Genomic DNA, 232,486 nt, shown 5'->3' with positions numbered 1-232,486 from the left:
CTGACTTACTTTTTCAATAGATTTTTTATTTTCAATTATTCCTTTATTCCAGTCTTAGTTTTCTTACCATTTTGAGCTGGGAAGGTGTTTTTAAGTTCACAAAAATATGGTTTACTTAATATAATTTATAGATCCCTACAGATCATCTAAGTATGGGTAAAAAATCGTCTAATAAAACTAAACCATCATCCGTCTTTCAGTGATTTTGATTGAAGAACTTAATATTTTGTCAGTCAAGCAACGCAAAAATTCCGTAGTAACAAGGGAAAAAATTCTATTGAGAATCGCTCTCATCTCACTACTTCAATATTGCCCATCTACGATCTCAACCTACTGATTTTCGTTCTTCGTTGATTATAACCAAAATTTTGACAATCAGTTGAGAATTGCTCGAGTTGTCGTGGTAACGCCTTTAACAATGAAGAACATTTAAAAACATAGCTAACGCCGACCCGTACGAAACACCTATTCGTATCAAAAGCCTTTAATGTGAAACTCTTCATTTCTCTTACTTCATTTTCTTCTCTGCTGAAAAACTATTCTCCCTTTAAAATCACTTACATTATCCACTCTTTGCCTTGTTATCATATACAAATAAATTGCCGGAGACAATATAGACAGCCCCGTACGAAGTCAAATTTCATAAATTCCTATTTAAACAGCTATATACCGCTTTATTTACCTATATTTCACTATAAATAAACATTTCACAGAGGAATATGCTATTATATAGCTCTATATGCCTGTATATAGCTCAATATAGCTGTATATAGGTATATATAGATGTCCATATATGGAATCCCTGAAACCCCATACACATAACAAATTATTTCCTTGTTAACAGAAACTATCTATGTATCATTTTTTCGAAGATGTTTCACTTTTAATAAAATCCAATATGGCCGCCGGCAGCCATTTTGTTAGGAAACCGAAAATAGTACCGACGCTTTACATTCGTTAATACCTTTCAAACAAAAAAAAATCATGAAATTCGGTCAAAATTTACTCGAGATATTGACAAAATACTCCACGTTCACTGTACGGCCGAGTAGCCAGATAAGAGCTCACTCCAAGAGACCTAGCTCACGCTCCGGAGAACATAATTTCATAAACTTTTTTTCCCTGATTGGTACGGTCAATACCTATCTAATAAAGCTAAAACGAACGAAATATGTTCAAATTTGGCCGACCTACAAGCAAAAACTGCTTGCCGCCCTGTGCCTGTTCCACACCAAGGGGTCTAACTCACGAGTCGGTCATCCGATTTCCATAAACTTTTTTTTTGTCGATCGGTATTGTAAATACCTTTTATTTGACGTATCACTTACGAGTATAGCGTTTAAATGTCCGGAGATATCTTCGAAAAACCGTAAAGCACTTATTGGGCCCCAGCTCAGGAGGGGTCGATCCAAAATCACTCATCTTCGAACTTAGCCTGTCTTTTGACATTACCAAATGGGGAAAAAAAGAATTTTCAAAATCGGATGCGTTTTACTCAAGTTATCGTGCAGACAGACAGACGGACGGACGGACGGACGGACAGACGGACATTTTTTTTCTTGCTGATTTGGCATCTCTGGACAACCACAATAGGTTTCCCCTTACTCAGGGAGTCCAATTCGACGTGTTACAAACGTATGCGTAAACCTATAAGACCCCAGTACTTCGTACGGGTCTAAAAAACATCATAGTGAGGTCAGCGTTACGGACATTTTAAGTGATTTTCTGCCATAAGACCCTTTGGCATCTGAGCTTTCGACAACATAACATTAGTGTTATAAGTACTTTAAGTAAGATCCAAAATAAAGTCTAATTCGCCATTTCGAACTTGGAATTTTGCGAACAAAATACATCCGCGGTTGATTACTAATTTTCAATAATAAAGATGAAATTGAATAAAATCTAAATTACCGGATGAAGAGACTTTTTTGGGCTTCCTGTGTTGTACAAATCATTTTTGTCAGAGGTTTTGTGTTCCTAAAGTTTTCTAGACTACCATAAATATAAAACACATAAGGAAGCTTGTCATCTTCTGGTGACTATGAGTGTAACATATTTCGTCGTACAACGAGTGACTATGATGGATCATAATCTGAAGAACATCCATTTGTATAAATTGTAGTGAAAAGCAGCAAAGCATATTTTCAACAACACTAGAATGTCCTGAAAGCCTTTTTCTTCGCACGACTTCTATTATATTCTTCACTCAAAAGTAGGATTTGAATATATAAATGCGAAGTTCCCAAATGAAAAAAAAAATCAGTAAATTAAGTGGGAGAAGTGGGGAAAATTATTTTTTTTAAAGCAGAGAGTAAGATCCGCAGAAAGCTATGATCACTCAATATAAAATATAAAATCGTCATGATCACCGCATAGTTATATTTTATTTGTGGTTATATATAGCTGTAATTATTGCAGAAGAGATTATACTCACACGTAACAGCGACTTGTCTTTACGGTACTCCACTCTACTCTGCACAGTAGAAAAATAAAATTGTTTTCTTCATAATATTTTTACATTTCAATACCATCGAGGTAGTGTATAAGAATTATTCAAGAACGAACAGTTTGCGTTCAGCCATCAGAAGGATTAGTTGAGTTCTTGGGAACAAGACTTTAAGTGGAATTGTATACAGTTTAAATGTGTTTGAAAATTTAAAAGAAAAATTATTTTTACCAAGTCAATTGTCCATAACATTAATCAATTAATTGCAACTTTGTAGCAGTTTTGCGATTAATTTTTTTTCGCTAGGAAAATTTGTGAAGAAAATTCTCTCCACTGTGAGAAGTAGAGTTATTTAATGTGGATTTTATTTTCAATATACGGTGAACAAGAAAATCAAACATGATTGCATGAGCGCAAGTGAATTGTTTTAATTACGAAAGATTTTATAACACACACATTAATTTTGTACGAATTGGATCTTACGGTTGCAGCAGCAAAGAAGTGAGTAGAATTACATGATTTTCAACTAGACAAGTTTTGCGGTAATGTCTCGTTTTTGTTTTTTTTTTTTTTCATATTTACAAATTACAAAAAAAAGCTAGTGACATCAATGCTTTCTGCAAACATGACCACTTTTTATCGTATAATAGAACCTCTTTACATGTGTCTGATGAAATTAGAATTACGCGTTGAACAGCGTTGAATTGTAAACCGCTAATGTGCATTTCTTATTTAGGAATGTAGATCAGGTTATTTTCGAGTCCAATTCTCGTTTAATAATATCCAGATGCCCGTTGAGTGGGCTGTCATGTACACATTAAATATGCGGTGTGTCTGTGATTCTGCAAACTTGTTTCGAACTGTTACCATTTCCTACAATAACTTTTTATTTATTGTTTTCGTTCTCCGTTGAGTCAGCACATTAAATAATAATTTTATGCGGTGCCTAACGCCGTCAACATAATAATGTTAATGTAGACTCATGTGAAAAAAGTGGATGTCATTGATTGATTTGATCTGTTAAATGCTAATAAACGCAACATTAAATTTTTGGCGTGCTTAATTCCAAAGCATTTAACCAACATTTGAATGCAGTAGCAAACAGGAAATCATATCTGTGACCACAACTTACGAGAATATTTGAAAGCTTCGAATCGTGAATATTGAAATCGTTAAACGTTCGAAATGTAATACGACGACATCGGAATTCCATACACAGCGCATTGAAATCAAATTAAATTTTATTTGAGTTTGTTGTTGAGATTTATTTATTTTGACTCGATGGCACACATTATATAGCAAAAAGATTGATTAATTAGATTTAAATTGACTCTCCTGTTGCAATACTAATGTTTAGTTGTTTTTTTTTCTTTTCGTAAATTATTTTGATTGCAACAGCGTTCCAACAAACACTTTCAGTTTATTTCACTTTTTCGCATCTTAATAACCATTTCGAGAGTCATGCGTACCTACGACATATAGGTCCTAAAATATAAAAATAAATTTTATTTTTTCGATTCACAAAAATTGCTTCTATCAAATTAAAATGGAATTAATTCAATTTATTGCAATTAGCATTGTGAAATAGTTTGTGACAAGGCGTTGAATGTATAACAAGTTGAAATATATGGTACAAATGATGGAAAAATGTTGCTTCTTATGTGAAATTTGATTTTTCAAGGTAAATTGTGAGGCCACCACACAATAAGTCAATTTCATCTTTTGTTGTTCCGCAGAATATAGTAACAAGTAAATATATCATCACACCGAAGACGAATTGATTTTGACGATTTTACTCGCATAGAGGAAATGAAGAGATATCAAAAGAAAGACGGACCCTAAAAAGGAATCTTAGAACATCTATTATAGGCTCAGAATCCCAAGTACTAAATTAGTAAATTAGAAAAAGCTAACTGTAATTGATCGTTCTCAGGGAGAACTTCTCACCAACGTCTTTTGTATTTTTGTAGTTTTTTTCACAAAGCCCATAGAGACTTAAATTCCATGTGATGCTTTTTTTGTGACTATTTGATTTTAATCTATAAATATGTTTATTCTGAGTAAAAAATTGATCTACAGCATCACTGAAAAATGAACTCTTGATTTTACACAACTCCTTGAGAATCTGCAACCTGTGCAGTCCAAGTCATTTATAAAAAAAACGAACCATTTTCGAGGCATGCCGTGGAACAATTTTTTTACTCAGAATCACATTCTGCATCAATAGAAAGTTCATGCGAATGATTAAATTATATTTTGTCGCTGACACACTAAGAATTGGGCGTACTTCATCAATTCTAGAGTCTATAATTACTCTAGAATTGTGACATTTAGAATTGACAAAGAGTGATCTTATTCAGGGATTGATCCTTAATATCTATGTGGGGTATCAGAAAATATAGATTTTCGATATAGATAGAGCGAACTATTAAAGAAGCGAACTAGAAACATAAGTTTCTCAAAATCTGTTCAGTGTATAATTGACTTAGGACAAACTTGATCATCAGATCCTCGATCAGAAGTGTAATTCAATCGAAACCAAATTTCATGAATTTTTTCGGCTATTTCAAGACTTATATAAATTGGACATTTTTTATCCAAATGTGATGAACTGCGGAGATAAGGAAATCGCCTTTTCACTCCGATTTTTATGACCAAGTTCATGCTCGTATTTTTTTCCACAAAAAGTTGAAATACTAACACGTTTCCAACTATTTAAAAATCATCTGCGTTCTTTACGACCTCTAATCATAATATGTTCTGAAGCTGTGACGTGCATCGATCAAACTCTCTAGTTAAAATGAAACTTTCGCTGCTCAATTTTCCATTAATGAAGCCATTGCTTCTCAAATGTAAATTCAAAGTTTATTGTAAATCGAATTACAATTTTTCTTCTATCATTCTTCTATCGTTGTCATTAATTTAAAAGGAGAAGGTAATTTCTAGAACAAACATGCACATTATAACAAAATATAGTAAATTTGAAGTAAATGGCTGGTCTGGTCAGGTGGTCTAATCCTTAATCAACTATTTTATATTGAATGATGTAAAGGCACGTTTTATTCGACGGTTCTGCATGGTTGTCTTCATCGTCAGGAAAAATGAATGTGAACGGTGCACGGCCTTTCCTATTGGATCGGTAGATTTGGGCATAATGATATTGGCAAGATCTCAGAGTTTGACCCCGTGTGTAACCGGTATGACCACCAACCCACGATTCCAATTGGTAGGTATTTCCCGGCGTTAATATCAGTATATCACTAACGTCAACATCGACCTTTATGTTTTGGTACGTGAATAGAACATTTCCGTTGAGTTTTAACTTCAATCCGTATATGACATCTTGTCCACCAATTCTCCGACATCCCATTTCATGTGTGCTGAACTCGAAATTTTTAATTTCCATTTTCTTTCGTACGGTGAATTGTAACGTTCCTCTGAATGGATTCAACATCGATTCGGAAATATCAAACTCAAAATCGTTGGTTGGACTGTCAGTCATAGTCTTTATTGAGATATTACTGTAACAAAGTGAATATAAAACGTTTGTATTCAAGTAGAAAGCACATTTGGCATGTGTGATGCCGAAAAAGATTCCTTTAAATTGACTTCTTACCTTCAGTGAATATTATACAAAATATTATTTGATAATGGCTTACGATTTACGATTCTCAGCCAGTTGGATTGTGGGTTACATTTAAATATTTTTACAAAAAATATATTACACGAAGCGACGCAGTGACGGTCAGTTTTGCTTGTGACATTTAGAGAGAAAAAAATGTAATTAGAAAACAATAGCAGAGCTATAATGACAAGGCCACACACTGACTGTCAGGACCGATGCGCAACAATTCATATGAAATTGTTTTGAGACCATCTCATGAATAGGAAATCGTAAAATTTTAATTCTGTTTCTATTAGTGCTGCGCATATTATTTAAAAACTTGGATTTCATATGAGATTAACGGAAAAATTATTTTTAATTTAAAAGTCGTGCGCAAATTCAAATTTATTTGCAAAGCATCTGATGCAAATGTTGCCTGCTGGGTATTCCGAAGAATTATGTAATTTTGGTCAAACCAGAGTAGCTTTCCAGAAAATTTTGAAGATTTTTTTGAAAATAACTTCTGTGGCACTTTAGACCGGACATACAGGGAGAGAAAAGTAAAATTCGACATGTTTTCTAATTTAGGAGTTGCTGGTGGTTTTAACTGATTCCACAAGAATTTTGTTAAACACGCACGTGCGCGGTAGTGAAAAACAGCTAAAGCATATTCATGCTAAAATTTCACTGCCTCTGACTGTATTTTGGACTATAAGTAATAGACTCGATAATTATTACGATAGTCAGTCAAACACTGCAAATATTCGGCTGCCACTCAACATGCTAATGAACTACGATTTTAGATAGAGAAGATTTATGCGTCAGCAGGGTTTTCCAGAATTATTTTCATTCATTCAACTGTTCCGTTTAACCCGCTTATGACTGTAATTGTCTTATGATTCGCTGATTAAATTCAAATGTATTTTTTAGCATCGTTTGAATCTAAATCCGTGTCATGATGTTAATTTTATTGTGATTGTAATTCATTGGTGTTTGGAAAACGCAAACCGCATAATAACCTGAACAACAAAATGTAATTATCCAGTAAAATAAAAGCGGAAATATGGGTCGATCTTATTTATGTTTATTAATTTAATAAACAATTCTACGCGAGAACTATACTTATAATTTTCAAATTAAACTTCTCGCCAAGAGAAAGTTAAAAATATATTCTATTGTTCCGAAGGCGCTCCGGTACAGAGCGATTTCAATTTGAGATTGTAAACCACCATAATACGATGATGAGTTTAGAATGGTTGTTTGATTGTCTCTTGGCTGTAATCTAATTTTTGAGACGATAAAAGTCAGTGTGTGTAAGCAATCGAAAAATAAGTTACACATTTAAACAAAAGCATTAAGTAAAAGTGTAACGGTTTTCGTAATCATAATACAACAAATTTCTTTGGACTAATTTTCGAAGATAAAATTAAAATTCGCAAAGAATTTTTATCCATCAGTGGATGGAGTGTTATATATTCATATATACATTGTATGGACCTGTACCTGCTTCTTGCACATGCAATTAAAAAGCGGTTATCTCAGAATTGAAACAATTAAATTGACAAATTTATGGATTAGGAAAAAACTTTTTTTTTTGAGTTTCGAATTTTCATCCATTTTACGGCAAAAAGAAAGTGCAATTATTATCAATATAATTGTTGCAGTTTATTTACAATATATTGCATTATATTGCTATAGTTATATACACTGAAACAATATGCCATTTAAATGGGACGATTTTTCGTTTTTGTTGTTCTCTGGTATTTATCCAGTTTCAGAATAACGATCTTCAATGACAACTGGTACAAACTTGAACTTTACCGAAAAGCAATTTCTGTAAATGATATAAACGTTAAAATGACACATATAATCGCTTAGCTGTTACAAATCGCCGCATCTTAATGCCGAAACGACAATGAACTTAGAAATAATTTCTTTAACTTATAAAAAACAAGGCATCAGAACAGTCGGAGCGTTTGCTGCGACTTAGCCCCGTACGACCTGTAATCCTATTTCGTCCGTAACCATAATACGAACGTAGCCGTAATACGCCTGGACCCCTAATACGTCTACAACCCTCTAATGCGTCTGTTACCAAAATGCAAGTCAAGTTGGGCATGCTCAAATTTACTGAAAGTGTTCATTTTTAAAATTGCGCACAGCGCAATTACGAAAGCCCGTACGAAGTACCTCTCAAATAAAACCAACAATTTACGACATTATTTTAGAAACCCAAAATTTTTTGCCAACTTTCCATTGGGTATTCAATTACCTCTCAAATAAAACAAAAATTAGCAAACTCGGATGATATTTACTCGATTTATGTGCAAAAAACACTTAGGGCCGAGTAGCGGCCTTAGACCAAGGGCCCAAATTTAAAACTTTTTTTCCACCATTCTATTCGGCATTCAATTATCTCTCAAATGAAACAAAAACTAGCAAAATCGGTTGAGATTTTCTCAATTTATGTGCAAAAAACACTTAGGGCCGAGTAGCGGCCTTAGTCCAAGGACCCAAATTTAAAACTTTTTTTGCTATAATTCTATTCGGCATTCCATTATCTCTCAAATGAAACAAAAACTAGCAAAATCGGATGAGATTTACTCGATTTATGTGCAAAAAACACTTAGGGCCGAGTAGCGGCCTTAGTCCAAGGGACCAAATTTGAAACTTTTTTCGCCATCATTCTATTCGGCATTCAATTATCTCTCAAATGAAACAAAAACTAGAAAAATCGGATGAGATTTACTCGATTTATGTGCAAAAAACACTTAGGGCCGAGTAGCGGCCTTAGTCCAAGAGAGCAAATTTGAAACGTTTTTCGCCACGTTCTTTTCAGTATTCAATTACCTTCCACAAAAAGCTAAATATAGCAAAATCGGATGAGATTTACTCGATTTATGTTCAAAAAACACTTAGGGCCGAGTAGCGGCCTTAGTCCAAGGGCCCAAATTTGAAACTTTTCTCGCCACGTTCTTTTCGGTATTCAATTACCTTCCATAAAAAACTAAATCTAGCAAAATCGGATGAGATTTACTCGATTTATGTGCAAAAAACACTTAGGGCCGAGTAGCGGCCTTAGTCTAAGGGCCCAAATTTGAAACTTTTTTCTCCACGTTATTTTCGGTATTCAATTACCTTCCATAAAAAACTAAATCTAGCAAAATCGGATGAGATTTACTCGATTTATGTGCAAAAAACACTTAGGGCCGAGTAGCGGCCTTAGTCTAAGGGCCCAAATTTGAAACTTTTTTCGCCACGTTCTTTTCGGTATTCAATTACCTTCCATAAAAAACTAAATCTAGCAAAATCGGATGAGATTTACTCGATTTATGTGCAAAAAACACTTAGGGCCGAGTAGCGGCCTTAGTCTAAGGGCCCAAATCTGAAACTTTTTTCTCCACGTTATTTTCGGTATTCAATTACCTTCCATAAAAAACTAAATCTAGCAAAATCGGATGAGATTTACTCGATTTATGTGCAAAAAACACTTAGGGCCGAGTAACGACCTTTGAGCCCTCGCAACAAGCCCGGGTTGCATCCTACCCAAAAACAATGTTCAGCAACTTTGTTCTACTCGTCAATACCTTTCATTTGATATATTACAAGCAGCTATTGCGTGCGTATTTCGGTAGATATCATCGAAAGACTGAAAAACACCTATAGGGCCCTAGCTCTGGAAGGGCCGACCCTACCATGCCCATTTTCGAACTTGACCTTACTTTTGTCGATACCAATCGGGGAAAAAAAGAATTTTGAAAAAAGGTTGTGATTTGCTCCAGCTAGAGGGGTCACGGACGGACGGACGGACGGACGGACGGACGGATGGACGGACGGACGGACGGACGGACGGACATTTTTTTTATTGCGGATTCGTCATCTATGAACATAACCAAATGCTTTGCCCTTACTGTCTGCTTCCAATTCGACGTGTTACAAACGGCATATTAATCTTATAAGCCCCCAGTACTTCGTACGGGGCTAAAAATCCACAAACGTTAAATTATTCATAAAAAAAGACATTTGAATATACGTATGCATAACACCGAGGCATATACCTATTATAACATGTGAATATATAAATAACATAAAAGGCAAAAAGTAAATATTAATAAAAATATGTGAAAAATGATCATCGGAGTAAATCGCATATAACATAACCGCACATACCGTGGTTCAAAACGAGACAAGTTCAAAAACCGAAACTAGGTCAACTTGCCTGGTCAACACGTTTTTCGCTGTCTCTTCTTTACCAGAATTTTTGTGTTGCAGAGAATTTGTATCGGTTATTATGTACTACAAGGTACACGCATGTCAAGAAATGTTGATTTGAATTCGTTTTTGGTAGCCAGTTTATGATTTTTTAATTTGTATGCTTAATGGTATACAGCGGACGAAGACGAAGTAAAAAAAAAACGAATTAAATGACGTGAAAATACACTTAATATGTACTTCAAGTATAAGGTCTCAAGAAAGTGTCATTCCATTATGCACTTGAAAAATTGGTTTGTAGAAAACGCAAAAAGAATGAATGGACACGTAATTGTAGCACGTACGTGTGGGCCGTTTTTCGGATATTGTTTGCATATTCAGCGCATGGAACACTTTTTTCTTTTAGTTTTGGGGGAATGTCAATTGCCAGAAATAGGAACGTTTGGTGAAAGTAATTTGCTATTTTCATTTTTTTTATTCGGCCGTATCACCAGACCAAAAATGTTTTCAGTGGACTCTAATTAGCGACAAATGTGAAACACTTAGTCAGTTCAAATCATGTAGACATGACGGAAGGACCATTTTCTTGATGTAATTACTACATGGGTAGCGGAATGCAAAACTTTTTGTTACCTTCTCTTATAGGACCTGAGAAGAATCTGCATTTGACAGAAAAATGGTCGTACCTTCTCAGAGCTTTGATGTTTCTGCCAATAATTGTTGTATCGAAATTGACGCTAACTCACTTAATTGGGAATAGGCTTATTTCAACTAAGTTTCTATTCCTACCATTCCGTACTCAGCTTCTCACATTGTCGACATGACACTCTCTCAAATAGCGAAAAATTATTTGCCCAATCGTTTACTTACAATTCGAATCGGTTTTTATGATTTGTTTTATGAAATTTTACTATGTCTATGTTTATGGATAAACATTTTCTATGTTTTATTGGAAAATACGTTGCTTAATGCAATGCATGTAAATACATTAAAATTACCTAATATTATGCATATTGACCGCTTATTAAATTATATGAATGCATAATCGATCTGTATATAATAATAATTGATAGATAGAACTTGCTCGTAATTACTATCAATTAAAGAGCATAAATTTATTGGCAAATGACTTGAAACGTTTCAACAACACAAATTGTTATACTAAGAACAGTTTAGTATACAACCGTTTAGTTGAAATCGATTCGCGTTGCCAATCCATCGTCAGATTGTGTAGAAAATATGTTGCAACAAGAATGATACTTAAATAGCAACAAAACGAAGATTTCAAACTTCAAGTTTGTCGGCGCTTTAAAGGTAATCGACCTTTATAGTATAAACTCATGGACATCGGTGGTTGTATTATTTAATGGTCGATTGAGATATAGTTTTTTTCTTATTTTCATTAAAGAGAAAAATACGTACAAATAACCAGCAATTTAACTTCACTTTGTTGGGACGATTTACAACACTTTTATAATGGTACAAAAAGGCAGTTAATTTTCCTCGCTCAAAACCATCATAACTATTTTATTTTTCAATACCGGGGCATTACGAGATCGTCTTCACATGTGTAAAAGTAAAACTTGTTATAAAGTTATTTGTAAATAATGATTTGAGACGTTGTTTGTGTAAACAGAATTTTTTTTCTCTCTTCTCTGCCAGTAATCAGGAAATAATCAACGCAATTCAATTTGTCTAATATAACCCAACAGCAGAAAGAAGACTCAATGTGAAACTTTGTATAATTGATTTCTAGTTTAATAGCACTTTCAATTTGATTCAGATTTTTATTCACTCTTAACACAACTAATATCGTCTTTCAGGGACATGAAGGTTATAGATAATGAAGATCTTCGAAGGTATTCTAAACATCTCATAATGACATCGCATCGCTAACTCGTGATATGATTTTATTTATTAAAGCCCAGTTAATCCTCAAATTCTCAAATGTCTCCTCCTAACGTGAAATATTTCCTTTCAACCTATTGTTTTGGAACAACCATACTGTTACAGCTTTGAGTAGCTGTTTCACACACTTGAGTTAGCAATAGTCTACAAGATTTGGCCATCCTCACCTTTTTATCAACTCTGCTACAGTGAAATATGTTTAAAGTGTTTTCGTCTGTTTGATGCAAAATCTTTTAGTTCATGTTCTTCTTATTGACATAATAAGACGTCGATAGGTAAAGGTTATCGTTATTTTTTGTCGTTACTGTTGATAATAGATGATTTCTTGAATAGTATTTCCTGTTCAATCTTGATGGTAGCTATATAGTTATAGAATTTTCTTCCGTTGATGCATGACAGGACACATTTTTTTGAGAAGTACAATGTCAAAGTAATATTCTTGAAACATTAAAAAAGACATTAAACAAAATTTGGCTGTTAAAGACGGTCCGAATTTCATTCACAAATATAATAAAGACAAAACAACACACCCACCATCGAACAACCACTTATTATGTAATGGAATCTTTGTGTCATCGGTGTGGGAATTTGATGGAGAATTAAATTTTGCAAATTATACCGATGCATTCACATTTAACTCATTTATATAACCGGTCATTGCAGATAGAAAAAGAATTTGTCTTTATTTGCGAGATTTACTTTGCGAACAGCTCTTAGTAAATGACTAAGATTATAAAAATTACTTTATGCAATTCAGTGATGATATTTGCAACTTACGCAGCCTCTGTGCAATGTTATATGAACGTATTTTATCGCACTAGTCCGAAAAAAGCCACGTGTTACTGACGTCGCACAATGAATATCTTCGATATCTATTCGATTTTCTTCATTGCATAAAACGTTATATGCAACACGAATCGTATATTATCGCACACTACGTCTTGCCAACCTCGGCTTCGCCTCGGATATACCTTCATACGATTCTTGTTACATAAATAACTATTATCGTCGGACAGATTATTTTGTTTATGCCGAGGGGAAACTGCTCCGGAAAGTCATGGTACAGTACCCAAAAAAGTCACTGTACAAATACACGAAAAGTCAAAGTAATTAACTCAGTTTGACTCTCAGCTTCATGCAAAGTCAGAATGTCATGGTACAGCGTTGTTCGAAGTAGTTTTCCTCTCAGCTTCGAACATCGAATTTGAATCAATACTTTTCTCGTGTGTGGTGTGAATTTCAGAAGACATTTTATAAGCTTTCCTTCGAAGAATGTGTTAGAATAGTTTCTCAACGAAAATAGTAATAAAGTGGGTGGTCCAAGTCTAGTTGGGTCTAATCTTACTTTTACTGCCTTCGAAAAACGTTTAGGAGCAGATAATGCCGTGATGATCTTGTAGTTTAACTGAATTTATCAGATCTCATTAATTACTTTAAATCCACAGTCGACCGACCTCCTTTTAAAATTTCTATAAATGAAAAAGGCAACAAGAACAAATCGTTTTGCGTGAAATGTTTAATGTTCATTTCATTATTTACTCAACCATCTAATATCTTAAACTCTTAAATGCTGATGGCTCAGTAGAAATGTCGTGTCAAGTGGAACAATTAATATTTACTGGTGTAAATGTCTTACCAATCAATATGTCTCTATACATACAAACAACATCGTGTTATTTAACTTCAATTCCCAAGAAAATTACTGTCCTTGGCCAAAGCGTGTCTAAGACAATTGGATTCCGAATCAAAATAAATTTTACAATTAAATTGTTGCAGCTTAAGATGTACAACCCGGGCATACAAATTTTATTTACATTTCGTTTTGCTTTTTCTCTGATTTCTTTGCTGTAAATTGGTGATATTTAGCTTTGGTTTTTGTGTTCTAAGTAAACATTTGAAGAACAATCTACAGAAAAACTGTATTTTTCATTAAATATCACTGATGATGCGTTCATCGCATCATGCTGCTGTGTGATAATTACTTACCACACACCTTGTAATGCGTTTTTATGGGAAGGCCCGTTACCTTTATGAATCCACACGATGTTTTCAGAAGTTGTTCTGTTCGATAAATAAAAACTCGCTAAAGAAAAGCAATAAGCGAAATGCATAAAAATCAATACATAGCATTCAACAACTCAACTCAATTATTCTATCAATCCCATACGTTCGGGTGTACCTCATGCAGAAGACCTACGCTACGACTATTTTATTTCTAGAGAAGTGCTATTGCTATTGCTATTGCTATTGCAAATATGCTAAATAATCATTCATTATTGGCTTTGCAGAGTTCATCTATTTGTTATTAACAAGTTCATTAGTAGAAGGATGTTGAATCATCGTGTCCATTTAACATATTCTTGTGAAAATATTAAATTTCTTTCTACACAAAGCACTTTTTTTTTAAATGAGTTCAAAATAATCTATATAACTTAGGTTCATTGGACTTATCGCATATTATAATTATAACAACAGGTGACTTTTCTCTGTTGTAACAAGATATATAAATTAAAAAATCACAAAATAATTGTGAAAAAAATAAACAGTCAAGGACACATTAGTTACATGTGGTTCAATGCTGTAGCGCGTAAAAAAGTTAATAGTCACGGAATTTTACTCTTTTTTTACTTCATCCAACATTACTAGCATGTCTCTTCTACATTATTATGTTCAGTGATTGATTTTTTTTATTTACCATTTTCTTCTCGGGGAAATAAAAACCATAACAATGAAGATGATGAGAAACGTGAGATTGAAGAATTTATTAACACAGCGTTGAAATTATAGATGAATTGGTATACTCATCGGCTATGATGGAATTATGTTTACCGGAGCAATTTAATGCAGTGTTAACGGAAAAGGGATTGAACGTCTAATGGGATAAGTAAACAAAATTGAGTTGAGTAAATGTAGTAGCGTAACATAGAAGAGGACGAAACCGTTTATATGTCAGCTTAGAACAGCACTTTCAATCATAGAAGTGAGTACACTCGATGGCATAAATATCTATTACACAACTAGGGATAAAAAGTTTTAAAGGCCAGCGGTTAACAAGGTCAAAAATCACTCAAAAGCGAGACTTTTCCTGTTTATCCCGATTTATTGAAAGTGTTTCACATGCTGAAGGAGTCAAAAGAAATTAATTCCGAAAAATCCTGAAACAATTCCCGATTTTTTTTTAGAATTTAGATTTTTTTTCGGAATTTTTCGGAATTTTCAGAAATAAAATTCTCTAAAATAAGAAGATAATTTAGAAAAAATCAAAATGTCTAAGAAAAATTGTGTTGAGTATTAGAAAGACAAAACTAATCTAAGAATAGTGTTTAGTTTGGACATCAACTTGAGTTGTTGATTTGGACTATATTCATCAGGGAGGTGCGGCAAATTATTAAAAAAGCTATCCTTTCGTTTATTTTTCTAGTATTTTCGAAAAATTATTGTTATTGATCGTGTAAATGATTAACTATAATGCAGAGTGTAATGAATTTTTAAAGCTTTCTATTTTCATAAGAATTTGTCTGGAAAATGGAAAGTTTGGAGGAAATTTACGAAACCATCACGAAACCTACCAATGTCAAATTTTATCATATTTCCTAGTTCTAATCGAGTACTAGGAAAAAGGATAAAATTTGATCAAGTTTGGACCACTCGATCCGGAGATATGAGGAAACAAAGTTAGGTGTAGGAAGTTGGGAAGGACAATTTCATAGGAAATTTCCTATGAAGTTCCCTATGATATTTCCTAAAATCGACGTTATCACTTCTTTCAAAAAGTATTAAAATTTTAATTGATTTTGACATGCGATAGCTCACTAGAAAGGTCTCGACGAGTTCTAGGAAAAAGGATAAAATTTGACCGGTTTTGATGCGCTACAGCGCTACAGTAACCGCTACAAAAATTGGTAAAATTCATCTACAATTTCCTTAAACTTCATCTACATAAATGTTGTCTGACCTTAACAAAAGAGGGTTCGTTGGAAAGGTCTTGTCGAGATCTAGGAAATAGAATAGAATTTGAATAAATTAGATTTAAGGAGAAGAAATATCATAAAGCGCTAAAAACGCTAAAATTGATATAAATTTCCTCACGTTTCATCTAAAAGTTTTTTTTTAGATATTTAAAAAAGATTTTATTCAATTCATTCTACAAAGAACAGTTTACAAAAATTAAGAGAAGGCAGTAAGAGAAAAATTCAAATGAAAAACTAAAAACTGATTAAAAAAAAAGACTACAAAAGCACTAGAGAACGTAAAGTTCCTCCATTGGTGGGCTCTTAGGAATGCTGTTTATGACGCACATAGCATTACCGTGTTGAATCGCAAGTGAAATTCTTTCGATTAAATAACGTTTCGATTTCGGTTCTCCTGTGATTCGGATCAAGCTCGAACCGATTTTGTTGATTAGATCAACGGCTTCCTTTGACCACGGTCCGAATGATTCGACAGCGAAGGCGACGAAATGATAACTTTGTTTTATCTTTGAATACTTAGCATGTTTTCGCGCCACTGCCTTCTCGGATGCCATTCCTGGTTGTTTCGTTCTACCGGTCATGTTTGATGTGGCCAATGAGTCGACGCACGTAGCGTCCCATACCAATGCACGACCTTTTCCCCAAGCCGTGTAGGTGATGCCATCCGGACGTTTATTGCCGTTGTCTCGAAATAGCCCGGGCGGTTCTAACAAGGAACTGACATATATAGATGCCAAAATTTGGTGTATTATTCGATTCAGCTCGGCGTGACGGAAAAATTTACCCGAGTTCTTTTTACAGTGAAGGTCGTGTCGACCTAGTGCATCCACTTCGATTCCACAAATACACTCAAACGGGCGACAAATTCTTGCACCGAGACGTAAACAGATGCAAGTGCGTACCACATCGTTGTTCAAAAATGTTCCTATGTTAGGACTCGGAATTGCGTTGAGCCATGCACCAGACATCTTGTTATCTTGTTATCTAAAAGTGGTCCAATTTCATTAAATAGGGATTTGAAAGATCACTACGAGATGTAGACATAGAATGAAATTGAAAGAAGTTGTAAATAATGTAGAAAAAAACCACTAAATTTTACCCAATTTCCCTAAAATTTCATCGAAAAGTAGTCGAATCTCTACAAATAGGGGGTATTTGGAAAGGCCTAGTCCAAGTCCAATCAAACCGTATATTTTATTGAATCATCATTCCATTGACAACGTCGCGCGAAATACAATATTAAAACCTAAGGAGATCGTCAAACAACAAAAGTAAAAAATCTGGAAAATCATTAAAGTTGGTAGAAAATACACAAAATTAAGCAACATTTAATCTAGGATCTCAATTTCATGAATTTCCTGTGGGCACTATCGTAAGGTCACGTTAAAATCCGTCAAACTAAAAACAAACGTGTTGTAATTAATCAATAATTATGGTTGATAGGACGAAAACATCTTAAAGTCCATAGCAGTATGGTGACATGCTCTTTGTAGCGTTTGTTTAAACAATTTCAGTCTATAACTTTAGAAAATTTTATGAAATAGAAAGCTATTAAAATTCATGTCACTCTGCATTATAGTTAATCGTATAAATAGTAACTGGTATCAATTACAATATAATTTTACAAATATACTAGGAAAATAAACGAAAGCCTAGCTTTTTTAAGAATTTCCCGCACCTCCCTCAGCTTTTTTTATTGACTTTTTCGATTATATAAGCTTGACTATCGGCGAAAACTTTGCGAATATTTTTTAGGTAAGTTCTGTTCGCACAACACTTTATAACACTTTGGCTATTCGAATAGTCAAATTATTATAATGCGACTATTCGCACAATGTTCGAATAGACCCAGTATCATAAAGTGGATATTCGCACGATGTGCGTATTGCAGAACGATGTTCCTAAGAATATTTATCAGGCCCAACAGTATACTGGCACACAAAAACTTTTTTGACACAATTCTTTTTTAGCTTTTCAGCAAAACATTTTTTGTTTTTTTTTTAATCGGCCCTACCTGCAAATTACCATCGTAAATCAATAAATTTTCTTTCTAATTAGAAAAATGTGACATAATCGTATATATTCATCAGAACTATACCGCTTTCTCATTTTAATATAATAACCGATCGTAATTAACATAAACAAAAAAAAAACTATCAACCGAATCAACAAAAATAGCAGACCACAGACAAATGTGTGTTGTCGTTCAGAATAAAACTGTTTGGCCAAAAGAACAGTTATAATCTTTCAAAATATAAACTTTAAAAACAGAGACGTTGATCTAAGTTATTATGCCATGCCATAACGAATGTGATTCATATCATTATCCGATATGAGGTAACTATAAATAATTGATGATGTCTTTATAATCAGCTCTCTTTCACCTATAAATTACTGATATAATTTAATGAGACATAAACCTAGTTTAATGCGTCAAAATGAAGTCAAGCAGGGAACCATTAAAACGATACCTTCGGTAGGTATAATATAAGATTGTCCGATCATAACCAGCGGTAAGGTGTATACGGTAAATTAGTTTCCAAATTAATCTGAGTGTAAAGCGAGACTTTGCGCCCAGATTCGTCAAATATTAATTTATAATTTTGCTTGATGTTTATGGAAACGGTCTTCGTATGATTAGGACATCAATATGCATATCATAAGTTGTGTGGAATGTTTTCCGACCCATTCAACATTATGTGTATTATCTAATTTTTTGTTTAACAAATTTACCGTCTATCAGTTCTTTATGTTTCTGTTTCTCATCTTTATTATGTCGAATCGGAATAAGATGCTCACATTACAGTTATGTTTTGAGTTCAAGTTATTTATCTTTTAATTGACGGTTTTATTTTCGTATAATTTATTCTTTACTTAAATCATTACAATTCAACGAAAAATCTTTATGTAATCTGGCTGGTTACGCTTCAGAAGAAATTCTTTCGTGTTGGTGCTCTGCTGGATGGTTTTTATTGTACAGACAAGTTCGTGTAAACAATTTTTTTTTCTCTCTCCATACTGTGAACAAATATGATGCATCAGCTTTAGTTATGGTATATATACCTCGAAAGAGTAATGAATGGATTGAATCGGTTATAAGGTTTTTCGTAAGATTTTGTGTAATAATTGGATTTTTCCTTAATGAATTTAAAAATATTCAAGTAGCTACAAAAACTGTCTGGTTGATGGTAAAAATGTGATGGACGATTATTATATTGCAGCCTCTGTTACGATATGATTGACGGTTATAGTCGTTCTGTATAATGTGAATATGGGTCATGTTTATAGCAGGGCCAATTTTTGGTTAATAAATGTCTTCAATTTGCATAAATTTTCTTAAATTTTCTTAAATTCGCTAAAGTTTGCCGAAAGAGAGTTTAAGCAAATTTTAGCATATGTCGGAAAATCTTGGAAAATGGATTTCTCAAAGACACCAACTTCCTACCTAGTTTTGGACACTTGAGACAGATGGTGTGGTCTCAAGTCCTTGTGTTGTAAGTCAACAAACATTAGAATTAGGTGACTGTGATCGGAACTTTTATTGATAGCGTAAGTTAGAAAGTAAGCAAGTTTATAACAACCGAAGTGTACAGTTTATTGTTCCAATTTTCAGCCATGAAGATGACTCAGGTGAGTCGAATGCAAGGCAAACAATAAACACAACCAACACAAAAGTTGTTTTTATTCTTTGGTTGAGGACAGTGAGCAACACAAGGACTTGAGACCACACCATCTGTCTCAAGTGTCCAATTCTAATCACCCGACCAGCAATACAACACCGAAGGAAAAATCCATACATTCTTCGTATCAAATTTCCTACCTAGTTTCCAGCAGCAAATATTTGTTAATAAATTCACTAAAAATAAAGGTCGTCATGTTGTTAAAAATTGTGCCCTATTATCACATGAAACCTAATATGAACTGAATATTTGACTTGTCAATCATCAGTTTGACCATTGGTCTATTAACCTGAAGCTTACTTTAAACGTACGTTTTGAAATGGACATAATCCAATGTTGAACAAATGTGTCGATATTGCTTGACTCTGAAAATCGAACAGTATATCTTTTACAACGCAGAAGAGAAAAACGTTTTGTTGACCCGTTGACACCGGGAAAAAAGTAAGAAATTTCATTTTCTCGGGTGACTTTGTCCTCTCGTTACGCTCTGGCCACAAACAACACACTCGAAATGAAATTTCCAACTTGTTTCCCTCTGTGATCAAATGACTATTTCATTTTCACGTGCGGTGTGATTTACCTTATTTTCTCCCTTCAAATAGAACTTTTCTCACTTGAACTGTCACTTTGGTTATGTTGTCCAAAACAGATACGCAAATAACTATTGTTTTACTGTCCTGTGAGGACAGGCTGCTCATTTTGACAAATTGAGGATGTTATTTTTACTCCGGATTATCTGAACACTGAATGTGTTCATTAAACAATGACTTCGAGCAAATGATATAATCGAATAGAAATGTTTTAATTGAAGTGAATTCGACCCAATCTTTGATTTAATAAATCATTTATTCAGGAACAAGAAACGAATTTGTTATAAAACGAGGTTTCTTGCAACAATGTATCAACAAAGAAAATAATGGTGAGAGTTATAAAGCAAGAGTTTCCATGTGGTTCAGTTACATTTTTACATCGTCATTGAACGAAAATGTAATAAAAATAATTAAGAAATCAGAAAAAAAAAGAAAATTTGGAAAATTGAATGGTAGCATCAGTATGTGAGATGATACAGAGTAGGTCATGTTTGTTAAATCCTTAATAAGCACAGACGGTAAGTATTTCATAAGCACAATTAGCGAAACTATGATCAACCGATTTACTAAGAATCTTTTGTCTCCTGAGACTTATTAATAGATTCAGTTTGAACAAAAAAAACTCAACACAGAATCGTGCCACAGAATTGACTAAATATACTGAGAAAAGTTCGCCGGCTACACTCATCAATTAACCGGTCGCTTAAATGACCGATTTGAGCAACAATACATCTCTTGTGTGACCTTCTTTTAAAATCGAAAATTTCATAAACTCAATGCAATATCCAGATACTTTTGTCTCGACCGACGTTAAAAATGTTATGATTATGAGTGTTACAAACATTGTAAACCGATAAAAAAAAATTGAATTATATGAATGAGCAGTTATTTAATACTCTTTAAATGCTCTTTGAAACATAACACTAATTCTTTTTATCATAAATTATTATTGTAATGTCTGGCTGTAATTGCTTCTCGGTTAGTAAACATCTCAATGAAGCCTAAAGTGCAATATTATTTTACGACAAGCGCTTATATGCGAAGTTATCTCCATTAAAAACAAAAAAGAGGAAAAATACATTTAAAAATCACATAAAATGTATTTAGAAAAAAAGAGTTACATTCAGTTCGTTCTAACAGTTTATTTATTCCTTGATTTCACAATAATTGCATTTCTGTAATATTTTATTTCAAATGTTTCAGAATCCAAATAAATCATGAGAGCTATAATCATCATAGCAGCGATCTTAACAGCAGCGACAGCATCGAATTCAACACCGGACAACAACCAAGACAGTGAAAAAGATGATGATACATCAAGAAAAATAATTGGTTCAAGGTACGTAGCACGCATCATGTGGGTCTTATACATATGTTAAAGTTGTACACGAATGACAGGTACAGGTGTATTAATATGGTTACGTTTTTGGATATATGGGTCAAGTTGAAAGAAAAAAAAAATAATCGAGTAAATAAGAGATGAATCGAAAATTTATTGAACCCAGGTCCGAATAGTGTTATTGACCTTGTATGCATGCATAATGTGCTTGCAATAATGCACAGAGGAGAATTCTGAAAAATATGAGGGTTTGTTTGGACGTTATTAGTTTCTTAGAAATGTTTGAATTTCATTCTCTTTAGGAGTTAGTTTAGAGTTACGTTGCAATTAATTTCCTTGGGAGACTATCATTGTACATCCATAATTTGAAAAACATTACAACGAACAGACAGAAACCTCAAAAATTCAGTCATTTTTTTATTGCCCGATATGTATTTCTACTCCGCGACTTACTGGACTTCTTCTGGAATTTTTAGAATTGTAATTTAAAAATCATCTTGTCCTTGTCTGCATTTTAAATGTTAGATTCCTAATTCCTTGGATTTTGAATGGTTGAACGGTGTAAATAGACTGGGCGAATTGGTTCCATTGCAACAAATTAAAAAGTGGAAGAAACTCATAAGTAAAAAGAATCTACTACCTGTGTCTCTCTCAATGAATTAAAGGATTCTGTATCATCTGTTGAAACAACTTTACATTACAAGAAAAGATAGATTCGAACATGAACGACCGTGGTAGCAGTAGAACCTTAGAAACATGATTAAGTAGTTTGATCGCATGAGTGAATCAGCTGGTAAAGCAGCTGAAGTAAACAGACACAAATTCGGTCGGCATTAACTGTAATTTAAAAATTTGTACGTATGCCAATCGCGATAAGTGGAATAAGAATAGAATGTATTCTTATGAAGAGCTTTGTGCAAGTGCTGCAACAATTTTGATTCAATTTTCTTTTAAAGAACTGTATTGGAAAATGGTACATTGGCCCCGTTATACTTAAATTCGAAAGCAGCGTCAACGAAAACTTCATCAACATTATGATCGGTTCAAAATTACACGATTTTATTTCACGATAAAGTTTATTGCTGTTCTCTTTTCGTGCGTACATTTTGAAGAACATCAACCACTCATTCAAGTTTAGTATCGATTCGGATCTTCTCTCACTTAAAATTATCGATCATAACTTCTCAGCAATAAAATTTTTATTGCCAGGAAGAGGTTACTTTATTTCGTTCTTTTTTCTCACTTTAATTATTTTGCTGTGGTAATCACCAGTAATAATCAACACTGACAATTCAGGTCCATCCGTTTAAATAATTCTTAAATATAAATTACAAATTGCTGCCTTTCCCTTGTTAATTATTAGAAATCCAATCATTAAAGAAAAAACATGCTTCCTTTCAGTGTGGTCACATCAGTTTCCGTCATACAAAACGGAGAAGAACCGCCCAAGTTCTCCGACGCTGTTGGTAAACCGGTGCCTCGCCCACTTGTACCACCACAAGTTGCTAGCCCGATAAATCTCCTGAATCCAGATCGCTATGAATTTTACACATTTAACGATAGCGGCGATTTAGTGAAACGACTCATGACAATGAAAGAAATTCAAAGTATTGTTGCTGGTGGCTCGAATGAAGGATCGGTGATGCATCATATGGGATCGACTAACGATAAGAATTTTGATGACAATGTCGAAGATATCGTGACCAGTGTTCAGAAAGTCTTAAACGAAGAGGTTGAAGCGAAGAAAAATACAACCAATGACCACAACGTTTTAGATACCCCAGACGTGTCCTCAACTTGGAGTATTATTTTACCAGCTATTTTTGGTAATACTGGCGATGATATTCGTCCGCATAAGCCACAAATCGTCATGACACCCGACTCGGTTATTGTTGATGCAACCGAGAAAACAGCTGCGAAACCTGTCAATGTTAAGGTGAAACCGAGCAACACTGGATCTTTTAACAAAATTGAAGATCCATCCGAGAAGAAGACCGCCGAGAAGCCTACAACTGCTGAAGAGCCAATGGTTCATGTAACGAAAAAGAAACCAGTAAATACAGTATTTGAAGCGTCGACTCCGAGAAGCAATATTGGTGGATACCATGAGCACTCAATTGATGAAATCCATACACATCACAACAGTTCTCAACACGGATATCGACGTAAAACTACTCCAGCGCCCTTACTTTCTACCACTGGAAGTAATACAAAAGCGCCGAAGCCTACAAGATTTGTAACGCGCAGACCTCTCACTCCTCATACGCAAAAAATTCAGGTTGTGACTACCAGTACACCAGAGTTAGAGGATACCACAACGGAACAGTCCACTCGGGCCTCAACAAAAGAGTCCTCATCAGAAGCAGTCACAGAAAAAGCAACCGAAGTAATAGCCGAAACATTTGCAGAAGGATTCACGGAAGAAGCCCCTGTAATGACGACTATTGCATCTGATTTGGACCTATTCACAGTTGCAGCAACTGAATCGACAACATATCACGAAAACGCAGAGTTGACGACATATAAACAAGAATATGACGAACCAACTACACAGCAAGTTGCCGAAGAAACGACTGCGGATACGGAAACTGAACACATTGAACATGTGGCCACAACTGAACATTCCACAGAGTTGTTCGATTCGAGCAACAGTTTTAATCAAATAGTCGAAAGTCTTAAAGATAACGTAGCATCCGAGTCTGTAGAAATGATGACTGAAATGAATGAATCAGATGCATCAATGATTTTCGATGACCTAACAACTACTGAATCGTTTATGGAAGAGGATAGTAACGGTCATGCTACCGAAAAAATTCCCAGCATCGACGTTATTCAACGAATTAATCAGTCCAATGTCTACCTGAATGAGGAAATGTTTGTCGATGAACAGGAACCACTTATATATGATATTCCAACAACGACAGATTTCAGCATCGACACTACTGAATACAACGAAGACGCTACAAGCAAAGACGAGGATCTAACATTGCCTATTTTTGAAGAGGTTAAACTGCAGTATCCAGAAACCAGTTCCATATTTGAAGAAAAGAATCCAATTGTTCAACAGGTCGATAACTTCATAAATGAAAACGCAGCCGAGATAGCCGATTCGCTGGCTATTGAAAGTACAAATAATGAAAAGAAAGTGGCTAATGTCGTTGCTTTAGATAATTTAACTCTGTCAGAGTTCATTGGCCAGGCGGCAACAGTCGCTTCAGTTCTTAGCAATGATGCCGATAATATGCCAATCAGGACAATCATGAACCAGTTGATACTGTCACCACAACTGCGACACGATGAATTAGCACCAACTACCAATGTTCCTGCCAATTTTAATGAAATGCAAGTCCTGTCATTAAAGAAGGAAACTTCGCCGGCGTCATCCGATAAATCAGATGATGTGTCATACGAGACATCAGTTATTAAAGAAACATCGTCAATATCAATGAGTAGCAAACAACCGGTTGTAAAGTTGAGCGAAAAGCCTGAATCAGTCAACGATGCATCGAAAAACGAAGTGAGTTCGGAGCTGTTCAAAATGGACTCAGATGCTAGCACTGAAATATCCGTAGAGTCTGATGTTCATGAGGAAATGAATATGATCAAGTTGAAAATACCAGCTAAAGTTACCGTTAACTCAGATTCTCCTTTGAACGAAAATAAAAGTCCCACAGAGTTTGCAACGGCCACAGAAATGAATGATAACGAAATGTCGACCTTAAACGATGAATATTCCACTCTAAGTGCGCCAACAACAGAACAAGTTCATAAAGAAGGAACTACAGTGGTGGATGAAGTTCTGGACGATTTGGTACATACAACGGAAAGGGTACATATCGAAAGATTTGATCAAACAACATTGCCCGACGACACTGATTCGCCATCAGAAACCAGCAATCATCCTACAGAAAATCAACCAATTTCGGGAAATTTTGTATCGGATATCCTGAATACAATTGGAATGATCGATGAAGATGTGATAGCGCAAAAATTCAACATCTCCGTACATGACGAGATGGAAGATGAAGACATAGGTGAAATGTTCAACGAAGGTACAACCGAAACCGATGAAGTGACGACAACAAAATCCAAAAATGAACAGACAACAATGTACAATCACTATGAAGAAGAGATCGAAAATGAAATTATAAAACGACTTCAGGAAACGCTAGAGGAACGTCTCAATCCGAAAACCGACAGAATGGAAGTCATGGAAATGTCGTACACAACAGACTCACACATTGCAAAAACTACAGGCTCTTTTGTTGAAGCAACGACAGGCTCTTTCGTTGAAGCAATAACAGGCTCACCCATTGAAGCAACAACAGTGTCATCCGTTGAAGCAACAACAGGCTCACCCGTTGAAGCAACGACAGGCTTACCCGTTGAAACTACGTTTGTACGTTTGGAAGTCATTACAAACAAGGAATCAGAAACAGCGACTGAAAGTGAAACTGTTCCGCATTCAACTGAAGAAAATCGAAAAGATTTAAGTCAAAGCGAAAAAGTTGAATCTACAACAGGAGTGAACGACGAAACAAATTCTTTTGAAACAACTGAATTGTCTAATGCTTTGAATGATCTGAACAACAACTTGGTTACTGACGAAGCCAACATGAATCAAGATGACTTAACAACTATCGAGCCCACAACTGGCTTATACCCAAAAGATGAAGAAGCGTTTATAAAGCTCGGTGAAACTACCGTTCTGCCAACGACACAGCCACCTCTCCAGTCTGAAAATGATGTGAACACACATTCTTCAATTATCAATTTCATTTCGTCGAAGAAGCCGGCTACCCTCAAAATAGATGATCGTACCAGTGGCTTTAGCAAACCATCACAACATTTCCGACCACATCCCACAGAACAGAAACTATTCTATGTTAATACAGCCAAACCGTCTCTCAAAATGCCCCCTTCGACCAACACACTGAAAATCAAAGTTTCTACTTCAAACAGACGACCTATGCCCGTGAAATTGGATCCAGCTCCGAAGCAAGCACTTGGGCTAGAACAAAGTACGGTCGGTTCCGATGCTGACATCTTAGAGTTCACAAAACTTTGCAACGAGCTGGCTTTCACATTCTGGAAATCACTAACAAGCGAAGGGATCAGTTCTGCCCGAAGCTTAGTAATATCACCTTTCGCGTTGACCTCAATGTTAGCGATGATATTCTTAGGAGCTCGTGGAAGTACATCCGGGGAGATGAACGAAATGTTGCGGCTCGACGATATGGTAACCTTTAATCCTCATCTCATATTCAGAAATATTACGGACTCAGTGGAAAATACCAAGGACGCTGGTATAGCGAACACTGCTTTCGTGAGAGAATTGTTCAGCGATCGATCGAAAGGAAAAATCCTGTCATTTTACAAGGACAAAGCTCAACAATTCTACAGCGGACATGTGGAGGAGGTGAATTTCAACGTAATAAACGATGTGATAAGACGACGAACCAACTTGTTGGTCAAACGGCACACTTGGAGTAAAATTACGGAGTACATCAAAACAAATAACATCTGGTTGAATCCACCTCTTGCTGGACTGTCAGCAAATATATTCCAAACAGACTGTTCCAAGGCTACTGTGAACGAACGAGATGGCGAAATGTTCTTCCAAGTTTTGCCAGCTATTCGACAACGTCGACTTGTTCCGATACCAGCAGCAGTTTACAAATCTGGTTCTGGTTTCATGGCAGGTACGTTTTTTGAGCTAATGATTGTCAGAAAATGTATTTATGGATCTTTCACCCCTAGGTTATGATCCAGAAATTGATGCGACTGCTGTGGCTTTCGGTGGAACCGAAGTTGTGAGCACAATATTTGTAATGCCTGGCCAACAAGGTAGGAGAAATGTGTACTTTCCACTTAAGGAAATTAACTAAATTTACTGCTTAAAATTGCAGGACATTCTGCCCCCGGTGATAACTTGGAACGATTGGAATCAGTTTTCATGACAAATGCTGTAACAAATAATGCATGGCGTCGGTTGTTGACAACTCTAATGCCTCGTCAAGGTCTTGAAGTACAAATTCCCCGGTTTTCACATCGATCGTTCATCAATGCAACGTATGGTCTGCAAAAAATGGGTCTCAACGAATTATTCAATTTCGATAAAGCCGATCTGCGTGGCTTAACTGGATCGACAACAAGGGACATGTACATATCCGACATGATACAGATCAACACGTTTAGCACCTGTGCTGAGGATAAAATTGGCGAACAACATCATGTTGAATTATATCCAGCACCGCCAATACAGAAGCGAAACATTAACTATCGCGAATCGTTGGACGGTGATTATGTGGATGCTAGTGCGTCCAGTGTGTCGGCCGACGAAGAGCGATCGTTATACGATCCATTGTTTGATGATCAAACGTATTTAGAATTACCATTACCATTAAGACCCAGACAGGCTAGAATACCGGAAGCGCCAAGACTTCGATTCGACAAGCCCTTCCTTTATTTTGTGAGACACAATCCAACGGGAATGATTCTATTTATGGGACGATTTAATCCACGACTTCTACCTTAAAGGGGCTTGCAGGCTGAATGCTTTTGATAATTTTATTTATTTTAGATTGTAGTGAGGACAACAAAACAACAAAAAAGACAACTTTTTGTTAAGGACACACATGATACTGATTACAAAGATAGGACTTCCTTAATTTGCTGTCGTTGATTACTATTTTATTAAATGAAGTAAGACGATACCAAATTGACGAACATTTTTTTTAAATAATGAAAATTTAAGTAGAGTGAGAGAATAAAAGGAAAAAATTGTGAATTTAATGATAGCTAAATGATATATTGTACTAGGTCGACGTAATTGTAGTTTACTCTTTTTAAGAAATAAATAATTTTTTAAGGTCTTGTGTAACACACACGATTTTTATTCTGCTAGACGTGTTTCGTATACCTTGACAAAAGTGCAACTGCAACGAGGGGGAAACAACAATGGAAAATCTTGTCCCATCATTCGACTATTCGCCCATTATTTTTCCTTTATTCGCACATTATTCATCTTTATTCGCCCGAACCTGTCCATTCGCCATGGTTGTTTCCCCCTCGAACTGTAAGATTCATTGCTTTTCCTGACAACAACTTCATTGGGCACCCAAAACAGTCGAACCATCAACATACTTTCATTGAGAATATCCTAAGCTCTGATGTCAGCCCTGGATCATCGATTTGCGAATTAGCGTTTGACCGAAACTGTGAATTGCGAGAAGTTTTCATGTGTGCGAGGAAATTACACTTTTTGTCACTCATTAGCCTTGAGAAATAATAATAATAGTTTATTATGTAACTAGTGATGTTATCGAACGAGCGAAGCGAGCGGTAACCCGAGAAAATTTCTGAAAAATCCCAGTTTTCAGCACCGACACATGAAGTAATTATTCACAGCCATCGTGTTAATAGAATAATTTAGTTGCACGTTACCAATTCGCACAATTTTGGTGATTTATGGTTTTTTCGAATCTGTGCAATGAATTCGGTTCGGTTGAGCTGAAATTCTCAAAACAATGCTTGTGGTTCAGCAGATGATATTTACTTGGCTGTATATTAGTGATGAAATGTACTTACTTTTCGTCACTTGTAATGAAAAGTAAAGCCACCAGTAAGCCAGCGAAAAAAAGACCATGCATACGTCACCCAAATCAGGCATGAGAAAGTTCACTTTTTGCAGCGCCGTTGCAGAAAAAGAAAATACATTTCACTGAGTCACTGAGTCGGGAAAATGTCATATTCCACTCACTCTGAGAGGTTTATTTTGTCTTCCATACTGTCAATTTTGGGTTTTTAGTTAATTGTTGTGGACAAAACGAATTTTGGAAAAATGCAGGCATGACAAAAGTTGTGTTCATCACGGCAACTCTGGCGACAAAGTTAGTTTTTTTGTTGGAATTTCAAATTTGGTCCGTTGGTAAGCAAATAACTGTTAAACGAACGTACGATTCTACCATCGTAGGAACATGAAGGATTTTTTTTAAATCAAAACAAGATATTAGCCGTACTCACGTTAAAAAAATTTGCGCGACTCAGAAACAATTCTTTGTCAATTATGATGTTCTAGAGAATTGTTTAGTGTCCGATAATGAAACGAAATCGACATTCCTCCGAAGGATCTGAACCAAATTTTTTTAACGTGAGTAAGGCTACAAGACAGGGCCTACTTTTTAGAAACTTTTAGAGAAAATCGAGAAATTCAAGAAACTTCGAGAAATTCAAGAAATTTCGAGAAATTCAAGAAATTTCGAGAAATTCAAGAAATTTCGAGAAATATTTCTTGAATTTCTCAAAGTTTCTTGAATTTCTCGAATTCAAGAAATTTCAAGAAATTCCAGAAAATTCAAGAAATTCGAGAAACTTTGAGAAATTCAAGAAATTTCAAGAAACTAATTTTTGATACAAGATTACAAGATTTTTGATTACAAGATATGTGCTCTAGAATCACCAGGAGGATTAGTCCAAGTCCCTTACTGCTGATTTAGATAGCAATGTAAAGTTACCGATTTTTTTTTGTATTTTTATCTCTTTTCTCATTGTCTTAAAATGTCAAACTTCCATTTGCTGCTCAATTGAATTGAATCAATCAATTGGTACCAAATGCAATTTGACATTTTGTGACAATGCGAAAATAATTAAAGAATTTTTCGTTAACTTTACATTGCTATCTAAATCAAAATTCAAAATTTATGGTTCTTCCCTAGAGCTTTTTATTTTGTTTCGTTAGTTCGTTGAGCCATTTGTTCTAATATCATCTGTGCCTGTATCGTTGCAATTTGTATGCAAATTTGAGTGACTTATAAAAATCGGTTACCGGTTCTAAGATGACGTTTGAAGAGCTGTCGTACCTTGTTTAACGTCGTCCTATCAAAAATCATTTCTTTCAATTTTCAATTAAATTTCTTTCGCGAACAGTTTTCTTGTAATCCTTGTAGTGTGAACAGCCAATAACAACATCGTTCCGTAAATTCTTCACAAAAATTTCCTGCATCTTTATTTGCATCTCCAACAATACGAACTAAAAATTATCAATTCAAGCATCGGCTTTCAGTAAACTGTCGGTCAGCTGAATCTTCTCTCCCGGTTTGAATGCAGGCATACCAAGATAGGGACATGAAGCACAGCGAAAAGCGTCGCCAAGATAGCACTATAATGTACAGAAAAAGAGAACCACCTTTCGTTACATAATCCTTTGTAACAGACAATTACTGTAACTTACACTGCCACACGACGATTTTTGCGTCGGAACGTTTTCAGCAGCTTTCTCACCAGAAAGCTCTTCAGCTAAGCCACAAGAACAATCTTTGCATGCCTTTCGTTTGCCCGTTGTACCGCAAACTGTAGGACAGAAGCCGATGAAAACAATATGATCGCAACGTGTGGAATACGCGAAAATTACCTCTCAATGACGTCGGATCTGGTTTAACCTTATCTTCCTCGTCCAACAGATCGTCGGGATTAATAATTTCGTCGTCATCATTGTCGATTTTCCACACAGAAGCCACAGCTGATTTGACGGGCGCCTTGCCGAATGATAGTTTGGCGGACGAACCAACTTCGTACTTTGGCTTTTCACAGATTAATTCTGTTAAATGGTTGAAGCTTAACTTTATGTGTCAATTCGAAAGTATAACCTATGACTGTAGTGGTGTGGATGACCTCCACTCTTAGTTGGTATAATTTAAAGTGTCGAGTCACAGTTTCAAAATTTTAGCTAAATTATACCTAAACCAAGAACTAAAATATCAAACTTACGATCCTGTTCATATTGAACATTGACGAAACCGGACAAAACGGCATTTTCCTTGAGCTCTTTTACATCGCCTTCCGGTGAATTGATTGTAAATTTCCCAGACGGTTTCAACAGCTTCAAAATGAGTGCAAGAATGTTTTTATCGAATTGCTTGTGCGTCGTTACAATTACGTCGAACGTGGAATTTGAATATGATGCTGCGTAAAATGTAACGTCAACAAAAATCTTTTAACATTGCGAACAAAAAAAAGGCAACTCACTTACCCATTGTAATTCGCTGAAGGTTTTCAACATTCAATTGAACATTTTTGATGTTTTTGATTTCATTCACTTGTGTTTCTATCTCCGAACTCATTTCACCATCCCAAATATACAGGGCACGACTTCCTTCTTTTATATTACTCATTTTAATGAAGTTATTTCAATTAGCAAAATATCGTCAAACAATTATTTCACAATTACACGGTCTTTTCTCTGATCTAGAATGATTGATGAAGTTTCCAATTTGACATTAAGTAGTTTAAATTGTCATACAAGTAGATGGTGTTGTCCGAGCTGCTAGAGTTACCCGATGTTACCTAATGTTTTTCGAATGTTTCGTATCAAACTTCTGACTTTTGTTTGAAATTTTGAGGAAACATCCCAATAGTCTCAAATTAGATTGTGGGAATTATTATCGTGACTACCGCAAAGATCAGCAGCCTGGAGATGAGAAATTTAAATTTTCGATCTTAAAAATATTGCTTGTGTGAAATGACAGAAGACCGACTTGCCGACAGCGTCAATCATTGATAATATTTCTATGACATTGTGCTCAAATTCACAATCTATTGTCTAATTAAACTTGGTATTTAAATCAAAACTGCCTGGCTTTTGATTACAGTCGAAATTTAACATTTGCCGATAAAATACAAAGAAATGATAAGTTGGCAACATGTGAATGACAGTTGTTTCTATGTGAGAGAATGGAACCAATTTTGTATGCAATTCTCTCACATTCTCTCCCATGGAAGCTCCATCTCGCCACAGAAGTACCAACTTATCATTTCACTGATAAAATGCCCCCGCGTCAAGTAAGCAAAGCGTCAATTGAAAAGAATTCAATTTTGTCTACAGGACATTCGTTATTTTTAACGTTGTGAATTGGCAGCGGACCATTACAATATCATATGAGTGAGTGTCACATATAAACGAATGAAGGAAAAATCATCTTGCCCAGCCGCGGATTTACATGGAGTACTTTTTTGGTAAATGGAAATCAAGCCTTATGCCATTCGTACGTAAAATTATAGGAAGTAGTAACTTGTCACTGTCAAGCCGAAAGTGGAAAGTAAGAAAAGTCAACTTACGAATTGTTACACTCAAAAGAGTGGAAACTATCCCAACAAATTTTTATGAAAAGTAGCGTGAACAAAACACTTCTCTAGTTTCACCTTGAGAATGCCACTCGATTTTATAAAGTGTTGCTGCATGCCACAAGTATTCTACTCAGCAAAAGTTTTGTTTTCTAAAATTTCCAGCTCTCACAAATAATATTTCCACTCAACTGTGTACGCGGCCTTACAATGTGGAATTAATTTGTGCAAATGTAATCAACTTCACAGCAGTTATTATAAAAAGTGACGTTTTTCAGGAGAGGACGTTTTCAATTTGTCAAAGTTTTTAAGAAAAATTATTAAATTTTCTGTTTTCTTGGTTCAAAAACAGTAAAAGTAAGTGAGACACCGTATTCTGATAAGCAACACCAAAATAGATAAAGCGGAGGGCGTGTTGTCCGCCACAAATCCACAATTTTTCTGACCCATAAAACTGATTTGATAAATTATCGACTTTTCGTGCATTCAGTGGTTTTTTGTTCGATGTTGTGACTGGCAGTTGAATGATTTTTGCAATTTTCAATAATCCAGTGATTCCGTTGTACATTATTGTCTTTGTTTTTGAATTTGACGATTATTTCTTTCCGTTATCAGCGCATTCTTGTTCGGAAGGACCATCCGACAATATGAATTCGGCTGTTGACCCATGGGTTATAACGTCTCGGGAACGAGTGAAATACTTGGAACAATTCAAGTCATTGCAACCAATTAATGGAATTGTTACTGGACAACAAGCACGAGGGTTTTTTCTACAATCACAATTGCCTCCATTAATATTGGGGCAGATATGGTGAGTGTATGAATAAAAAATAAAAAAACGATCGTTCGACTAGGGTGAATGAAGGTGTGTGATTTGAACACAACATAGATGGGGTGAGAGTTCGATGTAAATATAAATGAATCATTTCCTGTTGTTGATTGCTAGCGACGATGGCAGCGTTTTTTTTTAAATATTTCTTTTTATCGCAAAAAATGTTTTTTTATGTTTTCTATTTAACCATTTAAACAGGGCTCTGGCTGACACTGATTCCGACGGTAAAATGAACATCGATGAGTTTAGCATCGCGTGCAAATTAATCAATTTGAAATTGCGTGGATTTGAGGTGCCAGCCGCATTACCGCCGGTACTAATTGCATCGTTATCAGCAGTCGGTGGTACGCCAACTCTAACACCAACTGGTGCTGGAAGCTTAAGCCCATTGGATCCATTGAAATCGTTGGTGAATCCACCTGTAAACCATGCAATGCCACCCGGACGTCCCCCAATGCCCATGCAAGCGGTTTTACCGCAAGCAATCGTTCCTCCAATGCCAGCACAACAAGCCATGCCAATCATACCGCCAGCAATGTCTCAACCATTAATACCTGGAATGGGTGTCATGCCGCAAATGACACAGCCATACATGCCTGTTGGTGGTCCGCCAGTTGTAATGTCTCAACCACTTATGCAACCTGGTGCAATTCCCTATATGCCCGTCACTCAGCCTTTGATTCAGCCAACAGCATCAGTAGTTGCACCAACTATGGGACTGGATTTACTCGGAAACAAATTGCCATCGCCTGTCGAAACGGCAGCTGCAAATACTAGTTTACCAGCCCCACCTACACCGCCAAGTGGCACGCCGAGTCGTGCTATGTCGATTTCAGAAAAGCAACCATCGTTAGATTCACCAAGCGCTGCCTCTGGTCAATTGGAATGGGCCATTAAAAGTCAAGCAAAACTAAAGTACACACAACTGTTCAACACAACCGATCGCAACAGAACTGGCTATTTGACTGGACCTCAGGCTAGGAATTTGTTGCTTCAGTCACAGTTACCGCATGGGATTTTAGCACAGATCTGGGGACTTGCCGACATGGATACTGACGGACGACTGGGATGCGAAGAGTTTGTGTTAGCTATGTATTTGTGTGATATGGCTACTCAAGGTGATCCAATACCGACAACACTGCCTCCAGAGTTGATACCACCGTCATTCCGTAAAAGTTCTCGTCAGGGATCCATAACTGGAGTAGTCGTCGGTTCACGACATGGATCAGTTTCATCGCAAGGTGTAGCTAGTGTCAATGAATCAGATCCCAGTTGTGGCTTGCCCGGACAAAGTAAGTTCAAAATCTTTTTTTTTGTTTGTTCTGTGGGGACTGACGTACTAATTGTTTGTGTGCAGCATCTTTTGAGGACAAACGTAAGGAAAACTATGACAAGGGTCAGGCGGAGCTGGAACGACGCAGGAAAGTGTTGTTAGACGCTCAGCGAAAGGAACAAGAAGAACGCGAACGCAAAGAACGAGAAGAGTCTGATAAACGAGAAAAGGCTAGATTAGAAGCAGAACGAAAACAGCAGGAAGAATTGGAGCGTCAGTTGCAGCGTCAACGTGAAATTGAGCAAGAAAAGGAAGAGAAACGTAAACGAGAAATCGAACAGAAGGAAGCGGCTAGAAAGTGAGTATACGAATGCGAGTTCCGCAGTTTCAATTTCTGACCCGATTCGGTTTTTTTCGTCCAATAGGGAAATGGAAAAGCAACGACAACTGGAATGGGAGAAACAAAGAATTGCCGAAATGCAGTTGCAACGACAGCGTGAACAAGAAAAGGTTTTGAAATTGAAGGCACAAAATCAATCGCTCACCATTGAGCTGAGCACACTCAACGATAAAGTCAAGGATTTGTCGCAAAAGATCTGTGATACGCGAGCCGGTGTGACAAATGTGAAAACGATTATCGACGGCATGAGATCCACCCGTGACACTCAAATGTCCGACATGGCACAACTGAAGGCAAGAATAAAGGAGCAAAACCAAAAACTAGTTCATTTAAGCCAAGAAAAGGCCAAAATGGACAGCAAGAGTAAGAGTCAGAGCGGCGATAACGATCAGGCAGCATTCTCCAACAAACAACTCCACATCAACCAACTCAAAGGTAAATTAGACACAACCAAAGAAGAGCTGGCCGCTAAACAAGCCGATTGTACAACAAACGATGAGCAACTGGACGAATTGAAAACGCAACTGAATGAGTTGATAGAGACGTGCGAGGAAATCTACACAGACTACGATCAACAACGAGCCCAAGTAATGGAAATGAAGAATAATCAAAAGAACCAATCAATGACATCTGCATGGGATTCGACAAATGCATGGCAAACGGAAACTGCTACGACTGTAAGCAATGTCGGCAGTGCAACTAAATCATACGATGGCTATGTCAAATACCGAGCAATTTACGAGTTTAGCGCTAGAAATAACGACGAAATTACATTCCAACCGGGTGATATAATCATGGTTCCGTTGGAACAAAATGCTGAACCGGGCTGGTACGCTGGCGAAATAAATGGACACACCGGTTGGTTCCCTGAATCCTATGTGGAAAAAGTCGAGAGTCCGTCATATGAAGCTGCACCGAACACGAAGCTAGAGTAAATGAACGAAACTAGCGTGCGATGACAGCTTTTTACTAATTTTTTCCTACTTTCAGAGAGATACAAGAAGTAGTGGAGACAATACCTGCATCATACGAAGAGCCATACGATAACGGTGGTGAATCGGAGAACTACATCGCTTGCTATCCATACGAATCGAATGAAATTGGCGACCTTGTATTCCAAGTGGGTGAACATATCAAAGTAACAAAAAAAGACGGCGATTGGTGGACCGGTTGCATCGGCAATCGAGTGGGAATATTCCCATCGAATTATGTGCAACCGGCAACAACCGATTCCAATTACAATGAACCTACGCAAAATGGATCGACTGCTTATGTGACTGAGATTATCGAACCGAAACAACCGCAAAGTATTTCCGATGAAGCGAAAAATCAAGAAGAGGCCGACACAGAAGTGTCCGAGATCAATACTCAACCAATCAACGACAATTATCGCGAGGGAACGTACAGCCGTCCTATGTCAACTACATCGACAACGGTATGTGTTATTAAGCGTTTCGTGATCGTTTTGCGGTCATGTTGTATACGTTACGACACGTTGTGTTCATTCGATTACAATTATTGCTTTTGTTTCCGATACAAGGGACGCAAACAAAAAGGTGAAGTGGCCCAAGTCATTGCGCCATATGAAGCCACCAGTGCGGAGCAGTTGTCGTTGACACGCGGCCAACTGATCATGATTCGAAAGAAAACGGACTCTGGTTGGTGGGAGGGTGAACTCCAAGCGCGTGGTCGACGTCGTCAGATTGGATGGTTTCCAGCTACTTACGTAAAAGTAATGACGAGTGGCCGACTGAGCGGCAGAAGTACACCCGTTTCCGGCGGAAAGGTTCAAATGAACGAAGCAATTTTAGGTATGGAAGTGACGTTCATGTGTTGCGAATCCGAATTGAATTAAATTTTAAAATTTTTCGCACAGACAAAGTGATTGCACTGTATCCGTACAAGGCGCAAAACGATGACGAACTATCGTTTGAAAAGGACGACATCATAAGTGTTTTGGGCAGAGATGAGCCTGAATGGTGGCGTGGCGAATGCCAAGGATTGACTGGACTTTTTCCAAGTAACTATGTTGGACCGTTCGTCACATCCGGTAAGAAGAGATAAATTCATGTTGTGGAATGCGATAGAAAAAAACTCTTTTTTGATTATCCTGATTTTGTTGATATTATGCCATGATAAACATTTATCGAACGAGGTAATTTATTCTTCCTTTGTAACTTAATTGTTTGTCTAGTTGTGACCTTTTATAAACGGCAAGCATAATTAGCAAATCTGTTTCGTCTTCTGTTGACGACGCTTAATGCTGTTTAGTGTAAAATCTTTTACTTCATTTGATTAAACATAGATTTAGCTATAGAGTAGAGCTCTTGTAAGTGTAGACTGCTTATTTGTGTCGTTTCAATTGATAACAGATGACTAGCCGTTTCTGAAGGGTTAAAAGGGTGCACCGAAGGCTTTCATCAATTAGATCATAACTCGTTAAGTGTTTCGTAGAATTGTATGACATTAGACCATAAATGGAAAAACACTCGCAAAATACATACTCGCATACGGAATCGATGCTTTTACGAAATGAAATTCGGATTAAGTTTTCGTTCATTTGTTATGTTTTCAATAAGAATGCATCTCAGGATATTGCGATTCCGATATATTTCCCTCACAATATTGTTTCGATGTGAACTAAAAACGAAAACCTCCTCAGGCATATATCGGTCATTTTTCAAAATTAAGGCTTTCGTTTGATTTAATTTTTATTTATTTGGAATAATCATCGTCAGCATGTTTGCCAACTGTTGATGAACGATTACAACGATTAACAATCTCTTAAAAATTATAAACATCAAGACAATTCCTCAAATGAAACCTGACGAAACTTAGAACGAAAACCAACAATTACTACAAAAAAACTTGAATAAGAAAAATAAACGATCGCGTCTTAACAATACTGAAACCAATCTTCATCCAACTACACGGCTATGGTATCAGAAAACATACGAGCCAACAGCGAATTTCAGTTCACAATAAATTGAATAGAGACTTGATCAAACGGCGATACGTGGCCCTATGTGGCTCGCGGGCAACTAAACGACTAAAATTGTTAACAATCCTGGAGAAATTGCAAACCGGTTCAAAAAAAACGTAAAACATGCGATGAGTCGAAACGTGCAAAAACGTTATTTGTTGATCTTTCAGCGGAGCCGGTGGAATGTAAACTTTACAATTCCTTTTTTATTGCATATCTTGAGCTTCGATCTCCTTAGTGTTGCATGTTAACTCATTGGTCGTATTTGACAATATTTAAAATAATATTTTCCCTACGGAATTGGTTCGCTTGGTTTGTAGACTGACTATCACAGGGAGTATGAGTCTATATATCGAAAAGCTTTTTCTAGTATATTTCCTCGGTTTGCCCTTTACAAAAGCAAGATTGTCACATCATTCTTTGTTGAATGTACGTTCGTTTGTACAATATACAATATCGCTTAAAATCTATTACTTCATTCGCCTTAACATAAATTCCACTATTTATGAGAACTCGTTGACTGGAGGTCAAACCTTCTTTTGTCATTGCTACATTGCTGCTGAAGTCACGATTGTTCAATTTGTGTCATTGTTGAAGAATTATTACAGTGAAGACTAGTAAAATTTGATCAAGTCTGAGTTTCTACCTAAATATGTTGCCAATGAAAACAAACGGCCTAGACCTCGTAGCCAAGGGATTTTTTTTTCAATATTTTGATTTCGTTGGCTTTCGGTCAATTAATAAGCCAATGTAAAAATAGAACGTCGTCTCGAAATACTCAAGAGAGAAGCCAAACAAATCTTCCGTCTAATCTGAATATCAATCACATCAATCCGCTTGCATATCATCAAGTCAAACCAAATGCTATAAGAGTGTTACGTCCTGCTCATTCTCATTTCGGAATTGCTTTCTTCATAACAAATTGAAATGTTTTGTGCTAACCAATAAACTAAATTTATATTTCCTTTCATTTCAGGTAATGTATAACGCGAAAGTCGCGCTGTCTAAACCGTTATTCTCTTAGTGTACTCTCTCATTTCATTAAATTAACCAGTAAACAAGATCATTGCAAATAATAAGAAATATTTAATTGAATCTAAAGAAAAAAAATTAACTTGGAACTGTGTACCACTGCTAAGCAAAATAGCCTATGTTATCGTCGTTATAAATTCTATAATTAATTATATTAAAAAAATACAAAAAATGGAAGAGAAATGATGAAGAGAGGGGGGACGAATGGGGGAGAAGATTATGAAGACGGAGAAGAAACATAAAATTAACGTAAATTGAAAGTATTATATTTAAATTGAAAATTGAAACAAGAAAATATATTTAAAAATGAAAATTACATTTGAACAATATTCTCAAAACAAGTGAAATTTGTTCGTTATTCGAATTTCTGAGAAAAATTACCTAAATCTATACTTGAAACTATAAAAACAATCAGTTCATTTTGGAAATTAAAGCTAAGACAAAATGTAAAATTAACTTTTTTTTCAGCCAACTTGTTTATTTCCAATGAATTTCTTTACTCATTGTTTTTGCTTTGAATTAAAAATATTGATTTGCTCAACTATTCTCTTATTGTTAGTCATATTTTTATTTTATTTTATTATTATGTTCCTTGCATATATATACTAATTTATCTCTATTATTAAAACGTCAACAGGTAAACTGTGTACGTACCAGTCCCTCACTATGTCAAGATTTAAAACCTGTGCTATAGTTTTGTCATACTACTCTAGGAACATATGTTGGGAGGCTTTTATTTTTGATCGATCGGGGACCAACCTTGGAAGTTACGCCTTATGTATGTATCAGACGTCACACATTGTATAAATCATTCAAAAGATGAGAATTCGCTAATTTGGCTTGTCTGGCACGACCAACCTTTCAATAACATTTACACTCGCCAAACCATGAAAACACTGAATATCACGCGTCAAAAGTTATCGGAAACCACACTTTTTTAGTTCTCTCTCAGCAGACCTTGCAAACAGGTCTAGGGATCCAGGCGATGTTTTCCTTAATGGTGGAGTTTGTTTATGTTATTCGTCAAAGAGAGAAATTTGATATGTGGGCGGAGCTACTCTCCGTATCAACGAGTAGTGCGATGCAAAATGCACATCGAACGATCAACTCGTTCGGCTTTATATCGCGTATTTTCGGTTTCGTTTTTATTCTCATTCTTCTTCTATACATTCAAGGTCAACCTTGAACGGTGTGTATTATATTTGGTTTTGTTGTTTGTGTATGTCATGGTGTGACGAGTGTAAAATTGTGTCAACTCGACTTCGTCTCGACGAAACATACACACTTATGCAAAAATTATTCTCTCTGTATACGAATTCACACTCGTAACGGTACCGAGGTTGTACGAGACTAGCAACGTCATACATATTTTTTGCAATTTGTAATTGTAAATTTATATAAAAATTACGGTTGAAACAGACGTTATTGAGATGGTAACGTGGTTGTAACGTTACGAACTGTATCGAAAAGACAAAAGTCCGAACAATAACACTTCAACTTTGGAACACTTTAAAGTTATAACGCTAAGGACACCTGCAAATGGCTTTTTGACGCAAAAAAAAATGGATTTCTTCAATGTGTAACGATTGGCATGTGCTCTTAGGTTCGCTCCTTGCGCTCAAAAACAACATTCGTAGAATACCTTATTTTTCATGTGTCGTGTAACACCGCATAGCTTTTTAAAGTGTAACCTTTTGAAGGAGTGATATGAACACAGGCTAAATGTTTTGTTGTAAAAGCTTTCATAGATGAAACTAATTGGCTGAACTATGCGTTAATGGAGAAGTCATTATAACGAAAGGATCTGAGAGATTTAGTGTAAGATTTGCCAACTCACTCAACTCGCAGTACCTAATTTTGACTTATATGCCAAACTAACAAAAGGCTGATTTTTCTCCAGCTGATCTCGCAGATCCCGCACGGATAATTGAAAACAAAATAAACGATACAATGTTGACCAGAAGAAGTGAAATTAGCCATTGCTAGTTCGGCCTATTTTAGGGGGCTGCATTCCAACATCGAAGTCTTGTTATAGATAGCTTTTTACACAAGGATTTATTTTCGTCCTATTTTAGATGTCCTTAAAATCATTATTTTATTTTATTTGGATGATAAATTAGTGAAGCTGCGATTTTCTAATACTAAAAAAACGTTGAGTATGCAATTGTCATTTCACAGTCACTGTGACAAGAGCTCTTCTTGCAACGGATGTTAGCTGCTGTAGTTTTCGTTATCATCACTGCTTTCATAATGGTTGCTTGCAGAGTTTCGCTATTTCATAAATGGATGCCTTCAGTCGGGGCTGACGTTAAAAATAATTTCGCTCCTTAGTGAATCAACGCCAAACTTAGGCAAACCATTTATTTTTGATGAAATTATTGAGTTAAATCTCCTTCATTTCCGTCAAATTTACTAAACTTCCACAAGTTTGTTTGTGGAAATGTAACGAATAGACAGGAAATCGGGTATAATTTCCGTCAAAATCAGAACTAATTTGAATAGAAAGCTAGTAGTTGGTTTGACGCATTTTTCATCTGAAATACGGTAACTGTTTAGTCAACAGAATACTGTATCTATATCTTACATTATACGCCATGCTATTGAAAAGTCTTCGCACTGTTAAAATAAATGATTTACGCTTGAAATTATTGTAAATATACTAGTTCTGTGTTCCTTCTTGACTGCACACATATTTGCTAATAGAAATCAATAAATTATACAATCTGGCTCTCCGAATGCGGCACAGTTCGGTATTCGTGACTGTTTCTGAATTAGGTGACGAGAGAAACGGATTATTAACAATAAAAAAGCGCCGATAGAACTAATTGTTCATTATTATTAGACATTCTGTTGCTTTTTTTTGTTGATGAAACTTGAATAATTCCATTTTAGTTAATGTATTTTATGGATTTTTATGTACACAATTGTACATTGATATGATAAATGATTTTGTTAGACACATATAAGTACACAATTAAAACCAATTATAATACAAAAACAACAACACACTGATGTAAACTACAATGAATACCTAGTGGAAAAAAGAAAGGATAAGAAAACAAAACAAAACAAAAATATCAAATCAATTATTTAGAGAAATTTAACATTTAAGATAATTCGATAGCTGAACTTTTTTTATTTCTTTTTTGTTTTTCTTTATTTCCGCTTTAGACGAAAGTGAAAAAGAAGAAAATTGTTATTTAGTCGTTAAGGATCCTATCTATTATTTTATGTGTGTGAACATATTACATATATTACTATACACTGAACATAACAATTTTTTATTTTGTATAATTTTTTTAAGAACAGAGAAATTTAATTATTTTTTTCGTTATTACATGGCTATTCCCTGATGATAAAATATGACAAATAAATACAAGACTTCAAATTTTAGTTTTTTCTTTTCGTTTTTTTTTGGTTCGTTTTTTTTGGTTCATTTTTTCTGTAAATAGTTTTGTGTTGAGCTTTCAAAAAGCTATCGAAACTTGCCTCCGATGTTTTCAAGTTACAAATTGACAGTTGAACTAGTGATTGTTAATTGAAGCAAAATACAGTTAACCTAATTTAGGGTGGATCGATTTCAATTTTAATTTTTATCCATTAATTACAGAGAACAGAGAAAAGCCTATTTTTAGGAATGTAATTCCATGAAACTCTTAAAAAATCTTAAAAAATTCCATTGATTCCATAGAATTTTCAAAAATTTGCTAAAAACAAGCATACATTTTTATGGTATGGTATCTCCCCGAGATTTTCGGCCACCGACCTAATATGTGGCTTAAACGACGCGTCTGGTCAACAGCTTTCAAGGGAAAAAATTTAATGAAATCTGTTTTCATTTGGTGAAAATATTTCGAAAAGTCTCAAATAAGCTGGAATTATAAATATCAGAATGTACCACCTTGTATGTAAACTTCATTAAATGAGTCCATAACCACCCTCTTTGACGTAATTCGTCACTTTATTTCGGTTAAAATTGGAAATAAAAAACTGCCTCAAAAATCTTTCGAGTAGGTCAACGTATCCACATATTTGATATCGTAGAGAATACAAGCCAGTTAGCGAATAGGGCAAGTTTGGTATTTTTGGAAAGGTGTGGTCTCAGGCTATCATGTATAGTAGCAACTGAAGCTATAGCCAGCAGTGGATGAGCTAGACATGACCAGAAAGCTTACCGATGGTGACGAAATCTATGAAAGTTGTCCACTATTCACAAAGTAAAAATGTTAAAGTTTTTTTTAGTGCATATAATTGTTTGGCAGACCAGCGTCAACCAATACATAGCAAATAATTTCATTTTTAGTCAAACTTTCCATATATTTAAATCTCAGGAATATGGGCACCCAAAAGAAAGTTTTTAAAGATTTGTTGAAAAAATTGAAAAACCCCCTCCCAATTTTCTGATATGTTAAATGGGATGTGCTAGCCTTCATTTTAAGTCAATAAAATGAAAAATCATTGACAAAACCTTACATTTGGACTTTGATGCCTCACCCTGACTCACAGCTACAACCTTTCCACCCGACGATATTTTTAAAAGAAACGTCCGTCAATTCTCTACAAATTACCAGTAAATCAAAACCGACCGAGTCGTTCAATTCCAGGGTACAATGTTTTGAAAAGGTCATGATTTTGAAAAATTCAAATTTTCTGAGAGTCACCCCGAGCTGGAGAGGTCGTTCTAAAAAAAAAACTTCTTCTACGAAATGATCACCTTGAAATTCCCTATCGATAACACCAAAAACGTCAGGAAACAAAAATGGTGTGTCCGATTCAAAAAAAATTTCACCCATTAATCTAAACATCGTGCTTAGAATATTGCTTTGAATCGACAACCGCCAATTCAACTGTACACACAATTGTAGCTATTTTCAATAAATTTTTATGAAATTTTGTCAACGATTCGTGCCTGTTCAAAACAGCTGAAGCAATTTTCGATGAATTTTTCGATGGCATCAAACGTATCGATTTTATTTTAGTCATTTTCAACGACTGTTTCATCATTTTTACCCACAAAGCTTCTTCGTTTGGTTCAATGGGTTTTGTTTTTTTTTACGAATTAATTTTGTTCGTTAAAAAAAAGAAGAAAAAAATGAGAAAAACAAAAATGAATATCATTCTGAACCTTGAAAATGAAGAACAATAATTACATTTATAAAATTACCATCATCATTAGAACAAGCGCATACGTTTCGGGAAGAATTGAACTTTGAGGAAAAATAAAATGAAAATCTCGTTTTCAGGAATGTAGTCAATTTGGTCATGTTGACAGAGTCCTTACACATTCTTTGTAAGAATCTTTGTTGTTGGAGCCGTTAAAGAACATAAACCAGATGAAGATGTCTAAAGGCTGAAATATCTTTCGCTCCTGCACTTTGAGCGTATTAGAGCATATTAGAGCTGAGAGAAAAAACCTATACTTCATAGCGCGTCTAAGAAACTTATTCTTTAAACAATTTGAATATTTCAACGAATCTGTTGAAATTAAATTAAATTTGATTGTCTTTGTTGAAATCATTTAATTGCTAATTAATTGAACTTCCCCCTTTCTCCTGAAACAAAATTGGTAAGTAGGGTTTTTCCTGTCCACATTATTAACTTTCGGGCGCCTCAATCAGCTCCAATTGTTTCTATTTTTAAATCGATTCTTATCACCAATCTCTTGGATTATTAAAGCTTAGTTATTAACACCGCCTTGCCGGTGCACATATTAATATTATATATTCACAACGAAGAAGAGATGCTTTCCTCAAAATCAATTTCCAACAAGTAGAGATCATCATCATTATCATCATCATCATCATCATCATTATCATCAACACCATCGTCGTCAACATCATGTTGTTACTTGTAACGATTTCTTTATTGTTTTGTGTTGTTCAATACACATCCATCGTTCATCATAGGATTAAGCAAAATACTATTATTAACCAATGAATCTCATCATTTGCAATGTTATTAAATTTAATAAAACAAAAACAAAAACAAAAAATATTTATAAAATTAAGAAAATAATGCAACAAAGAAGAGAGAAAAAAAATAAGAGGGGCGGGTAAAGAGAAACAAAACGCATGAGAAAATAAAAAGAAATTAAAAAACAAAAATCTAATTGTAGACAAAATATAAATATTATAAATAAAAGAAACAAAAGAAGTAAAAAAGAGAAAAATTAAAATCATCATTACACATATTGATCATATAAATGTTTAGCATATAACAAAAAATAAATTGAGAAAAAAATTCGCATTCATTTGCAGAAGGATATAGTTAAAAAAAACCGTTAAATGTGAGTAATAATACAAAACAAAAATTAAAATTTTCAATTTTCTTTGTACCATTTTCATTTTATCAATGATTTAAATTTAAATTTTTGAATTAAATTAAAGTTTCCATAAAAATTCAGACAATGTTGCTCTCTTCGGAGATGAATATACGAAGAAGTCAAAAATTGTCTTCAATTCAACACCATATACGATTCCACTCGGACATCAGTGTGAACATTAAATGTGTGAGATATATTAATTTTCGGTTATACGTCCTTATTATTTTGTTGAATACAACATAACATATATAGCCTTGTATATAACCCAATATTGAAAGATGAAAAAAACAAATAATATTACCAAAATGAAATAAAAATGAGTAATGTGTCGAGCTGTGGTGTTTTAATTTTTTTTTAGCTGTCCGATTATAGTCGTTCTTACCAACGATGCCGCAACTGCTTTGTCGTAGGACGATGCACTGTCACCATTACTATCAACATTATTCATTTCAGATTTACTGTTTTGGACACGTTCATATCTAATCTGCTCTTTAAAGTTTCTTTAACCTGTTACAGACGGCAGGCTTATCAACAGAATTATTATTGGGTCTATTACTTCAATCGATCAACATATTTTCAATCTGTTGATTTCAAATCTTGTACAGCAATTTTTTAACATGCATTTTACTTTTTAAAGGACCATATTACCCGCAACTTGTTATTATTTTGGTCGTCGTTAACGATAACAGATGAATAGCCGTATGTGACAGGTTCATATCTCTTATTAGCCATTTGAAATCAGAGAAATAGGAATGAACAGCAGAAATAGCCCTAGTTACGAAAGTAGGATTTTCTACGCAGGCAAAGCAGTGAGGAAATAAATCCTGAGGTAAACATCTCACCTGTATTGTTACTGAATCTATTGCATGGCGTATTTCGATAATTTTTGGAGAATTTCGAGAATTTTTCGATGATTTCTAAAATTTAAATTATCTAAAATAAGGGGCCATTCTGAAAGTACGCACGCGAAAGATTACGAATTTCAAACCTCCTCCCCGATCGTACATAGGAAGACGTATGAAGACGATTTCGAATTTGCATGAATGGTTAGGGATGGGAGACGTTCAAAATTATCGATAATATCAATCGAAAGAAATTATCTTCGATAATTATCAAAATATCGTTATTTTGATATTTATCTGAAAATTCATGATAATATACCGACGTATCGGAATATATCGATAAATATTGGATTTTCGGACCGAAATATCGATATCTTGATAATTATCAAAATATCAATAATTATCGATTATCGATAATTTTTTGGTAATTATCAATAATCATTATCATTATGGCCCATGCCTATGAATGTTACGCTTTGGATACAACCAATAAAAAAGTTTGTTTAAAATCCATTGGCGGCTGCTTCAGTTGTAACCAGAAGGTGTCAACATCAAAGATATAATTTATCGTGCAAATGAAAGTTAATCATAAAAGCTAAGTGGCGATGATAGAGAATAGAGGAATTGAACGACCCTTCGCATGGACGTCCCGCTGAACCGTAGACGACAGCTTGAATATGCCTATAGGCTTTCGATGCATTTAATGGATGAACTTGAATAGCACACAACTATTCTAGTAGAGCTACTCGACCACCACTTCATCTAAATGCGATTGACTACTTCGAATACACTAAAGAATACCAAAAAATGATTACAACATTACGATAAGGACCTATTTTGTAATTTGAAAATTAAAATAAAATCGTCCATCACTTAACGTTTATCGCTTACACAGTCCGAAAAACAAGGTGATACTCACACGACCAAAAATACAAATGAAACGTCTCACATTTATCACGTTTCTACACAAAAGAGCATTTCGTACCAATAACATTGAAATCATTTAAATTGACTTTGTTAAAGGTAAACTTCTTATTGACATATTGCCTCGATTTTATACATAATGCATGTAGTGCATGCTAAAAGGTATTATGCACCGTTTAAATAACGACTGAGAGGTGGTTCAATGAGTTTTGATCTTATTTTTATTTCGAATTGTGTTCATTTTTTCAACTTCTGTTGTTGATCGTGAAGCTGTGCGACAAAGTCTTAATTCAGAAAAGTCTTAAAAAATAAGAAAAATCAAAAATGTGTTTCTCGTGTTGTTGTGAAGAATCCGTTCCCGTCACGACTACTGTATATTCTACACCCGTTCATGAGGTTTGTCGATGTTCTTCGTATTCTTGAAGCGTTGTTCTTACTGTGATGGTGTTTTATGTTTTTGAAGCATGTAGTAACAACGCAACCACATTCCGTTTATTTGGAAGAACCCATTCATGTAGTGAGTACTACAAACTATCCCACAACTATCGTCACAGAGCACACCGTTACTGATATGGGATCAACAGGATTCAGTGATTCTTATTCCTATTGATGTTCAAATCATATTCTAAATAATAAAATGTTAAAAATCTAATTCAAACACTGAACTTTTACTTCTGAATGAAGAATCTTCACTTGGCAAATTTGTGGCCTACATTTGGACAGACAAATTTAATATGTTTTTGATGATAATTTTGCACTGGCATCCTTTTTGCTGGTAAAATGTGTTAGCTTTGAATAAAGAGGTAAAATTGTTTGTGGTGATGTAACCTAGGTCCAAGAAAACTGAAAATCTGAGTCAATTTTCGTGAACTATTGATTTTTCTCTGACTTAGGTTACCTAGGTCACCACAAACAATTTTGCCTCTTTATTCAAACCTAACACATTTCAACACCAAACGATTTTCGTACTTTTACTCATTTGATTTGTTTAGAGGCATCAACAGCCTTTTACGGCAAATAGCAAGTGCAGTCTGAACCGCCGGCTTCCGGCTTAGTGTGACTTCCGAAAAATGCCTAGAAGCATGCAAATACCTGAGAGCAAGTAAGATGTTTAATTGATATCACACCTGAATGTAGGCTAAATTCACACAAATTCATCGTATTTGAGTTGCGTCATAGTGTTCCAAAACGTTACTATCACATTCATAAATCTATTTTTGACATCAGTACGTCACTTTGCGACCCCTTTATGTACCCTACAGTAACAGTAGACTTTCGAAAAACCAAGAAAAAATTTTCTCGGTTTTTTGGGTTTTGGAGCCCATTTTCCCCTTGAGGGTTTTGTAAATTTTCCTTGTTAAATATAAAAATCCTAAAGACGTTGCAATTTGCATTGAGCATACACCTTATGGTATTTTCTATGTTCCCGAACCAATCTGCTCACCAATCGCTGTAAAACAGATCTCTTATTCCACACTTTACTCAATAACCAAAAAATTTCAAAAAATCCTCATGAAATAAAATCGTTGTCTCTAACATTTCTGCAGCAGTAAGTGAAGGCGAGAGGCAGGGGAACATAGAAAATACCACAAGGAATATGCTTGAGGTGTCTCAATGCAAGTTGCAACGTCCTTAGGATTTTTATATTTAACAAGGAAAATTTACAAAACCCTCAAGGGGAAAATGGGCTCCAAAACCCAAAAAACCAAGAAAATTTTTTCTTCGTTTTTCGAAAGTCTACTGTTACTGTAGGGTAATTCAGTACATAAAGAGGTCGCAAAGTGACGTACTGATGTCAAAAATAGATTTATGAATGTGATAGTAACGTTTTGGAACACTGTGGCGCGTCATACGGTCATTGTTGCAGCCACCAAACCACACTCTGCATGTCTGCAACAACCCAAATTATGAAGCTTGAGTAAACTTTGGGACGTTACCAATGCGATATCATGAAAAAATCCATGTTAAATTGTCTGAAACGGCAATCGAACTCAAGTCAGTTTATTGAACATTCGATTCGATGATTTTTCATATTAAGTTTTTTAACCTAATTGAGCAGTAATTTGCATAAAAAACTTATCTTTTTTCAGAACAAAAGAATTACTGTTTTTCTGAGAAAAGTTAAGTTTTTTATGCAAATTACGGCAGAATTGAGCAATGATGTAGCGATCTATGAATCCTATAAACGAAGATTTTTTAAGCGGATTTTTCTTTTTCATCAAAAAATCGAGCGATTCCAAGATTATAAGAACACTAGGTCTACCCTCATTAGCGCACTTCTACGGCTCAAAAATGAAAGTCGCAGAACAAATGTTTTTCGTAATGGGTGATTAATAAAATGGCAAAGATTTCAACCCGTGTTCATATGAGGAACTTAAAATGACATGGGTCTTTCGTGTCCTTTAAGAGGCACCGGTACTTAGCTAAAATTGTAGCATACATTTGTGTGCCTCGTATTTCATTTTTGTTGATATCTTTTTTCATCAGAATCCTTTTTGAAAAATGTACGACCGCAATTCCGAATTCCGACCACGATTATGTTAGCCTTAAATCAAAGTAAGTTTTGGCTGTAGTCGTTTGACCAGCTCTGAGGAAAGTGAGCAGTTTAACAAAATTTTCATAAACTGCTCATTGTTCTCAGAGCTGGTCAAACTGCTACAACAAAATCTATTTTCTGTTGAAAGCTAACACATTCGTGGTCGGAATTGCGGTCGTACATTTTTGAAAAAGGATTCTGGTGGAAAGATATCATCAAAAGTAAATTAAAATCCAGTATTTGAAAATCGCCCTATTGTATGCTTTTCAGCAAAGTGCCAGTGCCTCTTAAACAAAAGATGTTGAGATAAACCTACAGTTTATAGAAGCATCGCAAGCGTAGATAGTTGTAAAACGATTGAAATCAGTAATTTTGCGTGTAATTTCAGTTCTTGATTATTTTCTGAAGTGGGCGACATCAGTTCATGGTCAACTGGCAAAGACAATCGGCATAAAAACACATTTTTTTATAATTTTCACCTATACTTATATTTCGGCATTTTGTTATCATTTTGTTTTTTCTCTATACATTGCAATTTTTCTACATTTTTCCATTCATCTTCAAACCATCTTGTTCTTAAATAAAAAAAATAATTTTTAAAAAAACGGAGTATACTTAAGAATTAATTGTAAACCTACACGAATAATAAATGCTAGAGCATAAGTACGATTATTATGTAAAAAAAAATACAAAATTAAAAATATTAAAGTGGAGCTTTCTCAGCGGAGTATATTCATCAGTAAAGTGGTGGTAAACATGAATGAGTAATTTGACCTTTACGTAATTTTAACATTGCTATTATATCAAAACAATGCATTTTGAGTCCGCCACCTCCATCTCCTCCGACATTTTGAGTTTCATGATAAATGAGCGAATGAAGAAGGTCAGTCTGGTTCATTTAATTGTCGTGTTAACTGAAAATGTAATTTATTTGAATTGAAACGTTCGAAATCAACTGATCAATTTGATAGATCAGAAACCGATTTTGTTCGAAAAAGGTACGTTGTTGATCTGGGTAAATGATTTGATTGAGTGTCTCACTTTACTGATTCAACTTAAAAATATTATTCGAAAGCATTTTCTTCTATTTTTTTTTCTCAGTTTCTTTTTACGTTCAATTATCATCCCCTTACAGCGTAATGATAATCAACGATGATATGCCCACCTAGTTTTAGTTATTCAATTTTCTAAACTTAAATAACTTTTAATTGAAATAGGAAATTGCTTATAAATTGTTGACTTGTTTAATTGATAAAACAGAATCTCGAAACAAAGAAACGTATGGCAATTTATTAGCGAACCATAATTCTTGTGATCGTATCGTTGCAAAATATTGAACTAAAATAAATATTTTCTCGGCAATTCGGTTACGAAAAGTGACCCATTCTAGTATCGAAAGGGAGTACTTTTCGACACTGGTTATGAAATGATAGATTGAAGTTTGTGTTACTAAATGACTGATTTTCCTTTCGTAACCATTTTCTAAAAAAAAACTGTTCGACACACAATGAAATGGATTTTTTCGCACACGATCTCTCATCTGGTGCGATAAAAACAACTCCGTTTAGTTACTCGTGCCCAAAATGGCTAACTGTTAATCAAAACAAAAAATTCTGCGCACTAAATTTGGTTTTTATCATTTGATTTTCTCTGTTTATTTTAGTTCATTATCTGAGATTTGTATCATTCTTCCGATTTGATAAATATAAAACTGTTGTGCTTTACAATATTGGCGTTCGAATTCCATTTGTGTTTCCATTTTTGCGACATTTTGTTGTTGTGATGGAATTCGCTATTCGCCATGCATGTCCTCACTAAACTAAACTTATTTCCTCATTATAATTTAATTGGATTGGTTCAATCCGATTTCAATATAAAAAAACTAGGAGCAATCTAAATTACAATATTTGATATTATTTGTTTCATTTAAATTCAATTGTCTGCGTTATTTTAAATTTGATAAATGGCTGCCTTCGATAGTTGCACAATCCTTCCATCTACGGTTTAACACAATTTTTTTTCTTCGTTTCCATTACTTTTTCCTTGTTTTTAAATAATTTTTCATATGCAATTCTATATTTATCGATTCTATTAATATTTTTCTTTTTACAATTTTTCTTCATTTTCACTCACATTTCGCTCCCTCTCTTTTTTTATAATAACGAACAATTTTTCCCGTCATTTTTCTTTTCTTTCCCTTAATTTTTTTTTATTTATACTCATCTTATACATACACTTTTTTTATACAACAATGCAGGTGTCTTTTTCACTAATTTATTGAAAACAAAAACGAAAAGAAAAATTCTACAACAAAAATCTGCTTTGTGCATTTGTGTTGGTTCCTTTTGTACACAGTGCGATTTATATTATAACACAAAATGTTTGACAACGAGATGAATATACATTTGTCATAAATATGATACTAAATACACAAAAATAGGAAATTATGTTGCGGCAATGGATAATATTGAACATAGATAGGAAACAGATAAATCGGTTCTGGACTGGATTCTCTGTTGTCATTTTTTTTGTGATGATAGCTACTTCATTTAATCGGAAATGATATACGTCTAGCCGTGAGGGCAGTCACTTTAAATCACTTTAAATGGTAGTTTCAAGAAAACGAAAAAATTTCTCATGAATTAAAGTTTGTTGAAAGTTTCAAAGTTTAGAGATTTCGAATTCGAGCGTTTCCGAAGCAAATTGCTGAACACCTCAATTTCTTCAGATTTCAAACTTTACGGCGCTAAGTTAGTTGAACGTTTGATCTTATTGACTATTTCAACTCGCTTAGAATCAGAGACTATTTTTAGGAAAACCGTTTTCGCCTTTTTTCATGTTTTCCCAATTTTTTTCACAGAAAAGTGGAGGGAAAATTGGAAAATTTAAGAAAATATGGGAAAATTGACCATGCTTAGAATTCCACCTCCTTGTGTTTAAGGTGAAATTTTAATTACTATTTTTTCAGCAATTTAATTGTGTTTTTTTAACCGTTGGAACTGTGCTTCGGTTTTGATTCCATTTTGTACGTGAGATATAAATCGGAAAAATTCAGCTTTTCCTACAATCGAATCGAGTCCAGAACATAAATGTTTGAGAATAATGAGCACCTAACGGCAAGCATATTGTAATGACAGTATGAATAACAAGGGTATTTTGTTCTAGCTTTTGTTTCGCTTTGCAAAGTATTTACATTGCTTTGTAACAGATTTTAAAATTAAAATAATTTTGCGTTTTCTAGAATGAAACCAAAATCCATTGATGCGTTAAACATTATAACTTTTTTAGGTGTACCTGTTTAATTGGGTCACCATTAAGTAAATCAACAAATTGACATCAAAACGACACGAAATGTAATGAGTAAAACAATAAGCGATGCCAATGAAATGAACGAAAAATGAAGACAGATAAAAGAGTTATAGACCTATCTAAGACCGTTAAACTAAGCGTCAAATAATCACTGTACACTACACGATCGCCCCAAAATATCCTTGCACTTTTACACTGGAAGAAAGAGTATCAAGCATAATGATTTCATTTATTGGCCATACAATGAAAGGGCGTCATTCGAGTGTACGAACAAAGTAGCAAACAGAAGAGATTTTACATCAACCACAATAAATTACGTTGAACAGGTGAAGTAGCAGATTTATAATTTAGGTGAACTGAAAGTCGTGGAAACATTTGTATCGAAATAGAATTTTTGTTTGAAGATTTAAGAATGTCTCAGAATTTGAGAGCATTTTCAGATCGCCCGTATTCACCATTACACTTGCTTAGGTTTAAAATTAAATTCTCTCGCCCATAACTTGAGTTGGCCTGATTTGGGTATTTCAAGAAAGAATGGTCCTAGCAGTTTATTGGATTTATGAGACACAGCGATCTTCAGAGATTCTACAGCAAAATTTTGTTGTGTGTTGGGCATGCAACATATGAAAAAATTTTGATTACAAAAATGACGCACTAAAAGCGGATTTTACAAAATTACAACACAAAATCTTCTAGTATTAAAAACCAAAATTCGCAGATAAAATCTTTTTTTTTGTTATCTGTAAGGTACGTTTCATTTCTTTTTCATTTTTAATATTCTTAAGTCTTAGTCTTAATGGGTTTACGATGTTATATCCCAACCCCCGAAAAAAGCGGTTCAACTAAAACAATTTAATTTTCATTAAGCAGCAGTTTAAAGCTTAAAATTAAAATTGACATTTGACTTGCATAGGTATACAATCTTTGAATGCCAGCAAATTTTTAATTATTTTTTTTTTTCAATAAACATCATCGAATCGTTAAATTTTCCTAATTTTTTTTTCTTTGCTTTTCGTTTCCTATAAATTTGTTTTGCTCTAAAACGTTTTTGTTTTTTTCAACTTAAAATTATGCGTAAAATTAATAAATATAGCTGCGGCATATGGAGTTAGCTACAGACCCACACAGCGTAAGCGATAAAAATCCCTCAGCAAGATCGGCAATCACCAACAAAAACGAGACAGTACAGTTCAACGGAACGGTTAGCGGAATTCACGGCATATAATTAAAGTGTTGACAGTACGGAAAACAAATCTAATTTGCGTAATGATCAAATGATCCCAGATACTCCAGTGCTGCTCGATAACAGAATTGATACTGGTCCTGAAGCAGAAAAAAAAATCATTTTCAGTTGAACGCTTCGATTGAATTGCTATTGCCTTCAAAAAGCCAAACTTACCTCTGTTTGCACCATAGCTGGACGTTGTGATCGAAGAATTCGAACCGTTTGGAATACATCTAACACTCCTTCATACTGCATTCGTTCCAATACGATGCTCAACGAAATGAACACACCTGAAATTGATGGAGGCATGAAAAATACATTAAGTCGGTTCTGAAACGGAAGACCTTGGGACAATTATTTCCAGAGATTGACTCTGAACTTCAGATGCTAAATGACGATTTTAACACTTTGTTCCAAAATGGACCCGCCTGACAGTCAATCGATGGAAGACTAAAACTGTACAAGTCAGTCGGTAGGTTCTTAAACGGAAGAATTTAGGACAATTATTTCCAGAGATTGACTCTCAACTTCAGAGTCTGAAGGACAACTTCAAGACATTGTTCAATCGACGGAAGATGGAAACGATACAATGGATGGTTTGGAGCTAGTGGAATTAGTTGAAACGAGAATGAAATAGAATTCCGAAAGACTACTTCAACGATGAACACGAAATCAATTTGCAGTTTCTACTCACAACCGAGAATTTAGTTTGAAAACCGTTCCAAGAACAAAACGTTAAATTACCTGTTCTGCCAACGCCTGCGCTGCAGTGTACGGTTATTGGTCCATCCTGACCAAATTGTTCTTTCGTTTTGTGCACTTGACCGATGAAATCAATAAAACCTTCGCCCGATTTCGGTACACCTTGTTCCGGCCAATCACAAAATTGGAACTGTCTAACGGTCCTGGACGACCCATCCCGAGCATCAGTCACCTGTAATGGATCGAACGCAATTTTGTGTTACAAACTGTTGACCGCTCGCATCAGCATAACTCCTACCTTGAATTCTCTTAGCTTATACTGCGGCATATTGTATTCAGCAATTGGATCAACTACATAACATTGATATCTAACGCTACGCTCATGTGGCCAATACTGAAAGCACTTTTCCTGGAAGAGAGAAAAAAATGAATTTTTGATGCTTACGGCTCGATCATGTCATAGGACATACCCTTCCCATTTCCTTCAATTTAGTTAACATAACAACAATAGTTGAATTATGCTCCCACAGCATTCTCCAAAAATCTTCAGCTGAATCCTGTAGCGGCCCCTGAGCGGCAATATAGGCATTCCTATAGCGATAACCATCTATCAAACTAGCGTTAATATAATCACTACCCTCAACCCCTCGAATCGGCGTCAAGCAAACTCTACTTGACTCATAAGGCAAGATATGAACAAGTCGATTCTTATGTTTGTTACATGGCAAATTGGCAGTTACGAAGCGAGTTGAGTCAGCCTTTATGTTCGCAAGTTTTTTGAATTCCATTTCCATGCCGGTGATATTTTCACCAGTTTCGGTTTGCATTAGCTTCTGTATGTGATTGTGTAAATTCCTTGCCGGAACCTCTGTGTTTCCACAAATAATAGCCTCCAGAATGGCGTCATGAATGAAAATGTACTGATCTTCCGTTTGAACCATATAGTTTCGTTGGGCGCGCAAACATGTCACATGCCCGTAAATGTCGATGGTTTTTTCGTGCTTCATTCGTTCCAACATTGAATCGATTACGATGTAACATCCTAGGAGTAAGAACAATGAATTAGGCTGGCTGCTTCGACAGATAAATAAATCTCAAAAATTACCAGTTCGTCCAACGCCTGCAGAGCAATGCACAACAACCGGACCCGATTCTGGCGTTGACAATGACCGACACCGACGCAGAAATTGTAAAAATGGAGCAGGATGGTCAGGTACACCGTGATCAGGCCAAGCTGTAAACTGAAGTTGTTTGATTTCTCTCCGTTCAGCGTATCCAGTTTTTGCCACTTGAAACGTTCGAATGCAATACGTTGCCAGCTCTTGAGTTTCGGTTATTGTCACCGTTAATTGATCATAAGTTTCCGAGCCTCGCGTCGGCCAATATTGATCGCATTTGATTCGGGCTCGTTCTTCCAGTCGCGTCATCATGATGATCGTATTTGTTCTCAGCTCCCAACACATTCGCCAGAAATCAGCGCACGTATCCTGCAAAGGTCCCTGAGTAGCTACGTAAGCATTGTGCTTCCTATACCCATCACAGTAGTTTGCATTTATATAATCCGATCCGGGCTTACTATCGATCGTGTGTAAAATCACTCGACTGTGATCGTATGCCGTCACATTGGCATATCGGTTTTTCGGTTTGTTGTATTCCATGTTCGAATGGTCCCACATAAACTGTTGGCCCGGTTCGATACTTTCGTATTCTTGTGAAAATTTTAGATTGTCGTTTGATTTCAGTCTTTCAATGTGATTGGTGAAGTCTGATATGGATATGGGTGGATGACTTATCATCCCGGGTGTTTGGAAGTTCAATCGTCGCATATCGACTGGATCTGCTGTTGGTGCAGGTCCAGCGCCGAGATCTGCAGCCATCAATGGTCTTGTGACTGCAGCCTGATCTGGTGTTTTACCTGGCTTGCGTCGTCTTTTGATAAAGTAAACGATCACCAAACAGGTGGATAAGAATAGTGCAGCTATAATTGGACCAACAACCCAAAGCATCCCCGGTTCATCACTGTTTCGATTTACTGATACTTCCGGATCGATTGGAGCATTCGGATTTGGTCGTTGTGGTGGCTCACCTCTTGGTGCTTCTCGCATGTCTAACGCTAAGAATTCGGAGAATGGACTCGATGTGTAAAGATGTTTTTGCGGTGTATCCACCACAGCCCGTACGAAGATGCGATAGCGTTTTCCCCGCTCCAACTTTCGATTGGTGAAATTGTGGTATGCTTCACCTGAACCCAAATGGAACGTGTACGGAATATTTCGTTGTGGAAATTTAGCTGCAATGTACGGTTGATTTGATGGTTCATCTTTGTTTTTGTTAAAATCGAATTTGCTTGGAAGCATATCTTCGGTAAGAAATTGATCAGGAAGCCGATGGGAATTGGTTTTATTTTCCGGGACGACGATGAGGTAATAGTGCGATATGGGACCATATTCCTCTGAGGCTTGCGGAAGAATAACTTGAATCTCTTCACCGTTAACAACTCCATAAAAATCTGGTTTAACCATAGGCTGTGGAGCTGCCATTTGAGTCGTTACCGTAATTTTAGTTGGTGGTCGATACGATTCGTCAGACGGTACTGCGCTCACATTTACATTGTATGTAGTGAATGGGGACAGTTCGTTGATTGTATGTGACTTGATGTGATGTTTGAGGATGATTTTATTTCGTTGCACTATCTGCGTCTGTGTTATTCCTTGAGAATCGACAAATTCTTTGATGGCATCGTACGAAATTTTATATTCTTTCGGATTCAAACGAATCGGCGGAGACCAACTCAACGTCATCGAATGTGTGCTGACATCATGGGCTCGTAAATTTAATGGAACGTCTTCTGGTTTCACCTTAACGGTCACCTTCTCACTCAAACGTCCCAGTCCATTCTTATACCGTGCTGCAATTGCTATGGCATATTGGGCGAATTTTTCCAAATTAATTATCTCAGCCTGTTCCGTTAGGCCTATGGTTTTCGTTTGCCAAAAGTCCAAATCCTCGACAGCAGTCATTGTGTAAAATATTTTATAGCCAACTAATCTACCTCTTGCAGGTACAGCGTCCCACCACGCTTCAACAGTTTGCTCTGATGTGGCAACTGCTCTAACACCAGTTGGTGCTCTTCCCATATCGCGTTCCGTTTCGATGATGATTTTTTCACTAAATGGACCAGCCCCTTGCTTGGTGTACGCCCTCACTTTGAACACATACTCCGTACTTTCTTCCAAATTGGTGAACACTGCTTTAGTGGTCGTAGTATTCCGTTCTGTGCCCAGTCCGTGATCAATCTTCTTATGGAACTGAACATCGTACCGTATGATCTGTCCATTTCGATGCTCTCGATTAGGCGAATCCCAGGTGACGCATACAACGTCCGGTGTTTGAAAGGTAACGGTAATGTTAGATGGAGGTCCAGTTGGAGTCTGCGAAAAAAAGTTAAATTTGAATTACGAAGAACGATTGCTAAGCATTCCGTACGCACCCCTTCCGGTGTATGTAAGTACTTCACAGTCTCTTGTCCAATACCAATATGATTCATTCCCGCTACACGAAATTCGTATTCGACTCCACGTTCTAGGTCCTTAATTTTTTTCACAGTCGAATGAGCGGGAAGCGTTTCTTCATTCAGTGGATGATCTTTAATGCCCCATCGCAAACGATACCCACGCAGTTCACCATACGTCTGAGCCGGTCGTTCCCATTCCAATTCAATTGAAACGGTTGGATCTCGTTCCATTATTTTCAAGTTAACTGTCGGACGAATGGGCACACCACCGGGAGTCTTAACAATTATCGGAAGACTACGATCTCCATCACCTTTTCGGGTTAGTGCTGCTACTTGAATTGAATAGCGTGTGTCCGGTTGCAGTCCCGTTACATTATATTCCAATCCGTCCACCACGTCGAATTTCATAGGATCGTTCAGGAAACCGCGACCCTAAAATGGATGTGTTAGTAGGTTTATGCGCATACCAGTGAGACAACCTTTGAGCGATTCGTATAATTTTCATATTTCCTGTTCCCAGAGCGATTAGTTCAACAGTCTTACCTCTTCCCGAGTCTCCTGAACGTGAATGTGATATCCACGAATGATGCCATTTCGATCCTTTTCTTGTGGTGGTTTCCAGACAACATTGATTGTCGTTGAATTGACGGGACTCGCTTTAACATCTTGTGGATCACCAGGCACTGTATATTTTAAGACAGAAAGACAATCAACAAACTGCGATAACATACATTTTCCATTGAGAAACAGTAGAATGTAATAGACATGGATCAATGGTTTTAGAGCTTTTTGTGAACTTGAACGTCTATGATATTCTACGTTTTCCATTTCAGCTAAGAAATGTTTCGTTGTTTTTCTTGTTAAACAAAAAGGAGCTTCTTTATCGTCATCATATTTATGTTATTGTCCCTAAACAATATAACAAATCAACGCGATAGCCATTTTGTCAATATCAAACCTCAATGTGTATAACGTTTCATATTTATAGAGTCAGTATAAGGATTCATAGAAATCAGATTTCGTTTCTTTTTCTTTTTCGTTTGCATACATTTGAATACCAAAACTTTTGAGTTATAAGATTAACAATAATAAACAAACGCCAATGGTTTTCACTTCTTATTTCTCTTTTCATTTGCACCATATACTATTGTCCAATTCGTTTTCTTTTACTTTCCTTTCATACTTTTTCCTCATTTTTTTTTTTGTTTCTTCATCAATCATTTTGTACAACTGATCAAAAAATTACCCTTTTCCTACCTGATTTCCTCGGCTTTTTTTTAATTTTATTTCATTTCTTTTTGGTTTTTGTTATTATTGTTATTTAATTGAAGATAGTAATCAACAAAAGTAAATTTCAAGAATAAATGTCAGATTTGCTTCTGTTGTTAAGATATTATAGTTAAAATAGTTAGAATTCAAACACAAAAAAATGTTGAATAGTTTCGCTTTCTATAACATTAATAAAGGTTCATAATATCCGCATATTGTATAGAAATTAGCTCGCAGGCAAAAGGATACAAGAAAAAAATTATTAAAAAACACACGTTAATGTTATCATCGTAGGTTAAGATTAGGTTGTAGCGGGAAGGGAATTTTATATATCCAAAAAAAATTGCAGTTTAATTCATTGTAAAAAAATAGGATGAAAACAAAACACGTTACTGATATGGTAATACAAACAATTAAATTCTAGCGTTAGCCACAATCATTTCGTTCGTCTTTTTCGATTATGACCGACCAAACATAAAGGACGAATAATAAAAAGCAAACAAAATTCAATTCATTTTTGAAATTGAAAAATAAATCTGGAAAACCAATAAATAAATCCATGAGCAAAGGAAATAATTTCTATATTTAATGTAAAATGGCTGGTAAAATATAAGGACAATCCCAAACTGAATAGATCGTGGAAAAAAGGGGACAAAAAATAATTGAAAATCAAAAAATATTTTCATTATCACGTCACTAGATTTTTTGTTTGTCACACGAATGGTGGTACTCACTCTTAACGTCTGTTTTATCCATCCGATTGCAAAAATTTTATTACCCAAAAATATCGGTCAAAAATTGTATCAAAAATTGTAGTTGGAGGGCCAGGGCGGCAAAAAAACACCGATCAAAAAGTAGAATAATTAGAGTTACATTTCGTTTTTCTTTTCAAATCCACAAAAAAATTATTTCTTCAGTTTAATTAAGAATTTTGTAAAAAAAAGTTTTTCAACAAAAATTGAATTCGTCGTCGCTCCTGGAAGAGATGACCGTAAGCAAAAACAAAAAAATTATTCAAACGTCGGCTTTAAAAAAACAAAAAAAATATTCGCCGGCCCACTCGCATAACTTTGTATTTTCAGAATAAAAATAAAAATGAAGAAATTTTGGCATTTTTCGTTTAACTCAAAAATTGTGGTGGTACTTTATTTCGCTGTTGAGTTTATTGAATAACTTTCCATCGGTTGAAAGGTTTCTTTTTGAAAAACGGTTTGTGTATACGTATGTGGTGTGAAAGGTCTGTTCATGTAGTCTTGAGTCATGCAGTGACAAAGCAAAACTTTAAATGTTCTTGGGTAGATGTGAAATTTATTAGGGATTCAATTAAATTAAAAGGCTCAGAAATCCAATATTTTGTTTATGGTTGACATGTGTTAGATTCGGTGTAAATTCGCATGTGCACGTATCACTACTTGTAACGTTTAATCGATTTGACGGTACAAGAAATTGTTGTTAAAAATTTTACTCGCTGCACCGCTGGGATACTTGTTTCGTGCGGGTGTGCGAGTAAAATATACTACGTAATGGTTTGGAGATTCTTTTGTGGTTGCCTCAGCGCTTATTATTGAGAATTTTATTTCTGAAAATTTCGGATTTTTTCGGAACTTTTTACGAATTTTCAGAATTAAAATTCTAAATAATATGCCGGAGCTAGAGCTGCAAACATCATAATTGTCAAAATAAAAATCTCCAGACTAGTACGTAATTTACTATCTTAAAAATTATCCGAAGTCATAAAGTATGTCAATATTAAATCGACATTTCATCGATACCCCTTCTTACACGAGAGGCCGCAACATACTTTATGACCAGACTTAATTCAGTAAAATCGTATTAGAAATTCCAGAGAAGTCTAGCTGACAGCCTGGTGTAGATGGGCACATCATTTAACAGATATTCCATTATGAGAAGAAAGCTTATTGATCGAATTTTCGGGCTTGTTTTTGAAGTAAAGAACTTTAGAAAAACCCAAACGACTTTTACTGTTTACAGACATTTTTGTTATCTGCTATCGACAGCAACGACCTCCAACCAATATGGTTTTACATATCAAAATGTATATTATAACAAATTATGATAGAGAGGGGATCTGTTAAAAACGATTTCGTCATATTTAACACGTATGACTCTGGAGAAAAAAATTAAAATTCAGATTTGATTTTGACAAAAGCTCGGGTTAGATTAACCAAGCTCAGGTCGTTTCTTTTTCAAAAATTGCCATCCGATAAACACGATGGGCTTTGACATAGTCTTAGCTTTATTTTTGGTTTTGTCGTTTCCTCACAAATAACAAATGCTTAAAATCTTTACGCTTCCCAGTTACTTAAAACTATTTTCTGGTGAATGATCTACTCCAGTTCTTTATTTCGTTGATCAGTTCTATCTTGAGTAAATTTTACTTCAGTCATCAATCATAGTGAATTTTTGTGTATTGAGAGAAACTAAATATTTCGAATAAAAAATATAGAAAAAATAATTTTGTTTTGTTCATTGGTATTCAAATGTTAATTGAGTTTAAATTAAAACTCAAATCTTCTAGTCATTTTCCATGTAGACGGGTACTGATTTTGTTAGTGTATGGTTCATATAAACAAACATCAATTGGGTACAAATTAAAAGTCTAAAAAAATTGTTTGGTTTAACAACTTTTGTAAAATGAAAACAAATAAACGAAAAGAAAACGAAATAAAAAATCTCATGAATGAGTTGTTTGGTCTTTTGTAAAAAATAAAATAAATTTTTTTTGTTAATTTTTCTCAGATATTCCTTCCATACGATTCAATCCTTTTCATTCCCTCTTCAATCATCATAATTCAATACAAAGCAAGGTTTGAATTCATTCAATCATTCATGCAATTAACGTTTAATTCACAATTTTATTTCTTCTCTTCTTTTCTTCTCGCAAACAATATTCACTTCACTCACAACCTAGACATTCATTCATTCATTCAATTATCTCTTTCTTTTTAAGTGTGCGGAATTATATTAAGTACGATGCGAGTGCCTATGAATTTCTAAAAAAAGAATAAATTTTTCCTTGTAAAAATGAGAAAAAATTTATTTTTTAAAGTGAATTTTGTGCAACAGATTTTTTTTTCATAGCAGTGATTGTGCGTTTTGTGTGGTTTGTTAGCTTTTTTTAATTGCATGTGAAAACATTTGCGATTTCAAACTTAATCCGTTTACAGCTTTTTTTACGTAAGCTTTCAGCTGCTAAATAGCATCATATTACATACACGTGTGGTGGATTCGAAGTTGTGCGTTAGACATTTTTACAATATTTGGTGCAATAGTACAGTTGGTGGTGAACAGTAGTGTATAGTTTCATTGATTGCAATGGTTCAATCGGCTGAATTGAAAACCTAACTACGTCTGGTTTGACGATTTTACTTGTGTGAAATGTACGGCTTGACAATCGACGAAAAATTTAAATTTTCAATTCAGTTGGGAATCGTTGCAATGATCAATGATGATAGAATTTTAACTATTGTCACAATCACATGGATTTTATTTTGATTAAAAAAACATGTTACGAATTGGATTCTGTGAGTTTTATGGAGAAAAAACAAACAAAAATCAAAAATTTAGTGTCATGCAAAAAACGTGTCAAAAATCTAAAAAAAATTACCAAAAAACGGTGCGGTGCTTGTTAATATATATATATAAAAATGTGCGTATAGAAGACAAAATTTCATTGTTTAAATTGTCTGAATAATATACCACAAAAAAAATTACGGTGCAATTTTATTTAATTCGTTTGAATAATGCAATGTGCCAATAATTGTAATTAGGTTAAAACAAAAACGTTTGTGAAAAACAACAAATTTGGAACAGAAGAGTGGAAAATAAAAAATCGAAAAATTACGAAAAAGCCAAATTTGTGGCATTTTTTTTAGTAAGTAACTAAATTCAAATCAATAAAAAAATCAATATGCGAGTGTTGCCAACACTAAACATCAAAATATCTTTAGAACAATATATTGACATTTAAAAAAAATGTTTTTTTTTTAAAGAAAATTAACTAAAAAAGTTAAAAATTACACGAGCAAAAATAAAAAATTGAAACCTTCGATACTCCAACTCCAGCAGTTTCTTTAACATTTTTTTTTGAAAAACAATAAAGAAAAACTAAAGTTGAATTTGTACAACAAAATTGATTATATTATTGTTACATATGCATTAGTACTCAAAAATATAGCGGCTCCAAAAAATATTGCTGCAAAAATGTTAGGGAAAAAATTCTATTTGTTAAAAAAGATTGAGTTAGACATCAAAAATTATGTTGTCCAATTCCGAGATTTTACTATATCTGCACCTGAAAACGTCAAAAATGCTTGTTTTCCAAAACACAAATATCTCTCCATTTCAAAAAAAAATTATGGAAAAATAATTCAAAAATGTTTTTCTTTTCAACTTATGAAAAAAATGATCGTCGACCATGAGTAGATTCATGATGCTTCCGTGGACGGTGGATTTTGTTACATATTGTCAACAAAAAACCTCTTTTTTATTTACTTTATTTACAAACAGATAATCGATATCCACTTTCGAATCCACTGACCACGAACGCATCTATTTCATCTGAATGACATTTTTTCTTTAGAAAAAAATTGTCATCAAAAATTTTGTATCACATTACATTATATTAGTTAACTAAGAATAAATTGTTATTGAGATGAAAAATAGAACCAAAAAATAAAAAAAAATTTTAAACTAAGTACATACCGTCTTCGTGCGTACGAACAGTCATCGGATACGACCTTGGCCCATCTCCGACACTTGTGCCAGCCAATACCCATATCTTATATTCAGTCCATCGTTTCAGTTCATCCAAAACGATACTAGTGGCATTCAGTGTTGTTACACTTGCCTCACTATCGGACCGACCATTTTCAACCAGAAATACTTTATAATAAACAATCCGACCATTCGACCGATCGATGGGCGGTGGTTGCCACGACATTGCAATTGTTGTTGGGCTAGTTGCTTCGGCTGTGATATTACGTGGCGGTGCACCGGGTACTATAGATTTGGGTTTGGTTAAAAGCAATAATTTCGAAATGATAAGCAAAAAATTCTCAAATAAAATGGAAAATGAAATGAAAGTCAAACGAAAATCGAACAAAAATCGAAAAAGAAAGCAAAAAAAAGTAAAATCAACAAAAATCGTAATGGAACTAACTTAATTATTATATTATGACGTGTAGCACTTGAATATAAGTAAAAAATTAGTTCCATAAATTAGGTAGGTAAACAAAACGATGACAAAATTAATTTAATAAAAAGGTTTTATGTCAGTCAAAGAAAAACTGCAGTCTGCGATGGGGCAAGCAATGATGAAATTATCGAGATAAGTTCGAATGATTAACGCAGAATATTTGTCAGAGTCTCGAAAAATCATTTTTTTAATGGAAATCTAATCTCTAAAGTATTATCACACAACACAGGTGAACAGCTAACACGATAAGTGTGAGTTGATCAGATCGAAAGAAGTTAGGCTTTACTCCAAATGAGTCTCTGAACTGGAAATTTAGCACAGGTCTTAGAGAAAAAGTCTCAGGTTATCAAAAACTATTGTCAGACTCAGGTAAAATAAATACTGGACGACTGTCTTGTATTTTCCGAAACAATACATTTAACAAATTTTCAAAGTGAGCCTTAGATCAACTTCTCCTTTGGATAGTACTGTACTCGTGTAAGTTCCATTCAATAAATCTCATTTAACTTAGAAGTTAAACATTTTTCGATGAGATTGTCTCCGAAATAAAAAGGTTGAATCCAATGAAAATCCTTGAATTTTCTCGTTTCACTTGTTTTCATTTTTTTAACGAGCAGATGATATCCGAACTAGGAACAATGACCGACATAAAAAGAAAATCGAAAACCAACAATAACAACCCAAAATGTAAATAAACACAAAAAAAATTCAATTAATAAACGAAGGAATGAAACCTGAAAATTTCATATTTTTAATTTCGACAGAAAAAAATTGTTTTCTGTTAAATTCATATCCAATGATTTGGTGTAAAGTATTCGAAAATTCTTTTTTTTTGTATATTTTGGCTTGTAAATATTTATATTTTCAATATCTCGTGTGTATAGATATACCCTTTTGAATTTTTAAAGATATACGAAAACCAAAAAAAACGGTCAAAAAAATACAAACCATTCAGTAATTAAACATTGGTTTAATTAAAATCAAATTCGAAACAGAATCCAAAATAAATAATTGAAAAGTAAAAAACATTAATAATCATATTTAATAAATATAGAAAAATGCATATCCAGAGTGCGGTGGTGCTTTATACATTTAATTATCAAAAAAAAGTTCTTTGGGGCATGCGTGATTTTGTATAAACCAAATTTACCACTCACTCAACACTCACTCACCGAAAATTTTTTTAATTTTCAATAAAGAAGCAAATTCATTTTAGGTTTCTTTTTTAAGTTTAATTGAAACAAAAGATTCTAACGTAAAAAATGGAAAACAAAATTTTCATTCTAATTTCATAAACGGATATATTCTTTTATATGAGATCATTAAGCGTCTGAGTCGATGGAATATACAAAGTTGCCATGAAGTTGGGACTGTTAATTACATCCCATTCAATGAATGGAAAAACGGCAGAGAATGGTATAATGAAATGTTTTATGCTAAAACATTACACATAGTCATGATGCGCATAAAAAAAATTAATTTAAAAAATCACCTGTTAAGTCTGGCTTTGAATTAAATATTTCGATCAGGAAAATTAAAAACAGAATTTTTCATCCATCGACCGTACAAACGCATCAGTGAAATCGTATAACATTACACAAAAAAGAAAAGAAAATTATTTGAACAGGAAAACATTATTCTTTCGAAAAGAAAGAAAAAAATTCTAGAAAATCCTGCTCAAATCATCAGACCACAAAATGAAAACAATAAGTTGGAAAATAAAAACTGGAAAATGAACTCAAACTAAAATTCGCTTTATTATTATATAAATATCAATCGATATAAAATATAAAATAAACTCTCGCACATATAAAATGTACAATTGTTTCGGTTGGCATTGTCTATGAAAACCAATAAATATTAAAAGCATTTTTGGTTCCCCAGTTTTTCGATTGTGGGAGTTTTCAATTTTTCATTGCTTTTAATACATTATATTTATACATCAAAATTTTTTCAATTAAAACCATGGCTTAAGGTTGATATTGTTGGCGTGTTTCTATTTTTTTCATTTTTTTTTTTTCAAACTATGTCCACGACTTTTACGGTTTTATTTTTCGTATTTTCGTTTGTATATTTGTGATTGCACTAAAATTTATTTTTGTGTTTTTTGTACTCTTTACCATTTTCCACGCAGCTTATTCAAATGATTTCTAGAAATTTTCATTTTCGATTTTCGATAGTTCTTCGTTTGAATTTATTAACAATGCACAAGGCATTGGTAGAGAAAATTTCGAGAAACCCTATCTACTACCCAACTACAAGAACATTTCAATTAAAAAACCATTTTTAAGTCTTACCATACTGTTTCGTCCGGACTGGAATTGGTGGAGTTGTAGCCCCTTCACCTAGTAAATAAATAGATGGTTCAGTTTTTTTGCTACTTATAGATGCTTTTCTCTCAGTTTCAGTTGTAAAATAAGTTCAAAGTATTAAATGTTTAAGCAAAAAATATACTTTTGCTACAAAATTCAATCAGCATTGATATCTGCAACAACTACTTGCAGTAGAAATTTTGAAACGGTAAATACACAAACGACTTTCGTAGAAAAATGCTTGAAGTTTTTCAGTTTGGTACAAAGGAGATTGCGTTTCCATGGAACTGCAAACTCGATGGGACTTTCTGCACAAACATTATGGGCGAATGTAAGTTTTTCATCTCTGATTTATTATTAGTATTAAATCTCAGAATACTTCTACAGCAGAATTCTCCGAATTCTGATCCCTTTTGTCACATATATAATAGAAACCCTTCAATCAAATCGTTTTACTCCGAGCATTTAGATTGTTCTTTTCACCAGTAACTTTATTTCACATTGATCAATAAATCCTTAATCTGCCTCGTGAATATTGGCTCAGTAACCAATGATATACTTTAAAAGCAGAGTTGGGGATGAACGAAATTAACTGCATATTTCGGGAACGAACTTTTATAAAGTTCTAAACTAATTCCCATTGACGATATACTGGTTAATTCTCGCAACAGACTTTAATTGCGCTTGTATTAACGAAAATTTAATATTTTTAGTTGAATGACGACAATAAACAGACAGATCATTTTCAGCTCTGATTTGTTCCGAAGTTTAAGCCTTTACAGTTACGGATATTGCAAATTTTCCAGCCAATTTAATTATTAAAATAAGTCAAACAAGCAAGTACCTTTCTGTGAACGAGCCGCTAGCCAAATATAATACAAAGTATCCGGATATAATCCACCCAACGTATATGATTCAGTGTTCGCAATACGTCTATAAAATTCATAAAAGTAAAAATGCATTAACTCTGTTGAAAATGTGGACATGGACAGGGGATTTGCACATTTCTTTTTTTTTTAACTCACTTGTGATGGGCTTCATTGGCATACGTATCATTCCAATACAGTTCGTAATGAACTATATTTTCAAAGGAATGTGTTGGTTTCGACCATTGCAATGTAACAGCCGTTTCACCAATGTCTGTAGCCCGAAAACTACTCGGTTGTGATGGTACTCCTGTAAAATAAAGCATTATGAGCATTACGTTGGTTACAAGCGTTCATATCATTAACCGAATGAATTTCCCAATTCGAAATAGAACCACGATAACCCGTTACACAAAATACACATAAAGTTTCGAGGTCCCATAGCACTGGGAACACAAAACATAAATTATCGAAAATTTACCTTGCTGGGTTTTTACTTTGACTGGATTGGACATTGGACCGGCTCCCATAGAGGTGAATGCCTGAACACGTACCGTGTATATAGCATGTGGCGTTAATTCCGATATAGTTGTTAATTCGCTATTGTCTACCATTTGTGAGTCCCAAGACGCTTCTGGTTGATTGGGATTTGTCGTAAAAAAGACTTTGTAGCCCTGGGTTGGCACAGTTAAAAACGAAAATTATTGGAGTTTTATGTAAATGTAATTTTCTTTTATACCAATCGGTATTTATGTATGGCAATTTAAATTTAAATGTTTACTTATGCACACTTAACAACATCACTAAAAATGTAAATACATCGAGAATTTGGCCAGATAATAAAACCGAAGAATAATTCCGAGCTGAATTGTTGTTATATATACCATTACACCAAAATCATTATCTTTTATTAGATAGAGAGAGATAGAGAAAGAGAGACAACGAAACATTACAATACCGAACTTTATGTTATTAGCAGAATATTTTCAACAAAAACAGAAAAAAAACTATTTCCATTTGGAAAATAACAGAAAAGGGGGAAAAAAATAACGAAAACGAAGATACGAAAACCGAAAAAATGAGCTCTATAAAAATAAATGCAGAAATGCTTACGGTCACTTGTCCATTTGGAGTCTCAGGTGGCTCCCATGTTATAACCATGGTTGATGAACTTAATGTACGTACTTGTACATTTCTTGGTGCGCTTTCCATTTCTGCAAAGTAACAAATGTTTTGTATATTTTTGTGTTCAACAAAAAAGTAAATTTAAAGCTGAAACAAAAAAAAAGGGCGAAGAGCCACACCAACTATAAACCAGCATATCCATTATGGGGATTTGAAATTGTTTTTCAATCTAGTTTGGTACAAGGGTAACTGGGTAACGTTCAACAGTCTCACCGATCAGTTTATCTGACTTTACAACTCGAGGTCATGGCCTAGTAATGGTGATGGTGGGTACAAAATAATCACTCTTATTAATTTGATGTACTCAGGCAGGAGTAGATAGCAACAGTGTCTGTGTATCAACTAAGAGGACATAACACGGGCGTTTTAATAGGAACTCGAAGAAAACAGTTCAATTAATCTTTGAAGCCACTGAAGTTTTTTTTTGCTGTGGAACTTTATTTTTAGGGGTTGTAAATTCCCTGGGAGACTGAATATATCTTCAAAAAGAATCGAAATTGGGACATCGATTTGATTTTTATTTTCTGATATATTTGATTGAGAACCATGTATGCAAGTAGCTACAAGTGACGAAATGCAGGCAAATCTCAGGAAAATATGAACATCACTGGTTCTTTCCAATTTCTATGTGCAACATAGTTTGTTCATATGCATTCTACATTACTTGCCGTCTCGTGTTCATTTCGCCATGCCTTTCTCAGCCACTATCAGCAAACATCGACAGACACAACTACATTTCTCAGACTCACTTAATAAACAGCAAACAAGTGGTTCGAAGCTGTCGTACAAATTGACAACTTCAGGTTGTCAACCTCTCCAGGCTCAGTGGAGAAAGGATATCAAACAAAATCTGATATCAAAGTCCAACAACACTAAATCGATGCAAATAATTGAATTAATCTAATTTGAATTTGTCATTTTCAGTTTATTTCGAACTGGTTACGTCGGTACATTTATCAAGTATTGATTGGATTTAATTGTTGCACTGTCTGTCATTGTATATTTAGCTGTACATATACGGATCAATACTTTATAGACGATTCTTAATGGGCAATAGTTTTCGGGGTTTCTTGTGTACAATTTAAAAAAAAAATGTTTAGCGTTCGACGAAAGTAGCGCAGCCGTTCAGCGACTCTTACTATCGCATCAAAAAACAACATAAACACTCATAAGCTAAAACAAACGCATTAGACTATCACGTCCGATACTCACTTGCACCTCCAAATAACGAATAGTCTGTATCGATTGAGCATGAAAAATAAACGATTTCGAGAATGTTATCAGTTGTTCATTTTTGAGTGGACTTTCTATTAAATTTTACTTTACTTTTACTATTTAAAATCAAGAACGTGTGTTAAGTGTATGAAGAGTGTGCAATAAAAATGAAATAAAAATTTCTTCAAATGAAATGACAAAAGAAAAACTTTTGAGCTAATTTTGCTGTGCAGAAGTCTTTGTTAATCTTCTACGGGCGACTTGTACCCACTTGCAGAAGATGTGGTGCAGTATGTAGCAATTGGTCAACAAAGAAAACAAAACAAAAATTGTGAAAAATGTAATCAAACAAATCAAGAAACTTACAATAAAGTTCAAGTCCGGATATTATAAAAATTATCGGAAACGCATGAAAAATGTACAAAAAGAAATCTAGTAAATCATTCCTAAATAAACAACCAAGAATTTTACAATCATCGAATAATATATTCAAAAAGCAACAATAAATTCTGACTCTTTATGTAATTCACTTTCCGCTTTCTGAGACATCAAACGTATACATAAACAAATGGAACATTTAGCAACAAGACCCAAATCAAATTGAATTATATTTGGTTTTGGGGGAGCATAAAAATGAATTTTGAAGTAAAGGGGAAAAATCACACTGGAAGAACTCATACTATGTGTCATTACCTGTTTCACCTGTTGTACAGGTCGCCGGAGCCGATTGAGGACCTCGACCAATATTGTTCACCGCAATCACCATAAATTCGTATTCAGTGTACGGACTCAATGCACGCACCACATAAAACATGGTTATAATCCCACTAATCTCACTGAAAGCCTATTTTTGAAGGTGTTGATACGTTATATTTAATTAAAAACAATTTTCATGGATTTAATAACCGAAAAACGGTTCGGGTATTGTATATATGATGCGTGAATAATATGCTTTTAAGCCGCATTACAAGTATAATGCAGAGGAGATAGAGGATGTATGTTTTACCTGATTAGCATTTTTGGGCTTGTACTGGATTACATAATATTGCAAATCCTCCGGCCCTTTGTACGACCATTCAAGACGTACGGATGTAGCGGTTACTTCAGACACAATCACGTCGGTTGGTGCGGTCGGCAAAGCTGTATTTTAATAACAAAATTTTAATTAAAATTTTCAAACTGACGAAACTTTGACTATAAACGTTTTTGGTTGTTATGTTATTGGTACCCAGCCCTCTAAAACAACCAACCATTCCATCCCGTAACCACTCACATTGAACTTTTACAACAGCCGATGCCTCTATTTGACCCAATGTTGAGGCGGCAATGCAAGTATAATTTGCGCTGTTTAAAATGTTCGTTAATTCCAAAATGTTACGGCCAACTGGTATTTCATCTTCTGGCGTTATATCGACGTTGCCTTTTTTCCACTTCACAAACGGCATTGGTGAACCGACAGCGATGCAGGTTAAGCTAAGATTTGCACCCAAAACGACTTCGTTCAGCTGCTCGGGCGGTCGAGAAAATTGAGGTGGTACACGGCGTACTTTTACGTATAGCGACGTTGGCTTTGAATGTTCCGTTCCAATTGAGTTTTCGGCCACGCATTCGTACTTTCCTTGGTCCTCGCTAATGCTGTTACTTATTTGAAGGCTCCCTGGAATGGCAAAAAAAAAATGAGATCGATTGATTAGAAAAGTGGAATGGTGTTATACAGAAGCTAGTTATTCGACATTCCCAAAGCGTCACACGTTCGCTTTTTATTTTATTTTTTTGTAAAAATTTATAGGTTCGAAATGAGCGACCAATCGGAAATTCTTTTTTTTACATTGCTCGTTGAGTATATATTATAAAAACGACATCGAAACCATCAATTTCAGTTGTGAATTTTCAAAACCCAAAACGATAAATCTAATGAAATCACTCATGCAATAGTAACGAATTTTAAATTGAACGATGAAAATATTTTCCCGTAAATTTCCCATCCATAATTTAGTACTCATTCGACCTCTCCGCAACAAAATTAAAACAATCCCAGCAAAAATGAAAATTCCCTTACTTTGAAACTCTTCGAATGATATAAGGCAATATTCAATATAATGTGAGTCGCACGAGTGATATTTTTTATCCGATGATTACATAAATACGAGAAATATTTCGTATAACGGGGCATCATTTTTTCTATTATCTGCTAAAAGATCCATGCCGCACTTCGTCTCATTTTAGAATTATTTTTTTCTCTGTGTGTGTATATATACACCAAGGGTTCGAGGGAATTAAAGACGTATGGCAGACACAAATCTTCCGTCAGTGCAATATGGGAATGGTAGGAAAAGCTGTTGGCAGACGTGACTACGATTTCCACTTATATTTTACGTTCGGAAATAAATAAAATATGTTGGAGAGGAAAAAGGTGAATGTGAGAGATTTTATTCGGTTGTCTGCTGATTCGTTTTTGCGCTTATTCACATTTGAATGAAATTGAGATTATTATTTGTGAAGCATTGGGCTTTCAAAGTATTGGAAAGCGGTTCGATTTTCAGTTTGGAATTAAGGAAAACACGAAAACGATGCGGGTTCGGATTCAATTTATCAAAGAGAGTTTTTATTTGCGTTCTGGTTCTTCTTTGAAAAGAAGAGTCCAATAAGAAAGTTTTGTTCAGTTTAGATAATAAATATTTAGAGCAGTCAAAACCACTTATAAACTAAATTATAAACTAATCATCTGTTATCGACAATAACAAAACAAATGATGGCATGTGTTTGGTCTATACAATAAAATAAATGTTAAAACAAATGAAGTAGAAGATTTTTGAACAAGATGCTATACTTTACACAATAGAAGTAAAAGATTCAACGAATCCATTGCGTTTGTAAATTTAAATTTTATCTCGCTTCCGAGCACTTGTCAATAGCTAAACAATTATAACATTGAACCACCTTTCTCTACTGAGTTTTTAGCAAATCATTGTTACATCATTTTCCTACCTCATTTTCACAATTTCTCAATTATTTCCAATAGCAGAAAATACTCTGCTGGATCAAAATATATTCACTCGATGATCCATTATGATTTCGTAAATCCATTCTCAACCTACATTCACTTCACAAACACATTTCCGATATCAAAATTACGATTATTAACCCATCTCTTTTAGCTAAGATATCTGTTAAAATAAATGAAAAGAAAATCTCATCATAACTCATTATCACAAATTTTCTGCATATATCGCTGAATTCACTCACTTCTTCCACGTAAATTTAATTTTTTTTCCCTTTGCTGAAAGAAAGCTCTTTTTCATTTACATCCCTTATTCGAGGAAAATAGCTTTAATAAATCAAGTTTTTCCATTGAATTTTAGCATTTGAAAAATAGGGCTGACATTGCACGACTAACTAAATAACATCATTAGTAACATTATACAAAAAATTTCACCCATGCGATATGGTTCCCGTATATTTTTCATTCATAAATATTTCTTTTTCTACCTTCAAGAAAAGCTAATTTTAGTTTTTTTTTTTTATTATCATTTTTTCGCTATTGAAGCATAACACGTTGAAACAGGCAGCGCACGTATTGGTAGTTCCGAAATTTATTTCCGCTTGCTTCCCCTGTACATATCCTCTTGGTGTAACAATTCAACAATTTACCTTCCTTTATGTACCTTTTCATTGGAATCGTCAATAATGCCGTGCAACCGATGGAGATCCTTCTATGACACTGTAGGACCAGTATTATTGTACAAGTAAACAGTATTAACGAACGAATTTAGTTGTGAAAATGATCGATATCATCCATTTAAATTAAACTAAATTGAATAGAAAATGAGTGGTAGACGAAACGAACCGATGTTGAAAATTGAAAATAATTTCAGGTATGATATATGCAACACTACCTGCTCAAATGAAGTTTTATAATTAATTAGAAAGCTGTGCTATACGAGAACCTTTGTGTGTTTGTTACTATTCGAAATCATATATTTGTTTGAACGGAAAATATTTAAATTAAAGTTTTCGTATTGGTCTTTGTTGGTTAATATCCAAATATTACAAATGAGTAGTCAACGTATTCCGGGTACGGGCACTTATTATGCTTTCCATGCACGGTTTAAACAGAACAACACACAAAACATTTTATGAAAATATGAAAAATGGCTAAATGATTCGTTCGACTACTGCCCAGAGAGGGATTACGGCATCAGTTCTCTTTCTTCTATTGTGTGTCAACTATATCGGTAGAGCATAATTCACTATTTCACTGAAAGATGTCGCTGCAACAAAGCCAATGTCAACTTAAAAATAATTATTTTTTACTCGACGGATTTTAGCAATACTTAATCAATAGAGGGTATTGATTTTAGTCAAATAAAAAGCCATCGATTAGCACGTGACTTCAGGACCCTATATTTTCTTGAAGATAAGTGTTTGAAAAAACGTTGGCTATCGTTTCATCATATTCTTTTTTAACACTCTTATCGCAAAGCCGAACGATTCTTCAACTTAAATATCCGTGTAGATTTTTTAGATTATTTTTGTCTTAGCTTTGACAAGAGGCGTAAAAATAATGTAAGCAAAGGATGATGCTTTTCTGATTCTGGATTCTAAAAATTCTTTTAAAAAAACTTTCAAAATTCTTTAAACAAATTGTTTCAAAGAAGTTTTATGAATTTTCAGAGTTTTTTGAAATCGAATTCCGAATAATGAGGCACTGTCATCTTTTCGAAAATGATGCGTTTTGCTCCAGTTTAATTCACCATTAAACGAGTAACGCCAAAAAAGTGTACAAATACCAATACTTGGTCAGATGATGGCATTGCCTTACAAACTAATTTTATTATATTTTCACCGAGTCATTAACGAAAAGAGTGTGTGAGTGTGAGTATATTAAACCGAAACGTGCACAGAATCTCCCTGTATATTGTCGGCTGTATATATACACACCACTTTAATTTTAAGCCATTGAAAATTCTACCCCTTGAAACCGGTCACAAAAAGCTTCCATAAAATTTGGTTATAAAACAGTTTCACTTGAATGACTTCATCAAAATGCTAAAAACATAATAAATTTTGATGTTGAAAAAAACCATGACTTTGAAGAAAAAAAAGTCCTTATCAATGCCGTGAATATATAAAAACGACCATTATAGATCAGATAAAAAAAAATATATTCACAGGTAAACCCTTCATTGTATCGTTTCCATCTTTACGGTAATAAATTACTAGACATCACAAAGTTCATAAATCAAATAAAAATGTTAATATTATAATCTAATTATTATGCCCTAACTTTTTTCTGATTATTCCATACTCCTTTTGGAACGCTTTTGAATTATAATAATAAAATGAATTTGTATTTATACTTATACTACTTAACCCACTCAAATAATATTTGCGCGCTATCAAGTTTTATCAAGTGCTGTATTGTACTCAATAAAAACATTTCGTTTATTTCTTATTTGTGATGAATGAACACAAGTTGAAACCCAAGTACTATCATAGAGGCTGAAAATGCTAGCTAATAATGAATACATACCAAGTGTTATTAGTCGACGAAATTAATTAGATGATAATTAGATAATAATCGATATATTTCTCCTTACAATAGATGGACTTGGTACAAGAAGATTAAGTGAAATTGACTAGAATTGGCTAGCAGTCATATTATAGTATTTACGTCGAAAAATTAAAAATTTAGATTCCATTCGCTTCAAAATGAGTTAATCATAATCATGCACCTGTTAACTGGGACCTTAAATATAAACTAAAAGACACTGTAAAAAAATGAACCAATCTCCAGTTAACTCATTGAGACCGAACGTTAAGGTATATGATGCCGAATTGATGACGAAAGAAAATATTCACGGAACCAAAATTAAGAACAATATAAAGTCTTGCAGCAATAAATGTCGAAAACCAACAAGAGTTATCGTGAGTAGAACCGAATGTTAAAACAAATGAAGTACAAGATTTTGTGTCGAAGTCTTCAGTATTTTTACTGTAAATATAGTTTGCATCGCATCCACATCTCCACTAAATTCATAACAAATCTCTGAAGCGTTTCAATAATTATACACTGGTTGTAGTCAACATTTAACTCGTTTTGAAATGCTAAAACATAATTAAAACCTATCACCTAGCTGCTGGTCTTTAACAAAAACAAAATGTAGTGGATAATGCCATTTGTTGAGACAAACCCTGCATACAGTCAACAAACATCATTTGGAATAAATTTCATTAATAATGTAATTGCAAAATGTCATTTTAAATTAATGTTACAGTTCGGAAAACGTGCTGTAGGGGAAAAATTTGCTTTCCAAGTTTACATGTGACGGTTGACCTGATTATCTGTAATTGAACAAATTTCCAACAAATGTCATTCTGTTAGTGGAATTTAAAACAATTTTTTTGTTCGAACATTCAGAAGAGCGTATAGTGGAGCACCGAGCGTTCAACGTCGAAGAATGTACACAGCTATAATATCTCAATAATGCCTCAATTTAAGAATAGTTTTTTTTGTACTCGAACGCGATCGATTTTGTATTTAATGTTGTCGAACATTCAGAGACGATTTAAGATGCTAAATTTCCTCTTTCTGTTAAAATATTACTGCATGGACGTAAAAAAATGGGACACAAATGCAGAGTTGGTGTGATATGGTTGATGGTTCTAAGTTTATTGAGTGTCGTGTTCATTGTACAAAGATATTCAAAATTAAAAGAACGACTGGTAATAACTATAAAATTAACGCATAGGATCTTGGTTCTTGTTTAACTTTTGAACGAGCACATACACACATTAAACTTTGAATAGATGATGCGAATACCATTATTGAGTGGTTTCTCTCCTGTGATGCACACGATTTTACGAACACATAGACAAAACCAAATGGAAGATCGATAGCAAACTCCCCAATTGTATGCATGGAGAAAATCTATTTAATCTATATCCTTGGACCGTTTACGCGTATCATCAACATTGACACTCCTAACGACTACTGGTTTTACATAATTTTCGGAATGTGATTTCAAATGAGTGCCGAAAGGGGCTATTTTCGCACCAGAGACTTGTAATGCTTACTTATATGCACCATGCGCCTCTACATGACATGAATTAAAAATTCACATTGTAGCCATTAAGCAACATGGGAATTAGATATATTAAAAATTTCCACAAACTTACCAACGGAACGAAGAGGGACTATTACCCACAAAAGACTCTCAAGTGACTTGAACAAAAAAAAAAGTGGAAGTACAAAAATGGAATTATAATAAACGGCTTGTTCTGCTCATATATATCATGTTGTGAATAAAAAATTCATAGACACATTCTCGAGTGGCGTCACTTTTTATAAACCTAAACTTGAGCTAACTGTTGACTATGTACTGCCTAACGACGCCTCTCAACAACATCTTTTTTTCTCGCATATATTGATATATTGATGAACACTTACCATTATTGAGTGTGTACCGTGGATTGCTCATGTCCACTCGTTTCATATCCTTTAGCCAATAAATTTTTACAGCTGGTGTTCCTGTAGCACGACATTGCATTATTGCTGAATGGCCAATTTCAATTACTCTGGTATTGGGACTTTGGGTGATTACAGGAAAACCTACTGGTGTTTTGTCAGCTGAAATAGGTAAACAAACGGTTTCGTTAATAATTGTAAATTTCGAGGTAGATATTCGCAACTGAAAGCAATATGATCTGCGAGCAAATATTGTAGAATTTGGTGCGGAAACAACGATTAGATTCAGGCGCGCGGATTCACAGGCAAAGTTTGGGGTTTTAAAGGAAACTGTGCAGCTCCATAGAAGAAAAATTAACCGCATCGTAAATTCGAGAGTATCGCGATAACGATTTTACGATGCAAATAACTAACTAATGAAACTAAAACAATTTGCCTGATGAAGGCACACTGTGTAGCTATACGTAAAATCTATAAACCAAACGGTACGATTTCACATAATGATGAACGCTTACATTATCTAGATATTTGAATATTATACATTTCTCGGTTTAATTCCAACTTCCAACGAAATACATTATTTACACTATTTTATAAAGTTGACGGAGTTTATTTGCACATCTATTAAATATTCAAAAGCGTGAGTATTCCAGACATTGACAATAATTTCCGTATATCGTACAGCAGCGTTTCTGCTGACTGTTGGAAAATTGTGTGTGTGTTTAAACATTGCTCAGAAATTTTGATTATTTAGCAATGTTTTTCGTAAGGGAGATGTGTATTTTTGATTGTTACATGTGGATGTGGAACGAAACATCATTCAATTATGATTGATATTAGGTGTATTCAAACAATGGAGTAACTAAAAAAGGTAAAAGCCGGAAACGATTTAGTATAGTTCAGAATTCAAAGAACTCAAATGATCATTTGCCTTTAATTTACATTATGCTTATGCTTATGATAGATTGGTTAGTGATTTGAATAAAATTTGCAAACAGGTTTTCTTATTAAAGAAAATTGGTCACTAACTCAGCCCTCTAAATTGTATAAGAATTATAATCACCATCATTGAAATCGATATCAAAGCAATTCATCATACATGAGATATAAATGTTAAAGCAAGTACGCGCGCATATACCGTTGCAAGTGGAAAGAACAGAATGAATTGGATAAAATTCCACATAACACCTCTTGAATTGAAGATTTTTTGTATTACATAATGTGTACGAAGTATGAACACAGGATACGTGTTCAAAATCTTCATTTTTGTGTGCGGAATTCACATAAGTTTGGATATTTGAATTTCGAAGTTTCTCGAGGAAAACAAAGAACGATGAATTATCACAGACGACGAACATATCATGTTACTATCGGATCTACTACTTCACTTGATCAAAGTATATTCAAGAGGTTGATTTTAAATCTTTTACTTCATTTTTTTTGAAAATTGGTTGTATAAGACCGCTTTAATTAACGCTTATCGTTTAATTTTGAAATCTTAACAGAAAACTGGTTAATCGACAAAAATGCATTTGGAAACTGGTCTTTAGCCCCGTACGAAGTACAAAGGGGTTTATAGGATTACGATGCCGTGTGTAATTGATGGAATTCGAAGCAGACGGTAAGGGCAAAGTGTTTGCCTTTGTTCATAGATAACGAATCCGCAATAAAAATTTTGTCTGTCCGTCACGTCGATATCTTGAGTAAATCAAATCCGATTTCAAAATATTTTTTTCTCTGAAAGGTAGTTGAGGCTAAGTTTGAAGATGGACAGAAGTAAAGGCTACTCGACCCTAAGTGTTTTTGCACATAAATCGAGTAAATTTCATCCATTTTTCCTAATTTTTGTTTTATTTGAAAGGTAATCGTTGGCCGAATAGAATGTTGTTGAAAAAAAATTAAATTTGGGTCCTTGGACTAAAGTTGCTACTAGGGCCCTATGTGTATTTATACTCAATAAATTAAAAGTTTAGGGCTATTTGAAATTTTGGTTTCATTTAAAAGGAAAGTCGTACGGGACTTCGTAATTGCGCAATTTCTAAGATGTACACATTTCATAATAATTTTGATTTAACTACATTGACGGGCGCAAAGGGCTTACGGTCAAAGTAGGGTGACAGACGCACTAGGGTCACGTACGCAATAGATATACGGGTTCTTATGGGGCTCAGTCGCAGCGAACGCTCCGACTGTTCTGATGGCTCGTTCCAACTTCTTATCACTAATTTTTTCATAGTCTCATAGCCATGGAGTGATAAATGCGTTTTTGGCACCAGATGTGTAGATTGTCACTAAAAGCCGCAGGGCAATGATTAACCGCAACGAAAGTTTTACTTTTCGTCAATGAGTTGAGAAATAGTTGTTTATACCACCGAGTGATAAATCTTTTTTTAAGGCACTAGACGATAGGGGTTTCCCCACTATTTTGTGATTAACATGGTTAATCAGTTAATCTGTTAATCAGAAACATAAGTTTTTTGAATCCAAACGGTTAATCGGTGATTAACATTGATTAACCGCTATATTTTACGTTTATTTGTAGTTTTGCGACGATTCCACCGGTCAAATGCTGGTAAATCACCAATTCATTATCATGTTAATCACTGGTTAATCATGTTAATCACATCAATAAAAAAGAGTGGTTTCCCCCTCGGCACTAGATGTGCAGATTTCCACTCAAAGCCTCAGGTAACCTAAATGCTGAAAAAAGAATTTATCACCGAGTTGCATGCAACGTTTTCCCAAAAAAGTAAACGAACGTTTTACTTTTTGCTTTTCGCCAGTGACTATTTTCATTCCAGTTTCAAATAGATTCAATGAAATATTCAACTTGCTTTGGATGGCGGATGGAATTGATATTCAGTTATTCTTAAATTGAATTTTATCAATTATTTCCTCAACGATTTTATTTTTAATTCGTCACATAAAATGATTACTGCAAAGAACATAGGACAAACTTGAGAAACTTAGAAAATAGAAATTCGACTAATTATTTATGTAACGGAAGCTACTTTACCTGAAAAGTGGGCGAGTCAGTACTATAGTGCCCGGTTGCTATTGAAATCGTTTTCCATAGCAACAGTTCTCCTATGAGAAACCCCCGAAAGTCAGTACCAGGAGGAACATTTCATTTTACAGCAAAATAGAAAATGGCACTCATGAAGAATTACTACTTTTCATACAAAAGTTATGAGATGCATAATAATTGTAATCTCAGCTAAGTGACTTATACGACTGTACAGTGTACAATAGACCCATTAGAGGCTTAGGTGTTGGGTCTGTTGGGTTCGTCTCTCCCATAACAAAATACACAATAATTATGAGAGCACTCTAAGCATTGATGATTTCTCTTAAACTAAACTCGGAACTCCACACTCCCTATCTATAATTTATTTCCAAAATAGTAACCTGGTTCGCTCTAATTGGTCTGCATGACGACGCTGTTGTGACATGTATAAGCCACAATTTTATGGTCTCGACAACAAGGATTTTACGGTCTAAGCTTTCAAAATATTTTTAGATCTTAATCCGATTTTTATTGCTGTTTTCCTAATAAAATGAAATTGATAAAAGAAATGATTTACCATGATAATGAAATATGAATTTTATATGTTTTTAAAGTACTCACTGCATTCAATATAAATTTTTGTGTAGACTTTTTGCATATATACATATTCACAATATGTAACATTACAACGATAAAGAAACATTTACGAAAAAAAAAGTTATTCCATTTTAAATCTCTTCAAAAAAGTATAACAAACTCGGCAAACATCCTTGACAATAGATATAGGCGTGTGTGTATTGTATTGTATAATATAAAATAAATTTTTGTGCTACACGTAATAACACACATATATACTACAGTCTATTTCTACCCCACATTCTTCTTCCCGTGTTGAGGAAGGAAATGATGGGTACATAACGTAAATAGATATAATACAAAATACCTATCCTTTAAAAACGTTACATGAATACAAAATGCTACCTACATATATTTATCTGGCATACAGTGCGGTGAACAAAATTCAATGTTCTGTTCCAAGTCTTCAACTTAAGTCTGTGTGTAACGAAAGTGTATAAAACATATAGACGTAATGTGCTTCGTTTCACGGATGTACCATAAATATTTATAAATTCTCTGTCTTTCTCATGGATGCAATATTAAAATTCCAGAAGAAAATTGCCCTGTTAGCCAAGATCATACGCAGCTACATTCATAAAGCACATGAATTTTCGTGTTTTTTTTTTACTCTCAACTTACATAATCGTAATCACTACGAAGGTACATACACACAAATTTCAAATATTTCCCCATTTTTTCTTCGCCCAAAATTATTACCTTTTTCTTTCGGTACGACGGTGGTATTTTGTTATCTTGCAAAAAAAAATCTTTGAAATGCCGAAATTATTTGTCATAAACTATAAATGTGGCCCACCCCATTTCTTAAACACACACATGCCAATAAAGTGGCTTACCTCAATTTGTCAGTCAATTTTCAGTCCCTACATAATAAAATTCTCATTTTCCTCCTTTAAGTACATTAAAAACGATGCCACAAATTCCCCATATAATGTAGCCCTACCAACGGAATACAGTTTAGATGGTGGAATCATGAAACTAATCCACATTCATATACTACCAGCATAATATGAAGTGAACATTTTGCCAACATAAATCTGTCCTTATTACCCACCGAAATTACGATTTATTTTTGAACTGCAACCCTCAAATGTGGTTTTGACCACCAAAAAGACCATTAGTTCTTCTTAGTATCATTGTTGCTTTGATGGTGTAATTTAACAGTAAAAAATAGATACCAAATTCGCTGGCATTTATTGTGTGTATAAAAGAGTATTATGGTCTTTTGTTGCAATAAAGACACATATGGCCTATTTTTCCCTGGAAAAAGCCCTTTGGTGAAGAAAAAAAAAACACGAAACCATTCGTTTCTATTAAAAGTACTCGCCCCAAAATACTTTCGATATATACCCATGCACTGGGAAGAATCGTTTTTTTCCCTGACTTCCATCTCTTGGATTCAATCCTAAATTAAAGATTGGTTGGAAAAGACCGTTGCAACAGAGCCACGAAAATTGTATATTCTACTTCCAATTTAATTTCGACCCACAGCTTATTTCTGATGGATACAGTTCAGTCTAACCGGGAAACATCTATTTCTTTCATATGTGGTGCATATCAGATGGTTCAATTAAAACTACTCAGAAAACGTTTACATTTTGCATTTTTCACCATTCTGATTCAACTAGCAGAATAAATGTCAAAAGCAGAAAATTATAAACTTTTTCTCCTAGAACCACAATTTCACACACTCATCCATATTAGATGAGCTGAACAACATTTACCCCATTACCATGTAATGGAGCTGCAAAGTACATTGTGCTTTTTTTTCGTAAGTAAATCTGAAACCCCCTCCAAAAAAAAGAAACAAAAAAAATGCAACTACAACGGCACCGACAACGAATTCATTCCCATGAACGAAACGGTTCTGCGGTTGGGATAGCATATAATAAATTATCTAACAACTTGCAAAGCTAGGGAATGTGCCACATCCAGATTTTTTTTCCCTTCATTTTATATCTATTACTTTTTGCATTTTATAAAATGTTCCAAGTGAGAGCGCTTCGCATTTAATATATAAATTGTTCAGTCTTGGTACACATATATTACACATCGTTTTTAAAGTATTTTTTTTTTATGCCATTTAAAAGATGTTCCTTCCTTGCGCTTAAAATAGAGTAACAATACATCTTTCATGTAACATTAACTTAAGAATTTTAATCTTTGCGGCTACGTACCTCCTTTTGCACTTTATATTTTTAGGTATTTTATGTTATTTCTTAGAAATGTTCTCAATATACACTCCATATCGCTTTCAATGCTGCTAACATTCGCGGTAAAAATTCTATATACGAAAATGTGTACCGAAAAAAAAATTATTATTTTTAAGTATATTAAACTTTTATGTTGTATTAACGCTATTCTAGAAATTATTCCTTTGAGGATAATGTGTTTTATACGATGTTTTGATGTTCCAAGTGTGTTTCGCAATAAAGAAGTAGCAAAAATGCATGGTCGTAGGGTGTGGGTGTAATACACACAATTTATATATAAATAACATAGCGAATGCCATTACAATACATGTTACATGAGATATGGTGCTTAAGGTCGCTGTTAAACTTATTATAACGGCATTTGGTGTTAATGAGAAATTGTTTTGTTGTGTGTGAAATGGCGACTCAGTCGCATTACGATTATGGGTTATGGTGATGTTTAGTCGCACGGTATGGGGTGGGTAGGTAAATACGTAACACGAGCAAAGACGACCGTAAAACATTTAATGCACTTTCTTATGATATATTTTTGTTTGGAAGTGTAAAAGAAATGACGACGATAAGAAGGCGGCATTTCAGTGAAAGCTTCACATACATATAACGTAATGGCAAAAGTTTTGTTATTTGAAGAAAAAAAATTGCCACCTTAATTGAATTAATCATAATGTCATTAGGGTCGCATAAAAATGATGCAGAATAATACGTCACGTATAGTAATATAACTGCCATTAAATAATTTGATGTCGATGTTCTTTGGAATGGAAAGCTAAATAGACAATTCTTTGCAAACAAAAAGATAAGAAAATGAATAGTTGTCGTATATATGTCATACATCATTATAATAATAGCTTCAGCGTTCAACTTTTGTTATTCGATGTCTATAGATTTGTTTGAGAAATGATTTGGACACAGCGTGCTATTATACAATGTATACACTGTTTACGATTTTTACATCTATGCCGTTTTGTGTCAAGGGAGTAATTGTTGAAAGTCAGTTATCAATCGTGATGGTTCAACGAAGAATTCTCATTCAGCACGGTTAACAACGACTTAATTTTAGGTTAGTCAACCACTGTCTTTGAGCTCATAAAATTTGCCTTATTTCAGCCAATAATGTAACATTTTAGAAAGAGCTAGCGATCTGTGATCGATAACACACTGAATAGTGTTCACTTATGTAACGACAGTAAAACCAAAAGGTTTAAAAGATTTTGCATCAAACATTAGACGATACTTTAAACAACTGAAGTAACAGATTATGCTGCTACAGAAGTGTCAGATTTAACTATTCTAGAGGGATATAACGCTTAAAATGACTAATTCTATTTTGTAGGCCAGCAATAAACATAAACAGAAAGTTAAGCTGGACGTTAACGGAATGATAAAAAAATTCAAGTCAACTAAACAAGACTAACAAAGTTTCATCGTAAAATCAATATGTGAAGTTACCAAGCTTTATACCTAGGAACTGTATGTAAATTCCGCAAAATACCTAAGCTGTGAGAAGCAAATGTTTTTGATTCAATTCTACAAAATAGGCCCTGTTTGGCAATGTTTACACGGCGTACCATAGACAAAATTTGTCCATTTAATGGACTAGCATAAATCAGATTATTTTACCACTTTCAACATTACATCACTGATGTAATTAGTGTTCTCCAGCCGTTGAGCTACAATAAAAGTGTAGCAATAATACTAAAACCTCCTGAAAGCATTCTACTATAGTGCGTGCGGTTATAATAAATGGCGCCACAAAGCGTTCTATCGAAAAGAAAATGTAATTACAACAATGATAATATGTCATTCCATTGCTGTTTCGCGGAATCGTTGTCGGTGTATATCGGTCGCGTCTACAACATAAATACAGAAGAGTTTTGTTCTTCCATCAAATAACCTTATAGCAGCTGGTGTGCCACCATCATGTTGCCACATAACCCAAAGAGCTTTTAACGAATTAGAGACTCAGGTGAAGCTAAACATAATAACGGAAAACATTTGTCGTTAACTATGGTTCCACCTGCTTTTTTTTCGTGATGTGGTGTGAGAGATCGGGCACATGAAAAGAGGAACATTCCTTCCATTATATCTATATGCAGCTATATATATTAAATGGTGAAAAAGGGTATATCATCCTCTATATACAGATGTGATATCTCAACATTTTTGTGTTAAGGAAACAGAACAATTTTATTCGCTTTTAATATCATCTCATCCATAGGTAAAAGATGCACGTACCTCTTCTTATATAATTCTCTTGAGTTTTGAAATACAAAAAAGGAGAAGATAAAAAATGTCTTTGGAATAATAATTGCGTCGAAGAATATAGAATTAATGAGGTTGCTTGTCGTCATCGGTCATCATCACGTGTTTTATTAACGGGCACACAGGCTACACTCTTGTATATATATAGACGTGTACGAATGAATTTTGTAAATAAATGAAGTAGGGCCATTAAAATGTACTTAATTAATGTCATACGAAAACGGATGCAATATTAGTAACAACATGCGAATATTAACAATAACTGGGTCTGTCACATAGGCTCGCACAACCATGACAGAATTGATTTTTGGATTGAATCATTTCAAACATGACAGAGTAAAGTTAACCAGGCAGGAGCGTTGATTTAACCAGGGACCTGCGAATAAAATTTTTCCAATTTATGTCAGTGTTCATTTGAGTTCATTTTCATCCAGTGTATTAGGTCCCTTATTTGACGTTTCGAAAATGAACCGCTCCTGCCTGGTTTATTTTACTCTGCCGTGATTTCAAAGTTCATCAAGGCTAGAGAAAAAACAAGTTCACCAATTTTATTGTTCATTTGTCAATTAAGTAAATTAGTAAATGCAGCATAAAATACACAAGTACCATACTCAATTAAAGTGAATGTTTTGTGTCCAATTAATCTCTGCGGTAAATGAGTAACATAATGAGTAAAAGTTTACAGTTCATTTTTATCGATGTTATCGTTTCAGCGAAATGACTAATTTCAGAAGAATCACAAGCTATACGAATTTCACTTTATGGTACGACTATTGATCACAAAATTTTTTTATTGTTATATACACAAAAGGTAGCGGGTATAATAACATTAAAAGGATAAAAACGAAACTTTGTAATTAATGCAAAAGTCGTTAAAATGTAAGAAGGCAATAAAAGTTCACTCAATATATTTTTAAAGGTAAAGCTTTTCGGGAAGAGGGAGACAAAAAAAATCAATTTTTTGGAATTAAAAAGTGATGATGACTAGAACGTGGTTGTGGCAACTGTAGTATTAACAGAAAAAAAAACGCAAAATCATTTCTCAAGGGTCGATGGAGGGTGATTATGATACAAATGTGGAAGGGAGAAAATATTTTTTGTCATAATTGTGAGGAAAGGAAGAGAAAAAAAAACTTTTTCGCCTGAGACAAGGATTAAGAAAATTAAAACTTATTGAATAATTAATTAGAATTTGGTGAAGTATTTTTTTTTCTGCAAATTCTTCGTTTTACGGTTTATTAAATTAGAGGATCATTTTCGGAAATAGCAAGTTTCAATTAACAATGCGAGATAAAAAAACCTCTAAAAATTCATTTTTTTCGCGTTATTTAAAAGGGTAAGTTCTCCCCGCATCGACATAGATTTATGTAGGACCATCATAATATATAGCAAGTGCGAACATACGGAAAAAGTTTTTGCCAGAAAAATTATGGAAATTTTTCAATGTTTGAACGTACACTTATTTACAAAGAAATTAAACAACAAGAAAGTTCTTAATACTTTTTACACGCTCGTTTTCTCTGTAAGTTTTCATTGTTTTCGATGATACAAAAAAAAAACATTGAAACGCTACACAACATTGTATGGATAAGATTATGGAGTGTAAATTTTCGGTTCTTTGTTTTTACATGAAGAGCAAAAAAAAAGTTTTTTCTTTGCTTATTTTTGATTTCATAATGGTTACATGAATTCACTCTAAAGATTAAGTTTTTGATCCTTTTTGTTATACCAAGCCATAGTGGTTATTGTTGTAGAGTAAATCCACATTGAGAGATAAGTAAAGCTGAAAACACAGTCATGGTGTATATGGATGTATAATGGTAAGAGTATTATAACACATTCGCTTTATTCGATGTAATCAAAATATGGTTAAGGAATACGTCTTTTGTACCAGGAAGCAAAACGTGTTTACCGTATCGTTGGTATTTTCAGTTTTCATCCAGAATTTACGTTCCCCTTCTCTAAATCGTAAATTACCCAACGTTATTGTTTGGTATTATATTCAAATCGCTGGATCACATTTTTAATAAAAATAAAAAGCAAACAACCAGCTCTTTTTTTTGTTAACATTTCCTTTTATGCAGCACTACATATTTATACGCCGCAGAGTTCATGTGATTTGCGGAGAATAATATAAAAGACTTTAGCTCTATGAATTTTAAAAATGGATTTTTTTTCCAACTGAAGCATTTTACTTACTAAAAAGGACCCGTTTGCATCTTAAAAACATGATAACTTTGTTGATGGTAGCTTCCAAAGAGCTAACATTAAATAGCTGAATATTAAGGTTAAAAGTTGAAATTGGTCTGTACTTTATCTGCGTGTAAACAGTGAAGAAGTGAAGTATGTATAGAATATTGCAAGTTATGTTCATATTATAAGAGGAATGTGTTCGTCTACTATATCTTTTCGGACAATTTCGTCTACCGTGTTTGATGTGTTGTGTGTTATAGACGACGAAGAACAATAATTCAGCTTGTATGGAGAATATTATAAGCAAAGTTGTGCAATGTGCATTCTATACAACAAAAAAAGATAAAGTTAAAAAACAGTAACGTGAAGGAAAAACATACATCACATATCGTGTGTACTACCGAGAGAGACGACCATAGTGTCAAAGCCTCCACCAAAAGCTTTAACTAAAATACTGAACATAGTTTTCCGCCAGCATATCATGTCTATTTTGTAATGCAAGAAAACTTTTGGATAACATAAAAACCTTACGTTGTGCTTGAATCCGACTCCGCCTGGAGTTTCTTAAAAGTAAAGTAAACATGGGAGAAAAATGAATCTTTTGTGAGTCGTTGAGATAATGTTTTACGTTTTATACGATGAAGCTAATTAATTGGTTTACATGTAAAGTTGAAAATTTTTACCTTTTTGTTCGGAACAATAAGGTAAAATAATTTAGCACTTAGGCTAGATAGTGAGATGGAATGCACGTAGTGTGTTTATGTAATATGATAAAAAAAAAACTTTTATCTTACACAGTATCTTCTTTTATAGTTATGTTTATGGGGTGGTGGTAATATTACAATTACAGGTGCATGAAGTCCACAAAGGTGAGTAGGATTCAAAATTTGGCTAAAATTTTTCCACAGTTGCTTACAGTTGATAAAAACAAAATGAGACTTTTCTACCGTAACTTAAGGATAGCAGAATATTTTGTATCAAACTCCGTAAAATTCTTATGAACAACAGAAGTGAAGCGTTTATCGGTTGTATCATGAAACTGTGAAACGTTTGATGTTTCTGCAAGAGTAGAATTGTTCGTCTACAGTTGTCACGGCTTGGTAGAGCTTTAGTATTGTGGAAGACAGCATGAAATTAAATTAAGTTGAATTCATTTCAACTGCAGCCTTTCCATTTTAAATGTTTCCGTGATACGAGTTACTATCATTGTAATCAGACAACTATCATGGTCTTTCTGAGGGTAGCGTTACAAATTGGCACATGTGTTCTGATTGCTACCTGTAGCCGTTGCCAAATAAATGTCCTGAATATGTCCTTAATGTCCGACCAAATTTTAGAATTTGTCCTGCCTTATTTCAGGCGCAGTAGACTAAATTGGGAAATGCTGCATTTTAGTAACTAGCTTAAGTTGTGTATTTGTCGTGAATGTGTTTATGCCAAACAAATGTCCTTAATTAGTCCTATTTTTTAGACAATGAAAACTTAGTAGTATGACAGTTTAGTAGTACAAAGTCGAAATACTACTTTTTTGGTAACGACGCTGCAAATACTTATTCAGCCTAATTAAATGTCCTCAATTTGTCATATCATAATCCACTTCGATATTAAGTGTAACAAGCTTCTGGAATGACTTATTCAAATCAACTTGAGCTAAATACACGATTTTTGAAAGCTTTGAAAATTATAATTTTTAGTCAAAATGAAATGTCCTCAATTTGTACTAATAGGATCTTACACTATTACTAAGCTGAAAGGCATTTAACGATAGAATTTAAATTTGTACCATATTATCATACCATATTTCGAACCGTTTCATTCTATAATTAAGTTGATGTAGTATGTCCGATATTGTAAATTATAAAATATCCCAGATAAAATAAGACGAATCTTATCAGTTATAAAAAAAACCACTACGCTCTTACATAATCGATAACATTGTCCGCACATTTGTAAGTTTTATAATTGCGATTTTTTAAACTCATTAATCAACTAACGCTGTTCATCATCGCAAGTCGAACGGAATAGGTTGATACCGTCTCCTGACAAGATGTTACGTTTTCTACTCTTGGTTTCACTTGCACTGTGTGTTACAGGTTACTTTAAATTAAACACAAAGTTGTAGCGAGAAAATTTTAAACGAATTGTTTGCAGCTGCTCCAACAATTTTCCAATACAAAAGGCAATTGGTGCCGATGCTGGATAGACGTATAGTTGGTGGAAATGATACCACAATCGAACAATTGCCATGGCAAATATCGATGACCAATTTCGGAAGTCATAGATGCGGTGGATCGATTTTGTCGACAACGAAAGTCATTACAGCTGCTCATTGTGTTCGTGGAGTAATGACTCAATTTGTCGCTGTTCGAGCTGGATCGACATTCAGAACGAGTGGCGGTGTACAAGTTCCAGTCAGTCGAATTATCGAACATGAAGACTATAATGTACCGATCTACTTCGACCATGATGTTGCACTAATGTTTTTGGAAAGTGCTCTCACATTCGCACCAGGAATTCAAGCAATCGCTTTACCAGCTCAGGGATTCGTAGTAGCACATGGAACCGATGCACAGACATCCGGTTGGGGAGCATTGTCTCAAGGAGGATCACCGCCAGAAATTTTGCAAGTCGTCACTGTACCGATTGTCAGCAACGACATTTGCGGTGAAGCATACGAACAGTTGAATCCCATTACCGATGGTATGATTTGCGCTGGCTTATTGGAAGAAGGTGGACGTGACGCCTGTCAAGGAGACTCCGGTGGGCCACTCGTTGTTGGCAACGTGTTACATGGTGTTGTATCATGGGGCTACGGATGCGCTGTACCCGGATTCCCAGGAGTCTATGCTAGAACAGCTTTCTACAGAAATTGGATCGACAGTTGGGACTTTTAGTTTATGTAACGACATTATTACAATCACTGATGCTGATCAAACTAATAAAGTCGCAAAGTGAATTATTGCTTTTTATATTCTGTCGCCTTAATCAGTTTGAAGTACAAAGATAATGGATAACCTTATCGTCTGCAGTTTAGGTAGGCGTCGTATAACAATTACAATTTTACTGTTATCGGATTCTGTCGATTGCTCTGCTTGTCGTATCTTTTAAATGTATTCGCAGAATACGAGCTCGATAACATTTGCTTGTAAATGAAATAAAGATTTGGTAACGCTATATATCACTTTATTTATAAGAAGATTTACAATTGTAGCCAGGAATTTCAGAAGATCTCTTGAACTTTTCTCGACATTCTTCAAATTTTTAGAGATTTGAATCGAATTTGAACCCTGTCTCGATTTTCAGGAACTTATTTTTAAGATGCGTAAACGAAAATAGAAGAAAGAAACGAGAATTTCTAGAAAAAAAATAGTTAGCTGCCCTAGCCGAACTAGATACCTAATACCAAAACATTAAGTGCGCTTATAACAAAATGTTTTATTTAAAAAAGGCACCACAAACCAATCTAATGTAACGTTAATGTTATTCGGTTGAGATACGTGAACCTTTATCAAAAGTTTTAAGATGTCGAAAGCCTACCGAATGCCCACAAAATACCTATGTTTTATACGTAACGAAGTTCATTATCGAAGTTTTACAGGATTTCCCCAATAATTCAATTGAAATTAGTCCAGGTGTAATAAATTTTCTTAACTTGTTGAGCCAGTACAGTAGGTAATATAACCGGGAATTTGATTTTAAAGTTACGACAAAATTCGACTGATGTGAAAAATAAGAGGACGCAGTGCCGGTTGTTTTTGTCTGGTATATTCTTTTCAAAGTAAAGCTTATCGAGAAGATAATAAATCTTAGTTGGGTAAATTGACAGCTTAAATTTTATCAATTCCGCTTCCACTGCTAAAATGGTTAACTTATTGATGGTTAAAATTCATTAAAATCGCATTTAGAAAGTTTCAGTATTTTATCGTCTTCATTAAAACTCAAAACACAAAATGAAGAACAGTTCTTAATTGCTGTAAATATATCCGTAAGAGCGCAGTTATTCAAAAGAAAGTGGATACCAATCGACCGTACAACAATTTTTGCAACGGACATCGAACAGCAAAGCAAATAATTAAAGAAACATCAAAGTCTGATGTAAATATTTGAAGAAAAAGGAAGTCCAAAGTTCTTACTTTTTATTGGTCGTTATATTGCTGCGAGTCTGGAGACCCACTTATTTCCACAACAATATTGAAGCCAAAGGTTCCGAGTACACTGCAACTCCACGGTTACAACAAATTCGAAATCAGAATTGGTCAATAAAGTTGAACCATATATCCGTTCGTTTCAGTATGACAATACAAAATGAGGAGTTGTACCACAGAATCATATCATAGGTGACGGTAAGTAACATATTCGATATTGATAGCTAAAAGCTATTCAGGTTTACCGTAATATGTGGTATATGGTATTGTTTCATGCGGGCCTAGAATTTACTTGACCAAATTTTCTAGTGGATCGATGTAAATTGAAACTATTTTATTATAGTTATTTATACTACAAGAACTGTAAAGGGTGTTTTATGTTCGAGGAATGGTAAATGGTTCGAGACGAAGTCGAGAACCTATTTGCCATTTCGAGAACATTAAACACCCATACAGTTCTTGTAGAATAAAAAAAATTATATATTGAGCGCTTAAACGCACTTTATTTGACCAAAAACAAGTCACATATTCTGTGTGTACATATATAAACAATTCATCTATGTACCTTTACAGTTCAACTATAAAACTTATATACTCGACTATAAAGTTTATGTGTTGGCTTATGTATTTGATGTTTATACGCGAATCGCAAAGCCTTCTTTATATCGAGGTTTGCGGTCAGATAAAGTGCATTTTTTAAGCGAGAAATATATAAAAGAATTTTTTGAGTAAAAAATTGATTTTTGTGTTTATTGGATTTAAATAACAATTCCAACTATAAAATGCACATAAAAGGTATGGCATTTAATTAAAAAATGTCGGGGTATTCTGTCGAAATCAAGAAAATGTTAAAAATGCACATAAAATCAATGTACTAAAATTCCTGAAAAAAATCCATCGTTTGACACCCATCGTAATGTGAGGATCTACGTTGGGTGTTTTTAATAGTCAACTACAGCAAAAACAAATGCACGTTTAGTTTAATGGATTCTTCCATGAAAAAGTGTATGTTAGAAATAATGAAGTAAAAGATTTTGTATTACAGTGAACGACATCTCAAATGTCTCACTGTCATTTTTTCAGAGAATGTCATTGTGAATTTGCAATGACACAATAAAATTCTCAGAAAAATTTGACAGTGAGACATTTTAGATGTCGTTCACTGTAATCGGTTGAATGTAATTAGATCAAAAGAAGTAACATGAGTGATGAGTGACAAACCATTTGGTATCAACAATTTTTTTATTGTAAAAAAATTGATAATAGAGGAGATTCGCATGTATCTGAATGCTTACCGAAAGCGTTTCATTTCATTTCCACAAATGCAACTGCAAGACTAAAAAACAAACTTTTCTTCTCAAATTGGCAGGAAAACTCCAACATCCGAATGACCATTTCTATACAATAAAAGCTGCAAGCCTAGATCGCCGGAACTAAAACAAAATCGAACAGCCGTACAAACACATATGCCATACAATTCAACCCGGTAATACAACTCTCTTTTTTATATTATTCTCCAATTCAATGTAACCCACTCATGTCCGGGAAATTCTTATTTCGAATGCATGTATTATGCATAAATTTGCATAGATAGTGCAGAAAATGTCCGGCGAATAGGTAAAACGGCGACCCTCTTGTTATGTGTACGTTTTTTTCAGTTGTTTTAATAATTTAATTTTATGTATACGATGCGAGTATGTACATAAAGGTAGCAGCAAAAGTCAGGTAAAAACAACGTAATTTGCATGCTCCAATTAATATTTATATTTTCAAAGTTCACAGAAACTTGTACTTAAATGAGAAAATATAATTATAGCAGTAGCTTTGTATACTTTTTGTATTACTGAAATGTAAGCTTGATTTTAGGACGCATTCGGATCTCGCAGTTTTGTGATAGTTATTTGTGATACAAGTGTCGAAATCGTGCACGAGATGATGGATGTGAGACTACGAATATCAATTTTAACAGTAGAGGTACGACCCTTGTTTTATAAATAAAAGATAAACGCTCCCTCCATACAATAACGGACAAAACTACCAGTAAAAACATATTTCCATTGAGCAAACGTTGAAATCTCTCCAATGCATATTTGCTTTAATTAGTTTTAATACTCTAAATTTTCATCACTAATAACACAATGCACAAAAAGAGCATTAAATTACTGTGTTATATACAAACAATAGCCTTAAAGAACCAAAAAGTATGTTCTAAAAATCCAACAGAAAATTCATATGCATACCCGAATTCCACACACTCCCATAAAACACATGATTTTAACTTAATAGTGCCAGTGTACTTTAGCTTCTTATGGAACGGCATTCTAAACCCGAAATTGTGATTTTATGTGAACAGAGGGATACTTGACTCGGTACGCTTCCTAGCTGCATAATTTCACACACTCATGGTCTGATTGTGGGAAGCGTGGTTGGAAGTTCATTAAAATATTTTATTTTTATTTTTAAACACAGTGCTCAGCTCGGAGTCTTAGTAGCGTGCACATCGCATCATACTACTAAATATTCTTTGTTACAAAAAGGCTTGTCCGAAGCATGAACCTTTGCTTTATATTATTTGTCCAATCATCAATCATCGATCTATAGAGATAATTAGTTGAAAAACGAAAATATTTCAATTTTCTAGTAGAACGGTTATCCACGTAAAACTACTTCAACTTCTTACTCTAAGCTGATAAGCTAAATGCAGTACTTTTAACATCATTTCATTCTTCCTTCACCTCTGAAATTTCGTAAATACCATTCCATAAGACCCTCACACACTCGCTACGAACAGAGAGGCTTTACTTTTTACAAAGTGATTCTACCAAATATCTCTCTACCACAATGAACAATGTCGTACCGTACTTTAAACTTTATGTTTTTGTTCCGTAAGGCCATAAAAAGTCCGAAAGTGTGATTGTTGATTCCGAGTGTAAACTAAAAATAATGTTTGTGTCAACGCTCTGCCGTTATTGCTCGTAGCGAGATAAATGTACCGGATGTTTGATAGGGCAGAAACTACTTCAACGTTCAACAAAAATGTATGTGTGCATCGGCTCTAATGAAGAAATATACCGTCTGGAAAATAAGTCTTTCTCTCTCCCTCTCTCTGCACGATAACGTTCATTTTATGATAATTAACTGCACAAAATTCATGGGGTTAATAGGTGCAGGCACTTTTTTTTGAAACATATAAGGCAATATAAATGGTAATTGAATTTGGTCTGACGGTACGTATAGAAATTCTTCTTTGCTTCCATACAAGAGCAAACATTTCGATCGACTGAATTCATTTTCAATATCTTAATACAAAGTGTTTCAAGCCGACGGCATTGATAACCATATTCAATCATTTCAGCGCAAAAAAATCCCACGTTTCCCTGATGCTTTTATTATTATTAGAATATATTACTATGATTCTGCTCATCGTTTCCATTTTCTATGATAAAAAAAAAATAATTCCCCATGTTACATCAGTCTGGCAGCGGAAAACCCGTCAACATTTTCAATTTGACTAAATGGTATTTTTCATTTGAATAATGGAAGAATAATATCTTCCATACATACTAACCGGGTCAGGATACAAATGTTTGGTAACGGTTTTTTTTTCTGCTGTGTGTTGAGACGAACATAAAATTATTTTGTTACTCCCATTGCAGTAAGAAAAGAAGGCCATAACAAATACAGAAAACCTTCTTAATATTTGAACTTTGGTTGTTCCTTTTTTTTCAATTTACTCTGTACGATGGCTGTGTGTTTGTTGGCACAATTTAATGTTGAGTCAGGTTCGGAGATGCTAAAAACCCTATAACACTAGGAATACGAAGTTATATTAACATTTCCTGTTTTTCCTATAACCATGAGAATATTCACATTGAGATTAAATTGTTTTCTTTTATTATCCCGTTTATGTTCATGTTTTGTTGTATATTTACATGTTTATGCAAAGCGAAGCATAAAAAAGTTGTAAAAGAAATTAGTTTCAAATGCAAATTTATAGATGAATATTATACAAATGGCTGTAAAGAGAAAATGCAGTTGCATATCATCTTCATTTAGTCGGGGTTTCTTCTGGATAAACTGTATACTGTTTATACATTTACTCGATCCACACAAAGTATGTTCACTTCTTTAAACATAAACATAAAAACACTTTGGAAAAGTTATAACGTTCTCTGTAACTAAAGATTATTTGCAGAATTCAAGTGGAATTCAGACATCAATCTAAACTAAATCTGATATTACTCGTTAGAAAGAGAAAACATTTAATTAAAGTTGAACGAATGGCTTACCGACAAAATGAAACGCAAGTGTTGTAATACGAACAAAGGATGTGTGATGCACATAATAGTCTCTTCAATCGAGTAATGTTTAGGTTTATATTCCACCTCCAATGCGGATTGAACTTGAGATTTATTCGATAGAAATACCTTGTACTATCATTAGCTCTGAACAGCCTACATCCTATGGAAACATGTTATTCAAAGTCAATAAATTTTCGTAGCAAATTTTTCTTGGATCACATCTCTTTTCATCGTATTAAGCATTCCAAAGAAACGGTTCGCAGAAAATACTTAAGCTCCTAAGAAAATGGTTATTTGTTTACTAAGGGGAGAAAATAGGACATTCCAATAAGATGGAAAGTTCTTTTCATCATCAATTCGTTCGAGTTGGAATTTAATATTTCTACTCGAGGGGAACACATAGTTTTTTCATCCGTGCGTGGTGTGAGTAACCGTTTTTATCCACGAAACAAACAAATCAATTTGTTTCACCATTTTCAAAACCAAAAAAAATTGACAGTTGCAAGGAAAAAAAACTCCTGGTTGACCCCACAGAAACAAGAGGTGAGAAAATAAAAAATTTCTCACCTGCACTGTCATCAGAGAGCGTCAACAAAACGCCATCTTCTCAAAATAAATTTTGAAATCGTCTCTGCAATTGTGGTTAGAAATTAATCTCTTTTTGATATCTCAAAGAAATACGTGAACATAGGACACTCATGCATTGTTGAAAAGTTTAGACGCAGAAAAATATTGACGGAATAAAAGGACACTTCTAACAATAAACTATACTTGACAGGTGATAAGACAGTATATCACTCTTATTGATAGCGAAACAAAACAAAAGCCGAAATAATCTGTTATTTTGGCATCAATTTATTGTACAGTTTATTGCTAGAACTTCCTTTGATAATTTAGTCGTTAACTTTGTCAGCACTAATGATGTGTAATCCATAAATGCGTCTAATCAAAAATTCGTTATTCTCATTTGCTGATATGATCCGAACTATTATTAACATGAATATTTGCATTGATGCAAAACATCTTTGAGTGTTCATTAATTTCCCATCTATCGAACACCAGCTACAGAGTAAGATGATTTCAGCTTAGCATAATTCCTTCCAAGCATTTACTGGGAAACTTGCTACCGTTTGTTACACACCACAAAACCACAGAATATTATATCAATTTGCACATCAACATTTATAAGATTGCACTATTTAAATGAATTGCTCTAGCTCTTTATAATGTTTGTATGAATAGAATATATTTGACTTTTAGTAAGTGCTTTTGAAAATTCAATTTTGGTGATGCTAGTGATATCATTTTGAGAATGAGATAGTTTTAATTTGAGTGTGAGTGCAGTTGATCCCTTTGTTATGGTATTATAACTTAGTGTACTATAATAAAGTAGGGAAGTCACAATCAGTTTATCACAAAGTACTTTGTGGAACTACGAAGCACTACACACATTTAATTACGAATGTAACAGAGTACGTATAGTGGTTTATCTCACAACACGAGCTACGTAATCAAGGTATTATAATATACAATAAAGTGGAACTGGAAGAGCCATCAGGTGTCAATAGAATCATAGGATGGTCCGGAATTTAAGTAAAAGTAAAAACTAGTTTTTCAATGGGTTACACTTTCATTGAAAATTATCTCAGCTATATTTATAACCAAAGTGATAATTCTTATCTCCTCAATTAAGGACGTGTCCCCTTGTGAGCTTTTCACAAACTTGTCTGATCTTTACAAGATTATTCACCACACATACTCAAAAAGGGAATAATGTCGAAAATTCAATTTTGTTGCAACCGCAAGTCATCTGCTTTCGATAACGATGACACGAATAAACAATGAACGCTGGCTAGTGTTCTGTTATATAGCGGGAACTGCATGATAAAAGTATTTAAGTGATAGATTTGAAGCGATCAACTACAAGGAGATACTTTCAACAAAAGGAAGAGCAGATTACTTCGCGACACATATGTCGTTTCTAAAAGGTTTACAGTCAACCAAGTTCTATAAATAAAGTTCGTCTAAAGATCCATAAGTTTATTAGCTTCGAATTAGCACATAATATAAGTTTAGTCGAAAAAAGTATTCCTGGATAAGACTACTATATTGATTTTTGACAAACTGATGCACTAATTTTCTTTCCATCGTCAACAATTTTCGTGTTATACCTTTACTCAGCAAATGTTAACATACAAAACGAGACCAATTGAAAACTATTACAAGCTCGAAGTTTACCGTTCCGGTTGTATAGAAACAACTTCCACACATCCCTGCAGAATAATAGAAACCTCAAAAGAAATTTCCTCATTCAAAGTATCGCATGCAAGTAAACATAAAACAACACGTTACATTACACAATTTTGAACATACAACCAGCCAAAATGTACACATATGTATCGGGGGGCAATGGATGTAGGCGATGAAAAGCTTGTGTACAGCAACATTTTCGGTGAAATGTGTGGTAAAAACACCAAAGATATGACCTTTGTATATAAACACATACACCAAATGTGTATACACATTTAGAAAACATTTAAACCGAGAAAGGGAGAGTGAGAAAGTGAGGCGAAATTGTTGCGGTAAAAGAAATAAAATAATAAACGCTTTTAGACAGCGATGGGAACTTGGTCGGATTGTACACTGTCGACATATATGTGAGCCATATATATAAGTCTACACATATAGGTGGTACATTAATTCTTAGAAAATATATCGTAAAACACAAGGAACATAACATAAATGACAAACGGAAAAAATCTCGTGAGTTATATATGAATGGTATACGAGCATAAAATATATCCGCAAAGTAATGGTTCATAGTAGAATCATTTATAATCGGTAAGTATGTAATAACAAGCAGTTATAATTAACTGTCCGACAAATTACTCCGGTACCATAAATGTTTTCGGCAGTCAGATTTGACAAAAAAAGCAAAACCAAGATGATTATCATAGCAGGAAGTTAATCTTTTTAATCTTTCGTCATCTATTATCGACAGCGACGATAAAAGTAAACGTATATAGGAGCGAACTGAATTAAATGGTTTTGCATCCTGTTGAATGTTGATAAAATCTATATCGCAGTTGTCTTTCAGAAGGACTATCGACGTCATCATATTGAAACAATATGCAACTGCAACGCTCCTAGCATGAACACTCCTTTGACAAATGTCCGAATTGGAGGCTTTTGTGATGAGAGCTACCGCTTAAGATTGATAGTATTGTGTGTTTTAACTCATACAACGAAAAGAAGTCATCTATCTTTGCGAAAGAAAAGCAGTGCCTACTGTGACTTCATCAGCCTCCAAATATTTCTTATGTTCATGCTAGGAGCAGTGCGTTGGCAACTGTCATTGCTGTACAAAAACATGGACCTTAGCTTTAAACATTACAACGGAGACACTTAGTACAAATTAAGCGAAAACTTTAAGTTGTTAGACGTGAGTGACATGCCAATTTCGCATTGACAAAGGTTGTGGTGAACTTGTTTTCGTGTACTGTTTAGATTGATTGTGTATATTGGCCAGTATCAGTATCATATTCGTTATTCAGTCAGGACTACAATACACTTTTTTAGGAAGGAATAATCATCTGTTATCCGACTAGAACGGTAATAATCAGCTGTGTGCTCTGGGTAGTGTTACTTTATTTTAAATATGTTAAATACGAATACCTGAAATTTCTTTAAACTGGAAGTAATAGATTGAAAATTTTTATCTGTAAATTAATTTGTTGATTTATTTTGTTATAAAATAAAATGTGAAGTAATAGATTTTGGTATTAGACCGTAATATGGATGACTTGTCTTAAAAGTGTTAGACTATATCCGTGGCCGCAAAACAAATGGAAAAGAACGACTATCCGTCATTCTGTACCTATGATATAACCAAGTTTAAGTTTAATAAAGTAAAATCAATTATACAAAATGACGTCCAATGTCTGGGAAAATTCCTTTCGCTAAATTTGGAATAACTTGCCATTCACTGTAGGTTGACGGTTTAATAAAATTATAAATTAATTTAAATTTTAAATTATAGTTTTCATTTAAAATAACAAGCTTACAGTCAATTTATAAGCAATTTTTAGAGAAGCATACAAGCTGTACACGAACCACCCGACGGAACAAAAAACTAAACATGAATTTCTTTTGTACATTAAAATTTAATTTAAAATCGCGGTTATTTTGATGACAAAGAATATTATTATAATAATATGTATCTTACCTTCGTCATCATTTTATGTATGTTATGTAACGAAGTGCTCTGTTTTGATATTATAATGTACAACAACCATCGAGTAATCGTTGCAGAAGGCGTGTTATATCGTCCAATGTTTAACCCATCACTGCATTTAGGACTCGCAATTTCATTTTGTGACGTTAGAGAATGCAATGAAATACTTGCGAGTACCGACGGTACAAATAGCAAGCATATAGCATTAAAACAAATCTGTTACTTCGTTTGTTTAACGTGATTTTCAAGCGATTGATGCAAAATATATTGCTACGTTACTAGCTAAATAGTATATTTCCCAACTAGTGTTGAAATATCGCGACTTCGTCGCTTATTTCCCACATCGTTTCGGAAGAACGTTGTTCCTAACTTATGCTAAAATGCTTGTTTAGCGAATTCGATTCCAGCACTCGCCTCGAAAATGGATACAAAAGTGATTGTGTTGCCGAGCCCTTGGACAATGAAGAATGTAATGAAAATATTCCATGACTGTTCCATGGAAAATATCCGTCAACTTCTGTGGCAGCAACACACATCTTGTTCCCGATCGCTTTCGTATGAGATCTAATGTCTAATTATACCGAGTTTTTTTTCTGGTTTCTGGTTTTCTGGAGGGGTCTACGAAAAGCGGACAAAAACGTGCGAGGGGGTAGGGGGTGGTCGAAAAATCCTAATTTACCGCGTGCGTAATTTATGAATGGCCCCTTATATATAATAAAAACACTTGTGACAGCTCATCGCTAACTGACGATTACAGACGGCTGCCCGTTTCTATAAGAACATGTTCAATTTGAACCTATAAGGAAAATACGTTAATACTCTAGACATTATTTTGAAACGAACGAACCCTTTATTTTCTTCACAGATTCAAAAGACCACGCCCTTTTCTGAAAAAAAAAACCGATCCCCAAAATCAACGAAACTTGGTTTTTCGGGAAGATCGGATCAAAATTTCGGAAAGTCGATGAAGAATGAAACAAAACATAACATAAAAAACTGGTGCCTCGTTTTCGTTCGGCACATGTGAGTCTAAACTGTGAACATAGACCGAAACATCAAGTATTACACGCGATTTTCATTGTACGTACACACTTTTACTACATTCTATTATACACACCATATGCATATTTATACAAGTTAAATAAAACTCCATGATCCTTAATCTTGAAAATATTTCAAATTAAATTAAATTTTCCAGGCAATTTCGGAAGGTTTTCTTGATATGGCTAGGTTAGGATTTTATGAATTTCTGAATGTTTTATGCATGAATTTCCTGAATGGTGCTATATATATCTAGATGGGTGTATTCGGTGTGCGTTTAACATTACACACATATGTGCGTTAATACAAAGAATAATGGCAGACATTTATAAATATGTATGTTGTGAAAGACAAGTTGTATCATCAAGATGTTATAAATGGCATAAAGAAGATGAATTACGTTCTTATGCCTTTTAATACACTGAACACATATTACGATTCAGCGTTTTAATGTCATCGATTTATAAGGCACCAATGAGGTCTCATCGATAGATTTATTTATGTTCGTAACTTTATTAATCAGTCAAAATCGTATTGTTCTAACAATGCCAGTGTGTTTTGGATTAGTCAACGAACAATGTTGTACAACAGTAATACAATATTAATGCAGCACTTATAGTTCCATCTTTATCAGTAGATTGAGGTAAGCTCCTTGTAAGCTCTCCGATATAATATAGGCTGTTCGTAAAGCAAAGAAGTTGTTGTTGTTTGTTTTAAAATTATTGGTCCTGGTAACAATAGAGGGCTATCTAGATGATAAAAATGAACCGTATAGTGTGGGCACAGATTTATTTCCACAACAATATCAGTGGGACTTGGAAGTTCCAAGTTGGAACTGCTGAAGTATTTATGCGACGATGGCTTTTCTTTCACAGAAACTCTAGAAGAAACTTTTTCAATATACAAAATATACAAAATATACAAAATGTTGTCGACATATTTCAGTTTTAGAGCAAAATGCCAAGGACGCGAAAACCTTTTGGGGAAAATGGTAAATGGCAACTGCGTCTTAAAAAAGAAACATCGACGGCAACGTCAATTTGTTGACAGCTTTTCGAAGCAAATCATACCACACAATAGATAACAACAAAAAAATGGAAAATTCAAATATTTTATCAAGAAAAAATAACATTTAACGGTAGATACATAAGCAACAATATCTTTGTGTACATAAATGAACTGGTAAGCAAAATAACTTCAATTCGGAATGCGGATGTATGTATCGGACAGAAAAATTCAATGATTTAGCACAATAACTTGCGTTTCTTAAGAATTGGCTTTTCAGCAAAATCATTTATGCAAATTCTTTTGTTTAAATTTGTCGTTAAGTTTCTTATGCAGATTTTACGGCAAAAATGTGCTAATTTGTCGCTTTAACGCTCGAATATGGTACAACAGCAGGGCTTAGCGTTTACGTAGTGATCAAGGGTTCGAACCTTGTTTCTATACTTATATAAAAAGGCATTCTTCTAGAGAATTCAGTACATTCATAACGTCCTCAAGTTCACTGAAGCTTCATAGCTTGGGTAGTTGAGGTGCATTTAGTGCCTGCAACGATGTACACAATGCATGTCGCTTTTGATTCTTATCCAGCTTAGAATTAGACAAGTTAAGAATCTAGTAATCATCAGAGAATTATTGCATTTATTGGGGCATGTTTTGGAGGTCACATTAAACGAGTGGTCCAGACGAAGCTTTGAATTAGTCGTAAAGTTTTCAGTGGAGTTTCTAATCAAACAAACACAAACTTATCGAAAGTAAATTAGGCTGACTAAGGACAGAAAATTTTCTGGTAAAAAATTAATTTGCTGACAAAAGAATAATTTACCTAACCGTAATGTGTACATCCCATTTCTGCAACAATATTTTCTTCACAACAATTTTAAGGTTTCTCATTTTTTGCCATCTAGCTTATAAGAACGCTCATCAATTATTAATTTTCAATCTAGAATTTTTCATTTATGTTTTTCTAAACAAAAACCCTTTTTTCTTCGGGGATTATTTGTTCTTCCCAAGAAGAGCGAGAGGCAAAAAAAAACGTAATTAATATATACCTCTAAAAAGTCCTTCCTGATTAAAAGCATGTAATTTAATCTTAATATTTAATAAGGTCCATAAATCAAATATACCTCAGTTATACATTGCACAGTAAACCAAAGCGAAAAAAAATTGTTCTCCAGGGTTTGATATGAAAAATTTCAAGAATTAAAAAGTTTCATCTGGCCCATTTATCAACTTGTCTCTAGTTTATCCATGTACCTATACCTATATATACTTTCCACAATCGCGATGTATAACGAACCACACAAAGTGTTTCGTAATATTATCACCATGCATTGAGTAGAATCTCTTGAAAAAAAAAGAGAGCGAAAGGTTTTATTTATTGCCCATAAACAGCGAAACAATGGTCTCGCCCTACTTTAGGGATATTAAATACAAATTTCAGCAATAAATCAATTTTTAATGTTCAGGACAAAATATAGAATATCGACCTCATGTATATACTTGCGAATGTGTGCACATATCGTACGGGACGATATAATTTATCGATTTTTGTTAACCAACAAATCAAGCAGTATTTTCCATTTGACTTTAACATTCATCTTGACTTCTGTTCTATAGGTTACATGAGTGCCAGTTAAATATTTAGGATCGAACACTACATCAAACCAAACTGACTGTGATATTTATTCTCACGTCTTGTCGTTAGTACGTTTCTCATTTCTAAGCTTTTAAAAAATTGGTGAATTTGCAGACTAATTCTGATCTTATTAAGCATAAGGGATACAGTTAGAGGCAGTGAAATTTCAGCATAAATTTGCTTCAGCTGTTTTCACACAAGCAATCAAAACTGTTTATTTATGCGGTTTTATTACTACCACGCACGTGTGTGTAACAGCTTCAACCGTATAAAAAAGTAAAAACAGTTTTGATTGTACGTGTGGATCAGCAGAAAATGAGCTGAAGAAAATTCATGCTGAAATTTCACTGCCTCTGACTGTAGGATAAAGTCCAAAATGTAAACAAGATTTATTAAAGTTCATTTTCTGTAATGAAACAACTTCAACTACGAGACTTCAAATGATTTGCAAAATCTATGCACTGTTTCAGCTGACTTCGTTCGTTATCCTTTATTGGAAAATAATTCCTGAAAAGCACAGAGCACACAAAACATGTAGGTAAATCGTTACCAAAAAACATTTTAATTCAGAGTACTTAAATAAGTTTTTACTTTGAAATTTCAACATATAAAAATGGCGTTAGTTCGCATGTAAATATGTAACTTTGTAACAATCCATCCATGAAACCTCATCGTTTATATTATAAATACAAAACGTCTTTATTATACATGTGTAATAGAACAGAGCTTATTATAGACAGTTTTATGTTAAAAACAGATACGAAATATAAAGGGAAATGTTAGCGTTCTCAAACAGAACATAAGTTACTCCTTACAACTAAAATATACAATGGGATACTCTTCATCATATACGTGAAAACGAATATTTTTGTTGTCGAACAGTTGTTAATTTCGTTATGAGATCTTTGCTTCGCAAGTTTGAATAATTTCATAAGAAGGTATTATAGCGTTACAAGTTTATTATAGACTTATGGATAAGTATTGCACATAACTATTTAGTGTTATGGTTGAAACCGTTAGCGTAAAACTTATACGAGAAAAAGTTTTTCAAATGAGAAATTATGGTTCAGAGAGTACACACCGTTTTCAACGTGAAGACCGATCTTGTTTGCGCTCAATTTTACGGAGAGCATATTTTATGTCAAAATATTAACTTTCAACCTACAATATTATAATGTAACATAATAAACATTCGCTGTTTATTCTACCATAATAACATTTGATACAGACGAGGTATCGTACGATTTTGATGTACACGTTTTGTTAATTATTTGTGTAAAGGAACGGAAATCAATGGGAGTTCAACAGTGCAAGAATATTAATTTACATTGATGATCAAGAACCTTTAACAGATCTGTAGCTTACGTATTCTGTTCTCATATGTGCATATATTGGATGTTTGTTAATTGCACATGTTTGAAATGATTATAGTTATCCAATGACTCAATGTAGCCACCACTCCGCCGGAACATTTTCAAACATTTGTAATTGCAAACACGCATTTTATGTCTAGAATTGCATGTAACGACTACAAAAACATGTAAGTTGTAAAAGTATATCGCTCTGGTATCACATGGTGTTCTTTCATGAGGTGAGCTTGCCAATACGAGCCGATACAACATTTTTTGCATCCTATGCAGTGCACTCAATGTATTATATCAAAAGTCTAGGAAATATAAGTTATTTGGTACAAGTTGATTTGAGAAGCCACATCAAGAACTTAGGCCTGGCGCTACAAAAATTGACTTTGTTTATCTAATGCTGAAATATCGTGATTCCGTCGCTCATTTCCGGCGCACTATCAATAAAATGTTGCTTCTAACTTATGCTAAAGGGCTTTTTTAGCGAATTCGATTCCAGAACTCGCCTCCAGTTCGTGCTAGAAACCTCTTATTCGCTAAAAAAAAGTCCTTTAGCATGCGCTAGAGAAATACTATTGTGCAACACGCACTATGCCCAATATACTATTATTAGATGTGTTTGTTCGAATATGATTTTAAAGAGACAGTAAAACATAAAACTGAAGCAGGTAGTCCGTTAAAGGAAATCTACTGTTCGCTTTGCTGCCGCTACATATGATAGTTCGCATTCAAGACTTGAAAGAAATGAATCAATTCCTCGTAGATTTCCATTTGAGCCGAGCTTCATTGAGATCATCAAAGTTTTATGTAATTTCTCTTGTCAGGGTCATCATTGTAGAAATGCATAACTTTGATTTAAGTTTCGCAAAATTAAGCTTTGTTATCTTCTTATCCGTTGGTAAGAACACATTCAGCATGTGTGCCTTTTCCAAAGTACAGTGAAAGATTCATGCGAGTGGAAATTAATGGAATAGAATTGTGAGAACAGTATATGGCAACAGTATATCGCTGTAGATAGAGTCATACATTATATTACATTCTATTATGCAGCGAAAATACATTAAATTTAGAATGAACTTAGAGCTTGGAACAAATTTCGAAATAAGTATTTCGCATTTTGTCAGAGTTCACGATACCTACATACCTACCGCTTGCTGAGCGACTAACTAGGCTTCCAAAGAATTTTTTTAACATCGTTCCGAAGGCATGGTACGATGGAGTTGACTGCACATTGTTTTTTTTTTTTTTAAACAAAGTTAATAAAAATTCTCTCTGTTGTCTGCAAATCTCATCGGAATACTAATTTTCGTAATATCAACCCGACCAGGAGCCATAAAATGATATTACATTCTAGTTCTTGTTCAAGACATTTGCAGCTTATAAATTAAAAATTTTGAAAACTAAGCGAATACATCCAGTAAATGGTATGTGAAATTTGCACATGCATGCCTTTGCTGCTGCTGTACAATGTTGAATTATTTTGAAGATTACATAATTCTTATACTTGGTAAGACAAATTCGGAATAGTACTTTATGAAATGTGTGGCTGTAGGCAATGGAAATTAACGCACGCTGTAACTATTTTGCACAATGTATTTTATTATTTATGCGATATAAATGTTGTAAATAACAACGGAAACCATTTCAAACGGTAACAAATTTTGAGTTAAATATTGTGCATTAAACTTTCGAACTCGAAATTATTATGTGTAGGATGTGCAAAGATTGGATCCACTTTTAATGTATCATCTTTGAAGCATAGTGCTCAATCTTTTAGGTAAGTTTGCTTGATGTATAAGAAGTTTAATAGAGTTTCAACTATACTTATTTTGCACAATGTCTTTTATTGTTGATGCGACAAATCTTGTAATTAACAGTGTAAACCACTGGTGCTGATTGTATCTCGATGACGTTCGCTCACATTGCCACTTCGAATGAATTTCCCAGGAACTGAATGAGTGAACTACCCTCAAGTTGTTTTTTAATGAAATGAACTCCATATTCGTGTGGTGATAGATTGTGGACGCGTTGAGCAACAATTGTGATTTTGGATTTATCCCATGATACCTGACCAGAACCGGTGTATATTACAAAAGCACCTTTCTTAACCGATTTACCATAAATTCTTGTCTTTGTGCAAGTTATCACGTCAACAACCACTTCAGTTTTGCTTTGGGAGACAACTTTGGTCCATGTATGACTTTTAGCTTTGATCAACGAAACTTGGAATAGCTTCTGGGACGTGGCTGCATTGTCGTCATCATCATCAGCACTTTCTTGACTGTAAGCATCGGTGATCGTAGTATTATCGACGGCTTTACTTTTTACATATGCTTTGATGCAAGACTTTGTTAACGAAACAGTTTTGTTAGCAAATGCAACACGTGAAATAACCTCTCCAGCAACACTAGCTTTCAATTTCAATATATTGTCTGCGGTGGTATTAGCTTCTGCTCTGAATAATGTTAAATATGATCTAAATGGCAACTTTAAAGTTTCTGAACCTGAACGAACTGAACTGTTCACATGGACAAGTGATGGAATTTGCACAGTTATGGAAGAATCTGCAGATGCATGTTGGAATAATCTTCGTTTTTCAACTTTCGATTTCGACGATGATGATGTAACAACTGTACCACTAGCGACAACAGTTTGGTGTTTTCCTTTCGAAAAATACGTACTATTCACATTAAAATTTCCTGATGCGGATGTTGTTACATCTAAACTTGTATTATAATTTCCAGTCGCACTTGAAGTGGCGTGACCACCAGTTTTTGCTGATTGACGAAACTTGGAAAATGTTTTCTTGCCACCTTTAGTTATAACTAACACTTTAGCAAATTTAAAATCACGTTTCCCAAAGTCCGCTGAAACTGAAGCATCATTTGGTAAATTGCGTTTGAATTCATCTACATCATTATCCGCATCATCATCATCATCATCCAGGTCATATTCGTGTACAAATTCCAGTTCGTCCCCTTCGTCAGATTCAACCTCTACCAAAATACAACATTGTAAAGTAAATTGTAAGAAAATGTAAATTTCGCACGTAGCCCTATACCTTTTGGAAAATAATCGTTAAGTGGAATGTCAACATCCTCTGCTGACAATTGGTCACCAAGGTGAACCATTAAACGATCATAGACTGCATCCGATATTCGCAATTTCGTTGGCACAAAATTTGTCGTAGGAAATTTGTCATTTTCAGTTGCTGTAAATATAAAACTATCGTCTTCCATTGCTGGAACTCGTCCAACGGATAGAGTAATGGCAACAACTGTCCAAATAACTTGACCCAAACCACCCATTATTGAGACGATTCACTTTAACTGTCGAATATAGAGAACCTTTCTAGTCTAAGTCACTTAGCGAACTGATGTTCAGTTGTTTTCGCACAAAAGTGATAAAGCAATCAACTTAACGCGGCGCTGAAGCGTAACTACAGAAAAAATTGTCATAACAAAAACCGAATAACCTTCTCTTGATCTTCTAGCTCATATAAACAAGTACTATTGAAATGTTCAATCGAAAATATTGTGTTTTCAGTACATTTAGTGAAAAATGTTTTAGGAACTGTTCGGTAGACAAATGTTTTCGCTGTACTTTTTGTCAGCGCTCCTAGATTACGTTAAGTAAACGATGGACTATAATACACACCAGACTGGACTCCATCAGGGGACTTAAAATTTTTGATCTGATAACATTGTACGCACAAGTTGCTAGGACTCTCAGTTCAGATGCGTTTTGCTGTAATAATTATGATATTACATGCTTCTTCTCCCGCTGCGCCCTGGTCAAAAGGAAAATTTGGAAGCATGTACGTAATGTCTTGAGTAATGTATGATTCGACAAAATTGTAAAATATTTGCGCTGAATAATATTTCCAACTGCGCATTCCAACCTATAGTCTCACTAATCATAACAACAATAATTAAATTGAATTCTGTGGAATTTTTTTGTTGTTGTTGTGTGGATAATCAAAAATTATTTCTGGAATTCGCAATCATAGTTAGACAATTGAAAAAACGAGCCATCAGAACAGTCGGAGCGTTTGCTGCGACTGAGCCCCGTACAAACCCGTATATCTATTGCGTACGTGACCCTAGTGCGTCTGTCACCCTACTTTGACCGTAAGCCTATGCGCCGGTTAAAGTAGTTAAAGTAAAATTATTATGTAATGTGTACATCTTAGAAATTGCGCATAGCGCAATTACGAAGCCCCGTACGACGTTCCTTTCAAATAAAACGAAAATTTCAAATAGCTCTAAAATTTTAATTTATTGAGTATAAATACACATAGGGCCTAGTATCGGCCTCAGTCCGAGGATCCAATTTTTTTTTTCAACTACATTCTATTCGGCCTTTGATTACCTTCCAAATGAAACAAAAAATACGAAAAACGGATGAAATTTGCTCGAGTTATATGTAAAATACACATAGGGCCCTAGTAGCGGCCTTAGTCCGAGGACCCAAATTTAATTTTTTTTCAACAACATTCTATTCGGCCTTTGATTACCTACCAAATGAAACAAAAATTACGAAAAACGGATGAAATTTGCTCGAGTTATATGTAAAATACACATAGGGCCCTAGTAGCGGCCTTAGTCCAAGGACCCAAATTTAATTTTTTTTTCAACAACATTCTATTCGGTGTTCGATTATCTTTCAAATGAAACAAAAATTACGAAAAACGGATGAAATTTACTCGAGTTGTATGTAAAATACACATAGGGCCCTAGTAGCGGCCTTAGTCCGAAGACCCAAATTTAATTTTTTTTCAACAACATTCTATTCGGCCTTTGATTACCTACCAAATGAAACAAAAATTACGAAAAACGGATGAAATTTGCTCGAGTTATATGTAAAATACACATAGGGCCCTAGTAGCGGCCTTAGTCCAAAGACCCAAATTTAATTTTTTTTCAACAACATTCTATTCGGTGTTCGATTATCTTTCAAATGAAACAAAAATTACGAAAAACGGATGAAATTTACTCGAGTTGTATGTAAAATACACATAGGGCCCTAGTAGCGGCCTTAGTCCGAGGACCCAAATTTAATTTTTTTTCAACAACATTCTATTCGGCCTTTGATTACCTTCCAAATGAACAAAAATTACGAAAAACGGATGAAATTTGCTCGAGTTATATGTAAAATACACATAGGGCCCTAGTAGCGGCCTTAGTCCGAGGACCCAAATTTAATTTTTTTTCAACAACATTCTATTCGGCCTTTGATTACCTACCAAATGAAACAAAAATTACGAAAAATGGATGAAATTTGCTCGAGTTATATGTAAAATACACATAGGGCCCTAGTAGCGGCCTTAGTCCAAGGACCCAAATTTAATTTTTTTTTCAACAACATTCTATTCGGTGTTCGATTATCTTTCAAATGAAACAAAAATTACGAAAAACGAATGAAATTTACTCGAGTTCAATGTAAAATACGCATAGGGCCCTAGTAGCGGCCTTAGTCCGAGGACCCAAATTTAATTTTTTTTCAACAACATTCTATTCGGCCTTTGATTACCTTCCAAATGAAACAAAAATTACGAAAAACGGATGAAATTTGCTCGAGTTATATGTAAAATACACATAGGGCCCTAGTAGCGGCCTTAGTCCGAGGACCCAAATTTAATTTTTTTTCAACAACATTCTATTCGGCCTTTGATTACCTACCAAATGAAACAAAAATTACGAAAAACGGATGAAATTTGCTCGAGTTATATGTAAAATACACATAGGGCCCTTGTAGCGGCCTTAGTCCGAGGACCCAAATTTAATTTTTTTTCAACAACATTCTATTCGGCCTTTGATTACCTTCCAAATGAAACAAAAATTACGAAAAACGGATGAAATTTGCTCGAGTTATATGTAAAATACACATAGGGCCCTAGTAGCGGCCTTAGTCCAAGGACCCAAATTTAATTTTTTTTTTCAACAACATTCTATTCGGTGTTCGATTATCTTTCAAATGAAACAACAAGAATAGTACCGGCTAACGCCTAGTGAGTCTTTTTTCTTTTTCTTTTTGAATCTCACCATCGTTTTTGAATCTCCTGTTTATTGCCAGCTTGGTATTCATTCAAGTACCACTTCGGTATTCAACTACCAAATTTTCGATTTATAAATAAGCAAGCGAGCCGATTAATATCATCAGTCGGTGTGCAGCTTTCAAACATTAAACATCTCTACAACCTCCGCATGAGTTTGGTAGTCAACTACCACTTTGGTAGTCAACTACCACTTTGGTAGTCAACTACCACTTTGGTAGTCAACAACCACTTTGGTAGTCAACAACCACTTTGGTAGTCAACAACCACTTTGGTAGTCAACTACCACTTTGGTAGTCAACTACCACTTTGGTAGTCAACTACCACTTTGGTAGTCAACTACCACTTTGGTAGTCAACTACCACTTTGGTAGTCAACTTCTACTTTGGTTAGCAACTACCACTTTGATAGTCAACTACCAAATACTCGATTTACAAATAGACCAGCAGGCAGAATAATTTCATCAGTCGGTGTGCATCTTTCGAGGAAGAAACATCTTTGCTGCTAAATATTTTGGGGGTCCAACTACCAACAACTACCAAACTTTCAAATTGCAATGTCTGCTATGAGCGATCTGTTACCAGATAACAAATAATAATTGATTTGCCTGGTGTTGGTTTGCTCATAGTAGCTTTGCAATTTACTACCGTGGTAGTCAACTACCAAATATTTGAGTTATAAATAGGCAAGCAGGCAGAATAATTTCGTCATTCGGTGCGTAGCTCTCAAACGGTAAACATCTCTGCTGCTAAATATTTTGGGGTCCAACTACCAACAACTACCAAACTTTCAAATTGCAATGTCTGCTATGAGCGATTGGTTACCAGATAACAAATAATAATTGATTTGCCTGGTGTTGGTTTGTTCATAGTAGCAATTTTAACTTTTATCAATCACATTTTATTTGTGACACAGACGGACGGACGGACAGATGAAATGCCCACAATAGGTCTTTTTTTCCTATGGAAAAAAGACCTAAAAAGAATAGACCGGCTGAAGCCTGGTGAGGTCTTTTTCATTTTTTTTCAATTTCTGTTTACTACTAGCTTGGTAGTCATTCAAGTACCACTTTGGTATTCAACTACAAAATTTTGGAATTATGAATAGGCAAGCAAGCAGATTAATTTCATCAGTCGGTGTGCAGCTCTCAAACAGTAAACATATCTACAACATCCGTATTAGTAAACTACCATGTTGGTAGTCAACTACCACTTTGGTAGTCAACTACCACTTTGGTAGTCAGTCAACTACCACTTTGGTAGTCAGTCAACTACCACTTTGGTAGTCAGTCAACTACCACTTTGGTAGTCAGTCAACTACCACTTTGGTAGTCAGTCAACTACCACTTTGGTAGTCAGTCAACTACCACTTTGGTAGTCAGTCAACTACCACTTTGGTAGTCAGTCAACTACCACTTTGGTAGTCAGTCAACTACCACTTTGGTAGTCAGTCAACTACCACTTTGGTAGTCAGTCAACTACCACTTTGGTAGTCAGTCAACTACCACTTTGGTAGTCAGTCAACTACCACTTTGGTAGTCAGTCAACTACCACTTTGGTAGTCAGTCAACTACCACTTTGGTAGTCAGTCAACTACCACTTTGGTAGTCAGTCAACTACCACTTTGGTAGTCAGTCAACTACCACTTTGGTAGTCAGTCAACTACCACTTTGGTAGTCAGTCAACTACCACTTTGGTAGTCAGTCAACTACCACTTTGGTAGTCAGTCAACTACCACTTTGGTAGTCAGTCAACTACCACTTTGGTAGTCAGTCAACTACCACTTTGGTAGTCAGTCAACTACCACTTTGGTAGTCAACTACCAAATACTCGATTTATAAATAGACCAGCAGGCCGAATAATTTCGTCAGTCGGTGTGCGTCTCTCGAGTAAGAAACATCTTTGCTGCTATATAGTTTGGGGGTCTAACTACCAACAACTACCAAATTGCAATGTCTGCTATGAGCGATTGGTTACCAGATAACAAATAATAATTGATTTGCCTGGTGTTGGTTTGCTCATAGTAGCATTGCAATTTACCACCGAGGTAGTCAACTACCAAATATTTGAGTTATAAAAAGGCAAGCAGGCCGAATAATTTCGTCAGTCGGTGTGCGTCTCTCGAGTAAGAAACATCTTTGCTGCTAAATATTTTGGGGGTCCAACTACCAACAACTACCAAACTTTCAAATTGCAATGTCTGCTATGAGCGATTGGTTACCAGATAACAAATAATAATTGATTTGCCTGGTGTTGGTTTGTTCATAGTAGCATTGCAATTTTAACTTTTATCAATCACATTTTATTTGTGACACAGACGGACGGACGGACGGACGGACAGACGGACGGACGGACGGACGGACGGACGGACGGACAGACGGACAGACGGACGGACGGACGGACGGACGGACAGATGAAGTGCCCACAATAGGTCTTTTTTTCCTATGGAAAAAAGACCTAAAAATTACGAAAAACGGATGAAATTTACTTGAGTTCTATGTAAAATACACATAGGGCCCTAGTAGCTTTTCACTTCTAAGGCCCTAACTCACGGTCCACTCAACCGATTTTAAAAAACTTTTTTTTCCTGGATTGGTATTGACAATACCTATCATTTGCCGTGTCATTTACATTTCCATCGTTTATTTTGCCATAAATATCACCAAAAGACCTTAAATCACTTAGGTGGCCCTAACTCACGAAGGGCCGACCCGAATATGCCCATCTTCGAACTTAGCCTCACTATTTTGACTATCTTTCAGGGAAAAAAAAATTTTTGAAATCGGATTTGATTTACTCAAGATATCGACGTGACGGACAGACGGACAGACGGACAGACGGACAGACGGACAGACGGACAGACGGACAGACGGACAGACGGCCCAAATTTTTATTGCAGATTCGTCATCTATAAACATAGGCAAACACTTTGCCCTTACCGTCTGCTTCGAATTCCATCAATTACACACGGCATCGTAATCCTATAAGCCCCTTCGTACTTCGTACGGGGCTAAAAAACCTTTAACATGGATTATGATTACATTGTTACTTGTCATCAGAATAACTTAATGTTATTAAACGACTCATATGTTGGTTATTCCCCTTGTAACATAATATAGTTCCGCTTGTATTTGTGTATTCAAATTGTAGTTTATGTGCAGCTGTGTGAAAATCCGTACATTATAGACACATAAAATAGCTGCTGCCCAATTTTGTTTTTGACGAGTAGAATTATGTACATACTACCCACGCTACGCCTTCGGTTCGTCAAAATAAAGAAAACTAGACTGAAGTGCGTAATCTTCTTTTTTTTTCAAACAATGATACTTAAAATTCATCGCTGCTACACTAAAACGAGAGTGCGCTCAAATCTTTACAGAATTCCAGGAAAGATAAGATCTCGTTTTTCTGGTGTTAAATTGGCGACAGTCGTTTTAGGAGGTGGGACTTTACAAACTTTACTTTTCTCAAACGAATGCTGTAACAACTCATACAAATTCCATATCAACACTGCTTTGAGTGTTGTAATATCCACATCCAACGGGTGCTGAAATAAGTCACTTTACAACACTAAAATGAGTGCTGAAAAGAGTCGTATTTCAATTCTCGGTGGCACAAAAGTAAGTTCAATGGAGCATGGCAGGACTGAAAAAAACGATTAACAGTTAGACTCAGACTAAAATCTAGACCCGTCAACGTTCCATATCGGCCCTAAATCCAATATCTTCAAAATATTTGAGTTCGAAGATTTAGGATAAGGACTATTAACGACGACCCTACAGGCAAAAAAAATTGTAAACCAACGAAAAACGCGGATGAAAAATGTAAATCTCGAGGAGATTTATGTTCAAACGTTGCACAATGTTTACTGTTACATGAAAGAGCAAGGTAAAACTGTTCAGATATCTGAGAGAATTTAATCATAAATCACTGCACTTTGCTAAACTAATTTTACTGAGGAAGTATAAACCAAAAAAAGGTTCTCGGACAATGTATAGCTATAGGTGTTCGATGACGAACTGCCATTATGAATTTTGATCAGCACACCTTTTCAAACACAATTCTTCATCACATAGTGTAATAGCACGAAACCAATTCACTCGGTTTTTTAATATTGCTGCACCATCTGTTTGATTACTTCTCATTCATCCATCGCGCATACAGCCATGTAACAGCCAGGGTAAAAAAAAGAAGATTTCATCAATGCCGGTTAAAGTTTTGTTTGTATTATTTCGCACTGAATTATTAAGCACGAAGCTTTGCTTATCAATCTAACTCTCTTTCGTTATATATGGGATATGTCGTAATGTTCTTGTTGTACAATCATTTGGGATCCCTCAAACGTTGAACGGGAATGCTCGTCTGTTGTGCTCGGGTTGAGGGCTGATATGTAATCTCTATGCAAAATAGGTAATGCACATTGCATGCACATAACGTATGCATATATATAAATATGTGTATACACATAAGCATATAGTAATTTGTCACATTGCAACAAATGTGAACAGTCTAGATTTTATACATATGTATATCTGGCAGAGTGGTGGCTTTTTTTTTGTTGTTTGATTGTATATGAATGGAGAAAATGTCTAATTTCGTGATGGATGTTTAATGGAGTTTTGCATTTTTCAAATATTTGATTTTTGAGTTTATGCATTTCTACAGCTACGGTTGGTGCATTTATAATGTTTGATTAAATAAAATTTTGTTGATTTATGGCTAACGGAGTAAAGTATTTCTGTTTTAAAAAATAAATAATAGATTTTCGCAACAGTATGGGAGCAGCATGTACCTATTTTAATTTAGTAGTTTTTCAGTTGGTTTAATTGATTGAATGCACTGGAAAATGAATTAAAAAATCACAGAAATAATTTGAATGCTGTCAGATTTCTTCCGAAAAATGAAATCTTTTTTTTATCGTAATTAATTCTCCGAATGAAGAGTCGATGTCACTCCAACGTTCATGGAGATAATAGTTTTTGACGTTTTTTAGCTGCCCGGATATCAACTTTTCCAAGAGAATTGAATTAAATATCCAAAAAATCCATAGATGACAGGGAAACGGGTAAAATACATTCCTGACGTTGTTTGATTTCAGATATTGACCGTGGTCTCTCAAAAGTAAATTATTTCGTCTAACTTTTGGAGGAATCGAATCCATAATCTAAACATTAGCAGCTCGCTGAATAGCCAAGGAAATTGTTTATGTGTGTTTGATGCGATTTTATTGGCCACATTTGAAGTTTCCTGGGTTAACCAACTATCGGAAATAGTCTCGGACAGCCTATATTTCCATTCGATCGGATAAAATATAAATATGTCAACTAAATCGATTTAATACGAAATGGAGTAGTCATAGATCGTCTCTATGTTCACGTTCAAGATAAGACTAGGTCCCACCTGTTGGGTGGGTCAGATCCTTTGGCTGTTCGTCTGAGCTTCTCAATAGTATTTTTATAGGCAATGATTTATTGATTTATTTCAATGAAATGTAATTTTGTATGTTGATGGCCACAAAAACGCATTTAGAAGAAGAACTACTAGAACGGTCTAATAAATCTATCTATCTAAAAAATGCCGCATGTTTTCAATAAAATTTAAAATAGTGTGAATTGCGGCCCTCGCTTCGCTCTGGCAGCAAACTTCACACTCTAATATTGGTTCTGTTTATTCAGTTTAACAAAGAGTAGAAAAGGCTTCTTTTGAGAACTACTCCCAATGTTCTAAAAGAACAGGTTGAGACACTTCTGAGTTGATCACTAAGGCGGTGACACTCAGATGATCTTTATTGAACAGACTCATTACAGATTGTTTGAAATGTCAACCTGATAAAAACTATTTTTTTCTTCTTCAAGTTGACATTTCAAACAAACTGTAATCAGTGTGTTCCACAAAATGTATCTATTTATCTACTTACAGTCAAGGGAATAAGATTAAATAAGATTAAAGAATCCCCCTGAACAGTTAGAAGTTCGCCGAAATTATACATTTTTCGCTCATACTTTCAACTGCTCATAACTCAAAGTGGATGAATTTTAACCCCAACAAGACCCAATCTGCCCCGAAAGTACATTCAATTATCTTTCTAATGACACCCCACACGACCTTGTAGGTTTCATGGCCTACGAGAAATTTCCATAAGAAAAGTGCATGTTTTCAGTTTTTGGTCACCCCTCACTAGCCACACAAGCTTTTAGACGAATTTTTTTGAAAGTGGTTTTAGCATTTAGGGATATCCTATCTAGGCACATATTAAAAAATACACTAGAAAATGCGTCCGATTTCGACAGGCTGTTTTTCAAAAGAATCCCTCAAGTGAACATGGAAACATGGGAACATTGAAATTAGGAACAACGAGTGATCTTTAAAACCGAAATAAGTCAGAAAAGGTGGTGAGGGTGTCCTTGAAAGCAGAATTAAGTCGATAAAATATAAGGACGAGGAAGGATCAGCAAAGCTTCATATAACATGCGAGGCATGTGAAATACGCATTGTCTATTGTCTAACAAATAAAAAATTGGAAGATCTTGACGAATGTTGTTCGAATTAACGATGTTGGAAGGTTTTTTTTTATATAATGATTTACGTTTAAAATCGTTGTATTAAACCGACGCCATCATCAGCTATACTTTAAATTTTCATGTACAGCCAAGGACAGTAAAAAAATAGTATTTTTATGATTTTCGTGTTTATCGATTTCAGCTGTTTTAACAATGGCAAAACAGCTGAAATCGATGAAACACGTATAGAATAAAAATGCACTTTTTTGACTGTCCCAGGCTGTATCATCAAACTGGTCAGCGCTTTACTATTTGTTTATATTATTCGTTCGATATATTCGACATGAGTGATCCAACTTTATTTCCCCCAAAAAAAACCATATTTCGTATCTCAAAGTGGTCCCATTCAATACATGTTCTTTTATGTTTATGCATAATGTACATCAATTTCTCTGGAGAAACTAATATAACAGATAAATAAAATAAACATAAAAGTAAGATTCAACGTAATCCAGTCATAACTCCGAAACAGATGAGTTTTCCTGTATATACATGAATGTGGATGTATGAAAAAAAAATAACTTTTGATAAAGAAAACAGACATTATGGTCGATACTGGTTAGGGATTACCATGAACGCTGTTACATTTAACCACAATTGCAAGTGCTTTCGCAAATTTAACTCAGCATCAAAGCGGCAGTAAACCGAGAGAATAATTAAAATTTAAAACGAATTTCTCGATCCATTATTTAATCTAAAGACGAACAGACGGTGTATTTTGTCATAAAATAAAATTGGGACAGTGCACGAAATATGCTACGTTCAACGTTTTATAGCTGTGTATCAGACATGAGAGCCGTTCAAAATGTGGCAGCAAAACGACGTTGAATAAAATTGTCGACGCCGGTTAAAATGTCGGCTGCAAGAACGTTATTTTAACTTACAAATTCAGAAAAGAATTTCTCAAATTGATAGCAGAGAACGGTTTTTGTGAATTGCGGGAACAATGTTGATTTGAGCAACTGTGTTTCAAATACGTGCTTACACGACTCTTTACCAATCTTCATTATATTCTAATTAATGAAGCTGTACAAGAATTAAGATTTTATCAACTCTAGGGACTCCTCTGAGAAAGGCTTTTACCAACCATTTTGTAAGTTCAGAGAAAGTAAAAATTTTATCAGAATTTCATTCTAATCGGGAACGCTCCACTACATTTTACATTTTAGTAACCAAAACGATGTTCCACCTATTTCCCATTTGCAGTTACGAACGAAAGGCATTTTCAATGGTTTAAGAATTTATCAGATTATATTCTACAAAAATAAATTTTTTACGAATTTATATATCTGCAGATACTCGAGATATTCGTCGAAGGCACGAAATTATTAATAACAAAAACGACAAAGAAACTAGAGTAAAAACTCTGTTATATTTGTGCATTTTAAAAATTTGTGTGCTCGTAAAGTTAATGGTTGACGTAAAGCACACTATACACAACGAAAAATAGAAATGTACTCGAATTTTAGTTGGAAATAAAATATAACAAGAAAAAAACAGCTAAAAATGATTTGCATGCTCGTCGGAATTCATTCAATTTTATTTTCACTCATTCAATTTTTTGTTATACAATTCCCTTCGAATGCGAACACATATTGTTACTCGATATCTTGTGATGTATTATCGATGGAATTTTGCAGAAAAGGTTCACCATTGTAAGAATCATCGTGTCTGTTTATGTTTTTCTCAAATTTCATATTTTATTTAAAATGGCAAGAAGAAAGAAAGAAAGAAGAAAACTCCACCAAATATTGCTGTCACTTTTTAACATCGTCTTCCAATGAAACTTTACTCCATTACCATTTTATGGATCTTATATATGCTAAAAAACATCAACAACACAATTGTTTACATGCATAGCCGATTGTTGTGGAGAAAACTTCGTCTTTGTCCATAACAATCCTATTTAAAAAAATATTCTACACCAAAACTGAGGGGATAAAAACGAGAAATTTTATCACAAAATATACGATGATGGCGCTAAATTGGTTGCATAATTAATGAATCTTGAATACAAAAATATGGTTATACGTTTGTATATGGTTCGTCTTAAAAGGATGTTGAAAGTTTGGCGCAAAAATAAAGGCGAAACATTTTTGTATTACCATAAATTCTTAATTAGTCATTAACGAAGTACTAGCCAGTTATGGTGTATCGTCAAAGACGTCATATTCGAGCTCGGTGATGATGTGGTTTTGTTACAAAAACCTTAAACATTCAGTAGCTTGAGATTTTATCCCGAAATTATCAATTTTAGGCGATAAGAAGTGTAAAAAATTAATGCAAGTGGAATAACCAAACGTCATCAGAAAATGCCATCGAAAAGAGTTTTAGTGTAAATTTTGCTGACCCGAGGCGAAGCCGAGGTCAATGAGCAAACAAAAACGAGACTTTGCATTTTTATCCCGAGTTATGTAATGGACTTACTATGTCAACCGCGTCTAAAGTTGTGCTTGAACGAGGGTAGTACCAGCCTGCGGAAAAATTTGCTTACTCACGAAGGGGAAGTTGTATCCAGAGCCGAGGACGTAAATGCTAGCGTCCGGTGAGCACTTTTTCATAGTCAGAAAGTGCACTTTACCGCGCGCTGGCATGTAAAATAGATTTCTTAGTAGCAGTTTAACCAGCTCTGAGAAAATTCATCAGTTTACATATAACCCCAACTCTACTCCTAAAAAGCGCACAAATGTAGGCTTTAGTTTCAGCGATTCATTGATTGGATTCACCTCTTACGGACAGCTATATTATCTGTTATGCCTGATGTTACTTTATATAGAAAAATGTATGACGAAACGAATAAAATTAATAGATTTTCCACCAAGTTAGAAAAACTAAAATCAATAGAAGTAAAAGTCTCGATAATATTGGCGAAATGCCGACGGCAGGTGTGGAAGAGGTTAAATCCTCGCAATCTTTAACATTGGCAATTAACTTAAGATCAATTTATAACCATAAAAATGTAACAATTTAATCCTGTGTAAATCTGTTGAACATCAAACATATTAAAATAAAGAAGGAATCAAAATAATAGTTCAAATACTGTCTATACCATGCGAATTGCTTCGTCTATAAGCAGCATGTCTATTTAGTTTAATGAAAAACTTTTCCCTTTATATAGCAGTGTTGATATGTAAAATTTCAAATGATGCATCTGACAATTTACGGATTTTACATTCGAATAGTTGTAATATATCTAATTCCAGATGTTATCATCATCGCTTCAACTACGAGTATTGACAAAAACCAACGTCAAAAGTTTGCTTGTTTGGAAATTTAGATAAAATAACATGAGTTTATCTCTATCGTTTCGAGTTGAGCAATAACTCTAGGCAATTAGTGATCTTGTTTGGGATGAATTCAAATTAAATTCTACAGTTTGCTAGGATAAATCGGTTAAATTAGGATAATTTGTTATCGTTATGCTGTATTACAGAACATCAAACAATGACAATGTATGGTTACGACGTGAATCGTATTTTAAATAATCTATCAAAGAGTATGTTTTGAATGGGTAAATCAATCAGGAATACATTCAACAAAACGTTAGAAAGAAAATCTTTTAACATGTAGTCGCTCAGTGAGTTGTCTACTAGATAATCTATGTAAACTAACGAAAGTATGAACAAAAATGTAAGTATTACATGTAGCTGTAATTGCGTACAATTGGGAATATGTCGATTATTATTACAGATGTTCGAAATTACGGAAGCTTGAGATTGTGCCCTAAAGATTTTACGTGGTTCTGCTCGGTGAATGCAATTGTTATGTGTTCATTTTCGTATTTACCGATCTGAGGCACGTAAAGCATAGTACGTAACTGCTTCCAAATTGTTGTTTTGACGAGTTTCCTACTTTTAACAGTTGATGTAACAGATTGTAACACTATGTAAAAGATACTGATTTTTGTACCAGATTTCTTTTACTTAATTTATTACAATTTGTATACATAATCCACTACTTCGACTTTATGAACTATTGTACTATAATATGGTTTGCTATATATTTACTTGACTTTACAGCTGTGAGATGTAGCAGTAGTACTAGTTTATTCACTGTAAAGACTCAACAACTTTCATAACTGGGGAGGTTGCACAAAGTTCTTTGCTATAATCCCGTGATCCCATTTAAAAACTATGAAGCATCCAAAAGAAAGACGACAAAAAAAAGAGCTGGGCCCTAGTAAGTGTTTACTTATTATAGCAAAACAAATAGTAAAGTCGAAAGAACAAAAAAATTTTCCATAAATGTAAATATAAAACATATCTAATCGTATGCGCCGATATGACTTCTCTTTATTTCACTATTATGAAGGGTTAAATTTAAATCCAGATGATCAAACAAGCTAAACTTAAATCTAAAATTTATTGCGACGAGAAAGCGTTCGTAATCAATATTATTGTCCAGTTCACGAAGGGAATTGTTAGATTAACTTTTGAATAATATTGTCAGAGACAGAACAATAAACGACAAATTTGACTTAAATTACCAATAAAAGCCTGGTATAACAACGGAAAATTTAAAATTGAACATTCTATCCATTAATATTGTGTGTACGTATTACAGGTTATTATTCATCCACCTGGACTGTACACTGAATGCATATAGACGTGTGCACACACATACGTTATATTATGTTGATTTAATAGCTACCATTTGGAATTAGATAGTGTATACCGACAACTGGATATGGTCCAGTAAAATTAAAGTTTTAATGTTAATTGGTGTCTAGTGATTCAGTCGTTCATTTATTTTCGAGATCTGGATACGTTTCAGCCGCAAATATGATCAGAAAATGATAATTAATTGTATAGAACTCAATTAAATTTCTAATTATTCAATAATTGTTACATGTAGATGGAAACGCAAGTGGAATACAGATGGCCGGCCGTTTGTTATGCGATATTCAGCCTCGTATCATATAGTGTATAGATGCATGAAGCGTAAGCATATTATTTTGGATGAGGTATGTCAATTGGAAAAGTTTTCAAAACTTTGATGCAACACAGAGTTTGTTAAGCTAATTAGGAAACTGTTCTGAACGGGTGAGTGGTGTAAGTGGTCAATGGCAAAATTTGAGTATCATTAAAAGCATTAACATTCACCCGAGAATTGTAAGTGGAGAATGAGAAGAATAAACAAAAATCTAAAACAAACTTTCCGTTACATGAAGAGCACAGTTTCCAATACTGTTTGCGTAGTTTTTCCAATTTAATCGATTGGTAAAGGTAAATAAATAAACTCAAATGAAACTCACTTTCATACACCGACAGTGTTGCTTCTGCCGAAACTGCATCCGCAACTCCATTCTCTGCTACACACTCGTACGGTGCATCATCTCTGCCTGCCCTGACTGGCTCGATCCGTAGTATTGACATTCCGTTGACTTCGGTGACCGAATATCTGTTAAATAATTAGCGCGTATAAGTTTTGAAAATTCGTAATGAATGCTCAAGTTGGCAGGATTTTTGAAAAAGTTTTTTTTTAACATTCGTGTTGACTTTTTTTCAACTTACCGACTTTGTGTCCCAGGTACTTTTTTGCCATTTTTTCGCCACACTATTGTAGGGGTAGGATCACCTTTAACGATAAAGAGATAACAAAAATATTACCAACAAATTGTGTGTTAAGGCGGATACTTTTTGTCACTAAACTTAAGAATATTGAAAACAAATATTTTCTAATATGTTCATTTGCCAAGGACAGAGCAAGAAAACAGCGTTTGGTTATCGAAAATATAAATTTTGCACGGAAAGTGTGGTGTCACCCTTTCCAGAAAATTAGATGTGGCTTTCAAATTGAGCAACTCAATATAACAATTCTGTAGACAGTACTTAAATATCAATTTTATCAAATAATAAAAAAAAAAACATTAAATTAGCGTGGCCGACTCTCAACGAACTTTTCGAACAACATTTACATTAACTGACGGCACTACCACCCATTGCCAAGAGCTGTGGTAAAAGCGAATTGTGATCTTCCATTCGATATTTTTATTTACACGCTACGCTTTGTCAACGGATAATTAGAGTATTATATAATATGAGTAAGTGTATGGTCCGTGATGCGATTGTGGACATGTAATTCAAAGGAAAAATTGGTTAACAGGTGGGACCCGGACCCACAATTTTCACCTTCTACATCTAATTCTATGAATCCCTTCTCTGTATTTTTAAATGAATATTAAAGAATTATAGCGACGTGTTCGATGAACACTGTTCATGCTAAGGAAAGTGGAAAGTGCAAAGGTACCAACTTGATTTTGCAAAGAATTCAACTTATCAAAACCACAAATCACGAAAATATTATCCATATCCACGTGTTATAGGCAATAATAAATGAACTGAAGACTCTTAACCAATGTTTTCTTATATGGGTGTTCCACCTAATTTGTGAATTTTCGAAATATTTTCACCAAATGAAAACCGATTTCGGTAAACTTTTTTTCCTTGAAAGCTGTTGACCAGACGCGTCGTTTAAGCCACACATTAGGTCGGCGACCGAAAATCTCGGGAAGATACCACAATAAAAAATTATTCTTGTCTCGGCGAGATATGACCAAAAGATTTTTGGTTCATTCTGCTTCGAAGTAAGGTGAAATCACCTCGACCCAAGCGTTGCCAAAATTACATTTTTTCATATAAAAACTAAAGATCGGTGTCATTCGAAAGCTACAGCATATGACCTTACGAGAAAAATAACTTTGGCTCGATATAGTTGGGTGAGTGAAGTGTCATCCTCGTATTTTGACTCGTCGAGGTTATCTCGAAAAAAAATTAACAATTTTTTTAAACGGTTTTGAGCTAAAGCAACATTTTCTGTGAGGTAACGACCTCCAATTAAAAAAAAAAATATTTCTGGCTTTTAATGACCACCGAAAAATATCACTTTTATAGACACATCTCCCACACATTTTGGGCTTCCAACCTCATATTGGGCTTAAACTGCGCGTATTGACCATAGCTTTGAGAAATCAGTTTTCATTTGGTGAAAATATTTCGAAAAGTGACAAACGTGTAACGCAACTAACCCCCGACTTCGTCGATCACACTTCGCAGGCTAAAAATTCCAATTCTTGTTGGCATGAAAGCACTGGGTCTCTTGAGTATTAGAAAATGTATAGACTGATTTGTTACAGCAAAACATAGCCAACACAGCTCACTTTATGCCTCAGAAATTACGAAATTTGTAACGAAACTAACCCTGGAGTTACTCATATAGCAAAATATATGATAAAACAAACGAAATAAAAGAATTTGGATATAAAAATGAAATAAAAGATTTAATAATTATATCGTGATATTCTTGCCTGAATGGCGAAATTAAAATTAAATCGAAATTGAAACGTATAAAATAAGGTTGGACAAACAAATCGCTTTTGGAAAAGAAATCTTATAGCAAATATTTTAACACAAAATTGTTTCCACAGCCAGATTTTTATATTACAAATTTTCGAATTCATCATTTCCTCTTTACAAACATAAAGCTCATATTTTACTAGTTTCTTTTTTAATATAAAAAATAACGGTAATTACCTCTGGCTGCACAGAAAAAGCTTGCAACGCCACCAACTCGTACACCTTGATTTGTCGGCCGCTTAATGATTTCCGTTGGGTCTGAAAATAAAAAAAAGAAGAAACAAAATAAATATCAGATTGAAACATTCTGGCGGAGTTTAACATGTAAACAGTGCGAAATACACACAGAAAAAATAACGAATTTCTATAAAAATTGAAATTTTAATTTTAGATTTAATCAAAGCGAGAAAAAATGAATTTTATGATTTATGGTTATGGTAAATACAAAAAATACATTTTTCTGTGTGCTTTCTGTTTTCGTTCCACAAAAAAAATAATATTGAAAACGGTTATCCATGATACGCGGAAGCTTCGTTAAATTGTTTTTTTTTTTTAAATGTATTTTATAAAAAAAAGAACACGGAAATGAATATAAAAAATGTTTGATCTCTGCAAATGCTTAGTATTTATTTTTTATCTGCTTGATGTCCCAAACCTGTATCAAATTGAAGGGCAATTTTTTTATATTGGTTTTTTTTAATTAAACTTACGTGTTAAATATTGTATAAACTGAAAATCCGTAAAATTTCCATCTGGAACAGTAGATTCACATATTTAAACACTTGATTTTAAATAAACACATGTTTAATTGATGGGTTATATTATGTGTTTACTCGATGTTAAAGTGGATTGGTGGTGGGAAATGGGATTTATACAGTCATTAAAGTATACAGTATGTAGATAAAACGTAGAATAGCAACGAAAAAAAAACGGAAATGTATCACATTCATCTCCCATTTAATTAAATTCGGAACAATTCGAACAAGTGATGTATAATAAATCAAATTGAAAATAAAAGTAACATTAAAGAAAATAGCGTCAAAATCCATAAAAACTAAGTTAAATCTATCAAACTCAAAAAGTTTTTTGCCTTGAAAACGAATCGAATGTATTAAATGAAGCGAAACTATTTTCCTTATTTCACTTCTTGTTATATAAACTGGCCCATAATATCGAATCCGAACGACAAACGTACACGTACAAAAAAAAGTATACTGAAAAAGAACAAATTTATCCCGGAATATGTTGTGATTTCAATGTTACAGAATATATTCTCTGCTTTAAAAGTGTATATCGAAATAATGTTGGGAGAAATAATATGAAATTTTCTTTGGTTTGTGCAGTTATTTTTATGTTCAAGAGTTTAAGTTTTCTTCTATTTGCTTTTTTGGGTCAAAAGTTTCAGTTCTGGCTAACAAATCCCCCCACATATATGTCTTCCTCTTCATCCGAAAAATGTTAAAGAAATACATGGCAGCTGAGTTTCGTGTAATGGACGTTAGTAGTAATATAACGTACAAGTTGGTTTCAAGTCAAGCGTTCAAATAGTGGGGAAAATTCCTACTTAATACGAATATGTCACAGCTGATCAGTGTGATGTAATTTGACTGTGCAGCAGCCTTTTAATGCATTTAAGTGAAAATAGGGCCATTTACAGTGGTCCAAAAGACAGTCTTGAGAATTACTAAAACCACATTACATAAATACGAAACACAGTTGAGTTGTGTACTATCTTTAACATTCCATGAGCGATTCGTATTGTCACAGAAAAGGGGAATTTGTGCGCAGGTCCAACGAGACAATACGAGATTGTCGTATCAATCTTTATTTTCTTTTCGACTTATCACAGCTAGACAACATTATCACTGAACTTGTACTTGTTAAATGGTTCATTTCATTTTCAAACGTTTACATAAGTGAATAATTTTGTTAATATGGACAGCAACGACGATGAAGTGATTTTATTTGAGAACGGATCGATTTGGCAATGGACCGACCATGGCTCTGAAGCCAAACGAGCGAATTGGTTCACTGTGCACAATAACAAATTCAAAAACATTGGAAACGGTGATGCCCCACATAATGTACGAAAAACGGCTACAAAAACCATCAACTTGGGCGGAAGGTTGGTGTTACCGGGCTTGCACGACTCCCACATTCACATCTATCATATGGGCGAGTGTATGCAATACGTCGACTTGCATGGATGCCATTCGATCGACGAACTCAAGAAGAGGGTGGCAGAACACGCCATTGATCATCCAGATAGCAAGTGGATTCTCGGTGTCGGTTGGGAACAAGACAAGTTGACAGTGAACGGTGCATATCCATCGAGATATGATTTGGACGAAGTGGTGAGTGATCGGCCAATATTCTTATCGCGAGCCTGTTGGCACATCGCTGTGTGCAACACAAAGGCTATGGAAATCGCCGGCATGAATTTGGAACGGAACGACTTAGATATTTCGAATGGAGTGGTAGATGTCGATGAAAATGGCGTTCCAACTGGTGTACTTCGAGAGGATGCCAGGAATTTGGTGATGGATCACATTCAAGAAAGTTCTGACGGTAAAAAACAGTTCTTTGTCACACCTATCAGTTTGAAGTTGAAAATTCTCTATGTGCTTCACAGCCGTTCGTTTGAAGTACCTCAGTGCTGGCTTGCGGCAATGTCTTCAATTCGGTTTGACAGGTACACACTTCCCATTCTTTGCATAGTGGAAATGGATTGTAATGGGGATCTTGTTATTTTATGACAGCTGTCCACACAAATGACTTCAATTGTTGGAAGCTGTACCAGCAGCTGCAATTGCAGGCAAACCTACCGATTCGTGTTTATTTGACACCGAAACATTGTGAAATCGGAGGCACTGATATACCACCGAGCGGAACAACCGAGGATTTGTTAAGCTGCGATCGTGTCAAACTTTTCTCTGACGGAAGTCTGGGCGCAGTGAGTGTTCACTGCCTCAATTCTATTTTGATTCAATAGGATATGAAGATGAAAACGTTTCTTACAGGAAACAGCAGCCCTTCGTTTACCGTATCGTGGAACAGACAATAGAGGTGTACTCATGGAATCTGATGAGAATTTGCTGCGTAAAATATTGGAAGCAGAGGCGAACGGATACCGAGTCGAAATTCATGCGATTGGTGAATCACTGGAATCGGTTGAAATTCGTAAAATATTCTTGACATACTTTCCCTCTTTTTCTGACGAAAAGGTGACCGAGCGGCAGCGCAAGTGATCAATGCCATCAAGATGGCTGGAATTAAGCCGGAACGTCGTCCAATTTTGACACATTGTCAGGTTCTGGGCCCCGATCTAATCGAGAGTATGAAACAACTCGGAATAATTGCCGACATTCAGCCGTCATTCGTTGTCACAGACACATCGTTCGCACGTAAACGTTTAGACGAAGGTGTACTGCCGTACTCGTACTGCTGGAAGCGACTAATGAACTCAAACATCGTGTGTGCGGGCGGAAGTGATGCGCCGATCGAGACGAGCAATCCCTTCCAAGGCATCTACGATGCTATGTTTAGATGCGAACCAGGTGCCGAAGATTGTTTGCATATTGAAGAACGACTCAGCTTTGAACAAGCTCTGCTCATGTACACCAAGAACGGCGTTTTCACCGTTATGAAGGAAAATGAACTGGGCGAAATTCGATCCGGATTCAAAGCGGATTTTGTTGTTTTGCACGATGATGTGACTAAAGATTATGAGAGGCTACGGAATGATGGATTAGTGCACAGCGTTTGGGTGGACGGCATTGAACGGTTCAATGCCAATAAGGACAATGGAACAGATGGCGTTGATTCAGGACTGCAATTTCGTAATAGCAATTTGGGTGGCAAAAATGGACGAATGGGATTTTGTCCCTGTTGTTCGAGGTAATTCGAACGTACATCCGACTATGTTAACAAAACGAAACGAAAGCTGCAGCAGGTACAAAGTGTAATTAGTGAGTATTAGATTGAGTTACTGTAACCTGAACAGTAAAAAGCTCTTAAGGTTTCGAAGGTAATTTCGAAAATGATGTAACAAAAAGACAAAGAAATTAAATCTGCAGGATATGTAAAAGAAGTTTAATTTTACCTAAAAGCCCCATAAAATTGAACCGGATAATGTTAACACAAAACCAATTTCTATATTTAAATTTGTGTATACGCACAAAGTGGTAAACTTTAATCCAGACACCCTTGTATTCTATTCAAACCCCGTATTGTACATAATAAACCTGCCTAATTTTCTTCATTTTCTTGAGGTTAATTAATATACAAGTCAGATGTTTCGCTTTCTCATAACCCTAAGTCAAATACCACGATGCCGCAACCAAAAACAAATATAAACAACTTGGAAACAAGACTTTTATTAGCATCGAATAGACAGTACGGTTTGGGGTATAATATTGTAATCTTCCTCATATTCCTGATTTATATGTCAAACGAAAATACATTAAACAACGTTTGCGTGTATTATATATACCATCCTATCAAGCAATTCGAAATAAAAACTTATTTTATTTACCCAAAAACTCAAAAACCGTTTATTGTTTATCTTCCCTCAAATTGCAAATATTAAACTTTCATCTTCCTTATATTAAAAGCATGACAATACCCGAAAACTCAATTAAACTTAACACTGAAACCACAATCAGCACAAAATGTTCTAAATAATTTTCCGAAAATCACACGCAAAAAAGATCATTTACTTGTGGCATGGAAAGTCATAGACAATATTTTCCTGTGCGAAAATTCTATGTCCCAATATCACATAATAATGTATAAATTGCCTTTGGGGTATATGGACGGGTGAATGTTATTATGGGGTGGTTATGGCGAATGGGGAATGGCATTTTAAAGGTTGCGATATCATTTATATAAATATCTCATAGAATTTTTCCGCCGTTTTAATTTCACAGTCATATCGTCACTGGGGGGATAATGGGGAACATAAACAAGACTTTTCACAGTGTGTATTAAAATCTGTCTATATGTATAACACAAATATACCATCTAACGTAACGTATACGTGCGTGTGCTGAAAATGTGTAACGGGGAGTATCTTCAAATGGCTTAATTATTTACCCTCTGCTCTTTCAATTTCACATAAAGATTTATTTTTGTATGCTGAGAAAATATTGCAGGGATTGCTAGAAGGGCGGTGTGGTTGCTGAACATTTTTTAGGAGTAGACAAATTTTTAATGTAAATCATCGACACCTAACCCATTCTTGAAGTCATTTTTGTTTATTGGTCACTCAACCAATGTTATGACAAATACTTAATCAAGTCAAATCAAATATTTGTCCATAAAAAAGTACTCCGAAAGGAATTTAAGGAATTTCTATAAAAAATACGATTTTGTGTTATGTCGGTGTTAATTCCCTTAATCACACCAATCGGTTATAGTTCATAAAACGGGGCATAACCGTAAATGTTACTTCAAAACGGAGTTATATTATAATGTGTGGAAGAGAGTGATTTTTAACATTTCTGCCAACCAGCAGACCATCAAGATGAACCATATTATAAAACATTCAAAGTGCCTGACCCAGCAAAGTTTAAAACCTTTTCTCTGCAAATTCTAAAGACCAGAATAATATCATTGACTGTGAGAATTTACACCATGAGGATAATATATTTGAGCTAATAGAGGGTCATGAATGGTGATGTGCTATATACGTTTACACAAATGTTAGTGTTGAATAGGTATAACGAAGCGATATATATACACACCATTTATAAAGGTGTATTAAATCACATTGAAATGAGAGATTTTCCACTATATCCATGTGGAAAATGATCCGGTTTCCATGTTTTCTATAGAAAAATAGAATGCGACGAGTGGTGAGAAGGAAAAAAATGGAGTCATGAGTTTGGGAATTGTGTAATCGGACATTTTCAATTGTGAGCGTGACATTCGATTTTATCGTCCTTTTTCTCTAAACGTTGGCATTCGTTGGTATAGTAGTGTATAAAAGGAGTTGCTACTGATATCCCTGTGAAAGGTGTGAAAACGTTTATACAAAGTTAACGGGAAAATTGTTTTGAAAATAAACTTTCTCATTTATTAGTTTTCAATTTATCGGAATTCTTATTGCTTTTTGAAACTCTTTTGTACGGTCAATCGGAGTTTGTGATGTGGTGTTCTGTTACAGACAGTTTTAAACGCTCAGAACTGTCTTGAAAGTCAAATAAAGAAAAAAAAAATCAAGCATGGAAGGAGTTTTCGTTTATAAATGCTTTCTCTAAAATGAATCAGATGATGGATAATCTGGGCTAATTATTGACCACATGGGACTTGAATACTAAATTCATATTTTTTTCAAAATGTTCTCCAAGAACAAATTGGTCTAAATAAGATTGCACTCGTCGTAATTATTCAGCCTAATTTATCAACATAGTCAATCAACGAAAAACATCGAAAGTTCAACGAAATGTTATCCTCAGAATGAGGGTATCATTCGAACAAAACAATATTTCAAATGAAATTATTTTCATCCAACAAATTACTTGTCCAGACAGTGTAATTTCATTACGACAACGAACGTGGGCAAAGGTTAACTTTTTGATACCATCACCATTAAATGCCTTGGATATGAAACAAGAAAACTAAAAGATTGTCGCATAAATTACGAACCACAATTGACTCAATGATTTAAGTATAAAAACGTATATCGATGGTATGGCTATTACTTACATCTTTCAAGTCACGAAATCCCCGAAATCAATCCTAATGTATTTTTTATTGAACTTCGTACAATTTTTTTCTCTCTCTCCACTATTATCATCAGCCCAGGTCTTTAATCATATGTGATTTAGCTTGATTACATTTTCTCAGTATTTCTTATTAGCTTCGCCCATTCTGTTACCACCGCACGAAGCTTTTACCTCATGACTGTAATACATCCACCCCTTCCACAATAAATCGAAACATTTTTACCCTACATCCAATATCCTACCAGCACATATCATACAATGTTTGTTCGTGTCTTTTTTTTTCTCTCTGTGCTTTGGATTGTCTCTCCTCGGAAAAAACGTATCCATCTACCTCGATATGTACCTACATCTGGTGCGCCCAATATTATTACTTTTGTTGTGTTTTTATGTCTTTTTACAAACTATGGAAATGCCATACATCTACTGTCAATTTTTCGTATTCGCAAAAGTTTTCTTTTCTTTTATTTAATATTATTTTGTGATACGACTTTACGTTTTCTCATGTTCTACAGACAAACAGTTCATATTCATATCGGAAGGGAAAAATATTTTTCCGAAACAAAAGAATAATAGCGGAAAACCCGACAAACGAATGAAAAAAAAAAACAGAAACAAAAGAATACACAACAAAGTTTGCGATGTGGAAAAGTTTTCGATATCAACGAGAACATTTCCTATTATAATATTATGTCCTTGATGTTCGTTTTGCTGAAAATCATGATAGACATAACTTTAACCAACCAACAATATCAAAACTGTACCACTGTATAAATGCTCAACCTTTTTCTATATTATATAATCCATACACACGTCTTAAGGCCCATCAAGAAATGACCTATACGAGATCTCTCTATAGTCAGTCATTTAAATGACATTTTAATGAATGGAAACAATTATTTCATTACATGGCCGGCAGCATTTTCACTTAATCATTCAACATAATTTTGTTTTTTGTTTTACCTTCCGTGTTTTTATGTCCTAAACCATTGGGATAGGAATGGTAATAAAGATGTCTTTCCCATAAATATTTTCATTTTATTTTCGTCTTATGTCACAATCAATCACTGGATTTTCTTAATCAACTAGATGGAACGGTTTATGAAAAAGTTTTACTATTTCGAAACAGTCAGAAACTCCAATAAAATTATAGGAAATGTTCGTTAATCAAAAGAATATAGCTCCGTTTAGCTGGTGTACGCTAATCGTTTAATGCGCGATCAATATTGATTGTTCATGTTGGTAAATTGTTTAAAAACTGTATGATGAATAAGTCGTTGTCTGTTCGCGTCGATGTGGTACAAACATAATGGAAATTGAGATTAAATAAACTAATTGCAATTTTATGTGATGTGTGAACGATTCGTTCGATTAGATTGAATTTTGTTGTCCTCTTTGGCTTTTACAAATTTGATTCAATTCTGTTATGGTATGTGCTGCTCTCGTTAACTCAACGCTATTTAATTCACCTGAATTTAAATTTGAACATGCATTTGACAAGAGTGAAGAGAATTCAGTTGAATATTATACCGTCGACATCGATGGCACTAAGGTATTAAAATTGGCTCATTAACCGGATATCGGCTATGTCGATATTCTTTGCAAATCTTTCGTTTAATTCCGCTCGTACATTATCCCACTTACTTAACGGGTGATATTAATCGAGAGAAAAATGTGAATAGAAACCATCCAGACGTAAAAGCTACACCATTTCAAGACCAAATTCCATAAATAAATGAGTGAATTCAGTTTGCCATTCATTTTCATTACATGGCAACCCAGGTGAGAATATCTATACGCAACGCATTCATCCTCATGTCACAAACATAAACTGTGTTTATGTAGAATATTATATCAATAAGTACTTTAGCCCACTAGGTCCAATAACAAAAGTGTATCAAATATTTGTTGAATGTTTACCATTGCGCCCCATATTATTCCATCCCGTGTCCAATAATATATTCAATTCTAAATATAGTGTCTGTCATGCATTTACAGGTCTAATGCATATAAATTAGTTTATTAATTAGGTCGACGACACACATATATCACCTTCCTGTCAACTGCATTCAATTGATTGTAATTAAATTTGAACACTTGATTAACCTTATGTTCTACAGACATCGTCAAGGAAGTTGTAAATGTACTTCCATTGTTTAGCGTTCAAACAATGGAAAAGTGTATGTGAGACTCATTGATTCCACGAAATGGAATATTTCATTTTACTGATGGTTTTACCATTTGCGAAATATCTGAATTTGGTGGAATGGAAATGCAATAAATAAATTTAAAAAAAAATTCGCTGGAGGAAAAATATATCAAACAATTGGAAATTTTTAAAGGGAATTCTCCGAAGTCAATGAACCATTATGGAAGTAGAAACTTCACATTAAATAAGAAGTATTCATAAAAGCATGTCGTTTTCACAGAATATGTTTACATGATATGAAAATACTAAAAGTCATAAGACCGAAGTTTCTCTAGTTTTCTTTTTTTTTTCTGTACTTTCTTTTAAAAAGTCCTTTTTACAAAATAATAAAGAGCGGTGTTGTTCAGAATATGAACATGCATCGACTAAATCAAGATGTTCTTTAGCAGAAAAAAAGAATTTGCAGATACCTTCAACAATATTTACGACAACATTTCGCTGAAAGGATTTTTACAACGTCAAGTCCTTTTTACTTATCAGTAATTTGGTTTCTTTGGGAGCTTTATTATATGACCGTATTCAGAAAATATTTTACAATTTTACTTCAATGCACGCTACATGCTACACATATCCTTATATACGATCTGAAGTACGTTATGGATAGTTCCGTTTGATTTATAGCTTAGGTACGATTGAATATCCTCAATGCACACACATGCCACAGACAATAGCGACCATATAGAATTGAGTTGAAAATTAGAACGTCTAATCTTGGAAGTTTGTGCAAACATGATGTGTGTGGAAGAAAAGGTAGTTCTAAAAAGGTCACTATTATCCGCTACGTTTTCCACAACTTCACAACTTCGCTCAGTATTGTGGCTATGTTCTAAAGTTCACATAAAATTAATTCATTCGGTTCGTATGGAACTCGAACATAGATCGAAGGTGACGTAGATTAGCATTTTATGGTAAACAACAAGTGCAGTCTGGATCACCGGCGGTAACACATTTTTGCATGCTTTAATGGTTTTACTTTTTCAAAAAAAGATTTTGGTTCAGAGAAATCATCAAAAAACTAATATTTTCGCGCACAAATGTAAGCTAGAAATTTGCCAAGGGGTGAGCGCTCTTAACTCTGTGACGAAAGTTAGGTGTTAATTGATATCTCGCTTAAATGTAGGCTAGACGTATGAGCACAAATTCTTCCCGGATTCCGGAACCCGAATGTGTTTGGTGGAAGCGCCGATATATGTAACGGAAAGCTGGCCACTTTTGATATAAAGCCGAGTTACCTATATATAGGCGATTGAGATAATTTCGTGCGAACTCCACTTGACCTGTTCAGAATTTTATTTCGTAACGAAAATTTTATAGAAAAACATTCATTGCTTGGTAACGCTAAGACCCAGCAAATGGAGACGATTGTGTTCCTCGAGTTACATTTCTTTTCGCTTCACGAGTAATCATCAAAATAATTTAATAATTTTCTTAATTTTTGTTTTTGGTTTCAATTAGAGACAATTAAAAATAAAATGATAAAAAAGCCAAAAACAACAGACTGAATACCATGCATCGAAATATTTACTCAATGTGGCATAGGATAAGTGACAAGGACTAAGGTTGTAAATAATGTATTCCACAGAATTCGGATTAAAGGCGACACTAATAACTGAAACATTTTCCTTATTTCATCGTTTCAACATTTCGTACATAAAATTCACTTTTTTTTCCTGCAGACGGAGAATAAAAGGTATATTGTAGAGCGCACATATATACACAAAAAACCAACGTCCATATTAAAGTCGTACGGCCTGAGGATGTAACCCAAATCCCTCAAAATAAAATTAAGTTAATTAAAATGCATGAAAAAGCACAACAGAAAATCTGGAAAAATTTAAATTGAAAAACAACAACAACAACAACAGCGTCGCACAACGGTAGTACATATACAACACATAAAAAGTTGGTGAAATAACATTGCATTGAAGAGTAAATTATTGTGAGAACTATAACCATCGCTGTTGTTTGTTAGAATATTTTTGTTCCATATTTATGTTTTAAAAGGGGGGCAGGATATTCACTTGGGCGATGCTATATACTTTTTTATGTTTATGCGGACATACTAACGCTTAATCTTTGAATGTATATATAGACAGCAAACACCCATCGTCTCTAGTTCGTCGAGAGCAGAATGGTGGAAATTATTTTCCACTCAAAGAATTCGACAAAAGTAGAACTAAAATATGGAAATCTGTTTTTATTTAAATTAATAGTGCGATACGGCTATATAATAACAAGACGTATAAGAAAATACCGACATCTGGAGAATTACAGGAAGTTTGACTGAATTACGAGTTACGAGAAAAATAGTATATTATACGCCAGCGAAATCTGTTGATATAAAATGAATTTTGGGAGGCTATGAATTCATAAAAAAAAATAAAAGATAAAATCCGTGGATTTCAAAATAATGGTTTAGTTTTAATAGGATTTCATTGAAATAGAATTATTATTTTAAGGGTGCTTTGCATGTATAATATTCAGATATTCTATACCGCTGCAGTGCATCATTCCCAAATAATATTTACATTAAACTTCTCATTAAGTCGGAGAGTCGTTTCGCTTTGTTTTAAACAATAACTATCCTTATTGAGAGTGTTATTTTAAATTAAAATTTAACGCTATACTTATGTTCAATATATTGAGAAACTTATTCGGATATTTTCCAGCGACAGTGGCGCGCTACCCCAAATTTTTAACGAGTCTGTGTTGTGTTCTATTCTTCCTAGTAGTGGAGGTCCTTATCTTCATACAAAAGGTCATTTTATTGTGCATTTGATGACAAAGGCGTGAAAATTGCTACATCGATAAAGATTGGAATTCCGAACATTTTTGGATAGGGTGCCCAAAATTTCCTCCCCAACTACTCCGCTGACACCCCCTTCAAAGTTTTCGATGTATATGTAGCTTTGATGAATTTCTATGAAGCGATTAACGAAGTCACATAGGCCATATGATCAATAAAAATTCTTTTGAAAAGTCGTGAAATGTAAGCATTCTGAGTGGTGAACCCTCTGGGTGAGAAGCCCTGAACCTAGTTAATTTCAAGAAATTGTCTTTCCATATTGAAATTGTGTAATTTAGTCGGAATAGGTGCTCGAGACGCAATAATGATGAAGAAAGGAATCATTTTTTCCCATTCCAGACCTAATGTTGAAAATTAGTTGTAGGTCATCCTGTTGTAAATTCGTGTATTTTAGCTGATTTTGAGGTCTAGATAATTTTTTTAAATCGAAAAAGTTGTTTAATTTTGTTTTTAGGTGATTCTAAGCAAACCCACCTAATAACAGATTAAAACTCGAAAAAAAACAATTTTGGCGGAAAAAAATTGCCATGCAAAAGGGTCCAAATTTTCGGTGAAAATTCAACATTCTGGAATTTCGATAGTAAACAATAATATCAAGAAAAAAAAACTTTTAAGACAAATTTTAAAAATCTTTTAACTTTAACCTTAAATTTAAAATTTCAATTTTTCGGAAAAACGAAAAAACTGTGGGAAGAACGGAAAAATTAGAAAAAAATTTCCACTAAAAAAACGTTGAACTTTCAGCTTTCATTTGAGCCCCATATGGCCTCTGTGGCTTCAATAATCGCTTCACAGAAATTCATCAAAGTTACATCTACATTGAAAACTTTGAAGGGGGTCAGCGGAGCAGTTGGGGAGGAAATTTTGGGCACCCTATCAAAAAATGTTCAGAATTTCAATCTTTGTCGATGGTGCAATTTTCACGCCTTTAGCATCAAACGCACAAAAAAATCAGTTTGAAACTCCACTATAGTAATTAAATAAAACTTAAAGAAATGAATTCGTCTCTTCTCAGAAATTCTGCGTCATCAAAGTCCCCAAATTATAGCTTTCGTCCATAACAGAACAACTGCCCCTTATAACATCGAAGTATAAGGTGAATAATTGATTGTCACCGTTCTGAATGCCATGGTGGAAAAGGTTGAAAATATTCAATTACAAAGTCAGAGCAAAAAAAATACATTCACAGAACCTAAAACGAAAAAAATATTTTATCGTTGAAATATTAATCAAACGACCGGGCGAATAAGTAAACTCAACCTGACGGCGAAAAGAAATATTAATTAACTCTTTTTACACACTTCGTTGGATTGGTAATCTCTAAAAACCTTAATTCCACTGCATTATACTGTAAAATATCATTAATTTTTAATTAATGATACTTTAAAAAGCTGATCAATAAAAAACAAATTAGCTGAGTCTTAACAGTAACATAATGAATGTTTTATCCAGTTTTGTAACGGGAATGGATGAATCGTGTTTTCTTTAATTAGACTCACGCGATATGGAGTAATTGTAAGAGTCTTTAAAACACTTCTTATGGCAAAAGAAGAGGCTCGTTTCCATAAAGTTCGTTATAAAGTTCTTCATTTTTTGAAAAATGATTCCACTTCAAGTGGTTTTGAGTGGTTTGGTTTGCAAAGACGGTGGAAGTGGAAAAAACCTAGAAATTGATTTGATTTGAAGAAGATAATCTAGTAAAAGAGCGTTTAAGACCGTTGAAAGAAAGAATCGACCTGCGCGTGCGAGTCTTCATTAGACACCAAGACAACACACGGTTTCTTTTTCAGTTTTATGATATTCCCAAGTCGACCAATTCCCCTGTTCGTTTGAAGTTTGTGGAAAATTTTAAATCTTTCATCTTGAATGATTATTTTCAGCTCCAAAGATTATGAAAGAGCTAAAGACTTTTCGTAAATGTATACATATAATATATACACAGACACACAGCCCGATGTGGCTGAGCTTAGTAGTAAAATAGTGTACATTTTGGTAAATTGTTTACAGAGAAAACATTCAAGAATAAGAAAATTTGCCATCCCCAACAACACCACCCACCACACACACATATTATAGTGTTACATAATTAATTGCGGATTTATACTATAGCCATGCTATGGTATAGTAAACATATACCCAACACACTACACAAAGAGCATAAATTTGCCATGTACCCATAACTTCGTTTCATTTGCCTTGCCACGTTCCAGACAATAAGTTCCGCTTGTAATTACCATATTTATGTTATCATTGTTTTAAATCGCAAATATGCATGGTTGGGCAAATTGCAAAAAAGAGAAATTCCTTATCCTCTATTTTTGTTTGATGACTTTAAAAATACAAGGGCGGAAAAATATTTTCAAGAGCATGCATAACTGTAGAAATACACAAGAACAGAAAATTATAATGAAAGGAAGGAAAAGAAATCTGCGCGTCTAGGTCTAATTAATTAAAAAAAAAAAATTGTTTCTAGGTTCATGCTGGTATTTTTTGTTCTGTTTATTTCTTTAATTCTGTTTAAAGCAAATCAACGAATCGTTAGAAAAGATCATTGTGTACAGAGGAATACAAAAAAGAGAGAGTTTTGTGGAGTTTTTTTTTTATTGAAAAAATCTGTCTCAATGGGTCGAATATCAATGGATGTATCTGATGTTTTTACACGTAAATTTTTATATATTTTTAATATTCTGCAAGCAGTCGTTAACAGTACATAATAAACTAATTTAAATTTATATATAAAAAAACTGTATTAAGAGTAATCCCAATGGGAAACACTGAACCCACAGTACTCGATTCGAATCGCGGAATAAAATAATGGATTTCCATTTAATCACAGATTATTTTCTGTCGTTGTAAACCATCGAAATTATGATCCTTTTTTACGGTTTTTGTTTTTTTTTATTAGATTTACAACGCCTGTCGGCTTTTTCATTTACATTTTTTCTTTAATTGAATTGCTGCCGTAAATAACTACACCATCTTCTTTTTACAATAAAATGAAGTCACATATATTATCTAGTATACGTTCAATAAATTTACATAAAGGGGATGGAGCCTTGCTTGAAATTCCATAAGCTTTTTAGGATAAGATAAGATAGGCATACTTTAAGAATGACGGCTAGCGAGCAACGTGTTCTTAGGTTTATAAATACGAATTTTTTCGTTCAGATGTGTTGTTAAATATTGTTGAATTGAAAATTGTTAATTACGGCACTAGTGCGATAATGAAGATCACCTAACTAAAAACTCATAATTGGTAAAATTAGGCAACCGAGTTGCATACGTTATTGTTCTCTCATACAAATTGGCAAATTTAGTGCCGAAAAAATAGAAGTGTTCTCCCAAAAAAATGTTCTCCAAGCATGTTTGGCTGCTTCGTAAGATTTCTGACCCATGCCAAGTTGCATACATTAGATTAGTTTTCATCAGAATTTACATCCATACAATACAGTCAGAGGCAGTCAAATTTCAGCATGATATTGCTTCATCTGTGTTTCAGCTGATCCAGACATACAATCAAAACTGTTTTTACTTGTTTATACAGTTGAAGCTGCAACGCGCAGCACGTGGTAGTTGTAAAACCGTGTAAAGGCGTATAAACAGTTTTGATTGTATGTCTGGATTAGCTGAAGCAAATTCATGCTGAAATTTCACTGCCTCTGACTATACGCTAAATTTACTATACGGGTCGAAGTTCTGGTACGACAAAAGAGGACTACTCGTATGAATAAATTTTTGTGCCTTCATTAAGACAATCTAGCGAAACTGTACCATGTGACACACATTGTCAAATCAACACCATTTCCAATTGACAACGGCAACTTTCATCCAACCAATAAATTCACAAAGTAATTACGACACTGTCGCATTATCGCATCTTTTGTCGACCCAACAGCTACAACACAACAAATTGTATCTTTTTCGTTTGATGACATAAAAATATGAACGAAGGAAAAAGAGGAATCCGTAAAAATAATGTAATTATGATAACTGGACGTATTATAGAAGTTGTTGGAATTGGTATGGAAAGGCCGCAATAAAAAATAATAATAACAGAGATAAACTTCCCCATGGCCCCTAAACAAATTAAATTTGCTACGCTTTTGTATTTGCTCAATAAACACCCATACTTAAGTACACAACATGAATACCAATAACTTAATCAATATCCGTCTGTTTCACAGAGAATAATTTATCATGAAAATGCTTATTCTGTATAGCATAAACTAGTTAGGTACCATCGGTCCAAATAGTTACGGCTGGGGAACAGTTATATTTATTATGACTAAGGGTTGCTGCAAATTTGTGGGGACTGAGGCGTGGAGGTTTTCTGGGTGAATATGGAAAACCATATTTCAGTTTCTCTGTACACAAAAGACATCTATATTTGTTGATGGACTCCAATCCATTGTGTCTCTTAGATTGTATAAATGTTTCATCCGGATTGTTGCGACCGACACGTCGTCGACGGAGAGAATATGAAAATTCGATCAGAGATAATGGTCTCGAATCCATGTTGCGTTTGCAAGAGAAACGTAAACCAACATTGCCTGACATTTTCAACCCATTATTGAATATTTTAGACAAAATGGTTAAGAAATTGCATGACTACGGTGGATGTATGTATTAATATTTGCATTTGAAATTTGATATGAAACCACACACATTTTCGATATGGGAACTGTGGAAGTGTTACCGTTGTATCTGTCACATCACTGATACTTGTGAGCAATTGTTAAGATGAATTTAATTTTGAAATTTGCTTACAATTATTTCGAGTAATTGTTGTAAGTGACTGGTTATTATAGTAGCTAACATCGGTCGGTTAGGTTAAGCGATAGGTGATTCAACTTAATCAGATTATTCGTTAGATTGACACGTTTTGTTAGGTTCTTATTGCAGCGATTAGATGCTGAGTCGGAAGCTGTAAAATTGAATGAAGCTGAGCATACCAACTGAAGCATTGAAGAAGACGGTTATTTCCATATCGGAAATAATTTAAATATTTTCCCACATCAACTTTTCCTGTATCTACGGCTTGTTTCTTTGCGGTGAAAACATTCATTGTCATATTTGAACAATTCGTCGAACGACCACTTACAACGCTGGGAACGGCCCGAACTTGACCTGAACCAGAAGTTGTCGATTTCGGGTTCAGCCCGAACCTGAATTGGTTCAACCCAAACTCTACCTGATCCATCCTGAAAATTGCAGGTTCAGGTCATGTTCGAATCAAACCTGAAAGTGAAATTTCCTAAGAAATTTCAGGTTCGGGTCTGGTTCGTGTTGAACTCGAAATCGAAAATTTCAGGTTAAAGTCAAGTTCGGGTCGAAACAGAAATTTTTGTTCAGTTTCGGGATGAAATCCGGTTTGAGTCAACCTGGATGGAAACAGGTAAACCTGAACCCGATCCGAGCCTTACCCCTTATACAAAACATAAATTGGTTTGCCATTTTAGATCACTTACTTATAGAAAGAAGCTGTCCATTGGGAGCATTCCGTGCATGCAATTATTTCCACCCTGACTCCACTCATTAGTAATTTAAAGTGAAACTGATTTGAAACGAAACTTTTTGTAATTAAAATTATTTTTCCTCCATGAAAACATTGTTGCCATTCAACAATAAACATTTTTTCCTCCCAAAAAACTGTTAAACTCCGATAATTCACATTCCGGACACATGAAACTGAAACAACATTTTGGTTTTCCGCATGCACAGTCGTTCCACACAAAACAACTAATTTACAACATGAGCATTTTGCTTATAATGCAACCGCCAATATAAACTTACAGTCAAATTAGAATTTAGTTTATTTTTGTGGTAAAACTGCTCCCTGCAAATTTAATTACACACATTATCGCCCTAATGATTCGAAACCATTTAGCTGGAGCTGGTGTGTTCTCGATAAATTCAAAAATGTTCGGTATCCGAGACAGAGAAGCATGAAATCGGGACTCGTACGTAAAAGTATTGAACGGTGAACAAGATGCAAACAAGTTAACTTTCACAACTTAAATTGGAAACTTTTCTAATAATCCTCAATTTTGAAATCTCATTTTGGGAATCTTCATTGGCAATAATAATAACAAAAGTTAATTCAATTCGGCTACGTGTTAAGCCAGCTTTTAATAAATTATTCACCAAATAATGAAGGAGACGTTATTTTCGTTGGATTGAGGTTTATGGGGACTGGGAGCTGATGTTGAAAGATACGAAACACCTGAATATATACACACTGTACATTATACCCAAACGTTTATAATGTATATTTGGTGTAGGGCGTTTAGTATTCGATCATGTTTCGTATGATGTTAGATATTCGATTAAACAATTTTCAGTAATAAGTGAGCTCAACATTACGTTGGTGGAGGTTAATATCAAATTTAATTGAATATCGGCATGAATTTAATTTACTAAATTAAATAATGAGAAGGGTCAGTTCAATATACTGATTACACGACCACAAGAATATAAAGCGATAAACCGAATATCTTCCTTCATGGACATTACACAATGCCTTTAAAATAGTTATAGCCAAATTGATTTAATATTTATATATAAATAGAATGGAATGGGTTGGCATGTCCTGTCCGAAAGCTAACTAGTACTAAGTATGTATGTGTGTACACACGACATGTGTATTTATATTTTGTCAACGGTTACCACCTTCTACTTCATATTAAATCAAAGGTCTGTCAATGAATGTCAATCGAGTAAATATTTGAACAGAAAATGTTCTATGTTGGCTGCATAGAGTGTTCTGAAATGAAGCCAATTATATATAATAAATAAATTGATTCTATAAAGGAGAATTTCTAATTTACGTAATAGCTTGTTTGTGTTTTCGTTTACAGATGCAGTTTGGGTAAATGATTTCATTCCTTAGAAACTTTTGATTTTTCGTTTATTCAAAAAATTGAAGGTCCTCGGTAAATTATTCTCAGATGTTTCAATTTAATTTAATTAAAATAAAATCTTTGAGATTTTGCTTGCTATAGACTGAATGGCTCCATTTCGAAATTCTACAAATCGAGTTAATTAAAGCGTTTAATATACAATTTTACGTATTACACAATTGACTGAAAATTAATATAAATATTTTCAGCTTTGGGTTCCTCATCAACACACTCTACACCTTATGCCCTTTTTGTGGGTGAGCTAGATCTACGCAATTCACTCAAAAACATAACCGATCATACACCTGAAAGTAGACGACTTCTGAAAAGGTTCAATTTAATCTTTTCGATGTTATTAAACCTCCCACTTCCACTGTAAGAAACGGTGCAAGAAAAGTTTTCATATTGCAGTTTGATGTGTTTGATACTCAAAAGGATAATGATGAATCCGGTGTGATGAAAGAAATATATATATATAAATCTACGTGTGATGCATATGCGTTCATCTTACAGATGAAATGCATCATGATTTGAAATTCACTCAAATTCAGACTGTGTCTAACTTGAAAGTTTCTTAACAAACATAGTCATTTTGTTTGGTGAATTTGAAACTCTCGTTCAAAATAACGAGAACCAATTGCGCTGGTTATTTTATGGATTACTGTCGTAACAGCTTCAAAAGATTGAACGGAGGCGTTCAGATGGAAATACTGTACGGAATCTAATCCTCAAAAAATGTTAACTTTGAATTTTTCCGGTTGTATGGAATTCAAAATTGGTGCTGGTTACACGTGCAAATATTTATTCAAAATGCAGACAGACCGATAAACAAAGCTAAGTCGCAATGAAAATTAAATAATTGTATTTAATATTCATTGTGTTATTTCAGTAGAATGATAAATATGTTGAATTTTCGTAGCGGCACTTCAGTCGCTAAAAGATTAATGAGCTTCACTTTGTGTGTAAGAAACAAGTGCAACGAAGAAAAATTGCTTCTAATATATATTCACTTAGCATTAGTTGAATGGGATATTTTGTTCATGGCAAATAGTTGAAAATAGTTCACATTTGAAATTCTAAGCGCATATGCTTCAACGTACATATGTTTACTGTAAATGTACATAAAGTTTTCTTTTGAGAAAGGAATCTTGCAATTTTCCATCTCCTTTCTATATTTCTATATATGTGCAGAGTGTGTTGTGAACGTACGAGCGGTCATGTAAGTCAATATCAACATTATGTAATGCATTACCAAGGGTAAGAATATTACATGCACAGTGTCCCCCCCATACAAATCCGGATTGGCAGAACTCTGATAAAGCGAACACCATATATAATGCACATACGGATGATAATAGGGATGTGGATAATATGCATGCATGTAGTTGATGATGCTCAATTATTAAGTTATTCAGAGACACCACAGCTTCAACAAATTTGTTTCAAGATTTGTTCATTTATACATAGATCGTCGTTGGGTTTTTGGCAGTAGCTTGAAAGCAGTGACTTTAATTCGAAATTAGAGATATTAAAATTTTACCGTTTACAGTAACAGAAACCAGCACTTCTGTAGAGTGACACATTAGTTTCGGTGACAAAGTGGGCTCCCATGGAAGTGATTTAGTGCAGACTGTTACAATAGTATGGAAACGATCACCGTTCCACACATGCATCATGACAGAGAGCTTTAAGTGGTTTTCCATATTGAATAAAAAGTTCGTAGTGACTATTCGCAGGCGCCTGCCAATAGCCAAATTATTACTAAAAATGCTATTGGCAGGCGATGCCTGCGAATAGTGTTTTTCCTTTTACGTAGGCTATTGCTGCCAATAGCATCTACGATATATTGCTACATAGCATACAAAATGCAAGATTTTCTCACTCGCTCCGCTCGCTTGTAGCCTTTCCAAATAGTTGCGAAAGTTTTTTCAAAAAATATTTTCCTTTTACGAATTTTACTCTTACTTCAGGCGGTAATCAACATTCTGAAGTAGTTGCAAAAGTTGTCGCAAAAAACATTTTCCTTTTAGAAATTTTGCAAATTCTTTTGCAACTCCTTAAGGCGGGTTTGTATAACGAACGCCTTAAATTTATCAAAATGAGACTTGAGTCAGATATTCAATTTCTGATCATTAAAGGTATTATCGAGCCATCGAATACATATTTGAATATGAATAGCTTGCAAACATTCACCATATTCACAGCATTCCATCCTATATCGTACACCATTATCACCTCAAAACGTTTCTTTAGAAATTCAATAGGAATTCAACAAAATAATAGGACACTGATGAATGTTCCCATAAACCATACGATGCATTAATTTCTTAATTCATTTCTAAATTGGACAGTGAATTCAAATATAGTTCGGAATCCTAACGAATATGATAATGAAATTTAGATAAATGTAGTGTCGTTGAGTGTCATTCCATACACATACGTTAAAACGCATTTACATTCATCAAATGTAATATACACCTTACACATCACACATTCTTGAAAACCTAAAGTCATTGAGATCATATTTCATGTGAATAGATGTAATATTGGCACATATCACATCCCCTGGGGCATTCTATGAAAAGGTGTACAGTATGGTGTGTCATATGTTTATGATGATGGCAAAGTGCTTTTCATAAAAAAAGAAGCTCGAAAAAAATATATAGACGAAACGAACTTCGGAACGTAATATTTCCTCTATAAAGTCTTTACATGGGAAAATTTATTGGTTTCTAATATGTTTTGTAACATTACGACTATGCTGTTTAGGAAGATATGAATATCAAATGAAAGCGGATGTATTATGTACCGGAAAAGTGTTTTATGTGAAAGAGAAAAACTCAATTTAATGATGTAATTGATTTATTCATACATGACATGGCTTGTCAAGCATGTGATACATTTTCGCCCCATTGATGTTATCGAGTGAGTGTATTGTTCTGCAATGAAATTATGGAACGGAGGGAAAAAAAACTGCGTGTACAGCATTTGTGAAAATTGTGGTTAATTTCAGCTTACTTTACCGTATAATAACATAATAGGAAAAGTTTTCGTCCTTCATTTGACCACAATTACCTTAACATATTTATTCATTCATGTTTTATTACATAATATAATCTAAAACATGAACCTTATGATAAAACCCGAAATCCAACACCCAAGACGAAATATGTTAACACCCTTCTTAATTGAACATTATACCCCGAAGGCATTTATGACCCAATGAAATGGTTTTGTTATGTGCAAATTTATGTACCAGTATTGTTGTATGTTATAGACCGACTAGGCATATAATAAACAAAAATAACTGGATGAGAGTCAAAGGTACATTATGTACACTTTCGACAACAATAAATGAACAGTGTCAGCGCGGGATCATCCATTTTGGTTTTTCTTAAATTTCTTAGACCCACTTGATTCGCTTAGCACAAATGTTGCATGACATTCGAGTGCCAGAAATCAGAAAATGCGGTTAAGGTAATTCTGTTTGAATTTACCTTGTGGTACGACGACGAAAAAATATTCGATAAACGGTCTACATTTCTCGGATAAGCCTGTGAAATAATCGTTTGGAGTTCAGGCCGAAAATTTGGTCTATTTTGTGTTTGGTTGTGATAGAATGGAATTTCTTTGAAACATGGATCAATGGAAATACTTTGTATAACCTACAGACAAAGAGTTATATGGAATAAATTTCTAACAGAATTCCTGTTTTCTTTGAATCCAATCAAAGAAAGTAGCGATAAAACCTGGTTTTCTAAAAGCATTCAACCGCCGTCATAATTGCAAGACATTCACCCGCTTCGTTCAATTTATAGAATGAATATTATCGGAATTTTTAACTAACTTTTCGTTATTTGTTCGTGCCTTTATATATATGACTCTTTGTACACACAACACATAAAATTGTAACAGTTTGGCAGAAAATTTTCCGAAACCATAAACTTTCCCATAAAAGTTAAAACAATTTTCGCAATGAATTTATTTTAACTCGCTTTCAATTTCATCCTGATGTATGCTCGGTATTCCAGCAATTATAATGAAATTATTCAGTTCGATTCACGAAATTTCAAAAGTTATTCTTCAATTTTCCCCGTCTTTTAACTTCTAAATACCGAACAGCAACAATGTCAAAGGATAACAATACATAGACAATCTTTGTATCTAAATTGTAATATGGCACACCGTAAATTTAACATTTGATGTGACATTGTGTTCCACATAATGCATAAAACTTGAGAATTGAGACACAAAGCGACGATGTTTTTTGTGAGTAAGAAAATATTTTGAAATGAAATGTAACGGGAGTTAACAGTACACAACTAGTTGTAACCAAATAAATAAACAAATACAACAAGTTGTTAGCTAGATGTAACGTACGTGTTTTAATGTATTAAACAAGAATGAGCTGAAAAAAAGATTCTTCCACTTGTGTTTCCTTTGAAATTGAAAATCAGAAAAAAGATGAAAAAGAAGGTAGAAGAAGATGCAGTGGATTATGCTGCATAAATTTGATTTTGTTATCATGCGAGTCCTTCTGGATGAAAAGCATTTTCTGAATACCACGAACTGTAAATTGTTTTCATATTGTTGAGTTTTGCACAACGTAGAAATATGATTCGCAAAGTCGCTTTTAATGTGTATCTTACCATTATGCATCGAGGTGGAGCGTACGCTTACATTAACGTATAGAAAGAGCGAAGTATCATTTTTTCAAGTATTATCAAGTGATAGTAGAGTAAAAGAATGTAGAGAAAAATTCTCCTGTAAATCTTTCCAGGAAAATCGTCCGACTCCAATGCAACTGTTGAAAGTTTTTTATTCTTCTCAGAAATGCAGTTAAGCGTCCTTGTCCTTAGATTTAATTAAAGGTAAAGGAAACCAATTCTTCACGAGAATTCCTTTTAATTCTTCTCATTCGTTTTCATTATTTCATTACTTGCAAGAACCTGAAACTTGCAATGTATAATTCTGCTTCGTTAAGCATTGCAATACAAATCAAATTAATTCACAGTAGTATGAGCGTGTACATTTACTTTTACCTGTGTATTTGTATAAGCGACATTTTTTTTACAGCAAATTGAATTGTAGTTTAGAATACTTTTAATTACTTTTTCGATTATGTGTAAGGAGTTTTTAATTGTGAAATGATCACAGAAGTGGCCTCAGTTTTATATTTTCTTATTTTCATTTTTTAATTCACGATTTCATCTGCATATCTCGAAGTTATCGGTTTTGTTACTTTTTTATATTATTTCCTTTGCATGATAAATAGATGCATCTGCTAGATAAGGTCAAAGCAAAATAAAATGATCGAATGAAATTCAATTGTAAAAAACCAGAATCGATCATTTTATTTTTGCTTTCATTTTAGCCTATCCACAGCAGTGACACCAATAAACGATGAACATCGACAAAAATCAATTTTTCGAAAGATTTCAAAATTGAAAATTCTTGGCTGTTTTCGTCAACATTGATGCGTTAAAAGCCATGAAGGATTCTTTTGAAAATCCACCTTTCAAAATCGGACCCATTTCGTCTGGGATGGATATATACATGGTTTGATAGGTCTTTGCCAGTAGACCTCAAAACAGGCCTCACAGGCCTGGTTGCTGGTAGAAGATCTCCGAAGTTGGAAAATTAGTGATTTTTATCCGAATATTTTGGCCGTTATAAATGATTGTTTCGGTTGAGAGTGGGCTCGTTGGAAGGCTGAGCTTAAGTACTTTCCGGTCATGCCTAGTTTGGTTAGATTCATTGATATATGTTTCCAAAAATTTGCAATAAAAATTTTCAAAATCTGTGTGAACTTTAGACAGGTCTGGGCTGTTACTGATGACGCTTAATGTGAACCTAACATGCTAGTCGTAGCACGCATTGTCTAAGCTTTCCATCGATACCTCATTGTTTTGAGGTCTACTGGCAAAGACCTTTCAAACCATGTATATATCCATCCCAGACGAAGTGGGTCCTATTTTGATAGGTGGATTTTCAAAAGAATCCCTCCATACAAATGCACTGCACAATAGAAAAACGTTTTTGAAAATGCCTCACTTCACTCGCCCCCAATGTTTATATAAATTATCAAATCAATGCTCTATTCGTTGATGAAAAAGAAACTAAAGGTTTGATAGAAAAACACCGATAATAAAATTTAAAAAAAAAATTGCTCCACAATGACTACAGATGAAATATGTTCTGTATTGACCTCGTAACTGCATTTTGAGTTAAACTTTGAACTTGTTTACGTGTTAACGATTGAACCGAGAAAACCGACAAAAAAAACATATAATTGGCAAACTAATTACGTTTATTTTAATTAAAATGAAAAAAAAAATTATTTCCGACAAAATGATTCACATACTGAACCAAAATAGGTTTTTTTTATATTAAAATAATTTGTAAGTATATAATGTAATGGTAGAAATGAACGGCATAAATGTCCAATGTGGTCCACTTTAAATTTATTTTTATTTTATTTTAAATTTATGTCAATTTCGAAATTATTCATTAAGCCAAATGAGGTCGCAAATGTGGCTGTTATTAATAAGTTCTCTCGTCTACTTCGCAGTATTCTGTGGATCTTTAATCATGAGGATCTACCGACTACAAAACAATAAAACGCGAAAAGTATGACGACGCTAATCAATTTCTTTACTTCCTCCTTTTCTAATTTCCGAATTGAGAGCAGAAAAAACATAGACACTTCAGCAGCCCGTCCTACCTCTTCCCAATTATCCTCTTCCTTTTGTTTCGGGCATGGTTTTCAGATGGTATCTTTTCCCATAATCTCTTTTTACCGGAAACCAGGATAAATAATCAAGTTTCAAGTTTTCAATTTGTCAAAAGTAATTACCATCATATTTAGTCATATAAATCACACAAAAGGACAAAAATGTTCGGTGAAAATACTTTCTAAAGAAATCGATGATATCTTCCGCACGTTTATAATACGCTACCTAACACACAGCATATCTATAAGGATATATAATCTTCAACACACCGACAATATTGGGCGCACAAGTATAATACAAAATCCAACAGATATTCCAATTAAGACAAAAAAACAAAATACTTGAAACGGTGCCCAATGCATACAAATTAAAGTGATTAAGTTTATTTTCCAGCAAATTGCTGAAGATATTGGCATTAAATTGGAGGAACGAAGGAGAATTTCAGATATTATACTTGAGATGAAGAGAATTTCGTAAATTTTGAAACGAAAATCGATATATTCTACAACCGTAAGTATTCCGATGGAAATACACTTTAAGATTTTGGTTTTGCAATTGATTTTGGGAAATTGTTTGCTGGAGAAAATAATAAGCGAAACTTGAATAAAGTATACGGAGCATTATTCGATATAATATAGTATAGCCGCACAACGCAAATCAATTCGACGAAGAAGGAAATAATGATTTTATGCTGAAAAATACCTTCGTCGAACCATTCATCGTTAATTAGACAGTGCTTCGAAGAAAATTCAGTGATGGTCAATGAAAATTTATTAAATAAGTTTTTCTAAGGCTGAATTTCACGGATGCGATTTTTTTTTCTCTCTCTCTCTCTTTCTCTCTCTCTTTCTCTCTCTATCTCTCTCCTCATTTCTAAAATCATTTAAATATCGCTAATAATTAGAAATAACGATTCATGGCACGCAACAAGACGATTAGCCACGGGGAGTTTGAAATATAGTCTAGTGTATAGTATGTGTACAAAAATATAGAAAAGGCGTTATAAATAATGGTATCTTTAACATAACATCTAATGTGACGTACACAATACAGAAATGGTGTAGGGTAAAGACTGAACGTGTAAGTTATAAAGCTACAAGACTGTCCGTTTGTGTTGCCGAATGAAACATTAGGGTGCATCGAAAGAGGACATTAGACGTTGAATCGATTCATTCACTACACATTATTTTAAACTGACTAAAATGAACGCATTGACTTTCAAACTAGATTTGGTGGCTAAGGGGCATGCGACTCTATAAAAACGTAATACACAATCCGTTATGAAGGGCATGCCTTTTGTGATCAATTCTGATGAAAGTAGATATGTCTTAAATTTTTCACAGACTTAACAACCTAACGACACGTGTTCAGCAAGTTAGTTGATATATATCAGCACGACATAATTCTTACACCTGTACTTACAAATTGTTGGCTATTTTGGCATCGACATCGATTGAACAAAAAATGTTTCGTTTTATGTTGAATGGAGTGGTTTGTACAAACGCGGCTTATCTTTTACTCATTCAAGGAAGGTTTTAGTAGTACAACTTTGTTGTGCATAATATTTTGTCAATTATGAACGGGGGTCGATTGTAATTAAAGTGGAATGAATGGATAAAACCGAAATATTTGTTTACTTGCCTATTGTTTTCAATATATCTGTAAACAAACAGTAACTTTAATGGAGTGGATTATTGACATCATTAATCATTAATCAATTTGGTTTATATCTAACGGCGAAGCGACTGGTTTTTTTTATTAATTACATTAATTAACAACTGGACTGGTGGTTAGAAAAAGTGTGGCATCATTCATTGTGTAATTGAAAATTGAATGTATAAGATCATTTGGATCGTTATTCGCGTCGATACAAATTGACGGTTACAAATTAAAGTCACTGGAGAATTCAATTACGGTTCTTTTTCCCTAACAAATCACTTACACGATATTGCTTTCCTTCTCGGAATAACCAATGAAATGAACTTCCTATTTCGAGAAGTTGTATATTAAAATTGTTGAACATAAACCCCCAAACCAACGACACTCAATAAAATACAAAATATGAAACTCCATCCATTATTTCCTTTCAACATAATAAATGTAAAACTTTCCCCATGAATCCCAAAAGTTAAGTTTACATCATAAAATTTCAGAAGCATCAATAAAAAATCAAATAATTTTTATTTGCATTCATCATTTGAAAGCGACCAAAAACATTACATCCATCGCTGGTAAAAAAAAAGGAACCAGAAGAACAAAAACCCTAAGGGGTTGACGAGAAGAGAGGAAAAAAAATATAAAATAAAATAAAAAGTTGAAATTAACTTTCGTTTTGTAGTATAGATGTATGGCTTATTATATGTATACAATACCCGTACAGTCGGTACTCACCGGAAAACTACCACGGAAAAAATATTATGTTCATCAAGAAATCAAATTTACTTTTTATTTCCCTTAAATTATGCATCACAAAAAAAAAGTTTGGATTTTTATTTGTACCCAGTATTGTTATTGGATTTTTAAAATTGATTTCTGTGTATGCTCGAATTTTTCAATTAAAAGTCATTTCCACGTTTTTTTAGGTAAAAGTTCCAGCTTGCCAATCAGGACAAATTTTGAACAAGGTACACCGGAGGTATAAACTATTTTGAGTACGTTGTTGATTTATACGTTGAAATTAATCGAGATTAAAGGAATTAAACAAAAAAAAGTAAAACCAGGAATGTCAATACAAACACACAACACATTACCGCAGATAATCGAAAATTCAAAACGTTCTATCCATTCCGAGAATTTCAAATAAATTGTTTTAGACATTTCTTTGATTGCAACGGTAAAAAATGTCGGTATTTTAGTTTATCTCTGTTAAAATATATCCGATTCGAGTTTGTTGTTGAAAATAGATTACCGAACGTAATCCATTGATCTTTAAAAGCACACGTTGTTGTTGCAGACCAGTAAAAATATGAATATTTTCCAGAGTCTGATGGATGGAAGCTTTTAAAACGACTATGAAAATGTGGTGTATGGAAAGTGATGGTTCTTTTTGATAATGAACATTACTGTGCCCTGTAGCCACAATTTTTTTTTTGCTGGAATAATTTCACTCTGGAGAGGGATTACGACATCAGTTCTCTTTTCTCTATTTAATCAAAACTCTACCGATAGAGAACGATTCTCTATCTCATTGAAAGATGTCGCTGCAACAAAACCAATGTCATCAAAAAAATTATTAATTTTTTACTCGACGGATTTTAGTCAAATAAAATGTCATCGTGTAGCACATGACCTCAGGACTCTGGAACAGCAATTTTTTTTTTAAATCGGTCTTATATCGGCTTGGCGATAAGAGTCTTAAAAAAGGATTTGATGAAACGACAGCAAACGTTTTTTCAAACCCTTATCCCCAAGCCGATATAGGGCCGATTGAAAAACTGATTGCTGTTCCGGAGTCCAGATACGTGATGCACGACGGCATTTTATTTGACCAATTTGATTAATTATTTTTCTGGTGACATTGGTTTTGTTGCAGCGACATCTTTTAATGAGTAAGTGAATCGTTCTAAATCGGTAGAGTTTTGATTGAATAGAGAAAAGAGAACTGATGTCGTAATCCCTCTCCTGGTAAATATCAATGATCAAATTCACAGCTATGGTTCAAAATATAGCGCTGACATTAGTAATATTATTATTACACAAAAATTACATTTGTCCCTTAGCTTCCAAACAGCATTTCCCTATTCCATATTAAAACGGTGTAATCTTTTGGGGTGAAATTAGTGTAGGATAAAAAGTAGCAAACGTGCCTCGCCCTACGAGATATTGACTGTAAAACGGAAGTAAAAGCGTACTTACATAATGTTTCATAGTTCCCACTTTTGTTATTTACACTCTCAATTGTTTTGTATATCTTCACGGAACGGTGTAGACAATAATTAATTATTAATTAGGAAAAGTGTGTTTTTTCGGCTGAATCTAATTGCCGTACACCTTGTTAACAACAAATACATTTGAGGTTTGCCATATGGTCTTCTAACGGTTGGCGCCATTTTCGAAATGATAGTAATTTTTACTCAAAACGGAAAAAGAAACAAACACCATAATGGATATTATGACATTATACCAACTAACGGAAAGTCTAGTGAATTTAATGAATTAAAAAATCCTCTTACCATTTCCGAAAATTACTTCTTTTCAATTTAAAAAATATTTACCGTGTAATGTAATGAAGATTTGTTTGAATAAAAAATTCAAAGATGAGATTCTCCATATAATAAGAAAAATGTACAAATGTTCTACCTTCTTCTGGCATTAAATACAATTCACCGTTATACGAAAAAGAAAAAGCTAATATCTAAACCATAATGATCTCGGACGGTTTTATTTCTTTCTTTCTCTCTTGTTTCCTCAATGTGAAAAAGTCAGTATTCCGGAAATTCTAACGTAAATTATTTATACATTTAAATGGATTCCATTAGACGGGAAGATGTAAAAATAAACGAAATTACTATCAAAGAGAAGAAATGAGTGTGCAGCATTAAATCTAGGTCCATTCGTAAGCGCCACTAAATAAGTTCCGGTAACAATTAATTGTGGAAAAATACTTCTCAATTTGGATATTTATGCAGAGTATAATGATACCTCTCACAGACTAACCAAAACCTATGCCATACAACCCTCTCAAGAAACATTATGCACTTTCTTTCGATTCAAAATGAATTACACATTTCTTTGTGCACATAAAATATACAAGTTTTAAGTTCAGAACAATTGTTTGGAGTTAAATCAGTCTGCGATCAATATATTCAATAAAGAAAATGTTCTTAGTTTCACTCGGTTTCTTGTAAAAGGGAAATATAGGTTAAACGGTACAGTCAGTAATTAAATATTAATGCGGAAGTTTTAACTGCAACTATTTTGACGTCTGAGTTTCTCGGTTCACTTCCGGTAAAATGTTTGTTTATATAAAACTAATTGATTATTTACAGACACGAAACTACTCCGTTCTCCGTGTACGATAACAGGGTGCAATTGGAAAATTATTTTCATGTGCGTTTTTGCTTCAAAAAACAACTAGAAAGCAGAATCCGAGGATTTTTCCACTTAAGTCTGCAACTCATTTCGCCTCACGTTATTAACATAAACCAACAAGCAAACAAATTTTCTCAAAATACGAACTTGAGAGCGGTTTAAGTGAGATAGAGTTGTAAATCAGTCAACATTTAAACCAAATAACCTCAACAAGAAGATTCATTTTGATCTCCTTGTTAATGCATCGTCAATTTCAGGAAACCACATTTAACATTCTCGGGAATAGTACTGTTGAACTGACAGTGTCATTCGAGTAAAATAATTTTTACCGAACGAGTTTAATTAAACCTTTTTAATGGTGCCATAAATTCTAATTGAAATTGAAAAGTGGAAAACAAATTTTATCTTCGTGTCGCCCTTTATTCTTAATCTCACCATCTTCCCTTCTTTCATCTAAGCAAAATTTTACATTTAAAGTTAATCCCAAAGAAGGTCACCTCGTAGAATAGCGAGAGGGTTAAGTAATGCATTCCGTAATTCTAATGAAGGAAATGGTTACTTGATAGAAAGTGAAATAAACTTGTATACGTCTAGCTTCCTTATTTCGAGACACCTCTGCAGATAGGTGAAAATTTCTATAAATTGAAAGTTTAGTTGAAATTTTCTTAATTATTCGATGTGTCGACTTAAAATCTTAAGAAAAGTTTTACGTGATTTGCAAGATGCAGCGCTATTGGTCAACCCATTCCCATGTGAGTCTTGATTTGAGGAGCAAAGATATACAAATGAAAACAACGAAACATAGACCAGCTGTATAAGATCTGCTCTGTTGTGAACAAAGTTTGACGTTTTTTTCCGTACAAATGCAGTAAACTAAAAGTTTTGTGATCTGGATAATCTCGGAAACATTTATGGAAAAAATAACTTGAAATAGCGCTCGGAGCACAGTAGATTTTCTTTGATATTTAAATAAAACTTGAAAAACAATAAACGTAGACGTTATATTAAAGACAAGTCATCTGGACAATTTATTCAATTTCGAACAACAACAATGAATTCGACGAATGTTTATCCGCTTTGTTATTAAAATAAGAAACATAAAAAAACTCATTGTGTCATCGTCGTCGCTAAACCATTAACTTATTTTCCTTACTGCAATATCAATTTACCCTTTTCACGTAACATTTGCTAAACTTTATGGGACTTTAAAAGCAAATAATTTTGTCATACGAAAAATCTCATTCATAAAACCGCGTAATGCTTTCATCATTCGGTTAATGTGTTTTATTAAAAATAAAGCAAACATATTAAGGCACCGTCAGACCGTAAGAAAGGCAGTAATGTAACTATTTAAGCTCCGATAGTATAAACAATTTTATATTGCCACACATTATGCAAAACTCTTTTAGAGTCAAAGTTTTTCTTAATGGAAAAGTTTTTTTTCCATTCGTTCACGATCGACTACGACGATGAACAACATGTTTCGTTTTTTTTTATGACGAAAATGTTTTCAACTTTATGAGGCAAACGGACGAAGCAAGAGAATGTGTTTGGGTTTTCTTTTTCCTGTTTTTGAGAAATTTCTGTAGCCAAGCGTATCTTTGTAACTCAAATACCGAAAATGAAGCAACAAAAACAAAAGCTCATTAACATTATGTTTAAAAAAAAAGAAGAAGGAGGAGGAAACAACAACAACTTTGAGTGTCTTTCAAGATTAATTTAATTTAATGGTAATCTATTCTAACAAAAAACTATATAATTTAAGTAGAAAACATGCAAGCTATCAGCTACCACAAAAAATCAATTAAAATTATTTTCGTAATTAGTTTTCCACTTCAATACGGCTCCCGATGGAGGTACCACCTTATGTTTATAGTGTTAAAATACACTCACATGGTATATATACGACGAACAATATATGTATTTCTATATGGTAATCACTTGAACGTTGAAAAAAAAAACCACTTCATGCAGGCAAACTCAAAGTAGGTACATTCGTGTGAAAGTAAAGTTTTTTTTCTATATTGAGTCATTTTCTGTGGAAAAAGAAATGTTTTTTTTGTTGTTGTTGTTCCTGTACTCATTGGAGCTTTTTCTATATAATCGCACGAGACTGTTCCAACAACGAATGGTTGGTTTTTCGTGTGTGTATTATCGGTCTCGCTATTGTGATTACAATATACGTTTATTCTTTACCCAATTTTCTAACAACTAAAGTAAATTGTACTATTTGAAAAGGAGTACTGGCAACGAGTGCAGTGTATATTTTATTTAACGACCTATTCGGTGTAATGGAAATGGGAATGAGTTTGAATTTCTTAGACTAATCTGGTGTTCGACGGCATGGATTAATGGTGTTGAAAATATTTCGGATAGAGGTACGAGCGGTTGAACGTTTTTTTTTTATTTTAATTTGTAATTAGAACTTGTAACATGCAAGGCTTATGAAAACAAGGAATATTTTAAATTTAGAACAAAATAATTGGAATAGAAAGTTTATGGCAATTACAGCGATTTCCAGCTAATGAAGTGCATGCTGAACCGATACATTATGTAATTGGAAAGATCTAGGGAATCGATGGCAATTTAGATAAAATGCTAAGTGAACCAATTCTTCGAAAATAAGTAGGACGTTTATTGCGCAATCGAGCGTGTTGTGGTATTGCATGATGAAACAGTTATTAAGATCCTGAGTCTAAATAACAAAAGCTTACCCTAACGGAAGATACATCTCGAGGGATTCTTCTGAAAAACAGAAGACCGAAATCGGACGAATTTTCTATCGGAATTTTCTATATGTGCCCCGTAAAGTATTCGACCAAAGAGTCGCTGGCAAAGACATTGACATTATCACGAGAAATTTCTGAGTGTTTGAATTTGATGAGTGACTGACACACCAGCTATACTGCCGTAATTCGCATGTCGGACTTAGTGCAAAATTTAAACAAAAGAATTCTTTGTTTAAATTTTGCGCTAAGTCCGACATGCGAATTACGGCAGTATAGCTGCTGAACTCCATTTGGAGTTATTATTTCTTACAAAAATTTCTCCAGTTATACGAGCCGTACATGGTCGTGTGAGGTGTCATTAGAAAGGTAATTGCATGTACTTCCGGGGCAAATAGGGTCTTGCTGGGTTTAAAATTAATCCACACTAAGATATGTACAGTTGAAGCTTTCAACCGAAAAAAGACTGAAAACTTACACTTTTCTTACAGTTTGTCAGGGTACACCAAACGTACATGGTCGTGTGGGGTGTCATTAGAAAGGTAGTTGCATTTACTTTCAGGGCAAATATGGTCTTATCAGGGTTTGGAAGCATCTACGACGAAACATGAGAAGTTGAAATGGATAAGTGCTAATGTTGACTCGCAGGTGCAACCAAACTTCCGTAAACTCTTCTTTTCCTGAAAGTATATGCCTTTCTAATGACCATGTACGTTACGTGTACCTCGAGAAATTTCTGTAAGAAAAGTGTACGTTTTCAGTCTTTTTTCGGTTGAAAACTTCAGCTGTACATATCTCAAAGTGGAGGAATTTTAAACCCAATAAGACCCCGCACGGCCATGTACTGCGCGTGTAACTGGAGAAATTTTTTGTAAGAAAAGTGCAAGTTTTCGGTTTTTGTTCACCTCGCACTAGCCACACAAGCTTCGAAGAATTTTTTTGAAAGTGGTCTTGGCATCTGGGGTCGAAAACCTTACCGGACACATATAACAAAATTCCAATAGAAAATGCGTCCGATTTCGGTCTTCTGTTTTTCAGCACACACTTTTTTCTTCCGATCATAGCAGGGCCTATTTTCGATAATTTAAATTCTCTAAATTATCAAAAAATTCTCGAAAAATTTTCAAAATTATCGAATTTAATTTTAGAGAATTTCGATAATTTTTCGAGAATTTAGAGAATTTAAGTTATCGAAAATAGGCCCTGGATCATAGGTGGGATTGAAATTACTTGGCTCATCTCTAATCAAACAAAATAATTGCCAAAAACTTTCTTTAAGGATTTCTAGGATCTGATTCCGATAGAATTTGCTAATTTAAATTCAAATAATCGAATAACAGGAATGCCATTAAAAACATCCATCCAGTTTTCATCAGCATGTCTAACAATATTGTAACAAATGCGAACGAGTGAATGAATGAATAATATTAAAGGGAAAAAATTCTTATTACGGTTTTGTATGTCAACACGACTTCACCTGAAAAATCTTAAATTCAAATTACGAAGAATTATTGTACCAAAATGTTAATTTTATGCATATTACTCGGAATCAAAGCCGTCTGACTCTGTTACAAATGTTAGTGTGCCAGAGATATAAAACGGTTTTGTTTCATATATGCACGTAAATATTTGTACTATAAAATTCTCGTTAAATACAAACTAACAATCCGACATTCCTTGTTCGTTTGCAAATATGATAATTATTTCGTTAGCTACGTAAAGGACGGTTTAATATTCGTAAACATTTTTTTTGTCTTCAATTTATGTGGAAACATTTTAATTTTCCTGTGCCTGTTTTTGAAAACCAACAAAACTTGATAAACACCATCTAAATAACATAGTAAAACAAACTGGAATATGCACAAACAAAAGTGGTTTTCAAATGCCATTCGGACAAATAAACCATGAGGAAAATGTTTCCTTTTTGCGTTTGTAACAGAAAATACGTGTATACATTTACAATATAATGGAGCACACTACAGAAATTATCTCTTGCTATATGCGTTTGTTTATACAAATATACAACTCATTTGAAGCCAATGACGATGACTACATTTTCACTTTCCAGAGATGGAAAATAATGTACAGATGCACACTCTGTGTCATGTATATAAAATGGGAAATGAATGAGTTACAATATGAACGTTAATATACTGTATGTTGTGCTACCAACTAAATTTCGTTGTTGAAGGGGCATTTTATCTCCACCAGTTCCTAGATGCGGCATGTCTTTTTATACTTGCATTACATGTAATTTTACTTGTGCATTGGCTGGTGAATTCGAATGCTCTCACTGCTATGTAAGTTATCCGTAAACGTGCTACTGCGATACACCCATTTATGCATAGAGTTGAGGAAAAACAGACATTTATCGTGTCATATTATTTTGCATGATGTGGTGATATAATATATGCAAAGTTGTTTGGTGTGAGGAATTACATTGCACACATGGATATATCCATGCATCGCCATCATGGAGAAACTATGAAATTTTGAAGCTGCTGTAAATACATATAGGCCAACAACAACAACAACGACAAGAACGTTAACAATAAACAAAGCAAGTCCTTACATATGTTAGGTTTTGTATAAGAACCACATTACACGCTCGTATGTATGTTTATTTGGCTTTATACAAAGCCCATTCGGTACAATATTATGCAAGTTTTGTTCGCAGTGAATGCATAAAAATTCTGAATGGTTTTTCTGGTTCTCTCATGTACAGAAGTTCTTTTCATGTTACCTTACATACCAGGTATCAAAGAATCAAAGGTAAGAAAGTTTCTGAAGTGCTGACTTTTACCGGCGTTTTCAGACTGCATTGTAAATGGAAATGTTGTTAGGATGTAGTATTTCAATGAGTTGCGAAATGAAATTAAATGAATGAAAGGATAATGATTGTCGAGACGAGTATTTACATGGAACTTCATTATGCAGTGACATAATATTTTCTATGGAAGAACAATACCGGCTTAAAATGATGAGTTGTTTTTGGATGAGTTGTCATACAACCGTAATTTGCAGAATCTTTTTTTTACATGTTCACTGTTCAGTCTCTGGCGGTACTTCTCTCACGAACAATCTAAAAGTTTGTTAGCTGTTATGTATTGCTTATGGTATCATAGCTGACTAATGGTCGTTATCTGGAATAATAGTGCTCGAAATTCAATTGTATTCATTACAATCAACAGTGTGTAGCCAGGCCGTTATGAAGACCATGAAGATACACATACGGTTTCAAACGCTTCGATAATCAAGGAACATTCCAGTGGTTTAGACTGAAGTCTGTCATGTTGTACTACAATGTAGAATTTTGACACAAATGTTGTTCAGGCTGCCAAATAATATGCTCAAGATATCGAAACGAAATGGCTAGGTGTGTAACCAGATATTTTTGGTTAATTTAGAAATCAAGTGATGAACCTAAAAACGATACCCAGTCATTGATTACTGAAAGGGGCCATTCATAAAGTGCGCACGCTAAAAATGATGAATTTCCTTCAGCCCTCACATGCAAAAAAGTGGAGACATTTTTTTGAAAATGTATGGAGCGCACGCTTTTCTCTAACCCTTACAAGCGTGCGTACTTTGTGAATGGCCCGTAACATTCAATTATAGTCGACAGGCACTTCTTACATGATAGACTAAATCCTAACGTTGGCGAAGATGATGTACGCTCCATAATAATAATAAAATTTCTCACATTACACAAGGTCACGAAATACGTTTTATATACCGACAGACAGCACCCCGGAAATATAACATGCCCTGAAGTTAACTAAATATTCCATTGCGTAAAAATCTGAATGCCATCACAAGCCGCTTAAAAAAAACGTCCATGCTAACAAGAAAAATGTGCGCCTAATCACAAAACCAGGTCGGATCAAATGGTGCGAACACAGCCAATTTCATCGATGAGATATTTCCCAGTGGATGTTCGATTGGTTTATTTATGATCGATTGCAAATTCTTTACATATGCTCAGCCAACCTATCGATGGTATCATTTTCATGCGTACCATGTTGCTTCTTCTTACACAACAAAATCAACAAGAAAAAAAAACAGTCACCATGTACATTGGACACGACATGGTCAGTTGATTTTATATTTTTCGATTTCAGCGTACATATGTCCAATATAAATAAAAAATAAAATCGGAGAACATATGTTCGTGACGAAATAGTTGTTCACTATAGCAAGAGAAATGGGAAAACTACCACCCATCCACAACATCATCATCCAATATTGGCAATAGGAAAGAAACCCCAGCCACAATGTTTTCAGATTAGATGAATCCAATCGATGAATGTTTTTTTTTTTGGTTTTTCATAGAGTTTTACAACGCAAACCCTCGACGTATGGATACGAATTTCCTTTCCCGAGATGTTTGTTTATTTACGTAATTTTAATGATACAGTGTGTGAGTGACTGTATAGTTTTATATGTGCTATCCACTGCTGGAGCATGAATACGTGTGAGTTTAGTTTTAGGATATTTGTGTTTACGTACGGTGATGATGTATCAAGTATGAGTTTTTGTATATATATGGTAAGAAAGGGAAAAATCCGGATTTTCTGATAAGAGTGGCAAACATGGATATTTGAACACCATTGATTGACTAAGTGTGTTTGGTGTTTCCACTTGTAAAGTTGGGACGATTTTCGATTTTAGCTTTGTTAGGTTGAAGTAATCAATACAACCGCTTAGAGTACCAGTTGGTAGAGAAGCAAAGAAGGTTTCTCTCGTCGTAGATTAACCGTGTCTATCTTTCTGTCTTAAACATTTCTTCAACCATCAATCATCTGTCTTTAAATGTCTTTAAACATGGTTATTGCAAAATGCTGCTGGCTTATGGTGTAGTGTTCTTTCAAAAATCAAATGAAGTAATAGATTTGGTAATCAAATATTCGATGATACTTTAAGCAGATGAAGTAAGAAATTTAAACTCTAAGTACAAGTGCTTGAAATGTATGGGACCCGAGAAAGTGTTTCAGTTTACGTAAATTCACTACTGATTGCGACCTTGAACAAGTAAGTCGTTCTGTTGTCATTTTGTAAAAACAATCATTGACACAGGTTAGTGAGAAGTATATGGTGGAAAGGTTAGCATTGAGCCCCGGTTTAGATGGGATTTCTCTTTGTCTTTTCTTTGTTCCGATGAAAAACGATAAGACCAAATATGGCTCACATCTAAGCCGAGGCTCGTAGCTACCCTTTTTAACCTACGAATGTGTTAAAAAAGTGACGAATTTGAGTACTATTTGCTTACGATCACTTTAGTTTCATTACCATACCCACACATTCCTCCATAATTCTATAACGATAAACAGAAACCACTGAGTACAGATACAAAAATTGTCAAGGGTATAACAACTGATGCACTACGGAAAATCCATGCAAATGGTTATACAAAATGTAAAACATATCATGAATGTTAAATGAAAATTTATGATCCAATTTGTGATAAATGTACTATCTGTCAGTTAAAATAAGCTTTCATGTCCTAATTCCATTATGTCGTTGTGACCTTTTTCCATACTCTCACTCTTTCCCTTTATCCATCCATCTCACTTCCTCGGAGACTCCATATATAACTTATATCCATAATTCCATTGAATAAATATCCAACCGAACCAACAAAAATAAATATTTTTTAGGTTATTTGTAGTAATGTACGTGAAATTATTAGGGGAAAATCGCTTTACGAAAATTCTATTTTTTCTGCCTCATCTTATGGAAGAGAGAGGAAAAAAAAGAAGTGAAACCTGATGGTGCCAGAAGATATTGTGATCATCCAATGAAATGTTCTATAGAGGCACATTGATGGCAGTTGTTTAACAGTCAAAGAAAGGAAGGAAAAAATATTTTATGTTTTATTCAAAAGGTTTTTTTTTCAGTATTGGTTTTTGCCGATAATATGATATGGGTTGGGTGGCTGTATATTAGTTCTTTGGATTTTTTTTATGCTCACAGCATGTTGAAAATTTTAAGGCAAACAACCTTACACAAGGTTTTTTATCGGCTTAGTTTGCATAGAACAGATAATTTTCGAGTAACTTTTTCGAAAATTCGAGTAAATAGACTTATACCTTTGCTGGTGTAATAGAATTAAAGATGAAATAAGGCTTCTCAACAAGGGTTGCGTATTCATTCAATCGGGATGTAATATTAGTAGAAATGAGACGATTTTTTGTGTGATAAATAATAGTACATTGAATGACAAGGGGCGAAAGTAAAAAAATTCAACCGTGTGCGAGAGTTGGAGCCCGCGCCGAAGGCAAGGGCTCTAATCGCACAGGTTGAATTTTTTTACTTTTGCCCCGAGTCGTTCATACTATTTTTTTTGATACCAACATTGAAAATTGATACGTATCGCAAACATCGCAACAAAATGTTGAAATAAAAAGGCATTTAGCCAGAAAATGCGGGGGTCCAGGGGGCGGCAGCCCCCTGGTATATGAAAAATTTAATAATTTAGCCATCACAACAATAACACACACAAAAATTAAGATATAACTAACAAATCATTCAGTAACAAAAAGTATCAACTTTGTATGCTAATTTCAATAAGAACACTGGCGCACAGTGTTTTACAATTTTGATCAAAGTATTCTGCGTAATATGAGCGGATTTTGTTGACAACTCGACTCATTTCTCTCATTTTCTGTGACGTCAGTCACTTTCGCTGTTCGTTCAGTTGCGTTCGCTCTTCGTTAAGTACTTTCTCCCCGTGGGATGCATTTTTTTACTTTCGCCCCTCATATGCGGGGCGAAAGTATCATTTTTCAATGTTGGTATCAAAAAAAGAATCAATCGGTAGGATTAGAATTGCAGAAGCGTGTTTTCATCTGAAACTTTCGAAAATTGTACAACGTTTTATGGATTGTAGCATTATAAGTGTTGAGTATACGATACACCTGACGGAAGGTCGTTATAATTCATTGACATTTACAATACTTACAAAACCCGCCACCGCTTGTAAAAAAATTTCTGAAAATTTTTATTTTGCTTATGGCTCGTCTTCGGCTCAAAAAACAACTTCCCACTAGACTTAATTTAGAAATATATCGTAATCTACAACTGCAAACTGTAACTTATCTAATAAGGAATAATATTTAGATTCTTCACACGTGATTCTTCGTGTGCGTAATTTATGAATAACCCCATAATTCAAGAAAATATCTGCAGTTGAAAAAGTACGATTAAATAGTATTTAATAAATACCGACACAATGCTACTTCCTTGAATAGAAAATGTGTATGTAAAACTTGTGTACGAATAAATTTGGGTCAATGGTCAATATTTCCACCGCTTAATGCTTTAACGCCTTAAACCATTTCAAGTTAATTCAATTAAAATTACTATAGACCATTGAGCATATATTGGACTACATTTCATAAAGTGGAGTTCATTAATAATTCAAACATTAGCTGTAATTGCTTACCTAATTAAATTATGGTATAAATAATTATGAAGTAAAAATTAAATTGAAGTATGGATTGTTACAGGGGAAAAAAATGGATTCAATCAAATTACAATAGATTGTTTGAATAGACAAAAATATGAATTGAACGAGCACGGCAAAAGGCATTAATCAGTGATGTACATGATAAATCTAATTAATTGGATTTTTTTTTATTGGATTGGGGTTTCCTTTTAATAAGGAAATTATTCTCGAAATTATTACCGAGGATATTGCAAGTGAGGGCACACATGTTTTGGGTAGCTTTGTCTCCAGGTAGTATGTAATGACTGTCACAGCTACAGCACCCAATACAAAAGATGCAGCTGTGACAGTCACTGTACATTAACTGGAGGCAAAGTTACCCAAAAGACGTGAGATGTTTAACTCTTTTTTGTCAGTGCAGTTGAAGAAAAAATGATTTTACATTCTGCGAATAACACTAATAGAAAACACATACAACAGAAGCTTTTCCCAATTGTGAATGCATCAATTTATGAATTTTAAACAGATTGGTCAGATTCGGCTGACTGTTTTTTTTTTTCAAATGTTATACCGACCCTGCCTAAAAAAAATATCCTTTTTGTCTCGTGTTACATACATACATTTTGTGTATCTCAGTTATGAAAAAATTCCCCATTTACAGCAATCACATTCAATTATTTCGTATACGGTCAATAAATATTACATTTTTCCTAATTCGACCTTTATTATTAGATGACACATCAAAATGAAAGGACATGAGTATGTATAAGCGTTGGACCGAATGTTTCCCGTCTCCTACTTTCAAAAAAAAAAAAAAACAATGAAATTTGGTTCGAATATTTTTTTTTCAGCAATCAAACAGTTCCATATATAAATTTCTCGTTTTATAGCAAAAAAAGCATTGATTTTTCACAACCTCTGGCTACATGTAACACAGCAATATTTAATGGGTACGGTTCGCTTATAGGTGGTTATTTTATTCATGAATATAGAGCGTTCTATGGAAAATTGTGAATTAAAAAAAAAAAAACGAAAATTGTAGCTTATGAAACACCATAAACAAGCACAACCATAGAATGACTCTTTCGGGCTAATAAATATGGACATATTGCCGCTATCTACGGATGTTGCTATGTATTCTCCAAAATCTTGACATCGTTAGATATTTATACGCTGTGATTTTATGGAAAACTAAAATAGGGGGTTTATGGAAGATTGTCACAATCGATAAAAAAACTATATTGGTCGAACGTTTACTGCTTTAATTTAATATAACCGAGGAAGTTGAGAGTTTAAGATTAACCTTTGAGATCGGAAAACTTTTACTGTGTATGTGTAATGTGTATACGCTCGCGTATACACTACATTTTACGAAAATATGGGCAGGCGAACGCTCAGCTTACGGATCCATTTTCTTGTTGAGATTTATGTTCGCAGTGTTCTTGTATTTTTCGGTTGTAAACAGCAGGAAACTTTTAGCAGTAAAGTTTTGAAACGAAAATTTTTAGTTTTATATGGCGACGGGCTATAATATTTCAGGAAATTCTATTAAATATTAATTCGGTTAAATGAAAAATGGTGTAGTGTATAAAATTGTCGCACAAATTTTACGCCTTTCTCAGTAATGGTACTGTTAAGGCATCCGTATCATACTACGTTTGTCCATTGTTTCTCTTTTAAATATTAATGGCAGTTGTAAAAATGCTTTATAGCAAAAATGGAATAGTTCATCTTCATGACAGTGGAGCTACACATCGAGAAGTTTGTGAAACCTTCATCCTTGCCTTCATCACAATTCCGTCACATTTACTGTGAACAGATGAGAGAGATGGAGAGACATACAACATGCTCCTTGTCAACCAAGCGAGATAAAATGTCTCGTAGCCTCTTGTGACGATAAATAAACGTGTTTTTACTATTGATTCACCAGCAAACCCAAAGGGATCAAAAAACGTAAACATCCAATGGACGCTATACACATTGTAATTCAGTGTGTGTATCCAACCGTCATCGATCGATGTAAATTTATTTGATGAAAATATGAATTTAACCGTTGGTTGGCGTAATAGGTGTAATAGAATGTACAATTAGCCTGGAGATTAACAACATTGTGACCAATTAAATCATAAAACACACAAGACAGGTATTGGTTCATACGTGGGTGTAAAGGGTGTAAAATGCCCTAATGGTAATATTTAGATTTGCTGCAGGCACATCATCAAAGAGTCGACATTGAATGAAACGATTCAAATAATGAAAGATAAAGTCGCTAATTTGTGGAAAATGGAAACAAATTTTAAGTTTTCGTTTCAAAATTTACCTAGAATTGTGCCCGAGAGTGGTTAAAACCATTGACAAAGTAAATTTAACTTCCGTTCATCGTACACTAAAAACCCTTTATTTCTGGCTTCCGATTATTTTCACTTAAACAACTGGGAATCGAATTTCGTTTGTTGTTCTTTCGACGGTACGATGGCAAACGACAAATCACAAATCTTACATTGATATATATGTATATGGTATATGGTGCTATTATAGAAAAAAGAGTAATTTATGATGTCGCACTTATCTGGAAAGATTTCCTCCGTTTTCCCTTTATGTTTTTTTTTTGTTTGATGATATGAGCGGCGAAACTGTGATCGTACATATATATCTATATCTAAAACCGCATATCTACACGATGTAGCTTCACGCTCAACAAAAGAGAAAAGGTATAAAAATTTATATTGTATACTCATATATCGTTTATAGGTTTATCGATAAGTGATTGATATTTTCTTTCGCCTTTTGATTTATTCGCCGATGATGTTGGAAAATTGAAATGGTTTTTCGTTGATGTGCCATGGATATAGATATAGATATAAAATGGTGTTGTTTAGGGGGCGGTGAGAAGCGAAGTGATATATTTGTACGATTCTCTATTTTGTTAAATTGGTTTTGACTTATTAGTTACACTGCTTTGAAATATATATTCAAGTGGAAATAAAAAATATGGAGCGTGTGGCGAGTATTAAATTTATGGCTTATGAATTTCGGATGGAGAAATTGTTTCCACATTTTTTGTGTGTGTGAGAGAATTTTTTGTTTTGAGTGGTTGTTGTTGTTGCCGAAAAACGATATTCTTTATGTAATTGAATTTTCGATGTGGTGCTTATATGAACGCCCATCCTGTTATTGGCTATCGACGGATTAAACAAATTAATTTTGGGTAGAATTAAAAAATTTTGCTCGCATATGTTCAATTATTAAAATTGAAGTATTTTATTTCAATAATAATGTATTTATTCCGGTCCGAATTCGCTAATTAGTTAACTGTTAAATGTAGCGATCGTGCATAAAATACACAATAATACCATTTTGTAAATGAAAATTGAATACAAAATCGAAATGAATCAAATATGTTTATATTTGAGTAATGCCAGCATTTTGTAGTAAAGCGGATATTCGTTAAAATTAATTAGACATAATCTCGATGAATCGGTTAAATAAGACTGACCCAATTACCAAAGAGATAATCGCTTAACTTTTGATCGTAGATTATCTGCTGAATACATGGTTTGATATTAATTTGTTCGCTGCTTGTCATCTGTTATTAGCTCCAAAGACGACGAAGCTAATTCTAAAGCTTGTGTTGTTTTCTGTGACAAAATGTGTGGTAAAACTAATGAAGTAAAAGATTTAAAATCAAACAATAATAAACAAGTGCATTACGGAATTTTGAATCTATCATAACATATGATTCATTAGGAAACAATTTGGAAGGAAAAATATGTTTCTTTTTTGCCTTAGATAGGGCCTAACGTGGGAACGCCTAATGTATATCTCGGTCGCAGAAAATCCGAATTAGAAGCATAATGAAGGTTTTGTTTTCTACTTGTCAGACGATATTTAATAGGCTTTCCAAATTTTCTATTTTCGTTCTTATTTAGAAACCAATTCCTTCATTTCGAAACCAATTTGGAATATTCCTACCATGTGTAACGGCTAAGGTATAACATACACTACGTCCGTCATCGGTGCGAGTGTTCTTGTACCAAATCTATTACTTCAAAATCTAAAAAACATAAGTAAACATCACAAGAGTGGATCGATCTGTTTAAATAAAAAACGTGAAACTTGAAAAAAGCTTTTAACAAAGATAATAATTATTTCCGTACCCGTCGCACCATTGTCAAATTGATTCGTTTGTTTTTTCGATCCGATTTTTTTTCCGTAAAATTATAATTGCATCCCATTACGAAGCATAGCGCTCATTTTTTTTACATAAAAATTGATTTCCCATACAAATTAATCACTTTATGGATCCATTAAATATTTATCAAACAAATAAAACGGTAATGGATTCCAATGATGCTTTTACGATTATTCTAACAAATATTTTAATTATTATCCATTAGCAATTGTTCATCCTGATAAATAAAAGTTTTTTATTGAAAAGTTTTTTTTTATATTTAAAAAAAAAACAATTTCATGGAAAGTTGATTGAATATATTTATGGTTGACAGTGGATGACCCAGACAATTGCTTTAGGCATACAATTATTCTCAGAACATTGTATTATTTTATAAATTACAGTAATAGTTTACGTCCGGTAAATAAAAAGAATTTTCTGAAACCATCTATAGAGAGCACTGTTGCTGTTCGAAGTACGGGGACCAAGGTCCATTATAAACCATTTTCCATGGAATTTTCATATTTTAATTGTTTTAAACAACTATATGTACACAAGTAAAGTAATGCAATTACACTGTTCCAAACGAAGCCATCGTCTATAGTCTCTACTAAAAATGAACCAAACAGTTTCCCTCGTTTAAAAGCATTCTCTTTTTTCCACTTATTACTTTAACGTTCATTATTGTTTTATTATTGAACGGAAAGTCTCATCTATATAATCGATATATAACTAAAATTTAATTACATTGGTCACAATGAAGCAGATTATTTTATGTGTTACAACAAAAGCAGAAAATGTTTCCGAATAATGAACTACGTGTACGTATAAAACCGTTCCTTTTACAATGAAAATTTCATCAAAGCTCCAATTTTTTTTTGTTCTTTCTTTTATTTTTTCCAATATTTCTATGGTGGTTTGCCAATGACTTCAGTGTCGCTTGCCACCCTTTCATATTTCTCATTTTTTTTTTCGGTTCGTTATTGTTGTACTGGAACATTTTTAATAGAACCAGAGCAGTCTGTTATTTAATTTCTACATTATATCGTTTAGAAATATCAGATCGGTCATTATTATTTTTTAGTGGCAATGATAAAAGAAAATATCACGCTGATGGAAAGAAAATAACGGCCATTTGTACAGCAAGAAAAAAAAACAGTAATAATAAAGCAAAGAAAACATAAAAACGAAAATGGTACCGCGAGCAAGCTTTCTGTTCGCTACATGGCCACATAAATACTTGTATTATATCGAGAGTAAAATGTACGCTATTACTTCATAGTTCATAAATAAACACGACATTAATTATGGAAAGAGGACTCGAAATTGTTCAGCACAGAACGAGTATATAAATTTTCTAATAATTTAATGCACCCATATGATTTTCATCTATGTTGGCGCGCCATTCTGCAAAGAACTTGCCAAGTATCCAAATTTTACGAGTACATTATTTTATAACCAGACATTATTTTCCATAAGTTTATGTGAAATATATTTACCAGTGAGAGGGCATTTAGAGCACACACTCTCACACACACACACGATCAGCCAATATTTTTAGCAAAAGTGGTAATTTATCGTATCTACGCTTTCAGAACCTTTCAAAACAATTTTTAATTTCTTTAACAGGGAGCCATGTATTTATTCAGAGACTTTGCGAAAGTGGTACACATGGTTGAAAAGTGAAATATAATTTCGTAAGATATATTCATATGTAATGTTTATCGACATTAGCGGGAACGGGGTCTGCACCGAGATTAGGGAATGCAATCCCGGGAATAATCCCGGTACTAATCCCGGAAAACTCCAGTACCGAAAACCGGTTTTCACCAAAAAATACCGGGATTTATCCCGAAAGATTAAAATTAAATAAATTGAAAATTTTTAGTCGGATTTTTAGCATTTACAAAGCAATTTCGTATGGCAACAGCTTTTGATGATTAGACAGGAGTTGAATTTTTTCGAAAATGGTGAGAATCTAGTGATCAAAAGCATATGACAAAATGACAACGTGTTAACTACGCGCTTACAACGCATCATAAGGTGCCTGAGCTTTGATTTGGCATGGATACATACATTTAAGCGAGCAGATGTTGTACATATCAATAGATAAGGTTCCAGGTATTTGCCTACACAAGGATTGATTCACGCCTTCTGTCCTGAGAATCTTATACAAACATCGGAATAAAGTCCAGAGATACTGGATCACTTTTTAAAAAAGTCGCATCATGAAATGGTCTTAATGTACATGATTTAATGTTCATACATATTCATGAGTGTAAACTACTCATCAAACCGACTAGCGTAGAGTTGAGTAAAGTAGAGTAGAGATGGCTTTTTCTGATTGCGGTTATTTGTGTCGTTCAAGATTTAACGGTGAGACGCTGCAACACTTGTGCTTTCTTTGAGCGTTTTTCAGAGAGAAAATTGACGTTGCTAATGTCATTAGAAATGAGTATATTAAGGTTTGTACGTTAAATTTAAGAATTTGTCAAGCCCGTAGTAAGGCTTACTATCGGGTCAGGTCAACCTGAAAATCTCAGGTCAGGTCATTTCAGATCATGACCTGAAATGACCTGAAACCTGAATTTGACCTGATAACTTGACCTGAATTTTATCAGGTTGACCTGATATTTTTTATGTTTTTTTAAAAATTAGTTTTGTTAATATAAAATCTAAAAAACAATTGATTCCTGATAAGGCCTGCTACTAGGTTTTTGTTGTCTTAGCGGACGCTTATAGTTTCTTTACAAACAAAACCAAAGGTACGGAGAGTCGTACAATCTTCACTTGGATCATTAGCTACACTTCGCATATTTTACATTTTATATGGGGTCAATAAGTAACTTCTAGGACTGAAAGGTTTTATCAGCTAACCAGATTAGGTTAAATACTTAAGTGTCGATACTAGATTGTGCGACGTTTCTGGATGTTTTCCGTATGTTCAGTCAGAGCTTAAACATTGTTTTGAACCGAAATAACTTATTCAGAGCCATAATTTGTGGGCTCAGAACCAGGAGCCACCTATGTGCCAACCTATAATTCTAAAGTGCATGTTCACTATCAGAGTACATTTCAGAAATTGCACTCTCATCACTTAACTCTAATCGGTCCGTTGATAAATGTTAACGTCAAAACCGCAGACAAAAATCAAAAGTCTCTACATTGTAATGGCAATTATGTGGGTAAAAATGAGTTATGAGGGTGAACATAGCGAAGCTTGAATGATTTTTTGCTCGATGGAACATCTAGTCAGCGTCAGTATATCAGCTCCAGCCGAATTGTCAAGTTCTACAGAAACTGATTTTTTTGAAAGGACAAGAAACACGAGTCATGCGACTGAGGAAAGGAAATTCACCCTCTTAGCTCGGTAGGATGTAAGACTGTTCAAGAGCCAATTGAAAAGAGAATTATAGCAAACGCCGATTTTTTCGGAAATTCAATTTCAGGCCATCAGGTCATTTCGGGTTATTTCAGGTCATGACCTGAAAACTCAGGTCAGGTCAGGTCAAAGTTAATTTCTATCTCAGGTCAACCTGACCTGACCTGTGGTAAGACTTAGGTAGTTAGGAGGAAATTTGCTGTGATCCTTTTGGGATTTAGAAAGAAAATAAAAATTTTAAACTAATAGGCCGAAAATTTTTTTTAATTCAAAAAATTCTTTACTTGCCTCACTGGCATATTTCTAACTCTTCATTTATCTTGCATAAGTTACTAATCAAAGAAAATCTAATAATTAGCAATGTTAGACTTAACATTTGTGTAAGTTGAAACGAAAATTTCTTTGCTTTTGAAAACTTATGTAGTTTCATAATATTGCACACAGCCCGTCTTGTAAAACCACCCTGACTACAGGACCCAGAGTACAGACTACATTGTAAAGTTTCAAACAAAACGACGATAAGTTTTTTGAATTCTGCTTTTTAAAATTTCTTCTTAGAAATCCAAATTTTTATCAAGAAATAAGTCATTTCGATTTTTCTTTCCAATCCCGAAAATACCGGTATTCCCGGTATTGATACTGAATCAAATCCCGAATCCCGGTTTTGTAAAAACGGTCCGGGATTGCATTCCCTAACCGAGATATGATAAAATTTACCATACATAACATTTCTAGGTTGTGTTTCAAGCAACAATCTCTGGAGAATAATTCCTGAAACCATTTCTAAATGATATATTTTGTGTAAATTTTTCAGTCATAATTTCTCATATCCTCTTGGTCTGACCCTCGTTAAAACATTTCTTCTACACTATATATAGGTTGGTGTTTCCAGCAATTTATTCAACTCTTATACATTAATACACAAACACATCCCATTCGCCTAGCCATATATTCCGTTTTTATAAATTACTTTAATATGGCCATATACATCCAGTTCAGTGTGTGTTTCTAAAATATTTTCCAAAAAACCGATAGAAGTAATTAGACATTTGCCGGATATTTTGCGGTTTTTAACCATTTCTAACCCAACAGGGCAATAACAATGAAAATGAAAATGTTCCGTTTCAGTCGGAGCCGAAATCAATACACAATAAAACACTGAAAAAGCCTCAAAAAATGTTAAATTTTAAATAAGGGCTATGAGCAAAAACGACAGTAACAATTAGTTTCGTATGTAGGGGATATATAGCCAGGGAAATGTTGCTAGTTTGCGTGCGATAACAGGGTGTTTAACATTTTGAGGTTGATGGAATTGGGATGCAATTTAAGTAGAGCTTGCAAATGCGCTAGAAATAATTTCTATGAATTTTCACGCTCAACGAAATGTAGGGCTCAACTTTTATTTGTTGAGTCGATAAAAAAAAATATTGTCGTGTGGGTCAACCGACAGTCTTGTGGATCCTATGTTCAATGAATTACATTAACTTCTTGAGAGAAATTTGGAATGTTCTATGAACAGTTCATCTTCAAAGTCACGAATAATGAAACAGATGCGCTCTAAATGACAAACTCAGTTTACCAAGAAAATGCCTCTTTGACACCTGGTCGGTCATCACATCACCCTGCACTTTTCCGTGTAACACAGAAAAACGTGCAAGTGTTTATTTTATAGAAAACACTTTTTGAGTTAGGTTTCAGTTGTATCAAAGATTTATAACACTTTCTGACACCACAAGCGAGGCATTTTCATTGAGGTTCACACGTTACAGTGGTCAAAAGAACATCATGGCGGATATTCGCTTCACATACTATATAATGTGAAGGCTGAAGCATGTGGTGTTTTGTGTGTACAATAATATATATCGAAGCATTCGAAACAAACATTTATAGCATCATCGGTCTGGAAGATTTTTCTCTATAACCATTACAGCTCCAATTTAATTTCGAAAAGTCCAATTTTCTTTCTGCTTTAATGGTCTTCAAATCGAATTTGTATTTTATCTTATATATTATTATTTGTCAATAAAAATATCATCTTGCACACAACACTGAAGTGGATGTGGATATATCCCGCAAGATGTATGGATGGATATCTTTTTCCATTAAGTTATACACATCATCGTGGCACATATAAAATAATCAATGGCTGGACAAAACTCTATACATACGTAATATGTCTAGATTTTTATGTCGTATACTTCTCCTCTTTTTTTTAACTTGCGGGCTCGTAGAGTTAATGTCGGTCGGTATTTTTTTTTCGTCTTATATCTTTCCAGAGAAAATTACCTTCGTTTCATTTTCTGTTTGAAATAAATCCTGATGTATCTGGTGAAATTGAATTGTAAATCAATATTCTTATTCAATTTTGTTGATAATACATGTATATACGAAGGAGGAAAAAAAAACAACGTTGAGATACGGTTAGCTGTACACAAAATTTCTCTATGTTGTTCTCAGACAGAATTCATTGCTATTGCATTCAATGCTGAGTTGTCGTTTTAAATTTGCTTTGTATCTTTAACGGAATTTGGTACAATTTTTTGTTTGTAATTTTGATCTTTACCCTGAACCGCAAATAATAAAACAAACGAGCGAACTAGTAAAAGATGAAAATATCTCTTATTCAGTGGAAACTTTTGAGAAAATCATCAAATCACTATACATCGTAATCTTTCTTATTTTACGGTGCTCCTAGACAGTTCCCCACACACATGATTGCGTTTGCGATTGTCATAACCTTTTAGAACGTCGACTGATGCCACCAACGACAATCAATAAGTCGACAAATTCGTACATCCTTTTATACGTTAAAACAATTGAAGTAAAAGATTTTGTTTCAATCTTTTAAGAATGACTACTCGAACTGAAACTACTGAAATCTGATATGACCGGCAATAAAATGAACTCACCAGAATTTGCATAAAACCTGACTCGATCTAGGTCCTATTTTTAAGAATTAAAATTCCCTAATTTCCTTAAAATTCTGAATTCTGTAAATTCACATATTTTATTTGTTCATGAATCATCTTAAGAATGGTGGTTCAAAATTGTTTGACTAGCTTACATATGGTCAAAAACAGCTAAAAAATTCAGAAAATGTTCAGTGTTTGAAGACCAACGTTAAAAAAAATACCTAAAAAATTGAAAATTTTTAGGGAATTAATTCTCTTTAAATAGACCTGAAATAAAATAATTTGAAGTGACCTTACAGGTTGCCTATATTTTATTAAAAAAATGCAAATTTAACTCAAGTCAAGTATTTTTATATCAAGTCAAGTTCAGGTCAGGCTTGAAAATTAACTGAAGCTGACCTGAATCACACAGGTTGTTTCTTTCATGACCTGATCTGTTCCAAGCCTTACGGGTGTTGTCATCTTCGAGAGGCTAACTGAATGTTTTCAGATTTTCAGTCTCGAATGAGGAAATAAGACGTCCAGTCCACCGTACTTAAACGTAAAAGTAAGAGAAATATTCACAAATGAATTGCGAAAAGCGACAATGACTACTTCACTTCAGGCAGATTAATTCGTAAAATAATAATCTTTCCAATCCAATGACCGTTAGATAAATAAAATTGAATAACAATGATCCAATTCATTCCAAGAAAATAGCTACCATACCAATCTGCAAAAGCAGATTTACTACTTTATAACGCATTTAAGTGAAACACCTTCAATACGACGAGCATTATTCAAGTTCATCCTGAACAGTCAGTTCACCTCATCTCAACAATACACAATGTTGTATAAAGAATGTTGAACTTAATAACATAACGAACATCTCTTTCAATAAATCGAAATTTCTTTGCATTGATCCAAACCTTCCCATATCATTTCAATGTAAATGCTCCAATGTTAGACGAACATACACATTTCTGAACTTTCAAGATTTTGCGTATAATGTGTAGATATTGATTTGATATTGTTATACAGACAATATGGAAACATATTAGAATATGCATGTTAAGCTAACACATGTCACAAAATGACTGTATATATGGGTAGCTGTATTCCATCTTATATTTGAATTATTGTAATCTGTAAGAAAGCAAGAAAAAAAAATGGAAATCTTATGAGGGAGTTATGTGTTAAAAAGCTCTTTCGCATTTTTTTTGACTTTATCATACACATACATGTTGTGTGGATTGTTTCGTTTGAAATATGGCATGAAAATGAAAAATAAGGACGAACGAAAACTATGTATACGTCTTGTACTCACACACATAGTAGCGCTACTTGAAATGGGTTATGTAATACAGTATATAAGAACACTATGTTGAAATTGGAACCACGTTGTATGGAAATGTGTTTTTTTTTGTTCGAACGTGTTTGTACGATTTAGAGGTGTATATTGTAAGAAAGAAACACTCTTACGAAAAGTAATAGACTGGATGTAGCTGTAATACCTTTATATAGACGAAAATAAAAGTATAAAAATGTTGGAGGAAAAAAAAACATTCGAGAAGATAAAAGACGAAATTCTAAATTTCAGAAAACAGTTTGTATGGAAATGTGAGATTCTTCGGTGTCTTTCGAAAGCATTTTGAATATTTTGAGACATCACGAGGAAAACGGATGATATTAAAAAAAAAGAGAATCGCGAATGGAATAGCGCAAGATCTCTTATACTTTACTTAAAAAAGAAAACGTTTTCGTAAATACAACCATTTCCCAGCTTTTATTTTCTCAGAAGGGAAAAAAAGATTTGTTTTTAAAAGATTGGTAGATTCGTTACTTTCAGTTATTATGTTTGCTTTGTATAATTTTATTTTGCTTTTGCTTTGTTTTTCTTTCAATGGAAATTTCATATTCTGTCAAAAAATCTTACGCTTTTGGATTTAACAACATAATTAACATTATAAATTCGCAAAAAAACTGCGAAAAAAAAATTGAGTGGGAAATGAAAAGACATATCTTATGAAAAGCAAATTCTAAACACAATACACAATGTTATCACATCAGTAACTCTGATCTTTGGCATTATAATTATGAAATTAAAATTTCTTTTTCATTTCTCAATAACGTTTTTAGGTGCGTTATCAAAAGGAAATTTGTGACTTGATGCCGTAAACGATCCGGTGCGTCATTGGAAGTCTTAGGTCAAAACTTTTAGCACGTACATTGCGTTATCGTCACTCCCTTTAAAGTTCACAATTATCAGATTATCGTTCAAGTGAAAATAATTGAGAGTGTCCGTTCAAACATTAAATCGACGAAACTAAAAAAAAAATCCGGAAGAAAAAGTCACAGATTTTCCTTATAAAATAATTTTGAAAAGCTTTGAAATTGTTGTCGAAACTTTTATTTAAACTTAAAAGATTGTTGGTGTGCACTTCATTTAAGCTTTATGAAAACTTTTAAAAATCCCCAGACATATTCACTACAGTTTAATGCTGACGTTCGATGAATATGTTATGTGGTAGCATACACAGCACTAGCATACGCAAACAAGAGTTGATTGTAGAGGTGAGCGTGTCAACTTTTTATTGAAAACCCGGTCAGAACCGAGCCCAGACGAGTTGTCGAGAGTCCGGTAAATAAAACAATGGTGACAGGACATTTATTGTGTCTTGCAATCAAGGACATTTCTTACTGGATATTTTTTGGCATGTTCACTGAAAAATATCATCAATCGATGATAAAATTTCCAGATTATCGGTACAAAATCAATCGAATGTCTTATCGATAATCGATAAATATCGACTGATAATAGAATCAGTAGATATTTATCGAATTATCAGTCGACATTTATCAATTATAGATAAAACAAACTTTTTGATCATGTCTATAATCGATTCTAAGAAAATAATCGATAGTCGATTCTAATCAAATAATAGATAATCGATTCTAATCAAATAATCGAGAATCGATTCTAATCAAATAATCGATGGTCGATTCTAATCAAATAATCGATGGTCGATTCTAATCAAATAATCGATAATTGATTCTAATCAAATAATCCATGATCAATTATAAGCAAATAATCGATAATCGATTCTAATCAAATAATCGATAATTGATTCTAATCAAATAATCGATGATCGATTATAAGCAAATAATCGATAATCGATTCTAATCAAATAATCGATAATTGATTCTAATCAAATAATCGTTGATCGATTATAAGCAAATAATCGATATTTTATCAATCGAATGAATTATCGAACATGCCTAGATGCTTTTCGGAAAAGTGAGTATTATTAAAGAATTGTGGTTGTGACTACATTAAATGGGTGTGAATACCGTCCTCTGTGTATAATTAACGCCTACAACGATCAATTCGTATAGCCCTAGGCTATCCACTTGGAGACGAAGAATTATCACATATGTATCATTAATCTGTACCTCTTACCAAGATTAGTGATTTTGCATCGGGTTGGTATTTTTTTTTCACAATCGGGCAACCCGCTCACCTCTAACAGGTAGAATGGTCTAACTATAACGAAAAGTACTGCAAAGTCAGGAAATATAATGGAGAAATATGGTTGAAAGCCAAAGCCAAAATATCCAGAAAACTTCGCTTATTCGTACACCTCGTTGCCCTAATCCTATTATAATTTGGTTATTGATTTCCATTTTGATTTATAATTGTATCATTAATTTTCATTTTTATTCCTTAATAAATTAGCTTTGTGTATTTTATTGCTTCTCGTCCTTTTGCTATTTTATTTTTGTTTCCAATTTAGTTTTATTTCGTTCCAGTTCTAATAATAATATTACACACATAATATACAAACATTTGCGAGTAGACGAAAGAGACTGTTAAAAAGGTTAACATTTGATTGATGTATGAGGTGGTTTTCAACATGGGTCTAGTCATCGATGTTGTTGTACTTATGTATATACGACGTTGTATTTGAAATGAACATGAGAAAAAAAAATGTTTCTACTCTATATGCCACGGAAAATATAACCTGAACGTAATTGAGCTATAAAGTATCCCCATACACCCCCATCGGCTATATAAAATTAATATGATACGAACATTTTTTATTGTCGACATTTTATGTGAATCAAATTTGAGCGAAAATAAATGTTTTTTTTTCGGTTCTTTTCCGAAAAATAAACGGAAAGAAAAACATTACTATCTCAATGTGGTTGATGGTTGTACATGTACACGGTGTACAGTTTTGGTCGTTGTTTCTTTTGTTATTAAACTTAATCTATTTTCATTTTGTTTTTTTTTTTATTGTGTATATAAGTATATTGTATTGGAAGGTATATTATGTGCATAACTGATCTAACAATTTAATAGGATTTCTTCTTTTGTTTGTACGAATATAATGTACGAAAATAGAAAAATTGTGGATTATGGACGAGGGAATTAAACTTAGTCGGAATCGTATACCATATCAATTCAATGTTCCTATATTGAAAATGATTGATTCCACTCTAAAAGTTACAATGCGGTCTGTTTAACCGCAAATGAATACTAATGAATACGGAAAACAATCAATTAGCCGATGTACAATTATCGATTGTTAGAAACAACTTTCTAACTTCCAGGAAAGTAGCGGTCGAATAATAATTGTTGTTTGCTGGATTTAATTCTCGATGCTCCTGGATGAATATTGGAGTTTCTTGAATAAATTATTATAATTAGAGCTATGCAAGGTTGCGCTCGCTAACGATAAAGGCTTTAGCCACGAAAAGATTAGCGTTGCTAACTTTGTTCGCTAATCGACAAATAATTAGGGCGGCAAAACCGACAGCTAATGAAGAAGAAGAGGTTTGACGCTGAAATAAAATGGCATTGCAGGGTTGGCATTCGAAAAAAAGCCTCAAACGACGTATTATCAAGAATTCGAAGGATCTTAAGCCTTGCAATGAAATTTGGTGATATATTATTTTAGCGAGTGAATTAGCGCCTAGTGAATTGGCTAATTGAGTGTGCTACTCGCTATTAGAGATGAATTTCAAACTTTAGCATCACCAGAATGTATTCTTCTCGTTTCATTCAAAAGTATACTGGTCGATTTCACTCGTTAAAAATTCTCAATACAAACAAAGCTTATGAGAGTAGTCTTCACGCTATTGCTTATGAGAGTAGCTTTCGGGCTATACACGTAGATTTGTATGCGGAATGCGAACGTTTATAATCGAAAATCTAGAACAAATATTTGGATAAGCTTTTCTGTGAAAGTAGTACTTCGGGATTAACAGATGTCGGAATCATTTTTGGTAGATTTTTCGGGACAAACCTGCCAAACTTTACTAAAAATTTAGAACGATTCTCGTAACGATATTCGATGAGAATAATTATGGAATTGTCAGACCGTATGAGTCGTTTTACAAACAGTAAGCAATTGTACCAAATCTTGAGGTCTGTTTTACTTTCATATTAAGCAATGAATGAGGTTACTCACTATCTGTTTGAATATGGCTCAATCTTCTGAAGAATCTAAATCTGGTTGGATGATGATGATTTGCTTTTGTAAACGCAATTTTTTGTTACAATTTTTTTAATTTAATTCAAACAAAAAAGTCCTGTTTCCGGACGAAATTGATTCCAATTCCTACCCAATTAACGATGTTATGTTAAATTTAAATAAGCTTAGCTTAGCTCACAGAAACGTCACCTTCCATCGTTTTATATCTGCCCTCGGGCGAACATCTAAGCGTTGTGTCTCTTAAAAAAAACGCTGGAATCTTTTCTTCCTCTCGTTTTTTTCTTTATTTTTACTATTGTAACCAATTAACCAATTAAAAAAATGTATGGGGGACCCAGCGACATATAAACGATAGAATTTCTTTTATTTTTAATTCGTATTTCTTAGGAGGAGTGTTTTTATTTACGTTAACAACAGCATAAAAGTAAATATAATTTGTCATTTAAAAAACCAAGTTTGTTGTTCATCATTTTTTTGCTAGCACCCTATTGCGTTCATTTAAGGCTGGTAAACATTTCCTCACTAATTACCTCCATTATGAAGGTTTATTTATTCAATTATGCTTTATTATATGACAACATTAAAACGGACTTAATTCAGCAAGGGATGCAAGAATAAGGAACGAACAACAACAACAACAAAAAATATGTCGAAAGAAGCATAATAACAAAAGAACGTAAACATCACACTGAGCCCATATATCTTTATCGTTTGCATGTAATTATTTTTTTGTGTGTGCTATATTTATGCACATCCCTCTAATTAAAATTTCTAATGACTATGAATATCATTAATTGAACCATTACACGGCTCTGTTGTTCTCGCTTCAACCATTAAAGATAGCAATTTATTCAGTTCATATTAACGAAATTTTATTTACGAAGCTTCACTGACAGGGATGGGTTATTTTTCTATGGCAACAGCTGCAACATTTTCTCACATATTTTTGGTGCTTTGATTAAGAGTCTTACAATTGGATACAATTTTCGTTCACGTAAAAGAATTTATTGAAATTGGATCAAGTCTGTGCCATTAACTGCAAATATTTTTTTTCTCGTGTCATTCTGAGAATGTTAAGTAGGAGACCGTAGTGTAACAAATTCGAAATTTTCTATTTCAAAAAAATGAGTTACGGACTCCTACCTCAATATTGTTGAAGGGGTGATTTGAATTGAAGATATTTTTCTGACGAAATTAATTACTCCCTTAAAAAACCACGGATTTTACATCTTGAACAAACTCTTACCCACTAGTTTGAAATTTTATCACTTTTATGCAGAAATCGGTATGAATTTTTGTTCCATAAAATGTTGATTACAAGTGGCGATACAAAATTATTGAACCCAACGTTACCCGTGTCGAATAAATCAAATTCCATCAATAAACAGAAATGCTTCAACTCAAGCAACCACAAATCATTTTGAAAACATAAACCAATCATTGAAAATAAAACCTATACTTGTATGGAGAAGCATGGATCATTAAAAGCTTAATCTACAACATACTCGATCCGTGTCTTATCTGTCTGGTTGAGGCATTCAAGCATTTGAAATAAATATTCCTTTCAAAGCAATATATTAACTAGAAATATGGCACATAGCACACAAAACCAACCCTCTTCTTGTTTTTTTTTTCTTTCTTTCTTTCTTTTTTCTTGTGAATGTTGAATCACAATCTAATTGACATGTGTGTAACAGTGTATAGCGTGGAAATGGTTATCCTCATGTTTTTGCAAACAAAACACCATCAAGAACGTCTTGAACGTCAGCAATTTTCCCACCTTTTTTTCTTACTCTATTCATATCAAAAGATATAAGCACCGTTTGTTTGTACACGGTACACATATAATATACCACCATCCACATCAAGTCATCTTTCTTCATGTGCCTTATGTATATCTAGCTCTATATCCTTTAATAATATTGGAAAGCCGAGAAATAAAGAAATAGAAACGATTATGTGCGAAAGTTGTTTTTTTTCCTTCACATTTTTTTTTCTCGCATAAATTTACTCGAAGGTACAATGGCGTGTTGTCGGAGTACTTGTATATAGTGTTACAATCGAAACGAATATCCTCTTGAGATTGAAAAAGAATGCGAAAATGGGGAAGAAAAAATTATGAATAAGAATGCGCTATGTGTTTTCCCTGCGAATAGTCATTGAATTGACTCTTTATATTTTCGTTGAGATCTTCGTGAGAATTTATGGTGACAATGTGACTTTAATATTGGCGATGATTTGGGGTTTTGAGATGAAGATAAAGGAAAATTACTACAATTGGCTAATTGAAATTCGGATATTTTTTATTGGGGTGGGTGTCAAGGCCTAACCATTACCTAACATTTGGTTTTCACGGTATGATTTCAAATTTAATTTATTCAGAGTGGTTGCTCTGAACTGAACTCATCGCCTGATCTACCAACCCACACTCTCCGTATTAATAAACATTGCAAACACAACCTATACACAGTGTCTTGGCTACACTGACACATGTTATGTGCGCACCTAGATCACATCGATTAGGGAAGACACTGTGTGTTCAAGTGATACAATTCGATGGTGGGCAGTTTTCTTAATAATCCAACAAGTTACGAAAAAAGCCTCCAGGTTAATCAGTTAATCGATGGGCGAGTCCTGAGAGTGTTGCAAAACAGATTGTACAAGTCAAGAGCATTATGTTTATGGTATTCGAAAATTAGCACGACCCACTTCAATACTTAAATGAAACCAAATTTAATTTGAGTTATGAGATTATGCCAGTCATAGATGTCAAACCATATACAAACCTTTGCCTGATTTACCTGTATTATGTCAAAGATTACCGCGTTCGTATGGCGTGTAGTCACGCTGAGATATGTTATGTATTCAAATGGGAACATATATTCATCGTAAGTATGAAGAATTAAATGCAAAGGCGTTTAAGGATTGAAATATAAAGGCAAGGAGAAACCAATAATTCAAGTAGTATCCTACAAAAGCTTTTCAACTCAACAGGGTTGTTAATTATCGTCTGTCATGTAAATAAATATGTGTAAACATTTTCTTTAAAAAGAAAAATATTTTTCTTTGAATGTGTGGCACTTTCTATCTATATACATTCGCAAAAATTATAGCTGTACTATACTCGCACAATGTAATAATTCAAACATTTATGCACCAAATGGTGCTATTCGAAGGCTGTATATATAGTGTTGGAGCACAATATATAGCGTGCTGTTGAATTTAATTTTGCTTTTTTAACGCTAAACACGTTTTAATTAATTCTTTAATATCCACTACAAAAACAGACACGCTATGTCGAAGCTTGAAAACAAAACAAAAAAAAGGAAAATAATCTAAAAATAGTCTGTGAACGTCGGGTGGGTATTGTCCACTTTCAACAGTCTTTATTCATTTCAAAAATATTTGGGGTTAAAATTTAATAAATATTTATAATAGAACGGCATAGCAAACAATTACACGATACACATAGACATTCCAACTGTTGTTTTAGATATGTTTCGATTTTTCCTAACATTGGTTTCAATTGAAAACTTTTTCATACAAAAGTCAATCGTACACACAGTTGTTGATTGATAGTGGCTGTTAGTTCATTGATGAATGCGAGTAAAAGAGAGAAACAGAGAGGAAAGAGTGCACCGTCGATATAACGTCTATATGGAAAACTATATGCTACGGTAGCAGTGCTACCATACGTTTTGTGAACTCAATATCGTGTAAACTAAGCATAAATAGTACATTACGTTACAAGGGAGTTACTTTCCGAGTGACGTATATAGTTTTACATGCTTGCTAAGCAGGGCGAAAGTAAGAAATGTCAAATTCAAGGGGCGAAAGCGATAGCTTTCGCCCCGTGGGTTTACATTTCTTTTTCGCCCCGCTTAGCAAGCATGTAAAAGAAAAACTGTCACTGATGGTGATTCCATTCACATCAAATTTGAGTTACATGATGTGCATCAAACTTTTTATTTAATAAAAGGATGTATTTAGTCCTCATTTGGAAACAACAATAGGTTTGATGAAGTTGGTGATTTTATCATAAATTTCAAGGAATCGTTAGTAAGTAAAGCATAGAAGTGTCACCCGAACCATGTTCAAATTTATTAATTAATTTTAACCATTTTCACAATAAGTGATTCGAAAGCCGATTTCGATGAACAGATTGTGTATTGAATGATCGACAATACACATCTTTAAAATGACGAAATGAAACTAACTGAAGCGGAATTAAGATAAGACAAATTGTATAGAGGTGGCTACCGTCGCATAATAGTGAAAATTAATGCCTAACAAGGTTTTGCCACTACCCCCTGTGTCTATTACATCATCTAGTCATCCCATTATTCAAATTGCATATCAGTCTTCATCAGACAACAAGGTTGTTGCATTAAGAGGGCAGACTAGGTTACAAAGAGCCCTCTGTTGAAAGCTTCATGTAAACACTCACTTTCGTATGAAAAATATTTGGAAAATAACTCATTTTGGGAATCCATTTTTACGTGTAATTTACGTTGGGGCACTTGGCAGCTTACATAGTCTTAAAGTTTGGACCTTTATCTACAAAATTGCTGAAAAAAATGTTTTAAAAATTGCATCAAACGAAAGACATTACGGTTTTAAAACATCGCTTCACTGGACACAAAACATGAAGAATTTCACTTTATTTACACATCTAAACACACTGCCTCCAACTTTTTATTATTAGAATTGATAATGCACACACTTGTCGACCAAATTCCAGAATTAATTTGACAAAAATCACTTTTTATTAATTAGAAACAGAAAATAAAACCCGAAATTGTTCAATAACTGCCATTTTTTCAATTGTTGAGCTTTGATTTTGACAATTATAAATATGGTATGCAACACATTTTATACCACACCATGTTATACCATACCAGCTGTATATACCATTAGTTACTGTCAAAATCAAAGCTCAACAATTGAAAAAATGGCAGTTATTGAACAATTTCGGGTTTTATTTTCTGTTTCTAATTAATAAAAAGTGATTTTTGTCAAATTAATTCTGGAATTTGGTAGACAAGTGTGTGCATTATCAATTCTAATAATAAAAAGTTGGAGGCAGTGTGTTCAGATGTGTAAATAAAGTGAAATTCTTCATGTTTTGTGTCCAGTGAAGCGATGTTTTAAAACCGTAATGTCTTTCGTTTGATGCAATTTTTAAAACATTTTTTTCAGCAATTTTGTAGATAAAGGTCCAAACTTTAAGACTATGTAAGCCGCCAAGTGCCCCAACGTAAATTACACGTAAAAATGGATTCCCAAAATGAGTTATTTTCCAAATATTTTTCATACGAAAGTGAGTGTTTACATGAAGCTTTCAACAGAGGGCTCTTTGTAACCTAGTCTGCCTTCTTAACATTTAAAAGCTATTATCTGCTCGTTGTCCGTTACGGCTGCTACGGAATTTTTGAACTGATTTCATTGTATATATATATCGTTTCGGTGTACGGTGTACAGTGTCTACAATCCGGCGGTATTGTTTGCATGTTTTTAATTCTCTTAGGCGTACGGAATGACTGACAAAAACTAGACCATACTGGTACCTTCGTCACATATTGCTTTATTTAATTTAAATTAGATATTCAGATACAATCTCCGCATTTATCGCTTAGTTTGTTCCGTGAATGTTTAGAGAGTATTACAAATGTTATACATCTAATCAGCCATTAGTTTTCTCCAACAGTCTCTCTTCAACCGAAAATCCCCATTTCACGTATAATTCAAACAAACTGCACGTTTCCCGGCGAACTAATATTATGTTCAAAACGAGCCTCATTACTTTTATACGTTGCAAGTAACTATCTATCCCCGGCAAAATTACCTACTATCTGCCCCCCGACAACCAATTCCATACCGTTAAATAAACGAAACGTCCATCTATGATATTATGTAGGCGTTTTGCATGTGTTTGATGAATTTTCGCTGACTACAAGCAAATAATATGCAAATGTTTTATATACAGCAGATAGACGATAGTTTCGAGTTTAAAAGGTAAATTTATGGAAAGGTGAATTGATGTATAATGTTATGGTTTCATTAAATTATGTTACTGAAATTTATGGAGCCGGAAAAGTTATGCGTGAAAGAAGTAATTGGGAACTTTAATGGATTCGATTTTGATTTTTTTTTTATAACCGAAGTTTTAGTTGCTGTTTGAGTTTATTTTTCATTGTTCGTTCGGCACAACACCTGCAAATGTATTGCTATTTCGATGCAAAGAAATGGAACTACCAAGAATTTCGGAAAAATTAAATGAAGCAAAGAATTTTTCTTGAATTTTTCCAACTTTTGGTGTAAACCTACGCTCAATAACTAAAATATTTCATTAGGAACACGCCCGACCAGATGTTTATCGATGTTATGTGAGACCAGCTCCTATAACGGTCACCTCGTTTCGATTGACGTATCACGAGTATATTTAATTCGTTGATGACTTTTTTATAGCAGCGAAACCAGAACGTCTGGCCACAATGAAAGAAAACCATTCCATGACTTCGTTCATGTCAAGGTTAAAGATTATGCGACAGTAAACATCGTATTTTGTGTCACGTTGTTGAATTAAATTTAATTTTTCTCAAACGAACACAAAATGAAGTAAAATGGAAAATTCGAAGAAAACGAGAAGAAATTTTTCTTTCAAGTTGAGTAGTTCGTATAATCAAAGTAATGATTTCACTTCGAGCACAGTCAAATGTATGTGCTCAATGCTGTACTTTATCGTCAGAAGATCTTGGAAAATATATGAAAATGTACATTTGTTAGTTATTCACGCAAACTGCGTCCCATTTATACGATCTTTTCATATGAAACGTATTCAACGGCACACATAATAAACATGTGTATCCAAGAATGGGTATCATCACTGGAAAATCTTCGACTTGTTTGCTTTCTCTCTTTAAGACATCCTGTGAAGCAACAAAAAGTCAAACGAAAAAGGGAATTCGTCTTATCATACATCTTTAATTTTGCTGCAACACAAAATTTGTCCGATCTGAAAATGTGCTCCAACATGGTAACATAGAAAATATGTAGGTTGTTAGGATGAAACCATTAGCAATAATAGGTAGATATGTGAATAGAAAACTGGATTATCTACAGTATAATATAAGTGTATTTGACTTTATGTTTGGTTGGTCATACATTTTTGATGATTTCACTTCAGCTGGATAAATGACATAAGAAACAAGGATAGCATTAATGCGATGAATTAAATATTGATCCGTCTGTGTGACGTTGCCGATTTCAAAAGGATTTCACTTAGATAATATGCATGATGATGACGAAATTCATTTTATGCCGGTAAGAACCTTTTTTGCAGCGAGTAAATTGACATTACCAGTATTAAATGGGGTAAAACTTTCGATGAAGAATAATTTCTGAATATGTTCTCGCATTCACGTTGAGTGCAAAAGCAGTACTAAGGAAATATTAATTGCAAGACTGGTAATTAACTAATGAGTAAATATGAGTGTTACCTAAGGGCTGTGGCTGAGAGTATTATTGCAGGCGACAGACTCGGTTTCACAAATGTGTAGAACCTATACATTTGCAAACAATAGATATTGAAATGAACAATGTTCATTTGTCTTTTTTTATGAGCTGCAACGACAAAATTAGTTAGGACCTCCTGCTAAGATGACCGATTATCATGGCCTAATATTTGACAAAGTCACAAGTCTTTCACAATAATTGTGTAAACATTTGTGAAACTTTGTCATTTATTAGGCCCTGACGTACATAGTAAAACTTATGTTAAACGAATGAAGTAAAAGATTTTTTTTTCAACAAAACGTAGGAGCTCGTTGGTTGGAACAATTTAATTAATATATTTATCGATTGATGGCGATACGCTTGCCGTTCTTAAAATATTCATAATGAGATGAGGAAAATAATATAAAATGCTAGAGAAAATAAAACGTAAAATCCAGAAAATGAACTAAATGAACCGTCACAAGTCACTCAAATACATCTACCATGATTTTTCTAAACAAAACCTGTCAAAAAATTTCGTAACTCTGCTACCGGTGTTGGTAGGCTAGGTATGCATAATATAATTTAATTTATAAATATTTATTGTTCCAAAAATGTCATTTATCCGAACACAAATCAGTGTGCATACAGACATATCTGTACATCTTAATGTCGACCGATACGTCCGTCACCATGATAAATATGAAATGATTGCAAATTTATAAATAAATTAAAATGTAAATTTTCAAATTTTTGTTGACACAGACTATCGTTATCTATGACACAGCCAAACTGAAAATGAGAAAATTAGCGATTGTAACCGATGATGCAACAGAGATGCAAATAAAATAAAATAAATGCAATTCTGGGAAGTGGTGCATTTCATTGACACCATGTATATGTGAATATTTACATATTAAATGCACAAAAACAACATAGCAAAATGAATGTCTATTTATAACCGGCGAGCCGAAAAAGGTTGTTTGTATACATCATGACGATGCAGTATTTTTATTAATGGTTTGTTGTTGTTGCTTTTTTGCGGAAATTGAATGTTTCATACCGAAAAAAAACCTCTTCAATTAACCATAAAAGTCAATTAAATGATTACAGTTGAATGAATCGATTTTTTCTCTCTCTCTCTTCAACTGTGTTATATTCAAAACTTTATATTAACTTTATAAATATCTCTCATTAAAGACATCATCTGACTCATTGACACAATAACAGTACAGTAACCTTTTTAAAATTTCGTAAAGTTTTTGAGTTGGTAGGATATATTATTCAATCAACTATTGGTAGTGATAAAAATTCTCTTGATCATCTAAAATTAAAAGTAACTCGCTTCACGCCTTCGCCTAATATGTCTGAAGTTACTCTTACATTATTGACGTGACAGGATCAATTATTCAGTTTAGATAGAGTCTAAAATCATTGCATATTCATTTCAGAGCAAACTTTTCATCAAAGAGAATATAGAACTTCTATGTAGGACGACCGGACGACCGTTCTACATTTAAATCAGAAACTATGGCCAATATAGAGAAGAGAAGTTTATAAAATCAAAAATATCCTTTTCGTTCGGCTAATTACTTAATTATTAATTATGGTCGAATGAAAAACCTGACTAATTATTTTCCAAATTTTAGCCAGATCTGTAATAGAATCTGAAAATTTATTACGCATGGTCTGCAGGACATCTAAACACAATCTCTATATTCGTTTTATTTATGTAATTTGCATTATATATAATCCATTTCTGCTATACTTGGCATTAAATTACTGCACGTCTGGTTATTTTTTTTAGTATGAAAGTGGAGCGCAACTGTTGTCTTCGTGACATAAAATAAAAATTACATACAATTGAGTGTTGTAAAAAATAAAACATAAAATCAGGCGAATAAGCGAAAAGTCCTTGTAGGTATATAATAAAATGATGCCTGTTGTTGGTGTTATTACTGGATCGGTCACGCCATCAAGTCCGATAATATTTTGAAATAACATTCGTTGTTCTATGATATGAATGTGTAAGCATTGCTTTATGTACACAGTTATAGCTAGTGTAATGTCACTAGGACATAAATATTCATTTAGAGCTAATATAATATCTGGGAGTTGTGTTAATGAAACCGTATTTAAATGCTGTAGTATAACGACGTATTATAATAATTTAATTTATTAGAATATTAGGAGTTGATTAATTTATAATAAGAATATTATTATATAATGTGAACAAGAGTATTATTATCAATTGCCATTGAATTAAAGCATTAAAAACGAGCTACTGATTTATGGTAATCAATTTGTTTTGACATTTATTGACATTTGTAAGACTAATTCATTTTCCTTTGGTATATATGATCAGAAATTGTAGTACATCTAGTTTTTATCTAACCTCACGAAATATGATAAATAAAATAGTACATTTCATACCTAGGACTAAAAGTCTTTTTTAGCGTGTGAGAAGTTTCCAGACAGAGCCGAAGGCGAGGTCTGGAATCGAATACGATAAAAAAGACTTTTAGTCCGTGGTACGAATAGTACTTTATCTGCCTAGAACGATAATCGTGCATTTATCTCCCTAGGGCAAATTTGTTTATCTCCATGAAATCTGTCCTCGGCAGATAAAATAGCGTATGCACCTCTTGCCAAAATTGTTATCTTGACGTGTGGGCACAACGAATCTCGCCTTCGGCTCGAACCGCAATGCCCACACGTCTCGATAACAATTTTAGCAAGAGGTACATAATCTACTATTTCATATTGGACGGAGAATTTCGGGTCCTAGGTTTAAAATAGTACATTTCGTACCTAGGACTAGAAGTCTTTTTTTAGTGTGTGAGAAGTTTCCAGACAGAGCCGAAGGCGAGGTCTGGAATCGAATACGCTTAAAAAGACTTTTAGTCCGTGGTACGAATAGTATTTTTCATATTGGACGGAGATAAAGTGCGACGAATTCGCTCTTTTCGGGTCCTAGGTATGAAAATTTGCTTTTTGATGAGATTTGGGGGGCGAAATGAGTAAAATTTGACCTGAAATGAAATTGAAAACTTGATTGTTCTCCAGGCCAGGTTTCTTTTTAAACTCGAATCTGAAAAAATGACTACCAAGGAAATTTGTCAGATTATACATGAATCTGAATTCAGTTTTTCAGGTATCAGGTTGTTTTATACTAAACAATGTGTTTAGGCCAATATCAGGTCAATCTCAATAAATGGATACCCCTTTGATTGAAACAAAACTACAGCGAACATATATCGGACGATAATGGAATAAGTCCAGTGCCTATTTTGAGGAAGTTATTTTCCTAAATTTTCGCAAAGTTTCCTTAACTTTCCCGATTATATTTTTGGGACAAAAATGGGAAAAATCTAGGAAATTTTGGAAAAATATGAGAAAACGTTTTCCTAAAAATAGTTCCTGAATAAATCCCAAGCCACTTTAACCCGTTAACTGCTGTAATTTGCATGAAAAACGTTTTCGAAAAGTAAAGAAAAAGAATTCTTTTGTTCTAAATATTTTTCGATAAAGTTTTTTATGCAAATTACGGCAGTGTAGGAATGGAAGGAATTAATCTAGTAAATATCTTCAATCTAGATACTGATGTGACTGTATAAATATCTGACGATTGATAAAATGGGCATTTCTATTTGTTTGATTGATTTGGTTAATAATATGCGAAGCGCACAATGTGTCGTAAATCTCCACATTACAATAATTAAAGCTTGTTTAATAGCCATTTAAATTTTATAAATTAATGGAACCGAATTGTTCCAAAGTGCGTTAATTTTCGGCATTAAAATTGTCCACAGATTCATTGTTTGTCAACCGTAATAACTTCTCTATTTACGTTTAGAATAAAATAACAGGACACTAATATTTCGCATTTAATTACGGACCGAATTCAATAAACATTAGCTATGTATGTACAATATTGTCATAACAACAACGAATTATATTTTATGAAATAAATTTTTAAATTTAAAGATAATTCAATTGATTCGTTAACGAAATGAGCTGTTCACGAAGCTATGCTGAAATGTGTAAATTTTCAGAATATTAATTTTTGTCTAATTTGGTTTAGTTACATGAATGGTAACTATGGGACATTATTGCAATTTAATACATTCACACGATGTCAACAATAATTGTTTAATATTGATTAATCGACATATTCTGAAAGGGCGATAGATTCGACAGCGGGGATCGGGGAAAGAGTGAAAATTGTAAATCAGAAAATGCTAATATTTCGGATCAAAGTTTTGTCACCAACAATGTCAACAACATTAAATCGATTCTTAACTGAAACTTTAACTTCAAAAGCTACAATGTTTACTGAAAGCTCCACTATTTAACAATAAACTTCGACTTCATATTGATCCTTGAACCGATATGCTTGACAAAGAACGGCAAACATGAAAACAAAGAGACTCGAAAGGAATTCGATGTTCAACACCCCGAGCGCTTTATTAAAATTAAAATTGGGGTTTTTCGCTGACACATATACTACTTACATAATGTGACTACATCAACCTCAAAAATCATAATATTTTGTTGTGGCTGAAATCATATTTTGCTCAATGAAGTTATGACTGGAAATATATAGTACTCCATCGACACGCACTTCCATCCTCAACTGAGTTAGGGAGAGAAAAAAAATAATAATAATTTCAACATCAAACACGCAATCTTTATGTTCTTCATGGTTTTTGTTTTTATAGAAAAATAAAAAATACTTTAAGGTTTTACTGCTTCGTAATGAATGGTGTACTTGATCCCTTTAACTTTTGCTTTATATACAACAATTCAAACCCCATACCACGGCGACATTGAGATGTACAAAGTTTTTTTTTTTAATAATTGAGAATAATAGAATTTCTGGTTTAAATTCAGGACTAAAAACTCCTTCGGTTTTTTTTTCTTCTTGGGACCTTATATATTTTGATACTGTATGGCATTATATATATATATATGTTCTGTGTGCGCATCCCGTGACATTCCTGACATATCCTAACAAATGTGTTAGGTATATGCAAATAAATTCATTATACCGGTAAATATACAAGAACAAAATGTATATGAGCATATATTTGATGTAATATTTAAATAAAATGTGCCATACATAGATGTGTATTACGCTATACATTTAGCCGAGCACAAAAAGTCATCCAACCCTAACCCATCTAACCGTAGAGTAGAAACTTTTTTTTTGTGTTTGAGTAATTTATCAATTTGGGTTGTTTCGTTGGTTTTTATGTACAGAAGAAGTTCAAGCTAAATATGCTTTTTGATATTTTATTTTGACAAAATGAAAAAAGTCTGGCTCTAAGGGAAATATTTCATTATTGTAACAGGTTACAATAAAAAAAACATGCACAGAGAGAGACGAGTGGTAGTCTTCATGGTTATGGTAAAATAAAATAATTTGACGTGTGTTCGTATGTACGTTACACTGTTTCAGGTACTATGCTGATTTCAAAAAGATAAAAAATATTTACGCTTTATGCTTCATTTTCGATGTAGACAAACAAAATGTTAATTTTTTTTGTGTGACGTTAAATGCTATACTCGTGATTGGATTATATGATGTAATTTCGTTTTTATTTCGGTTAAAAAAAAAGCACACGTTACACAGAGTGTATAAAGTGTAATTGCCCATAATAATTATGTAAACCCCTTTCATTTTACGAAACCCTTGTAGGCAAAAGCGATTTTATTCATTTACATTTGTTTACGTGTTCGAACAAAGATCCGAACCGCATTATTGTTTATGTTGCGAATGTTTACGATGGAACAACGTAAATGGTAGATTCTGTCATCTCAAGCAAAACATTTCTTCGAAATTCGTAACACGAAATGATACAATGGAACAAAAAGGAAAGGCTCTGCCGTGAACCAATAGCATTCCAAATATTTTTCGAAATGAAAGATCATAGGGAACAAATGAAAACAAATTGCAGTACTTCAAGCTTTAAAGTTTATCCGAACGTTTGTGTGAGATTGGTTCTGGACCAGCACTGCTGGTATCAAATATCAAATTCTCTTTCATTTATGGACAGCAAGTTTAAAGTCATTGCAACAATGTTACTGGGCATTCATTTTTAGACAACAATTACATTTCCTTCGGTCTTCATCGCCACGAATAATTGTTTATGTTGAAGGTTTGTATTTTTGAATTCTAAGTTATTAAAAGCTAATTGCACTGTTATTATAATACGGTATCATTGGGTTTGCGTTCACTCATTTTAATTAATTTTGAAATGAACAACTATGGGCATAATTAATATTTGTATATCCAAGCTACCCCAGCTATTTTGAACGGGTAATTATGGAAATAATATACATCGCTGTTGATTATAACAACAAAAACAGAGGCATGTCCTACGCAGTAAAACGCAAGTTTTGTTGGACGTAATATAGTTTCATTAATTGTGAAAGGCAACAATTAAACATTAGAACAAACGAAGTACAAACACAGTTATGCTCACTGACAAAATTGAAAGGGACACATTTATCGCAATTAAAACAGACCACACTTCTAGTTATACAAATAGCGAAATTGTTTGTGCTTTGAAATGGTTCTTTTTTGAGTCACAAATTGATGAAAGAAATCGTTGTTGCTGAAAACGTTTAATACAACAGAAACAGAAGTGTGTAGTTTGTACCGTTCTTTGATAGAAAGAATTATTTGCTCTAAATAGCAGTTACTCGCGTCAAATAAAAACTTGTGATGTTTTTTTGCGCCTCTCGTGCTACCTTTGACTCTAGTTGAATATTAAAGCTAAACAAAGAAGAAAGTAAGAAGCATTGTAATGCACTGCTACGTCTGATCACCGACGCCTCATATCAGAAACAATGAAAGAGGATGAAATAGTTAGCATATCATCTGAAACGAATGTATAATCGAAAAATGGCTTCGGTATAATTAAAATTTTTGGAAACGAGCTTTCAGCACTAAAACCTGATCGTAATTACTGTTGATTATTCCGTTTATATAAATACATAAAACAAACCGAAACATATCCAATAATAATACTTTTAGATAAGCATGGAAAATGATATGTAATTTACAAAGCTATAAATACAAAAATATGCAAATAATTTTTCATAGTCAAAATGTGTACTATCAAACATGAATAAATGTGATATTTATGGTTGTAATAAAGAATATTTAGATTAATAGGCATGGTTTTTATATGTATTATATTGTACATTTCGGTTAGATGGTATTCGGTTTTAGATTTCGATGGAAGCATTTACCACGTATTCCATATTCTTGGAGAATTATGTGAAATTCAAGCAAATATGCCATTCGGAGTGGTTATAAATACTATGAAGTGTTGAAGAGAGTTAACGATTTGTCTTTGACTTAGAAAATATTTTTAGGAAAAGCTTTTCGAATGTTCCTTCTCACCTCAATATTTTTTTAAACTCCAAAAATCAATATGACTTCAGGTTTAACTCTCTCAAATTACTTGAATTACGAATGAGACCGCTTTTCACAACACTTTATCTTTACAATTATAATGTGTATGTGATGAATCAAAAATTTCAATACCGTCGACAGCTAATTTGAATCCTTGTTCTAATTGCTGAACTAATTAACTTTTCAACATCATGTACATAGTATTTTGGAATTTTTTTTCGACAATCTCCCTTTACAATACCACATCAAGCCAATTAATCGTTATCAACACAAAATTTAGAGAATTAATTAGAATTAGATTAATACATCGAGCTTTTAGAAATACAGAATGAAAATATCGCAATATCGATGTATCGAAATGTCGATGTATCGAAATGTCGATGTATCGAAATGTCGATGTATCGAAATGTCGATGTATCGAAATGTCGATGTATCGAAATGTCGATGTATCGAAATGTCGATGTATCGAAATGTCGATGTATCGAAATGTCGATGTATCGAAATGTCGATGTATCGAAATGTCGATGTATCGAAATGTCGATGTATCGAAATGTCGATGTATCGAAATGTCGATATATATATTTATAGTCTATCAAATTAACTATCGCCCGAAATATCGTGAATTTTGAAATTCGTACAATTAAACGATTGTCGGAAACTATGCAGTTTGCATAGCTTTCGAACAAAATAGGAAAAAGACTAATGTCACTAATCTTAAGAACATCCATATTGGTTTACCTTCAAGTAAATTTTTGTCAATACAGCAATTATTACAACTACTATAATTACACAGAATTATATTAATCGGTAACCTTTTCAAAGTCTTACCTTTGGGATTATGAAAAATGAAATATCAAATAATGAATAACTTCTCCTTCTCGAGCTTCTATCTGAAAGTTTTGACATTTTCCTGACTATGTACCTTAAGATGTGGTAATTACGACAACAATTTTCCCGACAAGGAACTAATGATTTTCGAATTATAAAATATTATATTCCCGGCCAAAGCAACCGTCTCTACGGGGGCGCAATTAAAGATGTGTTAAAAGTTATAAAAGCGCGCTGCTAATAAACTTGAAATCATAAAGTTTCACAAAAGATCTGTCGGACAAATGAATCCATAATTTATATTAACAACCCAACCAAATATTATTAACTTTAAAACACCCCTTTTGTTTATGTTTTCTCAACTTAATCGAATATATTTTCATTTACATTCATTCGTTGCAGTCCAATTGTAATGAAATAGTACAGGATGGTGAAATCCTTTGCACACAATAACCACAATCATATAAAATATTTATACTTTTTGTTATGTATACAAACACCAGTAAAGGATTAAACATTTTACCCTTTTGAGGGCGAATTAAAGTTCCGGGCGGACGTGGCTACCATACGATTAAACGTTGTTTTTTGAAGCCATTAAATGAAGCTGGAAGCATTTTCAATTTTTCCGTGTATTTTATGGCATACGTGTGTATTGTATCCCACATAGCCGATGATATTGTTAAATATATATAAACAATTCGGTCGTATTATTATATATACACACAAGAAAGCGATGTTATGTACACTATACCGCAACCGAATCATAATATATACTTTTTGGTGCACGTATTAAGGCTATAGTATAGCCGCTGTACCTTCAATAAATACATCCAACATGAACACATATATAACTTTGCAAAAATTATATACAAGAGAGCTGTGGCTAGTATAAAAAGTAGTAGCACAAAAACACACCAGAGAATATTTTATTTATTTCATAACCGTTAGTGGTGCAGACAGAGTGTTGTTCGGATGCGTTTTATGTACGTGCAAGGTTAAGGGTGGTTCTTTTTTTTTTTAAATTGAATAACAAAAACTGACCTAACCACACAGCATCTGTAATATAAACGTTTCAGCGGAGTAACAAAATTCAATATTTTATCAATATATCGTTGATGTGGGTTTTGTACTCCCAGTTACGGATTCATTCGGTGGCAGCAGTGAAATGACGAGGGACACAATTTTTTTTTGAGTCTCACACGTAAATATATGGAACGCAAGATTATAATTCCGAAATAAGTAGTTCATCAATTGAAAAAACCGTTCAAGATAAATTTCAATGTAGCAAGGTACGATAACTTACTCGGCGTGACGATAAAATTAGTTTTTTTTGTGAACACAATATTCAGCATATCAATAAACCTGGTACGCAAAATTGGCAGACGATGGTCCCCCTGGACCTTTCACATACTTTGAATGTGTTCACTTCAATTTGTCAACTTAAAAAAATGGGATTGTTTTGTTGGCGATATATTAGGTTTTTGTCTCCGTTCGTCTTGTTCAATTAGCCCAAGTTCAGCTTCTAATGTCTTGAAATTGACAAAAATATGAATTTTCTTTAGACATAGTGACCTTTCAACTGCCTACCTCCGAATCGAGAAAATTGAAGACGTGGGATGCGAATCATTACAAGCAATTAAAATTAAAAAAATAAATCGACAGTTAAATTTTGCTCTGAATTTTACTCCCATGACAAAAGAGTAGGGGACCACTAACAAAGAACGCCCGCGAAAGATGTCAAATTTAAAATCCAACTCCCATAAAATACTCCTACGGAGAAATTTTTATCCCCCTCGAAGAGCGTACGTAAATTAAATAGCTTCGTATTGACAAGCAGAATGAAATCATTGTGTAGATGTCTCATCGTAATTATGTTGTTTGAATTAAAATGTTCCGCTGAAATGTTATTGAGATGTAATATTGCTTTTATTACATATACCTACATGCAGGATGAACAAAAACCAATTAGTGTTTCTTAACCGTACAGTTCAACAAATAATTTAATTACGCGTACTCTCTCATATTCCATGCAAAAGAATACCTATGTCACAAATGGAATTTATTAATTTTTCCAGTATATGACTTTCCATGTACACTACAACACGGAAAACTCATATATGCACCCCAGACGAAGAAATCGGGAACAGCTTCACGATTATAGAACATTAGTTGTGTGCTGCATATTGATCTGAGGATCATACAATGCCCGCCTAATGAATATTGTTGTTGTGTGCTGGATATTATTTTTCAGCGTGCAGGTCTTAGCTGTATGCCTGTTTTATAATATAAAATGACGGCATTTTTTTCAATTCAATAAACAACCTAATTTATCGTTTAATAGAAGAAATTGATTCAATTAACTTTATCAATTTTAGTTGCGTTAGCAAAAAAAAAAAACAAAAAAACTTTTTCAATTTTTTTTTTTTTTTTTTTAATTTCAATTTTATTATTATTATTTGTTATTAGCCGTAGATTTATATTTAAATTTATCATATTAAATTGCTAACAGAATTTTTTTTTTTGCTTACGTTTTTTCCGGTCACCCACCCAAGTACGGACCGCGATCATCGATGCTTAACCTCAGTTTCTGACTGCCAACGACTTTACCACTGCTGCTATACTGCTTGCATATAGTGGCAGTCTTATTTCGAACCGTTGTTACTTTGCTTTATGCAGCACACAGGCATATTTATACCTGCATGCTGAATATTGACTAAATGAATAAAGTCGTCCGTATTTAGAATGGGTTATGCAACAACATTTAATTGAATTTATTTTCAAATGTAGTACTTCTCAAGGCTGTATACTTTAAGGAGGTCACGCAGATCGCCATTTTATTAGATACGCGGGAACACACCTTTTCCATACAAACAAATTCACCAAAATTGAATTTGTATGGCGTGGTGAAATTTTTGTATGAAACGTGGTGTGTAACCCGCGTATCTGCATCTGCGTGACCTCCCCAAAGTATACAGCCTTGGTACTTCTCCCCACTAAGCAATGTCATCGGATATTATTATTTTAATTCTGAGCCTGGTTCTGAATTAGAGGTTTTTTTAATCGTTCTACAAAAAAACTGTTCACATTAATAGTGAGCATCTATTACGCGAATTAATAAATTAAGATTGGCTCACCTAGTTTGTGTATATTACGTAGGTGGAAGCACGGGGTTTCGAACATTTAGTTTTTTCATGTTGCAGATATTGCAGTGTCAAATTCTGTCCAAGATGTGACATATTTGCAAGGTATTGGCCTTTTTCACAAAGTATAATCAGCGTAACCTTCGTAAAAAGAATCTTGAATCTGACAAGAGCACATGTGCCAACGTGTAAAAAACAAATGTTCAAAACCCCCTGCGATCCTCTTGTCAAACGGACAGTACATAAACAAATTCCATCATTTATTGCTGAATACCACCAACTATTTCTGTTAACATTTCAAAAGCCTTTAACACCGAAAATGGATTTAAAAGTTCGTTCGTCAAAATTTCTATTGAAATACATAAATGTAACATTATCATTGCATATTAATTCGGTAAAAATAGAAATAACTTTAAATGAAGGAATAAAATTAGATTTGATAATCATCTTTATGCGTATGTTCTTGAGATCTTCCTTTTATTTCATTAAAACAATAAATTTATTGTTGCATATTCCATTCTAAATACAGACGACTTTATTCATTTAGTCAATATTCAGCATGCAGGTATAGTTCGATAGTACCATTTAGTCAATATTCGGCATGCAGGTAAAGTTAAGTAATACATCCCACAACTAATTTGAAGATATAATTCAGCACACAGCAAATATATACCTGGGAACCTCACAATATTCCTACCAGCTGAATAATATTGTTGCCGGAACTATATTTTGAAAATATTCATTTACATGTTTATTGTAATACAACACACGGGAACATTATTCAGTCTGCAGCAAATATATGCAGCACACAACAAATGTCGAATTTGCCGAATTTTCCGTGAAGGATATCAAGGGTGGAATTTTCTCTTTTCTCTACACACATACAAACAAAAACATAAAATTAAAATTACGCAATCGTCGTAATTAAAATAATTTTTCAATGTATATCAAGCAGTACAGAAAACTGATTTTGCATATTCGACTCGTCTTCATTTCCACATGGCATGGAACAAAGTTAAATGCTAAACTCTCTAAATTAGCTTCAAGTTTATTTTTAACAGAACCTCAAACCCATGAAAGCATATGTTTATTAAACGAAGTCAAGCGTAAATGTCGGTGATATTTATGTGTACATGTTCTATATTCAGACGTATACAATAAAGCTTATTAAATGTTTATACTCGGAAAATTCGTTTGGATGTACATACTATAGGGTAGCATTTATATGCAATGAGGATGATAAATTTAATAAATAATTTCTTGTGTAATAAACATTGCTTTACACAATCTGTTCGTATATAGTAGTTACATGTGAAACATAAAGCATATTTTATGTCATACACGGGATATTCACGTTAAGTGACTAGAAACAGTTGAAATGAATGAACATTTTTGGTTGGCTAAAGGTAAATATAAATATTGAAAAGTGGAAAATTGGGTGAGTGCTAACTTAAGTTAAGATTTTAATATGACGAGTTAATTAAATATTTAATGCGGAAAATATGAGAACTAAAGTATATATTTTAAGCGGATCAAAATCAAAAGTCTTTTTCGCCGCCAACACTGCCAGAAAGCACCTAAAAGTTTTTAACGAAATTAATGAGTCATGGCGTCGGTCTGATGTGGGATCAACATAAATACAGATGAAAAGAAAGGGTTGCTGGCTTACATTGTTGCAGTGTACATATTTATTGTGTACGCCTAATAATTTGAGAGTTATTACGAAGAAATTGTTTGTACAGATTATGTATACTGATCCGAATGAGTTTCCATTTTAGAATGAGAATTAACTTTTTACCCATTTATTAATTTGTTGGCTAATCTAAATGGGAATTTTAAATTCACGTAAATTTTAATTAAGTTAGAAATTAGCGGTGCTACGGTAACCGTTCTGGTAATATACTAATAACTTTCCATAAAACGTTCTAACATCCAGTCACCTCCGTCACTCATTTCGAACAAATTTCTGTAATAATTACAATTAGTTACCGACCCAGCACAACCAACCATGTCAACGATTTTTCCAAATTTATTAGATCGAAAGAAAAAATGGGGACTAAGTCCATTACGAAATTTGTGTTTCTATCTTTGTTTGGGTTAAATTTGTCTAAAATTTGAGACATTATCATTATAATGAACATGAACCATGCCTATTTGAGAACAGACTTGATTTCGTAATTTCATTAGATATGAAATGTCTTAACGAAACGAAAAACTTCTTTTCACCTCGCTTCGACTAATTATTGTTATTACACCAGCTATCTATTACAGCACATTGGAGGTGGAAGTACATTTGATGCTATTGCTGTTTTAGTAACCAATATTGCTATTGTAAACCGAACTGCCGAAGCTTTACAAAATAAGAAGCCAACGTTAATGAAATTAAAGAGCTATCGTGTGTGTAAGAAGAAAAACGATTTCAATCACGATTTCTGTGTTGTTAATTTAATAATCTTCTGCAAACTACAGTTTATTGTTTGCAGTTGTGTTACTAAATATAATGGAAATATTCGATCGCTGAATATTCATTTATATCTCAATTTTCTTGACAAATAAACAGAATATAATATGTGTGTGTGTGCACTGGATATACAAAAGGATAACGAACACCAATTGGCAACATGCTTCTCAATACATTATCGTATAGCTAATGTAACGTAGCTTTTAAATCTAATGTGACTAAAGCACATAATAAGGTTATAGGTAAAGCCATCGGCAAAATTTATGTCTGAAAATGATCTAAAATATATGAGTTCCAAACTGTTTGGAACGGAAGTAAATTGAGATGGGGTATGAGGGACTATATCAGAAGTGGGTATAAATGGTTTTAAGGTGGTTTTACTATGTGTTATATAGTTGTTTAAGATGTAAATAAGATAGAAATTTATTATTCATTTATTTCAGAAATAGTTCTCCATATATCTGTGAACTCGTAGAAAATTGGTTTGGGCTGTGCTTTTATGGATGGATGATGAATTTCAAGTAATTGTGGTTGGAATTGTGGAAATAGCAAACGGAAAGATTTTATTACTATATAGAGACATTTTGCATTGCTAATTTTTGGTTGAATTCCATAAATAATTGATGTCTTAAACGAATTGTAACATTACGGTGATTTTATTGAAATTTTCAACAGCATCCGATTATGTGACAGTAAATTTCACGTTTAAATTAAAATAATAAGAAAAACGAAAAATTAAACTACAAAAAAATACCAAACAATAAATCTGATCACTTGTCCGAAACGAATTCACTTTAGCCTGGTCCAGACTAGTCGATGAGATCCTGTAAAATTGTTTTAAAAAAAAATGGTAAATTGTACTCACTGGCTGCATTGACGTATTGTGGTATCCAAACAAAAATAAAAACGGCTGCAAATAGGGCGGCAGATACGGCCGCTTGCAGCCCCATTCTCCACTGTAATTTCCGTTCCAAGACTAGCTGCAGTTTTTTGACTCACCACAGCTGTATCGGATAAATGGAAAAGAAAACGAAAAAATAAAATTCGGGATTACCTGTTGTCGTACATGACATTTGTTATGTGAGGAAAATATCCTTTTCTGTTAATACTTTCTTTGCGGTGTAATTTTCTTTTCTATTTTTTTCTTTCTTTTTTTATATTTTTAAATAAATTTATTCTGATGAACCATAAATTATATATACAAATACGAAAACGAATTATTTCGTTATGGTTGTTGTTGTTGTTGTTTGGCGATGTATATATTGCATTTATATATATATATGCTATGAAGAGGGTTAGGATAAGTAGTAAGGATTTTTGTGGATTGATTTAGTATCAACACTGTATTTATTATTCACTTCACATTGTAGCAGCAAAACAGAACACTGGTACTCCTTTTTTGGGTTCTATTTTTATTTTATTTTTCTTTTTCTTATTCTTTTTTTTAACAAACAGCACCAATTTCCTTTTTGAAACCGAAAGCTTTTTTTTCTATTATATTTGTTCTTGGTAGCGCACAAAAACCACTTTTCTTTTACATTTTTCGTTTACTTGAGTTTGGTTATATATCCATGTTTATAGGATACTATTTTTCAGTTGTGTAAATCTTTCAAATAGTACTTCGTTTTGGTGGATATTTTCTAATGTAGCTTTCCTAGTATTACCAGTCGTATTACAATGAAATTATATACATAACATCGATTTTACACATCTAAGAATATAATACGAAATGCCGGGTAAATGTTGTAGTAAACGAGAAGTATAACTAATTTGCATTTAAATGTTGTTCTCCGGTGGGCGGGTTGTGTGAATTTCGGATTTGTTGTGTAACAAACAGAGTATAGAAAACAATTTGGTTATTTTATGGTGTTTTTCTTTTCCACGAAGTTAATGCTGTAGTCGATGTGAAAAGTAGACGAATTATTAACGGGTCTATGTTGAAGATTTAAACTCAAGTTACTTTTTACAGTTAAGAAATGTGTGGCTCAACGTTGTTTTAGGTTAGAAAACTTGGACGTATATGTTTATGTTTATGTGTACGTACAACCTGCAGGTGAGATGAACGTAATTTTCTCACATATAACTCAATTTATCGATGGGGTCAATGTACTCGCTAAATGAAACAATCAGTTCGATTCAAAAATTAAAATGGAGGTAGGTGCCATTCGCACTGGGTGCGAATAGTATCTTTAATAATTATGTATGTACATGCTGCAAAATATCGAGTAGGTTCGCATCGAGGCGCTCATAAATAAAAAAATAGAAACTTTTGAAAAAAAAAGTTTGCTGAATGCGAATAGTCAAAGTATTATATTGGGTCTAATCACACTGAGTGCACATAACTCATTATTTTATTAAAAGCCTATTCGAACTCCGTGCGAATAGCCTTTTCGATGTAAAAAATCTCTACAATTTGACTACATTTACATAATTCTGCAAACAACTGGAAAAGCTTACAAACTTTCACAGTATTTGGACTGAATATAATAACAAATTTAAATGTGGAAAATCCATATTTGATGAGGATATTCTAAATAAATTATAGACCAAGCAACAATATTTTAAAATCTATAAATTGGCAACATAATCTGAATGATAGACAAATAAATGGGAAAGATTTTACGAGTAAATTATTGAGTATAAAATATTTTGCATTCGAAAAATTATCATCTGAATAAATTTGACGAATATGAAGCTGAAAATCAGATTGCCGAGATAATTTATAGTAAACACATAGTGCACACATATATATATGGTGCTCTACAATGAAATTTATCATTTTCCAAACAGACAGTGTTGCGACTTTCAACGAACCTTTATGAGAGAAAAAAAATCTGATTCATTGGAAGAGCATAGCAACAAAACGGTAATTTCTAATATATCATGGCAGTTTTTTTATTCATGCAATCTGAGATGAATTGATGTGGGGTTAACCCATAACGTATATGTCGACCTACAACTTCAATGAATTGGAAGATCCTTTTTTGAATTCCATTGAATAAGGAATTTGGAAAATGCACAAAAATTGTATGGTGAACGGAATTTGTGGAACATTTTACGAATCGTTACCGTTTCTTGTGGATATAGAGACGTAGGGTCTTCAGTGCTACAACACCAACTAATGCTTTAAATTAGTATAATCAAAGCATAAGAAATGGTAGGAAGAGAAGAATATCGAAATTGAGTCTAAAAAAATCTTTACTTTACACTCAAGTTTCACTTTTAGAGGACTTAGTCCCATAAGTGTGTGCCCAAATTCTCTCCAATAATATTTTCTGTCTTACCTGTTTCACGTCATTACTCATGTAATCGACGCAATATTCGTTTCACTATCTTTCACAATGATTGATAGCTTCTGTGCGCTATTCATATAGCGTCTGAAAAATGATTTTCACTTGCAAAATTATTTGATTATTTTATTCCCATTCCCTGGTCTCCCTATTTTACATGAAACATTTTCTTTAACTTCCTAATCAAGGAGAATGCGAGTCGTGACAATTATATTTCATTATTCCCCTGTGCGAACAAGCAGCAATAAATTCCATTTGACCGTGTTCTTTATGCCAACAACAATAAAATTTTATATTTCAAAATTGTTGAACCTTTTCCACAGCTTTTATTACTTTTTAATATCAAAATGATTCGCTAATCTAGCGAATGAAAACCCAAATTAAGGGAAAAAAAATTTAAATATCGATCATGATTTTACAATATAGCATGACATCATCACAACACGCATATATATACACAAAACATTAATTTTATTTGGCATTCGCGGAAAAACAACGTTACAACTTACAATTCAATGGCATACAACAACGTTACAATAGTGTGTTATAATACCCTAAGCACATACTCGACAATAGCTTCGAAAAACTCTTATTTCCATATTTTGTATATACGGTAGCGTTCACAAAAGCAATAAAAAAAATTCGTGATGTAATTTAGCCCACTTTTGTTTCAACATTAAATTACACCCCTTCTTGCATATCAAATACATTTTACTATATCAATGATGAGGTGTATCATGGATATTGAATTATAAAAAAGCAGCAACAACAAACAAGCTGATATTCTTGAATTTATTACGTCTATTCTGTCAACATAGATAAACCGGGAAAAAGTGGAAAACCTTGTTTGTGTAAATATGAGTGGTTGGGAATGGCGGTGAGGCTGAAAAAGGTTTTTTTTTCTCTCCGTTCCTTTCCATTAGTGATTAAATTAATTTTTTTTTCTTTTTTCATAACTGTGACAGCGCAGAGCAAGATAAGTTTATGGAAATAACGTTTTCTGAACTAATTGAGCATTTAGAAAGTTTTCCTGTTAAGAATAACTTCCAATTTATCCATTTTCAATGTGATGGAAAAGTTATTGTCAAGTGAATGACACAGAAGTTTCCGTTCAACATTATTACGTCGGTCGACATTTATTTTATTTCAACAATTTCTTGGATTTATGGGATACTCCAAACGATGTATATATACGCTAAACAAAGCCAAATATTTCCCGTACATATCGATTGTACGGTTAAAGTTCTGTTGATAAAATTTGATTTACGAAAATGATTGCCAAATTTCCATCGCAGTTATTTAAGATTTCCTTGGGGCGAATCACTAAAATTTCGGTTAAAAACACAGTCATACGTCTCGTCAATATTTATTGCAAAGTGATTCCCTTCAACGACAACCGTATACCGAAATTTTCAAAGAATATCGAATCATTTCCGTTCTACAGCACATTGACTCAGTCAAATTTACTTCTCTGCGATTTTGCACAGTCTTCACAGAAGAGCAATATCTTCGCTCGTAAACTATTGTCAAGACACGGGAAGTTTGTCGGAAAATTTAACTTCAATAGTTTGTCGTCCTTTGTCAAAAACGTTTTTACAAAAATATTTTCGAACGGCAATACTTTTTCGAGTATATTATTGAAGATTGTTAGCAAGAATTCTGTTTAGTATAAGCCTGAATAGTTTTGTTGTGACAAGGGTTGTTCAAACTCTGATAATGGTAAGCTGTGTATTTCAACATCCTACTACTTATTCACATGTGGATATTTCGTGTCCATGTCCAATAAAATCAATATTATAGCACACCATTCATCTAAAATGTTCTAGCAATGAACGTTAATATAATATGTCCAAGTCCATGCATATTGATAGTAAAACAAACACAGGCCATGAACATGAACCCTGAACACCATACACTTACACACACACTCATTTTGCTCATAGCATTCGATTGATATGCAATTTTCAGCATAGAAAATGGAAAAGTAATCAGAGTCAATTTATACTTTCCATATGGTTTCAACATCTCTCTTATACGGTCAACAGTTTTAAAAAGAAGAAAAACTTGATTGGAATATATTCTGCCACAAAATTTCGCATTTTAGACTTGGATTAATTTATCGCACTGGCTTGGCGAAATGCTTGAAATTTATCGGTTTACCAAAGATTGTAATTTGATTTCGAGTGGATATATGGTAGTATAATATTGATAACCTCTACAAACAATGATAACAAATCATGGCGTTCTATTATAGTTCGAAGCTTTTGCATAAAGATTCAATTTGGAATATGAAGCATAAATTTTAAAACAAACTATTAGAGAAAATTTAAATAAATTCACCATATATATTGAACCATATAAGTATTTATGAGATTTTGGTATTTCTATATTTTATATTCACGGAAAAGTTTTCAATGGAATATTTTATGGGTTGGAATATTTTTTGAAATTTAGAAGAATTTCCGTATAAAAATTTGGTACGAAAATAAAATTATTTTTTAATTTTACATAAATTATGTAATGGTATAGGTGTATTTTATGACAATTTTGGGGGGGGGGATTCCACCCTTTCCACTTTCCACATAAAAATTTACACCGCCATCTCACCAAAGTCATACAATTTTTTGCATTTAATTTAATCAGCTCGAGGCTGAACCGGCTGAACCTAGGGCTTTTTAGTAGAAATCCCAATAGTTACTCGAAAATCTACAAATCGTTGAAAGTTACGATATGGTTAAAATTCTGTCGCATTCATTATGTATTTGTACGAGTACATTCATTTGTTTGGCTGTTCGTTTATTTTGTGTGCATCGAATGAAAACTGTAGCCCGAAACCAGAAAAAAATGCTAGCAAATGAATCCTACAAACGCTTCTCAAATATGTGACGGTGGAAAGCTTGTGTAAATAAGACACAATAATATTACGCAGAATTTCATGATAAAAAGAGAGCTGAGTTCGAGGGGAAAACTGCTCCGGAAAGTCATAGCACAGGGCACAGAAAAGCCACAATTAGGTTCTCGCATATGAAATTATTTCAATTCCATACACAAATAGCAACTAAAAATGATTCTACACTATGCCAAAAAAATGTGTTGTTTTTTTATAAAGTTGATTGAAAGTAACGAATTTAAATAACAAATTTTGAATACTTTTTACAATTGGGAAACAAATAAGCAAAATTTTGATGTATGATAAAATATGAAAACGCTGAAAATAATTTTCGACATCCAAATGAAATACAAAAATTTTTAGGAGAGAACCTAATACAAATAGACGTAAACTCGAAGTCATTGACCCAGCTGGACTCTCAGCTTCATACAAAGTCGAAAATTCATGGGACTGAATTTTCCGAAGTAGTTTCCACCTCAACTAAGTCTAATTTTTTTTCGATGAAATTTTAAGGTCAATTAAACAAAATACTTTTTTCTTCGAAAGCTCACATGGAAGCTTTGGACCCATGTCTCACTATACTTAATCGATAGCTTATAGTAAAAGACTAATACTGACAAAAAATCGTATGGGTGCAGGGCTTATGGTCAGAGTTATAGCTTCTAGAATAGTTCATAAATAAATTTAGATTGCATCTAACTGTAGCAGAAGACTGAGTAGTCATATGTCATCGGCATAAAATGCTGACTGAGGTCTCTCATAGGGTGTTAACCTGTTGCGCTTCTATTGAGAACTCGTTATAGTCGCGCAAAAGGTTAAAACAAATGAAGTAAAAGATTCTTTTGCACCAGAAAATATTGTAGACAATAGAAATAACTAATTCATTGACGCGAAGCGTCTTATTCAAGTTTATGCTGTACAATTTCTGTACCATTTGGATTAGTGACAGACATAAAATTGGTGTCGGTTTTGGATTCAAGAATTATTTTGCAGACACAGAAAAAAAATATTTGTGTTTATTATAAGGTTATAGGTCAAAGTTGAGCCTAAAATCGTTAAAAAATCACAAATCGATTCCATGAAAGCTTCGTCGCGTCGGTGCTTAGACTAATATTATTTTTTAGCTGTTGATCGAATACAGAATTTGTAATGGATTGCCTTTATTGCGTATAAAGTAAATGCCTTCTAGACATTTTAACACGACTGTGTGTGTGGAAGAGATTACTGACTTTGTTATGGACATGTGTGTGTTTGGTACACTCATTTCTTCGATTTTATCACTACGGGTAAATCATTGAAACTTTTTCAAAGCACGTTCTGAGTCACCCACAATATGCAAAGTGTAATTTCGTCTTGTAAGAGGATTACGACTGTTTGATCGAAAGTTTATGGTGAGAAATATAAAATTGTTGGTTGTCGGACGAGAAAGAATCGACAAATCAATCAACCACCCAATTCAGTCATAACTCTTCTTTTAAACGGGAGGAGACAGAAGGTTTAGAGACCAAGTTGAGTTTAATTTTTAGATATGATTCTGCGGTCCTTAGTGCGTCTTAATATTACCTATTTTTACATTTTATTACTGTCTAAGAATGAAAAGAAAGTTTTGGACAACTGACCCACATTTGAATTAAGTTTAGGTGTTGTGTTACAGCCAATCTCTCATAATTTTTTTTTGTATCATTTCTGCTGTGAGCTATAAAATTTTCAATTGAATTTCATTTCAGCTGTTTGAAAATGTGCAATGCTGAAACTTGGCACTTGATTCCAATAATCAAACATAAAAACGTTCTGCAGCAAAAGTCTTCAGTCCGTTAGAATTATTTTGAGCTAATTTTGATAGACGAACGATATCACGAATCAGTCACCTTTCAACAATTACTCATCCGACAATATTTCAAACGACAATTTTAAAAAACATGCAAAAACAACTCTAATTCTTCATTTAATTCGGTATTCATATGTAAACGTAAACTAATTTGTCTATCAAATCAAGTGGTGCTTTGTCAAAAAGAACAGCATACCATATTTCACAAGCAGTGAAAGCCACACATGTTGTCTATTGAAAATTGTTTCCCCAGCACCAGGGCAGTGCTTCAATGCTTCATACATGAATCACATATGAAAATTTGTAATATAAATACACACTAAGAACGTTCTACCACCTAAATCCAATTTACAGTACTTTGTGTACGTAAAACTTGAAATTTTATTTGCAGTCAAAAACTTTTTAAACTTCATCTACCGGAACGCATAAAATTTGAAATTTCATTTTATACTTTTTCCATACACACACACACACACACCACCTACCTCTACGGTTAGTAGTTCCATATGAACAAAATTGGTGAGAAATGTGGTACTGTACACACCGACCAGATAGATGCATACATATGAATGGGAAATAAAGTGGGCCACTTTAACATGAAATATTGAAACAAGAGGGACTGTATGTTGCGATCCCATAAATATACAAACCATAAAAGATATGGAGTACATTATTGAGTTATTTGTGAAATGGACTGATAGCAAATATACCTAGTTTACTATCATATCAAAAAAGGAATGTTTTATTTATGTATACCGCAATTACGTTACGAATTTTAAGTTCTATTTTGGGGAAAAAAGATTGAAACAATTTGCATACGTTGTACGCAACAAAAACAGAAGAAAGAAGCCGGAAATTTTATATTTGTTTCACCCGAAAACTTTTTTATAGTTTTAATGTTGCTTTATTCCTCTATTTTTAACGTTTCTTTTTTTTACTTTTTAAATTATTATGCATAAGTTACACCTGCAAGTGAGCTACACTTTTTTTCGGCAAAGTTCAAATTTTCTACATAAAATAAGTCGGAGCATCATATGTGGTTCTAAACTGTATACGTTATGTCGAAGTTTAAAGTTTACTGGGGAGTAATTTGAAATGCATTTTCATATATTTTATGGGTTAAACAAACTACATAAATATTAGTTAAATTGCTATGCGACATTGTGCAGCCAATTGAAAAGATTTTTATTTTTTGATAAAAAAAAAAGTTTTGTAAAAATGTAAAACAACTTCTGGGCCACACAGTTCTTAGTAATAAAAAAACAAACAAATAAACAAATTGCAACCAACCACCATAAACTTATTGTTAAACTATTCGATTTTTCATTCTAATCCCATAACATTGACACATGTTTTTCTTGAATAGTACTCAACAATATCCGAATGGTGTATAATCCAATATTGTGTGGCTATAATCAACGTAAAACAAAATGTTTGGCGTGTATCGTTCCGTATCACTTATTAATTGAACTTCTTTTTTTTGTATCAAACACCAAACCATGAATCATTTGTTACTACAAGTTGGACTAAAACGTGCATACAAAGCGCGGACACGGAGAGCACTGATCCGTGTCTGTAATATGAAAACCGGTGTACCATTTAGAGGATTGTAATACGAAACTTGATGTCGAGAGAAAGTTGTCGAGAGAGCGATACAAATGTATGCGCAAGGGGAAAAATTCGTGGAAAGCTTTTTTGGGGAAATTATTTGAACTTTTTTTTTTGATAGCATTGAAAGAAATACCTGTTTTTACGGGATCTACAGATGTCATTCCACGGTACTAAAAGTCAATTATATTTTCAGATTGACAAACATGATAAAAAATTCATGAAGTTTTGATTCATGACATAAAAAATTTAGCGTAAAGTAATGGAAGGCAGTCATATAAATTGTCTTTCCACGCCAGTTATGGAGGTTAATCCGAATCAGATCGGAAACTGCTATTATTAACCTTTTGGAAACGAAAATCATGTACAATAGTTAGAGAAAAATCTTTTACTTCATTTGGTTTGAACATACAAATAAGGGCTCATTTTTGTCATTGTTGTCGATGAACGACTAACCATTTCCTGAAAGTTTATATTCCTTGAACCGATAACGTCATTCTAAATGACTATAACGAGGTTATATAAATAATTAATATTTCAGAAAATAAATTAACAAAGACGTTTAATTAACTAAAAGACATTCCACTTAATCAAGAGACATACCACGCATTGTTAGCAAAAATAAACTTAATAAAATACCGTCAGTACTTTCGAAAAGCTCAACATTCTTTGTTATTTCAGACAATAATGTGAAAGCGTACACCTAAAGTTCCTACGATAATAACAATCATTAGAATCAACATAACATAACATTGATACATTGAAACCTTTGTATCCTTTTCATTCATTATATGTATACACATATGCTAACATATCTCTATTCATGTCATCCGCATTCACTGAACACTTGAATGTCGACAAAATTTTAATGATATATAGGTACCGTATACAACATTGCCGTTGAAATCGGAGACCGCACATGTTTTTCGCCGAATTCAATTTACCTTGCCTTAATTCCACATACAAAAACTTAACTTTGAAAGAATAAATTGGAATCGAATATTTTATGTGTTTTTATATATCAGCCAGCAAACATGGATGTTTGAATAGAGAAAAGCATAACATTTTCAATGAAATTTAATTATGTTATACAATATGGAAACATGAAATTTCTCGTACAGATATGTGTATTAGGGTATGTTCTATTTATACGGAACGTATGAATAATAAAATATTATTAAAAGATGCCTCATTTTACGTCTGACGAAAAACTAATTAAATCATTCGATTTCATTAAAAATTGAGAGAAAATGCTCCCCTTACACAGTGAGCAGGCGAAAAGCTTTTGTCAGTTGACACACAACGTCTCTTTCTCCTGTAAACTCTCTTTTACACTATCAGACCGTGAATATACCCTCGTACAGCATAACATTTTCACAACTCACCAGTTCTGCCCTTAAGGCTCGCGAAAGTGGATGATTATTATCGAATTCAGACTTTAATACACAATTGTACACTTGATTTCTCCCACTGTTATCGTTTATTATATTCGCATCAGAATTGCGACACACGTAAATATTGTTGTCTTCCAGACACGGGTATATTTTATATATATAAACGTTTGTTGTGTAAACACGGGAAAATTATGTTGATTCGGTTTATATATGTACATGTGCTGATGATGATGATACGGTTGTTTAGTGGGTTTTATACCGTTTTATTATTGTATTTGGATTGTACTTGATTTGGTTTGGCAAAGAAGACGATATGAGTCGGGCGAAATGGGAATGTGTCGATATTCGAGATGGAATATGGTTGATAACGGTATGTAATAGTTTCATTTGATTTTAGTTTAAGAACAGAGTTAAAAAGAAATAGTTAACGTGCTCCGTTTTTTAAGTAGACGATTAACTTTGATATTTTCGTGTTACGTGTTCATCTGAAATTTTTACACCCGTTGTCACCTTCAACATTTAAGATTGTTCTCGTTACTTTCTTTACCATTGGATATCCTTGTAAAATTATTGTAATCTAAGACGTTATGAATTTTTAAATCTTTAGAGAAGTTTCGTTCTCGCTGTCAGTAAGGCAGTTCGTAAGTTTTTAAAACTGTGGAATGTACGAACATATTGCGCATCCGTGTACCTACGGCTTTTTGCTTAAAACAAAAACTTGGAAGTCAACTAAAAAAAATTGTTGAAGTTGCTATAATTTTACACCGGTGAACACCGTCTCATCCGTGTGAAATTTAGGTTTACTAAGTCGGTCATATTCTCATATTGTATTTCAGAGGCTGTAATATAGTATCGAAGCATGCTGTGCAAGTGTGTAATTATCTATAAATCATCAATCAGTTACTTTGATATCAGCACTATAACAGTATACCTCGCTTCGCTCTGCGCTGCAAACTATGCGCTTAATGTAATTGGCCATTTGCATGATCTCTGCTGTAATCTACTAATACGTGTTTTAATGATAGTTCTACCCAATATCACAAGTTCGACAGCTACTAGTCTTTAAATTACATTTTTATCTAAACTTTGTCTTGATGAAATGTTATTGATAGAACAAAGGTCCTTCTGACCCACACATTCTTCCGTCGGAAATTTCTTCACTTAATTCCGTGGCCGGCGTGACTTATGAATGCTTCTTATTCAACCTTCATCGAAAACTTTTCGCAGATTTTAAGCATAAGCAGTGTAATAAGAGGATCTGTTACTTCTTTTGATTTCAACAGGTTGTTTGGTACAAAACCTTTAATTTCGTTGCTCAACGTTTATTTTGGTCATCAATATCGATAACATATGTAACGTTCAGTGTACAACCGACAAACTAAAATTTACTTTATCCGCAGTCAAAATTGTAAAAATATACCGACTGCGTAATGTACACAGAAACATGTAGTGCAAAAAACCGCCAACATAAAATTATGAATTTTGTCAGTTCATAAAACAGACCACTTTCCCCATCATTTATTAATATCATTGCATACACGACATACTGATAACGTCGGTATGATTTTTCCATGACCGACTTCATGTTCAGCAAAACCATTTTTACCCTCTAGAACCAAAAAAAAGTAGTATTCTCGTCTCATTCCATTAAGCGATCGGCGAATATTCCATAATGTATAATGTGTAAATATATGAACAAGCACAGTAGGATGCTTTAACTGTCCTATAGTCATACATAAATAATGGTAATAACCAGCGATAGTGTGGAAATTTTTCTGCACACATCATTGGTTGTTAGTTTGTTTATGAAGATAGTCGAACACATTGCATTGAGAAACTTAGGACAAGTTTCGGAAGTTCAATGTGGGAATATTTAATGAACATTATGACAACTGAAACGTGGAAAATGGCCTGTCACATGTGAAAACTATTAGAAATATATCAACTTTCCTTGATTGAACAAAATACGTCTGATAGCATTTGAGTGTTATGTTTGACAAGGAAGATAGCTGGTTAGTTATCGATTTTTTGATTAGTATTGTTTCCCGGCAGAAAAATATTCTGCCGTTGAACGGAAACCGTTCTATTTGACACAAAAACATTACGACAATTTGTACAACCACTATGACACTGCACAGAATTTATTCGGGTAATAGGAATTCTCCTTCCAGATATAAGAGTTTTTAATAGGCACTTTCGGGACTTACAAGCATCGTTTTATGCATTGGAAGGTTATTCTTTGTAAATAGGAAATTCACAAATTCGAAACGCGTCAAACCCGAATGCACATCATTGCCTACATTATTTTGATATTATAAATCGGTGAACATTGTGTTGTGGCCGTAGCTATTTATTTGTTGAAATGACAGATCCTCCACAGACTGCAATAGAAGTTGAACAAGACAAGTGTCAAACACAAAGAACATTTCACATGCTCACTGCGAAGAGACAAAACGTGAAGTTATTTATGTAATTCGGTTTGAATTATTCATATTTGGAGTATGTTTCTTGTAACATAAACGACTGCCATGCGAATGTGGTCTCTCTTTGTTCTTAAAATATAAAAGTTGAAGCACCTAATCATATCCAGCTGAGTTCACTTTCTTTGCTAAACTAGACTGTACATTTTCCCCGTGTCAAAAATATTTAAAATATTTTGTTTTGTTCAGGTAACTTTAAAAAACATCAACAACAAAATTCCCGAAAAAAACCCTCCAACATCATGGCTTTTATGCAAAAATATTTCCTTTATTCCTAACCCATCTGGAATGTATTCCATATTTTTCATAAAAATGTATAAAAAATTAAGTTTCAAATCCGTTTTTCTGCAGCGAACTCAAACAAGCATGTTTAATATGCAGAGTGATTCTATGTTTGGATTATGTTACGTAGAAGAATCTTCAACAGAATACACTATGTCATACAAATTTGACATATCCCGGCATTGCTCGAGGAGACTTTTGTATGAATAGAAATGAATGAGAGAAGCGTATGAAAAGTTGTGTGCTTGTTTTTTTGTGGTGGATTTTTATTATGTTTAATGGAGATGATGCGTATTAACACATTTGAATCATGTAAAACACACAAACTAAGGGATAAACCAGATCGGCTCATTAAGCGTCAGATATTTCTGTAATAATAGATGGCAACGAACTCAGAAATAATTATTAGATTTGACTAGAAATTCAATTAGCACGCCCTCTGGACATTTTATGATGATGTTCATTTTTTTGGCATCACATCACGTTATTCCATTGTAATGAATACGATCGGTTGCTGTAGTTCTCAATATTGAATCAGAGATTCCTGATGACTAACCAGCCGACAGTGATCTGTCAAAAAAACTTTGCTAGGCTGGTGCTCTCCAAAAAAAAATCCTACAAATTTACAAATTAACTGAAAATCAAAATAAAACTTTTCTGCAACTTATCATTTCGCTAAAGTTACAAGTTTTGTTTCAGTTCGTTTAAAGTTCGTATTTGAATCCTCGAAATCCCTTTATCTTTAATTAATTGAAATGTGTGCCTTCATCTCATGTTGGCATGTTCAGTTCACAGTGTAGTGCATATATATGGTCTTATTTGCGCTTACGTGTGTGATTACTTTAATGTTGGTTTCGATTCAATAATGTGTAAATGTCTTTTATGTAGCATACATTAGCGATGCAAGAAATGCTTATTCATGCAATGTCTCTGATATGCTAAGAAAGTAAAACTCCGAGGTATACCAGATATATGCGGCGGCACAATAGCTAATTTTACTTGTTACTAAGTTCATCAAAATCTTTCGGGTTTATTTCATGCTAACAAAGCCTTTTGCCTTACCTCTAAAAACAAAGTTTTCGGAATTAATGTCACACAAGCTTTCAGTTATTTTCCTTCCTATTCTAAAAGCCTTTTAGCATAACTTAGAATCGACGTTTTTTCTACATAGGGAAAGACGAATCAAAAATACCGAAGCCAAAATGCAAAATATTTTCAAAATCTTTCTCAATTAGCTTATATCGATACCTTTAAAATGAGTCATCACAATTCACAACAATCATTAAAACTAAAGCTTGTGCAGAATCAGCAACAGCTGAACATCTCCAGCTCGTCGACAAAGTAAATACCTTTGTATCGAAAACAATTCAAAGACAAGCTTTGAAATCGAAGAACAATAAATGAGTACACGATAATGATTAAAAGAACCTATTACCAATGCAATAAGTCCCTTTCGAAACTTCTAATCATTCTATTACGCAATACGGACCATTTTTAGCCCCGTACGAAGTACTGGGGCTTATAAGAACACCATGCCATTTGTAACATGTGGAATTCGAAGCAGATGGTAAGGGCAAAGCATTTGTCTATGATTATAGATGACGAATCCACAATAAAAAATGTCTATCTGTCCGTCCATTCGTCCGTGTACACGATAACTTGAGTAAAACTCAACCGATTTCAAAAATTCTTTTTTTTTTCTGATAGAGTAATGACAATGGCAAGATCCCATATTAAAATGGACATATTTGGGTCGACCACTCCTGAGCTGGGGCCCAATAAGTGTTTTAGGGTTTTTCGAAGATATCTACGGCATTTGAAACGCTACTCTTTGTAAGTGATACGTCAAATGAAAGGTATTTACAATACCAATCGACAAAAAAAAGTTTATGGAAATTGGATGACTCATGAGTTAGAGCCCTTGATGTGAACCAGGTACAGGGCGCGAAGCAGTTTTTGCTTGTAGGTCGGCCAAATTTGAACGGAATCAATCAGGGAAAAAAAGTTTGTTTTATTTAAGAGGTACTTCGTACGGGCTTTCGTAATTGCACTATGTGCGATTTTTAAGATGAATATGAATACTTTCATTAAAATTGCGCGTGCAGCTCTTGGGCTAGGTGTGAAGCATTATGGTAACGGGAACATACTGGATATAGCTGTATTAGGGTTGCGGACGTATTAGGGCTTCGGAAAAATTATGATCACAGACGAATTAGGGCTACGGATGCACTAGGGTCACGTACGTAATAGGTTTACGGGTCGTACGGGGCTCAGTCGCAGCAAACGCTCCGACTGTTCTAACGGCTTGCTTACATATCAAAATGACTATTCTCAAACAAGAATGGAATCTTTAAGCTTCTTTTCGAATGATATTTACAATAGTTTTTAATTAGTTTAATTCACAAAGTCAATTGAAATTTTCGCTCAAAGGAAAAACGAAGCACAGACGTAAAACACCAAAATGCGAGAAGCACAGCCGGGCAGCTGTCAGAGATATAATAATTTTTTAATAGCCCTAGCAAGTTCATGTTTAAACTTTGTAAAGTGTCTTCTCGTAAATTTCATTACACAGAAATGCATAAATATAAATTATCTAGTAATACAGTTGATGACTCTTCTAAAGTAGTACATCTTTTTACTCTAAAAACTCTTGATTGAAAAAACTTAAGTTTTCAATGGAGAAGTTTATATTTTTCTTTAGCACAAAAATGAGTTCGAAATATGTACCGAAAGCAAGATAATTTTTTCTTCCTTTTTTTTGAACTTTCGTTTAAAAAGAATATTTTAAATTGAAAAATTAATGCAAAGTTCAAAACTTGATTGCGCTTTTCACTCTACGATGTTGGGTATTTCAAATTTAATTATGGGTTTAGCATTTATTTCCTTCTTCAGCAACAAAATACTGATATCATCTCATTTTCACGATGCCATAACAATTTTGCTGGAAAATTACATTTGAAACTTCAGGTTCACTAAATTATTTATTCGGGGGAATTTTTCGGTAGGATAAAATAAAAGTGTGATTTCCACCATTTATTTTTGTAGATTGGTTTAAATTGAGCGATTCTCTAGCTTCACTAACTTCTACTATCTGTAGAATGTTTTGTCTCTCTCCAATATACGGAGTCATTATCGGCATCATTGTAGAGTTCTATTAACCGAGGTGAAATTACAGAACTTTCATTAATTGAGGGAGATCTTGCAGAGGCCTATATATTTTAGAAACAGGTAGTAATATGTTATCGAGAACAACGATGAAGTTAAGAGATGAGGTTTGACTTTGGGTGAGCTTTCTTTAAAGAAATCCAGACTCAAATTAAATGAGTAAAAGATTTACAATGAAGAACTAGCCGATACTTTAAACAAAAGTATAAGATTGAATAATAATTAGCAGCCACGGAAGTGCCCGTGTCCATGAAAGGTGTACGGGATGTCTTGGTTGATTTGGATAGCCCTTGGTACCCTGAAAAACAAAAGTTCGGGTGCCAAGCTGAAATCCTGACAGTTTTCGGGAAAAGGAGGGGGAAGTCTGGAGTGCACTATTTTAGTTCTCGACCATTTTCGCACACTCTGAACAAAATATTTCATATTTTTATGGATGATATCGATGGAGAATTAAATTACCTAAACCCTAGAAGTTTTTTCAAATTTTTTGGACAACAACATAGGGTCCACTGTTTTTTCCATATTTCAGATGGAAACAATGATTTTATGTTTAGATAATGTTCTACAAACGCCAAATACGAAATATTTTGTTCAGAGTGTTCGAAAATGGTCGAGAACTGAAATAGTGCACTCCAGACTTCCCCCATTCCTTTTCCCGAAAACTGACAGGATTTCAGCTTGGCATCCGAACTTTTCTTTTTCAGGGTACTAAGGGCATCCAAATCACCCAAGACATCCCGTGCACCTTTCATGGACACGGGCGCTTCCGTGGCTACTGGACTACATCTGTCTGGGTCTGGGTATTTCGTTATTTAAAGGTTACATTTTCTAAAAACATCAGAAAGATAGGGCAGTGAGTGGAAAGGTTTTACAGACAATATTAGATGTTTCTGTTTCGTATTTTTTGAAGTAAATTTATTTGACCCGAGGAATAATGATTTCTTTCTTGTTTCATTATAGCTATAAGAGAGTAAATGAGGACCTGCCTAACTTTTGTTTAGTCTTTTGTTTGGTCTTTTGTTTAGAAGTCTTTTGTTTAGTTTTATTTTTGAAATGTTGACCTCCAATCGATATGTTATTCGACATGACTGACTGGCGTTTCAGTATAACTGCCTGGCGGTTCAGTACAACACCCTGGCGTTTCAGTACAACACCCTGGCGGTTCAGTACAACATCCTGGCGGTTCACTATAACTGCCTGGCGGTTCACTATAACTAACAGGCGGTTCATAATAACTCCCTGGCGGTTCATTAAAACTGCATGGCGGTTCATTACAACTCCCTGGCGGTTCATTACAACTCCCTGGCGGTTCATAATAACTCCCTGGCGGTTCATTACAACTGCTTGGCGGTTCATTACAACAGCCTGGCGGTTCATTACAACTGCCTGGCGGTTCATTACAACTGCCTGGCGGTTCATAATAACTGCCTGGCGGTTCATAATAACTGCCTGGCGGTTCATAATAACTGCCTGGCGGTTCATAATAACTGCCTGGCGGTTCATAATAACTGCCTGGCGGTTCATAATAACTGCCTGGCGGTTCATAATAACTGCCTGGCGGTTCATAATAACTGCCTGGCGGTTCATTACAACTGCCTGGCTGTTCATTACAACTGCCTGGCTGTTCATTACAACTGCCTGGCTGTTCATTACAACTGCCTGGCAGTTCATTACAACTGCCTGGCGGTTCATTACAACTGTCTGGCAGTTCATAATAACTGCCTGGCGGTTCATAATAACTGCCTGGCGTTTCATATTAACTGCCTGGCGTTTCATATTAACTGCCTGGCGTTTCATATTAACTGCCTGGCGGTTCATAATAACTGTCTGGCGGTTCATAATAACTGTCTGGCGGTTCATAATAACTGCCTGGCGGTTCAGTACAACATCCTGGCGGTTCACTATAACTGCCTGGCGGTTCACTATAACTAACAGGCGGTTCATAATAACTCCCTGGCGGTTCATTAAAACTGCATGGCGGTTCATTACAACTCCCTGGCGGTTCATTGTAACTGCTTGGCGGTTCATAATAACTCCCTGGCGGTTCATTACAACTCCCTGGCGGTTCATTACAACTCCCTGGCGGTTCATTACAACTCCCTGGCGGTTCATTACAACTGCTTGGCGGTTCATTACAACAGCCTGGCGGTTCATTACAACTGTCTGACGGTTCATTACAACTGTCTGACGGTTCATTACAACTGTCTGACGGTTCATTACAACTGCCTGGCGGTTCATTACAACTGCCTGGCGGTTCATTACAACTGCCTGGCGGTTCATAATAACTGCCTGGCGGTTCATAATAACTGCCTGGCGGTTCATTACAACTACCTGGCGGTTCATTACAACTACCTGGCGGTTCATTACGACTGCCTGGCGGTTCATTACAACTGCCTGGCGGTTCATTACAACTGCCTGGCGGTTCATTACAACTGCCTGGCTGTTCATTACAACTGCCTGGCGGTTCATTACAACTGCCTGGCTGTTCATTACAACTGCCTGGCTGTTCATTACAACTGCCTGGCTGTTCATTACAACTGCCTGGCGGTTCATTACAACTGCCTGGCGGTTCATTACAACTGTCTGGCAGTTCATAATAACTGCCTGGCGGTTCATATTAACTGCCTGGCGGTTCATATTAACTGCCTGGCGGTTCATATTAACTGCCTGGCGGTTCATATTAACTGCCTGGCGGTTCATATTAACTGCCTGGCGGTTCATATTAACTGCCTGGCGGTTCATATTAACTGCCTGGCGGTTCATATTAACTGCCTGGCGGTTCATATTAACTGCCTGGCGGTTCATAATAACTGCCTGGCGGTTCATAATAACTGCCTGGCGGTTCATAATAACTGCCTGGCGGTTCATAATAACTGCCTGGCGGTTCATAATAACTGCCTGGCGGTTCATAATAACTGTCTGGCGGTTCATAATAACTGCCTAGCTGTTCATTACAACTGCCTGGCTGTTCATTACAACTGCCTGGCTGTTCATTACAACTGCCTGACGGTTCATTACAACTGCATGGCTGTTCATTACAACTGCCTGGCGGTTCATTACAACTGCCTGGCGGTTCATTACAACTGCCTGGCGGTTCATTACAACTGCCTGGCGGTTCATTACAACTGCCTGGCGGTTCATTACAACTGCCTGGCGGTTCATTATAATTGCCTGGCGGTTCATAATAACTGCCTGGCGGTTCATAATAACTGCCTGGCGGTTCATTATAACTGCCTGGCGGTTCATTACAACTACCTGGCGGTTCGATGCAACTACCTGGCGGTTCAGTACAACTACCTGACTATTCATTATAACTGCTGGCGGATCAGTATAACCACTGGCGGTTCGTTATAATTGCCTGGCGGTTCAGTACAACTACCTGACTATTCATTATAACTGCTGGCGGATCAGTATAACCACTGGCGGTTCGTTATAATTGCCTGGCGGTTCATAATAACTGCCTGGCGGTTCATAATAATTGTCTGGCGGTTCATAATAACTGCCTGGCGGTTCATTACAACTGCCTGGCGGTTCATTACAACTACCTGGCGGTTCATAACAACTACCTGGCGGTTCATTATAACTGCCTGGCGGTTCATTACAACTGCCTGGCGGTTCAGTATAACTGCCGGCGGTTCATTACAACTACCTGGCGGTTCGATGCAACTACCTGGCGGTTCAGTACAACTACCTGACTATTCATTATAACTGCTGGCGGATCAGTATAACCACTGGCGGTTCGTTATAATTGCCTGGCGGTTCAGTACAACTACCTGACTATTCATTATAACTGCTGGCGGATCAGTATAACCACTGGCGGTTCGTTATAATTGCCTGGCGGTTCATAATAACTGCCTGGCGGTTCATAATAATTGTCTGGCGGTTCATAATAACTGCCTGGCGGTTCATTACAACTGCCTGGCGGTTCATAACAACTGCCTGGCGGTTCATTACAACTGGCTGGAGGTTCATTAAAACTGCCTGGCGGTTCGATACAACTACCTGGCGGTTTAGTACAACTACCTGGCGGTTCACTATAACTAACCGGTGGTTCACTACATCTGTGTGGCGGTTCAGTACAACTTGCGTTTTGAAACCTAAAAAGACTTTTAGTCCGTGGTACGAATAATATTTTTCATATCCGATACAGAGTCCGATTCGGGTCCTAGGTATGAAAATAGTTTTTTACTTTACTAGTGAGGTAATGTGGCCTTTCCCTCACTAGTGAAGACCCTTTCCCTCACTAGTGAAGACCCTTTCCCTCACTAGTGAAGACCCTTTCCCTCACTAGTGAAGACCCTTTCCCTCGCTCGTAAAGTAAAACGCCATACTTTACACGTGAAATAATTTGATATCTCGAGATATGAAATTACTTCACTGGTACAGTAATGTACTATAACATAACTAGGGATAGAAAGTTGAAAAGTAGAGCTTTTGTGTGAATTTTGTCGAGGCGAAGCTGAGGTCAATAAACACACGAAAGCAAGACTTTTCATTTTTATCCCGAGTTATGTAATGGATTTTACTATGCTGGTGCTTGTAATAAGGCTATTACATGTATAGGCAATAGCCTTTACATCACTCGCATAGTAAAACGTCGTACTACACACGGGAAATAAAGTGATATCTCGTATCACGATGAGTAAAAGTACCTCGGGCTGCCGCCCTCGGATACTTTTTCTCATCTGGATACGAGATATCACTTTACTTCCCTTGCATAGTAATGTACTATTATCACATACGCGCGGTGTTCGGATGACTTCAGGTCTATATTGTTGTCTCGTTTTCGCTTATGTGATAAAATAGAGTACACACTTGTCACTATCAGTCTCGGCAAGCCACGACTTCTTCGTGACAAGTGTGTAATATATATTACATGCTGAGGGCGTCGAAAGAAGTGCTTAAAACATGAAAAGTACGGTTTTCGACGCATGTAGCATGTAAAACATATTTCGTCTATGATTTATTTCTTTAAATATGTACAGTAGACAATTTTTTCAGATTTTTTGAATTGGTGGTAGGCAACTCTAGGTACAAAAATGTAATAAAAATCGACCACCAGCAAATGCGCGTTATCGGTCGATGTTTTATTCAAGCCATATTTGCTAATCAACTCATGCGATTTTTAAACGAGTTTATGTGTCGATGTCGGATTACTCCATCACATATGAAACGATACCAATTTTCAACGCTGCGGAACATATAAGTGCTTGTTAACAAACTTCACTTACTTCGCCTTCGAGATGACCATTAGGTATTTGTACACTCCAAATGGCACATAGCTCAATCTCAAATGACGGAGTGAAGTGATATTTCTCTATCATTTGAGTCCTTCTGAGCTCCTGCCATCAAAAATACCTTCAAAGTAAGTCATCAAATTGCATGAAAAAAATTTGAGACTGTAGGTGGAAGAGGGGGTGTAGATTTTTCGCGAGAGCTAGTAATCGGTAATTAAGCATTAGTCTCGATGCTGATCAGTGCTGCAAAGCACACCATTGTATGATTTGAAATGTTTGAGTGAAACTTCGCCTCCAACTTCGCTTCCCGCAAGACCAACACTTAATAAGTAATTCTAGGTAAGGTAGACTCGCAAGAGTTCGATTCGGACTGAATAAACAGGTTCAGAATCAGATGCAGGTTTGAACTATCCTTTGGTTGGTTTAGAAAATAAATCTCCTTCAGCAATCCATTTTATTTAATTTAAATTAAATTTAAATTTCAAATTAAATTTTTTCAGTGCCGTTTTTTCCGCAGGTCTTTTTTCAAATTCAGATAGATTTTCGTTGAAGTTAAAATATTCGCTTGGCTTTAGGTCAGGGTACCCAGAACTGATGATCTTGAGAGCGCGGTTATTTCCATTTTCGTCTGGAGGGTAGACGAAGCCAGCGTAGAATTTGGCATTCTTCTTGTTCGAGAACTTCATCCACCCAAATTTCAATTTTAGCAGCTTCGGACGACACTCCTTCACAAATGCATCATCCGTTTCAAATTCCTAAAAAAAAATATCAATAAATCTGTAGATATAACTTTTACCACGTTGCGTAAGAACTATATCACCATGGAAAGTTTGTGAAGAAGTTTTTTTTAGAATCCCCTGGAGAGGGATTACGGCGTCACTCCTCTTTTCTATATTCAATCAAAACTCTACCGATAGAGAACTATCTCATTGAAAGATGTCGCTGCAACAAAACCAATGTCATCAGAAAAATAATTATTTTTTACTCGACGGATTTTAGAAAATGCCATCGTGTAGCACAGGACTCTGGAAAAGAATTTTTTTTTAAATCGGTCCTATATTGGCGATAAGTCTTAAAAAAGGATGTGAAGAAACAGCAGCAAACGTTTTTTCAAATCCTTAAACCCAAGCCGATATAGGGAAGATTGAAAAACTGATGACTGTTCCGGAGTCCTGAGATCATGTGATACACGATGGCATTTTATTTGACTAAAATACGTCGAGCAAAAAATTAATTATTTTGCTGATGGCATTGGTTTTGTTGCAGCGACACCTTTCAATGAGGTAGTGAATTGTTCTCTTTCGGTAGAGTTTTGATTGAATAGAGAAAAGAAAAGTGACGCCGTAATCTCTCTCCTGGGTTCTAAAATAAATTTTTATTTTTCATACAGTCAAGGGACAAACACGCTGGTTCAAATAATTTTTGAGTAAGGCTGAGCTATAGGAAGGGATTCTGAAAGACTTTGAACCGGGTATTTAAGTACTATTTAAGAACTATTTCGTCGAGGCCATTTTATGAGAAATGACAAAGTAATATGCAACTATAGTATTTCACACGTATTAAAAAAAAGATTATTCTATTTTTTCACCAAAATTTTCTATCTTAAACTAATGTGAGTCGTATTTTCAATTTGATTTTGATTTTCAAACGTAGTGATTCCCACCCGAAAAACGAGATCTTATCTTTCCTGTAACGAAATTTCTGGAAATTACGATCAATTTGACCGCACTCTCGTTTTAGTGTTATGCATCTTCAGTCTCCTTTACTTCAAAATCTCAGATTTATATGAAAAGAAATGGAAATTTGGTCTAAGATGGTCTGTCTCACTATGTTATGATTTGTGGTTTTTATCCCCAGATTAAGTTTTTTTTCCTGCATGAAACATGTTCAGAAAATTTGAACGAGGTACGGTTCACTAGTGAGGACCTCGATTAATATAACTTATTAAAACATATTAACAATATTAAGCAGTCAATAGTAATGGTCTCACCTCTCACATGTCAGGAAAATCATTCATGGCATTTTAGGTGTAGGCAACAATTTCTATGGGATTTGTTTTGTTTTATGGTGGATAGATGCAAGAATAATATCAACTGAAGTTTTGAGGCTCCCAGTTTGATTATTACGAGTCTTTCCCGAATCTTGTGTCTGGGAATGCCTTTCATCATACTTTATATACGAACACGAACGACATTTTTATACAATTGAGTAACTGATCGGGAGCATCAAAAAAACTCCAATGGTGGTATTCCCACTAATCCTTTATATAATAAAACATGTCCCGTAAAAAGATGTTTAATGCCTGTATTAAGCAGAAATTTGTACTAGACATTGTAGCTCCTATGCGATCCCAGTCGTAGCTTATGCCTCGTAGGATTTTCAATTCGTGTGAAAAATATCCCATGGCGATTAGTTTCCCATAAAATAGTGGTTACGTCAACTTACTTCTTCGTCGTCTTTTCTGTCACTGCCAATGAACTCAGATTTAGTTGGATCAAACTTAGTCGGGTCGTCACGATTCGATTCCATTTCAGTCGTGGTTTCGGTCCTTGGTTTACGAAAGTACTAAAACACGGAGAGAAAACACATGTTATCATTGCGTAACTTAATATTCGTGTGACACATCAAAATTTCCTTTTGAAAGTGTACCAAGTAAGTGAAGTAAGTCAAGCCATAATGTGGTGTTTGTAGTTCAGACCGAAGGCAAGGGATGCAACCAAACAAGTCAAAATAACGTTCTCCAAACCTAGTTTATTTTACTAGGTAGACCCTGCCTGTGGAAACGAGTTTCAAAATTAACGTTAGCATAATAATGCAGAGTTCCCGCGAGGTGCTGCGAGCAAAACATATTTTTCGGTTCACGTTTTATACATTACACGACCACACTACGGATTCGTTCGTGATAGGATCGACATCTGCTACACTCAGAACAGATTTAATATTAATTTCAACTAACTCAAAATATTTTATGTCCCAAATTTGTCTCGGAATTTTTACTTATAATAGGGCCATTCAGAAATCTGGTCCATTATGGGAGGGGAGGCATTCAAATCGGGAAATAATAGACCAAATATTATTTTGAATTAAAATAAATCTTAGAAATAAATCCACGGTCAAAAAATGTAGGACAATGGAGCGGACGAACGAACGGATTTATTTTTTGATTTTCGCTTTACCCTCAGACAGGTTGATTTAATTATTTGTAAAATGCTGAAAATAAACAAACCTCTTCATCCCGACTAAAGGCATCCACGTTAGTTTGCTTGTCGTGCTGTTTTAAGAAATTTATCTCGCGAGCCAACTGTACATTTTTCACCGCCGATTCGGAGTTAACTTTCGCCATATATTCAATTTCAGAATTGAGTTCAGCAACGATGGCAGCACTTTTCGCTTTGAATGCTTCGTTCGACTGGATCACCTTTTCTGCTTCGTACAGCTTTTTTCGCAGCCATTCCGCTTCAACTTTCATGTTTGCATTCAACTTGAAACTTGCTGCCTTTTCGGAAAGCAGCTCTGCAGCAGTTTGGTCATTTTTAGCTTTCAGCAATGCGAGCTCGTCGGTAGCCTTTCTGTGTGACTCGGCCTCTATTTTTGCTTCGGTTAAAGATTTGAGCAAAAGCTCAACATCGGTCTTTAATCGTCCATTCAATTCAGTATTAGCAGCCAGTTCAAGCTTGATTTTGTCATTGAGCTGAGTTTTGGTGTCGTTTTCGAATTTCAATGACGCGATTATTTCCTTGTAGCTATCGATTTCCTTTTCCAGGTTAACGAGATTGGTGAGTAATTTTTTGTTCGTTTCTTCCAATTCGTTGTGTGATTCATTGATACGAGCAAGTTCAGTATCTTTTTGATTAATTACCATGACGTGAGCTCGCTCAGATTCCTGAGCTTGAATGGATTTTGCCAAATTTTCAACGTCGTCTCGAATTTTCAAGACAATTGCTCGAAGCGAGTCTATAAAAATAAACGAGTTGAGTTAGTTCATTAGGTAATAGATGTCTTGTTCTCATAGCCTAAGATTTGCAATTTTTTCTAAATCGGAACAACTCACAAAAGTTTGTGAATTTCTTCGCAAATTTTTGGGCCTAGCTGATACTAAATACAGACGAAAAAAAATTACAAATTAATTGAAGGCTCGATTAACAATTAAAATAGATCGAAATAACAGACGTCATATTTATCTATTTATCTATCATCTTAACATCGATTTGAACTAGGTGAGTACTCGGAAATAATTGCTGTGTATTTTAGTGAAAAAAGTTTCGAAGATGAAATATTACTTTGGGGAAGGGTGAGAAACAGACTATAAAAAAGGAGCTGGGATATTAGACGAAGTAAGAAGAACAATCATGACTTCATTTATGGACTTAATGTTTATAACACGTCGTTAGAAAGCTTCGCAAATGAAACTGGCAACGCGTTCGTCACGTTCGTCAGATCTCACTTTAGATTTCAGCCTTTTTACGAAGCGAAATAAAACATTGCAAGTAATTTTACTCACCTCCGTTTGTATCTCCATCTCCTTGTTCAACATCCATTTGCACATGACTGCCGAATCCTTGATAAAGTTGCACATCAAGTGTCGACACATTTCGAGAATCTGTAGAAAATCGATTTAGTTATTTCTTCTTAATCGATTCATATGTATTAAGTAAGTAATTCCGGTATTTGGCAGTCAGTGGAAACGTCAATTTTAAAAGGGGCCTCGTACGAAAGTGTATAACATATGGGTAAAACAAATCAACTCAAATTGGCTTGCTCTATCAGAATTGCTGTTTGCAGTCTTGATTAGAGGCTTGGGTAACTCACGCCTTTCAGGCTAGGCCACTGAAGACTTTGACTCGTCAAAATGAGTAATCGTAGAGTTTCCCTATTGCCTCGTCTAGCTGTGACGCCGATTTCTTAGTCTTCACTATCCGAAAATAAGCTCTAAGTATCGAAAATACTAATCACTGTCCCTTTTTTGGTAGAAGCAAGATTGACTTTTCTAATTGCGCAGCAGTCAGTCAAAGACAAAATTAAAATGATATACCGAATCAAATCAAGCTCCAACGTACGATTATCCTCGTAGACCTGCTATTTACTCTGTCTCTGACATATTCAAGTTACATCCAGGGATATTATTAGACCCGTACGAAGTACTGGGGTCTTATAGGTTTACGCATACGTTTGAAACACGTCGAATTGGACTCCCTGAGTAAGGGGAAACCTATTGTGGTTGTCCAGAGATGCCAAATCAGCAAGAAAAAAAATGTCCGTCTGTCCGTCCGTCCGTCTGTCTGTCTGCACGATAACTTGAGTAAAACGCATCCGATTTTGAAAATTCTTTTTTTCCCCGTTTGGTAATGTCTAAAGACAGGCTAAGTTCGAAGATGAGTGATTTTGGATCGACCCCTCCTGAGCTGGGGCCCAATAAGTGCTTTACGGTTTTTCGAAGATATCTCCGGACATTTAAACGCTATACTCGTAAATGATACATCGAATGAAAGATATTTACAATACCGATCGACAAAAAAAAGTTTATGGAAATCGGATGACCGACTCGTGAGTTAGACCCCTTGGTGTGAAACAGGCACAGGGCGGCAAGCAGTTTTTGCTTGTAGGTCGGCCAAATTTGAACATATTTCGTTCGTTTTAGCTTAATTAGATAGGTATTGACCGTACCAATCAGGGAAAAAAAAGTTTATGAAATTATGTTCTCCGGAGCGTGAGCTAGGTCTCTTGGAGTGAGCTCTTATCTGGCTACTCGGCCGTACAGTGAACGTGGAGTATTTTGTCAATATCTCGAGTAAATTTTGACCGAATTTCATGATTTTTTTTTGTTTGAAAGGTATTAACGAATGTAAAGCGTCGGTACTATTTCCGGTTTCCTAACAAAATGGCTGCCGGCGGCCATATTGGATTTTATTAAAAGTGATATAAAGTGGGAAAAATGATGCTTAGAGAGTTTCTGTTAACATGGAAATAATGTGTTAAGTGTGAGGGGTTTCAGAGATTCCATATATGGACATCTATATATACCTATATACAGCTATATTGAGCTATATACAGGCATATAGAGCTATATAATAGCATATTCCTCTGTGAAATGTTTATTTACAGTGAAATATAGGTAAATATAGGAATTTATGAAATTTGACTTC

General features: G+C 34.2%; 8 protein-coding genes and 5 long non-coding RNA genes across 22 annotated transcripts in view; 6 read left to right on the top strand and 7 right to left on the bottom strand.

Annotated features, from left to right (window-relative positions):
• The first annotated feature begins 2,438 nt into the window (after positions 1-2,438).
• LOC119082334 lies at positions 2,439-28,363 on the top strand. Its single transcript, XM_037191843.1, has 5 exons — positions 2,439-2,947; positions 21,615-21,750; positions 23,152-27,452; positions 27,511-27,597; positions 27,660-28,363. The coding sequence occupies exons 2-5, from the start codon at positions 21,629-21,631 to the stop codon at positions 28,286-28,288; spliced, it is 5,139 nt and encodes a 1,712-aa protein (XP_037047738.1). The 5' UTR covers positions 2,439-2,947; positions 21,615-21,628; the 3' UTR covers positions 28,289-28,363.
• LOC119082335 lies at positions 5,283-6,278 on the bottom strand. The gene is made up of 2 exons (XR_005088624.1): positions 6,063-6,278; positions 5,283-5,967 (listed from the first exon to the last, which is right to left on the bottom strand). It is a non-coding gene; the product is annotated as an uncharacterized LOC119082335 (long non-coding RNA).
• Positions 28,364-30,731: 2,368 nt separating the features above from the next.
• LOC119082289 (anamorsin homolog) lies at positions 30,732-32,028 on the bottom strand. Its single transcript, XM_037191763.1, has 5 exons — positions 31,781-32,028; positions 31,519-31,713; positions 31,163-31,348; positions 30,983-31,101; positions 30,732-30,910 (listed from the first exon to the last, which is right to left on the bottom strand). The coding sequence occupies exons 1-5, from the start codon at positions 31,920-31,922 to the stop codon at positions 30,797-30,799; spliced, it is 756 nt and encodes a 251-aa protein (XP_037047658.1). The 5' UTR covers positions 31,923-32,028; the 3' UTR covers positions 30,732-30,796.
• A 1,086-nt stretch (positions 32,029-33,114) lies between these two features.
• LOC119082330 (intersectin-2) lies at positions 33,115-39,843 on the top strand. Of its 2 annotated transcripts, none has more exons than XR_005088621.1 (9): positions 33,115-33,228; positions 33,487-33,682; positions 33,902-34,995; positions 35,061-35,334; positions 35,402-36,307; positions 36,367-36,811; positions 36,917-37,187; positions 37,253-37,531; positions 39,336-39,843. XR_005088621.1 is itself a non-coding variant. In XM_037191837.1 (9 exons), the coding sequence occupies exons 2-9, from the start codon at positions 33,519-33,521 to the stop codon at positions 39,344-39,346; spliced, it is 3,339 nt and encodes a 1,112-aa protein (XP_037047732.1). In that variant the 5' UTR covers positions 33,115-33,228; positions 33,487-33,518; the 3' UTR covers positions 39,347-39,843. The 2 variants fall into 2 exon arrangements, 1 of the variants encoding a protein (XP_037047732.1); XM_037191837.1 differs by having other exon boundaries at positions 37,253-37,426.
• A 7,491-nt stretch (positions 39,844-47,334) lies between these two features.
• Positions 47,335-48,125, top strand: LOC119082331. Of its 2 annotated transcripts, XR_005088623.1 has the most exons (3): positions 47,335-47,463; positions 47,579-47,875; positions 47,943-48,125. It is a non-coding gene; the product is annotated as an uncharacterized LOC119082331 (long non-coding RNA). The 2 variants fall into 2 exon arrangements; XR_005088622.1 differs by having other exon boundaries at positions 47,335-47,875.
• A 3,506-nt stretch (positions 48,126-51,631) lies between these two features.
• Positions 51,632-67,691, top strand: LOC119082312. The gene is made up of 3 exons (XR_005088615.1): positions 51,632-51,764; positions 55,104-55,108; positions 67,680-67,691. It is a non-coding gene; the product is annotated as an uncharacterized LOC119082312 (long non-coding RNA).
• LOC119082307 (tyrosine-protein phosphatase Lar) lies at positions 54,384-213,721 on the bottom strand. 8 transcript variants are annotated; one of them, XM_037191802.1, is made up of 26 exons: positions 213,468-213,721; positions 205,035-206,062; positions 127,012-127,053; positions 126,479-126,559; positions 124,460-124,523; positions 124,201-124,346; positions 78,281-78,460; positions 72,104-72,487; positions 71,837-71,970; positions 71,524-71,674; positions 70,828-70,851; positions 69,544-69,644; positions 68,912-69,104; positions 68,590-68,740; positions 68,409-68,497; positions 67,550-67,597; positions 64,760-65,056; positions 60,769-60,777; positions 59,309-59,448; positions 58,742-59,197; positions 56,357-58,682; positions 55,722-56,293; positions 55,550-55,660; positions 55,294-55,483; positions 54,724-54,839; positions 54,384-54,647 (listed from the first exon to the last, which is right to left on the bottom strand). In XM_037191802.1, exons 2-26 carry the CDS (start codon positions 205,117-205,119, stop codon positions 54,579-54,581), a joined length of 6,159 nt encoding a protein of 2,052 aa, XP_037047697.1. In that variant the 5' UTR covers positions 205,120-206,062; positions 213,468-213,721; the 3' UTR covers positions 54,384-54,578. The 8 variants fall into 8 exon arrangements, with proteins under 8 accessions (XP_037047697.1, XP_037047699.1, XP_037047700.1 ...); XM_037191804.1 differs by lacking the exon at positions 213,468-213,721 and having other exon boundaries at positions 70,828-70,833; positions 205,035-206,210; XM_037191805.1 differs by lacking the exons at positions 70,828-70,851; positions 213,468-213,721 and having other exon boundaries at positions 205,035-206,207.
• Positions 90,004-98,208, bottom strand: LOC119082313. The gene is made up of 3 exons (XR_005088616.1): positions 98,197-98,208; positions 94,251-94,253; positions 90,004-90,069 (listed from the first exon to the last, which is right to left on the bottom strand). It is a non-coding gene; the product is annotated as an uncharacterized LOC119082313 (long non-coding RNA).
• LOC119082311 (trypsin delta-like) lies at positions 90,549-91,578 on the top strand. The gene is made up of 2 exons (XM_037191813.1): positions 90,549-90,702; positions 90,761-91,578. Exons 1-2 carry the CDS (start codon positions 90,657-90,659, stop codon positions 91,501-91,503), a joined length of 789 nt encoding a protein of 262 aa, XP_037047708.1. The 5' UTR covers positions 90,549-90,656; the 3' UTR covers positions 91,504-91,578.
• Positions 107,908-109,726, bottom strand: LOC119082310. Its single transcript, XM_037191812.1, has 2 exons — positions 109,394-109,726; positions 107,908-109,328 (listed from the first exon to the last, which is right to left on the bottom strand). Exons 1-2 carry the CDS (start codon positions 109,638-109,640, stop codon positions 108,250-108,252), a joined length of 1,326 nt encoding a protein of 441 aa, XP_037047707.1. The 5' UTR covers positions 109,641-109,726; the 3' UTR covers positions 107,908-108,249.
• On the top strand, positions 128,141-130,388 carry LOC119082309 (putative amidohydrolase YtcJ). Its single transcript, XM_037191811.1, has 5 exons — positions 128,141-128,869; positions 128,934-128,993; positions 129,061-129,254; positions 129,322-129,454; positions 129,526-130,388. Exons 1-5 carry the CDS (start codon positions 128,236-128,238, stop codon positions 130,200-130,202), a joined length of 1,698 nt encoding a protein of 565 aa, XP_037047706.1. The 5' UTR covers positions 128,141-128,235; the 3' UTR covers positions 130,203-130,388.
• Positions 173,702-174,567, bottom strand: LOC119082314. Its single transcript, XR_005088617.1, has 2 exons — positions 174,011-174,567; positions 173,702-173,942 (listed from the first exon to the last, which is right to left on the bottom strand). It is a non-coding gene; the product is annotated as an uncharacterized LOC119082314 (long non-coding RNA).
• A 13,070-nt stretch (positions 213,722-226,791) lies between the features above and the next one.
• The window catches only part of LOC119082333, a 7,281-nt gene continuing 1,586 nt past the window's right edge, over positions 226,792-232,486 (bottom strand). Inside the window, exons 3-6 of the mRNA XM_037191842.1 lie at positions 230,845-230,943; positions 229,570-230,297; positions 228,789-228,908; positions 226,792-227,098 (exon numbers count right to left, since the gene is read on the bottom strand). Of these exons, the coding sequence (XP_037047737.1) occupies positions 226,802-227,098; positions 228,789-228,908; positions 229,570-230,297; positions 230,845-230,943 (1,244 nt within the window). The 3' untranslated portion in view covers positions 226,792-226,801. The remainder of the gene's footprint in view (positions 227,099-228,788; positions 228,909-229,569; positions 230,298-230,844; positions 230,944-232,486) is intronic.

This window comes from Bradysia coprophila, unplaced genomic scaffold (assembly GCF_014529535.1).
Source record: "Bradysia coprophila strain Holo2 unplaced genomic scaffold, BU_Bcop_v1 contig_415, whole genome shotgun sequence".
Classification (NCBI taxonomy): Eukaryota; Metazoa; Arthropoda; class Insecta; order Diptera; family Sciaridae; genus Bradysia; species Bradysia coprophila.
The sequence above is the reverse complement of the archived record's forward strand: the minus strand, read 5'-3'. Positions and strand labels throughout refer to the sequence as shown.

Excerpts from the sequence above, each read along its gene's own strand:
- LOC119082334 (XM_037191843.1), top strand. The coding sequence starts at position 21,629 with ATGAGAGCTATAATCATCATAGCAGCGATCTTAACAGCAGCGACAGCA. Across the intron at positions 21,751-23,151 it reads AGAAAAATAATTGGTTCAAG|TGTGGTCACATCAGTTTCCG; the intron begins GTACGTAGCACG and ends GCTTCCTTTCAG. Across the intron at positions 27,453-27,510 it reads TGGTTCTGGTTTCATGGCAG|GTTATGATCCAGAAATTGAT; the intron begins GTACGTTTTTTG and ends TTTCACCCCTAG.
- LOC119082289 (XM_037191763.1), bottom strand. The coding sequence starts at position 31,922 with ATGAGTAATATAAAAGAAGGAAGTCGTGCCCTGTATATTTGGGATGGT. Across the intron at positions 31,714-31,780 it reads CCTTCAGCGAATTACAATGG|CATCATATTCAAATTCCACG; the intron begins GTAAGTGAGTTG and ends CATTTTACGCAG. Across the intron at positions 31,349-31,518 it reads TGTTCAATATGAACAGGATC|AATTAATCTGTGAAAAGCCA; the intron begins GTAAGTTTGATA and ends ACCATTTAACAG.
- LOC119082330 (XM_037191837.1), top strand. The coding sequence starts at position 33,519 with ATGAATTCGGCTGTTGACCCATGGGTTATAACGTCTCGGGAACGAGTG. Across the intron at positions 36,308-36,366 it reads GCACCGAACACGAAGCTAGA|AGAGATACAAGAAGTAGTGG; the intron begins GTAAATGAACGA and ends TCCTACTTTCAG. Across the intron at positions 36,812-36,916 it reads TGTCAACTACATCGACAACG|GGACGCAAACAAAAAGGTGA; the intron begins GTATGTGTTATT and ends TTCCGATACAAG.
- LOC119082311 (XM_037191813.1), top strand. The coding sequence starts at position 90,657 with ATGTTACGTTTTCTACTCTTGGTTTCACTTGCACTGTGTGTTACAG. Across the intron at positions 90,703-90,760 it reads ACTTGCACTGTGTGTTACAG|CTGCTCCAACAATTTTCCAA; the intron begins GTTACTTTAAAT and ends AATTGTTTGCAG.
- LOC119082310 (XM_037191812.1), bottom strand. The coding sequence starts at position 109,640 with ATGGGTGGTTTGGGTCAAGTTATTTGGACAGTTGTTGCCATTACTCTA. Across the intron at positions 109,329-109,393 it reads TAACGATTATTTTCCAAAAG|AGGTTGAATCTGACGAAGGG; the intron begins GTATAGGGCTAC and ends GTATTTTGGTAG.
- LOC119082309 (XM_037191811.1), top strand. The coding sequence starts at position 128,236 with ATGGACAGCAACGACGATGAAGTGATTTTATTTGAGAACGGATCGATT. Across the intron at positions 128,994-129,060 it reads TCTTCAATTCGGTTTGACAG|CTGTCCACACAAATGACTTC; the intron begins GTACACACTTCC and ends ATTTTATGACAG. Across the intron at positions 129,255-129,321 it reads CTGACGGAAGTCTGGGCGCA|GAAACAGCAGCCCTTCGTTT; the intron begins GTGAGTGTTCAC and ends CGTTTCTTACAG.
- LOC119082307 (XM_037191802.1), bottom strand. The coding sequence starts at position 205,119 with ATGGGGCTGCAAGCGGCCGTATCTGCCGCCCTATTTGCAGCCGTTTTT. Across the intron at positions 78,461-124,200 it reads AACACTGTCGGTGTATGAAA|CTGACAAAACACCAGTAGGT; the intron begins GTGAGTTTCATT and ends TACCTATTTCAG. Across the intron at positions 65,057-67,549 it reads AGTCCGGACGAAACAGTATG|TACCCGGTGCACCGCCACGT; the intron begins GTAAGACTTAAA and ends CCAAATCTATAG.